Source organism: Carassius auratus, chromosome 16 (genome assembly GCF_003368295.1).
Source record: "Carassius auratus strain Wakin chromosome 16, ASM336829v1, whole genome shotgun sequence".
NCBI lineage: Eukaryota > Metazoa > Chordata > Actinopteri > Cypriniformes > Cyprinidae > Carassius > Carassius auratus.
In genome coordinates this window covers 22,761,594-23,049,951 of record NC_039258.1, presented here as the reverse complement: position 1 = coordinate 23,049,951, position 288,358 = coordinate 22,761,594, and the positions used below count along the sequence as shown (strand labels likewise).

Genomic DNA, 288,358 nt, shown 5'->3' with positions numbered 1-288,358 from the left:
CCTCATAACCAGCGACTCTCTGTTGCACAGAAATTACTGTATGGACAGGAGGAGAAGCTCGCAGGCAATCTTTTACTGTCTATGAGGCTATCGGGGGGAAGTGGAGGTATAAAAAGTCAAGGGAGATAATTAATCAGAATACTTACTCCTGCTCACTCACGCCAAAGAACTCCCCGCTCAAGCTCGCCGTCTCTGCAAGATTAACGGAAGTGCTAAAAATAGCTAAAAATGGGCTTCACTTGTCTCAATTGAGTTCCAATGGGGTCGCTGTGTCTTTTACTGTCTATGGGAAGAACGAGTCGTCTGTACGACAACATCATTTTGATATTTATTTTATTTATTTTTTCAGAGTGGATTCTAATCTTCAAAAAATACCTTGTTGTACGATTTATGTCTTTTGAGTTCACCCTTCAGATTAGACAATTGAGAATGAGGAGTTGTCGTCATAGCACAAAGCCCTCCCTCGATATCACATTCTCCGCCATGTTGGCAGGATACCGGCGGTGAAACAGGATTGTTTACATGTGTTGTTAACTCGGTAGTAGAGGAGGTTCTAGCAATGCTGCACTGTTTTACCATGCCTGGAATTTACTGCTGCGTTAAAAACTGCTCACCTCACACGATACATATGGAAAATATAGGAACAATGGAATACAGTTTTTTAGGTTACACCAAGCGCAAAACAGTGGTATTTGGAGAAGCTCTCAAGCATCCAAAATATCGACCCATATGAGCTCCCTGCAGCGGAGTGGCACAGAGATCTGGGCCATTTACCTCCATGCACACATATGGACATTGGGAATTATATTGTTTTTGGTTTAAGTTACTACACAATGCAGGAGTTTAAAAGCCACAAGTCTTTGGGAAGTTACGAGGCTTTCTGCTGTGGCTGGGTCCATCTACAGCAGGTGATGAAAACAGCGTTGTACTGGCCAAAGTAAGTTTATTCACATGCGTTTTAGTGTATTGTAATCAGTGTTGTGGGTAACGCGTTACAAAGTAACGCGTTAGAGTACTCTAATTACTTTTTTCCTGAAATGTGTAACTTAACGCGTTAGTTTCGTGCGGAAGTAATCAGTAACTTCGTTATTTTTTTAAAAAAGTAATCCGTTATTTTAAGGAAAGGAAAATCCCGACTGCAGCCTGCTTTTTGTCAGACAGTAGGCGTAGGTCTACTGTGCCACCTGCGGATGTACAGTATCAGCGGAGCCGAAGCTCTGTGATGGTGAAGTCAATGGCTGTGATGCGTCTGTGCCCTGCGCCTGACCCTGTGTGTGTGTGGGATTTTTTTTTTTTTTTCGAACTCCCGTCTAGATGGCAGAGAGGACAGCGTTTGGTTTATGGAAGTACGCACATTATTTTCAATTTGTCAACGAAAAAGAAAAGAACATAACGGTAAAATGCACACTCTGTGAGTGACACTTTAATAATAATTAGTTCGGCTATTAAGCGATTTGTCATTTGCCTGTGTGGCAGTGAAGGATTTAATTCGGTCGGTTTGTTATCATTTTTGTTTGACAGGCAGCTGTTAATTTCTGTTAGATCGTTGGCTGGCTGGTTGTTCATTTCTAAATGGATTTAAATCTGCAAGCCTGTTTAAGGTTGTGTTTACAAGTAAGCATACTTGTACTTTGATAACTGCATTATTTAAAGTCAAAGAAAAATCAGGAGTTATCTTGTGGTGCTCATTATATACAGTAGCCTAGGCTACCCGGGCTGGGTTGGTGCGAATTTTGATTAATAATATGTTCTGTGATAATAAATAAATAAAACGCCAATAGCCTATTGCTGACTGTCTTTCCTGTTATCGTTATCCTGCAGTGTTAATTTAGTCACACATGACGTGTCTGTCATGTGTGAGCCGCTGCAAACTGCTTTTAATTTTTGGTAACGCATGAGTACTCTAACGCGTTACTTTTATGAATAGGCAACGCTGTATCATAACTGATTACTTTTAATTGATGGTAACGTTGTAACCTAACTAACTACTTTCCAAAGTAACTATACCCAACACTGATTGTAATTACATCGCCTTTAGAATGCACTTCTTGACCAAAATGACAAAGTAATTAACTGCGACTGTTTCGTAAACACTAGATTTTAAGACGACATCTTCAATGTTCACAAACGTTTCCAACATGTTTTGATGTAGGCCAATGCAGTGTATGTTAAGTTATGATTTGATTTTAGCCCAGTGACACATACTGTACCAGGGTTTTGTGTTGGGGGCTGCAAAGTGGACAAACCAGTTCTGGGTTAGCTAGGGTAGTTAAATGTGTGATTGCAAGATGTAAATGTCCTGGTTAGATTAAAGCCATTGACAGCGTGAATGCAAGGTGACTTACATCGTAAACAATATAATTCCCAATGTCCATATGTGTGCACAAAGGTAAATTGTTCAAGTCTCTGTGCTGCTGCAGGGAGCTCGCATGGGTCGATATTTTGGATGCCTGAGATCTTCTCCAAACACCGGTGTTTTGCGCTTGGTGTGAGCTTGTTCCTGTAAGGTCCCCTTTCATTCGCCTTATATTTTTGCATTGCTTTACTTTTTTCCTTTTCTTTGTCGTATTCGTAGATCCGTCTCGATCTGTTCCACAGACAAAATAAATGCGCAAAAATTAAAGATCTCTGAAATGTTTAGTCGTGCCTCTGTGAAGTTCTGAAGGTATTGCCCCTAGCAACCGATAGCATATCCTGCCATCATGGCCGACCGGCTCAAACCCCTCCCGAATCAACCCAAATCGGCACGTGACTCCTCACTCTAAAAAGAACTGTAGTGTTACTTGTTTAAGATTCAAAATGTTATTTGCTTTTAATCGTATACATAAATTAGACCAATTTGTCAAGTCTGCCTAGGAAAAGCAATTATCATACCAGCAAACTCAAAATTGGATTAAAAATTAAACTAGGCTATAAATACTTGTATTATTATTAGGGGTGTAACGATACGCGTATTCGTATTGAACCGTTCGGTACGACGCTTTCGGTTCGGTACGCGGTACGCATTATGTATACCGAACGGTTCGTTGGAGTATTTAATTATATTTGAAAAAAAAAAAAAAAGAGAGAGAGAGAAATATAATGATATGCGTTCAACAAGGTAGCCCAATAACCCAAACAACGTAACAGGCAACGCCCCTGACACTCCCGAAGAAGAAAAAAACACCATCTTATATGTTTATGTTAGGCTACTCAGCAGGCGCTCGCTCACTCAGTACGCGCTGAAGGCTCGTTGCAAAATAGCCAATGCGTTTAACAGACTAGAAATGAGAAGATCCTCCAATAACCAACAGGTCTGGTGTTTGGGTGCACTTTGGATTCCCTTTAAGCTATAATGGTGATGGCAAGAGAGTGGTGGATAAAAAAACAACGGTATGTCTTTCTCCTCCTTTCCAAAGCGCTCGGGCAGAAGCGCTCATGAGGCGTCTGTCTTTGCTAAGCAACAATGACGTGCTCTCTCCATGAGACGCGGAAATTTCAGCGAAGGATAAATGGATTTGCAGCTCTAAAAATCGCTTGCAGTAGCTCTGCTACTAAATTTATTTCAAAATTGCAATCCATATACAACTATGATCAGCTGATCCTTCATCTTGGCTGAGCTCTCAACGTTGTTACGGGAAAGGATGAAGCTGATTGGTTGGTTCTTGTCACATGACCCGCGGTGCGCTTGCGGCATTCTGAAAAGTTGAGATGTTTTTACATTTTGCTGTATCTAAAACGTATCGAACCGAACCGAACCGTGACATCAGTGTATCGTATCGAACCGAACCGTGAATTTTGTGAACCGTTACACCCCTAATTATTATATTATTATATAGCCTAGTGTTTATTTACTGGTAGACAGTCAAAAACACAAATTAATCAATATTTTATTTATAAAATAACACACCACAGATCCCGAAGAAACCGTAACAAAAACACAGTGACAGAAATGTCAGAAATGGCGCATGGATCTGTCACGTGATTAAGAAATGATTTGAACCCAAAGACTTGGGACTGAATACCCAGGTAAAGAATTAATTAATATTTTCTGCATCTTTATAGCATTTTAGTTTTGTATTGTTTGTAGTGTGATCAACGTTTGCGCAAGTACTAGATGTGTTGGGAAAGTAGCACATAACATTTTAATTACATTTTGCTAAAATGAACTAAATGTCTCAAAAAAGGTTTGTTCATTATGCTGAGCGCGACTCAAAAGTCTGAGTCGGTGTAATGATCCGAACTTCCCACATTTAAAGTAAAAGTCCAAGTCCGGGACGAGCGTTGTTTCTCTGACGACGCTGCAATTCTTTGAATCGTGAAATTCAATAGAGTCTATAAAATGATTGGCCATAAAATGAACAAATCACAAGACATCTTATAACTGAACATAAATCAACTCCACTTTCTGTCTAACTCATGAGTGTGAGCATGTGTGTGTGTAAATTACTCAAAGCACTTTAGTGTAAAAAAAAAAAAAAAACACGCAAGTCTAACAAAAAAACTAAACTCATTCACATGTGCACGTTTGTGTATGTCTGAATTCTCAGAGTCACAATGGTGATGAATGAAATTTGTTAATCCTATAGTGAAGGATTTATGGGCCCCAGAAACAGCATAAAGCTCATTTTTATCCACACTTCCTTTGACTTTGGGAAACGATCCCATACAGACAACACGTCATCTGAGGACATGTAGCCATAGCCTAACCTCAATCTACATTTCAGCATAATAGTAACCACAAAAATCGACAAGATAAACTCTAACTGGACAAACTTTAATTTTGTTTCCTTTACAAAAAAAAAAAAAACATGACATTCCAACATTTGCACTCCTCATCTCTCCCTGCAACCCGTACTGGGAACTAGAAATCCACTGCCCAGTTTCAGTCAATGTAACGTAAATTATTAATTTAGCCCCCACACAAATGGTTTAAGTTGACATTTAACATAACATTATGTAGAGAGAGAGAGAGAGAGAGAGAGAGAGAGAGTTGTGAATGATCTGTGTGAGAGTGTGTGAGTGATCTGAATGAAGCCATGATCTGCATGAGCTCTTAGATTTTCTTCTTTGTTCGCTATTTTGAGAAAAGAAATAGACCCAAAATCTACAAAATCTAGAAGAATACCACATACAGACGTGAAATATGATGAAAGGAACTCTGAAAATATAGTATTTTCATTTTTAAACACAAATAATCAACGCAGAGTATCAGAAGATCAGACTTCTAGCAACAGGCCTGCTGGAAAATTGGAGGGAAAGTTTAAAACAGGAAAAGAACCACCTATACTCAGAGGGAGAAGCAGTGAGTACAACTAAAATTGCACTGGAAACCTTTTTTTTGGCTCTTTGCTTATTTTTTTTTTTTGCAAATATAAGTGCATAAAATTGATCTTTTTATATTTTTATAAGCTAAAAATGCTAAAAAGCTAAAGCTATGGCTAGCCCACACTCTGACATTCCTCAATGTATCAATTTAACTGAGGCAGAGAGAATCAGCAAATCAGAGCAGCAGCTGCAATCAGCCCACTGCCATATGCAAATGAGCTCCCCCCTCACCACCATACAGTACCCCTCTGAGGTGAAATCAGACACCGCAAGGAAAACCTACAAGCAGAAACTTCTGACAAACAATCCAGAGACCCTGTTTGCAGATCTGTTCAAAACTGGAGAAGTCTGCAACCTCATTTTCTTCTCCGATCACCCCAGCGCCTGGCATAAAGCCATCATCAACCATTACCCCTCTGTAAAGAAAGAAGGCATCTGTAATGGCTGGAAAGTCAAAATCAGAGAACCGCATGACCCTGACAGCACAGTGATGACCGTGAACATCTACAAAAATGGTACAGTCATGATACAGGGGGACCTGAAAACATTCCAGGCGGACTACAGAACAATAGGTGAAATCGTGAAACATGAGAAAGCTGTACTATCTGAAAGCTCGTCATCTGAGCAGAATCCACCGATCAGCACCTCAGACCTCAGACCCACTCCTGCAGAAGCTGAGCACATCTCGCCCTCCCTGCTCAGAGCTATCCCTCTCCTACAGGAGCACTTCACCAAGCTAGAGATGGAGATGGTGCAGCTCAGAGAAACTGTGCTCAAACAGCAGCAGTTGGACACATGTGCAGCTCACAATGAAATCCAGCGGAACACCAAGCTCTTAACTCAGAGACTGTCAGCCCTCACACAGCAGACCAGGAAGCTTCAGACAGAGAAGGACAGCCATCAGTGTGAGCTGACCGCCCTGAGACTCCAGCTAGAGGACAGAGAGCAGTCCACAGCAGAGATGAGGCAGCAGCTGAGAGAGATCCAGGAGGAGAGAGAGCAGCAGCACAGCGAGATCCAGGCCCTGAGAGAGCAGCTGAGAGAGCTCCTCCTGGCCAGAGAAGAGCCAGAGCAGACCCACAGAGCTCAAACACTGCCCTCCAGCCCAGGGAGTCAACACCCAGCCCTCAGCGCAGAGAGACCCGACCCAGCCCGCTCGCAGCCGTCACAGCGCCCCCTGCCAGACTCCTCGTCTCACAGCAGCCCAGCACCAGCCAGCACAGAGGAACCCGAAATAGCTCTACTCATCGATTCAAACGGCAAATTCATCGATGTAAAGAAACTGTTCCCCCAGCACAGAGCTGTTAAACTCTGGTGTCCCACCACTGACAAAGCCCTGGAGCTCCTGACAGAGTCCCAGCTAGGCCGGCCCAGCCACATCATCAGCCACACGGGCACCAACGACCTGCGGAGCCAGCAGGACCGAGTGTCGAACTCCCTCAGAGCCGTCGTGGATAAAGCTAGAGAAACCTTCCCCAACTCCAAAATCATCCCGTCCACTTTACTTCAGAGGAAAGATTTCCATCCCAAAACAATTAATAAAATAAACTCCAGAATCTCTAGACATTGTGCCCTCCTGCCCAACGTCCACTTGGCCCACCATCCAGACCTGGACACTGAATGTCTATACGACCACGTCCACCTTTATAAGAACCTGGTACATATCCTCGCAAAGAGACTCAAAGATGTCACTCTATACAGGACCAACCAGACCAGCCCCAGGTGGAGCAGAACCAGCCCTAACCCAGCCAATCCATCGAGACACACTCCAGCAAACTACATCCCAGTCCACAGCTCATCTAGAGCCCCGACCGGAGCACCACCCAGACCTCCACCACCCAGAGGTCCACTGCCCGGAGCTCCAGCACCCAGACAGGACCCCTACAGACAGAGACCGCTCAACAACAGCCCCACAGCTCCAGCAGCTGAAGCCCGTCCACAGCAGAGCCCGACCCAGCCAGGCAGACTGAGCTACGCCCAAGCTGTCAGCGGAGGAGCAGACCACCCTAACGCTGAACTCCACAACATCCAACACATGCTGAGTATCATCTGCTCGCACCTACTAACACACAGTGGACAGTGGTAAAAAAAAAGGAAAAAAAAAGGATTTTATTATTATTTTTTTTTAATATATATATTCTGTGGTATTAATCTATGTTTAATATGGAATTGTTGATGTTTTGAGTTCCTACCACAAACTTAATCCCATCTTTCATTCTTCTAATTTTAATCTGTAGTAATTTTGCATCATTTCTCTTTTCTCAATATAGCAAACAAACCATACACATTAATTTAAAAGTTTACGATGAAATCACTTAGTTTTTCTACATGGAATATTCAAGGTCTAAACTCCTCAGTCTTTGGCCTAAAAAGTAGACATTCTGATTTTATGAAAGAACTACAAGACCTAGATGTCATCATCTTACAGGAAACCTGGTGTAGAGGAGATGCGTTCACTAGCTGTCCCTCAGGATACAGAGAGATAATATTACCATCCGTCAAACTCTCATCAGTCACACAAGGGAGAGACTCGGGAGGGATGATAATATGGATTAAATCTGAACTGCCCATAGAACTAATAAAAAAAGAACAACATCACTTGTGGCTAAAAATACAAAAAGGAATGATATCAGCATCTAAGCCTGTTTTCCTTTGTGCAGTTTACATTCCACCCCTCGAGTCTCCGTATTTCCAAGAGGAAACTTTCCAGAACATAGAGAGAGAAATCAGCCATTTCCAGGCCCAGGGAAATGTGCTGCTTATGGGCGATCTAAACGCCAGAACAGGAGCAGAATTAGATTTCATCGAATCGCACGGTAGCAGATTCATCACAGGCAATAACCACTTATACCCTTCTCACCCCAGCAGACAAAACTGTGATGAAACGGTGAACGCTCACGGACGGCAGCTGCTGCAGCTCTGCCGAGGACTGGCTCTGTACATCGTCAACGGGAGACTGCGAGGGGACTCGCTCTGCCGATACACCTACAGCTCAGCTCTGGGGAACAGCACTGTAGACTATACCATCACCGATCTAGACCTTTCCTCTCTGAGGGCATTCACAGTCAAACCCCTGAAACCTTTCTCAGACCACAGCCAAATCATCCTCTATATAAAGCAATCTGAAACATCACCCCAACCAATTAGGACCCCATATCAAATGAGCAAAATAATGTCTTTCAAATGGACAGAAACCAGTGCCAGTAATTACAGCACTGCCGTCGATTCTTCAGAAATACAATCCCTCATACATTCATTCCAAATACAGGAATACCCTAAAAACCAATTCGGCATCAATCAGGAAGTACAAGACCTAAACAACATATTCTACAAAACAGCACAAAAAAGTCATTTGGCAATTGTTAAACCAAAGAAAAAATATTTAGATGGTTTGATTTGGACTGTAAGGCTCTGAGAAAAAACCTCAGAAACTTATCAAATCAAAAACACAGACAACCAGATAATCCGGACCTCCGACTTCTTTACTGTGAGGCACTGAAACAGTATAAAGCCACACTCCGGCGGAAAAAAGCACAGTTTTTGCAAAGCCAGTTTGAAGAAATTGAAAAAACTATAAACTCACACAAATTTTGGGATAAATGGAAATTGCTATACAAACCAAATCAAGAAGTTCTGGCAATCCAAGATGGGGAGAAGTGGAAAAACCACTTCCAGGAATTATACACCCCAACTGAAATTCAAAATTCTAATCAAAATGAAATAATTAATAAACTAAACAACTTGGAAAGATCAATTAAAACAAACCAAAACCCTTTAGATTTCCCCATAACAATGAAAGAATTGGAAGAAAAATTAGGAGTCCTTGAGTCCAAGAAAGCCTGTGGTGTAGACAGCATCCTGAACGAGATGCTGAAACACACAGACCAAAGCTTCAGACTGGCCATGCTCAAACTGTTCAATGATGTTCTGTGTGTAGGGTTCTTCCCTGAGATCTGGAACAAGGGCCTCATCAGCCCCATCCACAAGAGCGGAGACAAACTAGACCCCAACAACTACCGAGGCATCTGTGTGAACAGTAACCTGGGGAAGGTTCTCTGCAGCATCTTAAACGCCAGACTTTCACACTTCCTTATGAAGCACAATGCCTTGAGTAAATCCCAAATTGGCTTTCTTCCAAAATGTCGCACTTCCGATCACATCTTTACATTACAAACACTAATTGACAAATATGTACATCAAAACAAAGAACAAATTTTTGCTTGTTTCGTTGATTTCAAGAAAGCATTTGATTCAATCTGGCATGAAGGATTATACCTAAAGCTTATCGACAGTGGAGTAGGGGGGAAATTCTATGATTTGATCAAATCGATGTACACAGCCAGCCAATGCGCTGTCAAAATTGGAAACCAAAGAACCGAATTTTTCCCCCAGGGGCGCGGAGTGAGACAGAAAACATCCAAAAAGAGACACTGAGACACTGAACATCCAAAAACGAGCCATCAAATTCTGGAAACACCTGAAAACAAGCGACCCCAACACGTACCATTATAAAGCCCTCAAACAGCAAGAGCTGAGCGTAACGAGGAGTCCCCTGTGCCAGCTGGTGCTGAGACTGACTGAGCTCTCTCCTGCAGAGATCAGCTCGCCTCAGCACACACACACACACTCACACACATTCGGCCTGCACAAATTATCAACACAGAACAAGACAAGTACATCACCCATTGGACAAACACCACTCAAAACCAACACAAACTGGAATGTTATTCGGCACTAAATCGAGAGTACACTGTTGCGAGCTACCTGAGCACAGTGAATGATGTGAAGCTCAGGAAAACCCTGACGATGTACAGACTCAGCGAGCACAGCCTGCCCATCGAGACGGGCCGGCGCAGACAGACCTGGCTCTCCCGGGAGGACAGACTCTGCTCGCACTGCATTCTGGGAGTGCCGGAGACCGAGCTGCACTTCCTCACAGAATGCCCCAAATATGAACACATCAGAGACCAATATTACCCTAAAATGAATAAGATATTTCCCCAATTTAACACCTGTAATCCAACCCAAAAACTTAGATTCATCCTTGGCGAAGAAGCCAAATGCTCCAATTTAGCAGCAAGATTTGTAGCATCTCTCCACATCCTGAGGGACGAGCAGAGCAGCAAACACCCAATGAACACACACACACTCACAGCCTAACACCCCATAAGACCTACACACATGTATATAATGTTAAATTTCAAGTTCAGTGTTAGTTTATGTGTGTTTTATGGACATGATTTCGGCATTATAATCCTTTTTTACTTTATTTATTAATCTCATAATATTATGTTTTATTTTATTTTATTTTACTATTATTATAATTTTGGTGTACTTAATGTTCAAAATCAATTTCTATGTTGTTTTTTGATGCTTTGGCAATACAAAATGTATTTTTTTGTCATGCCAATAAAGCCTTCTGAATTGGAGAGAGAGAGAGAGAGAGAGAGAGAGAGAGAGAGAGAGAGATCAATTGCACACAGTACAGACCAAAAGCTTGGACACCTTCTCATTCAAAGAGAAAGAAAAAAAAAGACTAAGAAAATTGTAGAGTCACACTGATGGCATCAGAACTAGGAATTAACACATGTGGAATTATATGCATAACAAAAAAAAAGGTCCGGTGACTGTGGAGGCCAGGTCATCTGGCACAGCACCCAATCACTCTCCTTCTTGGTCAAATAGCCCTTACACAGCCTGGAGGTGTGTTTGGGGTCATTGTCCTGTTGAAAAATAAATGGTCCAACTAAACGCAAACCTGACGGAATAGCATGCCGCTGCAAGATGCTGTGGTAGCCATGCTGGTTCAGTATGCCTTCAATTTTGAATAAATCCCCAACAGTGAAGCACCCAGACACCATCACACCTCCTCCATGCTTCACGGTGGGAACCAGGCATGTAGAGTCCATCCGTTCACCTTTTCTGCATCGCACAAAGACACAAATTTGGACTCAGACCAAAGCACAGATTTCCACTGGTCTAATGTCCATTCCTTGTGTTCTTTAGCCCAAACAAGTCTCTTCTGCTTGTTGCCTTTCTTTAGCAGTGGTTTCCTAGCAGATATTCTTCCATGAAGGCCTGATTCACACGGTCTCCTTAACAGTTGTTCCAGAGAGGTGTCTGCTACTAGAACTCCATGTGCCATTGACCTGGTCTCTAATCTGAGCTGCAGTTAACCTGCGATTTCTGAGGCTGGTGATTCAGATGAACTTATCCTCTGCAGCAGAAGTGACTCTTGTTCTTCCTTTCCTGGGGCGGTCCGCATGTGAGCCAGTTTCTTTGTAGCGCTTGATGGTTTCTGTGACTGCACTTGGGGACACTTCCAAAGTTTTCGGACTGACTGAGCTTAATTTCTTAAAGTAATGATGGCCACTCATTTTCCTGTACTTAGCTGCTTTTGTCTTGCCATAAAACAAATTCTAACAGTCTATTCAGTAGGACTATCAGCTGTGTATCCACCTGACTTCTGCACAACACAACTGATGGTCCCAACCCCATTTATAAGGCAAGAAATCACACTTTGTTAAACTTGACAGGGCACACCTGTGAAGTGAAAACCATTTCATGTGACTACCTCTTGAGGCTCATCAAGAGAATGCCAAGAGTGTGCAAAGCAGTAATCAAAGCAAAAGGTGGCTACTTTGAAGAACCTACAATATGACATATTTTCAGTTGTTTCACACTTTTTTGTTATGTATATAATTCCACGTGTGTTAATTCATAGTTTTGATGCCTTCAGTGTGACTCTACAATTTTCATAGACATGAAAATAAAGAAAACTCTTTGAATGAGGTGTGTCCAAACATTTGGTCTGTACTGTATATATATATATATATATATGTATGTATGTGTGTGTGTGTGTGTGTGTTAGTTCAAGTAAACTTAGCAAACTACTAAAATCAGATTAGATGCATCACATTTTGCCTGTGAAACTAGCTTAATCTAATATAAGTTAAAACGATTTTAGCAGCAATAGTTTAACTATTACACAAAATATAGTTTTGGTAAAAAAAAAATAATAATAATTATGTTATATATGTTCGACTCGTAAGGCTTTAACAACTGCACAAACAGTTTGTATAGCTTTGTGATTCTTTGCGAGTGGCACTTCCCTTTACACTATTGGAGATGCAAAAAAACTTGGGTAAAAGTGCTGTGTTGTGCCATTTGCAAAGCTTATCTGGCACTCAAACTGTTTTTACGGGGCTTTGTGGAATTTCCAAGCCACTTAGTGAAATTACAAATGACCTGCTTCTTTCGTCAGATCAAGGCTGCATCTCATTTCTAGTTTTACTTGATCTTAGTGCTACGTTCGACACCATAGATCATGACATACTCATAGATCGATTACAAAATTATACAGGTATTCAAGGGTAGGGTAAATTACTATTACGATTATTAATATTCCAGATTAGCAATAAATAAAAAGTAATGTAAATCAAAAAGTATGCGGTTGACTGATTGCAAATATTTTAGATAGTCACACATCATGTTCCACATCACAATGTGGAAGCCACAGGGCCTGGTTCTGTGCATGACTCCAGGATTTTCAGAGAGTCACATTTATGCACATTTGAACATGGTAATGAAAAGATTTAAAACCAATTTATTCTGAGCCTAACAAAACTGCATTTTTCCCGGGTGATTACAAAGGGATCCTGCTTGATGACAGGGGCTATGCCTGCAGGCAGTACTTCATGATGCCATTCCCTGACCCAAACCTGTTACAATGCAGCTCTAGCCAGGACAAGGGCCACGCATTGAAATGACCTTTGTTTAACTAAAGGGAAGATTTCAGTGTCTTAAGGGTCTGAGGGTTGCACTTGACAGAGCCTGTGACATTGCATGTGCCATGCTCCACAATATTGCCACCATCAGAAAGGAGAGGACCCCTGTGGTGGAGGTGCAGCCTGATGACCTCCAGGCAGTGCACTTGGACCAACCTAGTGGCAGAGCTGCACGGGACAGAATTGGGGGGTGGACACTTTTTTTTTTTACACAAACCTTCATTAAATTAATAATAGAAGACAAGACAACATGCTTAGTTCATGAAGTTTTATTTCAATTGTTTCTCAAGAAAAGCCAGTGATGGTCAGCTCTTGCCTGCAATAAGATATATTGTTATCCAAGGGCTGCAATAGCACTCGTTGTGAAATAGTGTAGTAACACTTATTCTGAAGTTACTTTTGAAGCAACTCAATCGCTAGTACCAGATCAAAACACTCATTTTCTGTAGAAGATTGTTTATACAGGGTACGGATATCCCCCTGTGCCATTCAAAAAAAAAAAAAAAAAAAAAAAAAAAAAAAAAAACCAAGCCTCATGCAACTGAAAAAGGAAAAGTAGACTGCCTGCCCACCTCGATCACTTTGTGCTGTAGGCCTGTGTGTAGGCCCTTTCTTTCCTTTTGATGTAACGTTAGAAAATGTCTACTTACTGCACACATTTCATCCACCACTTTCTTGGGAACAGGTAAAAGGGTTTGCGTATTATGTAAAACTACACAAAAGAGAACTCAAATGGAATTCCAATACACCAAGGAGAAATGGGATCAATAACATTGCAAAATATTTTTACATTAAGTTGTGCAGTTTTCACAAGTCTGATGAAATGACTGTACCAGTCATTTGGATTATAGACACTTAAACGCAGCAATATTTACAGTGTAGCAAAATGATTTAAAACTCATTTACCTGTAATTAAGGTGTTGCTGTTACTGGTCCCTGGCTTTATTAAGGAAGAGCTGCCCCCAGTGATGCCCTGTACAATGGGTCAGTTCTCATTTAGCCCCAAGGGCCAGCTCTTCTGCTAGGGTATAAGGTGGATGCAGGACCACCTATTTTTTTTTTCCTGCGCCGCCTTTTTCTTGATTGTGGATTATAAACTGACAGACACTTGAAATGTTTTTGGTAACCGATAAGAAACCGAAGTAGAAAGGATTACCAGTTTGAAGAATATTCTTATACTTCACTTTTACTTGTTCCCATGTTCTGTTGTGTCCTGAGCTGGCTCTGATGGCAAGCAATTATTAAATCAAGTTAAGAACATATACACTGTAAGTGAGAACCAGAACATTGAACACTTACGCATTTAATTTGTCTGCTACTTTTTACCAGCCCTCTCTCCTGGCTTTTGCACACTTTGAAGTCTTTCCTGACATTTTAATTTTCAAACTCCACATACCCTTCCAGTAATAATTCTTGCTCTGCTGCGTTGAAAAACTGAGCGCACTCTTTGGCCATGGTGAACAGCCAATAGCGGTGTTGCAGATCAAGGTTTCTACGATTGATACATATCGGATCCCCTCTTAAACAAGCGCAATTCTCTCACCAACTCAATCCAGCTATAGTAACCATATCCGACAGGTGTGTTTAAGCAATGAAGAGCAAGCCCAAGGTCTTGGGGGAGAGAAACTTTAAGCACTGATGCCAGAGAGCAGTTATGCAAGAATACAACCAAATGATCCCAAAACACCTCAAATCAAGCAATTATTTTTTTATTTGAGGATGGACAAGTCTTTGTAAACCATGAACAAACAGGGAAAACATTCCAGAAGAATAAAAGCACCAAACTGAGAAGAGCGCCAGTAAGTTTCCCCGCAAAATTCCCTTGACCATTTCAACAGTTACACGCCCCACCATGACCACATCCGCAACCACCTCCACAATCACAACTCTGGCACTGGCCGCTGCCTTGGCACTGGCACTGGTCCTGACCGTTTCCCTGGCCCTGGCCCTTTCCACTTCCTTGGCCTTGACCGCTTCCCTTTCCACTTCCCTGGCCCTTGCCTTGGCCGCTACCCTGGCCCTGACCGCTTCCCTGGCCCTGGCCCTTGCCACTTCCTTGGCCCTGACCACTTCCCTTGCCACTTCCCTGGCCCTTGCCTTGGCCGCTACCCTGGCCCTGACCGCTTCCTTGACCCTGGCCGCATCCCTTGCCACTTCCCTGGCCCTTGCCGCTACCCTGTCCCTGACCATTTCCTTGACCCTGGCCGCTTCCCTGGCCCTTGCCCTGGCCGCTTCCCTGGCCCTGACCCTTGCCTTGGCCACTACCCTGGCCCTGACCGCTTCCCTGGCCCTCACCGCTTCCTTGACCCTGGCAGCTTCCCTGACCCTGGCCCTTACCTTGGCCACTACCCTGGCCCTGACCGCTTCCCTGGCCCTCACCGCTTCCTTGACCCTGGCCGCTTCCCTTTCCTTGACCCTGGCCCTTGCCGCTACCCTGGCCCTGACCACTTCCTTGACCCTGGCCGCTTCCCTGGCCCTGACCCTTGCCTTGGCCACTACCCTGGCCCTGACCACTTCCTTGACCCTGACCCTGGCCGCTTCCCTGACCCTGGCCCTTACCTTGGCCCTGGCCGCTTCCCTGGCCCTCACCCTTGCCGCTTCCTTGGCCCTGACCGCTTCCCTGGCCCTCACCCTTGCCGCTTCCTTGGCCCTGGCCGCTTCCCTGACCCTGGCCGCTTCCCTGACCCTGGCCCTCACCCTTGCCGCTACCCTGACCCTCACCCTTGCCGCTACCCTGACCCTGACCCTTACCTTGGCCACTACCCTGGCCCTGGCCGCTTCCCTGGCCCTCACCCTTGCCGCTTCCCTGGCCATGGCCCTTGCCTTGGCCGCTACCCTGGCCACTTCCTTGGCCCTCACCCTTGCCGCTTCCTTGGCCCTTTCCTTGGCCACAACCCTGGCCCTGACCGCTACCCTGTCCCTGGCCGCTTCCCTGGCCGCTACCCTGGCCCTTGCCGCTTCCCTGGCCGCTACCCTGGCCCTGGCCGCTTCCCTGGCCGCTACCCTGGCCCTTGCCTTGGCCGCTTCCTTGGCCCTGACCGCTTCCCTGACCCTGGCCCTTGCCTTGGCCGCTACCCTGTCCCTGACCGCTTCCCTGGCCGCTACCCTGGCCCTGGCCGCTTCCCTGGCCGCTTCCTTGGCCCTGGCCGCTTCCCTGGCCCTGGCCCTTGCCTTGGCCGCTTCCCTGGCCCTGGCCGCTTCCCTGGCCCTGGCCTTGGCCGCTACCCTGACCCTTGCCGCTTCCCTGGCCGTTGCCTTGGCCGCTACCCTGGCCCTGACCGCTTCCCTGGCCGTTGCCTTGGCCACTACCCTGGCCCTGGCCGCTTCCCTGGCCGTTGCCTTGGCCTCTACCCTGGCCCTGACCGCTTCCCTGGCCGCTACCCTGGCCGCTTCCCTGGCCGCTTCCTTGACCCTGGCCGCTTCCCTGACCATGGCCCTGACCGCTTCCCTGACCCTGGCCCTTGCCGCTACCCTGGCCCTTGCCTTGGCCGCTTCCCTGACCCTGGCCGCTTCCCTGACCCTGGCCGCTTCCCTGACCCTGGCCGCTTCCCTGACCGTTGCCTTGGCCGCTACCCTGGCCCTGACCACTTCCCTGGCCCTGACCACGTGGTTCACTGCATGCAAAGCCACCAGTGATCGGGCAACATTTCTGTGTGGCAGGACACTGGCTATCACGGAGACAGCCTTCAGCACGCTGTGGAATCATCTCCGGTAGGGGACATTGACCTGGCTTCACTGTGTGGACAAATGGTCAGCTTTAGTTTGTGCATATGGACTACATGCCACATCAATATACAGCACTCAAAGCTTGAATAGCAAATATTACCTACAAAGTAAATTAAATTCCAAGTATTATTCCACTTCATTTTGTAGAAGACACCTTGTGTTTAAAACTACCCCAAATGATTAATTCAAACCTACTTTAGAGGACAGCAGAAGGCAAAGTTTCTGCTCAAACTTACATTGAATTCAACTCATTACTCTTGTGTGTGGACCCTTAGGGTCCATTATCATCAGTAACAAACTCACAGGAAACTGGTAGTACACAAACAGGCCCGCAGTCAAATTGACAGCATTTGTGTCCTCCAGGGCATTCTTCATCAGAAGAACATCCTCGACGGGATGGCACAACAGTCAGTGTCACTGGACAGAAACCACCCACTAGAGGATTCAAGAGGATCATTAGTGCCACATTTGTAAATCAGGGATTTCTCAATGGGCCTCAAACCTAAATACTAATTTTAGTTGTGTCAGTTTCGAGTCAAAAAGTTTTTAAAACCTACTACTAATTCAGAAACCGTTAGTTCCAAAAAAATAAATAAATAATAATAATAATAATAATAATAATAATAATAATAATAAATGAAACCGATGCCGCATTTCCACCGAAATGACCCGGAACTTTCCCCTCCAGACCTGTTGCTTTCTGCGTTTGCACTGCAGTCAAAAGTACCAGGAGATTAGGCAAATAGTCTGGTGTTATAGGTCGGTGCACATTTCTCAATATGAACTACGCAAATTTCAGACTTGCTTCCTTAGTAGTTCAGACTTTACGAGTTTGATTCAAAAGAGTGATCTCCCATGGACAGGACGGAGCAAATTCAATAATTTTGCAAAAAGTAGCATACTTTATACCGGTCCACTCGCCTTGGCTACTGAGACTTTACTCACTGTACAAGATGACATTATCAACACCAGCTTTCGTTTTAATTTAAATAACCGCAGAAATGTAGTTCAGGGAAAGGGTTACCAATGAGACTGCGGTCACTGGTAACATGAGCACGGAGCTCCGATGGATCACGTGGAGCTGACAATCCCCGAAATCAGCAAAGCATTTTTAAATAGGCCTGAAATAATTAAAACATCATAATTTCATGACACGATCAGTAATTTTCGGAAAGTTACTGAAAATAAGTGGTTGAGAAAAAAAAAAAAAAAAAAAGCTGCTTGAACTCAACCAATCAGCACCAAAATCCCACCCCCAGAAGTTCTAGACTTTTGAAATGGCCCACAACATTGAAAAACGAGTACCACGCCAGCAGGGTCTTTCTGAGGGGTCTATGGTTTACCCTGAACTTTATTTAGATCCTGGTTCCTGCAGTAGAAACACATAGTAGCAGCCCAAAGTCCCTAGTTCCTGGGTAAAGTTCCAGCAGTGGAAACGCGGTTTTGTTTCTGCATTTCCTCTGGCTGTTTAGTGAAGTCAACAAATCTACTCACCTGTGGCTCGTCTTTGAATAGCATGAGTTATGCTCAAGTATCCGAACAGACATGATAAAACGGCAATCAACAAGAAACGCACTCGAGCAGTCATCCTCCTGACCTGCGATCTCGCAATAATCTCAGCCAGGAAATGTACTTAATTGATGCGTCAGGAGTAGAGGACAACAACACACACAAAACTAAAACAAATATGTGTTAGTGCAGTATCACTGGAAAATGAGATTTTAAAGATCCAAGGAAATCAGGTCAATTCTAACCCTGATCAAACTCACCTTATTCTAGTAATGTGAAATGCCTTGATTAGCTTGTTCAGGTGTGTTTGATTGGGCTTGGATGAGCTGAATGCTGCGTTCACGGAAGGCTATGTCATAATAATTAAGGTAGCCTAATTAAGAGTGAATGAATCTGCAGTGGTCAGGTGGTACAGTGGTCATGTTGTGGTACTAGGTGTATTTGACTTCATGCAGCGTGCACAGACCAAGCAGTGCGTGCCGCTTCTTCTTATTTTTAATTATCCAGAACAAAATATACAACATTAATGTATAAGAGTGTGCAAAACATTTATTCAGTAATCAACAACTGTGTTTTTGTGGAAAATTGTACACGTCTTGTTTACAGTCTTCTCCAGACTGGTGCAGTAGGCTAAGTCTCTTGAAGAAAATTCATGAAATTTTGTTTGGACCCCGACCTTCTTCTAATGTATGTGAAATGTTCAAAAAATTATTAAAAGATGTGTAAGATCAATCTTTGTGTAGTCACATTGAAAAAAAAAATAAAATAGGCCTGTGACAGAATGACCTGTCCCTGTTGGTTAGCACAGCACTTACGATGTGGGTGCATACGCACGCCATTAGCACGCTGGTCTTCATACACGCAAACATATCCACTCCATTTCCATCCCCATAAGAATCCATACAGTACATATATACAAGTGCTTCTTAATGATTTAGAATGTTGTGGAAAAGTTAATTTATTTCAGTAATTCAACTCAAATTGTGAAACTTGTGTATTCAATATATTCAGTGTACACAGACTGAAGTAGTTTAAGTCTTTAGTTCTTTTAATTGTGATGATTTAGGCTAACATTTAACAAAAACCCACCAAATCACTATCTCAACAAATTAGAATACTGGAATTTTCCGTACTATAAGCCGCACCTAAGAGCCTTAAAAAAAAATAAAAAAATCGTTCGTGCGCCTGATAATTCGGTGCGCCTTATATGTGAGTTCCAATATCTGTAAAAATGTTGTGCTTCTTTGGTAAGTGCTCTGCTGATTGACTTTCGGACAATTTTCTGCTGACACAGGGACGTAATACACTCTAAAAAATGCTGGGTTGTTTTTTCAACTCAAATGCTGGGTTGAGACCGATGCATAAGACTTGTTTTAACCCAAGTTTGGGTTGAAAATTGGTCTGACTTTATAATTCAGCGGGGCTGGGTTGGGAACGCAGACGTGAAGGGGAGCACATACGTCACCTTAAGATCATACATCTCCCAGTATGAGCAGCTGCCATTTTCTCAGCGTGAAAGAAGAGAGAAGCGAGTGAGAGACATTATGGTAAGTAAAGATTAAAAATGTAAAATTATCGTATATTGTTTACCCGGTTGTATGAAAGGTGGAATGTTTTATGAAAGGGGGAAAAAAAGGAGTTTAACGTTACATAAAAAAATACATGGACGCGGTTTTCTCCTCAAACACGGAGGTAATTGTTAAAAGTATGTTTTGCCTGTAATATTTCAGACTTGTCTAGCTCGTGTCTTCACTGTGTCAGCGCCGAGAGTTAAAGACAGAGAAGCTGTTTGTGTGAGGAGTCATAGACTGTGAGGATGAGGAGGAGGTGTTCTTCTGAAGAGAGGGACAGACAGGTTTAAGGAGAGTAAACTTCAGAAATCAGTCAAGTTATCTTTATTTTTACTAAGACTAAAATAATGTTTGTACTAAATTATGTTAAAACATGTATAAATGACTCATTCTTGATAAAAGGCAAAAGAGCTGTGTCATTTGAATAATGTACTTGTCGGGCTCGGGCTGAAACCTGTCGGGCTCGGGTCCTGTTGGGCCTAACTTTTATGGCCCAATTACAGCTCTAGTGTACATACATTACATACACTGGCAACGATAAACCATGATGAGAGGGAACCCGGCATGTTTGATGGCAAAAGCTGTTCATAAGCTGTTGCCCAGCTGTTCAATTCAGACACAAAAGAAGAGGACTTTGATGGATTTGTGGGAGAAGTTTGATTAAAAAATAATGTTAGTGTATTGTCAAATAGTAGAATAAATTTCAACTAAACTCACTGTTTTGCTTCCGTTACCTTTTTTTTTCGTAGACTGTATAGGATTCGCCTTATAATACAGTGTGCCTCATGGTGCAGAAAATGCATACTTTAAAAAAAATTAAAAAACACGTTTAGTGAATTGTTGGCCTTCTGGAAAGTATGTTCATTTACTGTACATGTACTCAATACTTGGTAGGTTTTGCTTAAATTACTGCCTCAATTCAGCGTGGGATTAAGGTGATCAGTTTGTGGCACTGCTGAGGTGGTCTGGAAGCCTAGGTTTCTTTGACAGTGGCTTTCAGTTCATCTGCATTGTTTGGTCTCTTATTTCTCAGGTCTGGTGAGTTTGCTGGCCAGACAAGAACACCAACACCATGGTCATTTAACAAACTTCTGGTGCTTTTGGCAGTGTGAGAAGGTGACAAATCCTGCTGGAAAATGAATTCAGCATTTATTATCAGCAACAATTATTAACACATTTCACGCACTTGCCCTGCACCAGACTTTTGTGGATCATCTGCCATTAAATACAGTCGATTAATGATTAATATGAGACAGGACAACAACTTACTGGGTGTTGGAGCCTAGAGAATATCCCTAAAATTCAAGATATGGGGCATAACACCCGTTTGAGATTCTGTCTCATATTTACATCACATAGTTATGAAATATCACACGAGCTGTAGGTTAAGTGCAAGATCATCACACAAGTGCAAATGTGATACTCATCTTATTCAACAGTACATTAAGTAGTTAATATTGTGTTATTTTAGACACAATGTTGTCTGTTCTGCTCAATTTTGGCAACCAGAAGATAAAGACAAAGCAGAACTGTTCATCTCTGAGCAACCCACAGCGGCATTTCATTTCTTAGTCCACGTTTTGAATGAATTTGGTGAACCATTTGGCGCGTTGAACCACTGGACATAGTCGTGTTGGCTTTGAAGTGGCGCTGCACAGATCAATCGATGTATAACAATAACGTACCGCGAGAACGATCAACAAGAGCAGTAGCTTGCAGTCATGGGCGGAGTTGAAAATAGACATATCAAGCCGGACACTTTCTGCACCCGTTTGGTGACACTCACGTGGTGTTTGGATACTTTATCACAGATGAAATAAATTAAATGCAATGTTTGTAAAATACACAGACGTTTTAGAAAGGTTTTCATGAGCAACAGAAAACATTTTAGCTCAAAGGGTTAGTTCACACAAAAATCTAAATTATGTCATTAATAACTCACCCTCATGTCGTTCCAAACCTGTAAGACCTCCATTTATCTTCAGAACACAGTTTAAGATATTTTAGATTTAGTCCAAGAGCTCTCAGTTCCTCCATTGAAGCTGTGTGTACGGTATACTGTCCATGTCCAGAAAGCTAAGAAAACATCATCAAAGTAGTCCATGTGACATCAGAGGGTCAGTTAGAATTTTTTGAAGCATCGAAAATACATTTTGGTCCAAAAATAGCAAAAACTATGACTTTATTCACCATTGTCTTCTCTTCCGTGCCTGTTGTGAGAGGTTCGAGAGGGCTATTGTATCCGGTTCGTGAGCAAATCATTCAATGTAATCAGATCCTTTTGAACCAGTTCACCAAATCGAACTGAATTATTTTAAATGGTTCGCGTCTCCAATACGCATTAATCCACAAATGACTTAAGCTGTTAACTTTTTTAATGTGGCTGACACTCCCTCTGAGTTCAAACAAACCAATATCCCGGAGTAATTCATGTACTCAAACAGTAAACTGACTGAACTGCTGTGAAGAGAGAACTGAAGATGAAAACCGAGCCGAGCCAGATAATGAACAAAACATTGAGTCGTTCACGAGTCAAGAACCAGTTGCATCAGTTTTCGGATCACCATTACTTTATTCGGACAGTTTGATTCAATTAACCGGTTGAAGAAAACGGTTCACCGGTTCTTTTGCACTCATAACATTAGCACAGAATCAGTTCAGAATCAGTCACCAAAAGAATCAATTCAGTTCAGACGTGCTTTGTGTCATTCTGCTTCACACTGAATCACACATGCGCAGTATCATCATCTCCTTGGTTGTCGAATCGGATGTGTCTGACAGAAACGTTTCTTGACTTAAGTTAACAGCTTAAGTCATTTGTGGATTAATTCGTATTGGAGATGCGGACTGTTAAAATGATTCAGTTCGATTGGTGAACTGGTTCAAAAAGATCTGGTTACATCGAATGATTCATTCGCGAACTGGATTTTTGCTATTTTTGGACCAAAATGTATTTTCGATGCTTCAACAAATGCTAACTGACCCTCTGATGTCACATGGACTACTTTGATGTTTTTCTTACCTTTCTGGACATGGACAGTATGCCGTACACACAGTTTCAAAGGAGGGACTGAGAGTTCTCGGACTTAATCTAAAATATCTTAAACTGTGTTCTGAAGATAAACGGAGGTTATTAATGAAATCATTTTGATTTTTGGGTTGACTTTCCCTTTAATACAGCGCCATATTTTTTAAGAATAAAGTTCAACATAATCATATAATATTTAAATACTAATACAGTGGAGTTATATATGCTTTTATCAGTGTTGTATGATAAACTGGACTTAATACAACAGTGGGACTAAAGTAAAAAATCTTTTAGCGTTCTAAAAACACAGATTTGTTGCCATTATTGGAACTGAAAATGTTGAATAAACCCTGAAACACACGTGATCGTGATCTGGCCAATCATTGCTGTGTCGTCATCAGCTCTCCTGCAGTCGCTCTATAGAAACAAGGCTTGTTTGAGATGCGCCTTGCCTCGCCTGAAATGTAGGCGAGAGTAGGTGGCTGCAGGAAGGGGAGGGGTCAAAAACGACCTTTGAAGTCGGACACTTCATGAATCTCGCTGTTTTGTCATCTGCAAATATCAGCAATGGAGGTGATCCCGTTCACGTTTTTTATTTAATTTTTTTGCAGACGAAGTGGATGTAATCGAAATACCACTGTTTTGTCATAATTTGCATCAATTCCTTTGTTCTGCTTAACACAAAGGAGAAAATTTAGAAGAATGTTTGCAAACAAGCAGGTTTCAACCATTTCACATCCATAGTATTTTTCCATACTAGGCAAGTCAAAGCTGTTCCCTTTCGAGGGAACTTCAAACTGCGTCCTCTAGGGGTCGCTTTGGGGAACACCTCGTCGTGACCCATGTCTGAAGCATACATTGAAAAAACACCAACTTGTTGGCTGGCGACAGCCTCCGACGTCACTACCGGCACTGAAAGAAACCGGTAACCTGTTTACCATGGCGACAACTAGCAAGCGTTTAGACAATGTGTGCATCCGTGTCTGTGTTATTTGACGCACGATGACACGCAATCATTTAGTCATTTGTTTGGTTGAAGAGCACGCACGTGATGCCTTTGAGGAGGCAATCTGCGTGCATTGTGAAAGTTTTTTCAATAGAATAGAATAGTTCGTCTCTTTTCTGAAAAAAAAAAAAGCAGCCATCTGCTTCCCGTGGTTCAGGACCTGTCGCTGCTGAGGCACGGAGGAGAGTGAGCTTGTGAGAATACAGGTGGATCTGTCTGAATGGTTTAAAGAGGGATTTTCCTTTTCACACTCGTAATGATGGTGGACGAGAGAGAGAGCCTCTGGAGGATGATGTTTTATCTTTAACACTTTCTGATACTGAGGTTAGTGCTTTGCTGGGTTTTTACCCAGGAAAAGCAGGAGATATTTGAGGATGGTGAACAGGCTGAGGCTGAGCCTTCTCAATTCTCCTGCCCTACATATGTAGAGCTGTAGAGGCTATTGAGCGTAAATTATCTTTTTGACCATGGCCTTCCAGCTAGAGGCAGGGTCCTTTTTTCTGATCAGGTAATTGAGCTGCGCTGCACCACGGATCTCTCTCCTTGCTACCAAGTAGGCCACATCCACCATGGGTGGGACTAAGGCGGCCATGGTGGCAACAGAGAGACATCTGTGGATGAACCTGGCAAACATCGGGAGGAAAGAAAAGGCTTTCTTCTTGATGCTTAGGTTTCGCCTTCTGAACATCTGAACTCATTAAGACAGTGATTTGAGTAGTTCGGGGATACGAAGGTGCGCTCTGCTGCTTTCAGATCTTTCGTTCCACGAAGGTCCAGGTCTGTGTCAACTCACGCTCCTCCCCCACCTGAGGGCAGGGGTTAGAGTAATCGTGGGTCACGAGGTGGTAAGCAGAACCTAAGGGGTGTGATCTAGACGAGGCAGCGTTCTTGTCCGAATCAGAGTGATACCGAGGAATCTACTCGTTCCCTTTGGGGATTTTTAACCCTCTGGAGTCTAAGTCTAATTATAGAAAAATAATAAAAAAATAGCCTCATAACGCGTATACGCGTTAATCGACTTCAGAGGGTTAACTTCTGCTTTTATTCTCCCCTTCCTAATTCCCCTGTAACCACCAGCTCTCCACCTGATCGAGGTTAGGTGGAAACCTCTCGCATAACAGGTTCCTATGCTGGACCTATAATGTTTTTTTTTATGGTTCTATGTTCATAGCAACCACCCTACTGATGGTCCAGACTAAAAGGAGGCGCCCCTTGAGCGGGGCTCCAGCGCAGGAGGATGGGTGAGTAAATGAGCTCACTTTCTGAAATCCACACTGTGGTAAGTTTGCACACTAGTGCTCTGCGTTCTTTCTAAGATCCTATATGGTGAGGGCTTCGCGCAGTTGCTTCATGCCCTTTCTTGAGTTGGTAAAAGACCCGTTCATCTTGGGCGCCACTCCACCTATGTATCTTCGGATACCTATCTATGTTGCTACTACAGAACTGTTGAGACAGCTCTTTCAGCAAGCTTATGCATAAGCTAGCAGTAGCCCCTGTGTGACAGGCGAGACTTGGTATAAAATGCAAGGTTCTTAGCCGTATCCTTTTAAAGGAATCTTTCCTGATTCCAAGCCTTCAGCTCTACCCTGGGCCGAGACCTTAACAATTAAATTGGGTATGTAGCTTAGGCCTTTTGGCCGTAAGGGGTACTGTCACAGACAGCCGTCTAAACGTCCCAGGGGCAACTCCCATGGAAATGGTAGAGTTGGTACTTAGTGCTCGTCATGATTCTGGCCTGCACTCCCCTCAACATGGCGGCGTGGGTATACTGTTCCCCCAAGCAACCCCTAGAAAACACAGTTCGAAGTCCCCTCAAAAGGGAACTGTCTCCGGTTACGAATGTAACCATAGTTCTCTGAGTAGGGAACGAGACACTGCGTCCTCTAGCTCCCTGCCATGCTTCGGACAAGTGAATGACTTCGGAAGTGAATGACGTGCTCTCCCGGTGCTTGTGTTTATGTAAAAAAAATTATCAAATAAAATATTTCTTTCTGAACCTACTTTTTGTAATCTCTGTTTGATTGTCTGACGCTTTGCAAAAAAAAAAAAAAATACTCAAAATGATCTTTTCAGAGTAATTTCTCCAAATTTGATGTGTGATTTATTAGATCATGTAATTAATTAGATTAAACATTTTAATCACTTACCAGCTATATACTTTTTTTTTCTTTGTTCTTGGGGTGTAGTTTTTTTTTTCTTTTGTTTGTTTATTATATATATATGGGCTGGTAAGTGATTAACATTTTTTATCTACTTAATTATCATTGATTTTTGGGTGAACCCGGTTTTGCCTGACAGCGGGCCTGCGAAGACCTATTGTCTCACTAGGCCTAAGTATATAACTAGAAATATAAATGTTTAAGAACAACTTATAAGCTGAACTACTAATTGGCAAAAATGCTTAATTTGACTTTTCAGGGACCTACTCTTTCCTGTGGATTACCTCTGACCTACTTTCTGTAAGATCTGAATTTATGTGCATTGAATTTTAGAATATTGAATGTGGTGTTCCAAATTTGTTCATTATCTTTAAAATTTGAAGCTGTATTTTTAAAAACTGGATATTTGGTGTCTAAGATTTCAGAAAAAAAAAAAAAAAACCTTCAAGGAAAACATTGCCATCAGACAGACTCAAGTTCATGCAGAAGCTCAAGAGACACAAATATACTCAGATGGATAGTCAATCATGGCATTCAGCTCTCTGTTGGACTGCAGCATCAGGTCTTTGCTCTAGATTTGATCTGCTTTAGGGTCATTTCGATTACTGTCTGGTCAGACAGGTCACCCTCTTTTCGTACGGGTAATTAAAATAGCATCACTGGATGTCTTTGTCAGCTGGTTGACATCCGCTCGTCCTGGCCTCCGTGACCCTGAAGGCTCCTGGCCCCGGTGGGTGTCCTCTTAACAGGCCCCTTGTGCATCTTGTCTCCTCGCTTCAAGGATGGACTTAGTCTTCTTTCGCTCATTTTACACAGAAGCAAGAGCACACAATCAGTTCTTTGATCTCCATGGCCATTAAATCACTGGAATGAGGCAAATACAGACTCCATCTGACCCAAACCAATCAATATGTCTCAGTCTCTCTTTCTCTCTCGCTTACTTTTTCTGTTTGCTGAATGTTTTACTGCAAAGTGGTGTTTTTTTTTTTTCGTTTGTTTGTTTTTTCAGCAGGCATGTTTGTTTTCCTCTCTCTTTTTACCTTATTTTCTCCCTTGAGTCCTTTTTTTTGTTTTGTTTTTTACCAGTGCCCTAAACTTAACACACTTTATTCTCTCTGCTATTCCCTTTACTAGGGTGAGTTTTTAATATTGTTCATGCTAATGTGAGAAAATTAAAGATTTGCATGTACTGTATCTCACATATGACACCAAATAAAAATAGCCTATGCCTTCTTAAAAAAGTTTGCTTAAATACAATGAAAATTAAATATTTCACAAAAAAGTACATTTTAAATTGTTTTAATTAGTGCTGTCAAATGATTAATCATGATTAATCGCATCCAAATAAAAGTTTTTGTTTGAATAATTTGTGTGTACTGTGTATATTTATCATGTATATATACATGTACCCGAACCCGTGCAGGACTCTAGGCTGAGCCGCCCCACGTAGGTTCGCCACTTTGGCCTTTACCAAGTCCCTCCATATATAATACTCAGGTGCATCTGGGAGTTTGACATCAAGACCTGTATATTGGTGCAGGCAGAATGTGGATTTCTTTAATTCAGTATCTGGTTCAGGGCTAGCTGCCGACATGGTTGGCCAGGAGGCTTCTGATAGATGCAAGACGTCTAGTCCATTAGCCAAGCGACATAACTGTTTAAACTCCTTTAAGGATTTTCCATGAGCTATGTCATCTGCTGCATTATTTAGTGAATCCACATATCTCCAGGAATTGATGTCTGTGAAGGACTGAATTTCAGGACCTTATAGGACCTTATACCTGCAGGAGTCAGACAGCAGCCAGTGAAGGACCATGGTACAATCTGACCAGAGGATGACTTAGCCTGATGGTGACTGTGAGCTCCCTTTGGAGGACTTTGGCTATCTGCACCCCAGTAAGTGCTGAAGTCAGTTCAAGCAGTGTAATGGACATTTGTTTCCTGGGTGCTACATGTGAACGAGCCAACATGAATGAAATGTGCATATGACCATTCTTGTCTTCTGTGCATTGATATGATACTGAACCATATGCTCTTTCAGATGCATCACAGAAGATGTGCAGGTGTCACAGGTCGGAGCGGACCACAGATGTCGTGAGTCACGCCCCTTCCTAGTTTCCACCTCGAGGAGGTCCCAAGAACACCCCAATGACCAGATACACGAGAGACGGTGAATAAATATTAAAACAAACTTTATTAAATTACTAAAAAAAAGGGTATGGGGAAGGGGGGAAGGGAGGCTAAAATCCAACTCTCCAATTGGAGAGTAAAAGTCTTGAGTCTCTTAGACTCCGTCGCGGGAGATCTCAGGTAAGTCCTTCACTCCTCTTTCCTTCTGGCTATGTGACGACAATCAGCTTATTCACAAGTGCCCCTTTGTTCTGGCTTGCAGGACGACTGTCCAGGACCCTCTCCTTTCCTGGACATAACAGATACAAGTGGTAAGTATTGAGAGTTTGAATGCACGATGGTTACCTGCTGCTACTCGTGGCAAACTCCGAGGCGGCCCAGTGGGTTGGACTCCCGGTCGTCCAGATGCTGGTGGAGCTGCAAAATGGCTGCCGGGATCCGACTGAAACCGTACTGGTAAGTGTACGGGCGGGGGGGGGGGGGGGTCTCCGCGGTTTCTGTATCCTGAGTTCCGGGTCGACATGCAGGTAGACGCTTCAAAGGGACCCGCTAGATCTGCACAAGAACATACAGGTAAGTATAACAGGACTGGCTTTAGTTTTGGGCATAAGGTAAGTACATCAAATGTAACTGGGGCTTCACTTGGGCATACAGGCGAGTGTACAACACAATATGCTGGCTTTAGCTTTGGGCATAAGGTAAGTACATCAAAGGTAACTGGGGCTTCACTTAGGCATACAGGTGAGTGTACAACACAATATGCTGGCTTTAGCTTTGGGAAATAACTTACGGTTAATATACAGGGAAACAGGAAGTGATGTAACTCACAGACCTTTGAGGAAATAGACGTCAGGTGTTCCTTTTCTGAGGCTTCAACCAACTGCTGATAGAGATGCGGATCGAAAGCTGCTGCTGCATTGGGCCGAACACGGCCTCCGCTGGTGTCACACACGGGTAAGTTGTTTCACCCGGGGTGTGCTACACTGGGTGGGTCGAACGCTTCCCTCTTCTTTCTTCCAACCGACAGGGCAAGAGATCTAGACAGGGGCGCACCTTTGAAGAACTCCACAGCAGGTAATAATACACACAGCTGATTTCCTTCTACAGCAGCCAACTCCTCACCATTAATACTTCCCACTATATCCACACTGTTCTTACTTGAAATTGTTTCCCGCCACCGTCACGTGGGGAAGAAGGGTCAGGATGTATAATTAGAGATATTTTCTTCACCCGCCTCAGTACTCACTTCCTTCGCAGGATTTCATCGGGCCTGAAAGGTGGTTGTTGACGACACAAAAACAGCACAACACTGAGATTTTCAAGTGTATACACTCACAGCGAAGGACAAAGAATCACCCACTGCACTCCACACACTCTTAGTGAATTTAGGGTCAAAACTCCGACTGACCAAAGACTCGTCCTGGAAATCGTGGAGACACTGATGCAACGAATATTCAGATTTAAACGTCGCCGCCACAACACCCCAACGTCTTCTCTCGCTCACTGGTCCCGGCTCACCCACATTCCTCCTCCAAGGTGGGGCCGCTCACATACTATGCCACAAACTCACAAAAAGGCTCACAAATAGTTCACTCTAGATGATTATGCTGCTGTACGATGGTATAGGGTACTCACACCGTTACTAACACAAGGTCTCTTTTCCCTCTTCTTTCCAGCTCCTGGATACTTCTCCTGCTGCCACGTGACCTGTCAAAAGGGCCTCCTTTGGCGATACTTCCGGTGTGTCTTCCTGTTTTCAACCACTCAGAATTTGTTACACATGTCCATAGAGCATTTCACAGTTAGGTAGACATCCCAATATACTCAGCCCGGTTTCTGTTTCTGCCAAACCCTTGTCTCTGTCTTCGCCCAGCCAACAATATCCTCCGCCTTCTTTCCGCTGCACTCACCCAAACATGCCGTATCGGCTAGAATAAAAAAACTCTGCCTCTGCAGTTTCTGAGGCCCTCTTTATACTCGTCCTTCTCTTCACACTGCCCAATCCGCGATCGCCCCACTCATCTATCCACCTGCGATCAATGAAACCCTGATTTCCTTTCCCGGAGTTCCCAGAAGTAACCGATGTTTGAGGATTATGGTCCGGGCGGAACCAATCTCCATCACTTTTAGTTCCGCCCTTACAAAGTCACTCCGTGACACAGGTCTCTGGTGCACATTTCCTCATGTACTTGAAATGGAGTGTAGCATCTCAGAATCTCTAGCTGTTCCAAATAGTTCATGTACCCAAGTTTGCCATCTGTTTTGTAGGCTGTCAGACTCAATGAGGTCATCCCATCCCAGGTGAATTTTCCACAGGTCTTGAACAAGTATCTTCAAGTATCTTATCAAGTACCTGGATGGACACGGGCTTCCGGCTTTGCTACCGTTCGGACGTTCTAGCTTACTGCTCTGCGCTTTGCTTCTTATTTCTGTATTTTTCTCTGATTTTTCTAAGATTTTTACTTGAGCAGATCAGCACAGTGCTCAAACAACAGATTTTTGGCACAAACGCTAAAACTAAAAACAGTGGGACTGGAATAATACTACAAAAAGAAGACTTTGTCTCCCACTGCTAACAGCTTACATTCCTGTGATAACAACTGCCTACATTCAAACAGAAGAGAGAGAAAATGCCTCCTGTTGGATCTACTTGTTGCATGAACTGCTGCAAACTTCTACAAAGGATTGTGCTTCTTGAAACAAAGTTACTTTCTTGACTTCCAAAACAGAGGGAACACTTAGCAGACCGTCGTCATGAAGCCCCTCAGCATACAGCTGGTGAGTCCCATGAATCTTCTGAATCTCAACAGTTTATACCAAGTATAGAGGAACAAGCCGAAACTGATCGCCACACTAATCGATGGCACAAACAGGGAGCGAGACCCAAAGGAACACGAGATATCATGATTGCCACGAGTTTCTCGTATTGCTGCCATAACTTCCCCTACCCCAGATTCGACTATGACAAGGCTTGTAAATACTGGTATTCTACCACCCCCTATACATCTGGAGAACAGATTTTAAGCATTAATAAATGTGGGTAAGGAATCCCCAAATGTGATTAAACATGGACCGGATCAGCCAGCAGCTAACACCGCTACTAACAGGCGCTCAAGGTCGAGCAGACAGCGGCATTCAGCTCAGAGCGCAGCTGAGCCCAGGACTCTGATAGTGGGTGACTCTGTTATCAGAAACATCCGTAGCAGGACTACAACAACATGCTGCCTTCCTCAAGCAACGGTCTCTGATGTGAACAAGGAACTTCAGAACATTCTGATGAAGCACAAGACTGCAAATCAAATCATCTTCCATGTGGGGAAGAATGATATTCATAAAGAGCAGTCAGAACTCCTTAAGAAGGACTTCATTGAACTCTTTGAAACACTTCAAAGACTCAAAAGTTCAGTCGTTCATCGGTGGACCACTCCCAGCAAGGGGAACAAATATGTTTTCATGGTTGCTTGGGCTGAACACATGGCTACAAAGATCATGTAATATGAAAGGAGTAAATTTCATCGACAACTTCAATCTTTTCTGGGGCCATAGACAATTTTTTAAACCGGATGGCCTCCACCCAAACAAACTTGGTGCAAGAGTGTTTAAGGACAATATCTACTTCTCCCTTCATCATCCTTCAGCAGAGTGTGTCAATCCATTCAGCACACACACACCGGGTCCGAGTCATCATGTGGTTGACATATCCCACAAGGACACTGATAACACCATGCAGCCAAAACAATCACTGCTGATAGACACTATCCCTGCTGAGCCCTGCCCACAGACCTCCTCACAGACTGACTGTGGTATATCAAAACAGCTACAAGAATCACCACCCAGGGACAATTTTCTGGAAAACAGCCAGGGAAGCCAGGACAACACATCACAGCCACCGGAAACACCAGAGACACAGCCCATCTCACCAGACACATTATCCCTCTCTCCAGCATCTCCACTTCTGTGCTTCTCACAGAAAATGGAGGAATTGGTGTATGTTGGGAATAAACTCTCCCACTCATTCACTGCTAGCCCGCAGATATCAACAAAAAACGGCGGGCCCCCCAACCACCAAAGCCTGTGGGCTTTGTGGGTATGAGAACTCTCCGACCGCTGCCACAACGCCAGGGCCTGAACCCTCTATCTGCTGAAGGTGAACCAAAAACAACTGATAGCAGCTCTCAGTGATATGTGTTGGGTCCCCGCTATAATAGCAGCAACATTCACAAATGCTTACAGAACAAGCGGGAACCCAGTGTGCCTGTAGCTTTCTCTATTTCAGCTTTATCACGTGATAGAATGTCTAAGGCCTTCTCAAGCCGAAGGGCAAACTCATCTAATCTGCGGCCTATTATGCATCAAGACACAAAGCACTGCCATCAATTTAGCACTTTTAAACATTCGCTCACTAAAAAATAAATCATTTCTAATCAATGACTTTATAACCACATACAATCTGGATTTTATGTTTCTAAATGAAACATTGCTAGAAGACAGCTGCAGTGCAACAATCCTAAATGAAGCAGCCCCTCCTAACTTCACTTACATGAGTGTTTGCAGGACTGTTAGGAGAGGTGGGGGTGTAGCTGCTCTATTTAAAGATGTCTATCAATGCAAGCAAGTGTCATTTGGTCAGTACTTGTCTTTCGAATATCTAGGGATTGTGCTGAAAGGTGACCCACACATTCTGTTCATTATTATTTACAGGCCTCCAAAATACTCTCCAGCCTTTGTTGAAAAGGTCACAGAAATGTTTTCAATAATTTCCTCAGAGTTTGACTGTTTTGCAATTGCAGGGGATTTTAATATTCACATAGATAATGCAGAAAACAAAACTACAAAAGAAATGATAAGGTTTCTAAACACTTATGACCTGATTCAGCATGTGCATTGACCCACACACAAAGGTGGATACACTCTGGATCTAATCATCAGTAGGGGTCTAAACATTTCATCCATTGTTACTAAGGACATAGCATTAGATGAAGTGTTAAAGGTGAATGCATACCTTGACTCTAGGGGTCAAACAACTAAAAATCAAGTCAGGAATCTTGGTGTGATTCTTGAGACAGACCATAATTTCAGTAGTCATGTCAAAGCAGTAACTAAATCAGCATACTCTCATTTAAAAACATTGCAAGAATTAGATGTTTTGTTTCCTTGGAAACTTGGAGAAACTTGTTCATGCCTTTAGCACCAGCAGGGTGGACTATTGTAATGGGCTCCTCACTGGCCTTCCCAAAAAGACCATTAGACAGCAGCTCTTCCAGAACGCTGCTGCCAGGATTCTGACTAGAACAAGAAAATCTAACCATATCACACCAGTCCTCAGGTCCTTACACTGGCTTCCAGTTACATTTAGGATTGATTTTAAAGTACTTTTACTCGTATATAAGTCACTAAATGACCTAGGACTGAAATATATTGCAGATATGTTCACTGAATATAAACCTAACGGAGCACTCTGATCACTAGGATCAAGTCAGTTAGAAATACCAAGGGTTCACACAACAAAAGGGGAGTCTGCCTTTGGTTACTATGCTGCCGCAGTTTGAATCAGCATCCAGAAGAGATCAGATGTGCTAAAACACTAGTCACATTTAAATCTAGACTCAAAATGCATATTTTTAGCTGTGCATTTATTGAATGAGCACTGTGCAATGTCCAAACTGATTGCACTATATTTTCACTGTTTTATTTTATTTTTTTATGTAAAATCATTTTCTAACTGTTTTTAAATGTTTTAATCATTTTAAAAGTTTTAAAATTGTTTGTTTTATTTTTGTTATTATTTTTCTTCATGATTATTTTACTTTCTTTTATGTAAAGCACTTTGAATTACCATTGTGTACAAAATGTGCTATATAAATAAACTTGCCTTGCCTTGCCTTGCCTAAATGGAATTATGCACCCGAGAAGGTCATACTGTGATGCTAATACCTTGTAGATATTTCTCAAAGTTGGCCTGGAGACATTCTGCTTGGCAAGGTCTGTATCCTAAAGAATCATGGTTCCATCACAATCCAAGTGTGCCCTCCAGAAGATCTTGGCTCTTTCGGGATAACCATAACTCAATGCTTTGTGACCTTGCTTCTATTGGAAGCAGTGTTAATTTTGACATGAAATTTTAATTTAGTTTTAGTCTTAGTCTTTTGACTATAATTCTTTTTAGTTTTAGTCAAGTTTTAGTCATCTGATTTGTTTTAATTTTAGTCTTATTTTAGTCGACTAAAATTGCTTGGTATTTAAGTCGACTAAAATAAGACTAAAATCAATAACAGATTTACTAGACAATTTTTTACAGCTGGTATAGGAAACAAACTTATCCAAAATATATAAAACACAAATTCAACTTTATTTCAACACAACTGTGTCTTTATTTCGATTCAAAAGCTGTTATGCAGCAACAAACACTGTCATGATAATGTAAACAATAACTAGCTGCCAATTGACCATCAATAAAAGAAAAATAAAGTTAGGTCCAGGACCTTAAAGCTTACAGCTGAGCTGAACAATAAGTGCATACATTTAAAGTAAATATTTAATAAGTTGGGTGGATAAAAAAAAGTAACAAGATTTTATAAGGTATTCATTTGTCTAGCAATATTGTATGTTTTAAATACTACAATATTTCTAGATTAGTATGTATAATGATAGGATGTGAACATTCACGTTTCACATGACTAATATAGAAATATTTGTGATATTGTCAACAAGTAGAACATTATAAAATATATTAAACATTAGTATTAATCAAATGTATGTATCATAATATTACGTATTAGTATTGTGCTCTCATCTAACTTGAAGAAGGGGCTATTTTACAGTACTTTTCAGTTCGTAATATTTAATACTACAACATCTACGCACTAGCTACAGTCTTCCAATTTTGCTTAGCTCAATAAACAAAAGAACATCGTTGTGAAATTACATTTGAGAAAATGTCCAGGTGGCTCGTCTGTAAATGTCTTTTCAAATTGGTTGTGTTCTTGGCACGAATGAGCGCTCCGCGTGCTTTACACTTTGTTTTGTTTTGTTCGTCGTCAAACGTGAAGTGAGCTGTGGACATTTTGTCGCTCTTTTAGACTCATTTAAAAACTGAAAACCTTCGCTTCACGTCTCAATAAGTCAGGCTCAGATTGGTTCTCTTCTCTCATGCAGTCTCGCCTGTTGCGTTTTGCCGGTTCTTTTGTTGATTCCTCGCATCTCTCCCGTCTGCAGATTTGATTTTCGTCACAGTCTATTTTCGTCTCGTCCTTTATTCGTTGACGATAATGTCAATCAATTTAGTCATAGTTTTAGTCTCCATCAGTGCCTTCTTTTTTAGTTTTCGTTTTGTTTTCATCCGCAAAAATATATTCGTGACGAAAATAATGACGAAAATATTTAGTCAACGAAATTAACACTGGTTGGAAGGTGTTCAATTGCTTCATGTTTGTTACTGGCCCAATGGCAAAGTAAGCAGCCATGGTCTTAGGCCATCTTCAAGAGCTCTGGCCTTTTCTGTTGATTTTGTACTTTGAAGACAATTGTCTACATAGAATGACTGGGTGACTGATTCAGCTAGAATGGGGGAAGTTTCACTGTTGTCATGAGCTACTCATTGCAGTGCATATAAAGCACAACAAGGACTGCACATTGTGCCAAAAGGCAAGACCTGGCACTCATAGGTCTTTGGCTGCTCAGTCCGTTTATCTGTTTCTCCACAGTAAGTGCAGGTTGCCTTGTCATCTGGCAGTAGGTGAACTTAGTGAAACATAAATTTTACATCTGCGATTTATGCCAACTGAGTGCTGCCTGAGCTGAAGCAAAACTCCAAGCAAAGATGGACCAAGTATGGGACCAGGAATGAGGTGCTCATTTAATGACTGACCTTGATACTAAAAAGAAGTTAAACACAATCCAGTTTTTGCCATAGTGTCTCACCATATGGTGTGGAATGTGTCAGGATTCAACTGAACTAACAGCTTCCTGTAGGGAGATTTCTGCTACATAGCCAGCCTTTTCTATTTTTTTTTTATCTCAGTGCAGTATGCCTCAGACAGGTTTGGGTCTTTTGCAAGTCTCCGTTCAGTGCTGTCAAGGGACTGACTTTGGGACTTTAAGGGTGACAGAATTTGGTAATTTGAGCAAAGGCATGGCATATCGTACAGTGCCTTCAACCTCTACCCTAGTACTGTGAGTTTAGAGTATTGTGAGAGTATGTTGGTCCTGTTTAGAATGAGTGGCTGCTGTTTCATTAATGTAGGGAAGGGTGTCAGTCTGCTAAAAATGCTAACATTCTTGAGTAGCTCAGCATTCTGAAAGTCTACAGTGATGTTCAGACATTGTCGGACGCAAGTGGTAGTTCGGTTGTATCCCACAGGACATTGGAGAGTCCAACCGAGTCTGGTGTGAACAGCTATGGCTGAATTAGGAGGCCCAACTCTAAACCATCATCTAACACTGCATGTGTCTCCATGGTTTTGTCTCTATAGTTGAGAAGAAACTTGAAAACCTTTAGCATCACCTTTGGAGGTCGGTTAGGGCGATCTAAGTAGACCTTGGTAAGGGGAACATTGACTAGGAGAACACTCTTCTGTGTCTGGTGGGCTGCTTCATGGAGGATGGTAAGATACAATTCTTTCCAGGTCTTGCAAGCTCGCTTCAGAGTACAGTTGTCTGCAGGATGGTGCTCTTCCACATTTCCAACACCATTTTCCTTCCGTTATCCACTTTAATATTTGCTTTGTGGTCAGAAGTTTGAATTTAGAGCAAGAGTTTAGAAAATGGCCCTTATTGTTGCAGTATGGACAGTGTGGTTGGAACTTGGGAGTCTGAACTCTTTTTTTCTCCTTGAGCAGGTGAGGTACTGTTAGTTGAGGAAAGGATTGAAGTGGATCTGTCCTTAGGCCAAGAATCTGGTTGTGAATCCTTCTTGGTTGTCCCGGCTGTTGGACTTTGGTAGAGTGCTGCTGCACTGTTATACGTAATATATGTAATACGTTTAGCCTGGGACTTCAGCTGTAGCCAGGCAGAGAATTCTGGCAAGGTGTAAGTACGGTCTGTACCAGTCTGGAGAATGTCATGGCTAAAACAGTACTCAACAAAGCTGTCATACAGCAGAAGACTATCAACCTGCGATCCACACCTTAACTCATATCCATTTGGGTCTTCTAGAGTTCTGAACATCCCTACCAATGAATGGATGTATAAAGCTTCAGCATCTCCAAACAGAGACAAACAACCAGGTGGAATGGGAAGACAAAGACAGGACAACCAGGTAAAATGGAAGGACAGAGACAGGAGAACCAGGTAGAATGGAAAGACAGAGACAAGAGAAGTGTAACACAAAATAAGGAGTCCAGGATGGTGGTGGACCGGCGGAGGATCAGGGGGAGGGACGGAGGGCCAGGTCCAAAGAAGGAAACAGACAGAAAAACCAAAAGAAAACACAAAAACATGGGTCCATGTAGGACATCACGTCATGCCCACCCGGGCTGAACCGAGGACCACCACACCCATGTGGTCAAGGCAGAAACCCCTCCCAGGGCGGAGCGGAAGACCACCACATCCTTGTGGTCGACGCCGGAGTCCCCCAGGGCGGAGCAGAAGACCACCTCGTCCTTGAGTTCGATGCCAGAGTTCCCCAGGGCGGAGCAGAAGACCACCACGTCCTTGTGGTCGATGCCAGACTCCCCCAGGGCGAAGCAGAAGACCACCACATCCTCGTGGCCAGACCAACGAGAGGATGAAGATCCCTGGTGACTTGACTCAGTCCTTGAAGATCCCCGGTGACTTGACTCAGTCCTCGAAGATCACCGGTGACTTGACTCAGTCCTCGAAGATCACCGGTGACTTGACTCAGTCCTTGAGGATCACCAGTGACTTGACTCTGTCCTCGAAGTTCACCAGTGACCTGACTCTGTCCTCGAAGATCACCAGTGACGTTACGCTGTCCTTGAAGATCACCAGTGACCTGACTCTGTCCTCGAAGATCACCAGTGACTTGACTCTGACCTCGAAGATCACCAGTGACTTGACTTGACTCTGAAAGGTCAGCAGTAACTAGCCTTGTCTCTGGAAGGTCCATGGTAGCTAATCCTGACTCTGGAAGGTCAAAGGTGACTAACCCTGACTCAGGAAGGTCAATGTTGACTAACCCTGACTCTGGAGGGTCCACGAGCACCTGACTCGATTCTGAAAGGTCAACCGTAACCTGACTAGACTCTGGAAGGTCAACAGGAACTAGCCCTGACTCTGGATGGTCAACGGTAACTAACCCTGACTCTTGAAGGTCGACGGTGACTAACCCTGACTCTGGAGGGTCCATGAACACCTGACTCGACTCTGGAGGGTCAACCGGAAACTGACACAACTCTGGAAAGTCAGCGGGCACCTGACTCGACTCTGAAAGGTCAACAGGTATCTGACTTGATTCTGGGGAATCAACTGGAACGTGACTTGACTCTGGATGGTCAACAGGAGCCTGACTTGACTCTGGACAGTCAACTGGAATTTGACTCGACTCTGGAAGGTCAACAGGAACTAGCCCTGACTCTGGAGGGTCAACGGTAACTAACCCTGACTCTGGAAGGTCGACAGTGACTAACCCTGACTCTGGAGGGTCCATGAACACCTGACTCGCCTCTGGAGGGTCAACCGGAAACTGACTCAACTCTGGAAAGTCAACGGGCACATGACTCGACTTGGGAAGGTCAACAGGAATCTGACTTGATTCAGGAGGATCAACTGGAACATGACTCGACTCTGGATGGTCAGCAGGAACTAGCCCTGACTCTGGAGGGTCAACGGTAACTAACCCTGACTCTGGAAGGTCAATAGAGACTACCTGAACTACCTGTCCACGAACACCTGACTCGACTCTGGAGGGTCAACCGGGAACTGACTCAACTCTGAAAAGTCAACAGGAATCTGACTTGATTCAGGAGGAACAACTTGAACAGGACTCGACTCTGGATGGTCAACGGTAACTAACCCTTACTCTGGAAGGTTGATGGTGACTAACCCTGACTATGGAGGGCCCATGAACACCTGACTCAACTCAGGAGGGTCAACCGGGAACTGACTCAACTCTGGAAAGTCAACGGGCACCTGACTCGACTCGAGAAGGTCAACAGGAACCTGACTGGACTCTGGAGAGTACACTGGAACCTGACTCGATTCTGAAGGGTCAACTAGAACCTGACTTGACTCCAGAGGTTCAGGTGTGACGGTCATCCTGTGCAGCGGCGTTGGGCAAGCAGCCATCTTGGGCCATGACTCTGGACCGGTGGCCAACTTGGGCAATGGTACTGGGTGGGTAGCCATCTTGCGCTGAGGCACTGGGCTGGCAGCCATCTTGTGCTGTGATGCTGGATGGGCGGCCACCTTGGGTTGTGGCGCTGGCTCAGCAGCCGTAACGTGAACAGTCTTGGGAATTTCTAGGATCTTTGATAGCATGGAGAAATAGTCCAAGAATGAGTCAGCGGCCTTCTTGGGCGTTGGCGCTGAGCTGGCAGCCATTTTGCACCATGGCACTGGATTGGAGACCACTTGGTGCTGTGGCGCTGTGCTGGTGTCTATATTGCCTCGTGGCGCTGGGTTGGTGACCATCTTGTACTGTGGCACTGGGCTGGCGGCCATCTTGCTTCGTGGTGATGGGTTGGCAGCCATGTTGCCTCGTGGCACTGAGCTGGCATCCATCTTGCCCCTTGGTGCTGGGTTGGCAGCCATCTTGTGTTGTGGCACTGGACTGGCGGCCATGTTGTGTGTTAGTGCTGAGCTGTCGGCCATCCTGTACTGTGGCGCTGGACTGGTGGGCACTCTGTGCTTTGGCACTGTGCTGGCTGCCATCTTGCCTCGTGGTGCTGGGGTGGCGACCATGCAGCGCAGCTGCGCTGGGTTGGCGGCCATTTTGTGCAGCAGCACAGGACTGGCGGCCATCTGGTACAGCAGCACTGACTCGGACGATTTGCGTCTCATCTCTCCTCTCGGGACATACTGGGGAAATGGCGACTCCCAACCGAACCCCGGGTCAACGGGAGCCCACAGTGGAGATCGGTGCCGGATCTCCTCTCGACTGTTTGCTCCGGAGTGACCTCCCCTGGTCCCCCGGAAAACCACTAGGTGAGAGCCCTCAAAGCCATTTTTCTCCCGCTTGCTGGATGGGGAGGAAATTGTAGCAGACATACCGCTGGATCTTTGGTGGATGGAGTCCTTCTGTGACGATTGGGTATAGGAAACACAAGGAGAGGGTAAGATCCAATTGCTGGTATTTAATGACAAAAGGGTAATACAAAATAAACAGTCCAAGGAGACAAACAAAACAAAATAAAACAAAACAAAAGAGGGAACCGGATGCAACGGAACGGGAAACTCGGAGGAACGAGAAGGTAATGGGAAGTCTCAGGAGACGAGAACATAGTACACAAAGGGTAAGGACTCCATACAAACAACAGGGAAGGACAGCTATTTATAAGTAGACTAACGACAATAGATTTCCTGCACCTGTGCGATTAACTGGAGTGCAATTACTGTGAAGACAGGACCAGATTAGAGGAATTATAGTGCCTATGGTGAAGTGCCTAAGGAGAAGTGAACTCACTAGGGAACACCCGGGAAAACAGAGACTGACAGCGTGACAATTGTGCATGTATGCCTTGGCAAGCTGGATAGCACTGGGGAGCTTTAAATGTCCTAGAAGTGCTTGATATTTGTATTGTTAACTTAATTGCCGTCGATTTTTCATCAGATTGTCCAATGCCATTCTGAGCAGTCAAAGTCACTTTCGCGTCCACTCTCAAAGGATGGTAGGTTTGAGGATTAATTTACAGGTTTTGGGATACCATAAGCCGAAGCAGCTAACATCTCTAGTCCGGGTGGATGGGCTTGAGATACATAAAATGCTGCTTGAGCTGGAACTGGATGAGGGGCAAGGAATGCCACTTGAGTGTGAGGGTACAGTACTTGATTAGCTGAGGAAGTACAGAAGCAGAAGACCAGAAGGGGTTTCTAGTAAGAGGAACGGGAGCAAGAGAGCAGGTCCCAGTTGAAGGATTTTATTTGAATTATCCGTGCAAGCTTGAATTGTTACAGGTACATGCCCATAAAAGGTGCATGTGGGCGTATGGGTGCGTGTGTGGTCTTTTAATCAATCACTCACAGAAGAAACAGACATGCAACAGTCCCTCTTCTTGCACAATGAACAAGTCCATAACTTTACCCATACTTGTCCGGGCATGTCTTGACTTGTAAAGACTTTCCCAAGCATTAAAAGGTTATAGACATAAAGGTACCTCTGGATGCCATTGTTGGGCTTTCATACACTGTGTCCAAGCGCATTAATAGAGAGGTGAAGGGAAGGAAAATATGTGGTAGAAAAAACAAAACCCAATCAAAAATGTGGGGGAGAGTGGACTGCAGTTAGAGTCAGTGCTTCAAGAACCACTATACACAGATGTATGCAAGACATGGGTTCCAGCTTGTTCATTTTTCAATAGCACTTGACACTTGCATACAGTGCCAAAGCTTCCAGTACCTGGTTTAAGGACCATGGTATCCCTGTTCTTAATTGGCCAGCAAACTAGCCTGACCTTAACCCCATAGAAATCTATGGTATTGTGAAGAGGAAGATGTGATATGCCAGAACCAAGAATGCAGAAGGGCTGAAGGCCACTATCAGAGCAACCTGGGCTCTTATAACACCTGAGCAGTGCCACAGACTGATCGACTCCATGCCACGCCGCATTGCTGCAGTAATCAGAGCAACCTGGGCTCTCATAACACCTGAGCAGTCTACCATTACTGTCTACCGTGCCCCTCTTGGTGGCCATTCAGTGTGTAGACACCCTCTGGTTATATGTTTCCTCTGCGGTGCACTGAGACTGAGGCCTCCGGCCAGAAGAAGTGGTTGATCAGGATGCTATCCTAAAACCTTGAGTCCTCTGATCTGCCCATACCTTTGGGAGTCAAGGCTCACTTGAACCAAAGTGGGGCCGTTTCCAAAGCCTTCTTGTCAGGTGTGTCTATACAGGACATCTGCAATGCAGCTGGATGGGCCACGCCCTTCACATTCATCAGATTTTATGGTTTAGATCTGCGAGCCACTCACGGCTCTTCTTTCTCTTGCCTTAGCTGTGCTCCTTGTATACACATTAGGCAGGGACTTGCAAGTCTGTCGGCGTGGGCATTCTCGTTCCCATAGCGTTTAGGATGCAGCTTGAGTTCCTGAAGGGGAATGTCCCAGGTTACGTATTTAACCATGGTTCCCTGAAGGTGAAAGAGATGCTGCGTCTCAAAGCCATACTTTCGGCATCCCTGCCAGAGTTCCCTTCATTCCTAGAAGCTGACGCTCGTTCCACCTCACGTTCTTTTATAGCTTCCTGGTCGCTACGCCACCTTCCTATGACGTCACGCCCATTCATTAGACTGATTTCACATATTATTCAGAGTTGGTCATGCTGAAGGGCGTTACCATAGCGTTTCGGACGCAGAGTCTCGATCTCTTCGTGGAACCATGGTTACATATGTAACCTAGGACGTTTTTTTTGGAGGTCAAATTGACCCCACACATTATGTATGTTGCAAATACATGGCATGAAAGTTTCAACAGAAATTACAATATTTGAGTTTATCATAAATGCTTGTCAGTACATTCAGGAGAAACACTTTAACCATGTTTCAAAATAAATTACATATAAAGATGTACTTGTGTCTTAAATGGTACAAAAAACACTCTTAAGTTCATCTAGTTGCATTTATTATCAATTTCAGCTATAGTACATTTTCAGTTTGCACTCATATTATTACATATTATTTTGATCTATTTAATAAAAACTCTTATTAAACGTATGCTAAAGTGTACTTCTTTTCATATAGATTATTCTTTAACATGATTTACTAGTTGCTACTGCAGTGTATGTGCTGTAAGTAAATAACATATGAGAGGGCCTTAGCAAATAGGTGAGTTCAAAACAAAGATGCAGCGCTCCGATTCTGATTTCATGCTTAGAAAGCAAATACTTCAGATGTTTTGTTGCTGTACATGAGGAGGGGTTAATGTCACAGAGGACTTCTCTGAAGGATGAGATGGGTCAGTCAGAAGCTGTTTTAGGGTCACGTAAGGATCTCACTTAACTACGGTGAGACTAAATGAATTCAGGATTTAGTTACCGATCCTGACACGAGTGCATGCAAAAACACTAATAATGCATCACCCGGTCCACAGCACAGTACAATACATTATCTTTTTATCTTTATATCACTTTCAACATCTGTTTATCTCGTTAATAATTTTCATCCTTGCTACTTTCCTCTCTGCTTGGAGAGTTTGGTTGGGGAACACCCACATGAACTTATCCAGTATGAGCCCTGAAGCGCAGCCCAACATTTCTCAGTGTGACTACGATATGCTATCTTGTTTGTTATCTTTGTAATATTGGCATGATTACACAATTACAGTGATTCACAAATACATGTATACAGTTTTCCTCTGATCTCATGTGGGATTCATCAGTTTTGTATCTCAACATATTTGATAGGCCTTGTTCTCAGTGGTTAATAATCTATGCACCCCTCCCTTAACAGTAAGCAAATGCTGTCAGTTTCATGCCACCATGTTTTTCAGTGCAATTTTAAGACAACTGTGACCCAATCAGACTGGAAAACTTCCTCAAAGTCATTTATTCTCATCAAAGTTCTGTTCATATATATCTACTTATTCTGAGGTCTAATTAAAAATATCCTTAAAGGATTAAAGATTAAAGGATTCAAAGATTTTATCCTGCTCTATTTTCTTGTACCCTGCTGTATTGCGTTGTGGCAAATAAACCATTCTACTTTCAATTGGATTTTGTGTATTTTTACGTGACATATATACATATAAATACAGTACAGACCAAAAGTTTTGGACACACCTTCTCATTCAAAGAGTTTTCTTTATTTTCATGACTATGAAAATTGTAGATTCACAATGAAGGCATCAAAACTATGAATTAACACATGTGGAATTATATATGGAATTATATACATAACAAAAAAGTGTGAAACAACTGAAAATATGTCATATTCTAGGTTCTTTAAAGTAGCCACCTTTTGCTTTGATTACTGCTTTGCACACTCTTCGCATTCTCTTGATGAACTTCAAGAGGTAGTCACCTGAAATGGTCTTCCAACAGTCTTAAAGGAGTTCCTCGAGAAATGCTTCACACTTGTTGGCCCTTTTGCTTTCTGTCTGCGATCCAGCTCACCCCTAAACCATCTGGATTGGGTTCAGGTCTGGTGACTGTGGAGGCCAGGTCATCTGGCGCAGCACCCCATCACTCTCCTTCTTGCTCAAATAGCCCTTGATGCCTTCAGTGTGACTCTACAATTCTCATAGTCATGAAAATAAAGAAAACTCTTTGAATGAGAAGGTGTGTCCAAACTTTTGGTCTGTACTGTATATACATATATACATATACATATCTCTTACATAGATGGAGAGTGTCAATATATATTTAAAATATAATGTAAATACAAACTTTATTATTTGTTAGTTATATTGTGATATTAGGTAAGTTTTCACTATAAAACCTGCCATTAAAAACTATTGTTCTATTACAGCTTGTAACTGAAACAATAATTATAATTTACATTTATAATGTTATTTTAAGTATATTTTTTTCTTTATTTTTCAATATTTGTTTTAAAATGTTAATAAATTGTTTCATACATGATTAAACGTTTATTACAAAAATAGTTTTTATCTGTTTTTATATTTATTTTACTGTTTATATTTTGCTGCAGGCTCCATTATTCCATCAAATGTTGTGACAACATGCCCCATACTGTTCAAAAGGTCAGTGTGTGCTCAAGTAGGTTTTCCTGAGCAATAACCTTTATACAGTCAGTATTGTTTTTTTGTTTTTTTTACAGAAATGCATTTTCAATCCTGAAGAAAACTGGGGTGATAAGAGTGAAAACTAACTCTATTGTCTCCTCTGTGGTGATACTGAAAGTAAATATGATGAACTATTAATAGTGCTGTTATCAGTGTGATTCTGAACTCCTGTGGCATTCACTGCTCAGCAAATATCTGCAGTCTCTGCTGAAGGTGATGACTCATGATGTACAGGTGTGTGTCAGAGCCAACAAAAGACCTGGAGAGAAACAGCGAGAGTGAGAACGAGGGAAAGAGAAGAAAAACAGATGGAGAGAAAGAGAGAAAGAGAGATTTTTACAATCACTTTTTAAATACAATTATTTTAAAAATGAACACAAATCTTTATAGTACTATATCAACTCGTTTATATATATAAAACAACTCATTAACATCATAACACCGTTCAATCTTAAAAACATTCAGTTTATTAATTTGTAATAATTTAAATCAACGATAATTCTTGCTTTAATCATGTTTGAGAGAGAGAGAGAGAGAGAGAGAGAGAGAGAGAGAGAGAGAGAGAGAGAGAGAGAGATTCTGTGTGGCTTGTCCAGCGTCACACCAGATTTAAACAAGGACAAAAAAGTTGGGTGAACGACAGGGGAAAAAACTACACCCCTCCCTCTCTTACTCCCGAGGAGTGTGTGTGTGTGTGTGTGTGTGTGTGTGTGTGTGTGTGTGTCAGAGTAGAGAACGACTCTGAAGGAGCGAGGAAAAATTCGCCAAGCAGCTCGGCGGATCTGGTGTTTGTTTCAGTTTCTTTCCCATCCCTGACGCAGAAGAGCGGATCCGTGAGCAGAGAATGACGGCTCTGAGCAGGTAACGAGGGCTTGGGGCACCTTTGTGACTTTTGCGCATCGTTGTATCAGATGGAGAGACGCTAAGTGTGTGCATTGAATCTCCTGCTCCTGCTGCTGGACACGGGTTCGAGTCTGGCTCGATCGCAGCTACGAGAACCACAGAAGACTGTTCCTGCTCAGATCAGATCACTGGACTACAAATACATATTCATAAATACTAATAATCTATATGTCGCGTATGCATGTTTCATATAGGCTATACATAATAAATCCTGAAGGAATAGCCAACTAATGCTATATATAGCCTATATCATAATTTCGAATAGATCTAACGGGCTTAAAGAAGCAAAAGGTTACAGCACGTCTCCATGTGAGGTTAAGGTATGTTTATGCAATTTGGAATCTTGAACTTTGAAAGTCTTGACTAGAGGATTTTAATATAATCTTCTAAACTGCTTTAAAGCGTGATTTATGCTTTCACTCATGTCCTTTTTCGACACAATTTTTAAATAAGTAATAAAAGGTGGAAAGAATAATTCGCAGCAGGTTGTGACTGGGTTGTGCTTGTGCGCGTTTAGGATCGAATTCTGATCTGAAGATTCCATTCGGATTATTTGGCGCGTTTAAGCTCTTGTTTGGGGACGCAGGTTTGTCCAGTGGTGGGTGAGAAACGTGGCCAGAGGCGGGGGGTCTCTAGTTCTGGCCCGATGCTGTCCTTCTGGTTTCCGTGGCGCGCCGCTTTAACCCACGTCTGTGATTACGGGTCTGCGGCTGCACTCAGAATGTCATGCTTCGTTTTACACTGTTCTGAAATACTAATAGTAAACCACAGATGATGTGGAAACTCATCAGCAGATAAACATTATTGGTACAAAACAAGCCTCACGTTCTCTGGAGACAGATTGCTTAAGTGTTTGGGGTTTCATAGACCTCTGTGCTGTACTGTAGAAAAGAGGCTTTGAAATTAACCCATTATGTTCACTATAAAATGCCCTAATTAATACAACACATACAGATGTCGGTCTAAGCGGTCATGCACTTTCAGAAACCAGATGTCTGTTATCCAGAAGAGTAGCTTAAACTCTCAGAAAAAAGGTACAACAGCAGTTATTGGGACAATACTTTTCCAAAAGGTACATATTTGTACCTAAAGGGTGCATTTTGGTACCTTAAAGGTGAATATTGGTACTTAAAGTGTACATATGAGAACTTAATAGCTACAAAAGTGTACATTTTAAAAAGGTATGCCTCTGAATAAAGCAGATGAAATATGTAGTTGTACTGTTTACCCATAAAATTAACATTCGTGTATATTTGCGCATGTTTTTATTTACCAACGTTTTAAAGACTTAGACAGAATCATTGGTAAATGAAGTGCCTGTAAACACCATAATTAACTGCCTGTCCAATGTCATCCTATTAATCCGCTCATACATAACACTGTCTCTTTAATTCCATGATTAATACATTTGCTTTCACTACTGAATCTAACCACTAATGGGTATTTAATGGGTTAACCACTGAGACACTTATTGGTTTTGTCTGTTCCTAAACAGCTAAACAGTTTCACACTGTACTGTTTATCCTTGGCAGCACAATTCAGGGTTAGCACTGTTTCACTTTGCTTCATAAACCCAGGTTAATGCTAAGTGTGAAAAGGGGTTCAGAAGTAGCCCAAATTAATGGCACGTTCACACCAAGAAAGATAACTGCAGTTAACTATGACTTAAATCAGTGATGTGGACTTCTCTATTCTCAAAATTAGAACAATAATTAAAACTTTATAATTATCATTAAAGTTATCATCCAAGGTGTAAACAGGCCCTAAGCAAAGTTATTATTTATAATGTGAAATTTTGGCCTGGACATTCTGGATTAATTGCTAACCCAGAATAAAGAACAAGATAATCCAAGAGGAGTTTTACCCAAGGAAAATGTAGTTTAACCATTTCAAGTCTGTTTTATACCTGGGGCCTCAAACAGAAGTAACCTAGCATTTATCATTCGAAACATTTTACATTGAATCAACTTGGAATTTAGTTTAAAATCAGTTATCTTAAAATTAAGACAAAACATATCAACAAGACACAATGTGAAGTATTTTTACTATGAAAAGCCGCCAGCCAGAACCTTAGCATGTGGGTTAAAGGCGTTGCATTCTAAATGTGGTTGATATGGGAATGTTTTGAGGATAAGTCATATCTAGAGGAACTGCCAATAGGAGCCGGGCAGGGTGGAGGAGGAATTCTGGGAAACCCATTGGGAAGTATTTGTACACATCAGCACATTTTCCTAATTGTCCAGGGATTAATCTAATTAACCTCTTATAGACAATAGACATTGTAATTTACAGCGCTCATCGTGTGTTAATATAGCAGCTCATTATCACAGTATAATTTAATATCACAACATGATTAAACTGAAATTGTACTCTTCTTCTTCTCTCTTCCTCGCAGACTGTGTGCATTTTGGTGTTGTGTGTTTGCTGTCCTGTCCTTAACAACAGCTGAGGATGCAGAGAAACCGGTGAGTGATGATGAAGATGATGAAGGTTTCACATTTGCATACTGTACTATTAGAGAGAAGTGCTTGTCAGAGTGTTTGTGGACCGGATGAATGGGTCTTCTGTGGCTCTGAGAGAAGCGCAGATAAACTGCTGGATCTGACCATTAAATCAGGCCGCATGAGCTGATCTTTCCATTGTGTGGTCATCTGGCCTCTGATGTGGGGTTGTCCTTTGGGAGCATGTGAGTTGTGGCTGTGATTGGGCGTTTGTGTGAAAGAAATCACGCTCACATGTAAGCAAGTGAGCAGTTCTGCACATGTTCTGAGTAAGCACACACACACACACACACAGGGTGAGGACCACCAGAGCTACAGGACGAGCTGCAGTGGCACACTCTCGCTGAGAATTTGATGTGCATGTGTAGTTTGTACAGCATGCTGTTATGCTCAACAACAGTTTATTGTAGAAATAAGCTACTAGAAATGAGTTTGTTGTTTTTCCTTGCATTTCAAACAGCGCTGCATGCTAGATGTTATAACAGGCAGGAAATCACACACATGCACAGATTATACTGGCTTCTGCAGCCAATGCAGCTCCAAAAACAATCTATCCAACCATCCATCCCTAAAAATATTCTTTTTTTTTTTTTTTTTACTCAGCTATGGCTTAAAAAATATTATATAGCTGGTTTATTAATAAGCAATTTTATTTTATTATTTTATTATTTATTCAACACATTTATTGAACATATTAATACATGTTCATTTCACCTATTTTGGGTACAGTACATATTAAGCAAGACATATAATATTATTTAAGCAATAGTTGAGTTAAACAAAACTTAAACATTTAAACCAACCGCTGGGTTTGTCCATATTATACCAAGTGCTGGGTTGTTTTTAACCCAGTATATTTTCTGTCTGTCTATCAATGCAACTCACCTGCACACACACACACACACACACACATCGGTGCAGAGACAGGCCGGCATTGTGTGACCATGATGGCAGTTTAGACGGGATCAGAGGGGCATTGCACAGGCCTTGTTCTCTTGTCCTTTTTTTCTCTTTTTCTGTGTGAACTGAATGGATTCTTTTGTTTGTTGCTTTCTTCCCTTCTACCTCTGCCTGCGCTGTAGATGCTCAAATTCTTCGCTCCTGATTGATGAAATGAGGTTATATAAGTAACTGGAATTAGATCAAATCTGCGTCCAGCACTGTAAAGAATGTCATTGTACTTGGCTGAACTCCAGAGTCCAGCCTCTTCCTGAATGCAGCACACGCCATTCGTTTAATAATGCCTCTTTCCTAGTCATAATGTCATTCATCACCAAGAGCGATAGAGCAGGACATGTGTTTCAACGTGTATGTTGTTGGGTGCGGTTTGGGGAATTATTCTGTTTTTTTTTCAAAACAATTTTTCATGTTTTGCTTGTTTAATCTTGTGATTTGCACATGAATGTAATTTAATATTGATCAGACATTTGTGTGTGTGTGTGTGTGTAAATAAATCGAACTGCAGCTGCTATTAGATTTCAGCTTATGCACCCAGGCTGGTTTTGTGGTTGTGCATTTGTCTGAGATGTTTGTTTTTACAGCTGTGCATGTGGATGGATGGTGTGAGTCTGAAACTTTTCTAAATTATTATTTTTTTATGAAAATTTGCATTGTCTGCACAAAAATTTGAGTGAAAAAGACTTTGAGAATGTCATGCAGTATAGTAATGACAGCAGCACCAGAGCTATATGAACAAAACAAGACAATCATATTCTCCAGCATGATTTAAGATTATCCACATAGCATTGGGCTTCACAAGAAATTTGATTATGAATCCCAGATTTTCAGATATTTGTGAACCTGCAGCACAAAACCTGTCTTTAAACCAGGTATATTTGTATCAAGAGCTAACAATACATTGAGCCAACAATACATTGATTGGTTCAAAATGATTGATATTTCTTTTATGCAAAAAATCATTAGGATTTTAAGTAAAGATCATATTCCATGAAGATATTTTGTTAATTTACTACCACAAATATATCAAAACTTAATTTTTGATTAGGAATATGCATTGCTGAGAACTTCATTTGGACAACTTTAAAGGCAAATTTATCAATATTTATTTTTACACCCTCAGATTCCAGATTTTCTTATATACTGAACAACACAACACTTTTGTTTTTGTCCCCATTAATTATGAGCTGAACTCAAAGATCTAAGACTTTAAGGCATTTTTCTCTCAAGTATTGTTCACAAATCTGTCTAAATCTGTATAAGTGAGCACTTCTCCTTTGCCGAGATAATCCATCCACCTCACAGGTGTGGCATATCAGGATGCTGATTAGACAGCATGTCTATTGCACAGGTGTACCTCAGGCTGGCAACAATAAAAGGCCACTCTAAAATGTGCAGTTTTATCACACAGCACAATTACACAGATGTCACAAGTTTTGAGGAAGCGTGCAGGTGTCATGCTGACTGTAGGAATGTCCACCAGAGCTGTTACCTGTGAATTGAATGCTCATTTCTTTACCATAAGCCATCTCCAAAGGTGTTTCAGAGAATTTGTCATTACCTCTAACCAGCCTCACACCTGCAGACCACATGTAACCACACCAGCCCAGGTCCTGCACATCCAGCATCTTCACCTCCAAGATCATCTGAGACCAGACACCCAGACGGCTGCTGCAACAGTTGTTTTGCATAACCAAATAATTTTTGTACAAACTGTCAGAAACCGTGTCAGGGAAGCTCATCTGCTGCTCGTCGTCCTCATCGATCATCGGATTATCTTGGCACAGGAGAAGAGCTCACTAATACTGATTTAGACAGATATGTGAATTTGAGAGAAATAGGCCTTATGTGTACATAGGAAAAGTCCTAGATTTTTGAGTTCATCTCATGAAAAATGGGGGCAAAAACAAAAGTGTTGCTTTTATAATTGTAATTGTAAGTGTAGTTGTATCTTGGCCAAATATTACAAATATCTCGAACAAACCATGCATCAATGTAAAGCATATTTATTCAGCTTTCAGATAATGTATAAATCTCAATTTTAGAAAATTTACCCTTATGACTAGTTTTGCAGTTCAGGGTCACATTTGGACCCCACTGTATTGTGCATATTCTGCATGTGGGATATTTACTCACTAATCCTGAGGGCTTCCTCTGACAGGCGGCCGGACGAAAGTCTCGTCAGGCAGAAGAGGAGGCGCTTGAAGGAGTGTGGGGTCCATGGAGCGATTGGGCGGAGTGTTCTCAGAGCTGTGGAGTGGGCGTGTCTGAGAGGCGGAGACAGTGTATGCCGCCTCCCCAAACCCCACCTCTTATGTGGAACCGACCGGCTTACGTTCCACCAGGTGTCCCGAACAACACCCCTGTGATTTCTGCGGTAAGACCCTACTACAACTCCTTGTATCCCGTCAACGAGCCCCCTCCATTTGGAACAGGGGGCGCTGGGAGGTCTCCATACTTTTCCCCGCCTCTCCAAGCCAATCCAAATCCTGGATTACCGCTCTACAGAAACGAAGCCGCTGGTGTTGGGTCAGTGCAGTTCGGCTCACCCAATCAGGAGCCGGTTTCAGTATACCGTTCACCTTCCTCATCCGCTTCACTTCCCTACGGGAGAGTTCCCGCACGGCCGCCCAATCACGGCAGAGCTGTAGGCAGTGGGAGCAGGAGGTCGGTTTCCACCAATAGGAATCCAGCATCTGTAAGAAGGTGAGCAGGTCTTCCTGTTTACATTCACATACTCATTCATAGCTTGGGTTACGTGATAAATATGGCAATATAGATTGTGATTTAAATAAATATACAGTCTCAAAGTGCTGCGTGCTTGTTTAAAAACACTTTGTCCTTCTCTGCACATGCTCAAGGCTTTGAAGTTTCTTCTGCTCATCAAGGCTACATTCATTTTATCAAAAATACAATAGAAACGGTAATAATATTGAATATTATTACAATTTAAAATAACTGTTTTCTATGTGGATATATTATATACTGTAATGTATTTCTGTAATGCTCAGCTGTATTTTCAGCATCATTCCTCCAGTCTTCAGTGTCACATGATCTTCAGAAATCATGAAAATATGATGATTTACTGCTCAAGAAACATTTCTGATTAATATCAATGTTGTGCTGAACAATAATTTTGTGGAAACAGTGATACATGTTCCTTTTCTCCAACATTTAAAGTTGTTTGCATTATAAATGTATTTATTTTTACTCTTGGTCTATTAATGCTGTCTCTCTGAATAAAAGTTTCAATTTCTTTCAAAAACCAAAAACTGACCCGAAAATTATAATGAAATGATATAAAACTTGAAGAAATAAGTAGGTTGAAATGACAATCATACAACAAAAAAATCATACAACTCTCAAATTATTAATTAAAATTAATCAAAAATAAAAGTTTTTGTTTACATTATGTGTGTACTGTGTGTATTTATAATGCGCATACACACATACAGTATATATTTGTGAAAATATTAACATTTATATATTCATATTATTATATTTTATATTAGATATAAATATATGTAATATATAAACATAACATATTTTTCTCAGGGTGTATTCACGCCAGGAAAGTCCTCTAGTTTACCTGCTTTGGTCCGCTAAGGTCTAACTTTGAATCTTTTTAAGAAAACCAGTGTGATTTCTCTGAAAGTCTTTCTGTGGGATAAAACAAGACTTAAGGCCTGTTCACACCAAGGACAGTAACTATAAAGATAAAGATATAAATTGTTCTAAAAACTGTTCTTGATATTAGAGAATAGCAGGGTCCACACCACAGCTATAATGATAAAGGCACATATCACTGGAATCACTTTCAGAATTGTTTTTCACAGCTGATGAACAATACAAACTTTGACACTCAATCAGAATCAATCCTGCTCAAGGAATGAAGGCAGCAGATGAAATCCTTCGCTTGTGTGTGCGCTAATACAGTAAACTTTATAGTTAACATTCTTGGTGTGAATGGGCCTTTACAGTAAAGTGAAAATACAAGACATTTAAAGGGATTTTTATTGTTCGTTTAGCTTTGATATCTTAATGTCTAATGTGATTGTCTTTTTTTCAGCATACTCATATACAGTACGTTATTTTCTGTCCGTGTCACACCAGGTCTAGTTCTTCTATTCGTCCCGGACAGTTTGGGTACGGCAGGGTGCCGTTCTCTCTTCCCTTACACAGACAAAACCGTCACGCTCGACACACACACCGCCACAACACCACCAGCACAAACAGTCTGGATGCTCTCAGTGTGAACTCCAGCGCACCTGTGGATAAAACACAGGGAGAAGAGGGACTAATGATCACAGACACCGTTAATAGAGAACCAAAGGAGAAGGAAAAGAAGACGGAGGCAGCAGACGTGGAGAGTGATGTGGCAGCCGAGAAAACAAGTGACGGAGAGCCGCACAGACGCATGGAGAGAGTGCGAGAACACGAGCGAATCACACATACACAGCCCCTGACCCAGAGACATGTGGCCCGCGACAGACGCATCGATGGACGCTCTTCTCGCCAAGTCCCACGCTCCTACACACACACTATCCAGCGATCACACACTCCCAGAGAGCCTCCTCCCTACGGCCTCCAGACTCCCACAAACCCCAACCCCGAGCCCTGGGTCCTGCAGAACGCCGCCCAGCCCTCCAGAAACGAAGCTGAGAGGGACGCCCACAACTACAGATGCTCCGGACGGGACACAGAGCACCGCAGGTGCAGCCTACAGGTGAGGCCAGCAATATGGAAGAATAAGAAATGATTTCTGCGGTTCCTGGTTCCTTTTAAACATTAAGCTTTAGATTAGAAAGTTTGATGGGGACGAATCATGGAAATTCTTCTCTTTTAAACCCTAAACGTAAGCATATTTTAAAAGGAATTGGCCTTTAAAAGAATTTACTAATGTCAATGTTAAAATGTTAATGTTAATTGCAATTAAATAAAAATACGTGTTGTAGTTTAGATTTATATTAGATGGAATTAGCTGAACTGTAGAGCTTTTTGACCCACTTAATTAGAACTTAAGTACATTTTAATATGCAATTTCATAATGACTTCTATTGTCTTGAAAATACGCTTGAAATATGGTTAAAGTGTTTCTGCTGAATGCACTGATAAGCATTTATGATATGCTAAAATTTATACTTAAATGTCATCTGTGCTGAAACTTGTATTTTAAATATATTTGATTTGCTTTAGTTTGTTAGTCACATTAAATAAATGCATTTCTTGAAAGCACAACAAAAGTGCAAAATTTTATTAATACAATATTAAATTTTTTTAAGTGAAAAAGAAGCAATCATGAAAGTGTCTCCTTTTAAGTGCACTTAAGTGACCTTTTAAGTAAAATTATTTAATCTGTAAGTACAGTGTTTAAAAATATACTTTAAAGATTTAAAGTGCACATTCAGTACAATTTAATTGCATTTCCTTTCACAAGGCAAATAACAGAGATTGATGTAGAAATACTTCAATCATAACCTTCAGAACTCATAGACTCTTGAAACTAAGCTACATAAACATCTTATTCATAAATTATCATGATTGCGACGCAATGATTAACATTTGATAGTCATATTTATATTTCAGTCTCTTTTCAGTATTTATAACTTGGCTGTCTCTAATGAACGAGAGCTTGGACACAGAGGTTAGCCAGATAAAACATGTGGTCATTTGTCAAATGCAGCAAAAACAGCGTGATTAATTTTACAGGTCAGAGAGAGGGTGGAAACTTCTCATGAAAAACTAAATGGTGACTGTTGTGGTGCAAAAACCCAACTACTATTGCAAATGACATAAATGAAATGCTATAAATGTGTGGCCCCTTTAACTGGCTTTGTACATGGTCTAATCAGTGTTTAATCTCATTCAGCCTGCTTTAGTCTTTCTAATACCAAATATTTGCCATTTGTATAAAGACTTCAACTTCTAAAATGGAGTTTGCATGTGTTTGGGAATGATCTCAGACTATGCAACAATGGATCAGGAATAACCAAGAGATAGTTTCAATATTGAAAAATTGCTGTCAATTTACCCACCTTTGGGCCATTCAAGATGCAGGTGACTGTTTTCTTCCTGCAGAACAAAAAAGAAGATTTTTCCCTGAAACCGTAAAAATTGGTGATTCATTAAATGCAGTGAAATGCTACTGGGTCAAATGGTTTAGTTGGTTTAAATAACCAACTCAGCAGTTTGTTTACATAATAATAAAGTCACTTATACACAATTAAATTGTCATATTATACAATAAAAATGTGAAATGTGGATGTTTTACATGTCTAAAGCATATACACATGCTTGTATCAGCGGCTTTTTGGTCCGAGCCAAACTGTTTCCTCAGTTCAGAGACTGCTGCAGGATCCCAGGACTGAATCAGTTCATTCATCTTAGGATCAGATGTGCTACTATTTCGGCTGAGTTTTGATTGAGTAACTCGTAGATCTGCTGCTCAAGCCGTGATCTCTGTTTCAGACATGCGATCCGATTTGGTGAACCAGTTCATCTAGTTCACTTTAAAGAATCAGTTCAAAAGAACGATTTGTTCATGAACGTGAATCATTCCAGACCATTTGGCTCTGGATTACAGGTAATAATGTTGTAAATAATGTTCAGTTTCTTGATTGTTTTGCTTCGTAAGACCTCAATATATCATCAGGAGCCATGGGTGTTATATTTTTCTTGCCTGTATATGCTTTTTTGACACTCAAATTGATGGAAGCCGCTGACTTGCATTTTATGAATCTCCAAGGAGCACAGTTTCAGCTAAAAATCTTCTTTACTGTTCTACTGAAGAAAAGAGTCACCTACATCTTGGATGGCCTGAGGGAAAGTAAATTAAATTGAAATGTTTGGGTGAACTGTCCTTTTTAAATATGCTGGTTGGTCTAGAGTGACAATGTTTCACTTGCATATGAAAGTCCCATGTTACATCACTCGAGAGGATCTTTAGCTCAACACCAACCTCCCAGATTTAACCACAGTTTGGTGAAAGTTCTTCCACTAGTAATTATCGCTGATTTTCTGAAAGATTTCATCAAACACTTTCATCCCAAAGCGTGTTCATCATGTCAAAGGGATGGATTCCCCCCTATTCCATCACTTCTCCATCCATCTCTCCGTCTCTCAGAAACTCTTTTTCTTCAACTTTCCTTCCAGATCGACTCGGTTCATTTGAGCTGAGCCTCGTTCTCACTCCCCTGTCGAACGCTGACTAGAGCCAGATTCTTTGCAAATCATAAATCACCCAGTTCCCTTTAATCCAACTTTCCAGGATCAGCCTGGGCGGTAGTTATATTATACATCTCCCAGTCGTTCCAGCAGCCCAGGGCAGCATGTGAGCTCTCTAAACCAGAGTTAGTCATTTTTGAACTGTGGTCAAGTCGATGTGGTGAAGCCGTTTCCTGGTGTTGGCAGCATGACACACACATCAGAAACGAGTGACTCGCTTAGAGAAGGATTACTTCAGACACATCCAAACACGCAGAAGTTGGTGAACAAGTGCTGAAATCTGAGCGAGGCCTCTGGGAGCAGGTTTGCTTAAGCTGGGATGGTTTTCTGTGTTTGAATAATTCACCAAATGTGGCATCTTTGTCAATTGACCCACTCCTGTCATTCCAAGCCACTATTATTTTTCAAAGAAAAAAAATAAATAATAATTCTGTAATTTTAAATTATCCTTTGTAAAAAAATAAGTGTGCTTAATTTTTATTGCATGTGCAATTGTAGTGTACTTAAAATCTTAGTAGTGTATTTTTAGTGCTGTCAAACGATTAATCGCGATTAATTGCATACAAAATAAAAGTTTTGTCTGCATAATATATGTGTGTTGTGTGTATATTCATTATGCAAAAATACACATACATACAGTATATTTAGAAATTTTTTATGTTTTTAAAAAAAAAAACTTTTATTTTGGATGCGATTAATTGTTTGACAGCACTTGTATTTTTAAATAATCTGTATTTGCAGATAATATAATAACAATATTGAAATAAAAGGCCACTTTACTTAAAGAGAGACACTTTGATGACTTTGATCCTTAACACACTTAAGTACACTTTTAAAAGTGCACTTTATAATAATTTCAAATCAAAAGTTTTACTTTAAAGTACATTTTAAATCATTATGTTTTAATAAACTTTAGTCATGTTTTAAAGAAGTACACTTATTTTGATGTGCTGACTAACATTTAAGCTATGCAAACTATAATACATTTTCATTAAATTGCAATCATCTTGCAATGAAGTATCTGAAAACATTACCTTCAGTTCACAGTTAGGTATATTATTCAATATTATTGTAAAGTGTGTAAGTACTCGATATAAAAGTATGCTTTTCACACTTCTATTTCAGAAGGGAACGTGAATTTAAGCAGTTTTATCTGTGGGCCAAAAATCCCTGAGGCAAGGGATTCCTTAAGATGCATTACAACATATCTTATCTCTCGCTCTTACCTAAGTGTTTATCCTAAGCATTTCACAATAGTTTCTGTCATAACAGAGCACTGGAGATGTAGACACAACATTTGTTACTCCTTGTGTTCGCTGCAAGTGAGATGTGCAATGCTACACAATGGAGCTAGATTATAATTGCTGTGTAAAAGCCCTTTGCAAGCAATGAATCACAAGTTATCAGTCACATGACATGTTCAGCCATTGCCTTAGATTTCCACTGGTTCCCTAAATGACCTATAGGTTAAATCTGTCACTTTTATGGGGAATTGGTTGCAAAGAGTTTTTCAGCAGCACGTAACTGAGCACTTTGGTTTGAAACCGAGGTTTAAAATACCACAGATGGAGGTGGAACCCAGGAGAAGATCTCACTGGCCCCTGGCAGAGAGCTGTTTGCTATACATAGCAGAGGATGTGTGTGTGTTTATCTCTGTAGTTTGGAGTGTGTGTTGAGTGGACGGTGAGATTACTGGGCACAGAAAGAAAAACTCACGTTTTGACTGGAAGTGGAGCTTCCGAACACTTGATGACCATGTGCTCTCTGCAGGGCTGTACTTAGCACCATCACATTTTTTAGGGAAAAATTTATGAAAAAAAGTCCATATTGTACCTGATATGCAATAACCAAGTCCACAACTCTTGTGGTGAGTTTAATCATTTTTGTTGGTATTGTTGTTTAAGCTATGCGCTTATATTATTATTATTTTTTGTTTTATTTTTTTTAAATATATCTAAATGTTAAGATAAGTTATTTTTAAGGTTTTAAGGAACCTCCCTCATATTAAGTTGGTAGCAACATCCTGTAGCAAAACCGGAAAAATAGAAATTAAATATTTGTTTTATCAACCTCAAATTTTTTATTTTATTTGTTTATTTATTAACTTATTCGTAACTATATTATGGCACAGCTCATTATATAAAGTTGGATTTTTAAATACGTTCAACTTTCTCTGCACACATACTGTACAGTATATTCGGCTGGTGCCAGTTATACTATACAGCAAATCTCACTTGAAACTTCTTGAGTGCGTTTATCATTGCAGAATGTAAACTCTATTATTGCTCAGCTCTAATCTGCTGAATGCAACTATAAATCATGAGATTATGATTAAGAACGTGCACTAGATGAACGTGTTTGACCATTGTGATTTTGCAGAATCTTGCACATAACGCCATTCTAAAAACTCACAGCTCAAGTTAAACGTTGTTCGGGTTTAACATCATTCCACTGCCCATGTTTTAAAGCAGAATCACATTCTGTGTCAATGGTCCCTATTTCCTTTGATTCATGGGCCCGAATATTCAGAAAAAAATGGCATCCAACACAAAGTAGGTGAAATCCACAAGATCAACAGATGGAGAGAGTCAACTAAAACAATTTCTTTGTACATAAACGTTGATTTCTTTCAGTTCTGCAAGCAGTTTTGTTCTCCACGATCAGCGGCACACTGTGTAGTGTTGTTCTGGATGTGTAAACACAGAGAGTGTGTGTTTTATTATGGGTTAGATATCTCAGGAATGTTATTGGGTGTACAGCATTCTATTTGGAGGAATGAGTTATGTGTACTTTATTATGTGTGTGTGTGTGTGTGTGTGTGTGTGTGTGTGTGCGTGCGTGTGTGTGTGTGTGTGTGAGCAGTGGTAATGGAGTGAAGAGGAGGAGAGTAAGTGAAATAAAGGAGTGGAGCCAAAGAGCTTTCTGGGGGTGTGACACAGTTACGGTGTAGCAAAGTGAAAGACGCCACTGTTTAAAACACACACACACACACACACACACACATGATCCAGAAATAGAGAGGGCATAAAAACAGATAGAGGGGATGAGAGGCCTAGAGTGAAGTAATAAAGTAGAGATGAGGAAGGAAGGAAGAGTTTTGCTGGGAGAGGGAATGGAAAGAAAAGGAGAAGAGAGGAATGAGAAAGAAGAGCAGAAAGAAAAGACTCTTTCTGCGTGAAGTCATTGAGCGAAGGGTGGGCTCTGCACTCGCTAAATAAACATTTACATTGCCGAGTCAAAGGCTAAATCTGTTCACAATGGACTTTCAGAAACAAAAGAGAGAATTCATCTCAAATTTACCGTATAAATCAAATGCTGACTGAGAAAAACTGAGCTATTTGAACATGTGATATGGCAATATGTGATTATTATACCCACATGTTATCCTGATGTGAAACTTACTGTTTAATTTAGAAAATTACATTAAAAGCAATAGTTTACCCAAAAATGCAAATTCTGAAATCATTTGCTTACCATTGAATCATGTCAACACAAATCTGTATGAGTGTTTTGTAGGATTTCATGGTCCTCATTTGCTTGAAACACAAGCAGAACACATTTCTGTGTAAACTGTCACGATGAAGAATGTCTTGTGGTAATGTAACTTCTTGCAACAATTTACATAGTTTTAAAAAAAAGCTGAAAAAGTTTTGGTTTTCATAAATGAGGCCCAGTGAAATTCATTGTAAACTGGGGCTGTAACACTGTAAAAATGATAAATTAAAAAGCATCATAGAATACAGCGTGTATGTGGTACTGTTTGTGTGAGAAAAAACTCAACCATAAATGAAAATGTGCTCTCCCTCAGGCCTTCTGAGACTAGGATGAGTTTGTTTCTTCATCAGGTTTGGAGAAATGTGTCATTCAACAATGGATGCTCTGCAGTCAATGGGTGCCGTCAGAATGAGAGCTGATAAAAACATCACAATAATCCACAGCACTCCAGTCCATCAGTTCACATCTGCAGAAGACAAAAGCTGAAACAAATCCAGCATTAAGATGTTTTTAACTCAAACACATAGAGTCTATAATCCATAATAACACTTCCTCCAGTGAAAAGTGTTCTGGTCTGAATCAGGAGAGAAATCTGCACAGATTAAGCAACGTTTAAACAGCTCTAAACATATATATGTCTCTGGATTTCGATGTGAGAGACAACAGGAAATTGACTTTTCCACTGGAGGAAATTGTATTATGGATTATGTATTTGAGCTAAAACATCTTAATGCTGGATTTGTTTCATTTTTTGTCTTCTCCTGATGTTCACTGATGGACTGGAGTGCTGTGGATTATTGGGATGTTTTTATCAGCTCTCATTCTGACGGCACCCATTCACTGCAGAGCATCCATTGTTGAGACACTGATGCGATGCTACATTTCTACAAACCTGATGAAGAAATAAACTCACATATATCTCAGATGGCCTGAGGATGAGCACATTTCCAGCAATTGTTCTATTATGGGTAAACTATTCCTTTAAATTACTCTTTAGATTAACTAAAAGATCAACAGCAACAATCTTTTAAACATCTCTGGTTTTGGGCAACATGACAGTGGGTAAATTACATTAAATTAATCATATGCATTTCGGTGTGAACTAGTCCTTTACCAACAGTTCAGATATGATCATGTGATGCATCCCTGTCCAATCAGTGTCCTCCTGCTGAAGGTGATGTTTTCAGACTGAAATACATTACAGATGCTGCTACAGTCCTCTGCTTTAAAGGGTTGGAGAGAGTTTCCTTTCTGGGAGTTTAAAGAATTTAGGCCATAATGCTGATATGGGACAATATATCAGGAATGTGGCAGGAAATGAGCTCAAATATCCTCTGGGACTGAGATCGGACAGCTGAAAAAAAGGATGTCAGAGTGACAGCCGTACATTAATTTATTTACGTGTGTGTGCGTGCATGTGTGTGTGCGTGCTACACCCTGATTTCCTACTGAGCTAGCTTCTCCTGTAATAAGATCCGATGGAGCTGTTCGTGTGTGTGTGTGTGTGACCCGTGTGTGCCCCTGTTTGACAGTGGCTGTATTAACGAGGAAGTGAATGTGGCCTAAGGACAGGCAGTAAAGCATTAGCCCTCTGTCTCTCAGCGTGAGTTCTAGTAGATGCTCTGCTTCATTACTGAAGCTCTTCTGAACTCTTTGACTGGTGCATTTCAGCGAGATATCAGCTCTGTGTCTCTTAGCAAGTAAAAGCCTCACGAATGATTGTGCGTCTTTTAATCTTTGTGGGCTTAGCTTTTTGTTTTTATGTGTAATTCTTTAAAAGAATAGTTCACTCAAATTTTTATTTCAAACCATCTCAAATATGAGTGCATGCTCCATAAAAACACTTCTTCCAGTGTAAAGTGTTCTGGTCTGAATCAGGAGAGAAATCTGCACGGGTCAAGTTCTGTTCAAAGTCATTCAAATTCATTCAAAAACTGATTAATTCAAGGAAAGAAACACCTTGTTGATATGCAGTATTGTATAAAACCAATAGCACATTTTTGCTTGTGCATGTACTGATATTCAGAAAAGTACATTACTTGTGCAATGAATATAAAAACATAAGTCATACATGGGTATTTTTTTCCATAATTGCTTGACTTGCTATAAGGTTATTGTAACTGTAGTCTATCAGGCTTTATTGCACAGTGATTGCTTTTGTAGACTCAAGACGTGTTTTTGTTTGGTTGATGACTGGATAATGTCAGCTCTCCTATCGTCTCTCAGTCCCTCACAGTTACACGTACAGCACAATAACATTATGTCAGGGGAATCCTTCAATTCTAATGAAGGCAAAACCCCCCCTTTTTGTTGTCTTCTATTTAAAGAAATTCAAAAGTTGCACTCATAGACTGTATAGGTTGCGCTAGAACCATTTTGCATGAAAAAATGACAAATTTAAAAATTTGCATGATAAGTTTAACATAATGCACATGATTAATTCACGGGGGGTGGTCAGGGGGGTGGTGGTTTTACTGAGGGAATGCTTTTTGTCTTTTTTTCTACCAGTGGGATGCCATCCCCCAACATCCCCCCTCAATTCGAGCCCTGCTTGTAGTATAGTTGCTAAAAAAAAAGACTAGTTGTGTGCTTACATTTTACTGAAGTTACACTTAAATAAACTTAAAAGTATATACTGAAACAGTACTACTCTTATGCTTAAAATCATCCCTATATAGCAGAAGAAATATAAGAGAGCATATGTTTGCTATCTATGTGAGCCTGGACCAGCTTTGCCGAATGGTTTAACGCTAATGAACTATTGCTGTGTGGACCTGATCGCTTGACCAGATAGATTAAACTAGTGACCTGACTTAAATGAGTTTCTGGGCTAATGGAGTCTGGATAAATTAACTAGTGTCTTAACAATGTGAACCTGGGTGCTGTATGCTTGGGTCATGTAACTAATGACCTAAATAACTATGTGTGTCTGAGCCAATAGCTCAAACTTACCTTGGTAGAAACGCACAGTATGTGTGTCATTAATAAACAGGAATCACACTGCAGGCTGATAGATGAAGTTACCCCCAGGCTCGGGCGGACTGAGCAAAGAGTGTTAGATTTGACATTCAGTTCATTTACCCTCCATGAGTTATCAGTAAATTGTCATGCAACTAAAGTGCTTTCTCTTGCCAATGCTATATTAGCAGCAATAATAATATGACTTGCTATGCATGCTGCCGCTAATATTATTTCTACCCTTGCATCTGAATTTGCTATGCATGCTATAAAAACTGCTAACACTGATATCTGGGGTGCTTTTCACAAAAGCATTGTTAGCCAGCTATAGTTGCTAGTTCCGTCGTTACCAACAAAGTTCAGTGATTCACGTTTTCTAGTTTTTTTCCTAACCATTTATTCAGTTGTTTTTAGACCATTCAGGAGATTTCAAGCACTTCAAAACTCAATATTGTAAATATCCGTCCGCATTGATTTAGCCTTGTTAAACCTATGTATATACGCACAAATGTTAACATCGTAACTTATGTGGTAAGCACCCAAAGCTTGGATTAATTGAGTGAACACGAGCATGAGCACTGAACCCCTAGAATAAACAGAGCGGAAGTCTTCCTGAGGAAACACACTCAGAGGTGCTGTAAATATTTAGGGCTGGTTTGTGGAGAGCCGCAGTGTGTTTGCTGTGCATTAATGGGCCGGTGTTTGGTCATTAATGGCTGTGTGTGCGGTGAAATGACACCTCGATGACCCCATTACCGTCCGCAGCTGTCTCTGCCTGTCTTTAGTGTCCTGTAACATCCCTCTGCTTCATCTCTCCCTCTGTGGGAGGCTCCCATCGTGTTCAAGAGACGCAGAGGGAAAATGAGAAGTGTTTCCTGATGTCATTGGCATCGTGAACAAACACGTGGAAGATCTTGAGATGAGCATCTGTGCGCTTGCACTCTTAAAGCTGATATAGAGCTGATTTATGATGCCATATGTTTCATCCTGAAGTCCTCTTCTGTCTGTCATCCAGGGATTGGAAGGAATTTATCCAATCTGGTAACATTTCCACTTAACAATTCTGCTTTCTTAACCCTGTAAACCCATGTTAAAAAATAGTCTGAAATAGAACTAAAAAAAAGTTTATTGAACCTTTAGAGAGAGAGAGCGAAAGAGAGAGAAAACATGCACATGATTCAAACTGAGCAAAAATACGCAATTTGGTGCAGCTGCAGATTTTTAGATGGTGAAATTTTGATGCTTGTGATGTGAATCAGTGATATCTCATAGATAATGATATAAAATGATTGTCACTCTATATCTCCAGTAATGTGTGTCAGTGAGATGAGATGTAAATGATCCACACATAACACAGTGATGGAGAGCTGAAGAAATCAAGTCTCCTCAGAAGATGTGAGATGTTCTGGAGGCTCGTGAAGATCATTCCTCCGCTGAGGAACAGTCAAAGTAAAGCTTCTGGAAACAAACCTTTTTCTAAAAAATGACTGCTGGAGAATCAAGTGAAGCTGAGCTGCGTTGGTCCAAACAGTATCAAAGCTATTCTTATGTTCACTTTATTATTTCACAACAAAAAGGCATATGAAGCTTGAGCTGAAGTTTGACATTTGTACAATTAGACTAAAAGACCTTTTCTTCAAGGCTCTTGTCTTTCTCTGAGTCATTAAACACTGGCCTCCCTCTGTCTCTCCCTCTGGAGTGTTTCCAGGTTCACTATTATTTCCATATGGTGACTAATGTATCACTCTCTGTTACAGGCTGACCCAAAGCATGCTCACACACACACACACACTGTCATGCTATAACCTGAGTCTCTCTCTCTCTCTGTAGGCATGTCCAGGTGCTCCAGTAAGCTCCAGGGCCGAGCAGTGTGCAGCGTTCAACAATCAAGAGTTTATGGGACGCGTGTATGACTGGGAGCCTTTCACAGAAGGTTAGAGACGGAAATTGAAGGGGTGTTAAGGGAAAACAGAAGCAATAACAGAGGAGTGCTGGAATATTACCTTGTTACTTGCCCCTCTGTCATTGTGGAGCTGCATTTGGAGTTTACTGTCTAATAATCATATATACTGCTCAGACATCTGCTTAGACAATATTTTCCATTTACCTCTGTTCAATTAGTGTTTCATGATCAGACTGTATTGTTATGCAGTTTGGCTGTTTATTAAAAAGCTCATATGAGCTCTGTTTCATAGTGTGCTGCCTATTTAGAATTATTTTTAAGGCACTACTCTTTAAAAGTCTTTTAAAAATGTATTTCTGTGATGCTCCGCTGTATTTTCAGCATCATTCCTCAAGAAACATTTCTGATTAATATCAATGTTGAAAACAGTTGTGCTGCACAATATTTTTGTTGAAGCTTTTTGCTGGAATTCTTTGATGAATATCATTTATTTTAAATAGATGTAATTTTTTTTTTACATCATAAAGAATAATGCCACTTTTGATTAATTTCATGAATGCATTCTGAATAAACATATTAATTTCTTCCCAAATTAAAATGGTAGTGTAGCTAATGCAAAGCCTGTTCCAAACTGCCTTCTAAGATGACTTTTTACCTAAATCAGCAATGCATGCTTCACAAAGGCAGTCTTGTGGTTTGATATGATATACATATCTATGTATATATATATATATATATATATATATATATATATATATATATATATATATATATATATATATATATATATATATATATATATATATATATATATATATATAAAAGATCCAAGATCAAAATATAAAAGATCATATATATTTAAAAGATCCAAGATGGCTTAGAAGTTGAGGAAAATTTTGATTATAAATATCAACTACATAAAATCTTATTCCATTTTACAAGAAATAAATAATTTCAAATATGTTGGATGAGTATTTTCAGAGCTGTTCAATGAGTTTTGCCATCATTAAATGAATTCTGCAGATTTTCCTTCACGATCAGCGTAGAAAATGTGGAATAATTTGCATGGATTCATTTCAGACAGGCACGGCCTTAAATTCTAAGAAAGCTCAGAACTAGCAGATAAGCAAGAATAAAGGCGTTTTTGAGAGGCTGGAAAAGACCTGAGACAAAAAGTAGATGTAGAATGAATGAAGAGAAGAGGAGGGAGACCGCAGGGGTCATGGGTATTACTGTACAAGCAAAGACTCTTTGTGAGGATAGAGAAGAGAAGTTAAAGAGAAACACAGAGTTAAAAACAGAGGAATGTGTGACGGGCCTTTCTAAAAGTCACTGAGATGGAGCACACGTACCACACCACCACCATAAATCAACAATACAGGGAGAGGAGAGAAAGAAAAAGAGGGGAAATTGGATGAGGGGGGTGGAGTCAGAGAGGACAGAGGTTAGGGAGTCATAGCAACTGAATAACAAATGTGCTGTTCAGGATGGATGGATAGATGGATGGGATGAAAGGGTCTGTGAATGGAGGAAGAAAGGCCTGAATAGTAAGTGAGAGGCTTGAAAAAGGGGGAAGTGAGGACAGAAGTAACTGAAGTGACACCCAATCTACTATTGAGGAGAGGAAGACTTCTGGGCCACAACAAGAGCCCCTCTGACAGATGGCCATAGAGACCACCACAAATCATTGGGACAGGACCTCAAATCTTCAGTTTGGATCCTGGACACAGTATAGAATTTTGTTTCTAGAATTTTTGGAATCATGAATTCAAACACTTAAATCTTGAACTTACAATCTTAAACGTATAAGTGTGACCGGTGTAATCTGCGTTGTGTTTTTTTTCTCAGTAACCAGTCGGACATCAGTTGACGGTTCTTCATTTACTGTTAAACATAACACAAGTCTTTTACAGTGTGTTTTTCGCCCTTGTCTTTTCTCTCCCATGCACAGACAGCGCAGAAAGGGAAGAGGAAATGGTATACAATTTTCATACAAAATTAAACAAGTGACAAAACAACATACCTGTTAAACATAACACAAGTCTTTTACAGTGTGTTTTTCGCCCTTGTCTTTTCTGTTAAATGGAGGTCAAGTGCAACACAATTAGCACATGCTTCAAGTGCATCGATTCACAGAAAATGGATTAAATTAAGTGAAAATGCAGAAATAATCAAATATGAATGTAAAATAATATTATATATGATTTAAATAGAGTTTTAAAGTATAAAAGTGATTTTTAAAGCAAAGATGAAATTAGATTGATCAGAGCCAATTAGAAGCCCACCTCTCCCATGCACAGACAGCGCAGAAAGGGAAGAGGAGGCGCAAAGACAGGAAATTAAAATCAATTCTTCCGTCAGAAATTTAAAGGGGAAAGTGCACACACAGACATACATATTCAGGTATACATTTTGAACAGTTTTTGTGTAATTCTATAAATGAAATGAACATTAATTTCCATACCCGTTACACTCACCCCCCTAGAATTACACAAAACTCTGAGAAAAACACGAAAAAAAAACTGTACACTGGTCAAAGAATTACATGGTCCACACTCTAAACAATCAGTGAAGACAGTCAGCAATCAAAAGCTTCCCAAAGAAAGGATAAAAATGTTTTGAAATTGGCCAAATTTCATCACATTCTGTAGACTTCATCAAGGTGCCCATTACACCTCGTACACTTAGACCACATGCTCAATTAAGGCAAGTTTTACTTAGAAAAATTGAGAAACAAAAGCAAGTTGCAAAAACTGCTAATTCAAACATGAATTACTGTTGACCCAGAATCCAAACCTAACAGGGTCTCAAGTTGAACCATGGATTCAATAAGTCTGCGCACAGGTCTGATAACTCTTCCGAACCTGGTAGAGTAATGATCAGCAGTATTTAAACCAGCTACAGGACCTAGCACAACAGGTACACTGTCATAGACAGGATTTTGGGGACAAGGATCAGCACCAGCACCAGCCACAGTATTGTCATCAGCCACTGGCACAGCAAGATGTGAATTTGGCTCCTGTTGGCAGGGCAACTGAGATTGCACCCATGAAGCAGTGCGGTCATCATCGCATATAGCTACATTGGAGATGTTGGACATTGAGTCTGCTTGTGAGAGATCCTCAGTCTCATTCCGCTCATCATCTGCAGATTCAATCTCAGCAGCGTAGGAACAAGCGTCACTGTGGGTCTGGACAGTTAGACCACCAGAGCATGTTGGATCAGACTGCAAAGGGACACTGCAGGTAGGTGTTCCAGCATCCTCTTGACCAGAACTATCCGAGTCCATGTCAGGCAAAGGGAGGAAGTTCACTTGCAAAAGAAGATTGCGATGTACTGTTCGCTCATTACCAGCTCTGTCACGGATCTTATAGACATGTATGGAAGGCTTTGAGGCAATGACAGTGTATACAGATGGCTCCCATCTGTCAGCAAGTTTCCGTTTCCCTCTACAACCCTTGTAAGCCACGAGCACCTGGTCACCAATGGCTAGAGGAAGGCCTTTAACTCTTTTGTTGTACTGGTTGGACTGGTGTTTTTGTTCTTGAACAGAATTCTTCTGCGCCACTGACATAGCAGACTGGAGATCCTTGATGAGCGATTTAACGTACTGGTTGTAGTCACAAACTGACTTATCCCGCAGAACACTCTGGAACATAAGGTCAACTGGCAACCGTGGTACTCTGCCATACATTAAGTAAAATGGGGCAAAACCTGTAGTTTCATGTGCTGTACAGTTGTACACAAACGTCATGGTCTGCACCAACTGCGGCCACTTTTGCTTAGATCTAGGTGGAAGAGACCTCAGCATGTTACCTAATGTTCGGTTGAATCTTTCAGTACCACCGTTCCCCATTGGGTGGTAGGGAGTGGTTCTAGACTTGTCAATGCCAGCCAGTTCGAGAAGCTCAGCTAATAGTTCACTCTCAAAAGAAGCCCCCTGGTCAGAATGGATACGTTGGGGAAATCCATAGACACAGAAGAAGCCGTCCCACAGTTTCTTGGCCACTGTTTTTGCGGTTTGGTCTGGACACGGAAAAGCATGTGCCAGCTTTGTGAAGTGATCCGATATAACTAAAACATCCACAGATTTGTTATGTCGATCCTCAGCAGACCAGAAGTCGATGCAAACAAGCTCCAGTGGGGCTGTGGTTTTGATACTCTCCAAGGTGGCTCTTGCTGCAGGCTCTGGAGTTTTGCTGAAGACACACCTGGTACACTTCTTCACATAGTCACGCACATCATGCTCCATATCAAGCCAGAAAAACCTCTGACGGGCCAAAGACAACGTACGTGGCTGCCCTTGGTGACCAGCTAGGTCGTGAACACCAGAAAGTGCTTGACGTTTCAAGGTTTCGGGCACAACAAACTGAAATCTCTTGTGCCTGATGAGCGGGTCTTTGATAGCTCTGTACAGGATTCCATTGAGCACCGAAAGTTTATCCCACTGCTTCAGAATCCGCAACACATACACATTTTCATTGACACGTTCACGTTTCGATGGTCTGTGCTTTCGGTCAACATAATAACACACTCTTGCAATGACAGGGTCTTTATGCTGATGTTCTCTTAAGTCAGTCAGGGAAAAGGATTGAAACACTTCACCACCGCTGATCAAAGAGTTAAGATGTTCTGTGAATGATGTTGCTCTACATTCAGTTCCTATTTCCCATTCATCACAGGAGGACAGAACGGAGGACACGTCATCAGCAGACAATGATGTATCCAGCCGGACATCAAATGGATCTGACCCTAACGTTTGCGTTTGGCAGGTAAGTCGGAACACTTCTTGCACACTTCCATCCTCAACACTGTGTACTTGCCTCAACAGTTCAGAATAAGGCTCTGACAGAAGCCGCTGACTTACTGGCCTAACAAACGGATCCCTACTGAGTGCATCCGCCACCACGTTGAGTTTCCCAGGAACATATTTGATCTCAAAAGAATATGGAGCAAGTTTCGAGACCCAGCGTTGCTCACATGCATCCAATTTCGGCTTGGTCATAATATATGTAAGCGGATTATTATCAGTCCAGACTGTAAATTCATGGCCTTTAAGCCAGTGACTGAATTTGTCACACACTGCCCACTTAAGAGCCAAGAATTCCAATCTGTGTGCAGGATACTTTTTTTGGCTGCGATTCAAAGCCTTGCTAGCAAACGCTATCGGTCTAGCCTTGTCTTCACCTGCAGGTATCTGAGAGAGTACAGCACCTAAGCCGTCTAAAGAAGCGTCAGTGCAGAGCAGGAATGGACGCTCAAAATCTGGATGAGCCAGCACTACACAATCGACAAGGGCCCGTTTCAGTTCCTCAAAGGCCACTTCACAGTCCGGGGTCCAGTCCTGAGATGTCAACTCCCGAAAAGTGCCTGCTCTTCTACGACCACCAACACCTTTCACTGAACGTTTCAGGCCAGCTGTCAGGTTGAATAAGGGTCTGGCAATACGAGAACAACTTGGAATGAAGGCCTGATAGTACAGGACCATACCGAGAAACGATCTGATTTTCTTCTGTGAAGGTGTGGCTCCATCTTCCTTCATTAGATCCTCTTTTCGAAAAGCAGAGATGACTTTCACTTTCTCTACATCTACTGAAACACCAGTACCATCTATCACATGGCCCAGGAACGTTACGGACTTCCTCAGAAAATGACACTTTTTAGGAGCTAGCTTTAGATTGCTGGATCTCAATCGAGAAAATACGATCTCCAAGCGCCTCAGTGCCTCCTGTTCAGATGGAGCGAAGACCAACAAGTCATCGAGGTAACAGAGAAGACTGGAAAAGTTAAGGTCACCGAAAATACTGAGCATCATGCGCATGAAAGATGCAGGGCTATTGCAAAGGCCCTGAGGGAGACGATTATACTCGTATAACCCCATAGGCGTTGTGAAGGCAGTGTATCGACGGTCAGACTCATGGAGTGGGATGTTGTAAAATCCTGAAGTTAAGTCCATGGTACTGAAAAAGGCATTACCTCCTAAGGCTGCAAGACAGTCAGATTGATGTGGTAAAGGATGGGCGTCCTTGAAAGTTTTAGCATTGAGCCAACGGAAATCGGTACAAACTCTCAAATCACCATCTTTTTTCCAGACCATCACTAAAGGCGATGCGTACTCACTGACAGACTTACTGATTATGCCTTTCTCCTCCATTTCTGACAAAACTTCTCTCAGTTTCTGGTAGTGGGCAGGAGGGATGCGGCGATAAGGAAGACGAAATGGGCGTTCATCATAAAGATGGATCCTGTGCACAAAATCCTTTGCCTCTCCACAATCCAGTTTATCCTTGGAGAAAACATCATGGTAAGATACAATAAGAGCTGCCAGTTTTTTCTTCCACATCTCAGAAACATCACAGCCGTCAATGTCAACATCCTTCAAGCCGTAGTCTTTCAGTGACTGCACTGGATCAGCGGGCAAGGCAGTTTTGAGTGGATCTGAATTGGGAGTGTCAAGTTGAGTTCTACTCAATCCCTGCATAACAGTGAGGTCTTCTACACATAGACAGGAAGAAACATCAGCCAGTTTAGAGTTGCGGCGAATTGTCACTGACGTTGGATTCGGATTAAGTATCTTCATTGGCACCCATCGATCACCCCACATTGGTGTTACTACTCTTCCGACAAGAATGCTTTTAGGTGCTGAACGCGCAGTGGTTGGCTCAACAATTACAGTGCTTCCCGGGGAAACAGGGACATTTGCGGGCAATTTCCCCCAAACAAGATACTCACGTCTGGGAAGTAGAGTGACTGCCTGACAGAGTTTCACAGTACCCAGTTTATCAGGCTGCTGAGGGCCAGACCAACGGGAGATGCAGCTTAAAAGCTCTAGGAATTGCTCACACTCAGGATTACCGTTACAGCAGGAAACAAGTTCCCAGTACTTGTCATGAGATTTCATCTTCTGTAGAATGCATTTGATCACGTTGCTTCCAATTATGAACTCGTCTCTTTGTCCAGGCACTACAAGAGTTGGAACAACAAACTTAAATCCATAAACTTCAATCTCCAAGTCGTACATACACTTTGGCTGAATTGTAAGGCCACCACAGCCAACCAGAACCACATTACTTGGAATTGCTTGAGGATGTGAAAGAATACCATCAGCTTGCAGCTTGGACTCACCCTCTTCACTAAGCGTGCAGGACATACTACCAGAATCCAGTAACCCCTTTAATGTGTATTGGCCACAAACTATCACAGGAGCATAAAACAACTCACTCGCCCCATCAACTCTCTGAGACCCCACATATAATACAGTTTTGTCTTCTGGCAATGACTCGCAGCTGTTCATGAAAACATTTTGCACATCTGCTACTTCTGTGAGGGAGATTTTATTACAATTGCCCATGTTACCCCTCTCATCACATGGGCTACTCAGTTTAACTGAGCAGTATCCGAGGATGTTGCTGGGCATGCTGCTTTGGGACAGTCACTCTTAAAGTGGCCAGGACTAAGACAGTGACGACAAAGCCTGTGACGTCTACAGTGTGAGTACGTAGTGTGCTCCTTGGATTTACAGACCCTACATGCAGAAACTAAGTTGGTCTTGAAGCCTGAAGTTTTGTCTGCTTGAGCCTGACTGGGTGAAGTTAAAGAGGCAGTGCACAATGACAGGACTCTATCCATCATGCCAACCATATGTTGGAGACCTGTGTCTGGAGAGAATGGAACAGCATTAGGATTAAGATGACTCACAGCAGGCAGAGACTGGGCTGGCAAAGAAGCAGGCTGCTGAAGAGAACTGGACGCAGAATTGTGACGTGCTGTAACCGTGCACTGGTTGCAAGTTGACAAAGACATGGTGTGCTGTGTCCTTGACGAAAATCTCCTTGAATCCCTCTGATGACTATCCAACCGCTCCTGTACCTCAGCGGCACTCCACTTCTCAGCTGGTTTAAACTGAAAAGACATAGCAAGACTTGGGTCTGGACAATGTGAAATAAACATCATGACAGCTTCTGCAGCGGGATCCTCAACACTCTTATTACGCCTGCGCAAGCACTCATCAGCAACATCTATGGCCTTGTTAAGACGTATCCAGTAATCCATGGGACTTTCATCTGCTCTTGGGACAGTATTATAAAAGTCAGCCATAGGCATATTTGAGTAAGCCAACTCACTGAAGTTGCGTTTCAGTATATCAAACACCGCACTTGGAAGTTCACTGGCATTCAGTTCAGGGCGGCTTCGTAGGGACACCTTCACAACATCTCTCGCTTTTCCAGCCAGTCTGCTCATGATGAGATCAGAAACATCAGTTTGCGGTTTGCATTTCATTCTGGTTAAATAACTGCACATCATATCCTCCCATTCATGGACAGTAAATGAATCACTCTTATCACCCCTGAAGAATGGTGGAGGTGCTGAATCTTGCTGAACTATCACCTTCAGACTAGATACATCAACGCACTCACTGGGGTGCTGAGACTGGCAAGGAAGATTAGGCTGTACTGGGCTGGGCTGGTGCGCAATATTAAGGCTGGCTGAAATACTTTCCCCTATTTTGTGAGCCAAATCTGAAATTATGCTTCCTAATTCCTCTGAAGAAATTACACGTTCAGTATCTGAGCGTGTAATTGGGGTGGAGCTAGCTGTTGGGCCTACAGAAGCGCCGATTGCAGAATCAACTGTGTGCATATAATCCAGACCCACATTAGCCAACGCTCTCCCTCTCCCATAATAACGAGATGTAACTTCAGACATCCTCCTGTTGTGATAAATTTCACGCCCACCACCCCTGCCCATAGGAAAAGTTAAATTAGATTGTTTAGCAGGGCTGAAATCTTCCTTATCAATATCCTCAAACATGCCTCGAATCAAAATGAAAGCACTAAATTACAAAAAAAATTAATATGCTTTAAACAGCAAAACCAATTTTTCATACAAGATCCTGGAAATCAGAAATCAATGCAGTTAATTGTCAGTATGAACACAGTTCAAAGAGTAAAGATAGACTTTTCTTGATGGATGTAAAATATATTCTTACTCTTGAGTCCGTCAGACAGAGTTCCACATTTAAAACGCATCAACTGACAATAATTATATTTTCAGATAAAGGATACGATGCTCGAATGTCAATGAATCACCACGAGGTCCTTATCACAGTCTCTCTCGATTAACACACATCAACGAAGAAGAAAAAAAAAGATTCCCGGAGAGGAAAGTCGTGGATGAAACTCTTTAAGTTACCGTTCCTTTAAGACGAGATGTCAAACGCTGTTCATCTCACACAGGTGCGCTCTTTATCCGCGAGCACGGAGCCGCTGCGAGCGATGGCGATGAAGAAGACCGGGAGAGAAGATCGGCGAAGCCGGCGAGCCGTCATGCAACCACGGCGATCTGCGAAGCGCTGATCTGAAGATCCGAAATGGTCACGGGCACCACGTGTGACCGGTGTAATCTGCGTTGTGTTTTTTTTCTCAGTAACCAGTCGGACATCAGTTGACGGTTCTTCATTTACTGTTAAACATAACACAAGTCTTTTACAGTGTGTTTTTCGCCCTTGTCTTTTCTCTCCCATGCACAGACAGCGCAGAAAGGGAAGAGGAAATGGTATACAATTTTCATACAAAATTAAACAAGTGACAAAACAACATACCTGTTAAACATAACACAAGTCTTTTACAGTGTGTTTTTCGCCCTTGTCTTTTCTGTTAAATGGAGGTCAAGTGCAACACAATTAGCACATGCTTCAAGTGCATCGATTCACAGAAAATGGATTAAATTAAGTGAAAATGCAGAAATAATCAAATATGAATGTAAAATAATATTATATATGATTTAAATAGAGTTTTAAAGTATAAAAGTGATTTTTAAAGCAAAGATGAAATTAGATTGATCAGAGCCAATTAGAAGCCCACCTCTCCCATGCACAGACAGCGCAGAAAGGGAAGAGGAGGCGCAAAGACAGGAAATTAAAATCAATTCTTCCGTCAGAAATTTAAAGGGGAAAGTGCACACACAGACATACATATTCAGGTATACATTTTGAACAGTTTTTGTGTAATTCTATAAATGAAATGAACATTAATTTCCATACCCGTTACATAAGTTCACCTTGAGTTAAAGTCTTGATTCTTCGGTTTAAAACCTCAAATCTTGTGTGTAGAACTTTACATTTATAATTGTGAAGATGATTAGAGGTTTGAATGTTGAGGTTACAGTCTTGAATTTATGTCTAGAACCCTGAATCTTCGGTTTAGAATGTTAAATCTTGATTTTTGATTTCAGAACCTTGAATCTTGAGTGAAATGTGAATACTGAGTTTAGACAAGCGAATCTTGATTTACAATCCTGATTTGAGATTAGTAGTTTAGCATCTTGAATCTCGAGTTCAGAACCTTGAATTGGAATCATGAATACTGAGTTTAGACCATTGAATCTTGAATTTACAATCTTGAGTTTCAATCTTTGATTCATGAGATAAGAACCCTGAATCTTTAGTTAAGAATAGTGAATCTTGTGTTTAAAATCTTGATTAATGTAGACCCACAAGTCTTTAGTTTAGAATCTTGAATCTTCAGTTTAGAGTCGTCTTGATTTTTGATTCTAGAACCTTAAGTTAAGTTAAGAACCCATAATCTTGGGTTTAGATCACTGAATCTTGATTGAAGGTATTCACTGATGAAGTGCTGCTAAAGAGTTGTTATTGCTGATGTGTTGTTTATATCTATAAATCATGCTTCTGAGAGACTTTATGATCTCCCTCCTGCTTCCAGTCATACTGAGTACATTTCTAGATAGGAAAGTTGTGTGATATTAAAGGAATAGTTTTACAGAAGGAACGAGGATTGTACTTTGATGACATGATATCACTCCATAAGTCGCGAGATTGTTTCAACAACAACGTGAAATTATATAAAGTACGGCACATATATAAGGTTTTGCACATTTAGTTTTTGTGTACATGACTGTAGAATGTATGCTTTGAACTACAGATGTAGTGTTTATTAAAGTGTAATTAAAGTGATAGCGATTTATTCGTTTTGCAAATGCTTTTATCCAAAGTGACTTATAATTGAGGAATGCTTGAGCATAAGTGATTCATTCTGAGGAGATCGTGTAGCATGACGAGAGCCAATACACACTTTACAAATGACTTGGAAAAGTACAAGCTAGAACAGAGATGTAGGTGTGACACAGTGAAACTTGAAGGTGTGCGAGTCAAACGCATGACATTGTTTTATCAGACAGAGTTCAGAGTTTAATCAGAGTCTGCATCAGCTGGGTATGGGACAGTGCTGATATCCTACAGGGTTCAGGATCAGGAAGAGTTCACTGCAAGAATTCAGTTACACTGTAATGAAAGAGACTTGGCGCTCATTCACCCCTCTGTTTACACTCTTCTAATTCTGCTTTTATGTAGAAATGAAATGAAAACAAAAGCCCTCAGGGGTATTCAGGCCATGAGCCGTTGCGAAAGACAACTCTTGTGTGACAAGGCGACACTGGGACTGTGTGTGTTTTGCTGGTGGAGGAGGTATTAGAAGGTGCTCGGATTTATTAGGAGTAAAAGGGTTGTAGTTTCCAGCAGCTATGTGAGCTTTTGTTGGATGAGACACTGGGGGTTTGGCTGTAGGGTGAACATGCTTTTGTTTTGTTGTCCCTGGGAGATCATTTTTTGGCCGGCTCTACGCTAAAGATCATTATGTGATCGTGTGTGTGTGTGTGTGTGTGTGTGTGTGCAGTAATTGTTTCTGCATGGTGCTGCTGTGCAGTTCTGTGTATGCTTTGACTTGTTCTTACTGTGCCAGAGGGTTTTTAAAGGACATTAAAAAAAAAGTTCATTGAAAAATGAAACTCTGTCTCATTTACTCGCCCTCATGCCGTTCCAAACCCATATGATGTTTGAGGAACGGACCAAGATTTTGTTATTCACAGAAAATTGTGAACAGACCAAAAAGTAATTTATCGAAAATCTTAATTCTCCTCGGCGCATTCAAAAGAATCCTTGAGAGGAATAGACAATACAGGAGCAAATCAACCTTTATAGTTGGATCATTTCCATGTATTTAAATGACTCTTGCTCAAAATGGACTTTTCTGCTGCACTGAAAGGAGAGATTTTTAGTTAGTAGCAACTTACATTTCATTTTGTTGTTTTTTTCCTCACGAAAAAATATCGAATTACTTAAGAAAGCTTAAAATAACAGACCACTTTTTATTATACTTTTCAGATTTCTAAGTCTTCTGTCCATTATTAATTGTAATTTAAATAAGAAAACAGGTTTTATGGCTGTTTTATAGCTTATATATATGTTAAATAATTCTGATTATAATGTAAATCAATGAGACTTTTATAAAAGAGTATATGCATTAAATTATATAAATATCAGTTGTCACTGTATATCTCTAAAAACATGTTTTAGTAAGATGAGATTTAAATGCTTAATTTGATGATCAAAACATATAATCCAATGCAAAGCCTGATGATCTTTTTTGAGAGATTTAAACATGATTAAAAAACAAATGTATCCAGTACAGTAAGTGTTCATTTTACTGAAATACTACTAACAATATCAGTTATTCTTATGTTGACATGATAAAATCAGTAAATATTTCACAGCATTTAGGTGGATGTATGAACAATTACACTTAAAGAACTTTTACTTGATGAAGTATAAACTATCTGTCACACTGTCAGTCTCTGTTTCCCTGGGTGTCCACTAGTGAGCTCACTTCTCCTTAGGCACTTCGCCATAGGCACCATAATTCCTCTAATCTGGTCCTGTCTTCACAGTAATTGCACTCCAGTTAATTGCACCAGGTACAGGAAATCTATTGTCATTAGTCTCCTTATAAAAACCTGTCTTTTCCTGTTGTTTGTATGGAGTCCTTACCCTTCGATGTTCCAGTCTTCTCGTTCCCCGAGATTCTCCATTCCTCACATTCTGAGTTCCCGTTCCGTTCCCTTTTCCTGTTTCCTTCTTTGTTTGTTATTTTGTTTGTTTGGACTGCATTTCTGGTTTTGACCCTGCCTTGTCTGACAATGAATTTGGATTATCCTATTAAAGCATACCTGCGATTGGATCTCTCGACTCCCTGTGTTTTCACTGGTCGTCGAATCGTTACAGAAGGACTCCATCTTAGAGGATCCAGCGGTATGTCTAACCATAGTTCCTTCCCAGTCACAGAACGGGTGAGGAATGGGTTTGAGGGTACCCACCTGGTAGTTTTCCGTGGAACCAGGGGAGGTTGCTCAGGAGGGAGTAGTCGAGAGGAGGTCCGGCAGCAATCTCAACTGTGCCCTCTCATTGACCCGGGGTTCGGATGGGAGCCACCGTTTCCCAATTGTGGACAGAGAGGGGAGAGGAGGCGCAAATCGGCTGAGCCAGCACCGCTGTGTAAGATGGCCGCCAACCCAGCGCCGCTACGCAGCATGGCCACCAACCCCGCACCACGAGGCAAGATGGAAGCCAGCCCCACACCACAGCACAAGATGGCCGCCAGCTCAGTGCCACGAGGCAACATGGCCGCCAACCCAACCCCACGAGGCAAGATTGCTGCGCAACATAGCCGTCAGCCTGGAGCCACTGCAGAGGATGGCAGTTACAAAGGGTTTTCCTGAGTCGAGTCAGGTGATCGTTGACTTTCCAGAGTTGAGTCAGGTGTTCATGGACCCTCCAGAGTCAGGGTTAGTCACCTTCCAGAGTCAGGGTTAGTTACCGTTGACTTTCCAGAGTCAAGTCAAATTCCAGTTGACTGTCCAGAGTCAAGTCAGGCTCCTGTTGACCATCCAGAGTCGAGTCACGTTCCAGTTGATTCCCCAGAGTCAAGTCAGATTCCTGTTGACCTTCCAGAGTCGAGTCAGGTGCCCATTGACTTTCCAGAGTTGAGTCAGGTTCCGGTTGACCCTCCAGAGTCGAGTCAGGTGCTCGTGGACCCTCCAGAGTCAGGGTTAGTCACTGTTGACCCTCCAGAGTCGAGTCAGGGGACCGTTGAATTTTCAGAGGTGAGTCAGGTTCCGGTTGACCCTCCAGAGTCGAGTCAGGTGCTCGTGGACCCTCCAGAGTCAGGGTTAGTCACCGTTGACCCTCCAGACTCAGGGTTAGTCACCGTTGACCCTCCAGAGTCAGGGTTAGTCACCATCGACCTTCAAGAGTCAGGGTTAGTCACTGTTGACCCTCCAGAGTCGAGTCAGGGGACCGTTGAATTTTCAGAGGTGAGTCAGGTTCCAGTTGACCCTCCTGAGTCTAGTCAGGTGCTCATGGACCCTCCAGAGTCAGGGTTAGTCACCATTGACCTTCCAGAGTCAGGGTTAGTCACATTTGACCTTCCAGAGTCAGGACTAGTCACCATGGACTTTCCAAAGACAAGTCAAGTCACCAGTGATCTTCAAGGACAGAGTCAAGTCACCGGTGATCTTCAAGGACAGAGTCAAGTCAACGGTGATCTTCAAGGACTGAGTCAAGTCACCGGGGATCTTCAAGGACAGAGTCAAGTCAACGGTGATCTTCAAGGACTGAGTCAAGTCACCGGGGATCTTCAAGGACTGAGTCAAGTCACCGGGATCTTCATAAACAAATGCAAGTCACCAATAATCTTCATGAGCAGAGTCAAGTCAGCACAGATCCTCTGGAATCCAGTATAAACACCATGGGATTACCAGAGTTTCGTCCTCCCGTTGGTCTGGCCGCACGGATGAGGTGGTCTTCTGCTCCGCCCTGGGGTGCTTACGCCCTGACCACACAGGTGTGGTGGACTTCTGCTCCACCCTGGGGGGCTTCCGCCTTGACCACAAGGATGTGGTGGTCTTCTGTTCCACCCTGGGGGTCATCCATCCCGACCACACGGCTGTGGTGGTCTTCTGCTCCGTCCTGGGGGACTCTGGCCTCGACCACAAGGAGGTGGTGGTCTTCTGTTCTGCCCTGGGGGGCATCCGTCCTGACCACATGGCTGTGGTGGTCTTCTGCTGCACTCTGGGGGGCGTCCGCCCTGACCACACGGTTTTGGTGGTCTTCTGCTCCGCCCTGATGGGCATCACGTGATGTCCTTCATGGACTTATGTTTTTGTTTTCTTTTGTTTTTTCTGTCTGTTTCCTCCTTTGGACCTGGTTGTCTTGTCTCTGTTTCCCTATTCTACCTGGTCCTCCTGTCTCTGTGTACCATGTTATCTGGCCCTCCGTCCCTCCCCCTAGTCTTCTGCCGCTCCACCTCCCTCCTAGTTTCTTTGTCTGTTTGGTTTTTCCGTGGTTTCGGGTGGAGCATCTGGCAGCTGCTCTGTGGAGGAGGGGGTAATGTCACGCTGTCAGTCTCTGTTTCCCTGGGTGTTCCCTAGTGAGCTCACTTCTCCTTAGGCACTTCGCCATAGGCACTATAATTCCTCTAGTCTGGTCCTGTCTTCACAGTAATTGCACTCCAGTTAATTGCACCAGGTACAGGAAATCTATTGTCATTAGACTCCTTATAAATACCTGTCTTTTCCTGTTGTTTGTATGGAGTCCTTACCCTTCGATGTTCCAGTCTTCTCGTTCCCCGAGATTCTCCATTCCTCACATTCTGAGTTCCCGTTCCGTTCCCTTTTCCTGTTTCCTTCTTTGTTTTGTTTGTTTGGACTGCATTTCTGGTTTTTTCACCCTGCCTTGTCTGACAACGAATTTGGATTATCCTATTAAAGCATACCTGCAATTAGATCTCTCGTCTCCCTGTGTTTTCACTGGTTGTCGAATCGTTACACTATCAATCAGGGACAGAAGGCATGGAGTAGTTTATGTGTGTTTTGATCAGGCCTTAGAAGTTCATGCATTAAACATTAAACAGTAGGCTTTAAAGGGTTGATGGAAATGTGTGAGCAGTACAAGTCTTCATAATTTATTTTTCTTCCATAAAAAAAGAAAGTCATGTGGGTTTGGAGCAAAATAAAGGTGAACATTTTGAGTGCAGTCTGAGTGCTTGATGGAGAGATGGACAGAGATCCAAGTGAACGAGGAGAAAGAGAGCATGCATGAACAGAGAAACTGAACTCGTTTAATTCTCACGAAACATTCCCTCCTTTCGTTTTCCTTGCATTGGTCCAAATCCCTTGCTATTGTGTCCATCTGCTGCCAGAATCTCTCCACCCAGCTCAGAGAGCATTAGAGAGCTGGATGTGTTGGATAAACGTGGATGACTGGGGACAGGGGGTTGGACACGGACACAAAACTGTAAACAGAGATTAAGAGGAGCTGGGAAGGACGGTATTTGACTGGTTAGAGCGAACGAGAGCGTTTGAGGGAGGGATGGAGACACAGCTGTGTTTGTGAGAGAGAGACATGTGGGCTCTGATCAGAATAACACTCTCTTAATGCTTCAGTGCTCTGTGACCAGACTCACACCTGGAAGAGCCACTAACTACTCTTTAGTTTCTATACTGCGCAGATAATGCAAATGTTCTGTATGCATGTAAGTCACATTAAATATGTACAGTAGATGCTTTCCAGAAATATTGCACGCTTTGGTGTCCAATTATGTTTTATTTCTGTCTTTAGAGGCATAAATTCCTCATAAATTGTTGGATGAACAAACTATGAAAAACAGTTAGTTTTGAGCACATTAAAGGTGTTTGTGTTGAATACATTGTTCAAGCTCAGCTATTCAGGGGTGCGTTTCCCAAAAGGATTGTTAGCCAACTTGTCTCAAGTTCCTTCGTTACCAACATAATTAAACGATTCGGTGTTTCCCCAAAACCATAATTCAAATGAACATTCGTAAACAGCATCGCAAACTTGCTCGACCTGTGGTTAGAAGCATAGTTTCTTGTTAGCAAAGGGATATGGGCTTAAATAAATATGCTCTTGGGCACAATAAGCAAGCTAACATGCAGTACAATATACATATTCCATTTTATCTCAAACCTAATTGCACATGAATCTATTTATTTTTGTGTGTCTTCTAGAAGAGCCGTTTTTGAAGACTGCGCATGTGAATAAATACCTAAGGAAACCCAAAGTATGATGTAAGAGGGAACCCGCGATGAACCAAACATAAAAAAAAAAAAGCAAAGTGACAGGGAACAAAAAAAAATAGTAAATTAGACATCAGGTACCATGTTCAATACAACAGCACTTTAGAGATGTCTAATTAGTTAATAGCAGAAATTATTCCTCCACCACATGCGTGTGACATCATTAACAATGGCCTTATGTTGTTGAACTAATGTGGTTCAAATGACGGAGGTGCGACTGTGTTCGGGAAACAGTAGTGACTGGCTAGTTCGTTTCAACAACAATGCATCGCACTATGGTAGTTAATCAGCAAGTTACTTCGCTGTACAGGAAATGCACCCCAATACTGTTGCGCAGTTTAATGTAATAAAGATGGTGTTTATGGCTTGCTATTCTGAGAAAATTGCACACACACAAAAAAAAAATCCAAACTGAGGTTCGAGATTTCGAGAACAGTCTGAATTCACAGTTGCAGATATCCTGTTTTATCCTAACATTAACTGTAAAGTAACATTTGGCTTCATATTTTGAGCGTTAATCACCTTTGTACTGTCCAAATGTGGAAAAAAATTTTTTTTATAAGTTTCAAGCCCTATTTTATACAGTAAGTTTGCGTAGTAAACATACTTTTTGCTGTATGGTGTGCCACAATGCAATGTGCTTGATTTTGAGCTTTCATTTAAATTGTGGCAGATCTATGTCAAAAACCTTATTTTATTTTTTTGACATTTGATTCTGAAAGGCAAGACATTTATTTTTCGCAAAAATGTAATTGCAAGTGTGAAACAATTGCTTTTATTTTTAAGTTTCAACAGAAATGACGAAGTGTATTTTAGTTTATGTTTGTCAGGACATTCATCAGTAACCCTTTAATCCTATTTCAAAGATAATGTAAGTTGTTATGAAATAAGGATGCACTGAAGTCCTAAAGTTGGTCAAAGCATTCTGAAGAACTCTTTCAAAAGTATACTCAAGTGCACTTCTTTTTCACACTGCGTGGCAATACTACTGCTGGAAACATTTGCAAGATGTCTACTGCTTGAATGATTGTTTTCTCAGTTTTCAGTAAGCAGAAAGCTAGTATTTCATCTGGAGCAGCGCTGGAGTGTGTCATCTGTCTAAGATCTTAATACTGACTCCACGAGTCTTTCTTCTGTGTAAGATGAGGTGTGTGTTTCTGATGAAATCACCTTTGATCAGTAAATCTGGGCTCGTCTTTGCAAAACCTCTGCCCACTCTGTCGGGTTTTGCATCGAGAGTTTCGGAAAATGTGTCTGTTTTGGTTTTACAGTGAGGAAGGCCAGGATTCGCTGTATAACACACTCTACCAACTCTTGCTCAGCCAATTGCAACTTATTTGTATTTTTAAGCAGGGAATAATTAAGCCACAAGCTTTCTAAAGTAGCATTTTAGAAAGATATTATACACTACTGCTCAAAGATTTTTAATACAATTTGAAAAAATAAATGTATAATGGTTTCCCCAGAAATATTGTGCAGCACAACTGTGTTCAACATTGATAATAATCAGAAATGTTTCTTGAGCAGTAAATATTAATTTCTGAAAGATCATGTGACACTGAAGACTGGAGTAATGATGCTGAAAATAAATGTAAATAAATGTAATTTTATATTATATTAATATTTCACAATATTACGGTTTTTACTGTATTTTTATCAAAGAAATGCAGCCTGTGTGAGCAGAAGAGACTTTTTGAGCAGTAATGTACATAAATATCCCCAAACACAGTTTACATAGTGTTACTGTCTAAACATTTGATATTGTTATTCAAATTAATCATTAAGATGATTTTTGTCCAAGTAATACAATTCTTTCTTATACAGATTTGGTTAACTATAATAACTGTTCTGATCATTGCACATATAATTCATGTTTCACAACCACATTTTCAACATTATATTTATCACTGTGTAATTTGAGACTGAACAGACTTGTTTTTGTGGGTTGTTATTTAAGTGAGGCCGAAGTGTGTGAATAGTTTTCAGGCTCGCGCTCTTCTTCTGACATTCCAGCTCTTTCTTTTGGTCTGTCTGTATATCCCTCTTTCCCTGAACGGATTCCTCTCTCATCCTGTGCTGTTCTTTCTTTCTTTCTCTCGTCATCCCTCTGTCTTCCTGTCGTGCACCGCTTGTCTCTCTGAGTTTATTTAGAGACAGCGATAGCGGGAAGTATATTTAGTCTGAATAGACTCACTGTCTGCACACCAGAGAGAGAGAGAGAAAGAAAGAGAGGAGAAATTACGATATTTCTTCTAGGTTCTTGCTTTTGCCCTTCTTTAAAATGGGCCTATTTTGTCCATTATTTTTATAACTTTTATTGACGTTCCTTTTCTCATGCATTTCCCTCTCTGTCTGTCTCTGTGACCGTCTCTCTCTCTCTCTGCCTTTGTCTCCATCATAATCTCTCAAAGATAACTGTGACTGAACGGGAAAGGCTTGGAATCTTTCACTCTTTTGTCAGTGTCAGCTGATTCTGATAGACGGACTGAGAGAGAGAGAGAGAGAGAGAGAGAGAGGGGGAGAGAGTCTCACATAACCTGACCTTTGACTGACCGGATAAAGTCGGCTACACATTACAGCATTTTCTGGAAGAACCGCCCACTTCGACGTATAGAGAACTGATGTGTTTGTTTTGTGCTTAGGAGCGGGGTTATTTAAAGTAGATCATGACACATAATACACCAGCATAAAAACAATGTATTTAAATAATGTCACAGTGGTTGTTTATTTTCCCCTGGTGTCCACCAATTTCACTATTAGTGTTTTATATTTTTTATTATTTATGTGTTAGTATAATATTCATTCATATTTTATATTAGAACTTATTTTTATATGTTTAGCTTTTATTTTTTTCTTTTACTTTTTTTATTAACTTGGCTACATGCTTTTTAAGCTTGTAAGATGTTTTATTTTAGGAATATTTATGTGCTATTGTAGTAATAATTAATATTATGTGTAAGCAAGGCAAGGCAAGTTTATTTATATAGCACATTTCGTACACAATGGTAATTCAAATTGCTTAACATAAAAGAAAGTAAAATAGTCACGAAGAAAAATAATACAAAAATAAAAACAAACAATTTTAAAACTTTGGAAATTATTTAAAAATTGACTTATTTAAAATGTATTTAAAACAGTTAAATATAGAAAATGATTTTACATAAAATACAGCGAATACGTAAAATACAGTTGCAATCGGTCCGGACATCACACAATGAGTTTTGAGTCTATATTTGAATGTGAGTTTTAGCACATCTGATATGGGACGTTAGACAACTGTTCGTGACATTATCCTTTACTGCCAAAGGCCTAGACTACATACCCAACTTACCTGTTAGGGCCTTGGACTGGGGTATAGCTCAAGGCTTTGAATCAATAAAGATTACTTTAAAGAGATATGGCAAAAAGCTTAGCATTTTAAATTTTGCATTTTGCCTGTCACACAGGGGCTACACCCTGTTTCGATAGGTATCTGAGGTACATAGGTGGAGTGACGCCCAAGATGAAATGAGGCTTTTACCAACTCAAGAAATGGCACAAAGCAACCACGCGAAGCCCTCACCATATAGGATCTTAGAAAGAACGCGGAGCACTAGCATGTGAACTTACCATAGTGTGGATTTCAGAAAGTGTGCAAAGACTTCATGTGCGCACTTACCATAACATGGATTTTAAATACTGTTCTGGGGGGGGGGGGCTCTCATGGCACTCTGAAAGAGCAGCTCATAGATGGAATGGTGCATCCCAAAACAATATGTTTGAGAGTCATCAACTCGAACTATAGTTATAATGCTGGAGCACTCTGGGGGAAAAAAACAGAGAACTCAATTTCATGTGAGAGGATAACTCTGAATTCAGGAAGAGAGTAGCGCACTCATGCACAACCCTTTTTGGTAAAGGGGAGCACTGCTAAACTGTTACGAGAACTGCCCAAGTAACCCTTCATGTTGAGGGAAGCGATGCTTGAACAAAGACACACTGGCTGACTGGAGCCCAAGGAACCAAGGTCTAACCAACTCAAAGAAAGGGAACGAAGCTGAGCGTGTAACCCTTACTGCACAGGATTTCAGAAAGTGCGCAGAGTCTTAAGTGCACACTTACCACTTAACGTGGAGTTTAGAAAGTGCGCAAAGTGTTCAATGTGCACACTCACAACCATATGGATTTTAGAAAGTACACAAAGCTTAGTGTGTGTACTTAAAGCTTCCTAAGTATCGAAGAAGTGCCAAACCACACGGGACAGGCAAGCTTAAATTTACTAACCTCTGGTGAGGGAAGCATTACCTGAGACAGCATATACAAGAAGATTCTTGCAAAAGCCACCTATACTTCCCACTTAATGCGTCAGTAAGAAGGGATATCGAATTGGCCAGGAAGGCCTTCTTTCTTCCCGATATCTGCCAGGTTCAGCCACAAATGTCTCTCCATTACCACCATGGCTGCCATAGACCTGCCCATGGTGGAGATGGCCTGCTTGGTAGCACAGAGAGAGAGATCTGTGGTGCGGCACAGCTCAGCTCCTGATCAGTGGAAAGTCCCTAGCCTTTATTCAGGTCTTTCAGCAGATCAGCCTGATACACTTGAAGCACCACCATCGTGTGCAAAGAAGCCACAGCTTGACCTGCTGCTGCGTATGCCTTGCCATTTAAGCGAGATGTATCCTGAAGGGCTTAGATGGCAAGGATGGAGATTTAAGAGAGGACGTCTCCCCCACAGAGAGATACCTAGCCAGTGTCTCTTCTACAGGGGGCATCTTCTCATAGCCTCGATGTTGGAAAAACTCACATGCTGAAACCGATGGATGCGAGAAGAAAACGGCCTCTTCCATTCCTTTTTGATCTCTGTATGAGCAGGCAGAAATGGGAGGCTCACCTGAGCTGGAGGGATATGGTCAGAAAGATAACACTCGTCAAAACGACCTCGCAGCGTCACCTTGCTAGCACGCTTCCATGGCATGTCCAACTTTGCCATAGCGTGATCCATTACCTCCAACAGCTCTACATATGCAGGGCAGGAGGATTGAGAAGACTCAGCCTCAGCTTCTTCACCATCCTCAGACATTTCCTACTCTTCCTGGGCCGAACCCAGCAGAACACTAGCCTCTGTATCGGAAAGTGTTAAAGAAATAACATCATCCTCCAGAGGCTCTCTCTCATCCACAGGCGACTAGCGCGAAAAGGAAAGTACCTTTCTAAACTCCTCAGCCAAATCTTCCTGTGATACCCACGAGCTCATTCTCCTTCATGCCTCAGTAGCGGCGGGTCCTAAACTCTCTAAACAAATGCGAGCAGAGCTTTTTCATTGAAAAACGCACAATGCACATAGATTGCTCCCTCAAGGACATTGCGTGTGTGCTCTTCACCCAAACAAACAACGCAAAGATTGTGTGTGTCATAGGATGTCAAATATCAATGACACATATGCACACACCATCTAAACACTTTGCTTGTGGTTGACATGATTGATAGAGAAAGCCACGTTCAAATGCACACTTCAAACAGTCAGTGAAGATGAAGAAGAGGATGATGTGTTCTCTCTGTGCCTATTTATCTGTAGTCACACCGGTAGTGATATCAGGGGCTGTCGCCAGCCAACCTGTTGGTGCTTTTTCAATGTATGCTTCAGACATGGTTGATGAAGAGGCATTCCCCACAGCGTCCCCTAGAGGACGTAGTTCGAAATTCCCTTGAAAAGGAACAAGAACTTTCTCTCAAAGAAAGCCAGAAAATGCCTCAGAAAACTAAGTTTTGATGACTAATAAAATTTCTTCAAGTCCAGTAAGGTCTTCACTGAATCAGCCCCATCAGACTTATTAAAACCCTGTGTGCTCTTACTGACAGACATCAGCCAATCCGATTAAAGCTTGTCAGATCATGAAAGTTCTCTTTGTGTGCTTCAGATGAACAGACTGTAGTCCAGCTGATACTGAAAATATAAAAAAACTTGGATGGAATGATAGGCATATGTTCAAAATAGATTTATACATTTTCTAGAGAAGCTGGTAGTTGGTTTAGCATCCAGAATGTGCTGGTGCATTCTGGGTCATGGTTAGCTGGTTACTTGCTGGCCCAAGATAAAAGAGCCAAAGTCGATCTGATATTCACAGTGTTCCCAGAGTCACAGGAAGCCAGGAGGTAACAGGGAATTTATAACTGTGATTTCCGGGCAAACAGATGAAGTCCTAAAAGGCAAGAATCAAGTGTGTGTTGTATCTTTGTTTGTAAACACCATTAATAATGAGTGTTTCCTGTGTGTGACGGGGGTTTTGATCATGACATTGATTGGCTGTAATTAATAGCTCAGGACTGTGTTGTGTTTGTGTGTGTGGCTTGCATCCGCACCCGAGGGATTTCACGAGGTTCACAAAGAGGACAGATACAACAGAAAATAATCAAGACGTTTTCAGAAAGTTTCATTTATGAGAGCAGAAGGATCCTTTCTGATCGTGTATTAATGACAATGACCATATTACACTCTTTTATGTCCAAACAGTGTTATTTTAGTATAATTGATATGCTATTTGTATATTTATTCATATTCTAAATTGTCATTCATTGTTTTATATAAAAAAAAATTAATTTAAGTTTTACTTATTTGCTCTACTTTTGTGATTTTTAGTATTTTTGTTTAGCTTTAATGCATTTTTTCATTTCAGTTTTTTTAGTATTCGTTTTTTTGAATAGTTTTAAATTTTAGTACTTCATCTTAAAAAATATTTCATTTCAGTTAGTTGCCAACCCATATGTGAATGTAATATATGCATGTATATAAAATATACATTAAATATACTGTCATATGAAGTAAGAGCTTATACTGTATATTAAAATTAGGAACAATTTCATATATATCTAGCCCATATAAATATATTTATGTTATAATATACATTTCCATATGGGAAGGCAGGTTTTCTCATTTTTGTTTTTGAAGTTTTACATGCAGATTATGTTTATTATATGTAGCTAACCTCTTTCCAAATGTTCTGTGTCAGTGGGTCTGGAGCAGCAGTGTGAGCTGACCTGTCGACCGGTCGGGTATCGTTTCTACGTGCGACAGGCAGAGAAGGTACGAGATGGAACGCCCTGCGCAAATAACACACCCAACGATGTGTGTGTGGGAGGACGCTGTCTGGTGAGAAAACAGGCTCACACACACCAATATGATAGTAACACCAGCACCGGAAAGAGCCACTGTGATTCATGTCTAAGTCTAAATCTCTTAATTTTGCTTACGTTTTTTTGTAGCTTGAGAGTGATTCAGGAGAGGGAGAAAAAGCCAAAAACGTTCATCTATGTGGAGTTAAGGAACAGACAACTCTTTAAATACTGAACTAAATGAGGGTAATTAATGGGACACACAGTATATATATCACTGTCATACAATACGTGTCTGCAACACATTTCTTCGCTCTCTTTGTCTTTTGGCCATTTTCTCCTCTTAAAAGTCGTCCTCCCTACTCTGAACTAGAGGTCTACATGGGTCCAAAAATTCGGAACCCGAAGAGACCCGTAAATGTGCTACACTGAACCGACCCGGACCCGTCTATTATTTTGAAAGTTGGACTCGTGTCCATTCAGAACCGAGAAAAGTCAAAAATTACTACCTGGAACCACCGCGAACCATTTATTCATTATTTCCTTTATTTGAAAGCTGGAGACGAACCCGGCAGGGAAGACACAGACCCGACTGGACCCGACTGCACATATTTCACAGTAAATTGCTATTAAGAAGTTGAGAAACAAGTTGAGAAAATGAAACTTTTTGTCTTAACTAATGTAAGAAGACTTGTCTCTTGTATCTGTACCTTGTAAATGCGACTTTGCAGTTTTGCTTTTTTGTATCTCGAGTCAACTTGCATAATAATTTAGACTGTTTGCCCATGAATTATAATAACGATTGCTCATCCAGTGCCATGACTGCTGACGTTAGCTTTACAGTCTGAGCAAAAATTTGAGATATAACAACAAAGAAGACGGTTCATTCATATTATTATAAAAATTGAAGCTGTATAGCGTGGTATGAAAAAGGCAATTGTCAAAGGTAAAGTCATTGCATTGTTTTTTGTTTTCATTACCGACTCACACTTTTCTCATCCTAATTTTAAAAGTTGAAAGTAACAAAACAACACACTCACTGCAGCCGGCTGTTCTCTGAATCCGATCGATTCAGGAATTACACACAATGTTAAACAGACCCGGGTCCCGGGTCCTCAGGTTGTTAACCTTTTAAGGGTTAGGATGCTTTGTGAATAACTTTTATCTTAACTAGAATCCGCTCTTTAATCCTAAGGGGAAGCCCTCACTTTAAAAAATGTTTTATTAGAATTTTGTCACTAGGAGGAACTCTTTGCTCCGAGAGTTTTCCTGAATACAGGTCCTGATGTTTAGTTCTGGAATCTGGCTGCTTCACGCTCCACTGTAATGAAGTGATTGTTTCCTCTGTGTGCTTGTGTCAGAGCGAGGGCTGTGACGGTGTGTTGGGCTCAGGGTTGGTCCGGGATCGCTGTGGCATGTGCGGCGGGGGAGACAGCACCTGTGAGAGGGTCACAGGAAGTTTCCTGAACACCAGCGTCCCACTGGGCTACCACAAGATCCTGAACATCCCACCCGGAGCCACGGCCATCAACATCACTGAGAGACGAGCCAGTCCCAACTATCTGGGTACGAACTCTCTGTGTGTGGACCAAATATCTGCTCTGAAACATTTTCTGCATTTTTCTCCTTGAGGAAATGACTTAATTGAATCAAATACAAAATAATAATGGAGACGTATAACTGCCTAAAGCCTTGTGTGAGGGTTAGGTTACAGATCAGAAAATGTAATAAGCTCTTTATAAAATGGAAAGTCCCACCATGATAGAAACACAGACGTGTTTGTTATTTATGTGGTCGTTCTTGTTGTGTTTGTCTTTCCTTATGGTGAACAAATGTCCTTACAATAATCAAACCTGACAAAAATTCCTTGTGCGAACATGCCTAGTGGAGAACAGCTTCATAAAGGAACTAAATTCGATCTTATTTCATTAAATTTGGGAGTATTTCCCTATGAATGCAAGTGCATGAACTATGTGAACACTGGATCCCTTTGCAGCGCAGAATAATTCACTCTGAATTGAAAACCTTATTTTCCTGTAACTTTTTTGTAAAAATATTGTTTTTGAACTTTCTTTCAATTAGGATATTTTTACTGTAATGTAAAGTTTTTTTTTTTTTTTTTTTTTTTTTGGCAGTCCATTATTTGACGTTTTATTTTATTTTTTCAAGACACAGGTGAACTAACTAACATAATCAAGGGGAGACAGAAACTAGGTCAACGAACACATGATCAAAGAAAAACTAAAGGTCATGCGGTTGTGACACAAAGCTATTGTTGCAGCCAAATGTATTCGTTTTTCTTTAATTATATTTATGATTTGGCAAAAACTTGAAATTAATGTTAATCAAAAACATTCCTTCCCCAAAGATAAAACTGTATATTTATCAAATAAAGTAAAAAATAGTATTTATTATGAAGACGATACTTAATAAATTATTCTATATCAAGACATTTTTTAAACACATTTAGAGGACCAAACCTGCATAAATTAAAAGTAAATAAATATGCAAATAAATAATGTGTGTACAAATACACATATTCTTTTTTAAATACATATATAAATAATTAAACGTTTGATGAAAGTTGGAAAATAAATATAATTAACTGGTGGGAAAATGGAAAATGTTTAAGGAAATGCTAAACTCATCTTAACTATGTAAGTCAATTTTGCCGTTCAACAGAGTATACTTTAAAAAAAAAACTGAGCCATATAGAAAGATATTTGCAAGGGACCGTCTCTAAAGTTGCATACAACATTATACACTTTTCTAACTTAAATAGCATTTGAGGAGAATGACATACAGTAGCATAACCAACTAAAGTGTTGATGAAAGTCTCAGTTATAATGCACACCTTTTATGATATAATAATATCATATAATATGAAAGTTTAATTTTCACTTAAGGTAAAGCTAAAAAACATTTTGTTAATCAATGTTTAATTTTTATTTACTTACTATAAATAAAGACGTGAATGTTTGTTTTGAAAGACATTATACGCCAAGTCAAGCCAAATACTATTAACTCTATTTTATTTTATTATAATTATTATTATTATTTTGTCCTTTCAGGAGTTTTATTTGCTTTCAACCAAACTGAATTTAGATAATAACACAGTCATTTCACTTTTTTCTGGCAGAGCATTGCGTTAACAAGCGCAAGGTTGGGGGTTCGAATCCCAGAGAACACATGATAGTAGAAAATTGTTAGTCTGAATGCAATGAAAGTCGCTTTAGATAAAAGCGTCTGCTAAATGCATAAGTTTAATTTTTAATTTAATTTAACATTTAAAATTGTAAGTAAAAGAGCAGCCTGAACATTCTTCTAAACTACTTATTTTTTGTTTGTCAAAAAGGTTTGCCCCATAGGGTGAATAAATGATGACAGAATTTAGTTGGACTAGTTTTAGGAATGATGATTAGCTTAACTTAAAGCAATGGATGTTTGTCCTGACACAAATCATCACATTCATGAGTGCACGCGCATACATCACACAACAGGATCTGTTTGTACCTGCTAATGTGTGATTAGTGTGAATTGTTCATAGTTCCTGGGCTTTACCTCAGCTCAGAGTTCAAACGTTCAGCTCATAAACAACAGCGATCATGAGCGGAGCGATGTTTTGTAATTCTTCACAGCTGCTGTTGATCACTACAGATGATCTAGAGCATGTATGTCTAAATTCATGACCATATCCAATTGTTTGCGCGTGTAGTGTGTTTGGGGCAGCGATGAGTCACTTTCCTGCTGATATTACGTCCATCTTAATATATGCCTGAACATGACTCGGGAATGTAGATATTCACAGCTGAGGATGCGTGGGGTTTGGAGGATCTCTCTGGGCTGGATTAGCTAATGCAGGCATGTTTTCATTAGTGAATATGACCCTGAGTCAGACTCATTGACATGTCTGTGTTTGTTTTTCTGCATTCACAGGTCTGTTGCTCTGTGTTTTCTAGTACAGTGTGATTGTGCCCTGGAGGCAGACTGCTGTAGTAGACAAAACACTTACCGGGTTACATGAAAAATCAGCTCTTTTTCTCTCTCTGACATCCTTTTTTTTGGCTTTTGGCTTTGCTCTCTCCTGTATCTCTGTTATTCTGTCTGACCCAGTTTTATTGCACCGGAGGTGTTCACTATCACTGTTATTATTGTTTATATTTCCTCTAGCACTGAGTAGTATAGTTCAGTGTGTGTGTGTGTGTGTGTGTGTGTGTGTCCATCATCCTGCAGTGTTTGCACAAACAGTACCTGCCTTCAGCAGAGCCCTGGAAACCACCAACAATTCTGCGGCATCACTGCAAACAGTTTTGCACAAGTGTACATAAAAGATCATTTGCACAAGCTAAGCTATTCAGAAAATGATTTTTTATATATATATATATATATATATATATATATATATATATCAATATTTCGCAAGTTTATGGGTCAGTAGTTTGGTTAGTGATACTGATTTAAGTATCAGTTTTGATCTAGTTCAGGCGTCACTAGTTTGAGGAGTCATGCTTGTGTAAGTATCTATATTTCTCTAGTTTGGATGTCAGTAGTTTGGGAAGTAATGGTAATATAATTATCAGTGTTTGTTTAATCATTAGTATTTAAGTAGTCAGTAAGTGTCTTGCGTGTCAGTATTTAACTCTTTATCTGTTTAATTACAATTGTGTAAGTATCATTGCTGATGTAGTATTTGCATTGATCTTGTTTAGGTGTCAGTCATTTATAGTGTAATAATCGCTGTGAATGGTACAGCTCTGATCATCAGGACTCAGAAGAATTTGATGAATACTGATGAGTTTGAATGCCGTTATTGTTGTCTAGGGCAAATCTGAGCACAGTTTGAGATTTACATTTGCTCTCAATGTAATGATGTGTTGTGAAAACTGAGATATGAAAGAGATCTCATTATTAGCTGTTAGCTCTTTCATGGTTGGGCCAATGAGTACCATACAGATATGCTAAACTTCAGTTTGTGCTGCATCCTTGCTTTTTCATTCATCTTTATTTGACACTCTTGCTATGCACTTCTTAGAGTTCCTGGTTGCATGTGATGTATGATTATGGTAGGAAAGTCATAAAAAGTTATTCACAATCAGAACTGAGATCTGTAATTACAGAAAGCTAAAAACAGCCGTATGAATCTCAAAAACTCTTTTTAAGATCATGCCCCGCTCTGTATGTTGTGATTGTGATCAGCTCATTAAAGCACATGTTTGTGTCTGCAGCCCTGCGCAGTGGAACGGGTCAGTCAGTGGTGAACGGACGCTGGGCGGTCGATCCTCCAGGAGAATATCAGGCTGGAGGAACCACCTTCCTGTACAGCCGACCCAAATCTGGGCCTCAAGAGCAGGGAGAAGAGAGAGGAGAAACCCTCAGCGCTCCTGGACCCACAACAGCCCAGCTGCAGCTATACGTAAGCACACACACACACACTCACACACACACACGTGTTCATGTAGTATATTAGAATAATTTGGAAAGAGATAGACAGATTTGGCTTTTGTTTGATGGAGCACAAACTCTGAACTGGGAGATTTTACAGCAGGAATGGATGGAGGGAATAATCCATTACTTTGTTTATTCATGACTATTGTGTTTACCAATGATGATATTATAAGATATTTCCTAACTCGTGTTAGAAACTCTGTAATTGTCATGTAACAGATTAAATCATGAAACAACATGAGACAATACCAGAAAGTATTTTAAATTAATAAAAAAACACACATTATCAGTATTTGTCAGGTACCAGTTCTAGCTAAATATCAGTATTGGTCAGTTACCAGTACTTTGGGTAGTCATACTAGTTAAAGTGTCAGTATTTGTCTAATTTAGGTAGCAATAGTAATCAATCAAACACGTTTATTTAACTATCAGTATTGGTCTAGTTTAGGTGTCAGTGGTTTTGATAGTTTGATGATACTAGTTTACGCTTCAGTGTTGGTCTAGTTTGGGTGCAGCATGGATAGCACAGCTCTGATGATTTCGTTTTGGAAGAATTTGATGAAAAACGATGAGTTCATAATTCATACTTCAGCTTTAAGTTCATTCAGATGTTATGAGACTGTCCACATACTGTGGTGTGTGTGCGTGTGTAGGAATGTGTTCTGAGTGTCTGTGCATCAGTGAAATACAGCCGATGCTAACTGGAATGCGGTCATGGAGTCAGACGTTACCATATGCTGGAGTTTATTAACCTGTTTTTTGCTGTCTCTTTCTCTCGCTGTAGATTATTTTCCACAGGCAGAATCCAGGCATAGACTATGAATATTACATCCCAGTGGAGAAACTGCGGGACGGAGAGAGAGAAGTGCACAGAGAGAGAGACCGAGGACGGGGAGCGCTCCGAGAAATCAGTGAGTTTTCCTACAGTCTCCTTGTCACAGAGAGTTTCTCTCTCACTCACCGTTTCTATTTTTCTCTCCTGATGATCTTCTCTCTCACTCTAAATTTATAGCGATTATACATGTGTGCCATGCAGATATATTTCACTGAGCAGTCTTCTCTTATTTCTCTCATCACTTATTTGCCACCACTAAAACCTTCCAAGGTCATTACAGGAGAACGCGTGTGTGTGTGTGTGTGTGTGTGCGTGTGTGTGTGTAAAATGAGCAACAGAAAATGATACTTAACAGAGGTTTTATGAGAATGGGATCGCAGTGAGAGTGTGTGACATGAGGCAAAAAGCATGAATTAGGCTTTAATTCTGTGCCAGGCTTGCTAAAAACTGGCTAGGACACCAGCTAAATCAGCTTAAACCAGCTAATACCAGCACACCACAGGCTGGTTTAAACTGCTCTTTTCAGCTTGGAATTAAAACCTAGTGAGACTGTCTTGCTTCTGTTCCCTACACAGACAGCAAGGTAACCTTCTGAAGCAGCATCCCAACTAAAAGAGAACATCATCAGTGAAATTTTATTTATTTCTGATGATGCATGTTGCTAAGAAAACAGAATTTCCTAAAGGATATTCACACATGTAGTAAATTGCCATATAATTTTAATGAGAGTATGAGGATTTCTGATACATGAGCAACAGCAGCTGTTAGCGGTGCACTGGTGCAAAACAAATACTTAACCACATTTTTTGCACAACGTTTCAAAAGAAGTTTGCTTAGTTGCATGGAATGTGCACTCATAGTGTCAAATCTTAAAAAGTGCATTTTTTTTTAAACTACTTGCAGATAATATAGAAACATTAATTAAATAAAGGTCCACTTAAGTGCACTTAAAACATTTTCATGACTGAACACTTAAGTGCATTACAAATGTGTAATTACAAATTAATTTAAATACATGACATACACTATTCAATAGAAATTGTATTAAGATAAATGTTAGATTACCATAAATGCTTGTCAGTGCATTCAGCAGTAATGCTTTAATCATATTTCAAAGACAATAGAATTATGAAATTACATGTAAATATGTACTTAAGTCCTAGTTAAATAAAAAAAAGCACTCAATAGTTCAGCTAACTGTAGCTTAATGCATTAACTATAATGCATTTTTTTTATTTCTATTAACATGCAATTAAGTTCTGAAAAACATTACATGTAGTTCTTTTTATTTCTGTATTAAGTAGCCTACTCTTTTTAAAAGACACAGGTAGGCACTAGTTTTTGAGGGCGCTTCTCTCTGTGTTTCAGGTGGCTTCTCAGTGGAAGTGGAGAATCCTATTGCTGCTCCTCCTGTGTCGTCTTCTGCCTCCTCACCTCCATTTTCATTCCCTTCCTCCTCATCTTCATCATCGTCTTCCTCTGTATCTGATCGATGGCCACAAGAGAGGCCCCGCCCACAGGGCTTAGGACCCAATCGGAACGCTCGAATCCCTCCAAGAACGGACCTCCCATTGGACAATCAGCCTGCGTTCGTGTGGCGAAGGGGTGCGCTGACAGAATGCACTGCTACCTGCGGAAAAGGTCAGAGAATTATCAAAAATGTTACAATCAGCAAATGATTTCTGAAGATCATGTGACACTGAAGACAAAATGTTTACCAAAAAAATCTTACTGACTACATATTCTGTATTGTGAATGATGGTTTCTCATTGTAAATCCATGGTTCAACTCAGCATGGATTGTGCTTTAGATTTTACAGCAGTTGAATAAAACACATTACTGCTTTGAGAGCTCTTCTTAAACCTGTGCTCCAGAGTGGATGTGTTGGATTAATGCTGTGTTTTTGTAATAAGAGAGCTGGAAACACTCAGAGAACATGAACTCATTGCCTACTGACATGAAGAAAGCCAAGCGCCGTGGAACAGGGCGTACATGTGCCGAACTGTTCGGCAGTTTCTCTGTAGGGATGTGTGTTTTTGAGGGGTTTCTCAGTCGCTCACCACTGGTTTTGATTAATCTGATTTGCCGAGTGTGAATTCGCTCTCTGTCACCTCCCAGTGGTGTGTTTAAAGACTTGCAGACTCACACTGTGCTCGGCCAAGCATCACCATTACTATTGCTCAGATTTAGAGTTAGTGATTTAAACAAACACCGAAAGTTATAGTTCAACCAAAATATTTATAAAATGGGCTCATCCTCAGGCCATTCAAGTTAGTTTCTTCATCAGGTTTGGAGAAATGTAGCATTGGATCAGTGTCTCATCAATGGATGCTCTGTAGTGAATGGGTGCCGTCAGAATGAGAGTCTGATAAAAACATGAGAGCATCCATTGATGAGACACTGATGCAATGCTACATTTCACCAAATCTGATAAAGAAGCAAATGCATCCTGATCTCAGATGACCTGAGGTAGGAAAATGTGAAGATTATTTTTATTCTTTGGTAAACTATTTCTATAAAAGAGAGGGGAAAATACAAGAATACAGAATACAGAATACCTTGCCATTTTTCACCTCTTACCTCTAAAAATGCTGTACTATGTGTGTTTGCTTGTTTATGGATGAGTGCATATGTGTTTGTGTGTATTCAGGCTTTCAGTACAGAGAGATTGTGTGTGTGAGTCGACACACAGAACAGGAAGTCCATGAGAGGAGGTGTGACTCTGCAACCAAACCTGCGCCGGAGGAGGAACCGTGTAACGTTCATCCCTGTCCACCGTTGTGAGTTACTCCGTGTGTGTGATTGGGATTTTTTGTATAGGAATTCATCATTTTATTTAGCATGTATGCAATAATTTGATAAAAGGGACAGTAAAGAAGCAGCAAAACTGTTTTTGACATTGATAATATTGTTTCTTGAGCAGTAAATCATCCTATTTTCATGATTTCTGAAGATCATGTGACACTGGAGACTGGAGGAATGATGCTGAAAATACAGCGGAGCATCACAGAAAGAAATGACATTATATTATAAATTCAGCTAATTTAAGTTGTAATAATATTTCCCATTTTACTGTTCTTACTGTATTTTTTTAAATCAAATAAATGCAGTTTTGGTGAGCAGAAAAGGCTAACTTCAAAAACATTAAAAATAATTTACTGACCCTTAACATTGATGTGTGTGTGTGTGTGTGTGTGTGTGTGTGTGTGTGTGGTGTGTGTGTGTGTCTGTGTAGCTGGGATATGGGTGTGTGGTCGGAGTGCAGTGTCTCCTGTGGCTGGGGTGTGCAGCAGCGTCACATTCAGTGCAGGCAGAGTTTTGGGAATCGCTCCACCATGGTTCACCCTCAGCGCTGTGCCAGTCTCAGCCGCCCCAACGCCACGCAGCCCTGCCACCCACACGTCTGCTCGCACTGGGAGATCAGCACCAACTGGAGCACGGTAAGACTACACGGTCACTACAGGTTATTTATTTACTGTTATTTAGTATATTTTAGCAGCTATGTTTTTTTTTTTTGTTAGACAGTTTGCATTGTGAACCCTCTCATAAAAGTTGTTATTAAACTCTGGGGGGTTTTTTTGCTTTTTTTTTTTTTACCAACATCAGTCCTGGGGTGCATTTCATGGTCCCCCATGGTCATCGAAAGCGCTTTACAAGTTGTATCACATTCACCCATTCACTCACACACCGACTGCGGTGTCAGCCATTCAAGGCGCCATCCAGCTCATCGTGAGCAGTTGGGGTTAGGGTTTGCTCAAGGACACTTCGACACTTGGTCAGGTGGAGCCAGGGATTGAACCACCAACCTTCTGGTTTGTAGACAACCTACATGAACCACCGAGCCACTGCCGCCCCATCATTACCAGTGGAGTTCAAGGCAATGAACGACCATAGTTCGTGATGCTTTTGGGAAACTGAGATTTGAGCCCTTTAAATGCTGGTTTGTTTACATACTAAAAGTTTTTTTTTATTCGTTGTTTTTATTTTAGTTATTTTTACAGTCTGTGGGTGGTGTTGGCGCAGTGGATAAGTCACATGCCTTTGGTGTGAGAGACATGGGTTCAAATCCACTGTGTATTGTATTGCCTCCCTATGCTCACATGCTGCAGTTTAATTTAGCCATTTAATTTAATTCTCAATAAAACTGTTTTTATTACTATATTTTAATGTTTCTGTTGTCAGACAACGGAATGAATATTATAATGACTGAAATGCGGTCCACTACATAACCAGCTCTCAAACATTAATCTGCACTAATGAAATCAAATACACATACTATAAAGTCAGGGGTTGTCGCTTTTTTGGAAAAAAGTTGCTAAATCCACCGACAAAGTCTCCAAGTTAGCAACTCCACTACCCAGCGGACGGGAATTGTACTACAGCGGAATTGGACTGCCCACTGTTTTAATGGGAAGTAGGAAAATCTGATAGTGTAGGACAAATCGACAGAACACCGGCTTCAACCGTTTCAAGTGTTGATAGGCTATTACTCGTGAGGTGTAACCAATCAGATAGCGTCGTGGGCGGGACATTGAGCAAGTCTGAATATAGAGAGGCTGCGCATCAGAGCCAGCCAAATTAAATAAAATTTACTTTAATCAAACCACGGATCCGTGATAAGTTCTGTGATCCATCTCGTAACTAGTGTAGTAGCACTGATCACTTTGAGGGGGGGGAGCAGCAAATCGCACCCTGTATATATATATATATATACATATATATATATATATATATATATATATATATATATATATATATATATATATATATATATATATAGCACTTGTAAGTCGCTTTGGATAAAAACGTCAGCTAAATGTAAATGTACAGTCCTGGGTAACTCAGAAACAGCATTAATTGAGAAAATTATGCTTTTTGCCTTAACACAGCCATATATATGTGTGTGTGTGTGTGTGTGTGTGTGTGTGTGTGTGTGTGTATATATATATATATATATATATATATATATATATATATATATATATATATATATATATATATATATATATATATGCAAACTGCACAAACGTCCCTAAGAATACATAAAGCTTAAGGCCACCACAAGCATTGCATTTTTAAGATTAAAATGAGTCCTGACCCCTGTATATGACCCCTGTATTGTTCATATTGCTCTCTTTGAAGCTGTTTCTTGAGTTAATGCCGCTTTTGAAAAGTGTTTGGTCCTGGTCGGATGAATCCAAAATCAGGACTTCCTCAAGACTGATTAGTTAGTTGGCGAGTTACTAAGCCAATCTACTGACTAGCTGATTTAGAAAATGTGGTTTTGCTGTAGTCTGCAAGTGTGTGTGTGTATAAGTCTGGTCACATAGCCGATTTTGATCATTCTCTCTCTCTTTGTGTGTGTGTGTGTGTGTGTGTGTGTGTGTGTGTGTGTGTGTGTGAACGTGTCTGTTTCCCACAGTGCTCAGTGGATTGTGGACTGGGAAAGAGATCCCGGAGCGTGCGCTGTGTCAGTGACCATGGCAACACTGTGAGTGACAGGGAGTGCAGTGACAGGCTCCGCCCACAGCACACCGAGGACTGTCACATGGGTCCTTGTGTCACGAACTGGTACTTCACGGACTGGACAAACACTGTGAGTAGTGACCAGTCAGATTCATGCTTGCACTTGGTTTGCCAAAAGGTGATCTGATTAAACGATTTATTTATGTAGTGATGTGGATGATTGTTTCTCTATCAGTGCTCTGCGACGTGTGGGCCGGGCGTCCAGCGGAGAGAGGTGGTGTGTTTGACCGTCGGGAGAGGAGACAGAGAAGTGAAGTGTGCGGGGGAGAAACCGGCTGATATGAAGGCCTGTAACGGGGGCCCCTGTACACCCACCCACCTCTGGTACACCGGACCCTGGGGACAGGTGAGGGCCGTCTGCCTGCAGCTAACATACAGCAAACATAGTGAATAGAAGAACAACTCAAAGAATGAAGTGGAGAATAGAACAGAATAGAATAGAATGGAAGAACAAGTCAAAGAATGAAGTGGAGAATAGAACAGAATAGAATAGAATAGAATAGAATGGAAGAACAAGTCAAAGAATGAAGTGGAGAATAGAACAGAACAGAATAGAATAGAATAGAATAGAATGGAATGGAAGAACAAGTCAAAGAATGAAGTGGAGAATAGAACAGAACAGAATAGAATAGAATAGAATAGAATAGAATAGAATAGAATAGAATAGAATGGAAGAACAAGTCAAAGAATGAAGTGGAGAATAGAACAGAATAGAATAGAATAGAATGGAAGAACAAGTCAAAGAATGAAGTGGAGAATAGAACAGAACAGAATAGAATAGAATAGAATAGAATAGAATAGAATAGAATAGAATGGAAGAACAAGTCAAAGAATGAAGTGGAGAATAGAACAGAATAGAATAGAATAGAATGGAAGAACAAGTCAAAGAATGAAGTGGAGAATAGAACAGAACAGAATAGAATAGAATAGAACAAGTCAAAGAATGAAGTGAAGAATAGAATATAATAGAAGAACAAGTCAGAAAATGAAGTGGAGAATAGAATAGAATAGAATAGAATAGAATGGAAGAACAAGTCAAAGAATGAAGTGGAGAATAGAATAGAATAGAATAGAATGGAAGAACAAGTCAAAGAATGAAGTGGAGAATAGAACAGAATAGAATAGAATAGAATAGAATAGAATAGAATAGAATAGAAGAACACGTCAAAGAATGAAGTGGAGAATAGAACAGAATAGAATAACAAGTCAAAGAATGAAGTGGAGAATAGAACAGAATAGAATAGAATAGAATAGAACAAGTCAAAGAATGAAGTGAAGAATAGAATAGAATAGAAGAACAAGTCAAAGAATGAAGTGGAGAATAGAACAGAACAGAATAGAATAGAATAGAATAGAATAGAAGGACAAGTCAAAGAATGAAGTGGAGAATAGAACAGAATAGAATAGAATGGAAGAACAAGTCAAAGAATGAAGTGGAGAATAGAACAGAACAGAATAGAATAGAATAGAATAGAATAGAATAGAAGAGAAGAACAAGTCAAAGAATGAAGTGGAGAATAGAATAGAATAGAATAGAATGGAAGAACAAATCAAATAATGAAGTGGAGAATAGAACAGAATAGAATAGAATAGAATAGAATAGAAGAACAAGTCAAAGAATGAAGTGGAGAATAGAACAGAATATAATAGAATAGAATGGAAGAACAAGTCAAAGAATGAAGTGAAGAATAGAATAGAACAAGTCAAAGGATGAAGTCTAATAGAATAGAATAGAAAATAAATCAAAATTAAGTAGGACAAAAAATATAATTGACCAATGGAGAATAGAATAAATACACAGAATAAAATTGAACAAAATTTGAATAGAATTGAACAAAATTAAATGTAAAACAATTTATAATAGAATAACTGTGTAGAGAAAACAAGTCAAATAGAATGTTTGTTTATAGAATAATGTAGAACAGAATAACATCAAAGGAAACCTAATAAATGTAAATAGAACTAAATAAAATATTATAGAAAAAGCTGGATGGAATAAAATTGAACAAAAACAGAACAAAATTAAATGCAAGCATTGAACAATGCATAATAGAATAAGTTTAATAGAACTAAATGAATTTAGAATGATGACTAGATTAGCATAAAGATTAATAGAATAATGTAGAATATACAATTAGAATAAAGTTTAAATAATTCCATTAGAACATTCAACAACAGTGTAGAATAGTGCAGAATAGAAAATAATCAAAGAAAAACCTAATGAAATGTAATAATATTAAATAAAACAAATGAAACGCAATAGAAAAAACAAAGGAAATGAAGCTGCACAGAATAGAATAGAATAGAATAGAATAGAATAGAATAGAATAGAATAGAATAGAATAGTTAAATGTAGAACCGTGTCAAATTGAACAAAATAATAATAAAGGAAAGAACAACATAATACTTATAAAAGTCATTAAATTATAAAGAATAATTTACTTAGAACATTCTGAAAACAGAATGCAGCAATGTAAAATAGAACTGAATAATGTTGGGGAAAATGAGTAAAGATGCATAAACTAAAGAATAGAATAGAATAGAATAGAATAGAATAGAATAGAATAGAATAGAATAGAATAGGCAAGTAATCTGTCATGAGTGTGTGTTGTCACTGGTCACTCTTGCCAAGTTTACACTGCAAAGGTGGCAATGAAACGCTTCTTGAGTGGCATTTATGTGCCATCACACTAAGTTTAAGCAGACACAGAGCAGTCTTGCCTCAGCCTTGCCTCTCTCTGCTGAACAGTGTAACGCAGCGTGTGGAAGCGGCACCCAGCGCAGGGACATCATCTGCGTGAGGAAGACAGGAAGTGACTTCACCGTGAGCGCTGCCAGTGAGTGCTCACACCTGGAGAAACCGTCTCCCGTGCAGCCATGTGAGCTGCAGCCCTGCACACCGCAGTGGTTCACCACCGAGTGGAGCGCGGTGAGGACGGCTTCATCTGTCCTGCAGGATCTGCTCTTCCTCTGCTGTCTCTGACTTCCTCTCTGTGTCTGTCCAGTGCTCTCGGTCCTGTGGTGAAGGGGTGCAGACGCGGGAGGTGCGGTGTCTCACTGCTGACAAACAGCACAACACAGCCTGTGATCTGGACTCAAGACCAGCCCATGAGCGCTCCTGCAACACCATACCCTGCAGTCCCTTCGAAGGTGTGTGTGACAGGGCTTTTACAGTCTGTACGATGAGTCAGATTATAATCCCTCTCTCTCTCTCTCTGTAGATGAGAACTGTAAGGACAGAAGACATAACTGTGTAATGGTGGTCCAGGCTCGACTCTGCGTCTACTCTTACTATAAGAGCGCCTGCTGTGCGTCCTGCACCCAGAGTGCTCAGCGGGCCAAGAGACATTAACCCTGCACAAGCCACAGACACGTCAGCTTCAGAGATTCACCACCAGAGCCAGAACTCAGCCAATCACAGTTCTCTCAGAGGAAACAGCCAATCAGACGCCATTCAGGTTCAAAAGGAATTCCAAAAGAGAATTCCAACTTGAGATCAGGATCCCTTTAAAGTTTGAAAATGTTAACGCATATGGACTCATGGGCTCAAATGATTGACAGTAGCTCTTTCCCCATTGGTGATGAGTGTTTAGTACACTATCCTGTCAAATACTCAACCATTCCAGGTTTATTTGTGTGACTGAGGTATGATAAAACAAGCAGATTAAAATTATATACTTATTGCATAAAACTTGTGAGCAGCGATACATTTTTACATTAAAAAAAAAAAAAAAAACCTTTGGCCTTGTCTCAGTCCCCTAAATGGCCCATAAGATATCAGTACTTCAGAAAGGACATACATATTCCAGCATAAGTGCTCAGATTGTCTAAAAATAGCACACTTAGTGCTGACAGTCAGTCCTACAGATCGTATTTGAGTGCAGTGTGAACAGAAACCTGTAAATCTACTATGAATCTAGTTCATCATTAAGCTATAAAGAGAAGATTAGCATCATGATCAGCTCTCTTTATTTGATTCAGTCTTTATTTCTTTAGGTTGGTTTTGTCTGAATGTATATCAGTCCTTTTAGTGTTTCATGTTTTTGTCATTTTTTTGTGTGACACGTTTTTAGTTTTTGCTGTTTATTGTTATTTCTGGCTGTTTTTATTGGTTCCCATATTGTAAATTTAAGAAAAAGTTCACCCAGAAATGTAAATGTGCTCACCTGTCCAATATAAGGAGAAGTTTGTTTCTTCATCAGGTTTGTAGAAATGTAGCATTGCTTCAGTGTGTCATCAATGGATGCTCTGCAGTGAATGGGTGCCGTCAGAATGAGAGTCCAAACAGCTGATAAAAACATCCCAATAATCCACAGCACTCCAGTCCATCAGTTAATGTATTTTCCTTAATTGCAAATATTTTAAGTTTTAAGCATATTTCTCTTCTGGTTCAGATGAGATGGACTTTTTCACTGGAGGAAGCATCATTATGAATCAATGGTTTGAAGTTAAAATGTTATTAGTCTCCAGATGTTAGTTATTGTGGTGTTTTTATCAGTTGTTTGGACTCTCATTCTGACAGTATAGTGAATTCAGGCGAAGTCAGGTACAATGCAAGACCACTGCCTTGGATCAAACTGAGATTAAAATACTCTCTAGTGTTAGAACATGTGAGATTTCCAATTAACATTTTAGTATATAAATACAGTCAGTTGTGTGTTTGTGTGTGTTCGTGTGTGTGTGTTCGTGTGTGTGTGTGTGTGTGTGTGTTTCATGTCTGAGAGTTTATGTATATTATGTATATTATCATGTACGTTTAGACAGGTAGCATATAGTCTTTAGAAGAATAAAAAGATGCTTTATATATAAAACAGGAAACATAGCTATTTATCTATGATAAAATACATATAATTTATTTTTTTGTCTTATATGGATCAGTTGTTGTCTTTGAAAAATTCAAGATCAACTTGTTGCTATACATATATGTCTCTTTGTTATGGAATAAACAGTGTGTGCAGATCTTACAACAATTATTATTCACAATAAACAAACCTAAAATCAGACTACTGTTTTGTCATCTTTGCAGAAGTTCCAGTGCTGTAACTGATGACTCCATATCATTGACTACGCCTAAATGTTAATATAAACATTGTTTTTATTTCATAAAGGTTAACGATAGTTGCACAGTAAGTCAAATTACTCCAGATGGGATAAAAAAAAAATCTAGCATCATGTATTTACAAATGACATTTGAAATGACTTTTTTTTTTTTTTTTTTTTTTATCACTGTAATTGAAAAATAATAATAAAACTTTAATGTTTTTAGCTACACTAACACTATGTAAATTAATGATGGTGTATTTCTATCGTCACCTCTCTGTCACTCGATAGCAATACTGCAGTCTCTCCAGCAGAGGACAGTGTGCTGGCGCGCGCTCTGCTCGTTCTCCTCAACAATGACTACTGTGATGCTCTGATCATCTGTAGATGAAAGATGTAGATCTTCACCCAAGAACACCGGCCTGTCTGAGATGATGTAGCAGGCCATGTGCCCGTGCTTAATGTGTGACCTCAGAAGAGAAGAGGAGGGAGCTGTAACTTCAGCACCACGGTCAGAGCTCAGGGACTGGCAACCAATAACACCAGCTCAAAAAAAGCAAAACGAGAACGTGCTGTTCATTTTTACTCACCCTCAGCCATCCATGATGTAGCTAACTTGTTTCTTCTGTAGAACAGAAAGATCTTTAGCTGAAATTGTGGCCATTGTTGATTCATAAAATGCAAGTCGACTATCGCCAGTTGATAATCAAACAGCACATACAGGCAATGCAAAATTAATACCCGTGGCCCCTGACTACTGAGGTCTAATGAAGTGAAGCAGTCTCCAAACTGAGAGCATTTCTTTTTTGCCGGTGCACTGGTGCGAGTAAAACTAGAATATGAAATAAACAAGAAATTAACATGTTATATAATTAGAAACTGCAATTATTAATACAAAACAATACTATTTATTTTTAATTCTCCCCAGTGGCCCCCAAGCGCTACCAAATCTGCTCCTGGCGCCACCATCTGCAGAAATTTGTGGTGCTCGTGCCACCTCATGTTTACATTTGATTTATTTGTTTAGTTGTTTTTAGTACTGGACACATAATTTGTTTGCATTTATGAACGTGTTATTGTAATGAGGAGTATGCCTCTGAAATTAAAAGAATACCGCACATTTTAATTTCTGTGCGTTAAGCATTTGTCAATATATGGTCAGGAGCCATGTGCATTCATTTATTTATTTATTGTTTTGCTGCATTGGAATTGTTTTTATTTTTTAACTCTCAAAGTGGCGATAGCCTTTGCATATTCTGAATAACAAAAGAGCACAGTTTGACAGACGTCGCCGGCCCGTTACGTCACGGGCGCTCGTGAGAGGGAGACCCCGGCGTGAGAAGCGTTAATGGGAAACAAGAGCAAACACATTGTAAGCTGCGCTGAGTGAGATGCGAGGAAGATTGTGATGACAAAGCCACCCCTCTAGGTGAGCTGTCGGTCTTTATCAGTGTGTGTTCCTCTCGTTGACCGTTAACGGAGACGGACAGAGAGCTCCGAAACAAAGGACGCGCTCGTTCATACAATCTGTGTGTGCTTGTTATCATTGATCTGCGTTATTAAAGATCTGCCATCATTCTGGAAATCATAGCCGTCTTTGTTCTGTTGAGCAGATGTCTTATTGTTTTAGTAGCTACTTTAATTTATATAACTGCTGTAAAAAGCAAGAGCTTTTGTTGTATTGTTTCTCATTATTGTTCAGAATTCAGAGCTGTAATGCATTATTGCTTTTTTGGTGTTGTTTGTTTGTTCATTTAATTATTAATGAAATAGTCCGGTTTGTATGCTTCTGTTTCAATACATGAAGAATCACGAATTCAATAACGATATTTAATAAGCAAGGCCTTTTTAACTGAATCAGAGGAACATCGCTCAGGTTCAGATTTACATGTTGCAACTATTAAAAGATTTCTTTATCTTTTAATTATTCATATTAAAATGTTCTCACTGTAAAAAGATTTTGGTCTTTCTTAACAGGATACTTTTAACATTATACTGCAGTTTACTTTAATTAAAAATAACAGTGACTATACTGTTAAGTTTCTACAAATATCTAGCGCGCTGACTGACCAGCTTTTTGCCTCAGTCAGTTGAGTGAGTTCGCGTCTTGCGACTTATCTCACAAGTAACGTTACATAATTTCATAGCGCATGTGCAGAAATTATTAAAAACCATATACATAGATTGATTGCTCACAAAACGAAGTTTGAAATGCCCGCATTCTCCACCAATTCTGTAGCAACAATGAGTTTTACAGAATAATTAACTCAAATGATATATAGGGAATTTGAATAATTAATCAGGAATATGATTAATTTAGATCTCAGATGACAGTTACATTAAATTTGATTGATTATGAAAAATAGCTCAATTTGCCTATATCAATAAATAATTACAGGGCATTGTAATTTACTCATTAATATGTCCATATTCCATTCTTCATATCAATTGTTGTGATAGCTCTTACTGTAAATTACTGCAAATCAAACAGTGGTTTGACCAGCAAACCAAATTGACTATCAATTTCCAATAAAGTTATCACTTATTATAATTCAAGGAAAAATATTATCTGGCCATGAAAACATTATCCTATCCTTATGATAAATTTAGTTTCTAAATTTAGAGCTTGTAGCTAAAGATCAGACATCTCAGTGACTCGTAATGTGAGTGGGGTGGAGTCCAAGCCAATCGTCAGTATATGGGTTTTTAATAATTCAACTAGTAATACATCAAACTACACATCACACAGAGTAAATATACGTACGACACTACAAACAGTAAGCTTTATACAAGACATAACGAATCTAAATAAAAGAGAGAGAGAGAGAGAGAGAGAGAAAATAGAATGAGATCACATAAGGAGCTCAGGTATGAAAATCATAGTCAGTAACTTTTGGAAGCCAACAACAAATCAGATCATAGCAACAATTTAAAGCAGCATTTAATTCTCCATAGAGAAAGTGATGGAGGGCATGTGACGCGTGTGCACGCTTCGCTGGATCTTTGCGTGAGCGTGGAGCATGTGGTCCTTTGTTCTGTCCTCGCGCGGTATTTGAAAGGTTCAACAAACAATGTCCCAGAATTTGTCTTCCTTGCGTGGAGAGGCGAATAGTTGAATAAACATAGTAAAGAAAAGAAACGAACAAAACGAAAGCTTTCTAAAGGAGCCATTAAAATGGCTTTTTCTCTCAGCCCCTGTGCTGAGGGGGGGGCCGCGCGGAAGCAACGTTGGAGAGCAGCGTGTCCGAGAACGGAGACGGAGAAGAAGAGGGAGGGCCTTGTTCGGTCGTTCTAATGGCTTGAAATGGTTCACGCCCCTTTTCCGCGTAAACAGCCAATGAAAGTCCGCGATCTGAAGCGGAGGGAAAAGTTCCTTTGTCTCTGTGAAGACAGCCCCCCTGGAGATCTAGGGCTTGTCCAAATTCCAGGGATTATTCTAGCAAGTTTGTAATTCAGATAACATACATTTTTCATCACTTTGCTCTAGATAAATGGGTCTGTCAGAGCATGACGATCACGAAGATACTAAGCATAATATATATATGATCAAAACATGAAGTTACATTCAAATGTAGAATTACACATATTTAAAGATTTGCTTAACACATGATAACACTGCAGATGTTGGGAAACATCTAAATGTACCAAAAGGGAATACGTAATACATTTATAGAACATAAAAACTAACAGGTAACGAATTCATTCCATAGAATGCATTGGGGAGAAGATTTGGCTTCTCTCCTCTCCAGTGTCCAGGGTGGTCGTAAAGTTTTACGACCTGCAAAGATGGGGGTTGCAGAAACGTGGCTCTAAAAGTAAGGAACTTTACGCAAGGTTTCCTTTTGTGTATGTTGGAATGTGGTTGGGGGTTTTCATTTCTTCTTTGAAGCTCGCATGGGCATCGTAAATAATTTAAGTCCAGCCAGGCTGGGGCCAGGCCAGGCACTTGGTGCAAAAAGAGTTTCATTTGGAAAATCTGAATTAAACACATGAATCGATGATCTGCATATCCGTTACAGTACAATAGCCTACATTTACTTACTTTTTACAGTAGACTGTCGACTACCAGTATTGGTAACTGTAAGAGCCATATAGAGATCAGTTTATCTGAAATAATAATTTAGTAAAATTAATAAGAAAATATTTTATTAAAATTCATAAGATATACTTTGGTTTAAAATGCATACTTAGTAATGTGTAGATCTGTTTACATTTAACTATTTTGAGCTTCCAGTCAGATCGCACTACGTCACAATGCAAGTGATTGGATGTGTTTAGTTTTAGTTTTGAAGTTAGAGACGTTGGAAGCAACACAGTTTTTTGACCGTGCGTACCATGTAATGTCTTTTTATTTTTATTTTTGTTTTGGAAGTAAACATTTAAAATGAAGATCGTGGTTTGCTCGTGTTTCAAATACTGTTTATAATTTGACTGACTTCAAAAAGTGGTACAGAAGAATTAGAAGCGAATAGGTGCCACAACATTAGTCAAAAAACTCGCTAATCTGAAACGCCTTTGGATTACTTGGATAAAAGTAGGACGTGGCGAGCTTGTTGTTGGATGAGGAAACAGCGGATTGGACTTTAGCGCCGTGAATAAACCCACAGAGCTGGGACAAGTCTGCTCAAGAGACCCGCGACGGATCGGCAGTTTCACCGCTGTTTGTCGAGCTTTCCTCTGGCCCGCTAGCTAACGGCTAATTGGCCTGTCAGTCAACAGAGAAGTGACGCTGCGCGCTGAAGAGCGGACTTTTTTCTTCAAAAGACGGGATAAAAACGAACGAAGATAATGAGTGAGTTTGGAAGAAAAGAAAAAAAGTATATCAGCTTCTCCCTGTAAAACGTATGCTTAGCAAGCTCTGATTCAGTCAATGTGGAGTTATGGCGATCTTTAAGAAGTTGTTTTGCACTCGGTTTATTTAGAAAATCAACTTTGAAGAAAGTGTTTGAAACGTTTGCATACGACTAAAGCATTAACTCTGCTATATGTAAGATGGCTGAAGAAGATGAACAAAGATGTATTGAGGATACAATGGAAAAGGGAAGGTTACATAAACTGACAGAGAAGGCATTAGAAGAGAGATTGCAGAGGTGCATTGCACTGAGAAGAAGAATATTAGGAATTCTGACAAGCAAAAGAAAGGAGTTAGAATCAATGATGAGTGATGCTCAAAATTTACACCGGGTGAAAAATATGATGGAAAATGATTTTGCAACATCACTAAATGAGTTTAACCGTCTCAACAACGAAGTTGCAAATCTTTTGACTGAGGATGAAAAAACAACTGATCAAGAGATCTGGTTTGAACCTAAAATGGCAGCAATTAAAGGATTTATGAAAACGACAAAAAATTGGATTGCAGCTGAGCATGAACCCATACTGCCAGTGGAAAAGGTGCTGCAAGAAGAAAATAATGTGGTTGATTATCTGCAAGAAACTGTTAAACCAAATGACAGTGTTTCACAGGTGGGGGTCAGTGATGTCACACATGACAGCCCACGTGGATCACAAGTCAGTCGCACCTCAGCTGTGTCACGAGTATCGTCAGCAAGAGCTAGACAGGAAGCGGAACATGCAGCCCTGCTTGAACGTGCTGCAGCACTAAAGAAAATGCAACAGCTTGAGTTTGAAGCAGCTAAAATCAAAGCTGAAAAGGAAGAGTTAGTGCTGGAAACTGCATTAGCTGAGAGTAAAGCAAAATTAAGGGTGCTTAAAGAATATGAAAGATCTGAAGATGGTTTAAGTAGTTACTCGGCAGTGCAAAAGTCAAAAGTTGGACACATGAAGAAAAGAGCTAGCATTTTGCTTCCACAGCAAGCTAATACAAACACTCATGTTCAATCACATACACAGCACTCTCAAATACAACACCAATCTCAACCAGACTTCAATTATGTGTCTAATGCTCAATCTAACAGCCGTGATGACATAATAACGGTTATGCAAAAACAGAATGTAATCACTGAGCTACTAGTAAAACAACAACAGCTATCTCACCTACCAACCAAGGACATTCCTGTGTTCAAGGGTGATGCACTACAATACAAATCTTTCATGAGGGCGTTTGAGCACGCAATAGAGCAGAAAACCAGCAATGATCAAGACAAATTGTACTTCTTGGAACAATTTACGGCCGGTGAACCTCAAGAGCTTGTTCGCAGCTGTGCTCATATGACTCCAAACAAAGGCTACTGCGAGGCGAAGCGACTACTTCGTAAGCACTATGGGGATGAATTACGGATTGCCAGCGCGTACATTGACAAAGCACTCAAATGGCCTCAAGTGAAATCTGATGATGGGAAAGCGTTAAGCGCCTATGCAATGTTCCTGATTGGATGTCGCAATACTATGGAAGACATCGAATTTTTAGAGGAGATGGATAATCCAACCAATTTACGGACAGTGGTGTCTAAGTTACCATATAAATTAAAGGAACGTTGGCGTGCTGAAGCTTATGACATAAAAGAGCAAAGAGGCAGGAGAGCAAAGTTTGCTGATTTGGTGAGTTACATAGACCGCCAAGCTAGAATAGCGATGGATCCCCTCTTTGGTAATATTTTAGACAGCCACACAATATCAAGTGGAAAGACTGACCAAAAAGAAAAGCATCATGGAAGGAAAGAGGTCCGTGGAAGCAGTTTTCGCAACAAATGTTTTCACCGAAAACAAAGGGCTTCAAGAAATGCATGTTAAACCAGCAAATTCAAGTAAAACTGTGAGTGCCTTTGAGAAGCCGTGTTTGTACTGTCAGCAATCACATACCCTTGCCTCATGCAGCAAAATCAAACACCAACCACATAAGGAACGTGTGGAATTCTTAAAACAGAAGGGCTTGTGTTTTGGATGCTTAGTTCCGGGTCATCTTAGCAAATACTGCAAAAGAAGAATTGAGTGTAAAGAGTGTGCTTTAAAGCATCCGGATATTCTGCATATAATAAAAGAAGAAGGTTCTGTCTCACCTGAAAAGAAAGATGCTCATCATGGAAGTGAAGTATCTTGTGCTCAAGTGTCTATTCTGCAAGAGTCCTGTAGCCTCATGGGGGCTGGAGAAGCGGAATGTGTGCTGTCGATAGTACCAGTGAAGATAAAATCGAAAAGGAGTGACAAGTGTGTTGAAACATACGCCTTTTTGGACCCGGGAAGCACAGCAACGTTCTGCACAGAAGACTTGCAAAAGAAGCTAAACATTAAAGGGAAACCGACCCGAATACTTCTTAGCACTATGGGTCAAAACAAACCTGAAGAACAGAAGCTCATGAACAGTTTCGTCATATCAGACTTAGAAGTGTGCGGGCTGGAAGATACCAAGTTCATTGAGCTACCTAAGGTGTTTACTCATAGTAACATACCTGTTCACATCAAAAACATACCTAAAAAGTCAGATATCCAGAAGTGGTCTTATCTCAATGAAGTACGCTTACCAGAGATAGAAGCGGATGTAGGCCTGCTTATTGGAGCTAACTGTTCAAGAGCAATGGAACCATGGCATGTTATCAATGCCAAGGATGGAGGCCCTTATGCTGTGAAGACTGCCATTGGCTGGGTTGTGAATGGGCCTGTAAGAAAAGAACTGAACGATGCAATGAATAAAACGCCTACTTTTTCAGTAAATAGAATTTCTGTGATGGAGATTGAGAAGCTGCTGGTCCAACAGTATAACACTGATTTTCCAGAGCGTAACTATGATGACCGAGAGGAGATGTCTTGTGAAGACAAACAGTTTATGCAGTCTGTGCAGAAAACTACAATTTTTGAGAACGGGCATTACAGCATTGGACTGCCATTAAGGAATGAGAACCTCCAAATGCCTAATAACCGGTGTGTGGCGGAACAGCGTATAGCCTGTTTGCTTAGAAAGTTCAAGAAGAATCCTGAATTTTTTGAAGAGTACAAGAGCTTCATGGAGACCATCATTGACAAAAGCTACGCTGTTCAAATTCCAGTTCAACAGTTGAAACGTGATGACAACAGGCTGTTTTACATACCGCATCATGGGGTGTATCACCCGAAGAAAAAAAGTTGCGGGTGGTCTTCGATTGCACAGCTTCATTTCAAGATAGGTCTCTGAATAGTGAACTGCTCCAAGGACCTGACTTGACCAACACGTTAATTGGTGTGCTTTTAAGATTTTGTGAGGAGCCAGTAGCTATAATGGCGGACATCGAGTCGATGTTTTATCAGGTCAAGGTGCCAGAATGTGACGCAGACCTACTCCGTTTTCTTTGGTGGCCCAACGGCAAATTGAACAAGCCTATGGAGGAATTCCGAATGACTGTGCACCTCTTCGGAGCCACTTCTTCACCAAGTGTTGCCTCATATGCACTAAAAAGAACTGCTGAAGATCACAAGGCTGATGTGTCTCCAGAAACTGTCCAGACAGTTCTGCGCAACTTCTACGTAGATGACTGTTTGAAGAGTGTAGCTAAAGAAGAAGATGCAGTGACCCTGGCTAAAGATCTTCGTACCCTGTGTGCCAGTGGAGGCTTCACTCTAACAAAGTGGGTGAGCAATAGCAGGAAGGTGTTAATGACAATCCCTGAAGTGCATAGAGCCAGCGAAGTGAAGGACCTGGATCTGAGACATGATGCTTTAACAGTTGAGAGGACCCTCGGTGTACAGTGGGATACAGAAACTGATACCTTCACCTACAGTATGAAGCTGCAAGACAAGCCGATGACCAGAAGAGGCATTTTATCAGTCGTGAATTCCATATATGACCCCCTTGGCTTTCTGGCTCCGGTTATTTTGCCCGCTAAACTCCTGCTGAAAGATCTTTGTAAAGAACAATATGGATGGGATGAGAACATTGATGAAAAACATGCTGAAGTTTGGAAAAGATGGATCGAAGATGTCAGTCATCTCTCTAATTTCCATGTGAGGAGGTGTTTGAAGCCTACAGATTTTGGATGCACTGCAGTAGCACAGTTACATCATTTTTCAGACGCTTCTGAGTCTGCATACGGCACTGTGTCTTATCTGCTGCAAGAGAATAGCCAAGGTGAGAAACATTGTGCATTCCTCATGGGAAAGGCAAGAGTGGCTCCACTCAAACTGGTCACCATTCCCAGACTCGAGTTGACTGCAGCAGTTGTCGCTGTTAAAATAGACAAGATGTTACATCAAGAGCTTCAAGTTCCATTGCAGCAATCTATTTTTTGGACAGACAGTACTACTGTGCTCCGATATATTGACAGTGAAACTGCTCGTTTCAAAACTTTTGTTGCGAACAGAATCTCGTTGATCCGAGAGGCAACCAAGCCATCACAATGGAAGTACGTCAGAACAACTGAAAATCCTGCAGATCAAGCCAGCAGGGGACTGAAAGCTAAAAGTCTGATGCAAGGAGGAACCTGGATCAATGGGCCAGACTTCTTGCTGGACAAAGAATGTGATTGGTCGGAACAACCTTTGCGAAGGAAGGAAAGCCTTCAAAATGATCCGGAAGTCAAGAATGGAGCTACAGTCAACATGATCAAAGTTGAAGAAAACATGGAACCAATCGACAAACTGATCAGCTATTACTCAGACTGGCAAAAGCTAAAAAGAGCAGTGGCCTGGATTTTAAAGGTGAAGGAAAATCTGTGGAAACTAAAAGAGGAAAGAAAGGAAATATCAAAAAAGATCATGGAAACTGAAAAAGACCCTGAAAAACAAAGATCAAAATTAGAACAACAAACAAAGAAATTCAAAGCAACAAAAAAATCAGTTACTTTGGACGATCTGGTTGTCGCAGAATCGGAAATAATCAAATTCAGTCAAAGACAGCAGTTTGGAGAAGAAATCAAAGTACTGGAGAAAGGTAAACAGCTCGGTCGCAGCAGTCAGCTATTTAAACTGGATCCGATTCTTCAAGATGGCATGTTAAGGGTTGGCGGAAGACTCAACAAGTCTGCCATGCCAGAAAACGCTAAACATCCAGCAATTATTTCAAAGAACAGCAGAGTTGCTACATTGATTTTGAGAGACATACACCAAAGAACAGGACACTGTGGACGCAGTTATGTTTTGGCACAACTGAGGTGCAGGTACTGGATCCCAAAAGCAAATTCTGCAATTCGAAAGATAATCAACAAATGCACAGTGTGCCGTAGGATTAATGGAAAGGTTGGTGAGCAAAAGATGGCAAACCTCCCTGATGATAGGCTCTTGCCAGATAAACCTCCTTTTACGAATACCGGTGTTGATTTCTTTGGGCCGTTTGATGTCAAGCGGGGCCGGAGTACCATCAAAAGGTATGGCGTTATGTTCACTTGTCTCACTCTCAGAGCAGTGCACATTGAAGTTGCAGATAGCCTCGACACAGACTCCTGCATTAATGCAATTCGTTGCTTTGTGTGCAGGAGAGGTCAAGTTACCATCATGCGTTCTGACAATGGCACAAATTTTGTGGCCGCTGAAAGAGAGTTGAGAGAAGCCATTCAACGGCTGGATAATGACAAAATTGAAAAGGCCTTGCAACCAAAGGGAATAAAATGGATATTCAATACCCCAGCTGCTTCGCATCAAGGCGGGATTTGGGAAAGACAAATTCGGACTGTGCGAAGAATCCTTAATTCCCTTTTGAAAGAGCAAGCAGTGAATGATGATTGTCTTCTGACAATAATGTGTGAGGTCGAAAGCATCATCAATGGTAGGCCGCTTACAACTATTTCAGATGATGTGAATGACGTAGAACCTCTAACACCCAATCACTTACTGCTGTTGAAATCTCAACCCAACATGCCTCCAGGGATTTTCAGCAAAGATGACATGTACACAAGAAAGAGATGGAAGCAAGTTCAATATCTTGTGGATTTATTCTGGACTAGATGGACGCGTGAATACCTTTCACTTCTTCAGGAGCGCCAGAAATGGCTTAAGCCAAGAAGAAACTTCATGATGGGAGATGTTGTGTTAATAGTGGATAGTTCTTCCCCACGGAACTCCTGGCTCATGGGAAGGGTAGTTGAAACATTCCCGGACTCCAGTGGAACAGTACGAAGAGTGAAGATAAGGACCAAGACCAACACTCTGGAAAGGCCTCTAAACAAACTGTGCTTATTGGAAGAGGCAACGTCAGAAGAGTGAAGAAAGAAGAAACAAGTTGATAGTTTATGGACATTTAGAAATTGTTTGGCTCTCAGTGTTTAAGTTTATAATTGCTTAGTCCTCCTGCCTAACCAATTAGGGGCCGGATAATGTAAGAGCCATATAGAGATCAGTTTATCTGAAATAATAATTTAGTAAAATTAATAAGAAAATATTTTATTAAAATTCATAAGATATACTTTGGTTTAAAATGCATACTTAGTAATGTGTAGATCTGTTTACATTTAACTATTTTGAGCTTCCAGTCAGATCGCACTACGTCACAATGCAAGTGATTGGATGTGTTTAGTTTTAGTTTTGAAGTTAGAGACGTTGGAAGCAACACAGTTTTTTGACCGTGCGTACCATGTAATGTCTTTTTATTTTTATTTTTGTTTTGGAAGTAAACATTTAAAATGAAGATCGTGGTTTGCTCGTGTTTCAAATACTGTTTATAATTTGACTGACTTCAAAAAGTGGTACAGAAGAATTAGAAGCGAATAGGTGCCACAACAGTAACTATTTACAATCTTAACTGGTTACAGTAATAAACATGACCTACCAGTTTATTAATCTTGGATTTAATTTAAAACAGATGGCTACATACTGTAAATTAAAAGTATTGTGGTTTAACTTTATTTTAAGGTGCCCTTGTTATGGTGCAATTATATATTTAACTGCATGTACTTACTATATGGTTCATGATAACTAATGCATTAATGTAAACAAAGAAAAACACTTCACAATAAGGTTTTATATCACATAAATGATGCATCAATTAAAGATCCATTCATTGTTTTGATCACACCCTTCCTCCGCAGGCACCATCCACACCTCCATCCTTTCTCTCTCGCTCTCTCTCCACACGTTCATCTCGCCGCTGACTTTATCCAAACATCGACCCAATGAAGGAGCCCGATGCCATCAAACTCTTCATCGGGCAGATCCCACGCAATCTGGACGAGAAGGAACTCAAGCCCATCTTCGAGCAGTTCGGCAAGATCTACGAGCTGACTGTGATCAAGGACAAGTACACAGGCGTGCACAAAGGTAAGGAGACGCATGAGTTCACGTTTCAGGAGGGGACAGGGCTGAGCGTGTGCATGTGTAGAGTGCTTTTAAATAAACAGTGTGATTTAACCCTTTCTATACTCTGGGGTTCGTTGTATGCTCATGCTACACTCTGAATGTGATTTATCCTAGCTCCTGAATCTAGACTTTGCATCATGCATTTCATTTTCTTTTAATATATTTAGTGCAGTATTATTTCAGTGTATTTAGGGAATGTGTGTATATGAGTGGTGTTTTTGTCATGGGCTGGACGGGTGTGATGTAGAGGAGAGTAGCAGCAGCACAAGCCTGACGGTGCACAGCATGAGTTCTGTGTTACTATAAAAAGGGACAGTATGCTTTATAAACCAGGAAAGCTCTCTCACCATCTCTCTGTTGTCGTCTTCATGATCTTCTCTTGCTCTCTGTGCCCTGTGGTTGAGTATTAGGTGTCCACTCTGTGGTGCGACTCTGTTCTGGGTGTTTGCACTGAATGAACCCTGTGTGGGGGCTCGACCGGGATTTAATCATGTGGATTTCTAATTGGTTTTAAGGTCGCTGAGGTGATTAAAAAAGAAAGACCTTAAGGGAATAGTTCTCCCATGCATTAAAACATATGCTACTTACTCTTCAGTGGCGGAGCCAGGATGTTTTCATTGGGGAGGCCAGGGAGCAGTCAACAACCAGTCTGGGATGACACAGAAATAATAAAAATGTGTTTGACTATAATGCACAGGACTGTTTTAGTGCCTAAAACACAACTGAGTACAATTAATTTCTACTTAACTGTAATTTAGATATTTGTGAATTAGATCAAGTGAATTTGTGAATTATTCCTCACCTCCAGGTATTTTAATAAAGGGACTCAATATAGCTTTATTGCTCATTCAGCTTCTCAAAACTCCCAAATGCTTGCTCTCCAACATTGCATACTCATGGACGAAACATGCTGATAGTGATAAAAATGTGAAAAAGGTCAGAATTCAACAGTAGACATAAATGCCAGAACATGTAGGCGCATCTCAATAAATAAGAATGTCGTGGAAAAATTCATTTATTTCAGTAATTCAACTCAAACTGTGAAACTCATGTATTAAATAAATTAGATGCCCTCAGACTGAAGTAGTGTAAGTCTTTGGTTCCTTTAACTGTGATGATTTTGGCTCCACCAATTCAACAATCTCAATCTCAACAAATTAGAATATAATGACATGCCAATCAGCAAATCAACTCAACACCTGCAAAGGTTTCCTGAGCCTTCAAAACGGTCTCTCAGTTTGGTTCACTAGGCTACACAATCATGGGGAAGACTGCTGATCTGACAGTTGTACAGAAGACAATCACTGACACCCTTCACAAGGAGCGTAAGCCACAAACATTCATTGCAAAGAAGCTGGTTGTTCACAGAGTGCTGTATCCAAGCATGTTAACAGAAAGTTGAGTGGAAGGAAAAAGTGTGGAAGAAAAAGATCCACAACCAACCGAGAGAACCGCAGCCTCATGAGGATGGACAAGCAAAATCAATTCAAGAATTTGAGTGAACTTCACAAGGAATGGACTGAGGCTGAGGTCAAGGCATACAGACGTGTGTGCATTGAATTTATTTAATACACGAGTTTCACAGTTTGAGTTGAATTACTGAAATAAATGAACTTTTCCACAACATTCTAATTTATTGAGATGCACCTGTAAAATGAGTTATTTTATGCATTTAAATGGTTTCATTTTCTCATATTTTTTAGTATAAGTGCACTGGTCTCACATTTATTTGTGCATTAAATAAAAAAATAAAAAATACATGTCTGCTTGTGCCTTATATTGTGATCTTGAATTGCATATATTTTATATTTTAGTACAGGCATTTGAGACATTCTTGTGTGCTGTGTATACATGCACAGTATGCATCTTTAATCACCTTTTTGGTCATTTTAATGACTGAGACAAAAACTGCAGTTTTGAGTGGGGTGGCCAAAGGCTCTGCCCCTGTCACTCTCAGATTCATATAAATTTATTTCCTTTGTGGAACAAACACAAAAGGTGAATTTTTGATGAAAATTATGTTTGAAGAAAATACGCAGTCTACATCTTTTCTGATTAAGGTCAGGAAGTGGTCCTCATCATGACTCATGCACTATAGTCCTCTGGAGTCATATGATGAGTAAGTAGTTACTCACTAAAATCCTTGCGGCAGCTTTTAAATCACGTGTGCTGGCATCTTAATGCATGTTTTTTCCTTCTGGAGCATCAGTTGAGCATTTGATTTATCTGTAATATTTGCATATGAATCCCTCAATTGTCCTCAGTGTGAAGAGATGCATTGCAAAATGATACAGTCATTGTTGGAAAAGGTTCAAATACACCGAAATTCTGGAAAACCAAAGAAGAGAGAGAGAGAGAGAAAGAAAGAGAGAAAGAGAGAGTTCAGGGTGAGCTATCCCAGAAGCCTCACTAGGAAAATGTAATGAGTGTGAAATAACATTTTTGTCCTTCATCGTGTGTAATCATGTTGCATATATTCTGTATGAAGTACGGAAAAAAACTTCTTGAAATTGAATTTAATTTAAAATTTAGGTCATTGCTTAATTAATGAATATAATTAATAATATCTTAATATGATTGATGATCATTTTGCATGAATTAAAAATGTCTATTTACATAAATAAAAAACATAAAAAATGCAAACATAAACTGTGAATGAATACTAATAGTGTGTCTTTCTGTCTTAGGATGTGCCTTTCTGACGTATTGTTCACGAGAGTCAGCCGTTAAAGCACAAAGTGCTCTTCATGAACAGAAAACCCTGCCAGGGGTGAGTCTTTTCTCTGTGTGTGTGCGTGTGTGTGTGTGTGTGTGTGTGTGTGTGTGTGCGTGCATGCGTGTATGTGTGTGTGTGTGTGTGTGTGTGTGTGTGTGTGGAGGGCATGACAGCGGTCTCATAACATTTTATCCCCTTTCATGTCCTGCCATCTCTCTCTGTGTGTGTGTCCTGTAAACACATCCAGACCGCGCTCAGCTCAGAGAGCGTGTGTCCATCTGGATTACTCCACTGGTGTGGCGAGCTGTATGTATCCGCAGACATTATTTGGAGTATTCCCTTTTCAAGCTGCAGGCTCTCAGAAATGTGGCACTATGTTATAAAGGCGGTGCAGAGCAGAGCCAAGAGCGGCTGTCTGTCACAGACTGGGTCTGAGAGTGATCATGGGGTGCAAATGCAGTAATGAATCCTATTACCAGCGTGACACCAGGCTGACCTTTAGCTGAAGATCACTCCGACTATCTTCTCTCTATCCCTCCACTCTGCCTCCTGCTTCTCTGACACTCTTGAGAGTTGTATCCTTTCTTGTGTTTTTTTTTCTCCTGATATGTTGTCTTTGTCTCTCATTTGATGTCTTTTTTTTTTGTCCTTTTCCTTTTGTTATTCCATATTTTTGTCTTCATTTCTGTCCTGTGATATTGGTCTGATATTTTATCAGATGAAACACAGGCAATCCCTGGTTGAGGGACACAGGTGGCCCTTTCTGTGCATCACTGAAGCACAAACACTGGTTTAATTTCAGGAAAGACAACAAGACAGTGGGCAATAACTAAGGGCAGCCAAAGACAGACATTATACTGCTCACAGCTTTTCCTTTCATTCCCTTCTTTCTTCTGAGGAAGCATTATGTTAGTGATGATGAGTGTGTTTGTGTTTATGTGTGTGTTGTGGCCTTGCTGTCCTCTGGGAAGTGCTATTATGAGCAGTTCACTCTCTAATGCTTCTGTGTGTGTGTGTGTGTGTGTTTATGTTTTTATGTAGGCATATATCATTAGCTAATTACACTTAAGGGTGGGGTGAGTTGTAAGGACATAAATCAAAAACAAATTAGTCTAAATGTAATTAGTGGCCATTAAGCACACTGTGCTTTACATTTAAATCTGAACACACACACACACACATGCAAAGTGCTTATAGAAAACAACTTGCATGCACTACCCAGCCATAAAATGAATTTACATTTAAATGATATAGTTATATTCATGGCTTATACTACTCTCTTCCCAGAGTGTCTCGGAAGGTGTTTCTTGGAGTGCTGGTCTAGGACACACACTGTCTGATAATGGACAGTAATGGATTTTGGGTAGTGAAGGGTGGAGCAGAGGCTGAGCTGTTACAGTAGACAGAAACAGTGACATGAATCCAGTGGCAGCAGCTGCTGGAGTCCAGAGCAAAGCCAAGAGAGTTTCTAGAGGTCAAACAGGAGCCACTAACTAAAGAAGTACTAACTAGAGCTTGGAATAAAATGACAGATAAACAGCATACAATCTACCCTGTTCATTTATTGTAGTTAGAAAAACTGAGTGCATAAGACACAATCACGGTAGAGAGGGAGAAAAGGAACATGCAGTGCAGAAATATATATATATATATATATATATATATATATATATATATATATATATATATATATATATATATATATATATATATATATGTAATGGGATGGAGGTAGCATTAGTAGTATTAGTAGTGGCTCCATATTAGGCATGCTTGGGACTACAAATGTGTTGGACTACAGATCCCATGAGTCCAAGTACTATAAAGGGGGAAATCAAATCTTCTGGCCTTTCTCTTTGTGGGACCATGTGCTGAGTAGCAGAAGCTGTGTGGTATGTTTCAATGCTTGGTGATAATTAAACTAGTCGTTGCCTTGTGAACGTTATTAAAGTAAATTGTGGAAGTAAGGGTTGTGACTCATGGTTAGCGTTAGTGCGGTCCATTTTAATGGGTGTTTGTTTGTTTGTTTGTTTGTTTGTTTGTTTGTTTTATAGTATGCTTAAAGGATATATACTGGTGGATGCCTCAGAAATTGAGTAGATTCATTCATTAACACAGGTACTGATTTTAATTGAATATTGGAGTACGTGAAGTTAGCTTTTTTTGTGTTAAGTGTTTTTAATTCTGTTTTTAATTCTAATATTTTAAAGGGGCAATCATGAATTGTATTTTCTTTGTTTTGCAGATGATGCATGATTGCCGTTTACTTTTATCTAAAATATTAGTGGGTTAATGTTGGGTTGTAAGATATGACTTTTAAAAGTTACAGTATGATGAAGTGATTTGAATTTATTGTGGGACTTTTTTGTTTTGTTTATTTGTTTTTGTTTTTGTTTTAGTTTTTTGTTTTTTCAACTGCTTGCACACAAAATTATTACTTGTCACACAATTTCTAAAACCTGACACTCAAACACCAGAACCACACACTAAATCTGCAAAACCATACACAAATTTTTGGCCTTTTACTCCGTTTTCAATTTCGTTAAACACTTTTTGCAAAACACAACACACAATTTTCTATGCAACACACAAAAATCTGACAGGAAGTTTCTTGATTTCCTTTTATAAACACAACCAGTCAAAACGCCACACTAATTCATCAGTGCCTCACACTAACTCCTCACATGTGCACTTGTTGCTTTACTTAACAAAAACCAATCATAACTTTAGTAGTGGCCTATAAATAGGCCAAAGGTCAAGTAATAGCTTTTGGACAATGCAGACAGAGTAAGAGGAGTTGGAGGGAAAGCCAGAGAACGAGTTCGACTATGAGGAGTTGGAAGGGAGCAAGGGGAGGAAGAGGACTAGTCAGAAATGGAGGACAAGGAACAAGAAGATTCAATCAAATTAAAGTTACTCTAGCTGCTGCATTTTGGACTACCTGTAGCTTGTTTATTGAAGAAGCAGGACAACCACCTAGAAGTGCATTACAATAGTCCAGTCTAGAGGTCATGAATGCATGAACTAGCTTTTCTGCATCAGAAACCGATAACATGTTTCGTAGCTTGGCAATGTTTCTAAGGTGGAAGAATGCAGTTTTTGTAACATTGGAAATATGATTTTCAAAAGACAAATTGCTGTCTAATATAACACCCAGATTTCTGACTGTAGAGGAAGTAACAGTACATCAATCTAGTTGCAGATTGTGATCTGCAAGATTCTGTGTAGTGTTTTTTGGTCCAATAATTATCTCAGTCTTATCTGAATTTAATTGGAGAAAATTATGTCATCCAATCTTTTACATTTTTAACACACTCCGTTAGCTTAGATAATTGGGAAGTTTCATCTGGTCTCGTTGAGATGTATAGCTGAGTATCATCAGCATAACAGTGGAAGCTAATTCCGTATTTTCTAATAATATTACCAAGGGGCAACATGTATATTGAAAATAGAAGGGGTCCTAGGACGGATCCTTGTGGCACTCCATATTTTACTGATGATAAATGAGATGACTCCCCATTTAAGTAAAAAATATGGTAGCGATCGGACAGGTAGGATCTAAACCATCTTAGAGCCTGCCCTTGAATACCTGTATAGTTTTGTAATTGATCTAGGAGTATGTCATGATCTATGGTGTCGAACGCAGCACTAAGATCAAGTAAGACTAGAAATGAGATGCAGCCTTGGTCTGACGCAAGGAGCAGGTCATTTGTAATTTTAACAAGTGCACTTTCTGTGCTATGGTGGGGCCTAAAACCTGACTGAAATTCTTCATACAGATCATTTTTATGCAGGAAGGTGCTCAATTGAGCACAACTTTTTCTAAAATTTTAGACATAAATGGAAGATTTGAAATAGGCCTATAATTGGCCAGTACACTAGGATCTAGTTTTGGTTTCTTAATAAGAGGCTTGATAACCGCCAGCTTGAATGGTTTTGGGACGTGACCTAAAGATAACGATGAGTTAATGATATTGAGAAGCGGTTCTTCGGCTACAGGTAACCGCTCTTTCAGTAATTTAGTGGGTACAGGATCTAATAAACATGTTGTTGGTTTAGATACAGTGATAAGTGTATTTAGCTCTTCCTGTCCTATGGTTGTAAAGCACTGCAGTTTATCTTTGGGTGCGATGGATGAAACTGAAGTGTTAGACGCTGTAGAATCTACATTCGCTATTGTATTTCTAATGTTATCTATTTTATCAGTGAAGAAATTCATAAAGTCATTACTATTTAACGTTGGTGGAACATTTGAATCAGGTGGCGTCTGGTAATTTGATATCAAATTGAATATTTGATATCATTGTTAATACCTTGTCACCTCCTGGCACTTCTCTACTTTTACGCTGCTTTCTCCCAGAGGGTCGAAAAATAAAGTCTTCTTCTGTGCTGGCATGATCACCTTTTAAGGATTTTAAAATACATAGAATAATGGTTATGCACACACTAGTGTAGCATTTTGGTTTAGTTTGCTTAAAAAGAACAAATCAAGTTGCATCCTATACCATAACTGTCCAGTGATAGTGGCCGTTTATGATTCCTATTACATAGTGGTACACTGACAGGTCAATCTGAAAATACAAAACTTTTTTTTTTTTTTTTTTAGAATTCAAAGCTTTTGCAGCTTTATATTAATTCAACAGCTTTGTTGAATGGCCTTTCCAGATGCTGGCCATTTCATAGCTGTCAATATAAAAGGCACGCTACGCTGACCGACTATTACATTTCTTGACCTCTAGGTGCATGAATGCATTGTTGTGTTTGTGCATAACGACAAAGTAAAAAATAAAAAATATTTGGTTGTGTACCTCACTCTCGAGCTCCTCACCAGGAGAAGTTTTAGGTCGGAAAAAAATATTTTGTAGGGCCCTATTTTGGAAAGCAGCACATACATCTTCTTTCCTCCCCATGCATCTGTAATGCCTGTATTTAAAGACATATTAAATGTATAATATCACCTTTCAAAGAACTTTCCCAAAGTTTAATCACAAACACAATGTATGTAACTCACACTGATCTATGCTTGGACTGAATTCTCGCGGGGTTCCATAAATTGGCTCCGCTGCTTCTGTTTTTGCTGTTAAAAGGTGGATGATAACACAGTGATAAATTAATTATTTAATTCTAGGTGACAATACAATAATTTGAAATGTGTCTTGCCTTCCATATGCATAATACATTTACTGAGTTAAGCTAGTACAGTTCAATAACAAATAAATAATAAAAAAACAACTTGAACACAATATGGGGGAAAATGTGTGTGCATCTATATTTTACTGTTTGTACGTGGAGGTGTGGTCAGAGACCGCAGACGATGTTCAAGCCTCTTCATTTCGACTTTGCTCTCATTAATAAGCCGCACAACATGATGTTGTACTTCCTCGTATCGCCTGCTGACCTGCCTTCTCATTGTCCCTAAAAAGTGATGGAGAATGTGAATTAGGAAAGGGGTTTCTGTGCAAGAAGCCCTAGTTGGAACTTATTCCTTTTGGTTATCCCTCCGCAATACAGCAACTGTGTAAACATATAAACGCACAGAATAAAAAAATAAAAGCAAAATAAAATAATTCCTAATTTATCCCTGATACACAGCACGCAAGCTACGACTTACCTAACCTAAAATTAATCGTTCATTCATTTATTCATTCAATCAATCATTTGATGACATACTTTAAAGACATTTGATAGAGTGGGACCAAATTTTGCATGGCAGTATCATTTCAACTAAATCAAGTCTTACCTTTCATCCATTGTTCCAAAGTTCGTTTCTGTCAAATCAAGCATGAAAAAATGACAAATAAGCACCATTCAAAAAGTGCAAATGATAAAGATCAATGGGTGTTTATAATAATATAAAGGCGTTTACAACGGAAGACAAAAGTTTGTTATTGAAATATGTTTGTGATATTTTGACTGTGGGGTTTCATTTTGAAAGAGATGTGAGGCATTTTGCATCTTGTGTGTGCAATTCTTGAATTTGTGTGTTAAGTTTTGAAAAAAAAAGAGGAAAACTTTGGAAAATGTGTGTAAGCAGTTGAAAAACTGTAATCAACCAAAGACAAAGGGGTTCCCATTCTTGTATGTATGGTTGACTCTCTTAAGGTGACTGGGCACAATTTGTAGTGGTTTGAGTTAAGTGCGTGTTGGTTTTCAATTACACTTGTAGTGTTATTGGTTTTGTGCTTTGATTTGAGTGTACTCTTTAATAGTGGAATTGCCATTGTATGGGATTGGGGAACCCTATGGTCTGTAGTGGGTTAAACCTTTTTGTTCTTTTCGTTTCTTTGCCACTTCTTATTACCATTTGTGTTTAATAAATTTGTTTGTGCTTGCAAGGAAACACTGTGGTTGTTGCCCTTTTACACCTTCCCCATTACTTGTAAGCCCTGGGGAGGGTTACAAATGGCGTAGTCGGCAGGGTTTGTTTAATGTTGGGCAGCACTACGGTGTGTTACTTTGGACCTTGTTATTTTTTTATTGTTATTATTTTTATTTTTCACTGATACCCACCATTCTGTGTAGGTATTAAAAGGTATTTGTATAAGTAAACGGCAATCGTGCAAGAAGAAAACACTAACTATGGAACAGGAGCTGACAGAGTTGAGGGAACAGATACGTAGTCCACAGGCTGCAAATGAACAATTAATGCAACAACGTTCTGCATCCAGCCGTGACTCTCTTAACCAGCCTGTATCCAGCATTAATGCTCCTCCTCCTGTGCCTTTCACTAGAGTGATGTATGTTCCTCGGGAGCGGAAGTGTCGACGGTTCTGTGGGGACTTGGACTCTACTTCGAGCATAGAGGACTGGATTGAGGAGGCTGAAGCCTGCATTGGGGATGACAGTTGGACTGTGCAAGAAAGGGTAGCATTCCTTTTAGATCGTTTAGGAGGGGAAGCCAGAATGGAGATTGAACTCCGAGCAGCAGCTGAACGTCAAACTCCCGAACTCCTATTTAAGGTCTTAAGAAGTATGTATGGAGCAAAACAAACATTTGTGCAGTTGCAGAAAGGGTTTTATGATCGAACAAAGAGAGGGTGAATCCCTGATTGAATTCTCTCATGCACTTATATCTTTGATAGATTCTATTCTTGTTAGTAGTCCAGATGGTGTCCCGAATGCTGACCAAGTTCTCCGTGATCAGTTTGTTTGAGCAGGTTAAAGATGTAGCACTTAAACGTGAACTTAAACGTTTTGTAAGGCAAACTCCACACTGTACCTTAATTGATGTTCGAAGTGAGACTATCAGATGGAATGAAGGCAAAGGAGAGGCTATTCCCCCTGCTGCTCAGTTATGGTGTAATGCTGCTCAGGGTAGAGTAACTGAATCACCTAGGCCTAATGAATCTGCTGAATTAAGAGAAATTAAGGAGTTGTTAAAGCACCAACAAGCTCAAATTGATGAGATTACGAAGCGTCTTGATGATCTTAAACCCTCAAGTAATGAACCCTCTGTCCCTTTGACAAGGCCAAATGGTCCTCGAAGGTGTTTACGTTGTAATAAATTGGGTCATATTGCCCGATATTGTCGACAACAATGGCCTGTTGATTCTGGCTCTAGGTCAGCTGGGGGAACAACGAGGGGAAAACCAGTGGAGGAGATAGATGAATGTGCCTCTCCTGTGGTTACTAGTCAAGAAACTGAAATAGGCATTGAAGGTTTAAAGACCTAAAGAATTGTCTGTCCTACAGTGGTGCAGCGTCTTATCGGCAAATGTCCCACAGTGACGATTCAAATGGGGGGTGTTCCTGTTTTATGTTTGCTGGATACTGGCTCAATGGTGACCACTATAACAGAGCCTTTTTTTTTTACCAATGTTTTCGACAACTAGCACCAGATGCTCTAAAAGAAATGTGGCTGGCTTCAGCTGAGAGCTGCGAATGGTTTGAACATCCCTTATGTGGGATATTTTGAAATTGATGTTAATGTGTTGGGACAAATTCTACCGAAACAGGGTGTATTGGTTGTGAAAGACCCTGAAAACATTGAAGTGTCTAAAAAGAAAGAACTGGTCCCTGGTCTGTTGGGGCTGAACATTATAGGGCAGTGTTATAACAATTTGTTTGAAGAACATGGTTCAGCCTTATTTTCAGTCCTACAGGTTAGACGAGCAGAAACTGGTTGGAAGGATGCATTGTTGCAGTGCCAGAGAACCAGTGATCCCTTTGGTCCTGGTTATATTGGCCAGGTACGAGTGCAAGATAAGCATCCAGTGCAGATTCCTGCCGGAACAATGAGGTTAGTTTCAGCTTACTGCCCTAAAACTTTTCCAAATGTAGCCACTTTATTTGAACCCCTTGGTAGTGATGGGAGCGATGGATTTCCTGCAGGAATTTTGATGATCTCTGCATTGTTACAATCCTCCTAAACTAAAATTTGTGTATCTGTGGTTAATGTCAGCACAGAAACTGTATATTTACCTGCAAAAGCAAAGTTGGGTAGTTTGATTAATGTTGAGATGGTTAATCAATCTGGGGTGCGTTTCCCAAAAGCATCGTTAGCCAACTATGGTTGCAAGTTCCGTTGTTACCAACATAGTTCAACGATTCGGTGTTTCCCGAAACCATAGTTCAAACGAACATTCGCAAATTGCATCGCAAACTTGTGTCATTAGAATGACAGCTCTCCACCTGTGGTTAGAAGCACAGTTCGTCGTTAATTTGCTGTGTAGACGTCATTGATTGCACAGCACCTGGGCTGTGTTCTATTCAGAGTTATCGACCCTATGACCTATTCCTTTAGAAGATTTCACAATCCACTTTGAGTGATTTAAAAGACTTAAAGTTGTGGTTTAAGTTTATTACATAATTCGCCTTTTTTATTATTATTACAAATTCAGTTTGAAACTATAAAGCAGCGTGGCCCTCGCGATTATTCTCCCTTCGAAGTGCCCTCTGAAAGCATTAATTTTGCCGATTAGAACGCAGCCATTGTTTCATTTTTGGGAAGAAACTGTGAGTTTGTCAAGTGAGTTATCTTTGTTTAATTTTAATTTAAAAACATTCCAAAGTACATATGTCTCATATAACAATATTGGTAAAACAGTGTGTTAGAGGTTTTCACTTATATAAAATGTTAACACTCAAATTACTGTAGGCCTATTTTTATAGTAAATTAATTTTTAATTTTAAATGAATGTACCTAAATAAAGTAACAAAAAAATGTATAAATAAGGGAGTGATTTTGTTGTTTTTACAGAATTTGAATATAGAATACTCTCTACAAATGTGTTTGTGTGTGAATACATAGAGAGCGAGAGAGATGGTATACACTGTTTGCAAAAGTTTTTTTTATGTTTTTAAGTGTTCATTTAATACATATAGGCAAAGAAACCAAATATTTAACAGATATTATGTCAGCTTAAACAAATGGTTTAAACTGCAGTGGTGGCTGGATGCTGCACAGGTGACAGGACGTATGGGCGAAGAGGACATGTCTCCAGCAGCCAACTATCACCAAAGCCATGCAACCTCTTCAGCCACCTGCAAACTGCAGAAGTGGCCCACACAAAAGAGTAATGTATGCTTCCATCACCCTCCCATTAGGCCATCACCCACCACCTCCTAATAATGCAGTGTAGCTAACAACTGAATTAAAAGTATTGTTTTTTTCTTATTTTCTTTTTCTTACGCGGCTCTCAACCCTCCAGCAGTGGACGTGTCCTCACCAATCAGAGAGGTGGCCAAGGAGTTGGGCGAAATCAAGACTGCCCTGACTGAAATAAACTGCACGATGAGGGAATTCTTGAATAAATACTATTTTCCACACCTTTTGTTGTTCTTTACAAGCGACGCATCACTTCCAAACGCTGGCGCACAGCAGCAGCATTTGGCTCAAATGCGTGTGGATGGGGTTCAGGGTCGGGGCCAACACATCAATCGGCGCCAGGGGGTAGAGGCACGTTTTTAAGCTGTGCCACATTGTGTAGCACAGCACATGCCAGCATGATTTGGCACACCTTTTCAGGCGTGTACAATAACCTCCCTCCAGTGCAGTCGAGGCAGCGCCATCTGCCCTTAAACAGGCCGATGGTGCGTTCCACTATAGCGCGAGCTCGGCTGTGGCACATGTTGTAGTGCCTTTCCTCTGCACTATGTGGATTGAGGAAAGGTGTAAGCAGCCACTGTTTGAGGGGATATCCACTGTCCCCTGCAAGGATAGTGAAAGGGTTAAGACATTGAAGTACATTAAAATGTGAATGTCTATAATCAAACGTACCTAGAAGCCAGCCATCACGTATAGCACCAGCCTCGAGGCTGCGTCCAACACTGCTGTGTCTTAAAATAAATGACTCATGGGTTGACCCAGGCCACCGAGCTACTACATTAGTGAGCAACATTTCTGCATCACAAATAATTTGGACATTGATTGAATGAAAATGCTTTCTATTAATGAAAGTATTTTCATTAACGTTCGGTGCCCTTATGGCAACATGAGTGCAGTCAATAGCACCGATGACATTTGGGAAACCATACATAGCTGCAAATTGAGCTTTCTTGTTTGCCTGTTCACCCGCCATGTATGGAAACTTTATGGAATCATGGGACGAAGCTATTATGCCTTTTAACACGTCTGGCATTACCCGGCTAAGGGTCGGCTGAGATATTCCTGACCTGTCAGCCAATTCCCTCAGTCGCCAGGAATCCTAGTGTTGTTAGGACTTGAAGTGGGACTGGCACGGCGTGGTTCCTCCGAGTGCTCCTCTGTAAGGCCGGGCCCAAAAGCCCACAGAGGTCCAACAGGACGGCTCGAGGAAGTCGGAACCGGCTCATAAGCCACTCGTCCTCGTTTGCCAGCAAGTCTTCTTGCGGTCTAAAGATGCGTTCACTCTGAATTCTTCCATTTGCCACATCTTCTAAGAGCGCAAGATCAGCCATTGTGTGTCATTACGCGTTGTGATGGGGCATTTTATTTCCATCCATTTAATTGCATCTGACAAGCTACAGATGTCTGTAATAATCGACGTGGAAATGGGAAATTGTTCAGCGCAAATGTAATTTCTTGTTGCTTTCTGAATGGTTGAGACATACGCCATACATTGTTTTATCAAAAATAAAACAAACTAAAGGCATATGCATGAATATCATAATTCCGTAGCTTATGAAGAAATGTTTTACTATGAAAACAACTTTCCCCAGTGGACAATTAATACATCTATCTATCTATCTATCTATCTATCTATCTATCTATCTATCTATCTATCTATATCTCCTTAATTATCTATCTATCTGTCTATCTAATTGCAACTATATCTGCTCCGCCAGACGGACACATTGACGAGAATATCAGTTTTGTACATTATTTCGTTCTGTTAACTATATTATTTATGGGGATGAATTGCACAACATGCCAATATTGCAGAACATATTTCACTTTTCTTTTTGCAAATATGTGTTCATTTGAATTTCTGTTGTAATTTTTGGTTGGGGTTTTTTTTTTTTTTTTTTTTTTCACTGCTGATCGATCAAATGGGTGTTCGTGTAGGCTGTTAATTGTAAGACTTGCTTTGTGAAGTCTTCATGTTATTTATGAGAGGCAGTATTGTCATTTTCACTTTCACGTGTTTCTTCCATCTGCCGACGGTGTCGCCATTTCTCATTTCACCCGTTTTTGTGTGTACGCCTGGGTCAGAGCTTGCGTGAAGGACCGCACATTTTCCCATCAAGTTTGCTTTTTATAAATATCAATTATTTCGTAGAGAGTGGCGTACGCCGCCTTTTGTGCGTACGCAACGTTTATAAATGAGGCCCCTGGACTTTGAAGGCAAAGGCCTGGTTGATGCACATGTATCCATATCTCCAAGGATCCTTCCATTGCAACAGGCCCCAGGATGGCCAAAACTGTCTCTTCCTCTGTAGGGACAGGAGGAACTGAACTGATACCCCATCAGTCTTGTTTGCTTCCCTCTTACGTGCCACAGCCCTCTGTTTTGTCACACTTGCGAAGTCCCTCCACTTATTCCTGACTTTGTCTGGGCTTTGTCCATATCCAGCTAGCATTGTTTATTTTTTGAGTGATTTCTGCCCAGATTTTATTTTTGTCAGCATTTGTAATGCTATTTTTCAGCTTTGAAAATAGCTGGACTTAACTATTTTCCACCACCTTGTTGAAAGAACAGCAATTTCAAGCATTGGAAATTGGGGTTTTCGTGTCATTTTCATTAAAACATCAGAATGGCAAGAAGACATAAATAGGAAAGATTGAGCAAAATAAGCAATCCACAACACAACATCAATCAAAACCCATCTTTTTTCAATTGTGGTTAAGTAGCCTATCAATATAACATAAGAAATAGTATTTATCTGAAATTGTGAAATTATTGACATTGGGATCAGAAAAGAGCACATTTTTAACTCTGTGTGTGTATAATGTATTACTCGACTCTAACGTCATTTCAAAAGCGTAATTCGAGTCGAAGAAAAGAGAAAATAAAACCAAATTACTGTAGGTGGCAGTATGTGCTCATGTCTCCAGTCAGCCATTATATCGAAGAAGAAGAACGACGGCTCAAACCAACGTAGTTTGAACTATGGATCTGCGACACAGGTACTATGGTTTCGGGAAACAGTGGTGACTAGGTTGTTCGTTTTCATAAAGATGCATTGTACTATGGTGGTTAAACCAGTGAGTTGCATCGTTGTACGGGAAATGCACCCCTGACCAAGAAATTTCATTTAAGGAAAATTTGCAAGGCAGTGTCAGTGAAATTGTTAATCAGTGCCAGATGTCAGCTTCTGTTTCAAACCACAGTGAGCTAGAAAGGGTCGAATTACCAGGGCTTTCAGAGGCAGAAAGGGAAGTGGTCAAACATCTTTTGCATAAATATCAGGATATTTTTGCTAAGGATGATGGTGACTTGGGCTGCACTACTTTGATAGAGCACCATATCCCATTGTTGGATAATGTCCCAGTGCGTCAGCGTCATCGTCGAATTCCACCTAGTCAGGGGGAGGCTGTCAAAGCCCACATTAAGCAGCTGTTGGAGAGTCAGGTCATTCAGAATCAGAAAGAGCTTTATTGCCGAGTATGCTTGCGCATACAAGGAATTTGTTTTAGTAACATAAGCTTCCAGTACACAGAGACAACAACACACAGACAAAAAAAAAAAAAAAAAAACACTAAAAGAGGAGATTTACAAATTGGCAAATAAATAAGTGTATAAACAATTGTGCTATAAATGATAATGGAATAGGATTGAGATGCAGGAATGTTCTAGGATGGAGGGTTAACAAATAAATATAAGGATATTGCACATTTATAAGCATAACTAGGGAACATTTAACTGTTCATGACGTAGATTGCCTGGGGGAAGAAACTGTTCTTGTGCCTTGCTGTTCTGGTGCCGGCCAGATGGTAAAAGTTCAAAGATGGGGTGACTGGGATGTGTGGGATCCAGAGTGATTTTCTGAGCTCTTTTCCTCACTCTGGATGTATACAGTTCTTGAAGGGTGGGCAGAGGAGCACCAATAATCCTTTCAGCAGTCCGAACATTTCTCTGTAGTCTTCTGATGTCTGATTTTGTTGCTGAACCAAACCAGACAGTTATTGAAGTACACAGTATAGACTCAGTATAGTACACAGTAGTGACGGCTGAGTAGAACTGTTTCAGCAGCTCCTGTGGCAGGTTAAACTTCCTCAGCTGGCGAAGGAAATACAACCTTTGCTGGGCCTTTTTTACAATGGAGTCAATGTGATTGTCCCACTTCAGGTCCTGAGAGATGGTGATTCCCAGGAATCTGAATGACTCCACTGCATTCGAGAGAGTTGTAGCCCATACTCATCTCCCATTGTGCTGGTAAAGAAAAAGGATGGTCCCTTGAGAATGTGTGTAGATTATCGTCAGTTAAATGCAAGAACTCGGAAGGATGCTTATCCACTTTCCAGGATTGAGGAGTCCTTAGATGCTTTGACTAGGGCAAGATGGTTTTCTACATTGGATTTAGCATGTGGATACAATCAAGTCCCTGTGGCTGAATCTGATCATTCCAAGACTGCCTTTTGTACTCCTTTTGGGCTCTTTGAATTTCTTCGGATGCCTTTTGGGCTTTGCAATGGGCCAAGCACTTTTCAACGGTTCATAGAACGAATTTTTGGTGACCAAAGTTTTCAGTCCCTACTGCTCTTAATGACGTGATCATTTTTTCAACAACAGTAGAACATCATCTGCAGCGACTAGAATTGGTACTGAGTTGTTTAAGGCAACAAAATCTTAAAGTTAAGCTCAGTAAGTGTTGTTTTTTTTTTTTGCCCAAAAGTACGTTATTTGGGACATGTCGTTTCGGCTGCAGGAGTGAGCACTGATCCAGAAAAGATAGCTGCAGTGGTAAATTGGAAATGGCCACAGACTCCTCAAGAACTTAGGTCCTTTCTAGGTTTTGCTAGTTATTATTAGGGACTTATATTATAAAATACGTTTCAGATCCTTAAGGTAGCTTTGACCAATGCCCCTATGCTTGCTTATGCTGACTTTAGCAAGTCATTCATCTTGGAGATAGATGCAAGTTTTCAAGGCTTGGGTGCCATTTTGTCACAGGAGTACAAGGGCAAGTGTAGACCAGTTGCTTATGCAAGTCGAGGGTTGACCGCAGGCAGCAACCAACATTACAAGAACGCTCTCTCGAACAGCCAGAGCTTTTGGACCTAGTCCGTCAATGGGAGAAGTTGGAGAAAATAGATGGTGTTTTGTATAGACGATTTTGGCCACAAGAGGGTCATAAGGAAATCCAACAGGTAGTGTTACCATCTGCCCTTAGAGAGGAGGTGCTTACCTGCCTTCATGATGACCATGGCCATCAGGGGACGGAGCAAACTGCAAGGCCAGTAATAGCACGCTGTTATTGGCCAGGAATGTATAGGAATGTTGAGGACTGGTGTAGGAAATGTACCCTCTCGAAAGTGGTTCGACCGAAGGTGCATACATTCATGGGGTATTTGATGGCTGACCGACCCCTTGATATTGATATCGATTTTACGTGGAACCATCAGCTAGTGGAATGGAAAATGTATTAATCATGACAAATGTGTTTTCAAAATATACCCAAGCAATCCCTACTAAAGATCAGACAGCTAAAACAGTGGCCCGTGTATTAGGGGAACGATGGTTTTATTTGTTTGGTGTCCCACGACAGTTACATTGAGACCAGGGAAGGTGCTTTGAGAGCCACCTGATAAAAGAACTCTGTGAAATCTATGGTATTGCAAAGACTCACACTACACCATATCATCCTCAGGGGAATGGTAATTGTGAGCGGTTCAATAGAACTTTGCATGACCTGCCCAGTACACTCCCTGCTGAAAATAAAAGAGACTGGCCATCTTACTTGTCACAGTTGGTGTTTGCATACAATACCACAGAACACCAGTCTACAGGTTACTGTCCTTATGTCCTGATGTTTGGACAAGAACCACACTTACCGGTAGATTTTATGTTAGGACTGGATGACTATGGCCCAACAAATGTGGACTGGATAGTTGACCACCGAGATAATTCCCGAGCCCATCTTCAGAAAGCTGCAGCTCAGCGTGCCCGTGTAAATGATGCTAAGGTGTCACAGATGACATTAAGGGAAGGCCATTTGGTATATAAAAAAGCACATGATCATCAAGGCAGAAAGAAAATCCAGGATGTTATCAAATTGTTCGATGTCCCGAGGGGCAAGGGTCTGTATATTCTATTATTCCAGTTGATGGTGGAAAAGTGAGACAAATACACTGTAGTGAGTTGTGACCAGTTTATGTCCCATCAGAAGGTCGAACCGAAAGTCCAGGACTATTCCCTTTAAGTGAGGATCCTTAAGGAGCAGAGAAGGGATATGATAGTCATGTTATCAAGTGAACCTGGTGTGCCTGCAGAGAATGAGTCATGCATACCACTTCCAGCAGAAGAAGGTGATCCTGAAGAGCTGACTTTACAGCCATGTCGACAACCGGAACAGCCAGTGCAGCGACAGGTGGACCTAGTAAGGCGGACAACCCGGTCCACAGCAGGGCAGCATACAAATCCACATAATCTTCCTCAGTCAGCCGTGTGTAGAGAAGTCCATTCAAATGGTTATATCTTTCTCCCGAGAACAGAGCTCTCCAGTGTTACAAACACCCTGTTTTTTTGACCATGGTCATAGAAATTTGATCGACGGGACGTCAATTTAAAGTAAGGGAGGTATATTGTAATGGGATGGAGGTAGCATTAGTAGTGGCTCCATATTAGGCATGCTTGGGACTAAAAAATGTGTTGGACTACAGATCCCATGAGTCCAAGTACTATAAAGGGGGAAATCAAATCTTCTGGCCTTTCTCTTTGTGGGACCATGTGCTGAGTAGGAGAAGCTGTGTGGTTTGTTTCAACACTTGGTGATAATGAAACTAGTCGTTGCCTTGTGAACATTATTAAAGTAAATTGTGGAAGTAAGGGTTGTGACTCATGGTTATGGTTAGTGCCGTCCATTTTAACGGGTGTTTGTTTGTTTTATAGTATGCTTAAAGGATATATACTGGTGGATGCCTCAGAAATTGAGTAGATTCATTCATTAACACAGGTACTGATTTTAATTGAATATTGGAGTATGTGAAGTTTGCTTTTTTTGTGTTAAGTGTTTTTAATTCTGTTTTTAATTCTAATATTTTAAAGGGGCAATCATGAATTGTATTTTCTTTGTTTTGCAGATGATGCATGATTGCCGTTTACTTTTATCTAAAATATTGGTGGGTTAATGTTGGGTTGTAAGATATATGACTTTTAAAAGTTTACACTATGATGAAGTGATTTGAATTTATTGTGGGAGTTTGTTTTTGTTTTGTTTATTTGTTTTTGTTTTGTTTTAATCAACCAAAGACAAAGGGGTTCCCATTCTTGTATGTATGGTTGACTCTCTTAAGGTGATTGGGCACAATTTGTAGTGGTTTGAGTCAAGTGCGTGTTGGTTTTCTATTACACTTGTAGTGTTATTGGTTTTGTGCTGTGATTTGATTGTGCTCTTTAATAGTGGAATTGCCATTGTATGGGATTGGGGAACCCTATGGTCTGTAGTGGGTTAAACCTTTTTGTTCTTTTCGTTTCTTTGCCACTTCTTATTACCATTCCTGTTTAATAAATTTGTTTGTGCTTGCAAGGAAACACACTGTGGTTGTTGCCCTTCTTTTACACCTTCCCCATTACTTGTAAGCCCTGGGGAGGGTTACATATATATAAAAAACATGTTGTTGGATGTTAAATTTAGGTTTAAAGTAATCCAAGCATTTAACTATAGTAACTATGATTGGATAACAGTGTGTAATAGCATAGATATGTTCATCATACAGTATGTTTATAGCTTTCAGTTGGCACGTCTGTTTGTGGACAGCATTGGGCTGTATGTGGAGTAGTGTATACAGTCAGTATAAAAGAAATACTTTTTATCTGATTAATCGTTTAATATGAAGAATTATCGAGCAACTAATCCGTTATCAAAATAATGGCTAGTTACAGCCCTACTTACTTTCATGCTGCAAGATGAAAAAAAGTTTAAAGCTGTGATGTATGGCCAAAGGTTTACATAGACTAATAATTATACAGCATATAATGCAATTAAAGTCCTGATAGATAGATAGATCAAAAGTTTGTGGTCAGTCCAATTTTTTTTTATTAATACTTTTTTTGTATCAAGGATGCATTAAACTGATCAAAAGTAAACACAGTAAAGACATTTATAATGTATAATACAAAAATAAATAAATGGTGTTCCTTAAATTCTGTTCATCGAAGTAAAACATGTCACAGTTTCCACAACAATATTGTGCAGCATAACTGTGTTCAACACTGATAATAATCAGAAATGTTTCTTGAGCAGTAAATCATCATATTTTCTTGATTTCTGAAGATCGTGTGACTCTGAAGACTGGAGGAATGATGCTGAAAATACAGCTGTGCATCAAAGAAATAAATTACAGCTTAAATTACACTTTTTTTCACAGAGAAAGAAGTTTAAAAATTTTAATAATATTGTATTTAACTGTATTTTAATAAAATTAATGCATCAAATCCTTGATGAGCCTAAGAGACTTCTTTAACTTAAAAAACTGACCCCAAACAGCTGAACAGTAGTGTTTACTCGGTGAATAACTAACACCTATATGAAGATCCAAACTTAAAATGCAGTCAGATTTATGATTAAGATCTCTTTTTTCCTCTCTTCTCTGAAGGATAAAGGGATGAGAGATGAGTTGAGAGGAGTTGAATGAGCTCAGGAAGGTCAGAGAGAGAATGAAGAGATGAATAGAGCTGTGTGAGGATGGGAAATAAACCTCTGCCTTAATGAGATGAATACAGCGGAGGCATCTGACAGGGTTAAACTGATGTGACCCAGTGTTGGTGAGGATATGAGCAGCGCAGCTCTTTTAGGAGTGTGTCTCAATGTGCACTCATTCTAATAAATATTATAATGAAGCCATAACACAGTGATGCTATCAGAGGGAAGTTATAAATGGAGTTTGTTGAGGCTCATGCAGTATCAGATCTTGAGGTTTGTTGAGGAGAGCTATTATATTACACCTCGCACTTAATGTCATCTACACCTTAAAACTGCTGGCAAGTATTTGTGATGTTGAAATGCTAGATCTACTTGATTTAACCTATGCAATTTTGTTTCATTCAGTGATATTACATAATATTGACTTGAATAAACCCAGTTAAATTAGCTTTCTTTTTTTCCAGAATGTCACAGCCACATAGACAACAGGTGCAATAGTGCAACAGGTTTAGTATTACAGTAGTAACAGACATATATACACACACACACAATATAAGAGAGAAGATTGGATTGCTATGGAACATAAATGATACAACAAGAGAACGTAGAATGGAAATTTGGGAGAGAAAGAACAATTTTGTTGTACAATTAAATGTGTGTGTGTGTTTATATGTCTTGTTACTACTGTAATACTAAACCCGTTGCACTATTGCACCTGTTGTCTATGTGGCTGTGTGAAAATCTGTTTATGTGTGAGAGACTTAATATAAACCCTACAGATGTGTTTAAACCAAACCCTCATCAGGATTATGATGAGGTGCCTGAGGATTCTGCTGTCTGGACATGTAGATGTGCTTTATTAAAATTAAATATCATGCAATTATTTTTTTTTCCTTTTTCTTTGGAATGTTACAAGCTCTTGGTGCATAAAGAAGATCTGTAAAGTTGCAAAGACTAAAGTCTCAAACACCTCGTTTAAACACCCCCCCACATCTCTACGCAGCACTGAGATCTAGCAATACCAGCACCGATATTTTGCCAGAGTCACAATTTAAGCGAATATCATTTATTATCTTAATGAGTGCTGTCTCTGTGCTGTGTTGCGGTCTGAAACCAGATTGAAAATTGTCCAGGTATCCATTTGAGTTTAAGTATTTGTTCATCTGATTAAAAACCACATTTTCTATAATTTTGCCTATAAAAGGAAGATTAGATATTGGTCTGAAATTGCTCAAAATTGTGTTATCAAGATTGGTCTTTTTCAGGAGGGGCTCAACAACTGCAGTTTTTAGGGAGTTTGGAAATGTCCCAGAAAGAAGTGAGGCATTCACCACTTCTAAGAGATCTGCTTTTAAGCAGTCAAACACACTTTTTAAAAAAGATGTGGGAAGTGTGTCAAGACAACAGGTTGAGGATTTTAGTTGCTGCACTATGTCTTCCAGAATGTTGCTATCAATTGTTTCAAAAATAGACATAGTATCTTTTTGATATTTTGGCCGAATCTGTCTGACCTCTGCATTACTTGAGGATGTGCTAATCGCCTTCCTTATATTTATGATCTTCTCAGAAAAGAAAGAAGCAAACTCATAGCATTTGCTGTCTGAGAGCATATCACTGGGAATCTGACTTGGGGGGTTTGTCAGTCTCTCAACAGTGGCAAAAATAGTACGAGTGTTATTTAATTTACTGTTTATAAGGTTTGAGAAGAAATTCTGTCTAGCTGTGGCTAGTTTCACATTAAAAGCATGAAGGCTCTCTTTATAGATGCTATAGTGAATTTCAAGTTTCGTCTTCCTCCACAACCGCTCGGTTTTTCTGCATTGTCTTTTCATAGTCTGAACTGCTGTTGATCTTCTCCAAACTGATGTCTGTCTGTTTGTTTTCTTGCTGACTATAATTGGTGCAATATCATCAATAACATTCTTAACTTTTGAGTTGAAGGAATCAAGGAGAATATCAACATAGTCTGCAGAAATGCTTGGTGTTAAAGATATAGCCTCCATAAATAGTACACTTGTGTTCTCGTTTATGCATCTCCTTCTGACAGAGACAGATCTAGATTCAGTGGTAGCAGAGATCAATATATCAAAGAAAATATAGAAGTGATCAGATAGTGCTATGTCCTTAGTAACAATGGATGAAATGTTTAGACCCCTACTGATGATTAGATCCAGAGTGTGTCCACCTTTGTGTGTGGGTCCATGCACATGCTGAATCAGGTCATAAGTGTTTAGAAACCTTATTTCTTTTGTAGTTTTGTTTTCTGCATTATCTATGTGAATATTAAAATCCCCTGCAATTGCAAAACAGTCAAACTCTGAGGAAATTACTGAAAACATTTCTGTGACCTTTCAACAAAGGCTGGAAAGTATTTTGGAGGCCTGTAAATAATAATGAACAGAATGTGTGGGTCACCTTTCAGCACAATCCCTAGATATTCGAAAGACAAGTACTGACCAAATGACACTTGCTTGCATTGATACACATCTTTAAATAGAGCAGCTACACCCCCACCTCTCCTAACAGTCCTGCAAACACTCATGTAAGTGAAGTTAGGAGGGGCTGCTTCATTTAGGATTGTTGCACTGCAGCTGTCTTCTAGCCATGTTTCATTTAGAAACATAAAATCCAGATTGTTTGTGGTTATAAAGTTAGAAATGTTTTATTTTTTAGTGAGCGAATGTCTAAAAGTGCTAAATTGATGGCAGTGCTTTGTGTCTTTACATCAATCTTAGTTTGATGCATAATATGCCGCAGATTAGATGAGTTTGCCCTTCGGTTTGAGAAGGCCTTAGACTTTCTATCACGTGATAAAGCTGAAATAGAGAAAGCTACAGGCACACTGGGTTCCCGCTTGTTCTGTAAGCATTTGTGAATGTTGCTGCTATTATAGCGGGGACCCAACACATATCACTGAGAGCTGCTATCAGTTGTTTTTGGTTCACCTTCAGCAGATAGAGGGTTTGGATCCTGGCGTTGTGGCAGCGGTCGGAGAGTTCTCATAGGAACAGGGCCCACAGGCTTTGGTGGTTGGGGGGCCCGGCGTTTTTTTGTTGATATCTGCGGGCTAGCAGCGAATGAGTGGGAGAGTTTATTCCCAACATACACCAGTTCCTCCATTTTCTGTGAGGAAAAAAAAAAAACATGTGTTGTGTTGTCCTGGCTTCCCTGTATGTTTTCCAGAAAGTCATCCCTGGGTGCTGAATCTTGTAGCTGTTTTAAAGGGAGAAAAGAGGTTCCCATCATATTTAATGAGTTCGTTTGATTAAATTGTTATTTGTCTTATTTTTGTTGGGATGTTGATCATGTTGGAGTCTTTTATGTTACACTCTGTATTTTACACCCGTGTTGTTGTGGTGGATTGTCAGTGTACTTCAAGCTGATATTGTTTGTAAATTAGTGCTAATTTATGTATAACGATGACACCTTAAATAAAGGTGTTACCAAATAATGTCTATTAGTATGTATGTCTGATTTATGCACACACTGTCAACAGATAAGACAATGGTTTATTTGATCACTCTGGTTGATTTTAAACACACTTAATGAATGCTCTGCATTAGTCTTCCTCTTTCTCTGTATTTTCTGTATTATCTTGTTTATGTCCAGAACTCTCTCTATCTTCGTACTATATATATATATATATATATATATATTATGATCTTTATGTTTTATTGTTTTTTTTTCTCCCATACCTCGTGACATCAGTCATGGTGGTTTAATTTGAATTCTTTGTATTTATTTATATTTTTTAGATGAACCGGCCCATTCAAGTGAAGCCTGCAGTGAGGGGAGAGGAGGTAAATCATCTTTATTTGGCTTATTATAAAGATTTCTAAAGATCTTCTGCTCATCAAGGCTGCGTTCAGTTGATCATAAATATAATTATATTGTGAAATGTTAAAATTTAAATGAACAATTTTCTTTATCTTTGTGAATATCTAAGTGTAATGTATTTCTGTGATGCACAGCTGTATTTTCAGCATCATTCCTCGTCTTCAGTGTCACATGATCTTCAGAAATCAAACTAATCAAGACTAATAATTACAAAATGTTTCTAGAACAGCAAATCATCATTAATGCTGAAAACAGTTTGCGCATATGTGTGTAAACTTAAAACAACACCATTTGCTTAAGATGTATTTTATTTATTTTATTAATCGTAAATCCTTCCCTTGGTTTGCTAGTACAACCTTATAATTCAGTCAGCACCAGAAACCACTATTATAACAACTGGAAAAAGGTTTGAACACTCTCGACAAATATAAAGCTGTACACATTAAACAGAAAAAAAAATATATGAAATAGCAATGGCCACGGAGTCAGAAAAGTGCTAAACAGGAGCTATACTGTATGTGAAGTCCCTTCATGCATGAGGTTTTTAATGATTGTTCCTGTGGCTCACTGGTAGAGCATTGTGTTAGCAGCACAGAAGGTTGTGGGTTCAATTCCCAGAGAACACACATACTGGTAAAAACAAATGTATAACCTGAATGCACTGTAAGTTGCTTTTGATTAAAGCATCTGCATAAATGTAAATGTGATCAGAAACAATGACATTAATGCACTGTGTGAACATTGCAAAGACTGATTTGTCATATCATATTAAGTTATTTATTAAGTCCCTGCAACAGCAAATTAATCAAAGCCTACAACACTGACTGCAAGGAAATACGACAAACTAATTTGCTGCTAAATAACATGTTGGCATTCTTTCATCCACAAACACACTAAAACCACTAAAACAGTCTTTTACAGTAAAGAAACGCTTAATGCTGGAGTGAGTAATATTTAAAATGGATAGTTTACAGTCATCACTGTGTGGATGTAAATGTGCTCCTGCTTCTCAAGTGAATTCAGTTCACAGCAATCAAAGTTGGCTCCAGTAAATCAATGTTTGATTGCAGGTTATTATTCAGCAGAAATGCTGTGAAAGCTCTTCAGCTTGCAGTGTGAAACAGGCCTAGCTCACCGTATCTTCACAGGCCTCGTTTCATCAGATTACAAGATAGGCCTGGTATTGGAAGGCTTTTCTCCCATGAACTCGCTCTCCTGAACAGGATGAGTGATCACAGACTGACTCTCACTGACAGGTGAAGCTGTGCTCATAGCCGGTATCGGCATATGGTCAGTCTCAGTGGTGTCACGCTCACTGGTGGACATGGATTGACGATCACGTAGTTTTATTTTGATCAAACATGTCACACTTATCCCTGAGATGAGCCCCAAAACTACAGTGAGCACGATCAGAATTGCTTCGTTGCAGCTGGAGTGTGTCTGGTCTCCTGGATCTGAGTTTTTCTCTGTGGGAATCAAACAAGAGAATCAGGATTATGCACTGTTATTATATCAACGTTGACTCGTAAAATTAAATGTGATACAATGCGATCAAGTTTCCCATGTCTTACCGTTCACATCCAGCACATAGGCGTGAGGGTTTCCTTTAACCGTTTCACTATCCACAAAGCAGCGGTATAATCCAGCATCTGCCTTGCGAACACGAGAGATGGTCAAAGAGAAATTGCCGGTTTTGAAGCAGTTGTTTGCCAGCATGGCTCTTCTCTCGAAGCCTTTGCCAGGATTCACAGATCCGTTCATCTTGTAGTACAAAACACTCTCTTTGTTATGCAGCCACTTCACATCTTTGGCACTGAGTGCATAACAGTTCAGAGTGATGTTGTCCGTTTCTTCTACACTCTTATATAGAGCATCTATACAGGGAACATGACGTTAATCAAAATCACTTGATGATTATGAGCTGATGATGACTTTCAGTAAGTAGCTCTCTTATACACGACCAGTCAAAAGGTTATTTATTTACTTATATAATATATAGTATATATATAATATTTTATATAATATTTATCATTTATTTAAAGGTCCCATTTTTCATGCTTTTTTGAAGCTTTGATTGTGTTTACAGTGTACAAAATAACATGTGTTCATGTTTCGCGTGTAAAAAAAAACACGGTATTTTTCACACAATTCACCTATCTGTATACCGCTGTTTTCACTGTCACAAAAACGGGCTGATGACTTCCTTGTTCTATAAAGTCCCTCCTTCAGAAACACATAACGAATTCTGATTGGGCCAGCGGTTCCTGTGTTGCCCTTTGTGTAGTAAGTTACAGAAACTGTTAAATGCACCAACTTAAATAATAAAATACACTTACCGGTTGTGGTCCATAAACAATGCCTTCTCCAGACAAAGAGGGAACTGCTCCATCTTTCAAGAATAATCTTTGTGCGAATCCTGCATTAAACTGATTGAGATTGAGGAAGTAGTCCTCAGCTAAATGTGCTGCACATAGTTTTACATGTAGATTATAATTTTCGGGAACCGAGTTAGACATAAATTGTAACGATTAATCTCCAAGTACAGCGTCCCTGGGAAGCCCAAACAAAGATGATTGGACTCTGAGATGAAAATAACAGTGTTTCGGCGACAAACACAAACGCGGCTCTTCCTTCTCTGTAGGAACGCAACAAGACCACGCCCCCTTTTTGTGTATTCCTGTGGGCGGAGGTTAGTCAAAAAACTGTTTTAGTGACGTCATTACTGCAGGAACTAGAGGGATGTAGTCCAAACGGGTCGTTTTTTGTAGGCGAATTCTGTTAAATAAAATATCTCGCTTGGCATTGAACTTTGAACATTTTTATGATTATTATCAACTTCGAAAACAGTTGTGCTGCTTCTTTTTCCTCAAATATTATCAATAGAAACTAAACTAATGCAAAAATAGCATTAAATTGATCAAAGCTTTTATTAATTATTTCTAATTCCAAATAAATGCTGTTTTTAAATTTCTATTCAATTCATATTAAAAAAAGCATTTAAAAAAAATCTCAATAATTCCAAACTTTTGACTGGTAGTGTATGAATCAGATAATAGGAAAGACTTACATAAAACATCCAGAATAAGTGAAGTTTTAACCCCATTACAGATGAACTCGTAGAGCCCCTGGTCAGTGTATTGTGATGATATCAGAAGCAGGTGGTTGTGTTCACAGGTGAAGTCTTCCTCAAGACCTTTGGCAGTCATGCACACATGGTTTTTGTATGTGGCGATAGTGGTGCCTGGCATCTTTCTCCATTCAGCATGATGACAGCCGCTGGCGTTAACGGGGAATGTGTACGGTTGGTTTAGTAACACAAAACCAGAAGGAATACCCTGGCAGAACGCTCCTGAAACAGATTCACAGAAGAGTCAGACTCTCTAATGAAGGGAATTTGGTTACAAAAAAGTACAGTGCATTTACACAAAAAAGCACTAAATAATTTTAATACACTCTTAAAAATAAAGGGTCCTTATTGGCATCTGTGGAACCGTTCCGTTGCAAAAACAAGGTTCATTATTGTGGGAAAAGGTTGTTTAGATGATTTAAATGTTCTTTACACTAATAATAAACTGATTCTTTTAAGAACTGATCACTGAAATGTTCGAGGAACCGAAAATTGCTCCCTTTTTTTTAGGATTGCTGCGATAAACATCCCTTTGGACACTTTATTTATAAGAGTGTGTTAACATATTTGATTTAGGGTTAGTTGCGTGAACCCTGGCATGTTTTTATTACGTTGATATAGGTACGTATTGCGGTGGTTCAGAATTCAAATAAGTTAATTCTCTATAGTGTTGAAAATATGCCCTCCACCAAAACCATCCCTTAAACCTATGATAGTGTTAACAAATGCAAAACTGATATAAAAACGCATTAGCTGATGCAACCGTGCCATTTCAGCTTCCTTATAAGCAGATTTAAACTGCATTTTTGGGATCTGTACCAGCGCTCCTTACCTCTCAAGTACATGTTCTCACTCAATGAGCTACCAAACAAATCTACCGTCTCTGAAAACACGTGTGATAACGTTCAAAGCATCAGTTTTCAAATCTCCAAGCATATAAATATTGTTTTGAAGTCATAACGTGATATATACACTTTATTAATCGAAACTCTGTAAATTTGTGTGAAAAGGAATAAAAGGTTTCAAAGTTTTACTGCCAGTAGTGTTCATTTATTTTGGAAAGAAGAGATGTACTTATTTGTAATTTTTTTTGTCTCGCTAAAAAGTGCACCCAAGTACATTTATGCCATGAGACCAGGTAGATTATTACTAAGTGTCACTGGGAATTATTGCAAACAGCAAGGTAAACATACTGAAGAATAGTGAACAGATGCATTTCAAATGGAAGAAAGTTATTACTCAACCAAATACATATGAAATATACAGTACAGTATAGTGCCTTAGTACTGAACATCAGTATGGCTGTGATTAATTATACTGTATAAAAGCACAACAATCAACCTAAATAAAAATAGGCAAAGACAAAAAAAAAGAGGTTTCCTACCTTCATAAAGTACAACTATAAAAGTTGAAGCCAAAATCAAATTCCAAATAGCCTCCATTATGATGCACTGAAACACACATCAGCATGTCAATCATTGTGCTCCGCTTCAAATGCAAAAATGCAATGATAAATATTACACTTGTGGGCTGGTCATTAAGATTAACTGCAGATTTATCAGTCTTCTGATTGTAATGACGCACTTACAAGTGAAAACAACCGTGACTCTCTATAACGCGAGATCAAATATTTAGTTCAACTCACTGCAAAAGCACACAGCAGCAACAGCTGGAAGTTCCAAGTGCTGAAAAGAGAGGGTTTTCTTCCTTCAAAATGACCATAAAAAGTTTAAAACTTTATGATGATGCCATTTCAGCGCATAACAACAAGGTGTCTTTTACTTCCGCTTTTTTCGGTGTTAGACAGCGAGAGAGAGAGAGCTCCTCCCAGAGAGCTATGGCAAGACATTTGGACATTTAAATGAAAATTAACTAGACTTTAAAAAAACAAAAAAAAAAAAAAAAAAACAGTATAATTAATTTTAAATTGTTCATTTAGCATTTGTATGTTACTGTCACTTTTTGTTTTAAATAATACAATTTAATATGAAAGTGACCAATCGGTTTTCTTTTACTAGAAAATATCAATACAAGTGCTTTTAATTTAAAAAAGTTAATTACCAATGCTACATTTCTCCAAATCTGATGAGGAAACAAACTCATCTGCATCTTGGATGGACAGAAGGTGAGGACACACTTTGATGTTTGTCTTGTTTTCACAGGTTGTGCATTTGTGAAGTTCCAGAGTCACTCAGAGGCGAACTCTTCCCGTGAGTGACCTACTCTTTATTCTCTCCTCTTTCCTCAGTTCAATTCAATTCGAATTCAAATGAGCTTTATTGGCATGACTTAATATTTATAATTACATGAATAAGGAATAAACGATTATCTAATACATAAATATAACAAATAAAGTTTAGTAAATTAAGTAAATGCATACTTTATTTCCGTTTCGTCTTCTCTCTAGAGCCAGACAGTGATCACTCAGTCTGTCTTAAGTTGTGATATTTTAAACAGCTCAGGTATTCTGCTGTTTTGTAGTTTAGGTCTAAATACAGCTTCATCTTCTTTTGTAATTTAGTGGCATCTTTCCAATAGGCAATGTAATTGTGTTTTTGTAACTGTGTGATTTGGTTGGGCTGGATTGTGCTGTGCTGGTTGGGTTTTTAGAGGTCTCCATATCTCACTGCCATAAAGAGCAATTTGCTTGTTTATTGCTTTTAGGATTTTTAGCCAGTTTTGAATCAGAATTTCATACTGAATTGTATTTTGATCATGTAAGAAGACTCTCAGTGCCTTTGCTTTCAGTTCATTCACAGCCAGATTGATGTTTCCCATTGAGATGTTGTTCTCCCTCACACGAAAGAGCTGGGGTTAAGACTTAATGCCAAGAAAGTGTGCTTTCTTCAGTACAGAGAACCACTTATTTGGGTGTGGTGTGTGATTCTACCACGGTGCAGGCACGTATGTCTCCAGCTCGGATTGAGTCTATCCTCACCGCAGTCACGAGAGCAAGAGAAGGCCAGTCACTTACTGTGAAGCAGTTCCAGACTGCTGGGTCTGATGGCAGTTGTGTCCAACTTAATAAGTCATGGCCTGCTTTAAATGAGACCCCTACAGTGCTGGCTCAAGACCAAGGGGTTCTCCCTGAGGGCAATGGACGCGTCCCTCACCGGCTGGGGTGCGGTCATGAGTGGCCACCATGCCCGCGGACTGTCGAGGCATATAAACTGCCTGGAAATGCTGGCCGTGCTTTAAGCAAAAGTGGAGAGTTTTTGGCCATGCTCAGGTTTATCTTTTTTGTGACTCGAATGACATTGCACTGTCTCCTCTGGTACTTTTCTGACTCATCCAGCTCCACTGGGTCTGGATGCCGTGGTTTACATGTAGCTGAGGCTTCGTCTGTACGCTTTTCCCCCAATTGCTCTGCTCCAGGTAGTTCTGGAGAGAGTGCACCGGGACGGAGCCCAGCTGCTGTTAGTAGCCCCATTTTGGCCGGGCCTGATTTCCCTCTTTGATGGGATTCCATGGGAGGTTCCCATCAGGAGAGATCCTCTCACAGGCAGAGGGTGTTGCTTCATTCCTAGAGGCTAACGCAGGCTTTGCCACAAATGCTTTTAAGCTTCCTGGTCTCTGACGTCTCGCCTATCCATTGGACTGATTACACACGTGGTTCAGAGCCGGTCACATTAAAGGGCATTCTCAAAGCGTCCTCCGAAGCAGTGTCTCGTTCCTTTGAGGAACTATGGTTACATGCATAACCTGAAACATTTAGTATGTTTTTTAAGACTTTTGAATTACGGGAACATAGCCAGTGTCCCCCATAAACTTCACATAAATGTCATAGTCATTCTACAAATTTCTTTAAACCACCTAAACCAGTGCACACACTCACACACAAACACATACACACACACACACACACACAACGACACATTACATGTCCATTAGCCTTATAAGATTTTAAAGTTCTCTTTTTATCAATGTAGAAAGAAAACTAGTTTTAAATAGGGTTTTGCATTTACATTTCAATTTAATTAAGCAGACACTTTTATCCAAAGCGAAAACAACAAAAGAGCAATTATGTGCAATTGTTACAAAAAGTCTCAGTTTAATTCAGTACACTTTTTTATAGTTATACTTCAATAAGAACAATTCAATGACTGGAAAGACAATTAAAATGTTAAAAATTAAAAAAGATTTCTGTTTCAAATAAATGCTGTTCTTTTAAACTGTCTATTCATCTGTGAATCCTGAAAAATAAATTGTATCACGGTTTCCATCAAAATTATGTGCACCACAACTGTTTTCAACACTGATAATAATCAGAAATGTTTCTTGAGCAGCAAAGCAGCATATTTTCATGATTTCTGAAGATCGTGTGACACTGAAGACTGGAGGAATGATGCTGAAAATACAGCTTTGATCACAACAATAAATTACACTTTACAAAACATTCACATAGAAAACATTAATTTAAAAATTTCATTCATATTTCACAATATTACTTTTTTGTACTATTTTTTAAGTGCATTCTTGTTGAGCAAAAGAGACTTCATAATGTAAATTATTTTCCCTAATAATATAATATAATATAATATTTAAACAATATATTTTTCTGTTGTGTCATGTTAAATGACACGTCATGAATCAGTTTCACTCAATAAATATTTAAATGGTTTGTTTATTCCTATGTAAGTAAATAAACTGAAGAGAGTGAGTTTTAACAGACTGCAGTAAAAATCAAGTCCTAGGCCATAAAAGCTCAAGCATATGTGGAAGTTGTATTGTTAACTCTTTCCTCTGTCTGTCTCAGCTGCTTCAGCATCATACCTGTCACCTGTGTCTACAGTAGCGGCGCTGCAGATGCAGCAGATGGCAGCACTCAATGGTAACGGCATCATCACCCCATCACCCCCTCGTCAGGTGATCATCACCACACAGCACAGCTACCTGTGCTTCAGGAACCAGGTCCAAATTACATCATAATATGCTTACATTACAATATTCAGTACCGCTGCGGAGTAACCCAGTACCTGTGTGATTCTTCATAGACAGAAACAGAGAGAAGTAGTTCCGGCTACGATGTTCTTCCGCAAGACGCAAGCAGTTCTGTTTATTAACCGCTAGAGCGTCAAAAGTTACCTACCGCAGCTTTAAATGCATGTTATATGCAAAAAATAATTGTGTAATTTCATAATTATGGTTAAAGTGTTACTGCTGAAAACTGACAAGCATTTATGATAAACTAAAATATACTTTAATGACAATTCTATTGTAACTTGTATTTTAAATACATTTGCAATTACACATTTGTAATGAAGTTGCAATTTAGTACATTTAAAATACATTAACTTTATCATGTAATGACAAATAACACACTTTAGAATCAAATCACAGTTAAAATCAAAATCAAGTTCTTGGGCTTAAAGGGTTAGTTCACCCAATAATCAAAATTATATAATTAATAACTCACCCTCATGTCGTTCCAAACATGTCAGACCTCCTTTTATCTTCTGAACACAGTTTAAGATATTTTAGATTAAGTCCGAGAGCTCTCAGTCCCTCCACTGAAACTGTGTGTACGGTATACTGCCCATGTCCAGAAAGGTAAGAAACACATCATCAAAGTAGTCCATGTGACATCAGAGGGTCCGTTAGAATTTTCTGAAGCATCGAAAATACATTTTGGTCCAAAAAATAGCAAAAACTAAGACTATATATAGCATTGTCTTCTCTTCCGTGTCTGTGTGTGAGAGAGTTCAAATCAAAGCAGTCTGGATATCCGGTTCGCAAACAAATCATTCTTCACGTGTTCATCGTGTTCATCTTCAGTTCTCTCTTCACAGCAGTTCAGTCAGTGTACTGTTTGAGTAAATGAATTACTCCGGGATATTGGTTTGTTTGAACTCAGAGGGAGTGTCAGCCACATTAAAAAAATTAACAGCTTAAGTCATTTGTGGATTAATGCGTATTAGAGTATTATAAGTGCACTTTTCACAAGGTGATCTGTATGTGAAGAGTTCAGCTTTTACTGTTCTTTTACTTGTCAGTTTAAACTCCACGCTGCTCTGTGATTGGCTACAGGTACAAACACTCCGCCCACTATTGCAGCCACTCCCATCTCAGCTCTGCCTCCACCAATCGGAGTGAACGGCTATAGTCCCATACCGGCAAAAACCAATGGGCTGCCAGCTTCAGAAATCTACACCAATGGTGTTCATCCATATCAAGGTGAGTAAGGAGAATCCCTAATGCTTTGAAACTGCACAGAGCACACTAGAGATGACCCTCAATCAGGGACGGCCCGGGAATAAAAAACAGCCCTGGATTTTCCCCCAAACGGCCCTGCCACAACTTAGGCCGGTGACCCATGGTGATTAAAACAAATGTATTATTGTATGAAATAAAGTACTTGAAATCTACATAAAAAGAGAATGCACAAATGTATTTTATGACATAATGTTAAACATAAAATTTGAATCTAGAAACCAGAAACAATTTTGAGTATTCGTATGTCTTTGTGTGTGTGTGTGTGTGTGTGTGTGTGTGTGTAGGCTACTTCATTTACACTGTAAAAAAACCCCACTGCCTTAAAATGTTAAAGGGATACTCCATCTCAAAATGAGAATTTTGTCATGAATCACTTACCCCCATGTCCTTCCAAACCCATAAATTCCTTGTTTGTTTTCGGAACACAATTTAGGATATTTTGGATGAAAAGCTGAATGCTTGTGACTGTCCCCATAGACTGCCAAGTAAATAACAGTGTCAAGATCCAGAAAAGTATGAAAATCATCTTCAGAATAGTCCAAGTCGTTTTCATCCAAAATATCTTAAATTGTGTTCAGAAGAAGAATAAATCTTTTATGGGTTTGGAACGACACGGGGGTAAGTGATTCATGACAACATTATCATTTTGGGGAGGAGTCTCCCTTTAAGTTCAGTCAACTCATCCTCTAACAAGTGATCTACTCACATAATGGGAGTGAGTTTAGCATGCACAAAACCCCTCACATTCATTCAGAAACTGGTGAATGCTTTCTCTTCATCATTCCTCCGGCCCAGAGTCCGGCGGGGGCAGTGTTAGATCCTCTCCAGCAGGCGTACGCAGGCGTGCAGCACTATACAGGTGACTGAGCTCCTCAGTCTCTCACTGAAGATGTTTTGTGTCACATCCGTCTGTATCAGCATGTGTCAAACTCTCTGCTTCACAGCTGCCTATCCAGCTGCATATGGACTGATCAGCCAGCCGTACATACAGCAACCCACCCCGGTTTCCCAGCAACAACTGCAGCAGCAGAGAGAAGGTGATGTCATTTCCTGTTAGAAGAAAAGGACAGTTTGTGTACTTCCACAAATTAAAAAATAGTTCTTCTTAGGAAAATAAAGTGTCAAATGAAATGTAATTGCATGTTAACTGTAACTTCATTGATATTAAATTCAATTAACTGAACTTTAGAGTTTTTTGACACACTTAAGACCTTCATCTTTATATGTCATTACATAATTACTATTGTCTTTGAAAAATGGTTAAAGTGCTGCTCAATGTCCTGACAAACTAAAGCTATATCTTTATGATAAGCTAATACAATTATATCATTTCTATTAAAACTTGTATGTATTTAAATATATATATGTGTATATATATATATATATATATATATATATGTGTGTGTGTGTGTGTGTGTGTGTGTGTGTGTGTAATTGCAATTTAAAACATTTAAAAAACAAAATGTACTTCAAATGTAATCTAAAATACCACTACAATTAAAATCTAAATAGGTGCTCTCTTTTAAAGCAGAACAAAATATATGAAAACATACTTATTTAAATGAACTCTAATTACATATAATTACATTCTAAAAAAGTATACATAAAAGTGACTTTAAGTGATCTTTTATTTTATAAATATTATATTACCTAGAATTATTTTAAACATACATACTTACAGAATTTTAAGTACACTACAAGTGCACATTCAGTACAAATAAGTGTACTTTTTTACAAGTTCATTGCTAATTATTGGTTTATTTATACATATGTGTTAATAAATAACTGCATATGAGTTTCTCATTATGTATGTGTGTATGTATGTGTGTGTGTGTGTGTGTGTATGTGTGTGTGTGTGTGTGTGTGTGTGTATGTGTGTGTGTGCTGCAGGTCCTGAGGGGTGTAACATCTTCATTTACCATTTGCCTCAGGAGTTCACTGACTCAGAAATGCTCCAGATGTTTCTGCCGTTCGGAAACGTCATTTCTGCAAAAGTCTTTGTCGACCGAGCCACCAATCAAAGCAAGTGCTTCGCTAAGAACGAGCACCGTGTGTGTTCAGGAAAATACTAACTAGGGAGCAACTACCTAGAAACCTCCCACAATTCACATAGCTATACACTGGTGATATTGTATTATCATTTAGATATATATATATATATATATATATATATATATATATATATAATTTTTTTGTTTTTTTTTGTTTTTAGTTTTTATGTTAAGGTTAAAAAGTTTATTAATTTTGTTTGAGTGTTTTTGTTTTTAGTCTAGAGCATTGCGTTAACAGCACAAAAGGTTGTGGGTTCAATTCCCAGGGAACAATGTAAAGCCTGAATGCACTGTAAGTCGCTTTGGATAAAAGTGTCTACCAAATGCATAAATGTAGTTAACTGTAATAATCCTGGCACTATCGACCAATCAGAATCTGCATGGCAGCACTTTTCTCTTTTCTCTTTGTCTCTCAGGTTTTGTGAGCTTCGATAACCCGGCGAGCGCTCAGACGGCCATCCAGGCCATGAACGGATTTCAGATCGGCATAAAGAGACTCAAAGTGCAGCTGAAAAGACCAAAAGATGCCAACAGACCCTACTGAGACCCAGACAGGTAAGAGCAGACAAAACATTAGGAAATAGGGAGATTTGTCATGCAAAAGGAGGGAAAAATTAGAAAAAAGATGAGAAAAAGAGACAATTCTGAAGGGATTTGTCTTAATAAGGATGCTTATGATAGATAATACAGAGGCAGTGCATGCTCAAAATATATATTTATATGAACAAATGACACAGACGACTTCAGACTTCACTCAGAAATTGCTAGTAATTTCACAAATAATTTTACATTTTACATTTAGTCATTCAGCAGATGCTTTTAATCAAAGTGACTTACAAATGAGGTCAATAGAAGCAATCAAAATCAACAAAAGAGCAATGATATACAACTGCTATAAAGCCTAACACAGAACTTTTATTATATAATAAATAAAAATAAAACAGATAGAATACAAAAAGATTAGAAAAGCTAGTGTTAAGTTTTTTTTTTTTTTTAAGAAAACAAGCAGTTGATAAATGAATAGATTGCAAGTCTAAAAGGGGAAATTAAAAAAAGAGATTAGAATAGAATAGAGAGTGCTAGAGTCAGAGAGTCAAATAAAAATGGAAGAGAAACAAATTACAAAGAAACAACTTGACACAACTAACTTTGGAAAGACAAGTGAAAAAACAACTATGAAATATGATATAAAAACTTTATAAATCACATTTTTTCTAAAGTAACCCTGCCAGAAATGATACACTTCACGTTTAAATGTGACAAACAAGCATAATAATAAAAACTATGATCAGTTTTCTTTCCTGGTGATGCTGTTTCGTGTTCTCCTGATGAAAGTCAGAGACCCCATGGCTATGGTTTGCTCTAGCAGCAGATAATCCACCAGCTCTGAAGCTGTAGTAAGTTGATTGGCTTGTTTGGTTCGGGTTGCTCTGTTGTTTTTCTGCAAAAGGCCACAAGGTGCATTTGATCTCTCTGATGAATTACTGTGAGATCTGACTGATCGCTTTCAGTTCGATTAGAAATGAATTACACATTAGTAACCCGCTCACTCTCTGTGATGATGATGATGAAGTAGACTGCAGTCTCTGAAGTGTTTTATTTTGTGCTGTAAATAGCGTGCTTATAGTTATGAATGATTCAGAACGTGTATCATATAACATAAGAGCAGGTAAATAAAGATTCTGTCATCATTGGCTCACCCTAATATTGCTCTTGACCCATATTCTGTTGAACATAAATGAAGATGTTTAGAGGAATGTTCAGGCTGCTCTTTCCCATAAACATGAATGGAGCAAAATGTTCTGAAGCCATTGTGCAAGGAGCAGACTGAAATTTAAGTCTCATATTCAAACTTGGCAGATTTTAAGTCATAACATGAAAGTGAATAAATGACATGACATTCAGTCATTCAGAGAGATGTCAGTTTATTCAGTGAATGATTACGAACCATCACAGGAATCACTCGACTGGAAAGAGTGTCATCTAACATGAGCGAGATGAGCGTGAGTGATGATGATGATGATCCAATAATGTTTTTATTCACACTGAGGAGCCTGAAGAAACAGACATTAACCTGAAAGCTGAAGCGCTGTCTGCTCTTGGACCGGCTGCTTTTTTTCCTGTGATCCAGAGCAGAGGATTAACAGTGTAATGCAGTCGACCTCTCTCTCTTTCTGTCGTCAGGATGGAGATTACTGAAGCAGACCCCAGACGCTGAGCTGCACAGCTGAATTGTTAACGTGAGATGTTTGTTATCTTGCACACTCATATGTGTGTGTACATGCTAAGGACAAATATAAGATCATGTACATAGGTCACATGCATTCAAACACACATGCACACAAAGTTATGGAGAGATGTCAGTGGTATTAACACAAACACACACACGCTACTTCTGATGGACTTTCTTACAACTACAAATGAATTGACATGACTGTTTTTCATACAAAATATATTTAAAAAACAAAAACAAGAGAAGACAAGACAAGCCACAATAAAATGACCATGATCAGGTTTAAATAATTAAGCTAAAACATAAACTATTTGAAAAAGAAAATAAGAATAGTTGCATAAAAGCAAAAGATGATAGTATTATTATTGTAAGAAAAAACATCTTAAGATCTCTACATTTTCATTATAAATGTGATGTTAGGGGACTCAGGAACTTCTGGGCAGTTTTAATGCTTTATCTTTTCATTTATCTATTTATTCATATTTGAAAAACTTGGTTTGGGATGTGGTCTCTTGGTTTTCATGTTTTTGTTTTGTTTAGAGAACTACATTAAAGCAATTGTAAAACTTTGTAACTTATTGAAATATGAATCGCAAAGATGATATTTACGTCTTAACTTTTTTGATCAAAGTTTTGTTTCTTATTTAAATAAAATAAAGGTATTAAAACAAAGGTCTGTCATGCTTTACGTGATCTGTGTGTATCAACGAGGGTGTCATATACTGAAGAAGCCTAAATGTCTGGATACTGAGATGATATTATATTTCAGGGAAATGAAGCAGACTGTAGAAAAGACACAGAGCTGGACCACGAGAGGATCAACAGATCGTCCTCTGACAGTCTGACACGCACATTCACACCGCTGCACCATACGGCTGCAAACACATCATATACATGTTTACATGACCTTTCTGATGTAATATTGTATGTAAGGATGCTGGCCTATATGTAAAAAGGAGCTTGTTCATTGGCCAACATTTGAAGGACGGGGCAATGAGAAAATCTCAACCAATAGCGTGAGCCTTGGGCGGGGCTAGCAGATTGTGTTTTAAGGCCATGATTAATAGTTAAATGAATGATTTGGTATTTGTGTTGTGTGAATACCATTACTGTCAAACCAAGATTTATTCAGACACCTTCAGCATTTCTCACATTATTAGCTTATTCGCTTTAGTTTGGAAAATGGTAATGCAATATGACAAGACTTCAGAGTTAAACCGTTTCAGAAGAAATTCATTTTGTGATAGTAATGTCAGATAACAATGATAGAAAGGTAATGGATTCAGATGAATAGTTGTCAGCTGTTAAATGTAATCGATAATGCCAATTTAGCTCAACCAGTTTCCAAGCAATGCTTCATTTTGTTTAGTCTGTGGTGGTAAAAGGTCACGTTAGCAATCAAAGAAAAAACACTTGACACAGGTCAAAGTGTCTAAATCTTTTTTGGAACCAAATTTCTATGGTAGTCCACTGTGTGAAGATTTTTTTGGGTATAATATGTCACACTTCGCTTTATTTTGCTATCCTCACTTCCATAAATTAACTATAGTGTCCTGCACCCACTAGTAAAAAAAGATCAACAATTATATCTGGTGTCTGAATCATTTAGGGTTTGACTGTGAATGGTTAATAATTAATAAATCAATTAAAAGAAAACGCTGGGAACATTTGAAATACATTTTAAGTACATATACAAACTCGATTCCAAAAAAAGTTGGGACACTGTACAAATTGTGAATAAAAACAGAAAGCAATGATGTGGACGTTTAAAATTTCAATATTTTATTCAGAATACAACATAGATCACATATCAAATGTTTAAACTGAGAAAATGTATAATTTTTAGTGCTGTCAATCGATTAAAAAAAAATTAACTAATTAATCGCACAATTTTTTAAAATTAATCGCGATTAATCGCGATTAATCGCAATTAAAAGACTGAAACTTTTTGGATATGTAAATGTAAAATGTAAATAATTAATGTCAACTCAAGACAAAGAAACTATTTAAATTCAAAATATGATTGTTTATTGGAATTTTTGTTTAACTTGTAACACAGATTTTCTCATGTAAACAACATACCTGCAATAAACCATTAATATCCTCCAAATTAACTGTTGGCTTGAAAGCCATATTTATTACAGAAATAAAAACACAGGCATGTAAGTACCATTTGAATTTCAAAACAATCAATGCCAATAAAAAACAAAAATGATTTCCATGTTGAATTCTAAGTGGACTGCAAAAAAATTCCAAAGTATAGTCATTGCCAGTGCTTTCAGTGGGCCAGTACGCACAGGTACTGCCACTTCCAAATATAGCTCTTGAGCGTACCGCCACCCCTCCGTGCGCCACCCAGAGCAGAAACTACATTACCCATTCACCCTTAAGTTATACAAGTGAATAGCGCATGTGTCGCTTTTCCCACTGTTAAGTGTCAACAACTCAACGTGGCCGGAGAAGGTGTGTGAAACTCGTTGTGAGTTATACTAAAGCAAAATCTTGAGTATTTATTGTCTGATAAACATTAAAAACTGTCTGCGGAGGTTGAGTCGTCCTGCAGCCCCCGCTGGCTGCTCATTGGCTGCAGCATCTTTTTTCTAAGTTCTAAAAAAAATACCGTAGACGGCAAGCCACAAATTTAGATATTCATTTATCTAATTAATCTATAGCCTATGCACAAAGACAATATGATCTTTTTTGTCCCCTTTTTTAAAGCTTGATGAAGAGAGAGAGCGCAAGTTGCTGCAGCTGAGGAGGACAGTGATGCACGCGTACAGGAGTGATTGACAGTTCGCGGCACTGTGTACAAAAAATACTCCGCTACACAATTATTTCGTTATTTTCTTTTAAGCTTATTAATGTTAGCGTTACAGAAAGGTCTGATTTACGCACTGTTACAGTCATTGTTTTTTTTTTTTTAAACAATGACATTTGAGTTCATGATTTTAATGTTGCTGTTTCTTGTGGCAGACTAAATGAAGAGTAATGTTTCTTGTGGCAAGTTTTATACTGAAACTTTCCGTCTAAAAGTCCTTCCTTCGTCTTATCCATATTTCTTTGCACGTTGAACACACATAGGCCACAACTGGAAATAAAAAAAAACTGCAACCGCGTTAATTGCGTTATTTTTTTTTAACGCGTTAAATATTTCAAATTAATCGAATGCGTTAACGCGCTAATTTTGACAGCACTAATAATTTTAAAGGAATAATAAGTTGATTTTAAATTTCATGGCATCAACACATCTTAAACAAGTTGGGACAACCCCATGTTTACCACTGTGTGGCATCCCCTCTTCTTTTGATAACAGTCTGCAAACGTCTGGGGACTGAGGAGACAAGTGACTCAAGTTCAGGAATAGGAATGTTGTCCCATTCTTGTCTAATACAGGCTTCTAGCTGATCAACTGTCTTAGGTCTTCTTTGTCTCATCTTCCTCTTTATGATGCACCAAATGTTTTCTATGGGTGAAAGATCTGGACTGCAGGCTGGACATTTCAGTACCAGGATCCTTCTTCTACACAGCCATGATGTTGTAATTGATGCAGTATGTGGTCTGACATTGTCATGTTGGAAAGTGCAAGGTCTTCCCTGAAAGAGACGACGTCTGGATGGGAGCATATGTTGTTCTAGAACTTGGATATACCTTTCAGCATTGATGGAGCTCATCTTTCCAGATGTGTAAGCTGCCCATCACACACGCACTCATGCAACCCCATACCATCAGAGATGCAGGCTTCTGAACTGAGCGCTGATAACAACTTGGGTTGTCCTTGTCCTCTTTAGTCTGGATGACACGCCGTCCAAGTTTTACAAAAATAACTTCCTATTTTGATTCATCTGATCACAGAACAGTTTTCCACTTTGCCATAGTCCATTTTAAATGAGCCTTGGCCCAGAGAAAACACCTGCGCTTCTGGATCATGTTTAGATATGGCTTCTTTCTTGACCTATAGAGTTTTAGAGAACATGTGTGTTCACCGACAGTGTTTTCTGGAAGTATTCCTGAGGTCATGTTGTGATCTCCATTACAGTATCATTCCTGTATGTGATGCAGTGTCGTCTAAGAGCTGAAGATCATGGGGATCCAGTATGGTTTCCCGGCCTTGATCCTTACGCACAGAGATTGTTCCAGATTTTCTGAATCTTTGGATGATATTATGCACTGTAGATGATGATAACTTCAAACTCTTTGTAATGTTTCTCTGAGAAACTCCTTTCTGATATTGCTCCACTATTTTTCGCCGCAACATTGGGGGAATTGGTGATCCTCTGCCCATCTTGACTTCTGAGAGACACTGCCACTCTGAGAGGCTATTTTTATACACAATCATGTTGCTAATTGACCTAATAAGTTGCAAATTGGTCCTCTGACTGTTCATTATATGTACATTTAACTTTTCCGGCCTCTTATTGCTAGCTGTCCCAACTTTTTTGAAAAGTGCAGCTCTCAGGAAATCCAAAATTAGCCAATATTTGGCATGACATTTCAAAATGTCTCACTTTCAACACTTGATATGTTATCTATATTTTTATTGTGAATAAAATATAAGTTTATGAGATTTGTAAATTAGTCCATTCCTTTTTTACTCACAATTTGTACAGCGTCCCAGCTTTTTTTGGAACTGGGTATGTATCTGGCAAAAGATGTTCTCAAACTTTAGAAAGTGTGTCATATGTACAAAACTTTCCAAGAGTCCGGAAGAGAGGGAACTCTCTCTCTCTCTCTCTCTCTCTCTCTCTCTCTCTCTCTCTCTCTCTCTCTCTCTCTCTCTCTCTCTCTCTCTCTCGCGTCACGATGTTTAAGTCCCGCCTGTTCCGTTATTCCTCTCTCTCTCTCTCTCCCCCCGCTCCCGCGCGCTCATCACCGGAGCCAAGCGGAAGAATAACTTTGAATCCCCCGTGATATCTCTCGATCAGGAAATACCATTCAAACTCGCCATATCTGGGGAGGGGAGATGCGGTTAGTAAACGGTCTGTCCGAGCCGTGAATCCACTAACGGAGCGTTAAACACCAGCGGAGAGAAGCGGGAGACATCCATCATCACGGTCCGCTGTTTCTGACCGACGGCTGAAGTGAGTCTCTCCGCTTTACCGTGCGGGTAACATTATAGCTACCATGTTTGGGTGACACATTTGTATCCAGAGCTGAAGCTGAGAAAAAAACTACGTTTGGGCACGTCCTCACTTGTAGAAACTGTATAAAACCAAGTAGTTATAAATAAACCTTTTTAAAATTGCATACATACAGAAAGTTTTCTGTTATAGTCTAAACGTTAGTATTTATAACTATCTTATAACAGTAAAAGACTAATGTCCCTGATTAGACAGTTAAACGTGTATGAGTGTAAACAGACATAGTTAGGGTCAAGATTTCTAAATAAATGACCCCCAAAGTTCACTAAAGTGAAAGAAAGCGCTCATTCAAGCACATGCTGTAAACTGACTACGGGGGATAATGGTGCTATAAACTCCTTATTTCAAAGGATAGCTCACCCCAAAAGTACAATTCTGCCATCATTTAGTAACCAACACGTTGTTTCAAACCTATACTTGTTTCTTTTTCAGCTGTTGAGAACAGAATAAGATATTTTAAGGACTGTTGGTAACCAGATTGTCCACCATAGTAATGGAAGCCAATGGCTGCCGTCAATTGTTTGGTTACCAGCATTCTTCAAAATATCTTATTCTGTGCTCAACAGCTGAAAGTAATTCATACAGGTTTTGTACAACTTGTCGAAACGATGACAGAATTTTCATTTTGGGGTGAACTGTCCCTTTAAGGGAAATGAGATTTAGTTTTGGCCCCAAAGAGTGTGACTATCAAAACTCTGTTTATTTTGTATTTAATATCGCTGGAGTAACATAATGAAATAGTCTGATTAAAGACTAAATTAATGCTGTACTGAAGCTAAAGGATGTGGGATCAAAGGTCAGAGGGCAAAAGGCCTTGAGGTCTTGAACTATAGTGATACTTGATGTACTGGAAGCAATATGACAAATATGGTCACCATATGCAAACACATTTTCATACTTATTCCAAATAACCAGCAAAATATCTCACATCACAGCCCTTTAGGCATTATATATTTCCGAAGAACTGTAACGTATTTAAGTGTAATATACCTCGCAGCTGCACTAATTGTACAGGCGTTTCTCCAGTGTGATTTAATCAGTCAGTATGAGCTCACTTTCACATGATTCTTCACAGCCAATCCATCTCCCTCTGTGCAAAAGGTCATGGTCAAGTTACATTTATTTTAATATTATAGTCGTTTAGTATTCTGTTCAAGTGTTGCGCCTGTTGAGTGGGCGGAGTTTAATCGGAAGTCTCGCGAGTTTGGTGAAAATAGCGTGAGATCAGATATACGGCAATGGAGAAAAAGAAGGAAGAAATGTGGTCCATGTTAGTATTGTAAATTCATGCGGCAAGTTGGATTAAAGCCATCAAGCTATAGATTGATAATATAGCTCTCAGCTGGTGAGCAGTTTGGCATTTCAGATGTGATGGGCGGCCGATGTTGTGTGATCGCTTCAGAAGTTGCTGGAATTATATGGTGAATATCAGCGCGTGCGTCATTGCAGAACGTAAGTGTTTATATCATATTATTCAGTCTAATAATCATCGTTTGATATGCTGCTAGATGCATCAATAAGATATTTCTTCAGTTATAAGAGAACAGCTGTTATATTATGCTTTTATCATATGTTTTCGATGTCTCTCGCGTTTAATCATGTGAAGTGATAATGACACAACACTTTGTTGTACAAAATGTAACAGAGACTAATTGAGTTTATTTGTTTCATTATAGAACCACACGTTTATCCACGTTTGGCCAGCGGACTTTAATCACACAAACCCAACACACACACTGAATATCGCAGCACACGAAGCTACCGGCCTCACTGTTATCACCACATCATATTAACCCTATCAGTATCAAACAAAGATCCCTACTAACATACCGTTTGTTCAAGTTCCAAATGTGATGACATCACGTCTGAGGATCGACGTCTGAAGATATCTGTGCCTTCCTTTCATTAAGTGGACATTCTCTGGAAACCTGGGACTTGTTGGGACTGAGTATTCTCAATAACACATTTCACTGCCTTAAATCAAAATTATTGTATCTTTTTATTTAAAGAACATTGTTGTTTTATTGTTTTGGTTATTTTGCGTAGGCCTACGCTGTTTTATTGTGTCATTTACATTGTGTTAACATTGTGAGAAAATAATTCATTTTTTCATTAATACATTGAGTTAATTGGACACATGACTCTGGCTTCTTTAATCCTTTCCTAGTTACTGGACATTATTTGTGTAAATAGTACTCTAAGGTGATTTAGAACCGTAACAGTAATCAGTGCATACTACAGCATTCAATACACCCTCACTTACGGAAAACATTGCACTGTGCTAAAGGCATTCAGCATCCTCTTCCTCTGTCAGGCTAGCAGTCTTCTGGGGAGATTTTTAGCCGGAGTGTGCCTTTTAAGTGAAGTGTCTTTACTCTTAACTTAAAACCAGAACAAGTCTTCTGTCTCAAAATCAACAGGTGTTTAGAAAAGTTCTGTGATGGTGTTTGCTATTTAGTTTTATTAATGTTTGCCTTTCTCTTTAATTAATGTGTTGTTAACCTTACGGTTAAAATACTGTTTTTAATATAGAGTTTATAAAGTAATTAAGAAGAATAGAGTTGAGTGTGATCCCAGACAGCCAGACAGACGTGTGCATGAGTGGATCGTATGATGAACCACAGTTCAAGAGTCCATGTGTTTTCCTTTCGTCAGCCCTTTCTGTCCATCTGCTATGAAACATTACCCAACATTTCCTCTTCATTGTGCCACACACACGTTTGCGCTGAGATTTCATCTTAAATTGAAGCTTTCCCAGAATAGAAAGCCTTAAAGGAGTCCACTTGAGCCATGTGTGTGGAAGATTTGACTAAACCATCAGCTAAAGGCCAGCATGACAAACTTCTGCTCTTTGACATAATTAGAGTCAGTCGTGCTCCAGAAGTGACCGATACAAGCAGAGGAAGACCGGTGCTAGCTGTCACACTTTACTCTAGTGAATAATTCATTATTGTTAAACTCCCTTCAATAGTTGGAACTCGTCTTTTAAACTGGATACTAGAGGTTTTCAGCTAAATTTAGAGTGTAAAACAATTCTGAAAATACGTTGACGCAAAAATCTTCCCCATTCACAAGCTCTCAATATTATAAAGACTTGTGTCTAGGTTATTAATATTAAACCATGCAGTGGAAATCTCCATGCCAGAGCTGTTAAACTTCAGCTCGGAATCATTCAGCTCACATGTTTTCCATTTAAAAGCATAATATGATCTATAAAACATTTGTAAATGAATTTGCAGTCTGATTTTAATACTCAAATGAACCCGAAAGCAATGCAAAATCCCTCCATCTGCATGATGGGGTGTGCGAGGGCATCTGCTGTTAGATGTTCAGGTGTGTTTAACACGTTTTCCCACATCCAATGATCCGTAAAGCATGTCTCATCAGTTCACTGGTCAAACTTTCCATTCCTCACCCCTGGTTTCATGATTTATTGTTTGAAGTGAATGATTTGTGTGTGCTATCGGCATGATCTCTTCAGAAGGACTGATGGTGTCTGAGTCAGTTAATAAGAGTTCTGTTCAACCTGTGTAGTGTTGTTGTTAATCTAAAGTAGTTAAACTAGGACCACCGTCTCACTGTGTTTTACTCTGAATTTTACGCAATTTTAACTCTGAAAAGCAATGAAATGCACACGATTGTGTTTCTTGTTTCCTGCATTCACATGCGGCTGAATGGATGTCAATGGAACAAAAAGTAGTGCGTCTGTCCCTTTACCTTCCTTTATCATTATAAAATTGTATCATAATGTAAATGAGTCAAAACAAAGTGATACATTTGAATATATTAACTTAATTTCTTTACAAAAACAAGACCAATGTAAAAGCAATGCCACGCAGGCCCTCGATGAGTTTTTTAGTCTGCGTCATTATCATGATCTGCGTGAATGATCCAGTTTCCCAAAACGCTGCGACTGACCCAGTATGGCTATTTGCACTTCATTACAAACCTATATTATCATGAAAAGACCTAAACTAATGTCATATTATTGAAAAAAGGAGTTACGTTTTGTTGGTTACACGCAACACTGAAACTATGACGCCGTCGATTTCGCAGAAAATAACCTTGACTCGCTTTGTAAAACAAATATCCATTGATAATTAAAATGTTAAATACAAATGTACAGCTAGGAAACATTAGACATGAGACTGGTGTAGTGGTAAAATCTGGTTTGTCTCCTCTGAACTGGAGCTAGATCTCTATGACACAGGATCCTTGCAGACTAGAATAAGACAACAATGATTTAATTGATTGACTCTACAGGGAAATAAGTGAGCATTGATGTATTATACAGACACACTGGTGTTGGTTCAGCTGCGTAAACAGACATATAATCAGCAGAAATCATCCTGTAACACACCCCAGTGTAATTACACACAACAAACTAGGGATGGTCATTCGATTAAATTTTCTTAGTCGATCGTCGGGAGAATTAACGATCGACTATCGATTAATCATTAATATTTTTATAATATAATTAATTATTTAATTTTTATAATAAAAAAATGCAATGAATACAAAAATACAGCGTGTTTTTCCTCGGTGAGACCTTTATTACAAGATCAACTTGTGGCAGACAGTTAAACTACGTTCAGGCAAACCGAACATATATCCGCGTGCATATGCAGTGCTCTAAAGCAGCGGAACCTGCAGCTGCTAGCAGGCGTTCTTAACCCTTTCGAGTCGATTAACGCATATATGCGTTTTGAGTCTGAATAAAGTGCTTCATTCTTTTTTCTGAGGAAATCCATTTCTCAAATCATCAACCACATCACATCTTTTTGGGGTGAATTATGTCTTAGTCCTCTCATCGCGAAGCAAACAGTAAAATAAAATAAAAACTTGAAGAACAGTCTCGCTGCCTTTTCTTCTGTGTGGGCGTATTCAAGCCGCGCGCTTCAGTTTGAATCTGAATAGCGCGTTCAGCGCGGGGGCGTGGTCACATTAAATATAATGACGGAAGATATGAAAAACAGACACTGCGAGAATATTTGTTTTTCGGAAGCACTTGTTTAGTTTAAAAGTAGACATTCCAGGCTTTCTATAGATATCTCTCTCGTGTCTCTTCGTTGAGTATTCACGGAGTTACGGTTCATTTTAATGAAATGTTTGTACATGACGATCAGCGGAGACAAAGACTGTAGACAGCGCACCTTGTTTGTTATCTTTATTTTATAAGTGCACAAAGGTTTTTTGTTATTATGTCTGTATCCAAAAAAAAACTAGACCCTTTACAGATTCGATTGATGTATTGCTCTTATCTGTACGATTAAAACTGAGAGTGTAATTTATCAGGGGTTATCAGGAGAAAATGACTCAAAACGCATATATGCGTTAATCGACTCGAAAGGGTTAAAGCCTCATGAAAATTTGCCGGGATGCATAGGTACATCATTTGAGTCGTGGCCGTGTTGTACTTAAACACGGCATCGCAATGTTTGCAGTTAACTAGTTCGCTTTTTAAATCAAAATGGTCCCACGCCACACTTCGCCGTGACATCTTCATGATTATTCTTTGAAATCAAAACGGAAGATCACAGATAACCGAGTAGGGTGTCAAATATTGCCCCATGGTGGTAAAATATTTAATTGCTGCCACACAGTGAAATTCATTTAATTGCTTGAAGACTCGCACTACGCAACGCAACCTGCATTAGATTAAAAAAATGCTTTAGATTAATCGATAACAAATTAACATGATCGAGGAAAATCTTAACGATCAATTATCGATCGTCGATTAATCATGCCCATCCCTACAACAAACCCATTTACACAAGGCCAGTAATGGACATTTGACTCCCAAATATTAGTTTCTGGCTTGACAAACACTGAGCAGGCTGGACGCGCTGCTGTTGATTAGTTTACTGAGTTCTTGGCTCATCACTGAATGACTTCACATGCATCTCGCTGTCAAACAAACCACATCAGCATTACTAAACAAAACCTCAGTGCTGGAAGCACCTGGACTCATCCATCACTCGAGTCTCTCAGGGGTTTTGATTCCTCTGGGTGTCTAAAGTGATGTTGATGTGCCACAAATGTAATTATGTAAAAAAGATTTATTTTTCTGTTCTTAAAGGAAATGTTGTGGTGAAAAACTACATTACCCATGATGCTGTATGTCATCAATCAGAGAGTTGTGGCAAGTAAATTGTGCTGAAACACGGTAAATGAGTCTCGCTACGCTGTTTTGATTTGGCAATAAATTTAAATGTTGTTCTTATATATATGATAAACAACTTTAAATCAATATATTTCTACATCATTTTTCAGTTTGATTGTGTCATTTGCAATGCCTCTTGGGAGTGTAGTTCTCTCCCTTATAAAAGCTGTGAATTTCCCAGTTCTGCTCCTTTTAATTTTTGTCTGAATTTTTGTCTTAAAATGCAATGTTTGCAATGTTGTGATTCTCCTCATTGCTGGTCAGTTTTGTTCATAGCTTATAATGCTTTAACAAAGACTTATAAAAAAATCCCATGTGGAAAATGTACAAAAAAAAAGAAGAAGAATCAGAAGCAGACTGATGTTTTGAAGTAAAGTGCTGTAATGCATTGCTATGTGGTTACTGGGTTGTTCTGAGTATATTCAGAGGATGGTCAGTTCAAGAGCATATTTGACCTTGCGACCTTGTCCGGCTGCATCAGGCATCATTAGTGCTCTGTTAATAGACTATAATGAGTCTTTTAGGGCTGTCAGTTAGAGCTGAATATCTTTGCCCAAACCGGACGGGACGTGACAGGACCTGACGGGTTTGTTGGGGTCCGGGCTTAATTTTTTATATCATTTTACACAGGCTCACAAGCTTGCACAGTAATTGGGCGGTCATGTGATGCATTTCGATAAGCACGAGAAAGATGCAAAAATGCATGCTGAAGAGATGAAATGGAGGCTTGCCTCTGGCGATTACGTTTTGGTTGCACCAACAACTAAAGCAAAGTCTGAGGTGTGGTAAAGTTTTGACCATGTGCATAATGAGAATAATGAGCCAGTGGTTTATGGAAAATGCAAAAAAATGTGACATTCTGTTAAAGTACCACAGCAAAACGACAGGGAATTGGTCGCTGATGAAGCATGTTGAGCTCCTGGCAGTGTCCAGAATCAACCTACAATCAAATCATTTGTTACAGCTTCAAAACCCATCCCTGCAAAGGTGAAGCAAACGATGATAGAGAAGTGTGTCAGCTTTTGCTGTAAAGACATAAGACCTTTTAATATTGTAAATGGCAAGGGGTTTGAAGAGATGGCACAAGAACTAATTAATGTTGGGGCTGTCTATGGGAAGGTTCCCATAAACTCAGTAATTCCCCGCCATATGACAAATGCATAGAGGTGCACTGACATGGCAGAAGAAAAGAGGGAAGCTTTAGTACAGAAACTTAAGACTTTGTTGAAAGATAGCACAGTCGCAATGACCACAGACATGAGGATTATCCGAAAATTAGTTATTTGACAATCACATGCCATTTCATATACTGGCCATTTATCATGAGCTCCATGAAAAGCTGGAAGCATGAGGGGAAAGCTGTTCTAAGCACAGCAGGAACTTGAAACATCACTGTCAGTCCGGCGCGTAGAGTGATAATACAGGATCTCCACAAGATCCCAACATTCCCACAGGACCACGCTGAAGACATAAAAACCTGTACCCTCCACAAAAACATGTAGCCTAATCTTGGTGAGTAAAGGGTTTTCAAATAAATTGTTAAAACGTATAAATTACAAAAGTCAAAATAGCTGTGTGTGTGCACACATTTGAATAATGTCGGGCTGTAAACGGGTTCAGGCTTTTAAAAAGCTATCAATCAAAATAGTCTCAAGGTTTTCCTGGTTGGCATGGTCTAGTTCAGTTGATCAGAACCAAAACATCTGGCTCAATAATCGTTCTCCATATAAATGGCAGATATTTGATTATATTGTGATAGCAGTGATGTACTGAAATGAATGGGAATGCCATTGCATAGCGTTCTGAACGTATTACGAACCTCATTCACTCTTCTGACATCTGCTTCCCAGCACTCAACAAACGCTCTACACACTTACTCACAGTCCTGACACACACACACACACACACACACAGTGCACTGATAGGTTGAGCAGAGAATGGCCAGAGTAGAGTCACATGACCAGAGCGGCCAATGAGAGCTCAGTCTGACCCTCACAGGCGTGTGTGACTGTGGTGAAGAGGAATGCTTGCATTAACACAAGTTCTGAAATAAAACAGAGAGAGTTAAACTGAACTTTATCTGATCTTGTACTCATAGCATGCTTGCAGCACTGATGCATTTGACTGCTAAACCCACACAGCCTTGTTAAAACAAGCATTTTATGATAAACTATGATAAACTCTTTGTTTACGTTTTAATACATATGAATTTTTAAATGTTCTTTATAGTAAAACGTTTAATTTGGGATTATTACTAAGTGTAATTTTGAAAAGTGTAAAAAACAGTCAAGAATTTCAAGTGCACTTAAGTGTTCTTTTATTTCATTACAAGCACAGTGTATAATAAAATCATCAGAATAAACATCAGAAGGTATCTTGTTTCAACCGCCGATGTAAAGATGTAAATACACAGCATTTTCAAGTTCAAGACCAGCGACTTTAATCTACTCTCCTGGCTTGTTTGTTTGTTGAACAAAAATGGCAGATTTGGCCGATTATGATTGGTCAGATCACATGTCAATCAAGCTCCCAGTCAATTGAGTGCACTTCATTTTAACAAGAGCACTCTCTGTAGCACACTTTGATGTGATGAGTTAAGCACAGTGAATTCAATTTCAGTGTCTGTTCTTGAACAGTTTAGAGATAGTTAATGGATGGAGACTAATCTATAAATTAGGGTGACCATATGAGCCATTTTCCCAGGACACGTCCTTGCCAGGATTTTTATATTGCCTCTATATAGACAGCTTTAGAGATCAGAGCAGACGGCTCCTTATGCATTCGAACCACTCTCTTGGTACTTTGGTGTCATACAATGATCGGTGCGCAGCGATGCTTCAAGTTGAATGAACGAACAAACACCTATCATGTACGTGTGTTTGCATTACTTTGATCGTTCTCTGTAGATCTCTCCTTCTCACATGATACGATTGGTTGATTATGTACCATACCTGCATGTTATTGGTCAAACTACTTTGGATGTTTTAGGTGATATAGAAATCCTGGCAAGGACGCATCCTGGGAAAATGGCTCATATGGTCACCCTAATATATATCTTTATGAACTGCTTTCACAACAGGAAGAACACAAACGCTGCGCCCAAACATTAAAACAGAAGTGGTACCCTGTCACTGATTCAACTTCTGTTTTATAAATCTGTCATCTCTTAAATGTAACTCATAGGATTTAAAAGAACAGTTCACCTACATAAAAAAAAAAAAAAAAAAACTTATTTCAAGCTCATATCTGTAAATTTTTATTTTCTGTAAGTTATTACTTGCTGAATATTTTCCTGTAACTGCAGCATCTCTCAAAAACACAGCATCTTTATATATATCTGTTTATGTTGCACATACAGTACCTCCAGTTCAACCAAACATTTGGAAATTCATTTACAATCCAAGACTCATTCTCTTTTATGAACTATGTTGAAGCAGATGTTTCCCCCTCGTCATGTGGGTTAGTCTGAACCAGTGGAGAAGCTTTGTAAACACAATTGTGTTTCCAGGAGATCTGTTTCAACCCATGTACTCTGAATCAGAGAAGACAGTAAATCAGATTTGAGCCGTCCTGATGCTTTCCATCTGATGCTTTTTTTGTGCAATATGCATCCGAAGGTCAAAGTGCATGTCTTAAACGAGTCAGATCAAACATAAGACATGACTGAGAGACTTTCATCAATGTAGCGGAAGAACAGTCTGGAAGAAACTAGCTCTTCTGAGAAATGTGTTTGCCATGCGATGTTTTAGAGTGTGTTTGTCACTGAGATATTTCCCCATTCTGACTATACGTACATTGCACATGTCCCACATTTCTTTGTTGCCAAGTGTGAAATCATTCGTAGAAACTATTGCATTAAGCAACAACTAATGACCAGTGATGTGTTGTTGTAAGCATACTGTAGATGAAGCAGCTTTGTCCTGTCTAAGCAGTCTGTTGCTAGATATGACTCTCCAAACATGCAAAGCTTTCAGAAATGTTTGTGTTTTCAGGAACAATGAATCCTTCCATCTTTTACTGTCCTCCTGTGATTCAGTTGATTGCATCAGTGACCACATCCTTCCACTCTTCAGTTCGGTGAAACTAAGGGTGGGCTGTTAGGTGCAGATTCGGGTTTAGCTGTGGAACATCTAAAACACCATGTATTTTCAGCCCTAGATTAGACTGTGTTATCGGGGTCTGATGGTAAAGCTCAGACTAGCTGTATGATTTGAGGACTCATCTATGTCTGGAGTGGAAATGTTGCAAATTAACTTTAAACCACTGAGCTTTAGAACCATTCTTAACCTTTAATATAAGAAATATCCAGAAGCATCATCTTCATTCAAAAGGGCAGGTGGATTTTAAAAGTAAAATAAGCTACATGCTTATTGTGAAATCAGGAGCGGTGGCAGAAATACGTTTTTTTTAATTGATTAAAAAAATCATTAGATAATTAGATGATCGATAGATGAATGGAATGTTGGATGGATTGATGGATAGATAGAATAGATAATGGATGGATTAGATGATAGATGAATGGATAGATAGATTAATGAAATAGATGATGGATGGATGGATGGATGGATGGATGGATGGGTAGATAGATGATGGATGGATGGATGGATGGATGGATGGATGGGTAGATTGGATGGATGATGGATGGATGGATGGATGGGTAGATAGATGATGGATGGATGGATGGGTAGATTGGATGGATGGATGGGTAGATTGGATGGATGGATGGATGAGTAGATTAGATAGATGAAGGATTGATGGATGGGTAGATTGGATGGATGGATGGGTAGATTGGATAGATGATGGATGGATGGATGGATGGATGGATGGGTAGATTAGATGGATAGATGGATGGATGGATGGATGGGTAGATTGGATGGATGGATGGATGGATGGATGGGTAGATTAGATAGATGATGGATGGATGGATGGATGGATGGGTAGATAGATGAAGGATTGATGGATGGTCGATTGGATGGATGGATGGGTAGATTGGATAGATGATGGATGGATGGATGGATGGATGGATGGGTAGATTAGATGGATAGATGGATGGATGGATGGATGGGTAGATTGGATGGATGGATGGATGGATGGATGGGTAGATTAGATAGATGATGGATGGATGGATGGATGGATGGGTAGATAGATGAAGGATTGATGGATGGTCGATTGGATGGATGGATGGGTAGATTGGATAGATGATGGATGGATGGATGGATGGATGGATGGGTAGATTAGATGGATGGATGGATGGATGGATGGATGGATGGGTAGATTAGATGGATAGATGGATGGATGGATGGATGGATGGGTAGATTAGATGGATAGATGGATGGATGGATAGCTCAAACAGAAGAGTATAGCGCTAACAAGGCAAGCTTCACTTCGCAGGGAAAGCAATAAATCATGAATATGTTGCTCTGTATCAAACTCTTTCACGTGTGTGAGTGTAACTGTGTGTGTTCTGCAGGATGCTGGAGTGGGTGAGTGAGGTCTTCTGGCAGGAGCGTCTGTGGTTCCCCGAGGGACTGGGATGGGCTGATCTGGAGGACCGTGATGGACAGGTCTATGCGAAGGCACGGGATCTGTGGGTGGCCCTGCCAATCGCCCTCCTGTTTCTAGTGATTCGACAGGTCTTTGAGAGGTGCTTCAAAGCTTCTTCTCAACTGTATGCCCTCCACGCAGAGCTTTCCCTCATGTCTGACCGGTTTATAAATAGATCTTTAGTTCTATTTATACGTGTCCACGTGCTTTTGTCTCTCGCTTTTCAAACTTTAATGTCTTCTCTCCCTTCCTTCATGTTACGCTCATGTCCCTCTCTCCCTCTCTTATCCTAAACTGTCTCTTCACATCTTCTCTTGCTTCCTCATTCACCTTGTGAATTTTTAATTACAATAAATGAGAATCAGAATTAAGGAACAGAGGCAGAATTAGGATCAGTGCACTAAAATACTGGTCTGAACTATAATAAACTGTCTGACTAGACTGTGAGACGCATCTGGATCAGTCTCAAGTCACTGATCATAAATCAGACTGAACAGTCAATGTCAACATATCAATCAACGTCATTTAAAATACATAGTCTAAAAAAAGTGTTTTTAATGTAAAAACATCTCTTCTGCTCAGCAAAGCTGCATTCATTTAATAACATTTCTTTACTGTCAGTTTTGATCATTTAATGCACCCTAGCTCAACATCCTTTCTTTCTTCAAACCGTCTGCCTGTATGTTCAGGTATGTAGCTACGCCGCTAGCCTCTCTGCTGGGCTTGAAGGAAACCGTTCGACGGCGAGTTACACACAACCTCACGCTGGAGTCCTACTACTGCAACACAACTAAACACCCCACACAGGTGCGTACGCTGCTGACCGCTCTAACACATGAAGAACACACTCAGTGTGGGGAGTTACCCTGTCTAACATGTTATAGTAATGTAACTCTTTCAATTACTTTATTAAAGTAATGTAACTGATTACTTTTTAATGTTTTCAACTGTTAATCGTTTGGAAACATGTAAAGCAGGCCGGGTCAACACTGAATTAAGATTATCATAATTTTAAAGCAAAGCCACCACAAAATCAGAAATAGATAATAATAATAAGAAGAAATTGTTTAATAGCTATGATGCTGTTTATGTAATCAAATATTTGCATATCTATGACAGGAAACAATGGCATCTAACAATGCTTTAAAAAAGAAAATAAAAAACATCTTCTTAAACCTATCAAATTCAGTAGTTATTGAAATATGTGTCCTGAAACATTGCTGTTTCATATTTTAGAGCAGTCACTGCAATTTATGTAAGAAATAGATTAAATCTGTTTGTGTGTGTGTGTGTGTGTGTGTGTGTGTGTGTGTGTGTGTGTGTGTGTGTGTGTGTGTGTGTGTGTGTGTGTGTGTGTGTGTGTGTGTGTGTGTGTGTGAAAAAAATCAGAAGTAACCCCTTTCGTAACTTTCATACGTAACTGTAATTTAATTACACATTTTTACTTACCAACTGTAACAGAGTAAAATTACATTAATTTTGCAATCATATTACTTAATTTAGTTACATGTAGGTTTACAAAGGGCTGGAAAATTTCCACTAATTTACCGGAAACTTTCCAAAAGATCCCTGGAATATATATATATATATATAAAGAGAAATCCCGGAAAGTTTCCAATATTTTTGGAAAGTTTCTGAAATTTATTGGATATTTTCCACCTTTTTGCAACCCTGTTGGATGTAACTGTTTCCCTCCCAACGCTGCTTGTCTTTGCTCTCCAGGGTTCAGTGGAGAAACTAAGCGAGCAGACGGGATGGACAGAGAGACAGGTCCAGCGCTGGTTCAGGAGGCGCAGGAATCAGGACAGACCCAACCTTCTCAAGAAGTTCTGTGAGGCCAGGTGAGAACAAACACACAACGACAGACGCATTATTCACAAGCACTCTTTTACCATCGACTGTTTCCTGTGAAATGAGCTTTAGCTGCTGATGTGTGAGATTAAATGATGCTTTATGAAAGCGGTTTCACTAAGTGCAAAATCTGAAGTCAGTTCTGCATGAATAACTAAATTATTCATATGTCCAGTAAAAGTTTTAGAGGTTTGTTCACATGCAGTTTTTCTCAGTCTTGGTCCTAGAGGACAGCCGCATTGCTCCTTTTTCCAGCTCATGTCTTAAAGTCTAATGCATAGAGATCTGTCACGTGTTTCGTTCAAGCACAGTAACCAAGGAAGATCCCAGAAAGACTCGTAAAACATCACTGATTGGCTGCTCTCAAACCTGCTGCCAGTGACAATACATATAAGACCATTTATTAAAGTGCATTTATATTGCATTGTTTTTATAGCAGCTTTTAATCATATTTAATCATTTTAATCATGTTAAATTCTAATTCATCAAATAGAAACATTTAAATGTTTGCTGTAATAAAAAACTTGTTTTCAAGACACATTGAAACATGCATTCAATAATGAAGACAACAGATTAAGTTTTTATAAGTCAAATATAATTAAAATACAGTTAATGGACATAGTTTATGGACACTGTATATAGTGCTATGTGTCATTATTGTTTATGAGCTGTTTTACTGATGTCTTCCTGTGCTTGAAACACTGATTGTTCGATTACTTTACGAACACCTTCTGATGTTCATTCATGTTTATTTCATGCTATAACTAATAGTAATGAGCAAGAAATGACTGGACTGTCACAACACATTAAACAGCACTAGGGCTGCTCCCATCAGGATTTTGTGAAATGTGGTGCATCCCAAATACAGTCAAATATTTGTGTTTGTTTGTGACTTGGAAAAGCATGTATAGACTTCTTCTGAAAGACCGTCAGATGAAGAAAGCTGGTTTTTCTCTCATACAGTAGTTAGGACATCTGGTTTAACTGGACTTTGGTTAACTCATCAAACCTTGACCCTTTGCTCTTTTGCAGCTGGAGATTCGCCTTTTATCTCCTGGCCTTCATCGGTGGTCTTGTTGCACTAATAGATGTAAGTCCTTTGCAGTTACGGTCAGCTTTAACCCTTTCATTATATTTCCTGTGCTGTTTTGCATAACACATCGGTGCTGTGCGTCTGTTTCTGTAGAAACCCTGGTTGTATGATTTAGAGGAGATGTGGAAAGGCTTCCCCACTCTGGTGAGTTCAGTCTCTGTGAACACATGGCTTCATCTCCAGCAAATACTCTATTAAACGTACAACAATCAGAATTTAATTTAGTACATACGATCTAGGCATTTCCATAGACAACTAACTTTAAATAGAGCTGATGTTGCATTGATGTGATATGACTTTATGCATCATTTCATAATAACATCTATTGCCTTTACTGCTGAATGTACTGATGAGCATTTATGCTGAACTAAAATATACCTTAATGACATTTCTATTGAAGCTTATATGTCATGCATTTAAAAATACGCGTAATTAGACATTTTATAATTGAATAAACACACTACAGTTAAAGTTATAATCAAGTGCATCACGTGTGCTTTAGTATAATATAAAAGTGTGTTCTTTTCTAAAGCACAACAAAGGATCATTAGAACACAGACGGGCTTTAAAGTTTATTATTTTAAAGTGCACTTTTTAAAAGCATGTGTTAAGAAACATTCGTGAAAGTATTTAGTTGACCTGGTTATTAAAAACAAATCCTAAAAGCATGGTTATGTGATATATAGGACATTTTTTAGTTGAGTTTCCAGCACAATATACGAAGCAGTAGTCATTTTGGTCATATGGCCCACTTCTATTCTAGTGATTTGATCTGCATCAAACTGAATTTGCAGTCAAGGAATAACAGTGAAGTCTATTAATAACTAATCAGGTTTGGCTAATTGATCCTACATTATTAAAGGACTGTCTCTCTCTCAGACGCTCCTGCCGTCTCAGTACTGGTACTACATGCTGGAGCTGGGTTTCTACACCTCTCTGCTCTTCAGCGTGGCGTCTGACGTCAAGCGCAAAGTGAGTCATCATCATCATCATCATCATCATCACACTGCAGACCTCGTCTGTGCATCTCAGCGAATCAAGCTCTTATAAACACAAGACGTGGATATTAGTATCCAGAGTCACAGCCCTCAGAGTGATCATGCCATCTCCATAACATCTTGAGTAGCATTATATCTGGAGACATAATAAACGACTGAAGAGCTTTGTGACAGCAGCCATGGAGCTGAGTTTTGTTGTCTTGATGATGAATAGCATTAAACTGAAGAGCTGGTGACGGTCTGTGTCTGTGTCTGTGTCCTGCAGGACTTCAGAGAGCAGGTCATCCATCACGTGGCCACCATCCTGCTGATCAGCTTCTCCTGGTGTGTCAACTACATCCGAGCGGGAACGCTCATCATGTTCATGCACGACTCGGCCGACTATCTGCTGGAGGTGAGGACAACACCCGCACAAACACGGCACACGCAGCTTCACTCACTGACAATATCAGACAGAATGGGTCAGGTTCAGATGTTATTAAAGATTTGTCCTGGTTCAAAGCCGTAATCTATGAATGCTCACAGCTGTGCTCTTCTCAGATTTATTGATTTTTTTTTTCTCCCCTTGAAAATGCTATTATTGTATGCAATGCTAACAGATTGTATTTAGCAGGGATGCATTAGGTTCCACAAAAATACTAAATATAATCAGAATTATTTCTTGAGCAGTAAATCATCATATTATTCTGATTTCTGAAGATCATGTGACACTGAAGACTGGAGGAATGATGCTGAAAATACAGCGGAGCATCACAGGAATAAATTACAGTTCAACAGAGATTCACACAGAAAACAGCTGTTTTAAAAGATAATAATATTTCTGTTTTTGACATAGTTTCAGTCAAATAAACACAGCCTTGGGACTTTTTATAAACATCATATTAAAGTACATCCTGGAGTATGTTCTGTAGGAATATGAAGAGACACATGCTCCCAGTCGTCTGTCTTCAAGTTGTCCGTGTTAAAGATTTGCTAAACTGAATAATGAAAATGGTCACAAACTCCCATATCATCATAATTAGCCCTAGATTAGCCTAGCATAAATCCATCCAGCAGGAATAAATAATATCCTGATCTACAGATGAGGTAAATCTTCAGTCTCTTTCGCTCATATCATCCCTCTCTTTCTCTCTCTCTCTCAGTCAGCTAAGATGTTTAACTACGCCAGATGGAAGAACGCATGCAACTACATCTTCATCCTGTTCGCTGCGATCTTCATCGTCACACGCCTCATCATCTTCCCTTTCCGGTACACACCTCGTCCGTCTCTCTGTGTTTCTGTCCTCACACACACATGCTGTCATCTAATCATACAGTCGTGCTGTGTTTCTCTGGACGTAAGTGTGTGATTATGGTAACACCAGGTGCTAGGTCGTTTGGTTGAGAACAGAGATGTGTAATATATCAGTGTGACGTCTGTGTTTCTGTGTCTCTCAGGATCATGTATTGCACATGGGTGTATCCCGTGACCCTGTACCCCCCGTTCTTCGGATATTACTTCTTTAACGGGCTGCTGATGGTTCTGCTGTGTCTGCACGTCTTCTGGGCCGCGCTCATCATACGCTTGGCCTTCCGCTTCTTGAGCAGTAACGTACGTCTGCGTGATTTACTCCAAGTCTTATCTGTTACACCTTATAAGATCCCACTAGATGAAGGAAGGGTTCACCAAAAAATGAACTTTTGCTGTAAATGTGCTGACCCTCGAACCATCCCAGATCCGGATGAGTTTGTTTCTTCATCAGGTTTGGAGAAATGTAGCATTGCATCAGTGTCTCATCAATGGATGCTCTGCAGTGAATGGGTGCCGTCAGAATGAGAGTCTGATAAAAACATCCCAATCATCCACAGCACTCCAGTCCATCAGTGAACATCTGGAGAAGACAAAACCTGAAACACATCCAGCATTAATATGATTTTAACTCAAACACATAGAGTCTATAATCATAATAACTCTTCCTCCAGTGTGGATTATTGTGATGTTTTATCAGACTCTCATTCTGACGGCACCCATTCACTGCAGAGCATCCACTGATGAGACACTGATGCAATGCTACATTTCTCCAAACCTGATGAAGAAACAAACTCATCCTGATCTGGGATGACCTGAGGGAGAGCAGAATATCACTAATAAAATAAATAAAAAGTTGTACAGGTTTAGAACGACATGTGGCTTTTGTTTTTGTGGGAACTATCCCTTGATGTCTTTGTGAATATAACTGAAGATCACGTTCTCTCTTCTACAGTCATCGGTAGAAGACGAGAGGTCCGATCGAGAGGAGACGGACGAGTCCGAGGAAGAAGAACAGATGAAAAACGGAGAGATAAAGACCAACAGAGCAGCTCAGAACGGCCACGCGACATATAACAACAACCACTCTAAAAAAACTGAGTGACGTCTGGAGAGGACAGAAACCTTCAGAGAGAGTTCATCTGCTGAAGCAGAGCAGAGACGGGTCTACACTACACACACACACACACACACACACACACACCGTCATCACACCAGCTGCTGCCTCTGTCCACATCTTTACTGATGCTGTTACTAATCACTTCACTTATTTATAGCACTGTGTCCAAAGAGCTCTTCCCATACGACAGAAGTCAAGCAAGATTTTCATTCACAGATCTGTTGAAACGAGTCTCATATGGACTTCCTAGAGCTGGAAATCCTCTATTTTCAGTGTATGGAAGACAGGAGAAAAAGTCCATATTTGTGCATTTCAGAATTTGTTTCAGAGAAAATGTCAGAATTATGAGATTTAAACAGAATTTCAAGATAGAAACTCACAAAATTCAGACTTTCTCTTTCTCTCAGACTTTCTCTAAAAGTTTAGATCTTGCAGTTGTGGGTTTTCCCTGCCGTTGAACGTCTCAGGTTACAAATGTAATCATGGTTCCCTGAGTAGGGAACGAGACACTGCGTCCTCTAGGGGTCGCTTTGGGGAACACCTCGTCGTGACCTGTGTCTAAAGCATACATTGAAAAAACACCAACTTGTTGGCCAGCTAAAGCCTCTGACGTCACTACCGGCGCAACTATAAACAGGCACCGGGAGAACACGTCATTATCTTCTTCGTCTGAAGCTTGCGTCCGAAGCATGGCAGGGAGCTAGAGGACACAGTGTCTCATTCCCTACTCAGGGAACTATGGTTACATTTGTAACATTAGACTTTCCCTTTCGAGGGAACTTCGAACTGCGTCCTCTAGGGGCCGCTATGGGGAACAGTATACCCACGCCACCATGCTGAGGGTAGAGCAGGCCAGAATCATGGCGAACACTAAGTACCAACTCTATCATTTCCATGGGAGTTACCCCGGGACGTTTAGACGGCTGTCTGTGACAGTACCCCTTACGGTCAAAAGGCCCCAGCTGCATACCCAACTTTATTGTTAGGGCCTCGGCCCAGGGTAGAGCTGAAGGCTTGGAATCAGGAAAGATTCCTTCAAAGGGATATGGCTAAGAACATAGCATTTCTACCAATTCTTGCCTGTCACTCAGGGGCTACCGCTAGCTTATGCATAAGCTTGCTGAAGGAGCTGTCTCAACAGTTCTGTAGTAGTTTAGATGGGTATCAGAGGATACATGGGTGGAGTGGAGCCCAAGATGAACGGGGCTTTTACCAACTCAACCAACTCTACCAGCGCAACCGCGTGAAGCCCTCACCATATAGGATTTTAGAAAGAACGCAGAATACTAGCGTGCGAACTTACCACAGTGTGGATTTCAGAAAGTGTGCAAAGACTTAACCTACACACTTACCATAGCATGGATTTTCATATACTGTTCTAAAGAGGGGTTCTCTGATAGAGCAGCTCAAAGATGGAATAGTGCATCTCAAAACAATTTGTTTTAGAGTCATCAACTCGATCTATAGAAACAATACTGGAGCGCTCTGGGGAAAAAACAGAGAACTCAGTCTCATATGAGAGGAGAACCCCGGGCTCAGAGTAGCGCGCTCATAGGTGACCCTTTTTTGGAAAAACGGGAGCGCTGCTAAGTTACCACGAGAATCACCCAAATAACCCCTCATGTTGAGGGAAGCGATGCTTGAAGTGTATAAACAAATACACACTGGCTGAATGGAGCCCAAGGAACCAAGGTCTAATCATCTCAAGAAAGGGAACGAAGCGGAGCGCGTACAGGAATTCAGAAAGAACTTCAAGAAAGAGTCTTGCATGCACAATTACCACTTATGTGGATTTTAGAAAGTGCACAAAGTGTCCACGTGCACACTGACCACCATGTGGTTTTGAGAAAGTACACAAAGCTTAGCGTGTGCACTTAAAGGTTCCTAAGCATCGCAGAGGCGCTGAATCTTATGGGAAAGGCAAGCTCAATTTTACAAGCCTCCTTTCAGTCCAGACCATGAGTAAGGTGGTTGCTATGAACACAAAACCAACCAAAAACATTATAGGTCCTGGATAGGAGACTGTTATGCGAGAGTTGGTGTTTTTTCAATGTATGCTTCAGACAGGGTCACAATGAGGTGTTCCCCCTAGCGCCCCCTAGAGGATGCCGTTTCGAAAGGGAAATCTCGATCATGAGGTGATATCCCAGAATCCTGAGGAGAACAAACAGTGGTGAGATCTAAACTTGGATTGTGAGAGAAGTCGGAGTTCTGAGACAATTGCCTTTTTAATTCTATATTCTGTGGCAGAAATGGACTTCCATAGAGAGCAGATCAGAAATAATGCTAAACCTGGTCTTATAGCCTTATGAGTAAATGATGACAGAATTATTTCAGGTGACCTGTGCCTTTTAACAGTGCCTTCCTTTGTCATTGTGTGCTCATTTTCATTCCTTGTTTTTAGTTTAAGTTACTGCATCTTTTTCCAGAGTTTAACCATCTGTCCTATTATAATACATCAGTTTTGGACTGAATGCATCTGAATACCGAGTGGACCAGTTTACTCATTGTTAATGGCATATCACAGGGATGTCTGAAGAACATCTCACACTGAAGACCAAACCAAACAGATTTCTGATTACAAACAGGGTCAAGCTCATTCACTGCGTTGATCATTGTGGACCTGGTGCGTAATCTGCATAATCACTTATTGAATTCATATCGAAATGACTGGGTTGTGCCCACAAAAGTGCTTCGGTAATGCATTTTCACTCACAGGAATAAAATGCACGCTGGCTGACTGTAAAAGATGCATTTTGCAATGGCAAATATATATAACCCCAAAACAATGAGCCAGAAAAGAACTGAGTGCACCTTGAAATATGGCCAAATGTTACTAACTTTCTAACATTGTGTGTAAAGCATGCAATTCACTGCCAGTTGTTTTGATGAGAACACCGATACCTTTCAGTTCATGGATGTGATATTAAACCCATGTTTACTCCCAACACTGAACAAACACGTTCTGGCCAGTTGCTGCTCGCTCATGTTCTCCAGCTGCCAGCCAAAGACAGAATGAGTGACTGAATGAACTTGTGAACGTGTGAGTTTGAGTGGTCTTCTGCGTCTCCAGCTGCAGAGATGAATGAGGATCTTCTCATCTGAATCATCTCATTCACATCAGATCTCATCAGCTTCCCATCATCACAGTGTTATCTTTATTTTGTGTTTTCCTGTGTTTGTAATATGCTGATATTATGGAGGATGTTACCAATAAAATACTGAATGTAAGTCACACTGGATGTGTTTGTTTATTTTAATTTGGATTATTTTATGGTGTTAAAATCTCTTCAAGTGGTGTCTACCACAGCCCTTATTTTATTGTAATACATGAATCCTTATTATAAAAAACCAGAGGAAACTCCTGAAGTGCTGTAAGATTATCATTCTCTTCATAACTCACATAAACATTTACATGCATTTGCAGTTGACATAATCAAAACATGTATATTTTCATATTAAACATTAGAAATGTGAGGGTTTACAGAGATAAGGTAAATCAGTAGCTTTAAATGTATTGAATGTGCACTTTTAGTGTACTTCAGATCATAAGAGTATAGAACATCATATAAGATAATATCTGTTAAATTAAAGGCCACTTTAGGACTTAATGAGAGACACTTATCTAAACACACTTCATAATTTCAATCATAAAGTACTTTTTAAATAATTTAGTTGGCATTTTGATGTGTTGACTAATCTACTAAAGCACAAGTACTCGATGATTATTTTAAGTTGGCCATATTACAAATGTGCGATTACTAATAGCCTATATTTTAATACATAACATACACGTTTAAAGAATGTCTTTAAAGTAAACATTTAACCACATTTCAAAGACAATAATAGAAGTCATTATGAAGTTACATATAAAGATGGTCGTAAGTTCTCAGGAACCTTCATCTAATTGCATACAGCATGTATTTAAGTGTCTTTAAACACACTCTCAGCGCACTTCAGTGTCTATCGTGACAAGTAGCCTACTCTTCTAAGTGTGCTAAACAGTCATTATTTTTCAAATCTGATTTGTTTGAGTGAAACTGTCCAAGCGTAGTGCACTGCTGCAGATGTCCACTGCGCAGTGTGTAGGGAACAGCGAGCAGTGATGAAGCCGGATGAAGCTCGTCACAGCTCGAGTGAACGTCCGCCTCAAGTCACGTGATCCCCAAAGGCTACTTCAATTGGTTCAGCGAATAAAGGCCCACTTATGAAGTATGAGTGATCATTTTTACTTTTTAATGCAAGTTCTTGTATTATTTCGCATGATTTATCGGTGCACGTAAAATCAAATAATGATAAATGAAATGAAAATATGTACATTTGCTCTCCCTTTTAATTATTAATTATTTACATTCAACATTTTACATTAGCCAGGGGGTGAAAACGAGAAAAGAAAGATACATAATTAAAATGAAATGTTTAATACGTACATATATATATATATATATATATATATATATATATATATATATATATATATATATATATATATATATATATATATATATATATTCACAGGGGATGCATACAACAGAAAGAAAAAAATAAACAATAATTGAATCAGATTGATGCAAGGCAATAAATAAATTTTAAAGGGTTTGGTACCTTATTACAAAACCACATAAATATATAAGTCTAACCATATAGGAATAACCTCAGGAAGATTAATTGGTATTCATTAAAAAAAAAATGCGTTAATGTATATAATGTATAGTTGTACTTTACGTCCTTTATCGGATAATTTATTGTCATTTAAGTCATTACTTTAAAATAATATTAACACAATAATAATCATAAAACAGGAAAAATAGCAAAAACTTCGAGCTGTAGATGACTGTGTCTTCTGTGGCCGCAGGGTGGCGCGTCTGAGCCGCGTGGAGACTCTAGCTTCCTCCTCTGACGCGCTTCTGCTGCTGACTGAAAGATTACGGGCGCCATCTTGGATCGGGGAGTTTTTTTTAACTGGAAAAGTCAAAGAACAGGAACAACAACGAAAAAACAACAACTATAAAACATCAGCAAACCCCTACCGTTCGGAACCGCGGCGAAAATGACACTCGCTTTGAAGTCATGACATCTGTTTTAAAATACCTTTTCGAGACTCGGACGGAGTAAAACAACAACAGACAGTGTGTAGCAGGGAGACTCCTCTCGTCAGCTGGGAAAGTTGTTTTGTTTGTGTTAGCTCGTTCGCTAACTCCTTTACCTGTCGGACATGTCATCAGCCAATCCAGGTATCGTATAAAACCCAAATGTGTTCCCCTTGAATGTCTGATCTGTGTTGATTTCGCTCATCGTCAGCGGTTGTACTGGTTAGCTCGAGCAGCTGTTAGCCTAACTGTTGTGATTTAGCCTATAACAGAAACTCACGGAGTACGTTACGTTAACTACAAACTTGACGAACATATCCCGTCTGTCGTGAGAAAACGGGTTTGTTTTTATTAGTAAAGAGCAGCAGGAGCGGTGACAGTGTGATCTGACACTTGTGGAAGTGTGTGCTTCAGCTGGCATACACACACAGGCCCTAAACAACACACATGTGTGTGTCCCTGGAGAACTAAATCACCTTTAAAGTGGTCCAGATGAAGTTCTTAGCTGTGCATATCGAAGATTAAATTCTAATATATTTACAGTAGGTAATACACAGTATATCTTCATGGAACATGATATTTTCTTAATTTCCTAATGATAAATATACCCCAGAGACTTAAGACTGCTTCTGTGCTCCAGGGACACTTATAATGTTATGGCATTAGTATGACCTTTTGAATTTAATGCAAAACTACACTATGCATTTCTTTAACCTAAAGACGTACATATAAATATTCGGTGTAGTTATTGTTGTGTGTGTGTGTGTGTGTGTGTGTGTGTGTTTCAGACATGCCAGAGTCGATGGCCACAGCAGCTGGATCTCATGCTAACAGTACCGCCGTCGTGCCAAAGGCCAACAAACGACAAGCCACGTAAGTAATAATAATACATCTTGTGTATAAAGCACTTCACATTTTAAAGAAAATCTCGAAAAGTCATAATAATATAGCACAATTAATAAAAACCAGCTGCCGATGGAGACTACCACAGAAGTGTCAACAGTAAACATGAGAAGCCTGAGTCTGAGCCGTCTACTCCACAGATATATAATGCTCAGATCATTATTAAAACACTTCTGACAGCGTTCAGCTGATCTCAGCGTCAAGACAGCGCTGTTCTGTGCTGCTCAGAAGGACATCTATCGGGAGATGGCAGACTGAGTTTTCTGTGAAGTGTGATTACGAGGACAGTGGTTTAGAAGACAGTACATATGAAGTAATATTATGAATGTGAGCGCTTTCTTGAGTCAATGATGACACTAACCTTCTGTGAAATCGACACATTGAACTCTGAACTGACTCGAGCAGAATAATGACTGTTTTGTCTCCAGTGGAGCTGCTTTATTGAGTTTGTTTCGATGAGATAAGTTAACACTGTCACTCTGTTCATTATTGTGGAGCTGCTTTCAAACTGCCGGTGCTGTATGAAGTGCTAAAAATAAATGACTTGACTGAGCTCCAAAAAAGACAAAAGCAGCATAAATACTTGCACACATTGTTCCCGCGCGTATGGCTTGGAGATAATAGAGATGTAGTTTCCCAGGAAGGACGCTGGGTTTGGCCAGCAGTAGTGTGCTTGTTTGTGCTGTCTCTCGAGTGGGAGGACAGTTACGGGAATCTTTGAGTCGTTGCCGTTGTGCAATATTCCTGACTAATGTGTGTTTCCCTGGTTTCCAGCTCGGACTATGACGACGACGATGAAAGCAAGTTGTTCAGGTGAGTCATGATGTGTGATCTGTGCCGAGCTGCCCGTCTCAGGACTGTGTTCATCAGCATGTGTTCGGTCTTCTCAGGTGTGATGATGATGGAGGCGGATCCAATGACAAGGAGAGGTTTGCCAGGTATGGACCGAGTCAGAGGAGGCTGCCATTGCCTACATGTGCTGGAGTCTTTATGATAGCCAAACACTCTTCCTGTCAGCCATTGTTTGGAGGAACAGACCCAAACTCATGTCAAAGATGCTATATCAGCCCATGCTTTCTAAATGTATTTTTAAACAATATCTCTGTCTTCCTTTATTATTTAATCAGACTGCCAAAGAAAATGTTACACTAAATCGAACGCTTAAAAAATGGCACTACAACTTGTTATCTCCAAGAGCATTACTGAATGCCACTCTCTGAATTACTATGAACTATTGAAATGAACTATTTTAAACTCAGAAATCAAGTTTTTCATTTTCGTTTCATTCAAGTTTCTTTATTTATTGGTAAAAATTTATTTTTGTGGCTGTTAACAATATTTATGGAGAGAAATCAAAGTTTTTCCAATGATTTTGAACCTGGCTTCGTCCAGTTTTCAGATTTCTTTGCTGGAAATCTAAGCAAATGAATGCACATTTAATTCAGTGATGCTTCGTTAGTACTTTAAATGCTAAACCTTGTGTGTACTGTGATTAATCAGTGATTTTCGCCTGTTCACACAGCGTCTTGCTTTAAGTCCAAAACACATTTCAAGTAAAATCGAAGAACAAAAAGGTTCATTTTGAACAAAATCTGTCCTAAATGTTGTGGAGTTGGTTTCTGTGGGTTGGAAGAAACTAAGTTGTCTAACACTTTATTACACCTGTTTCTTTTGAGCGTTTCTTCTGTCCCTCTCTTCTTTTCTCAGGCCGTTTGAAGAGGCTTCTCTTTCAGCTCTCATGAGATTGTTCATACACATTTGTTTTGTCACGGAGAGATGAGTGTCGTCTCATTTGACGAGCACATTGATGCAGTCTTTATTTGCTTATTCATCCATCTCTCTCTCTCCCTCCTCTCTCGTGGCTGTCTCTCGACCTCTTCTCTGCTCTCTTCTCCCCATGACTGCATGCTCTGCCCATCTCTCATGCCTCCTGACCGCAGGGAGAACCACAGCGAGATCGAGCGCAGGCGGAGGAACAAGATGACCGCTTACATCACGGAGCTGTCAGACATGGTGCCCACCTGCAGCGCTCTGGCACGCAAACCAGACAAGCTGACCATCCTGCGCATGGCAGTGTCACACATGAAGACGCTCCGAGGAAGCGGCGGCGATGCAGCACACAAACCCTCCTTCCTCACAGACCAGGTCAGATATCAGCTGCACTCATTACAGAAGCAGATTTATTCCTCGTCTTGATCCATCATCAGGAGTGAAGCTCTTCCTCACTCTTATCTTCTCACTTTCTTACTTGAAATAGAAAATCTCTGGTTATTTACTGACTCTCAAGTTGTTCCAGACATGTATGAGTTGTTGTTTTTTCTTCTGCTGAACTGAAGAGATGTTTTGAAGGGTGTTGGGAACAGCTGTCGGTCTCTATTGACTTCTGTAATATGAAAAGAATACCTTGGAAGTCAGTTGGGAAACAGAAACTGTTTGGTTATTGATGTTCTTCCTCTTATGTTCAGGAAATGTGAGTAAATTTTGGGCGAACTGTCCTTCTAAGAAAATCAGAAGAAAAGTTAAAAATATTTTGTGTTCCCAAAAACAGTTTGTAAGGAGGTCATCTTTCTTAAAAATGTTTTCAAAAAGACAAAACCTAAGAGGAATTCAAATTCTTAAATTAATCCTTTTTTTTATTATTATTATTTTTTTTATCTATGCAAATAATTTCCTTAAGTCAAACTTGTATTAAATCCTCAAAGGTAAGCTCTTTAATTTGACATTTTATAAATATATATTTATATTTATGGAAGGGCTCTTTTTATTCAACTTCTTTTGGACTGAAGTAATGCAACACCTGCTGACTGCAGTGATAGAGCTTGAAAGATCAAAGACAGTTTTAACATAAGTCTGATTGTATTTGACTGAAAGAAGAAAGTCATATACACCTAGGGTGCCTCGGGGGGGAGTTTTCATTTTTGGGTGAACTAACCCTTTATTTTATACTGAATGATGATGCTTTTATATGCCGTCAGCATCACTGATTGTGCACGAGTGTTGCTTTAATCGATTGCATGTTTTATCGAATATTAAACGTAGACATCCCTAGTTCGCACGAATCCTTTGTGAGATCTTTGCAAATGTCCTTTCTTAATAATGTGCTAGTTACCACGTTTCGTGGCTAAATGCTGCTGAAGTAAACGGTTTCATGAGAACGGCTGGTCACCCCACAGAAGAGAGGGGCGGGATCAGCTGAGCTCATTAGCATTTAAAGAGACATGCACCGAAACGTCTCGCTGTGAACAGAGCTGTATTTGACAAGGTAAAAAGGGTGTTGTCTTACGCTACCATTGAGACACTAAAGTATGTTATAGACTTTTCATTAGGACCCTTAAGAATCATATTAACATGTGGGAAATGTGCATCCGATGACCCCTTTAAAAATATAGTTGTGAATTTGAAGCAGGCATTTTAATGATTCAGTTAACCATTTCATCTAAAAATTAGTCTTAAACATCATCTCAGAATATGCTCTTGTCTCTCTCTCTGTCTCTGCAGGAGCTGAAGCACCTGGTTCTGGAGGCGGCGGATGGGTTTCTGTTCGTGGTGTCGTGTGAAACCGGCCGTGTGGTTTATGTGTCAGACTCTGTCACACCGGTTCTGAACCAGGCTCAGTCGGATTGGCTGGGATCATCGCTGTACGACCAGCTTCATCCAGACGACACCGAGAAGCTCCGAGAGCAGCTCTCCACCAGCGAGAACAACAGCGGCGGTAAGAAACCACTCTTATCGCTTATCAACTCTTTCTGTTTAACTCATCTTCCTCTCTTCTGACAGTAGGCCGGATGTTGGACATGAAGACAGGCACGGTGAAGAAAGAGGGCGGGCAGGCCGCTGTGAGGATGAGTATGGGCACACGCCGCTCCTTCATCTGCAGGATGAGGTGAGGAACAGGAAGAGTCCAGCTTTACTTTCACTGTTCCTCAGTGGAGCAATGATCTTCCCAAGCCGCCTCCTCCATCTCTCAGTCAGCATTGAATTGCATTGCATTATGTGTTTTGATCATGTAAAGATCTCATTGATTTACATTACAGGCATTGAAATTTCATCGTACTTTTTGTCCTTGTAAATATCAGCATCTGCACCGAATTGCTTATTTTTGCTCAGTCTGGGTCCCCTAAATAAATTATGTTTGCAATTTAAACAATGTTCTACATTATGTGGATTGTAATGTGTGTGTCCAGATGTGGAGTGTGTCCCGTAGAGCCGGTGTCCATGAACAGACTCAACTTCCTGAGAAGCAGAAACAGGTACAGCAGCGCTCTCTCTGTATAAACGTGTCTCAGTCTTTAAACGGACGCTGATGAAGAGCGTCTCTCCTCCCGCAGGAACGGACTGGGTGCTCCTAAAGAGGGCGAGCCGCAGTATGCGGTCGTGCACTGCACAGGCTTCATCAAGTCCTGGCCTCCTGCAGGTAGCAGAGGAAGTGTCTATTGTTCAGAGAGAGCGGAGCTGAACTCCCCGCTGTCCAGTCAGAGCGCAACTGAGACGCATACTGTCCCTTTATCTTCTCTCTCAGGAGTGAGTCTGTCTGAAGAGGAGCCCGATAACAATCAGGGAAACCGTTTCTGTCTCGTCGCCATTGGAAGGCTTCAGGTACCTCTCCCCTTCCGTTTTATTTCACTTTTCAGTGAATTCGATTTGTGTCTTATTCAAAGGATCTAGTTTGCACAATTCTGTCATCATTTATTCTAAAAGGGCAAGTTCTCTCAATCGTCATGTTGCATTGAATTATGTTTTGATCACTGAAATATCATCTTATTAAGACATTAATAGAAGATATGGAGTGACGTATTTATATTTGTTTATATAAGTATCTGCTATATTCTCATTGCAACACATTTTTGCTCTTTTTGTGCCTCTGAATGGAAAAATGAGCTGGTTTTTCATCAATATTTTCACTGTATTTCATTCTATATAAGCCTTACAGATCAAATATGAAACTCAGCCAAAAACACAAGGTTCAGTAAACTGTTCCAGTTTTCTTTCAGTCATTCCAAACCTGTATGACTTTTGCTCATCTCTGAAACACAGCTGAAGATACTTTTGATGAAACATGAGAGATTTCTGTCTCTCCATTGAAAGTCCATTCCACCAAAACTTTGACCATTTGAAAAATTAATAGAGAGATTGTAAAAGTAATCCATATTATAATCAAGCCGTATAATCCAAGTCTCCTGAAGAGACCTGATTGCTTTATAGGTTAAACAGATTGAATTTACATTTACATATAATTGACATTTACTTTATTTACATATAAACATTGAGTGTGTAAAGGATGACCGAATGTTAGTTTTTGGGTGAACTGTCTCTTTAAGATGCTCTGTTGTCATGCAGGTCACATGTTCCCCGAGCGACACAAACATAAGTAACATCAGCGTTCCAGTGGAATTTATTTCCCGCCACAACTGTCAGGGTCTCTACACCTTTGTGGATCACCGCTGTCAGGCGATGATCGGCTACCAGCCTCAGGTAGGCCTCAAACACCCGAGTCGGGCTGGATCTCAGGCCAAAGGAAGTCATTTCTGAAGAGCAGGATGTTACGTTGACTCTGCATTAGTTGATTATAGCCGATAAGCTTCACTGTCTTTCATAATGATGCAGCAGTATTTGGTTTCGGCCTGTATTATATGAGTCACTTTGGAACGTAAGTCCCAGCAGGTTTCAGATCTTTATAAGGGCTGCCCTCTAACAGTCGAGTTTCTGGTCGTAAAGACTCTCCGGACTGTAAAGACTCTGTTTATTTGCGCTTTTGTAAAGTAAAGAGGCCATCTCGGTCTCTGTGAACTTGAGTGTGAAACTCTGTGTATAGCTACTTGCCTTAAAGATGTGTAGATAATGTAATCCGTATGAAACATGCATACAGGCGCATCACTACTGAGGAGATTACGAGTCAGTGTCAACGACTTCAACAAAGAAAGCACTAGTTTATCAATACATTATTAAAATGTTAATGCAGCCTCTTTACTGTTTTTCCCTTACACATTCAGAAATATTACTTCTGCGGTGCAGTGTGCCAAGCTTTATATGTGTGCTCTAGCATTTTTACATTTATACATAACTCAGTTTTATTTGAGTACTGATTTATTTAATTAATTTATTGATTAGTTAATTGGTCATTTAATAAATATATATATGAATTTGGGAGCATCGCTGGTCTTGCAGTGTTCTCCATCTTTTGTGTTGTTGTGTGACAGGAGTTACTGGGGAAGAACGTTCTGGAGTTTGCTCATCCAGAGGAGCAGGGCTTACTGCGAGACAGCTTTCAGCAGGTGTGTATCTGCCTTTACATCACACCTTTACTAAAGTTACTGTAAGACAAATTGTAGTTCATAAAATTTCATGTAGCACCCATGAATAGAAATAACCATTTGGGGCTTTTTGCGTTTATAAAATGACAGCAGTAACAAGATTACACCAGTGTTTAATACATTTAAACGTAGCAGTCATCAGAGTAAGGTGGTTGCTGTAAAAACTGTAAAAATATAATTCTCAAGCATTATAGATTGTAGAAGTCGTTCGCTTTCAAGTGCCATGATTAGGAAAGTTCTGTTTTACTATTAAAGATGTTTTAATGGTTTACAGTTAAAGTGTAATTTATTTCTGTGATGCTCCGCTGTATTTTCAGCATCATTCCTCCAGTCTTCAGTGTCACATGATCTTCAGAAATCATGAAAATATGATGATCTGCTGCTTAATTATTTTCAATTATTATTTGTCCTCAGTTATTCATAATGCTTCTTATTATTATTATTAATACTTAAAAAAAAAAAAAAAAAAAAAATATATATATATATATATATATATATATATATATATATATAAAATTTGTAATAAGTATAGCTTAGTATTGTTTTTATTATTATTATTATTTAAACCTTACTCCAGACTGAATGGCGATGTATCACATTTTCCACAAAAATATTGTGCAGCACAACTGTGTTCAACATTGATAATAATCAGAAATGTTTCTTGAGCAGTAAATCATCATATTATTCTGATTTCTGAAGATCACGTGACACTGAAGACTGGAGGAATGATGCTGAAAATACAGCTGTGCATCACAAAATACATTTTTACTGTACATTTGCATAGAAAACAGCTGTTCTAAATTGTTGCTTTATATATTTCACATATTACAGTTCTCTGTATTTTTCATCATAAAAATCTACATTATAAATAAAAAAACTCTTGTCAAGCAATTGAAAGCACAATGAAAACAGTCCACCTTCTGCACTAAATTGATATATGGACTGATATTATGGTAAGCATTTAACTTTTGCCATATACACCAGGAAAGACACATTCTAATGTAAAGAAGTATGAAGGGCCACTTTTATCCCCAGTCCACCCTGGGACTGTTGTTCTGATGACCTCTGACCCCTGGTGCAGGTGGTGAAACTGCGAGGTCAGGTGCTCTCGGTGATGTTCCGCTTCCGCTCTAAATCCCACGAGTGGATCTGGATGAGGACCAGCTCGTTCACCTTCCAGAACCCTTTCTCTGAGGAGATCGAGTACATCATCTGCACCAACGCCAACGTCAAGTTAGTACTGAGATGCATCACATGATCACAGCAACAGATGATTGCTTTTAGTGCAAGTTACATAGTGACTTCAGTATTGAAAGACCTTCTGGGCCACTGTTTAATACTCTCAGATTGTTATACTCTCAAAGCTTCATTCCTGTGGAGGAAATCAGATGTCTGAAGGCGTGTGTGTCACGTCAATGTGTGGGACTTATTTCACCCCAGAATATGAATAAGAAGAAAGTATATAGAAAAGAAGATGAATATGTAAATTAAGAAGCTTATAATTGTCTTATGTATTGTGAAATATAACATTTCAATTGATCATATCTAGCTCCTCCCTGATTCTCTTTAGTGTAATGCAGAAGTCATTTACATTTGAGTCACTAAGATTTTTATTTTATTTTATTTTTTATATAAAGAAATCTCTTCTGCTCAGTTTCATTTATTTGATCAATAATGCTGTAAAAACAGTAATATTATGAAATATTATTGCAATTTACAATAGCTATTTTCTATGTGCATAATTGTTAAGATGTAATTTATTACATATTTATTCCGCTGTATTTTCAGCATCATTCCTCCAGTCTTCAATGTCACATGATCTTCAGAAATCATTCTAAATTAAAATTTAATTTAATTTATGCATTTAATTTATGCAAAGTAAAAAAAAATTTTATTTGAAATAGAAATCATTTGGTACATCATAAATGTCTTTTACTGTCACTTTTGATCAATTTAATGTAGGGCTGAGACGATTATAATCATAATTAGAAAAGTTTTTATTTACATAATAAGTGTGTGTAATGTGTATAATTATTTTGTATTTTTAAAAACACATACGTGCATGTACATATTTAAGAAAAAATTGTTATTTACATATAAAATACTTATATTTATAATTATACACCATGAGTGTACACACACATTTATTATGTAAATACAAACTTTTATTTTGGATGCGATTAATCATGATTAAAATCGTCTCAGCCCTAATTTAATGCTTCCTTGATGATCAAAGTATTAATGTCTTTCAAAAACAAAAAAGGTTACTGATTCCAGACTTGTGTTTGTGGAAAGTCATCGCATCACTGAGAACTACATAAAAACTTTGATGATGAGACTTAAAGTAAAATTTGCAGAATTGTCCTAAATTGACACCATTCAAAATATCCAAATGCCCTCCAAAATTGTCATGACATAATATGATGTGTAGGTTTCTGCTTGATTTTTGGGGTCAGTTCAGTGTTTAGAGGGTGAGCGTGTTGATTCAGTTTAATCTGAGCGTTTCTCTCCACCGATCCCTGCGTCTGTGTGACAGTCGAGGGATGAATCAGGACTCCCTGTCCCCCCTGTCCTCCCCTTCACTGGGGCAGAGCAGTCCCCACTGCCCCTCCACCCCCAGCCCAGGCCAGGTCACAGCCAGGTGAGAGCAGACCAGTGTCTCTGGGGTGCTGCTTGCTGTCGGTGGTGGGTCTCCTCCTGTAGGAAGCTGTAGGTGGTTGGTGGTGGGTCTGAGGGTCTGGTCTGAGGGCGGCGCTCACATCAGTGTGGTTTGCTCTTCTTCATTCAGGCAGATGCAGCAGCAGGCCGAGTTAGACGAGGGGATGGGACGAGACGGCAGTCAGCTCGCTCTCGCTCAGGTGAACACACTTCCTCTCTACACCACTGCTGCTCAGGTTCATTTATATAAAACAACACGTCCACCAATGTGCTTTACATCATCTCAATATAAAATATAATAAACAAATAAAAACAACAATCATAAAAATACTACAATTATGAACCAGAAGAATACAAATATGTCTGTAGATGTACTTTAAAATCGTGTACAGAGTCAGTGTCCCTGACATGTAAAGATGAGCTATTCCACAGACTTGGCGCCACTTTCTGACTCAAAGGGTTAAGTTTACCCAAAAATAAATAAAAATGAGCCACCCTCGGTGTGTATGAATTTCTTCTTTTCAGACGAATCCAATCAGAGTTATATTAAAATCACTGCAGTGCAAACATCTCGAGGGTGAATGAAACACAGGTTTTGGGTGAACTAACCCTTTGAGCCAGAAAGTGGCGCCAAGTCTGTGGTTTTTCAGAATCTACTCTTTTAGTTTAAAAGGAAGAAAATGTGAGAATTGATCATGTATTTGAGCTGGATCGCTGCCATCTGAAAATGAGAAAAAATAACATGACTTAACAAATAAAATCAGTCACAATTGAGTTAACTGATTACAAAGCATTAGTTGTGATGTAAAGTGTTTCTGATGTCTCCCTTTAATGATTAAAACTCATTTTTCCCGTGAGGTTTCTTCAGCTCACATGAGCTGTGTTGAGATTGAGATGAACCTGTTGACCACATCATGACGACTCTGTCTCTGTCTCTGTCTGTGTCTGTGTCTGTGTCAGGCTCCGCTGCAGACTGTGAGTGTAGTCAGTCCGGATCACAGTAAGACTCCCTACTATCAAAGCATTATTTTCCCATATTATCAGATTTTGACATTTAGCACAATTTGTATTAATAGTATTAATGAGTGTGTGTAGTAGATGAACTGTGCTGCTGATTCATGCAGACACAAACACACATTAGACCATCAGATAAATAGATTTTTGTTTTATTGTGATCCATCACTAATGTACAGTCACAGTGATTGACAGGTGTCCGTCTCTCTCAGACTCTAAGACCGTGTCCTCCAGCGGACAGCAGCTCTACCCTCCAGCTGCGTCTTTCCCCAGCTCTGCTCGTCACAGTGATCCCTTCAGGTGCAACACACACACATACTCACGTGCAAGTACACACTTACATGCACAATACGTACACTCACACACGCATGTACTCGTGCACACTCACACTCACGGACGCGCATAGATGCGCGCACACACACACATGCACGCACACAAACTCATGCACGCTCACACACACGTGCATACACGCACACACACTCATGCACGCTCACACGCACACACATTTATGTACGCTCGCTCGCTCACTCACACACACACTCAATCACTCACACGCATATATACACATACTTGCATGTGCACTCACACACACGTGCACGCACACACTAATGCACGCTCACACTCACGCATGCACATGCTCACTCGCACCCACATTTACATACATACGTGCACTCACACGTGCACACTCACACTTACTCACACGCATGCACACACGCACAGTCTCTTACACGCACACTCACACACACACATACTCACTCGCACACACTCGCGCACTGTACACACACACACTCATACACCTTATGTTTTATCCCATAGTATTTCATATCTCTTTTCTCTTGTGGACTGTATGTAAATCTCTTTTGTGTGATATCTTATTCAGGTCAGTACTATATAAACAACAACTTGCTCTTATTTTGGTAAAATAATTAACACTTTGCAGATTCTGCAGGGTGTAGGTTTGGACGTTTGGTTCAGCTGTAAGTTGTTTTGGCGTGACCTGACTCGTGCTGTGGTCTGGTCTCAGGTCAGCTGGGATGGCTCAGCAGATGGCTCCTCACTCGGCGGGTCAGATGCTTGCACAGATGTCCCGTCAGAGCACACCGTCTGGAGTCAGTGGCAGCAACAACAGCCCCATTCAGCCCCAGACGGGTCCCACAGCGCCCCCTGGAGTCTGGCCTGCTGCACAACAGCCCTTCAACACACAGGTACACACTTAAAGTACGGCGGGAGAGTGATTACACCTGACCAGCAGTCAGACACCTTAGGCAGAAGATTATGATTTATGATTATTATCACACTACTGTTCAGATGTTTGTGGTCTGTAAGGATGATGTTTGGTCAATGCAGTGGGTAGCCGGGTGAGACACAGGCCCCATGACCCATCGAAAATATCATAACATGTTAATTATTCCATGATTTTGTATTGTGTACAACAGATTCTTTCACAATGAAGAATGTTTTTTGTTGAAAGTGCTCTCTTTGTCCAGCAGATGGCAGGTCAGGTTGGGAAGAGTCAGTCTCCTCAGTTCAACATGGGAGGTTTCAGCTCCGCCCCTACATCCTCCACTTCCTCTTCCTTTGGCCAGATGGGCGGGGCTTCTGCTTCAATGGCCAACGCATCCAATTACCAACAAATAAACAGCCACAGCAACCCTTCAACTAATGGATTTGGTAAGTATTTTAAAGGATATTTTCAATAGTGAGCAGTTTTTCCTGTTCCGGGGCTCAGGTCTGCTCTTGCTCTTTGGTTCAGGTGACATGAATCAGATGGGAGCGCAGTTCAGCTCCAGGCCAGCAGGGGGAGTGTCAGGGTGGCAGCAGTGGCAGACTCAGCCACACACACAGAGCACTGCAGACACACACCAGCAGCCTCGAAACAACCAGCCAGAGATGTTTCAGGTGAGAGGAGACCACACAACAGACATGCTTGTCTTTCAAGCCAACTAAAAAACGATGATCAGTTTGTTTCTTCATCAGGTTTGGAGAAATGTAGCATTGCATCAGTGTCTCATCAATGGATGCTCTGCAGTGAATGGGTGCCGTCAGAATGAGAGTCTGATTAAAACATCACAATCATCCACAGCACTCCAGTCCATCAGTTAACATCTGGAGAAGACAAAAGATTAAACAAATCCAGCATTAAGACCTTTTTAACTAAAATACAAGTCTATAATCCATAATAACACTTCCTCCATTGAAAAGTGTTCTGGTCTGATTCAGGAGAGAAATCTGCGCAGATCAAGCTGCATATAAACAGCTCTAAACAAATCTGTGAGAGACAACAGCAGATGCACTTTTCACTGGAGGAAGTGTTATTATGGATTATAGACTCTATGTATTTGAGCTAAAAACATCTTAATGCTGGATTTGTTTCAGGTTTTGTCTTCTCCAGATGTTAACTGATGGACTGGAGTGCTGTGGATTATTGTGATGTTTTTATCAGACTCTCATTCTGATGGCACCCATTCACTGCAGAGCATCCATTGATGAGACACTGATGCGATGCTACATTTCTACAAACCTGATGAAGACACAAACTCATCCTGAATGGCTTGAGAGTGAGCACATTTTCTGCTAATCTTCAGTTTTGGGTGAACTATTCCTTTAAAGGAGAATAACCTCTGTCATCATGTGCGTATGATCCTCTGTGGCGCAAACGTTGACTGAATTGTGGTTCTTTATGGTTTATTCCCTCCCTCTCTCGTTCTCTTCTTCAGGATGTGATCTCCATGTTGGATCAAACCGGCAGCTTCAGCAACGATGATTTCGGCGAGATCCCCATGTTTCCTCCTTTCCCCGAGTAGTGGTCCCGCTTCCGGTCACTTCCTTTACTTCCTGTTGCTCTCTGACGCGCCATTTCTTACTCTCTTCACCAAATCGATGACAGAGCTGAGGCACAGAGGGGTCTGAAAAAGAGTGAGACTGATGCATTGTGAGAATGGAAGTTATAAGCCATAATGTGAGGATCCAGACACACAGACAGACGTCTCTGAAATGTGTTCACTTTAAAATCATGCACACTTCGAGCACAAGCGTACACACACATGCTTTGATTTATGAGATGGCCACACACACACACACACACACACACACACACACACACTGTCTCTGACTGTGATTGTGTAGCGATTGCACTGCTTTTGACCCAATGATGAAATGTGTGAGAACTGACTTCTTGAGTCTGGCCTCAGAAAGCTGCTGTGAATGTGTCCATCAGGTTTATTGTTACGCAGAAGCTGCAGCTTGATTGCATTCTTTGTTATTGAAGAATTGACTATATTTCCATTCATAACTTGTCATTTGAATCGAATTGATTGTAATAACTGAACTGGCTCAACAGGATGTTGAATTTGATAAACAGGAAGAGGAATTCCAAATATTTCTCAATTATTTTTCATTTTAAATAATGATCTAATGTAAGTCATACTTGTTAATGTTTTTAAAAACTACAATGAAATTTTATTATTTTGCAGTGTACTTATTACACATCATCACATGTTCTTACTGTAGTAAATTATGCATAAAAGCATGCAGTTAACCTTGAAAAGACCCTAACATTAACTCTAATTATAATTTCTCAGTACTTAAATGCATTTACACTGTAAGGACTGCTTCCTTCATCTGTTCTGCATCCTGTTTGCTACCTCAGTTCAAATTCAGATGTGTAATAAAAGGCTTGGGATGATGTTGGTGCAGTAATCAATCAATAACGAGCAGGATCTGTGTACCTCAAAGCCATTTTTGTCACTATGATAATTTTATCATAATGTTTTGTTGTAATATATATAAGAAATAACCTTTAATGCTTTATCTGGGCTGTTTTCCGTCTGACTTAATCTCTTCGTGTGTTCATTTGGAAATCGTTATTCTTAATTAGTCTTGTACAGAGAATATTCCTCAGCTGTTATTGGCGGGGTTTTCTTTAGATCGAAAGCTTTTTAATGAAATGTTTGATGTGTGCTTTTGGATATGGGTGTGTCTGCGTCTTTTTTCAGTATTTCTGTGCATTAAATCGAGTGCTCGTGTCACTTTTTTCTTTGGATATGAAAGGGTCAGTGCTCTGTTTTTTTCTTCTTCTGTGTTTTCACAGTTTTGAACTGCAGTTTGTGTACAACCTAGAAAAATAAATGTATATGTATGTAAATGAAATATAAAAAATACTATCTGAGTTTTTTTATTAAATTCCTACTGTCTAAAAAATCTTTGTTGGGACTGATTAATACTGTATATTCAGTGAACTGTACATCACCTGTCAGTTAGCCACGTCATAATCCTTAATAACAAGTCAAATGGAACTGATTTTTTAAAGGGGTCATATGATGTGATTTCAAGTTTCCCTTACAAGCTGTTACAAGCTCTTGGTGCATGAAGTTGCAAAGACAAGTCTCAAACCCAAAGATATATTCTTTAACAAAGTTAAATTCTTGCTGTAGTGTTGCTGCTAATCAGAGTACAGCTCGCTTTTCAGAACGATGAGCTTGGTAAAAATCAACCTGTTTCAGAAAGGCGGGGCATAGTGGAGAAACATTAATGTTAATATTATATGTATACAATAAAATGCTATTTCATGCATACTGAGTTTTTTACACTATTAAAGAGTTGGATTCCCATGCTAAACATGGACAAAGTTTCAAAAATTAAGTTGTACGTTTGAAGGAGTATTTTTGTTCCAAAAATACTCCTTCCGGTTTGTCACAAGTTTCGGAAAGTTTTTTTTCGAGTATGGCTCTGTGTGACCTTAGATGGAGCGGAATTTCCTTATATGGGTCCTGAGGCACTTCTGCCGGAAGAGCGCGCGCTCCCGTATAGCAGAGCACTGAGAGCACAACAGACTTCACTGATCAGAGCGAGAGCGTCACGAAATGTCACAAAAGGAGTGTGTTTTTGGTTGCCAGGGCAAGACAACTATGCACAGATTACCGAAAAAAAAAAAAAAAAAACAGCATTAAGGGACCAGTGGATGGAGTTTATTTTTACAGAGCATCAACGGCGTTGTGCAAATGTTTTTGTTTGTTCCCTGCATTTCGAAGATGTTTGTTTTACAAACAAGGCCCAGTTTGACACCGGATTTGCACATCGTTTATTTCTTAAGGATAATGCAATCCCAACGAAAAAGGGTCACGATCGTGTGTTGGAACCACTGGCGGTGAGTAAAACTGCTTCAAATATTGTTAACTTAGCGATCGGCGCGTAAGCACATCAAGTAAACAACATGCGATGTTGTCATCAAACTGCACTTTCCACATGTACAGCTTAAAAAAAAAAAAAAAAGACGACAAAGTGGAACTTAGTCATTTTCCAAAACCGCTAAGCAAATATATACAGTTTCAGTACATACCACATAGAGACGTCGTTGCTGCTGCTGCTCTTGTTAAATTTCAGCCTCTGGATCTGATTCTGGATCATAAATATACGCTGAATCTGACTGTTAGCCATGGTTTGTTTGTGATGTTTTTTTCCTCACGGTAATGTCACAGCTTCCAAACGATCTCAACGCAAAAGCCTACTCGCACTCGTGATTCTTTAGCTCCGCCCACACGTCACGCCTCCAGCCGGTTGTGTTTTTCCGGGAAAAATCGGTACAGACTATCTTTCTCTTATGAATATAATAAAACTAATGACTTTTTGGAGTTATGAAGGATGCAGTAATACTCTACAGGTACTCAAGATTAACAGGATATTGAGTGAAAACAAGCATTTCACCCCCCCCCCCCCCCCCCCCCCGATCATAACATTATAAAAGGCATCTTTCTATTAGAGACCTGCAGGATCACGGCACCCATCGCGCAGGACAACACTTCATGTGCGTGTAGAGACTTGTGTGTGCGGGATGAGGGAGAATAATTGCAGTGTGATTACACTAGGCAATCTTAACCCCCAAAGCCTGTTTCATTTGACTAGTGTGATCACTCCGTTCAGCAGTTCTTGGCTCGGTTGGAAAAGGTGGACCAGAACGAGTTATATATAGATCAGTCAGTGTGAGTGCTAACTGTGCCGGAGCGCAGATCTTCTGATATCTGATAAAAGACATTTATAATGTTACAGACGTTAAGCTATTCCTTGAACTGCAACCTTATCATGGTGGAGGGGTTTGAGTACTCGAGTGATCCTAAGATGTCTGGGGCTATATGCCCCCGGTTGGGTCTCCCAAGGCAAACAGGTCCTAGATGACGGTTCAGACTAAGAGCGGTTCAGAATCCCTTACGAACTCTCAAAAAACGAGGACTGTGACGATGCCCAGCATGGCGCAGTCTCATGGGGCCCAGCAGGGCTTAACACAAAAAAGCAATGTGGGGCCATCCTCCCGTGGACCCACCATCTAGGGGAGGAATCATAAGGGGCTGGTGCATTGTGGATCGGGCAACGTTAAAAGGCAGATGCCCCGACAACTTGATCTCTGGACACGGCAACTGGCCTTAGGGACGTGGAATGTCACATCGCTGGCGGGGAAGGTGCCTGAGCTTGTGCAGGAGGTTGAGAGGTACCGACTGGAGATAGTCTGGCTCACCTCCACGCATGGCTCGGGTTCTGGAACCATGCCCCTTGAGAGAGGGTGGACTCTCTACCACTCTGGAGTTGCCCACGGTGAGAGGTGGCGGGTTGGTATGGGGTTTCTCATTGTTCCCCAGCTCAGTCACCATGTGTTAGAGTTTACCCTGGTGAACGAAAGGGTCGTTTCTCTGTGCCTTCGGGTCGGGGCTAGGTCTCTCACTGTCATTTGGGTTTATGGGCCGAATGGCAAAGTAGATTACCCGGCCTTTTTTGAGTCTCTAGAAAGGGTGCTGCAAAATTCCCCAACAGGGGACTCTGTAGTTCTACTGGGGGACTTCAAGGCTCACGTGGGCAGCGACAGTGACACCTGGAGGGGCTTGATTGGGAGGAATGGCCCCTCTGATCTGAACCTGAGTGGTGTTCTGTTATTGGACTTCTGTGCAAGTCACAGTTTTTCCATAACGAACACTATGTTCAAGCATAAGGTTCAAGCATCAGTGCACGTGGCACCAGGACACCCTAGGCCTGAGGTTGATGATCGACTTTGTGGTTGTTTCATTTGACCTCCATGTCATGTATGTCTTGGTCAAGGTGGCAATCCCCGAACCCGGTGCTGGACAATGAAAGTAAGGGATGCCGTCAAGCTGAAGGAGGAGACCTACCAGGTACCAGGACTGGTACCAGCAGGCCAAGTGGGCTGCAGCCTGGGTGGTTGTCGAGGCAAAAATTTGGGTCTTGGAGGAGTTTGGTGAGGCCATGGAGAAGTTGGCCTCGTAAAGATTCTGGCAAACTGTACGACACCTCAGGAGGGAGAAGCAGTGCCCTGCCAACACCGTTTACAGTGGAGGTGGGCAGCTATTGACCTTAACTGGGGATATCGTTGGACGGTGGAAGGAATACTTCGAGGATCTCCTCAACCCCACCGACATGTCATCCATTGAGGAAGCAGAGGCTGAGGGCTCGGAGGTGGAAGTCACCGAGGTAGTTAAAAAGATTCTTGGTGGCAAGGCACCAGGGGTGGATGGGATCTGCCCTGAGTACCTCAAGTCGCTGTATGTTGTGGGGCTGTCTTGGCTGACATCCCTCTGCAGCATCATGTGGCGGTAAGGGACAGTGCCTCTGGAATGGCAGACCGGGGTTGTGGTCCCTCTTTTCAAGAAGAAGGACTGGAGGGTGTGTTCCAACTACAAAAGGGGTCACACTCCTCAGCCTTCCTGGGAAAGTCAATGCCAGGGTACTGGAGAGGAGAATTTGGCCAATAGTCAAACAATGTGGTTTTTCGTCCTGGTCGTGGAACATTGGACCAGCTTTATACCCTCACCAGGGTGCTGGAGGATTCATGGTAGTTCACCTAACCAATCCACATGTGTTTTGTGGATTTAGAGAAGGCATTTGACCATGTCACTCGCAGCCTCCTTTGGGAGGGGGGGGGGGGGGGGGGGGGGGGGGTTGGGTGGTGCTGCGGGAGTATGGGGTCTAGGGCCCTCCGTTAAGGGCTGTATGACTGGAGCAGGAGCTTGGTTCGCATTGCCGTCAAGTCAGACTTCCTTACTGCATGTTGGACTCCAGCAGGGCTGGCCTTTTATCACTGGCCCTGTTCATTATTTTTATGGACAGAATTTCCAGGCGCAGGCAGGGGCCGGAGGGTGTCCGGTTTGGGGACCACATGATTTTGTCTCTGTTTTTAGCAGTTGATGTTGATATGTTGGCTGCATCGCGCCAGGACCTTCAGTGTGCGTTGGGACAGTTTGCAGCTGAGTGTGAAGGGGCTGGGATGAGAATCAGCACCTCCAAGTCTGAGGCAATGGTTATCAGCCAGAAAAGGGTGGCATGTCTCTTTAAGGTTGGTGTAAAGATCCTGCCTCAAGTGGAGGAATTCAAGTATCTTGAGGTCTTGTTCACGAGTGAGGGAAAGATGGAGTGGGAGATTGACAGGCAGATAGGTGCAGCTTCTGCAGTGATGCGGTCGATGTACCTGTCCGTCATGGTAAAGAAGGACAGATTTACCGGTCGATCTATGTTCCTAATCTCACCTATGGTCATGAGCTGTAGGATAAGAAAGGACAAGATCCTGGATACAGGTGGAGAATTAGCTTTCTCCATAGGGTGGCTGGGCGCTCCCTTATGCTTATGCCGAATTTGCGTCTGCCGCCCGAGTTGAAATTTTTTTACTTTGGCGTCAATACGCGCAGTCATTGAGCAGTCAACCGGAGCTATATGACACAAGTATCCCACACAAGTGCATATTTCAGGAATTAAAAGGACCTTGCTTGGAAGAGTGTGTCGTAAATACACATTTAACTGTTGAGTCACTTACACGCGTTTATCAACCCGCAGCCTTCCTGCTGTTTTTTTAACAACTATTTTCCCCCTATATAGCCTACAGCTACTTTTCGGTAACAAGATAATGTGTTTATTCAGAGGACGTGTGCAGGAAAAAGTGGAAAAGCCCGAATGCTCTATCAACATCAGCCACCTTGCAAACAGACAACCGCCTAGCACTTGCCCCTCCCACAGGAAGCAGATTTAGCCTCAGACACTCGTCAATTTCACTTCAAACTTTTGCTTTCTACGTGCGTTTTCGATCTAGACGTGCAAATGCATTAAAAATGTTCAAGAGGCAAACTAGAGGCGGTAGACGCGAATTGGACACTCTACTCACATTCGGTGTGAACACAGATTTAGAGTTAGGGTGAGGAGCTCGGCCACTCAGGAAGAGCTCAGAGTAGAGCCGCTGCTCCTCCAGATCAAGAGGATCCAGCTGAGGTTGCTCGGACATCTGTTCCGGATGCCTCCTGGACACCTTTCTGGGGAGGTGTTCAGGGTATGTCCCACCGGGAGGAGGCCCCAGGGAAGACCGAGGACACGCTGAAGGGACTATGTCTCCTGGCTGGCCTGGGAATGACTCGGTATCCCCCCGGAAGAGCTGGAGGAAGTGTCTAGGGAGAGGGAAGTCTGCTTAGACTGCTGCCCCGTGACCCGGCTCCAGATAAGTGTAAGAAGTTGAATGGATGGATGGACAAATGTTAAGACCTGTGGCTCCAAAAGGCTGAATATAAATCATCATATTAGAATGATTTCTGAAGATCATGTGACACTGCAGAGTGGAGTAATGATGCTCAAAATACAGCTTTGATCACAGAAATAAATTGCAGTTTAACACATATTCACATAGAAAACAGCTGTTTAAAAATGATAATATTTCACAATATTGCAGTTATTTTGCAGCAACTTTTCTGCACTGGACTCTTATTATACTGGCAGCAACACAAATCTTGGCTGTGTAACATTTGAAGAAATGCAGACAGAGGTTTTGTCCCACACACTGAAAAAAAAAAAAACTTTAAGAACTTTATTTTAAGAGTGTAGTTTATGGGTCAGTCTCCATCTCCATCACCATCTGAACCCCATCAGTCTGTGTCCTGATCCATCGGTCATACTTTATCATTCTCCGCTCGGCCGTCACTGGTAACACATGATGAGGCCTCCAGTGTTTCTCAAGCAGCCTAAAGGGGGTTTAAGCCATATAAGGCCTGATCGTTACCTGTTTAACTATTCATGGTGGACACAGGTGCCAAGTGTTGGTGTGTGTGTCTCTCAGGCCAAAGGAAGACATGCTAATACCCCAGATAAGAGAACGTGTATCTCTGACTGACGACTGCAGGGTGATTGAGCCAGCAACAGGATCAAGCTATTTCTTTCAAACGTCTTCACTTCGCATCGGTTGGGAATGAAAATTCGAGGTCAGAGTCAAGTGCATGCAGTTCAGCAGCTCAGTTTAGTTTCATGAAGTCTCAAACCGATGAAGAGCAGAGCTTCCTGTGAGAGCTGGAATGTGAGACTCATCTGATACAGAGCTTGTTTACACCGACAGAAGCACAACATCGACGACTAGGGTTGCTTTTGACAAGAACAACTGGGAAGAAGTAACATCTGGACAATGCCATGACCAAATCCGGCTCATATCTTGGATGTCACGTGTCTGTCACTCAGTGAGGCTTTGACTCACTAATAGAGTTGATTCCTCTGTTCTTCAGTAATCATGGACCAGCCTCTTCCACTGTCTCGACTGGACATTGATGTGGATTTGGGCTTCGCTCTCTTCTTCTTGGCTGTGCTGTGTTTGTTTCTGCTGGTTACAATGGTTCGTTGTGCTCAGATGGTTCTGGATCCGTACAGTGCTATCTCTGTGTCCACGTATCAGGAGGAGCAAGAGCAAGAGGAAGGGTGAAGGTTCAAGCCGGCGCACCACTGGAGAACCACTGCTTTGAGAACACAAGCAGAAACACATCTGAACTTTCTCTAACCCTCTTTGTGTGGAGACTCTTGGATTTCAGTGCAGCTCATCCGGGATCTGAGTGTCATTATGAGATCTCATTACCAGCAGGAATCATTGAGTGCAAATAAATCAACAAAACTGCATGTGAATGTGAGAAATCTGATGCAGCTGGATGAGAGCGTCCTACAGAATAAATATGCTGTCTCACTGAATATTCTGCCTTCTGTTTTTGGTTCAGTGAGTCTTAACTGTATTAACTATAGTGCTGTGAAACTAAAAACCACAGGAAGGATCCAGTTACACTTTTACAGCTGATTACATGGCAAGGTTCAAAATGTGAATAGGGTTTAAATAACACACACACACACACACACGCATCAGATTTGAACTGAAATTTGAAAAAAATATTACAATACCCAACATAGCAATAATAAACCTATTGCTTATATATGTTCGTGATTCTTAAACATTTTTCCAGCGGAGAGGGGGAGGATGTCAGAATCACACTCAGAAGAAATCAGCAACAAGATAAAAGAAAGACTGGGAATTTAATGTCTTTTTATATGTTTTGTAATGTAGATTTTTCTTCATTGTTGCTACCTTATGCACTTCAAGTGTTTTGAGATGAAATATTTGACATAGAAATGGTCTTTAATATGTATAAGCAAAGTTATTGTTGTGAGTTTCATGTTCTTTAATAATCATTTTTGTAACGATGTTATTGTTTGTCTTTTCCTCATTGTTACTATGCACTTAAAATGTTTTGAGATGGATAGAAACCCTATTGCTGTGTGTATTTAGTCTTTTTCTAAATTCATGTTTGCGATGTATTGTTTGATGTTTTTCATTGCAACACTTCTAGTGTTTTTTTAGATTAAATATTTGACCTAGCAGTGATATTGCTGTGAATTTCATGTTTTTTTTTTTATATTGGTTTTTGTAATGTAGCTGTTTTCTAAATTTACTTAATGATTACTTAAGATTTAATTTTGTTTTATTCAGTGTTACTAGCAAACACTAATAACAAGGTACATTTTTTTTTTTTATTAAGTATTAACTGTCCAAACATTGCCCTTGAAAAAGAAGCTATTGTGTCTCTTGTTGGTGAATTAAAAAAAAAATGAATATTTTTTCTTTGTATCCATCAAAATATTACAAGATAAGGCTACGTCAATATATGTGATATCAAATAAAGGTTAGCACAAATTTAATCTAAATGTAATCCAGAGGTAATCAGATTACATTACCAAAAATACTGACTACAAAATTGGTCATATAATCTGTAATCAGCAACTATCCACCCAGCTCTGGCTAATGGTTAATTAATTTAGGCTACTGTAGGTAAAATGGTGTAGAAAAATGTTATGATACATCAATTTGTTCTAAAAGCTTAACTCTTTCTAAAAGTATGTTGTATTTTGATTTAACAAATACGTTTATTAGAAAGTTGACTGTATTTGGAAATACCCTAAATGAGATGTATATACAAGAATAAAACAAATTAAGTTAAACAAATATTTCAAGCAGTTGGAAAAGTGAATGCAGGTCAAACTGATCGTGACAGGAAGGTTTTAAAATGTTTTTTTTTTTTTTTACTAATCCTACTTGAGTAATCATGAACTTCTGTAATAAAAGTGTGCTGTAGGAGCCCTGCATCTCATTATCTTTCATCATTTTGCCAATATTTAGGGTTAGGGTTAGGATATGACAACACAAATGATCTACCAGGAGAGTCTTTAAGACATATAATGGACAGATATTTCATTACAGTCATCACATCTTCTGTCAGCACTGATCAGTGTTAGTGGTCTGACCGTAGCGCCGCTTCAGCAGACACAGATAGACATTCATCATCATTGGTACAGATGTGGAAAAATAATTAAAAAAAGCTGCAGTTCCATTCATTAAACTGAAAAAAATTCCTTAATGTCCTCATCATTACAAAAGATTGACCTCAAATGCTGAAGTGTTACAATTTTTAAGAAAGCCATAATTTAGCACAAAAAGATTGATATTGATTCCTGATTGATTTGTGGCACGCTAACGAGCCTCAGTGAGATGATCTGGTCTGGGATCAGCGAGGACTGAAGAATCCTGCTCCGAATCCATCTGACAGGAACATGAGGAGAGAGGGATGATGATGATTTAAACAGTAAGAGTTATTGGAGATGTGCATCTTTCTACAGACATGAACGTGCATGAAAATAATAAAACTGGAAGTCCTTTTCATGGTGCCATATAGTTTTACATACATCAATAGGTCACTACTGTTTGAGGTCAGTAAGATTGTATTTTTTTTTAAAAGTAAATAATACTTTTATATTTAGCAAAGACACTTTAAATAATCAAAAGTGACGTCAAGACGTGTATAATGTTGCAGTAGGTTTCTATTTCAAATAAATGCTGTTCTTTTTAACTTTCTATTCATCTGTAAATCCTGAAAAGTAAAAGGCATCACAGTTTCCACAAAAATATGAATGTTTTCAGCATTGATAATAATCAGAACTGTTTCTCAGGCAGAAGATCATGGGACGCTGAAGACTGCAGTAATGATGATGAAATTCATTTAACAGATTCACACAGAAAACACTTGTTTTTCGTTTCATTACTGTTTTTGATCAAATAAATGCAGCCTTTACTTCTTTCAGAAACAATCTCACGACCCCAAACGTTTGAGCAGTAGTGTCAGATGTGTTACGGGTTTGTGTCGATGTCGTGTGTGTCTCGTACCGGTGCGTCTCTCCTTCTGTCCTTTGGGACCCGGTGTCTCTTCTTCTTCGGTCCAGCCGCTGACTGATGAGGAAGCGTTGGAGAAGAGCTTTCTTCATCAGCACCAACATCTGGATCTAAACCTGGCTTCCCCTCATCCTGTGAACACATCGAGAGTTTAATGTGATCAGATCAAACAGATTCATTACTCCTGAAGATCAGAAGTGACAGCTCGAGCTGAGGATCATCAGTGTGTGTCACCTCCAGCGTGAAGGTGAGCTGCGCCGTCCTGTAATCATCTCCATACGAGTCCAGAGTCTTCATCAGAAACCTGACACACACACACACACACAGAGAGACACACACACACACACACACACACACACAGTATCAAATGTACCAATCCTGGACCACAAAACCAGTCATAAGGGTCCATTCTTCAAAGTTTAGAATTAGATATCATCTGAAAGCTGAATAAATAACTTTCCATCGATGTATGGTTTGTTAGGATCTGACGATATTTGGCCGAGATACAGAAAGAGAGTCCAAACAGTTGATAAAAACATCACAATAATCCACGATCTGTTTCAGCTTTTATCTTCTCCTGATATTAACTGATGGACTGGAGTGCTGTGGATTATTGTGATGTTTTTATCAGACTCTCATTCTGACGGCACCCATTCACTGCAGAGCATCCATTGATGAGACACTGATGCAATGCTACATTTCTACAAACCTGATGGAGACACAAACTCACATATATCTCAGATGGCCTGAGAGTGAGGACATTCACAGCTATTTTTCATTTTTGGGTGAACTATTTTTTAAAACAATAGAAAAGTGAATCCCCAGTAGCCGTCAGAGTCATGATGCTTTAGTAACATGTGCCAGTGTTTCTGTGCACGCACCTTCTCTCTTTCCTCAGTCGGCGTGTCAGTCTCTGCACCTGGTGGAGCCGTCCCACAATCTTCTCATTTACCTGAGAACACGTTCATGTGACATTCAGTCAAGAAGCCTTCACAAGCATCCTGTGCTCATCTCCGTGCTCACAAAGTGTGAAGTTTTGAAGAATATTCTGGCCTCTCTTTTCCCATTTCAGATTAAAAAAACTCAGCTTTTAGTTTTTCATTGGAGAACATTCACCTGCTCAATCTCTTTGCACCTCTTGCTGAGAGCGTGATACTTGCTCTGGTCCATCTCTCTCCTCTCATCGTCCTGGTCCTGTGCGGGGCCCGACGGGACCTCATCGTCCCCCAAGAGCTCAGTGCCACTGGGGCCCAGCTCCACGCCCCCCGGCTCCAGCTCCGCTTCCAGGAAGTGACCACCGAACAGAGGAGGAAGAGCCAGCCCCGAGAAGTCCTCCATCATCTGGAGCACACACACACACACACACACAACACACGCTGCTAGAGTTAATATAACTGCATATCGCTTTACATGTACAGGTGCTGGTCATATAATTAGAATATCATCAAAAAGTAGATTTTTTTTCACTAATTCTATTCAAAAAGTGAAACTTGTACATTATATTCATTCATTACACACAGACTGATATATTTCAGATGTTTATTTCTTTTAATTTTGATGATTGTAACTGACAGCTAAGGAAAATCCCAATTCTGTGTTCTCCAGATATCAATCAGAAAATTTGAAGAGGAAAATATTTTAACAATGTCATTGACTTGGGAAAAATTAAATTGGTAAAGATATCTATCCAACCACTCATCTGGAGTTAAATTAAAATCCCCTCCAATTAGAATAAACTCTGTGGGGTAAATAATCTTCAAATCATTTATAATGTCAGTAATTGAAAAAAAGAGAAAATTACTATTCTGATTACGATTATTATATCCGTACACATTTATCAAAAAAGAAAAAAAAAGAAAAACTTGTCTAAACTGAGAACGATTGCTAGCCAATGACCCACATGATCACCTGTAAAGATGTTAACAATCTTACTGATTAAACACAAACTAAGCATGCTTTCTATGAGCTCACAAGGAGCGTTTCTGTTCTGCGATATCAATTTGAATATGCTAATATGATTTCCATGCTTAAAATACTTGTTTTTAACAACGATTTGAATTCAATAGTTACTTACCTTTAGTTAATTATATTGCAAAGAGCAATACATGATTCACTCAGTTTATTATAATTCCTGTAGGTATGTTTTCTACTCTTCATCAGTTCCCTCTATACATAATTTAAACGATCCATCCAACAAAAGGAAGAATTAGCACGTTTCAAAAGATAAAATCAAAGTAAACATCTACTGCCTTCGAATCAACATCGAGTACGAGACGCGTTTTAAAAACGTCACTGACCGTTCAGCCAATCAACAGCGAATGCGTCACCAACATACAATTCCCATGATCCTCGAGGCGGGACTACAGAAGCAAACATGGCGGCCAGTGAGTATATTTTTGCCTGTTAGCTGCTTGAAATACGTTGTTTTTTATTTTATGTGGACTCTATCGTATTTACAAAAATAGAATAAAATTGATATTGCAGTATATTCGTGTACTAAAAATAATGATTGTATAATGTGCGAATACGAGAATGACCTTGGTCTTAAACTAGCTGTCGATGCCTGTGCTCTGCTTTAAACATGAATATATGAGAACTTACTGAAGGACTCTAATCGCTTAACAGAATTATGGCAGAACCTACCTTGACTTGTTTTTTTTTCACGTGTGACATGGTATGCTAAGAATACACGGCGATAAATCATTAGTGCTGTGAAATATGATCAAGAACCATGGTCTTACCATATCATAGATCATATGATGTGAGAGTCGAGCTCTGTGTGTTTGTGTAGTTGGCAGGTTTGTGAAGAACGCGTGGAATAAAGAGCCAGTGATCACCGTGTCCTGCGGGATCGGGCTTCTGGGTGACTGACACATTATGCTCTTCATCTCTCTGCTTTATCTATCTATCTATCTATCTATCTATCTATCTATCTATCTATCTATCTATCTATCTATCTATATCTATATATATATCTATATATATATATATATATATATCTATATATATATATATATATATATATATACTTTTCTAATCTAATCTATATATGTTGTGTTCCAGCTTGTGTTTTGCCGGCTTTGAGCCCTTTAACAAAATACACAGGAATGATGAACCAAGCTGTCCCATACAATTATCCAGGTATGTTATACTTATGGGATTTTTTTTTTTTTTTTTACTTTTTGAAATAGTTCATAAAAAAAAAAATCATGATATTCATTTTTTTTTAAATGCACCTGTATAATATACATATATATATATATATTTGAGATGCTATTAGTTTTTATCATTTATAATTTTCCTTTTTTATATTTTAATTTTAACGTTGTTGTTTTTGTCATTTTTATTTTCTTTTTAATTTAGTTTTTTAAGTTTATATTAATTTTATTTCAGTTATAGTTATTTTAGTACATAAAGCTAAAGTAAATTAAAATGTTGCTTTGGAAACTACCTGAAATAAAAGGTTTTGTATTTGTATTTTATTTCTGTGAACATGTCAAAAGTGTCAAAAATATCAAAAATGATTATTTCAATCATTTAGTAGTTTTTAGTTTCAGATTTAGTTTCAGTTAGCTGAGATGATCATGATTGTATTGATGCATGTCCAGGTGGTTCTCAGATGTTAATATTGAAACGTTGATCTCTTCAGTCCCAGTTCGAGACGATGGACACCAGCTGGACGTTCCCGCACATCCCTGTGACCCGCAGGGGAGAAACCTGCGATGGCTGAAAGACCTGTGAAAGTCCTCGAGTCCTGTACAGACACTCACCTCTACTTCTGTCTCAATAAAACATCTTTATTTAACTATACTCCTTTTATTTGATATTGTAGTTTCAGTCTTTCACACAATACACTTGCCATGAACACCAGTCATATCTTTTATTCTGCTGCAGTTTTGTAACATTCACTGGCTTTTATCATAATTGTTTGTGTATAGAGAATTAAACAAGTCCAAACCACAGAGATTAACTTTATTAATCAAGAGGAAGAAAGGCTATACAGTTATGATGAAGTTAAATCATTCCAGAGTCCTAGATGTGTAGAGTACGATGCTTTATTGTCAGGTTAAAGTACAGTCCTGCTCTAGAAGACAGTGTTCGGTGTTCTCTGGGATGTTTAGTAACAGTACAATGTGAGCAGAGACTAAACTCACACACTAATACAGACTAACATGCAGCGGAGGCCAAAAGTCTGAGACGCGCTTCATTTCACCTGAAAAACACCGTCCAGGATTCTTATGATCATTAATATAATCAATACAGGTGTAGCTAAAAAAAATAGAATAGCATGGAAAATATAACTTTCCTATATCCAGATTAATTGCACACAAACTTAAAATAAATGTTATTTTATTTTTTAAATTATGAAAAATTTAATATTAATTTTTTTTTGAGATAATGCATTTTTACATTTCCTAAACTGTATTTAATAAACGTAAGAATTAAAGCAAGGTGTAAAAGAAATGTTTAAAATTAAATAAAATTATTCAATATAAATAAGAAATATTTCAGTTTGTGTGCAATGAATCTAGAATATGAGAATGTTTTCTTTTTTTATTACAAAAAATACTTTTCTGTGATATTCTAGTTTTGGAGATGCACCTGTAGAAGATCAGGTGATGATGAGAACATGAGCAAATATCAAATTCATGTTTGTTTTATTTCTGTATGAAATACATACAGTACATTAAATGTTCTCAGTCTTTTGGGCTCACTGTATTACACTATACCATTACATTTGCATATATAAGTTTGGATATTAAACTTTTAGCATTATGCAATTAAATATATTGTTATAATAGAAAAAAGTGAATAAATGAACTGACCCTGGAGTGAAGAAATAATTAAAACATGCGTGAACAAAGCGCTCTCCATTAATAACTGGTTAGATTGGTTTCACTGTAAAATAAAGGTGTTTTAAGACAGTTCTGAATCAATGTACTGCCAGTAACACACAAACTCAAGAGTAAATGAAGCATTTTCTTCAGGTTAATTTCAAACCACTGACATAAACATCTTTAACTAAGTCTTCAGGCCCAAAACAACGGTAAAAAGGTCATCTCCAGCAACAGACACGTCCTCAAGCACATCTACACTTTCCACAGCCTTCTGTCACGTCTCGAGCGTTAGCTTCACAGATCTTCACATCACACTATAACTCCTTCAAAGTCCTCCTGTATATAATCACACGTTCACTTCACCTGCTCCTCCCAGAATGCTCTGGGATCCCTTGTCTTCATTCAATATTACAAATCAAATAACAGTTTTAGTATCTTATCTTACGAGTGTGAAGTACACTTATGACACGAGTGAGTAAATAACCACAGAATTTACATTTACAAAACTTGATTAAGATATTTCACGAAGCTACATTGTGAATCAGATGTCAGTTACCAGAAAACATCTAGGTTTTGTCATACTTCATTTCTAATCGACTGTTTCATTGTCTTTACACTAAACGGAGTGAGAAACTGTTGTCATGATGTGGAATCAAATCTTAAAGGTCAGTTTTATGATGTGCACTCACATGAAGACCTTGAAATATTAAATTTTTCTGATATCCTGAATCCTAAATGCTCTTAATTCTCTCACATTGGTTATTGTGTGAATGTTTTATGTGTCCTGGGTTGTTCCTGAAGCTTTAACAGGAGCATGTGTGGCTGTCAATCAAAGGCTCTGCTGTATCAGAGGGGCGGAGCATGTGTGGCTGTCAATCAAAGTCTGCTGTATCAGAGGGGCGGAGCATGTGTGGCTGTCAATCAAAGGCTCTGCTGTATCAGAGGGGCGGAGCATGTGTGGCTGTCAATCAAAGGCTCTGCTGTATCAGAGGGGCGGAGCGGTCGTTGGTCACCGTCTTCTTGAGCCGAATGTGAGCGAACGGGTTGATCCTGTGAAGAGGGGAGGGTCAGATGATTTAACCCATCAGACAGAGAGCTGTTGTGGACACAGGTGACGGTCTTTACCTGCTGGGTGACGGGGGTGAAGAGGTGAAGTCAGTCGACATCTGAGGAACAGAAACATACAGAATATAAAACTACACAACGAAAGAGAAAAAAGACATGTTCTATGAAGCATCCTGGGGTTTCATGTGCTGCTCAGTTTTGGGAGCTTGGTCTATTTTGCTTTGGGTGTTTTGATTCAATAATCTGAATAAAGACAGAGTACACATTTAAAGGCACAGTTCATCCAAAAATGAAAATCATGTCATCGTTTGCTCCAAACCTGTATGAATTTCTTTCAGCTGTTGGAACAGTTGACGGTAGCCATTGACTTCCACAGTATGGAAAAAAATATATGTATTTTCCATGGCTACCGTCATAGGCGTGGGAAGTGGGGTGCAGCACCCTGTTTTTATTCTGTGAGCAACTTTTACTGTTGGAAATAACTATTGTCTATTTACATTAAGTTCAAATGGCCTTGTTGGCACCCACCAGCGTGTGATTGGGCTAGTCAACATCACAAAAGACCATCGTCAATCATCAGATTCAGTGGTGTAGATGATAAAGTGTGAGTCATGCTCTTTTAGACACGATCGACCGAGGTTCAGATCTGCCTTTTTTTCTCCCTTTTCTAATTTCAAATCACATAAGAAAAGCATTTTTTAATAACAATTATGAAAATAATCCAAAAGTTAAAATAATGTGTCTACTAGGGTTAGTGTAGGTCTAGGCCTTTTGTTCCAATTAGGTGGCATCTATTTAACAATTAGATTTTTACTATTTTTTTTACTAATAAATTTACCATGTATTACAATGCTGAGGTGAGATAAATATGCCATTTTCACTTAGTGTGAATAGACCCGATATCGTGCAAGCCCCGTACTCTTGCACTATTTTATTTTTTTTTACCCTGTTCACCTGAAGCGTCTTAAAGGAAAAGTTCATCCAAAAATGTAAATTTGCTGAAACTTAAGCTGAAAATAGGTCATCCCAGAAGGTGCGTGCACAGAAACACTGACACATGTTACTAAAGCATCATGACTCTGACGGCTACTGGGGATTCACTTTTCTATTGTTTTAAAAAATAGTTCACCCAAAAATGAAAAATAGCTGTGAATGTGCTCACTCTCAGGCCATCTGAGATATATGTGAGTTTGTGTCTCCATCAGGTTTGTAGAAATGTAGCATTGCATCAGTGTCTCATCAATGGTTGCTCTGCAGTGAATGGGTGCCGTCAGAATGAGAGTCTGATAAAAACATCACAATAATCCACAGCACTCCAGTCCATCAGTGAACATCTGGAGAAGACAAAACCTGAAACACATCCAGCATTAAGATGATTTTAACTCAAACACATAGAGTCTATAATCCAGAATAACACTTCCTCCAGTGAAAAAGTGTTCTGGTCTGAATCAGGAGAGAAATCTGCACAGATCAAGCAGTGTTTAAACAGCTCTAAACTAATCTGTGAGAGACAACAGCAGATGCACCTTTTCACTGGAGGAAGTGTTATTATGGATTATAGACTATGTATATGAGTTAAAAACATCTTAATGCTGGATGTGTTTCATCTTTTGTCTTCTCCAGATGTTAACTGATGGACTGGAGTGCTGTAGATGTTTTTATCAGCTGTTTGGACTCTCATTCTGACGGCACCCATTCACTACAGAGCATCCATTGATGAGACACTGATGCAATGCTACATTTCTCCAAACCTGATGAAGACACAAACTTGGATGGCCTGAGAGTGAAGATATTTTCCGCTAGTTTTCGTTTCATTCAGAGAGCACCAGAGTCGCAGTGACAGTCGTGGTGAAGGTGGTTTCACTGACCCTCGTCCTGCTGCTCTCGGGGTTCATCATGCTGTAGGGTCGCGGTCTGAAGGTGCTGATGCGCTGGGATATAACACTCCTCTCGTCCTCAGAGTCAGGACTGACCTGCAGCGTCTGACCCGCGGGGGGAAGCCTGTCCAGCTGTCCCATACTGCTGCTGTTCACCTTCGACAGGACCGGAGGACTGCAGACACAGAGAAGAAGAGAGAGCAGTGATGGGAACACATGCCTTCACTGATATCACTGCACGCTTGTTTCTCCTACAGACCTGAGCTCCTGTCCGGGAGAGCTGGGGAACGGCTGAGTGTAGGAGAAGGGAAACCAGCCTTTTCTATGAAGGAGAGATCAGAACATCAGCATCACGATAAACCAGCGTCTGGATATCAGAGGCATCATAAACATCATCAGCACTACGCTTTTAAAAGGCCTGTCATACAAGAGTGAAAAAAACTACCGATGAATACAAGTCTGTACAAACCAGATGAAATGAAATGCGCTGTAGTCAATAATATGTAATATAGATGATAAAAGAGTGCACTGTATTTCAGACGCATGATCCCAATGCTCACACTTACTGTACACTCTTTCATTGTTTCATTACTCTCATTCATTTAAATAAAACAGAGACAAAATCATATACCTATTGCAACTTATTTTATCGCAGTTAGCTACCCAAGAAACTAATTTTCATTTAATTTTAAGTTAATATTCTTATTTTATTTTAATCTATTTTAATCTTGGTTGAATCTTTGGTGTTTTTTATATTTCTACTAAGCTTTTTTTTTGTAATTTTAGTACTTATTTTATTTCAGTTAGCGGCCAAAGCAACATTTAAAATGTTCATTTAAAAATACTTAAATTACTGAAATTAAAGATAAAATAAACATTCCTAAAAATGTTAAAAACTACTTAAAAAAAGCTAATAAAAACAATTAAATACAACAAAATGGCCAATAAATAAAATATAAATATTCTTTAACTATGATTAAAATTACTTTAAATAATAAATTACTTAAACTAAAATACAACTGAATAAAAACTATTTAAAAATAAGTTCCGGAAAAGTTGGACGAAACAAATGTAACAAAATAAAATAAAACTGAAAATATAAAAATACAAATAATTTCAGAATATAACTAAATACTATATTAGTATATTAATAATACGAAGATAAGTCTCATCTCTGGTGTGAGTAGGTCCACACGAATGCTCAGTTTTGAAGAGCTTTACTCTTGGAGGGAACAGGTTTTTAACTTGCTTCAAACAAAAGGAAAATCTTGTTTTATGCCATTGTAAAACCACCATACAGTATAATCCTTGTTCTAGGAACTGTCTCAGGTTACGTATGTAACCATAGTTCCCTGAGTAGGGAACTTCAAACTGCATCCTCTAGGGGGCGCTTTGAGGAACACCTCGTCGTGACCCATGTGTGAAGCATACATTGAAAAAACAACAACTTGCTGGCCAGTGACAGCCTCTGATGTCACTACCGGCGCGACTATAAATAATAATAATAAATCAATGTATGCTTCAGACACGGGTCACGACGAGGTGTTCCCCGAAGCGCCCCCTAGAGGACGCAGTTCGAAGTTCCCTCGAAAGGGAACAGTCTCCTCATATTACTGACATGATTATTCAGTTCTACGCTACAAATCAGCATGAAAATGTCATATAGCTAGTGTTAAACGGTCCCTGACTGAAAGGCTGATGGTCAGATACCGTCCCGTGCGCTCGTTCTGGCCGTAGTGCCAGCCGTCTCTGGGCTCACTGATCAGCAGGGACAGAGCGTCTCCAGGCAGGAAGGACAGCAGACATGAGCTTCCTCCTCGGTCTCCGGGCTTCTGTCCCTCGCAGGAGTCTGGGGAGTGAGGGAACAGAGCCTCCACACGGGACGGAGCACAGAGAGGGAGCACGCGGGGGAGAGTCCAGCCTGAACCAGCACAACCACCACAGACAGTTAAACCACACACGAGAAGGAGAGCACAGGAAAACAGACACGAAAACACAATCTATGTCTGTCAAACTCAACACCAAAAAGACCAAACACACCATAAAAGTGCCCTAATGCTTTTGGAATTATAACTTGTTCCACAGAAAGATATGGTGAAACAGTGTTATTATTGTTCTATTTATAATTATATGCATCTAAAATTGTTCTATCACCTTGACAACCAATCTAAATAAAATAGTTTAAGTAAATAAAGCTTAAAAGTACTCAAATTACTCAAACTAAAAAGATAAATAGTTTTAGATAAAAAGAAAAGACAGCTAAAAGGAAATAAGAAAACATTACTAAAACTTAAACTAAAAATTTAAATGAACTGAACTAAAAATTATTTCATTTAAAAATAAAACCTAATTAAAAATATGAATAAATACTATGATAGAATATATTTTAATAGCACTGTTTTGAAACATTGCTATTTAAAAAAAAAAGTGTAAAAAAGATTATATATATATATATATATATTGAAATTAAAATATTTAACATTTATATTCAAAAATTAAATATTGTATTACTATATAAATATTATATAATATTATTAAATATTAATATTTTAAATGGAAATTATGTTTATATATATATATATATATATATATATATATATATATCCTCAATATGTATATTTTGGACTAAAATAATGACCAGAGTAATTCCTCACACAACAAATGACACACACACTCACACATGCTCACACACAGACACACACACACTCACTCACTCTCACACTCACACACACACACACACACACACACACACACTCACTCACACACTCTCTCTCTCACTCACACACACACACACACACACACACACACTCTCACACACACTCACACACACACACACTCACTCTCTCTCTCACACACCCACACACACACACACACTCACTCTCACACTCAAACTCACTCTCTCACACACTCTAATACACACACACTAACACACCCATGCACACCACACACACACACACACAGACACATTCTCTCTCTCTCTCTCACACACACACACACACACACACACTCACACTCTCACCCATGAGTCCCTGGCGAGTGTCGCTGGACTGTCTCCTGGGCAGAGGCAGTGTGGAGGTGGAGTAGAGGTCAGGAGCAGCAGGACAGTTGGACAGCGCTCGGGTCAGAGGGGCGCTGTGAGTGGAGCTGGGGGTGTGGCTAACAGTGGGAGGGGACTGACACCCAGACACGCCCACTGCTGGCTGGGAGTGGGCGGTGCTGGCTGAAGAGCTGGAGTGGGTGTGTCCATTACTGGAGGGGTTCTGTTGCTGCTGCTGAGGACGACTGCTGCTGTCACCGTTCAACAGAGGAGGGACTTCCTGTACAGACAGCCTCTGAGAGAGCAGACACAAATCAACCACCGTTAGTTCTACATCTAACTGAGAATTAGTTCTATATCTAATTGAAGTTATTTGGGAATTCGGCATTGATGTTATAATAAATTATTTTTCTGTAGCTTTATTAATATTGATTGAAAGAACGCATGGAAAATGAGATACAAATTTTGTATTGATAACAGAATTGTGTTCTACCAAATACTTCATAAGATTTATCCAGTTGAGCATGTTTTAGAAAGAATTAGGTTGAACATCTGAAATGTGTGGATTTGTTTTATCATATTGTATAGGTGCATCAAAAAAAAAAAAAAGAATTTTGTGGAAAAGTCCTTTTTTTCAAAAAGTAAAACTTTCTTATTCATTTAAGATTCATTACATGTAAAGTAAAACATTTTTGATGATTAGAGCTTACAGCTCATGGAAGTCAAACTCCATTTGAGTTTAAATTATCATCATGGGGAAGACTGCTGTCTTGGCAATGGTCCAGAAGATGATCACTGACACCCTCCACAAAGAGTAAATCACAGAAGATCATTACTTCACAGAGTGCTGTATCAAAGCATATCAAATGCAAAGTTGACTGGAAAGAAGAAATTGGGTGGGAAAAGGTGCATATGCAACAGAGATGACCATGCGATGGAGAATACTGTAAATCAAAGCTGATTCAAGAACATGGGAGAGCTTCACAAGAAGTGGACTGAAGACGGAGTCAGTGCAGCAAGAGTCAAGAGCTCAGATGTCTTCAGGAAAAGTGCTACAGCCGTCACATTCATAGAACCGAGCCACTTCTGAACCAGAATAAAAACCTCAGAAACATTTCACCTGGGGTGAGGAGAAAAAGAACTGGACTGCTGCTCAGTGCTCCACAGTCCTCTTTTCAGATGAAAGTAAATTTTGCATTTCGTTTGTAATTCAAGGTCTGGAGTGTGGAGGAAGACTGGAGAGGCACATAATCCAAGCTGCTTGAAGTCCAAGCTTTATGGAGATGCTGATTTCATTTTGCAGCAGGACTTTCACCTGCCCACAGTGAAAAAAACACTTCCGGTGATATTACTGTGCTTGTTTGGCCAGCCAACATGCCTGACCTGAAGCCCATATAGAATCTATGGGATATTTTGAAGAGAAAGATGAGAAACAGTGGATCTGAGCTGAAGCTCAACAGTGTCTCAGGAGGATCGCTTCATGCCACACCACACTGATGCTGAAGGAGCCTCAACCAAGACTGAAAGCAGAAATCTACATACTTTAAAGGACTTGAGCTTCTCTGTTTTGCAGATTATATATATATATATATATATATATATATATATATATATATATATTTTTTTTTTTTTTTTTTTTTTTTTTTTTGATCTTAGGAAATATTGAGATACTGGATTTTTGACTTTCATGAGCTGTAATCTCTAATCATCAAAATGAAAAAATGAAATGTTTTACATGTTATGAATCTAGAATGTATGAAATTTTCACTTTTTTAAATAACAAATTTTCATATTCTAAATGAGACAAACAACATCAACAACAAAAACTATTTTATATATATATAAATAACTTGAAACCATGTAATAAATGTTATAATGAAATGAAATAATGAAATATATAGAGGAATATTTCATTTTAAAATAATTTATTTGAATCTAAGATATGTCTTAATAGTGACACTGTAAATTCAGATTAAATGAATTCACTATAGGTTTTAATGAATACCTACGAAATATACATTTAACTCAGGAAATTATTGAATAATAACCCAAACTAATTACTAAGTATTACATTTAAAAGTAATAACACTACGACCAACATGCCACTAGTCCGGAGTCAAATTTTTGCTTTTTTCTTCAAAATGAAAACAATATTTGGTAACACTTTATTTTAGGCTCTCTTAACTAGTTATTTATTAGCATGCATATCATTAGAATATTAGCCATATACCAGTAATAATTAAGCACATAATAATGCCTTATTTTACATGACCTACAGTACATCCCTAATCCTACCCAATACCTAAACTTTACAACTACTTTACTAACATTAATAAGCAGCAAATTAGGAATTTATTGAGGGATAAATCGTAGTTAACAGTGAATAAGTGTTCCCTATTCTACTCCACAAATCCATCATTAACAGACACAAAACACTTTGATATTTAACTTGAGCATAGCCAGTTATTAAATGTGTTGATATGTTAAGAAATGTCCCTATAATTTAACTTAAAAATCTAAATGGAAATTACAGTATATTTTACATAACATGAATCTTATTGTATGACCATTATGTTCAGAAATTTTTTTTTTGTATAATGTGAAATGCATGTGATAAACCTGTTCTGTGGGCTGAGTGATGCCCAGTTTGGCGTTGCGCAGGACCTCGGCGAGTCCTGCTCCTCCAGAGCTCTGGGGGGCGGTGTGACGCAGCAGGTTCAGCGCTCGCTCCGGGAGCTTGGTTGGCTGAGCACATGACTGCTGCCATGATGACAACTTCTGAGACAACAGCTCTCTCACCTACCAAACACAATCAGATCTTAAGACTGCTGATGGCCATACACACCTTACTTTAATAAGTGCTCAAGTCTCTTCAGCTCAGCAGTCGTTCATATAATCAACTAATTTCAAACACAACTGTTGGCATGGATGCAAAAAGACATTATGCTGATTCTTAAATATAAAATGTCTAGTGAGTGGCGCTAAAAGCTTGTTCAGTTTTATGTGAAACAGATAAATCTGGCAACATTTTGTTAGACCAAAAAGTCTATCTATTGTTTATGTACCACCTACACTAAACGTTAGATTGAAGAAGTTTACAAATCATTTATTTATATATATATATATATAAAGTCAGATTCGCATTCGACCCGCCGGCCACCAATTGAATAGCCCTGCTATAAAGGTTGCACTCATCCACATTAACATTGTGAAGTCTTGTTTAGTTCTGTCTGGCATTTCTGAGCGTTTTCCCTGTGTTTGTTCCTTCCGTGTCTGATCTTGAATTGTTTATACTGACTTTGATTCTCTGCCGCCTGCCCCGACCGCTGCCTGGTACTGTTTCTGGTTTGGATATCCCCTAACATACCTGACGCTGTTATCTGATCATTGCCTGTTTGACCATTCTCTTTATTAAACCACTGCATATGGATCCGAACGAAGACCACATTTTCACACGGTTGCAGATAAAATAAGGAAAGGAAATTTAATCAGGAGGAAAGATGCTGAGAACACTCTGAAGAGATCTTGCTGCCGATATACTTGACATATCATCTCACATTAAAATGCCAATACTGTTCATTGATGCTACACATTATAAAACTGTTTTTTTTTGTTGCAGGACTTCATGATTTGAAGTGATTTGTTTAACCCTTTTTGAAACTGGAAGATCCTGTAATAATTTAAAAGACGGTAGAAAAAAGGCTTCTACAAGTATTTGAGCTCTTTTATTGAGTGCTTTACCTGCTGTACCAGGTGTGCCACCGAGCAGGTTTACATACAACAGAAGTGTTCGTTTCAGCTGGAAACCACAGTGAATTGAACATATAGGTACTTATTTTTAGTTTTGCTAGGATGTAGGTAAGGCACATGTCCCAGTGAGGCTGTTGTGTCTGCTAGTCCTTCACAGCATGAGTTATCTGGCTGAAGCTCACATCTGTTACCTTGCAGTGGTAGTTGGTGAGGATCTTGGTGACTGAACACTGACGGTCCACCAGAAAGCAATAGCGTCGTCTTTCTTCTGTCAGAGCGGAGCGATACCCAACGGCCACCAGCGAGTCCAGCTCACCCTGCCGGCGACTCATCAGCTCCACATACTGTTACAGACAGAGAGAGAGTCACACACAATCAGCACCTCACTCTTTTAAGAAGAGGCTCCCAAACGTTTTGTCAGCCAAAACCATTAAGAATTACATATTTATTTGAAGTACCCCCGACATTTGAAGTTTGTTTGTTCACAGTTGATCGCAGAACATACAAGTAAACAGATAAAATATAATATCTTTATTAATATTATTATTTTTAGTAGGTGTTTTATTTAGACTTTGCAGCTGGACTTTAAAGTAGACCCAAACCTTTTTTGTTGTTGTTGTTGTGTGCCAGTTTACATTACATTCACTCTGGTGTTTTAGGAACCTAATCAAATTAAATAATAATAATAATTATTATTATTATTATTACCATAATAATTGTTATTATTAATATAGTTCTTTATTATTATATAACTTATTCTAAAAACGAAAAGACCAATAGTATGGTTTTAAATGTAGTAGTAAATCATTTATAATAATGAGTTTTTAAAAATTAAAATTATTTACTTCAAGTTGTTCAAATACACATACTTTTCATAATTTTAATCCTTGAGCTTTTATTTTGGCAAAACACTAGTGAAATGCTGTAAAATTCTGTCTAAACTGGAAATTATGAAAATAATACATAAATGAAGCAAACCTAGTGCACACTGCATTTTCAAATGAGCATTAAACTCACAGCACATGCATAAATGTAGTTCAGTGCATTTACAATGAACGAAGAAGCAGAAAACACTGATCCATGAGCTGCTCATTCACATTTAATGAAATCACAGGCTTTGATTTGATAATTACAATATCGTGCATCCCCATGCATTCAGGTAGATGTTGCATTTAAGATAGTTAATTTATCTCATGAACCCTGCCTCAAAGTACCAGGTCACCCAAAAATGACCATTATGTTGTTCATTTAACTGACCTTTTCATTGAATATCTCCGTCATTATGCTGACTGCGATCCTGTTTTACTTCCCTCTGTCATCTTGTTTATTCACTACATCAGTGTGTCTTTACTCTCCGGATATCTGCTTCATCTCAAACTCTTTCTCTTTCTGACCAGAAACATGTTTAGACTAACGCTCGTGATAGCACAGCACAGGCCTACATCAACAGAGATAGACTCGCTCCTGAACAAACACTTGTTCACACAGGGAGGAAAAGTCTTCCGCTCTCAAGTCAGTTTTAAAGTCCACAGACGTCCTTCAATCCGCTCAATCGTCATTATGAGTCACACAAACTACATTCCAATCTACAGTAATGAACACAACACAGCAGTCACAGAACCGGCAAGCAACACAATTACTCAGTTCTTCAGCAGACGCTTTAATCCAAAGTGACTTCCTGTTCATTTACTGCTGCACCAATCAGCCTGGCTTCACTTGAAGGTGGTTGTGACCAGGACAAATCTGGATGCACTTAACTCTAAGGTTATTGAGTCACATTACAAAATGTTTTTGCTATTTAAAAAAAAAGGTTTGATTCCAAATCAAAAGCCAGCGAAGCCATTTTGCTGTCATGTGACCAAAAGAACCATTGAAACAGTAATTGATCTCAGACTCCTGTACACACATTCATGACTCCAGAAAAACCTTTTAATGACGTGGAAAAATAATTCTGAATGTTTACTGTGTACCATTATACAAATAACATTTATTTTAATGTGTATGCCTTTCTAGGTGCAAGGAAATGTATTATTTAATCAAACACTTTTGTTGAAGATGGTATAGAAGTTCACAGAATACAAGGATTACATTTTTAAACACATTTCTTGGTGTTTGTCTTTTAAACTTTATTTATAACCCTCTAAAGTCTGAAATATGATAATAATAATTGTTGTCGTTTAATTAAAAGAATTATTGAACTTATAGACAAAATCTAAAAAATAACCCCGTGTTTTGGGGTTTGTATCATATTTGATACATCAAGCTCAATCTGAGCACACATATGTAATTTGGTGCAGATGATGCCGGATTTAATATATCAGATAGCTTGATCAGTGAGATCTTTCTAACACTAGAGCAGATACTTATGTAAAATGATGTAAGTATCAGTGGTCACTCTATATCTCCAGTAATGTTACAGTGAGACTAGATGTAAATGATCCACACATAACACAGTGATGGAGAGCTGAAGAAATCAAGGCTCCTCAGAAGATGTGAGATGTTCTGGAGGCTTGTGAAGATCATTCCTCCGCTGAGGAACAGTCAAAGTAAAGCTTCTGGAAACAAACGCTCCTCACAAGATCCTGACTGATAGAGAATCAAGTAAAGCTGAGCTGAGTTCGTCTGGAGATATTACTGACCTTATTCTGACCTTTACTTGATCACAATCAGGAAATATTTGAGTCGAGCTGAAGCTGGACGCTTCTACAGTTACTCTAGAAGAGCTTTGACTGGATGAAAACCTCTAAACTGTCAATCAGAGACAGAAAGCGTGGAGTAGACAGTGTTTGATCATGCACCTGCATCTCTCGGTCTCCATATTTGTTGGGATGGCGGCTGGCTTGGCTCTTCCTCCGCAGCTTCTTCAGCTGTGACTGGCAGCGCTCGATAGACTCCACCTTGGACTTCCTCTCGCTCTGGTACTTCTTCAGCGTCCCCTGCACAAATGTTGTCATAAAGTATATCACTTTTATAGTAAATTTCAGAAAGTTCAGAAGGAGGAGTTTTCTTTTCTGATTCATTTACTCAGAGTGTTTACCAGACAAACTCTGGGTTCACTTGATCGAGCTGCACTATTCAGTAAATCCAGTATGTTGTTCAGTTAAACACTAGTGTCCACTCACGGTCAGATATTTGATGTCTAGCTCCAGTTTCTGCTCGAGTTGAGACAGCAGCTCTGAATGAAACAGCTTCAGCTGCAGACGACAGAAAACACAGTGAGTATGAACACTGGCACTTATAAGATAGTGATAGTGTACGCTTCTACAGTAAAACCATGTCAAACATATGTGAAATATAAAAGAAGAAATTAGGGATGCACGATAATATCGGCACAACATCGGTATCGGCCGATAAAAGCTTAAAATGACCATTATCGGTATCGGCCGATATGAATATTTCTGCCGATGAGCCAAACCGATATTCTCCAAGTGAAATAATTGACCTGTTTTTCAGATGTGAATGTCTGTCTACATTTGTAAAATAATACATTTATGGTAGAATCAGTACAGAACAGATACATGGATTTCTCTTCAGTAAAATTAAAGTTTAAATATATCAGTATATATTTGTAAATATATCAGTATATATTTGTATATATATCGATATCGGTATCGGCATCGGCCAAAATTATTTAGAAAATATCGGCATATCGAATATCGGCCAAAATCCAATATCGTGCATCCCTAGAAGAAATACAATCAAAACAATCAGATGTAGTTGAACACCTACACCGGTGTTTCAGTATCATTCCCATCAACACAAAAGGGAACACCTAGGACGAATTGTGAATTGTAATGTAAACATGGACCATGTAATATTATGGCAGTGAGCTGTCTTAGGTGTGAAGAAAGTTTACAGAAGAAACATTGTATATTGGTACCAGAGCATGTGAGCGGAGTGGAGCGTGAGCGGGTGGGTATTAGACTGAGTGCAGAGCGGCATTTTTAAAAGGATGGAGCATCGCTCTATTTCCCACTCCAATTTCGCTCTGCTCACCACGAGTCTGAAGCATGCTCAGTCAAGCCTGACCCACAATCCATCTGTCTTTTACTGTCATCAACAGACTATTTTCATTCAAAACTCGGCTCAATAATGGACTTCAAAAAGTACTTCAAAAATGAAAATGAGAAATCATATAGGTGTACTATTAAAAAACGAACTAACAGTGACAATGTGGTACAAGAAAACGAATGTGGAGACATTGTTTCAGTAAGTAAAGGTTCCTTTTGGAATCTAAAAAGGCACATTTCCCGAAAGCATGAAAGTGTGCTACGTGAACACGCTGCGAAGAAAGCCAAAGGTTAGCAAATTGAATACGGTAACTTGTAACAAAGTGTAAATTAAATATAGCGTAATATAAAAAAAATTTGTTTTGTCATTCAAGTAGGTATAATGGTTCGTTTTTTTTCATTTGTGTCGTCCGTGAATTTGTATTTGATAGAGCGAGAGGAGGAGCAGCAGCAACAAGAGACAACGGTTAAGGAATTCAAAAGTTTCTTCACTGCACGCAAAGCCCCAACCATAACAAGGGAGAGAAAAAGAGAGCTGGATGTAGCATTTTTTAAAATGATTTACATGGACTATGAACCGCTGAGTATAGGAGAACGTGAAGGGATGCAACACTTCGCCAGCGCAGCTCAACCGGGCTACGCACCCCCATGCTACAACACCGTACGGGACACGCTCATGCCACATGCGCTGGAAGAGATGGAAGCCAAACTGCGAGACCTACTGCAGAATGGTGATGGGCTGGTTCTGTCAGCGGACATTTGGACCAGTAGAAGAGGGCACAGCTTCCTTGGCATCGTGGCCAGTTTCATTGATGGGACGTTCGGGGGGGCACACGGTTTTGTTGGGCTTTGAGAACATACAAGGGCACCACACCGCAGATCGTATTTATCAAAACTATGAAAGTGTACTGAAATATTGGAACGTGCAACTGGCACTGAAGAGGAGGCGGAGGGTGAAGTGACCGCGGATGCCAGCATCTGTACTTTATTGTGTCAAATTTACATCTGAGATGCCCCATTCACATGCTTCAGCTGGCGATCAAAGATGCCGTTAACGAGCACGACAACATTAATAGGCTGTTAGTGGAAGTTGGCAAGCTGGTGAAAAGTGTACGCAAGAGCACCCTGAACACAGAGGAAACAGACCAATTAGGGGTCCGTCCCACAAATGCCTGCGCCACTCGATTGACACCTCTGGCAGACCTCACAGAAAAAATGCAGAAAGAGCTGGGGAACCTGGGGATGATCCTGCCTGCTGTCACAGAAATAAAATCCCTGCTCACCGATGACACTCACGCTGCACTTCCAATGGGCATCGCTGCTTTTGCAGAAACATTGGCAAACAACGTGTCAACTCGCTATGGGATATACTATACTGACAAACATCTCATTTTAGCATCAGTGTTAGATCCCCGTTTCAAGACACAATGGATAATCCGAGATGAGTCTGTATGCAACAAACTTGGGGAGATCCATGACCTCCTCATAAAAGAAGCGGAGGAAATTAATGCTCCCAGTGGGACACCCGAGAACGACCCACCACCCGCTCAAAGAACTCAAGAGAACTGTAGATAAGGAAAGCAATTCTTTTTTTCTTAAGTTTGACAACAAAGCCAATTCAAATTGAAATCCACGTGCACTCTGCGCAAAAGTTCAGTTAAGAATTTTGGCCTAATAGTTAATTTTAAAACTTTGATGTAGGCCTATAGCCTGTATATTTTTATTTATATATTTAGGCCCATTAATTTGTTTAATTTTACAGCAGTTTTTTTTGTACAATTGATATAAGCCAATTTAAAATGTAATCCTTCGCGCTGCGCAAAAGTTCAGATATAAGAATGTTGCCTAATAGTTAATTTACTTTTAAAACGTTTATGTATATTTTTATTTATATATTTTTTATTTATATTATTAGGCCCGTTTATTCGTTTAATTTTACATTTTGCGTTGAGCGCTGAGCGCTAATCATAGACAGTAAAAGAAATGGACACAGCGACCCCATTGGAACTCAATTGAGACAAGTGAAGCCCATTTTTAGCGTTTTTTAGCACTTCCGTTTCTGACGCGCAGACTCAAACTAAGCTTGAAGACGTCAGCAACCTGTCTGACAGATGTAAATGTTCTAGTAGCTATGCATGCAAACTGCCATATGATGCAATCGTTAGCCTATTTTTTACAAAAACTGTTTCTACGGGGCCATAATGTAACAAAGAAGGTAATGGAGCCCTTTATACAATGTCGTGTATCTTTAGAAATAAATAATGGACAAACGGAGTCTTTAAACGCCTCAGATGTAAAGTTATTCGCTGTCAAAGTGACGCCAAAATGAATGGGAGTCAATGGGAATGCTAACGCAAGTGAAGTTCTGCTAAAAGATGGCAGCCCCCACCCGACTTCAACTTCGGGTCGAGTTCCTTGCCCCCTGGCGATAATGAGCGGAGCGGCCTGATGTAGCTTTGAGCGGGGGAGTGCTCACATGCTCTGAATGGTGCCAGTTATTATTATTATTTTATTTTGTACAATTGCTATGCATACAACAATGCAATCAGATTTACTCACCACATCCTCGAGTTGGACCTGGATCTGCCGATGAACCTCTGCCATCTGGAACAGCGTATCGCCTGAATCAACATGAATTATGAGAAGACGTGATGCCACACACACCATGAGATCTGCAGCACAGTTCACAGATGTCTTATCAAACACACTTTCAGAATGACATCTCACTCACATAAAGGTCACCATAGGGTCACATTCAAATATTTAATGGAACGACTGCATGTTAATTTTTTGAAATGCATGTTCATGAACTGTGATGTACAGTATGTGCAATTATTTGTCTAAACAAAACTGAAAAGAGCAACTTCTTCCTGCAGAGGATGTGATCTGCGTGGCATTGTCTGTCCATTCTTGGGTTTCATTGAGGGTGAGTTTGTGGTGTGTTTTGTAGTCGGTTCAGTGGGCCGAGCCGTGGATGTTGGCCTTCTTTATCCCCTACTGAGCAACAGTGTGTGTGCGGCTTGGCATCTCTCGCTCGTCCACCCCCGCTGTGTTCAGCAGCACAATGAGATCATGTGGTGTTGTTAATCTTTCAACAAAGACCGCTCTCTCTTTTGCCCCTCTCTCGCTTTCTCTCACTTTCTTCATCTACATTTTATCGTACAGGCTTTGCCTCTTCATTCTCTGCTGCTGTAGTCACTTGTTTTTACGCTTTCATTTCCTGTAAACACTGATGTACTATGAACTTGAACAATGTAGTTATATTTACTTACATTTTCACAATCAGTTCTCACCATTAACTTTACTCTGCCAGAAATCTCGCTTCAGAAACACAGTTGAATAGCTCTAGCTAACTAAAAAAAAAATTTTTCATTAAGTTTAACTATGATGTAGCCTACTTAATAGACTAAAACTAAAACTAAAATAACTAATAAACTAAAATAAAACCACAAAAACTACATACGTAAACCTTAATAGAAATGACAAAATCACAAAAACAAAAACTTTAACAAAAATTAAAAGAAAATGTAAAAAACTAAAAAAGTTAAATGGTACCAAAACATAACTGAATTTAAATCTTGGGACCTGATAGTTTTAAACCAATCTCTCTCTTTAAGCATTAATTCAAGGTGTTGATTAACAGGAGCTCAAATGTAATTGGACAAATAAATGTAATCATAAATAAAATGTTTATTTTTGATATCAAGGCACTGACTGCCTTAAGTCTGGACTAGAGCTGCAACTAACGACTATTTTTTCTGTCGACTAATCTAATGATTATTTTTTCGATTAGTCGACTAATCTAACGATTATTTTTGTTACAATAAATAATTAATCTAATGTTCTTTTTTTTTTATTAGCTCATGAATCCTTTGGATAACTTTACCAAAAAAAAATATAAGTACAACTTCTAATATAATATTTCAACCTTTATTCATTTTCAACTTATGTGGTTGAAGTTTTTACAGTATAAAATAAATAAGAGGCAAAGAAAATTATTTTACTATGGTAAATATGAGATTATGATAGCATTTATAATTAAACCACAGTAGCCATAAATTTACAGTTGTCTGAAACATCATGAAATGTTCTTTAGCATCACAAACCATAAAATGTAGTCAGGGTTCTGCTATGGTTTAGCATGGTTTCCAGAGATCTGGAGCTGATTCGGGGTAGCTTGGTGGTTTGTGACTGTTGTCTCGCGGCGCGCTGTCTTTAAGGGGCCGTTCACATATCACGTCTTTTGCGCGCTCAAGTTCGTTATTTCCAATGTAGGCGCGCGATAAGCGCTCTCAGAATGGAAGCTACGCGGTCGCGACGCGCTCGTTTTTTCCAGGTGCGTCCGCACCGCATCGAGTTAAAAACATCTCAACTTTTCAGAATGCCGCAAGCGCAAGAATATCAGACCTGAACCAGGAAGTTGGTCACCAGATCACACGGTAACTAGTTAAACCGTAACCGGAGAGTGCCAAGATGTTTTCCTCTGAGGTGCTCGCGTATCGCAGTTGTGCTGCCGTAGTTCACCATATCGGTTTCACAAAGGGAACAAAGGGCCATGTCAGAGTTCCGTTTCTCCCAAGACGGTAGGCGGAGATTATTATGCAAAGTGCTCCTAGTGACGTACATAGAGATGGGCAAAAGATTTGAAATCTATAACGACTCGTTTCAGCGATTCAGAGTCGACTCCTTACTTTAGAAGCCAATAACTTTATAAATCGTGTACTTTTTGGTTTAATTACTTTGCACATTGTTTACACTGATGGACAGCTACATCATACACTGTAATACAGGTAATTTTTGATTTCCCATCTGTGTGGCTCTTTAAGAACATTAAAAAATGTGGTACTTTCTTGTACCCAAGTAAATCTTTGAACCAGACCATACAATTAGTTTGAGAGACTTAACTTTGAGGAGATTTATTTACTCAAATCTTTCTGGTGGTATGTTTACTGTGTTTGGATTTTAAGTGTCTTACCCAGTTCTTTCGAGCCCTGGCTGTCACTGGCCAGCTCTCCTAGTTTGACCAGAGCGTCAAAATAACCCTTCGCTGCTACTGTGACACCTGCAGAGATAGAGACAGAGAGAGAGAGAGAGAGAGAGAGCGAGAGAGCGAGAGAGCGTGAGAGAGAGATTTTTTTTTTCTTAATCATCTTTATTTATCAAAAATATTCACATAAAAACAATGTAAACACTTGTTACACTTTTTTTATTATTTTTATTATTATTATTTTTTCATTCTCAATGACAGAACACAATGCTTCTCTGTGACACCATATTCCTTCGAAAACATTTAAAGAATCCATTGCTTTGTAAAAACGAAAATCAATTACAATCCTTGATTTGATCATTGCTGCAAACACCCTTTCAACATTGTATTCACTTTTTCGCTCAATTTTATCTCTTCTACTGATATAAATAGCCATTTTGGCTTTACCCAAAATAAAATTCAACAAATGACACTCATGCTTTCACCTTTGAACATATTTAAAACCTAAAATAAAAGTTTGTACAGAAAACTTCTCATTACAACAACTAAAAAGATTCTGCAAACTATCAAAGAAAGGTTTTAGTATTGAACAGTACAGAAAGGTGTGAAAATCAGTTTCTCTCTGGCATCAAAAAGGACATTCTTTGCAAACTTTAAAGGATTAAGGATTTAAAACAGAAATAAAAGCATTAACAGCAATAATGCCATGCAAAATTTGCCATTGTAAATCTCCATCTCTTTTAGCTAACGGTGGCTTGTACAATGCTCTCCACTCTGGTCTGTCACTCATCAGAAAAATAGTACGCCATGGTGTGTCAACTCTTTCATGTAGCTCTTTTTTGTTAAAAGATTTTACACAAGCTTTTTACCCGGATCTCTCTCTGTGCTACCAAGCAGGCCGCCTCTGCCATGGGCAGGACTATCGAGAGAGAGTATCAAAGATGGGCACAGAAGGCTAATGTCGCAACTCGCGCTCCTCCCTCACCTGCGGGCAGGGGTTAGAGGAATCGCGGGTCATGAGTAGGTAAGCAGAACCTAACTTCTGCTTTTATCCTCCCTTTGCTAATTCCCCTGTAACCACCAGCTCTCCACCTGATCGAGGTTAGGTGGAAACCTCTCGCATAACAGTCTCCTATCCAGGACCTATAATGTTTTTGGTTGGTTTTGTGTTCATAGCAACCACCTCCAGTGCAGGAGGGTGGGTGAGTAAATGTAACCCTCTCTGTATATACTTATGTGTATTTAATTGCTGGTGGTTACTTGTCTACTAATAAACTCTGTGAGTTTCCTTTGCAGTGCTCAGTTACAGTGTTTACTAAACACTCGCCAGCACCAGCCATCCGGCTTCATGTTCTGGTATTAGGCGTCTGAGATCACAGGTTTCTGAGGGAGCCTCCTTGATCATCAGGCCTGGCACAGCACTGCAGGGAATTTCATGGATGTCCAGCCAGGTCACCCCGAGGGGTCTCCTGCCGCTTAGGGGTGCTGTCACATCTAGCGGGAAGTGAAGGGGGCAGTTACAGAAGTCTTCTTGTCTTCTGAAAATCCACAAGTGGTAAGTTTGCACACAAGACTCTGCAAACTTTCTGAATTCCTGTACGTTAAGGGTTACGTGCTCCGCTTCGTTCCCTTTCTTGAGATGATTAGACCTTGGTTCCTTGGGCTCCATTCAGCCAGTGTGTATCTGTTTATACACCTCAAGCATCGCTTCCCTCAACATGAGGGGTTATTTTGGGTGATTCTCGTGGTAACTTAGCAGCACTCCCGTTTTTCCAAAAAAGGGTCACCTATGAGCGCGCTACTCTGAGCCCGGAGTTCTCCTCTCATATGAGACTGAGTTCTCTGTTTTTTCCCAAGAGCGCTCCAGTATTGTTTCTATAGATCGAGTTGATGACTCCCAATCATAATGTTTTGAGATGCACTATTCCATCTATGAGCTGCTCTATCAGAGAACCCCTCTTTAGAACAGTATATGAAAATCCATGCTATGGTAAGTGTGTCCTATGTATCCTCTGATACCTATCTAAACAGGGTGTTGCTACTACAGAACTGTTGAGACAGCTCCTTCAGCAAGCTTATGTGAAAGCTAGCGGTAGCCCCTGTGTGCCCCTTGGTAGAAATGCTATGTTCTTAGCCATATCCCTTTAAAGGAATCTTTCCTGATTCCAAGCCTTCAGCTCTACCCTGGGCCGAGGCCCTAACAATAAAGTTGGGTATGTAGCTGGGGCCTTTTGGCCGTAAGGGGTACTGTCACAGACAGCCGTCTAAACGTCCCGGGGTAACTCCCATGGAAATGGTAGAGTTGGTACTTAGTGTTCGCCATGATCCTGGCCTGCACTCCCCTCAGCATGGCGGCATGGGTATACTGTTTCCCAAAGCGCCCCCTAGAGGACGCAGTTCGAAGTTCCCTCGAAAGGGAAAGTCTCATGTTACGAATGTAACCATAGTTCCCTGAGTAGGGAACGAGACACTAGCCGTGTTTCCACTATCGAGCTAGGACCGGGCGTGCTAGTGCGTGCCAGGGCCAGTAGCGTTTCCACTGTCACTTCCGGGGCTTGATCGTGCCTCGCCGGGGCTTCCTCGGGGCCAACGGCCAGGGTTTTTCGGCCCGACGAAATCCTTGGGCCAAAGCGGGCCAGCTGGGGCTAGAGGAGGGGTTACGAACAAAGGCGGAGTTTCTCCGTGTCTAGAGAGCGTCAGCGCGGATCATTTCAAAAAGATAACAGTTTTAACACCAGCATTAAATATGTTTAAAAATAAGTTGAGCTTAAAACTCACTCTTAGTAAGCAGCAAGTGTTTGAAATAACTTGATCCGATGTGGATTATAATCACTAAACAAGGCAGAAATATTTATAAGCGATGTAAAAGACTATGCACGCTAAACATTAACGTTACCATATAAACATGGTAAATATGACCGCTTGGATAAATCAGACGTCAGCTTCTTATTCTCTATCACAATTGTGTATTTATTAAGTAACATTTTATCTGTCGTCTGGTTTCAAGAGTTTAGCTCCGTTGCATATCATCAAAATATAATAATGATTTGTGTTCGGGAGCTTTTATAAAAATAGAGAGTCTGCGCTGCGGATCATTTCAGAAAGATAACAGCTTTAACACCAGCATTAAACACTTTTTTAAATAAGTCGAGCTCAAAACTATCTTTCAGTCAGCAGCAAGTGTTTGAAATAACTTGATCCAATGTGGATTATAATCACTAAACAAGGCAGAAATATTTATAAGCGATGAAAAAGATATGCACGCTAAACATGTTACCATAGTAACATGGTAAAATATGACCGCTTGAAGAAATCAATTCTCTATCACACTCGTGTATTTATTAAGTAACTTATATTTTCTGTCACAAGCCTCGTCTCGAAAGTTTTTCTCACGTTGCCTATCATAAAAGAATATAGCATAATAATGTTTTTGTTCGGGAGCTTACAAAAATATTATCATTCATTCTAAATATGACGGCTGTGGCTAATAAACAGAAACAGACTTGAATGAACAAGCTTCACGAGCGTTAAAAATAAATAAATAAAATAGATATAAGTGTATTTATGTGTGAATAATTTTGAGTCCTGATAAATTAAATCAATATGATCAATGTATCATGTATTCTATAGTTAAAACATCGATGCTTTTGAATTTGAATATATTACAAAGCATGCAAACAAACGGCCGCTTTTATCAGTTTCTTTTTGTGATCGCACATGTTCCAGTGACTTATTTCTTAGTTTTCTGACAACTTCTCTTTGTTATGATGAAATTTTGAGGTTGCATGACATTGTTCTGAGAGGCGTGTTAAGGGCGTGTTTTAGTGACGTGCAGCGGAGCTTCAAGCTCCACTGTGGAAACCCTGCGCTATTCTGGCCTCGTGCTACTGGCCCGGGGCTATGAGCCCCGCCCGGCCCGCTTTAAGCCCTGGCTCGCACTGGCCCGACAGTGGAAATGCGGCTACTGTGTCCTCTAGCTCCCTGCCATGCTTCGGACGCAAGCTTCAGACGAAGGTGAGGTATCCAATGCATCTTTTCCCAAAAAAAGTATACTAAAAAGGGACTGAATTTTAACAATTATCCATAAAGGTGGATTAATGCATGCCAGTCGGTGCCAAAGAGAAGAGGCTACTAAATTGTCTAAACTGTTAAACGCACTAACTTAAATAATAAAATATACTTACCGGTTGTGGTCCATAAACAACGCCTTCTCCAGACAAAGAGGGAACTGCTCAATCTTTCAAGAGTAATCTTTGTGCGAATCCGGCATTAAACTGATTGAGATTGAGGAAGCTGTCCTCAGCAAAATGTGCTGCACATAGTTTTACAAGTGGATTATAATTTTTGGGAACAGAGTTAAACATAAATTGTAACGATTAATCTCCAAGTACAGCGTCCCTGGGAAGCCCAAACAAAGATGATTGGACTCTGAGATGAAAATAACAGTGTTTCGGCGACAAATACAAATGCAGCTCTTCCTTCTTCTCCGTCGGAGCGCAACAAGACCACGCCCCCTTTTTGTGTATTCATGTGGGCGATGGTTAGTCAAAAAACTGTTTTAGTGACGTCATTACTGCAGGAACTAGAGGGATGTAGTCCAAATTGGTCGTTCGATGTAGGCAAATTCTGTGAAATAAAATATCTCGCTTGGCATTGAACTTTGAGCTTTAGAATTTTACAGATATTATTTATACTCTAACAACAACATTACACACTAACTAAAGTTTAAAACATGGGATCACGAAGAACAGGACCTTTAAGAAGTTCCTCTTCTAATTCTTTCATGGATCTTATTATATCTTTTGTGACATTGTGAGTATACTGTTGACATAATTGTTTGGTTTGTATTTTGCCATACTCCCACCACTTTTGTAAAGACTGAAAATCATATTTTTCTTTCCAAAAACAATTGAAAGTTTCTCTAAAATTTGCATCACTTAATACATTTTTGTTAAAGTGCCAGTATGCACTTTTCGGCTTAACAGAGTGTAAAGGAACTGTACATATAACAAGACTATGATCTGAAAACCCAACTGGAATTATGAAACAATTTTAAAAAAAAGTACTAAGATGGTGTTTAAAACAGTAGAATCCAGATGTGCTAATGACAACCTGTTATCATGAGTATGTGCCCATGTATACTGCTTTAGATTCCCATTTAGACTCCTCCATACATCACATAAGTCATTTGTTTCAATCATCTGAATAAGTCGCTTGTGAGAAAGTAAATATGGCTCACATGATTTCTATCCAAACTACTTTCTGCACAATTAAAGTCTCCACCTAAAAATAACTGCTCTTCACCATTGCATTTGTTCAGCGTCTCACAAAGGGTGTATAAAAAGCTCATTCTTTCTTTCTGGAGCATATGCACATATAAAAATAAAAGTGTGATTCTCAACCTTGGCTCGAATCTTTAACAATCTTCCTTTCACAACCTCTTCCATCTCAGTAGAGCAGGGAGTAAAACTATTGGAAAATAAAATTGCAATACCACCGCTGAGAGAGGATTTGTGACTAAAAAAAGAAAGACCTTTAAATTCTTTCGTCCATTCATCTACATTTACTGTGTCGCTATGTGTTTCTTGTAAAAGTAAAACATCAAATTGTTTCTGATTCATAGTGTTATATATTAATGTGCGTTTTATACATTCCCTTGCTCCATTCACATTTAGGGATGCAATGCGAATGTCATCCATTTGAAAAGTATGAAAAAAAAGAAATCCTATTTACTGCCATTAACCATTAAATTTTTAGTTTGTTCAAAAACTTTTTCAACATATAGACTTCCTTATTTGTGAAACATCCCTCAGTCATGAAAGCCCTCGTATTTTCCACAAAACGTTTTATGTCTGGAAAATAGTCAGCAACCTGTACTCCCCTCACGTTTTTTGACACCTTTAAAACTTCTTGATTTCCCCAGCATCATACTCTAGACATGTCCATTCAGTCTGAGAACAACTAGAAGCACCGGAATCTGAGACATCGCTCTCATTACCATCATCTCCATCAACGTCAAACTCATTTTCATTTTCTTTTTTCTAGTTTGCTTTGATTCAGAGACCTCATCAATCTTTTTCCTCTTTAAAGGGGGTTTGAAAACTGCCTGATCTATGTCCCTAAACATCATTAAATCATAACTTAAGTTGACTCTCTCTGAAGGAGACTTTGAATCAGACACTATGTTATCATGTGAAACATCCATGCTGTCAGCAGTCTTAGGCTCACCTTTTTCAAGCACAGGGATAGATAAATCATTCTCCCGATTCTTCCCAGCCTTGTCCTGATTCGCCTCAGTCTGTGAGTGAGGAAGTGTTTCAGTTTGGTCGCTAGTGGATGGCTCTGGATCAGAAACATCATCCATGCCTATATTTCTGACTTGTTCACCGGCTTCACCTGAAACATCTTGTTTAATTGTACCGTTGTTATCTGGGCAAACGCGTAATATGTGCCCTGTTTTCCCGCAGCCAAAACACCTCATCACATCCATACTTACGAAAACAGTATAATCAATGTCATCGACTCTGAGTTTCAAATTCAGGTTGAGTTCGTCTCGTTATCTTTCAGGATCATGTAAGTGAACCTCCTGAAAGATACCACATGTTTGATTAAGTCTGATTTGCTGCCAAAAAAACATCTTTTTCACTGGGCTGACTCTTTCCGACACGTGACAGTTCTTTTGTCAGCATTTCGTCTTTTATGAACGGCAGAACGTTAGACAAAGTGACTTTCTTAGCGGGGAAGCACCGGGGTGAATAAACCGCTAATAACTATACCTCTCTCCACTACTTCGTTTGCTTTCTCAACAGAATTTAAAAACAAAAGAATTGCATTATTCATACAGTCATGACCAACAATATTTCCGACGACCAATATGCATTCCTCCACATTCACTGCGGACACCACTTTCACTCCGTGGCGCCGCGTGAGAGAATCTAAACTATTTGTAAAGTATTTGTGCTACAGAATTCATGATTGTTTTGCAGGTGAAGTGCTGATGAACATACACCCAAGTCCAGTGGACTTTTACCTGTCACAAAGAAAATTATCTGTTACATTATTACATATTAATATCTTACCTGTCAGAGCCTTTTCATAGTGTTTGCCCATGGAGACAAAATTCTTCAGACTGGGGTTGAACTGGTCCAGAATGCCCTAAACACAGAGTCCACGACACATTTAATTAGGACATAATTGTATACATTTTAATCAGTAAGTAAAATACTGAAACAGATAAGGAAATTAGTCTAAGTGTCTAGGTGTTGTTTAAACTGTTAAAACGAATATAAAAGTAGACAAGCATTTAAAAAATAAACTTTCTCTACATATAGACAAACATACTGTGACCAAAAAAAATAAAAACTATAATGCTGTTAAAAAGCTAAAGTGCTTATGTGATCAAAGATTATATTCTTAAATTCTTTTTTTTTTTCATTATTTGTCAGTTATTTTTGTTTATATATACATTCTTTGCACAAAAATGTGTATAAAACAAATATGAAGAAAATATTACATATCTAAGACCTTGGCGCATAAGTATGAAACTACATTTTTTAATCTTCTTGGATTGTATATTTATTGTTGCCTTTCATCGATCCCATACCTTGTAGACATTTTCTGTCATTTTGTTGATCTCATCTGACCGTGACATCGTGCTCCTCTCTCCAGATCAGTTCTTCTCACTTCTAGACGTCAGGAAGTCACAGCACACACAGCTGCACGGAGAGAAAGAGAGTAAGAGCATGAGATATAGAGGATGGATCGGGCACGTTCAATGGCTGCATTAGCTAGAGATCTGCCTTAAAGAAGAGTGCTGCAACCAAGCAGTTCACAACAGCCATTGACTTCCATAGTGTTGTTTTTTTTTTCTATACTATGGAAGTCAATGGCTACCATCAACTGTTCGGTTTCCAACATTCTACAGATTAGAGAAGAAAGAAGCTCATACGGGTTGATCTGACAGAATCCTCATTTTTTGGGTGAACTATATCTTTATGTAACTGTATCTAGAATGTTTAGATGTTGGGGTCACATCAGAGTTTATAGTGATGTGTTCACCTGCTCTTGTTGTGAAACACTGAAGCTAACTGAAGTGCTGATAACAGCCCCACTGGCCTCACTATTCAAGCACAAGAGCATTAAAGAGGTCAGGCACTGTGTGGCTGTATGATGACTCACAGCGCAGTTGATCTCAGCTGTTTTAACAAAATTCATTCAAAAACAGGAAGCCAGTGTCACAAAACAATTGTCTAAAATATCAGTATTTTTCTTCAGTCCTAACCATGGAAAACTCATGACAGCTTCAGAGATTGATACCAAACCTTTAACCATCCTCTCCCGAGGAATTAGGAAGGATTTTTTTTTTTTTCTGAAGGAATTTGACTTGTTTTGTTGGACAGGTGGAATCCTACTTCATTTAAAACAGAAATTAGACATGCAGCATTGCTTATATCAAGTCAGATCAATTTTAATTATATCTTTATTGTTATGATATCTTAAAATCACATTAAGTAGATTAGAGCAGGATAATATGTGACCCTGAAATACAAAACCAGTCTTAAGTGTCAATTTTTTTAAAAATTGAGATTCATACATCATCTGAAATCTGAATAAATAATCTTTCCACTGATGTATTGATTTGTTATGATAGGACAATATTTGTCTGAGGTACAACTATTTGAAAATCTGGAATCTGAGGGAGCAAAAAAACTAAACTTTTGAGAAAATCACCTTTAAAGTTGTTCAAATTAATTCTAAGCAATGCATATTACTAGTCAAAAATTAAGTTTTAATATATTTACGGTAGGAAATTGGCAAAATATCTTCATGGAACATGATCTTTACTCAATATCCTAAAGATCTTTGGCATAAAAGAAAAATAGATCATTTTGACCCATAAAGTGTATTTTTGGCTATTGCTGAAAATATACAACAGAGACTTAAAACTGCTTTTGTGCTCCAGGGACAATTATAGTTTAACAATATAAACAATCAAGCTGTTGAGATTTGCTACACAGCATACAGTATATGAGTGTACGGTACGCAGATGAAGCAGGATGCACTATAGTTTATAACTTTTAGTTTAGCATTTTTATGAAACAGTTACTAGACATTAAAGAGCACACATTTTCAATAAAGCACAATTTGATTAATCAACTTCATTCTGCTAACAAATCCAATATTTGTTGTAACAGAAAAATTACCCACAATACAAATATATATAGATTTTAATATATATATAATAAAATCTAATGGTTCAGTCATGAACATTTTTCTACATGAATGAAACCAGTTATGTTAGATGTTGTTTTGGCAAAATGTTTCATGGAGTTTTTAACGTGTGAATTTCTTTTTAAACGTACACTGTACATAATTCCTTGAATTTCAAAATAAGGACCACCTCTGTTAGTGCCCCCCTAGAGATTTCATAGTCTGAGTCTGGCCTAAGCCGTCCAAATACACTGTTATTGCACATATAAAGTTCATGAAATTGAGTCTGACATGTCCCAGTGCCCGGAGGAGAGCCGTTCTTCCCAAGCGCAGGAGTCGAGCCGCTGAACAAACACTGCGCTCACACCGCTTCCCTTCTGGAAAGATCTCAAATAAGAGATTCCAGTCAGGATTACCATCACATAAAGCTTCAGCTCCGAAGGCCAGCGTTTACCGCAGGTCAGCGCTCTCATCTGTGTTATTAGAGGAAGATTAGGAAGAACAATTTGACCTAAATGAAGTGATTGAGTGAGACCCCCCGAAAAATAACATTCTCATCATATGATACTTCACTGAGCATCTTCTCTTCCCTTGTTTCTCTGTGATTCACACTGACAGCAGACGATGGACTAGTAGTTCGCCAACCATTACAGCATTCAGCGATTCACCCACAATTCATCTGATTTATTTATGCTTCACGTTTCAATAAAGACTTAATGAAATAGCTTCACAAATGCAGATTTTAAAACAAGTGATTCATTCATAAACAACCAGGGCCCATCTTCGTTACCAAGAGCTCCCTAAATAGCAGTAAAAGTTCTTAACTAGTTTTCTCTTAAAACCTACTCAAAAAGCTGCTGAGATAAAATATATCTAAGAGAAGTCTTAAGCTCAGAGTAAGGGGGCGGGGTTTACCTCATTGCTATGGATGATGTCAGCATGCTCATTAACTATGCACACAGTGATTGACTAATAAGGGGCTGTCAGAAATATTGTAGTATGCAATATTATGTTGCCATATAAATAAAAATGTTAATTGCCACATTCAAATAAAGATAAGCTAAGGTGCCACTAATTACACGAGTATATGTTCAGCTAATTGTCAGCCTCTAACATGAATTAAACAGCCTTTTAACTAACGGAGTAAAAAAAAATCATGGCTGATAGTATGAAAAAAAACCTTACAGTCCATAAAGAAAACCAAACTGGAGGCAAGAACAGCTGTGTTTGCCCAACTGCTTAATGAAAACAGGGATATAATCAAAGGAAAATCTGGAGTCGGGATAACCTCCAAAACCAAAGGTGATGTCTTCATTCACACTCATTATCATCAAATGTTTCTAAAATGTGTACATTCAGAGGCAGATTTCTGGCAGCAGCTGTTTAGTTTGTGGCTTGGTTTTAGTGACTTAGGAGCCCTCTTCAAAACTACTAAAGTTTCACAGATTACTTTATGGTAAAACACACACCCATTATTTTTAAGATTATCTCCTAAATTGGCGAGTTATAAGCATTAAGATGTTCTGTGAATAAGGGCCCAGATTATTATTATTTTTTTATTTAAGCCCAGATTACTTTGAACAAACATTCCATTAATGATGTACAATACAGATTGTGTCAAACCAGTTTTATAATGTCAAACAGGAAAATAGTGTCAATAGTAAACACTCACTTTTCCAGTTAAAGGGGTCATGTGATGCAATTAAAAAACACAGTATAAGTCATTAGGGCATCGCAGTATGGTGAGGGGCGTAACACTTCCATCACAAGCTTGAGGTATTCAGCCAATCACAACACACTGGATAGCTGGCCAATCAGAGCACACCTCACTTTTCAGAACGATGAACTTTGTAAAAATCCATGTGTTTCACAAGAAGGGGCATAGAGGAGAAACAATAATGTACATTGTGTGGGAAATAATGTGTTTTTTAAACTTTAACCACATAAACATTTCTTTACACCAAATAATGTTTTTTTTAACAAAGTCACATGACCCCCTGAAAGTCTGTTCATCATTGATTCAGTGATGTAATCATCCAGCTCAGTTCAAATGGTATGTATGCAATCAAGTTGACGATATTCCCATAAATTAAGCAAGACATACCTTTAAAGTGACCACACTGAAACTTATCTAGCCCTAACATCTGCATAAGAGTACTTTAAGGTAGTAATATGTACTACTATGTGCCTGTTAGTGGTAAATAAGGCACAACGTTTTCTATTTAAGGCTTAATTCTGCCAAAGTGACACTGACTTGCTCTTCCTAAGTGATATTGAGGGGAGGGACATTCCTAGACTAGAGCACATTTGATTGGACAAAAATGAGTGCAACATGAGTCATCTGAATTTACACCCATTTTCCTGGAAGAGAAAGGCTGCTAATTTTAAGCAAATGTCTCTGCCAAAAGTTACAATTAAGATACAATTAAAAGTAGATGACCTCAAAGCAAAAACACATCAAGGATTATTGCATATGGATCTTTATACTAACTCCACACAGAAACAGATTGAATTTCTACTCACTACATGAAGCTTTAATCGTCAGTAAATATATATTTGTGAGCATATTTTTGCTCTGTATTGCCATATCAATAAATAAATAGCATTCATTAATATAACATAAATTGAGATGCAGCAAAGATGGTTGTCTCTAATTGTTTTCTCATAGTTGACACCTGTTCCCTGTTAGAGTTGGTGATTAAGTGATGTTATTGCAATAGAGAGGAAATATGAGCTAAAGGTGGCGATTAAGTTCTGCTAATCTAACAGTGAAAGGAAAACACGTGATGAAATGATATAAACATGACATGTTCTCTTAAATATTGCTGCTTCTCAAAGTAATCGTTCATAATCAGCCAATCAATTAATCGGGCTGAAATTCAGAGTTCAGTGAGCAATGCAGTTTTGAGTACTGACTATGCCAGTCACGTCCATCAGAGGGTTAATAATCGCGTTTTCCTAGTTCTTTCAAATGGCACTTGCACTGAGAGTTATTCAGCAGATTGTTAGTTTGACTGTGTTTAGTGATTGAGCTCCAGTGCTCGGTGTTGTATGGAGGAATGCTCCTACCTTCCCAGTGTTCATGGTTTCCTCGGCGCTTTGTCCGGTGCTAGTCTTCCTCTAACTGTCCCTTCTTCTTCAGTGTTGGGGGTAGTCGGGTTGTGTGACCCAGTAAACCCCTCGTCCAGCCCTCACCCCTCTCTCCCAAACTCCTGACTGAATCCAGGTCACATCAAACTTTAAGCTTCATTCCGCCCAAAATGTCCGTTTGCTGTCGCAATGTGGGTCGGTCGCGGTCTCTGTCCCGGACAATGTCTTCTGACTCTCTGTCTGTGTCTCTCACTGGGACTGAATGCCAATGAGTTAACGGGACAGCGCTGTGAATAGCGCCTCTGCTCATTACAGGAGCGCCTCACACACACACACACACACACACACACACACACACACACACACACAGAAGCTCTCATTCATACACAGACTCTTCACTTTTCATTCCATAAATATGTATCAGAAGTGGCATGTGCAAACAAACGATGCTAGACCATTTTCTCACGTTCCTTTTGACTGGACATTATGTTTTGTTGGGTTTTTAATTTAATTATAAATTATGATAAAAAAATTCTTTTTTGTCATAAAATGTAGCCTATTAGCAAGGTTTATTTTTTTTTTCCTTTTGTTCTTTTAAACGTCCTTGTTTAATGGTTTTTTTAATACAATAATTAATGTAAGTATGTTGCTCAAAATGTAAATTTACAACAGAGCTTAAATTTATGAGTGTATGCGAACGCGCGCGTCTTGTGCATTTATTTATTTATTTATTCTCCCTCTCTCCTTAAGGTTCACAAATGTTTGCAAGTACAACAAATGATAAGAATAATAAAAACCATTTTAACTGAACATACTCTTAATGCAAATACCATCAATAATCACGTTTTGATTCAATATCTTTAGTTGGGGCTCAGATTTTATTAAGTGTCATGCAAAATGTTTTGTAATTTTTGTGCATTCAAACAAAAACCCATGTTTATCAATGCATTGCAGAAAATCTTAATTAGGGGCCCAAGCCTCAAACACTGCTGTTGTGCTGCGTTGCCAATTATTATTTTCTCTTAAGGACTATATAGGGTCTAATTTTTTCTCTAAATCAAGCCCTTTAAGAATCCATACATTATTTTTTTGTTTACCATTTTTCCAGAATTTTGGATCATAAATCATAATTCATGCATCGTGTAAGACTCCCATGACTCAAAGTTTTTAAAAGAACTTTGTTTGATCAAAGTTATTAGTCAGTTAAATGGCCTGCCATTGCCCATCTTTGACCAATTTATTGTGTTACAGTTTTTCTCAATCAATTTGACACTTTTCTCCAATGCAATGGACTTGCTCTCAAAACAATTAATACAGCCATCCGAACACAAGATAATTTTAACCAAACAGTTCAACTTTACTGCAAAATGAAGCACTGCAATGTTTTCTAAAAATGCATTTATTAAAAGCAAATATAACGATCACATCTATAGGTGTGTTCTCTGTTGATTATAAAACACCTTCAGCTGTAAATGCACAAAAATGCAAATGATAATACACCTTCATTCCAGTTTTTCAACAGGGAGTGTTTATTTTTTATTATTATTATATTTTTTTTTTATCTAAACGTATAAAAACTGTAATCATGTTTTAACTTTACAATAAACAATGGAACTCAAAGTGGACACTTGATCAGAGACATGTGCCGAGGTGTTCAGCATCTGTGACTGTCTGTCCTGTCTGTACAAGATACATGAGGCTCTATTTATACGAATCTTTCTACAAAACCTTTTACTCCACTTTAAGTTAAGTTTTCAAACTCATCCTAGGCTGTTCATCTGGTTTGCACAAATCACCATTTATAATGACTCTTTTCTTGAAAACACAATGTAAAAACATCACAAAACTTTATGTATACATGAAAATATATAAAATGTCAGGTAATTTCTGAAGCTGTGGTTTCATCTGTTTCTAAATGATCAGCCATTTGTATCAATGAGAGACAGAAGGCTCTAACACTTGTCCACTAGAGGGAGACTAACCACAGGCTTTTACAGTAATGAGTTCAAATTGAATTAGTTTGCAAAGAAACCTAATCTGATCTCCAACATGGTTGCAGATTTAAAAAAAAAATAGTACCTTAATTTGTATATACATTACATCTCTATAGAAATACACACATTAGTGATTACCTCATAATCTAATACTGCTCTTTTATAATTGTTTTCTCCCTCATGTTATACTGTTTGAGTGCACAGACGGAAACGAGGGAAAATGTGGCAAAAAGAGTCATGTGACAATACATTAAATGAATGTGGTAACCCAAGTTTTTATTCCAAAGCTTAAATAACATGCACCCTCCACGGGTCTGTCAGTCAGTATCTGTGTGATCCAGTGTTAACCTGCTGTGTCTGTGTGTTTTTCTCAGTAGAGATCTGTTTTTCAGCACACCTCTGTGTTAGACACTGACGCACAGAGATAAAGTGTTACAGGAGCTCCAGAGTCAGATGGACGTGAGGACATCATCTTTCTCAAACCTCGGCGGACAGCACACTGAGCTCCTGAACGTGTTGTAAAATATAATGTATTTCTGTGATGCTCCGCTGTATTTTCAGCATCATTCCTCCAGTCTTCAGTGTCACATGATCTTCAGAAATCAGAATAATATGATGATTTACTGCTCGAGAAACAGTTCTGATTATTATCAGTGTTGAACACAGTTGTGCTGCTCAATATCTTTGTGGAAACTGTGATACACTACCTTTCAAAAGTTTGGGATAATATAAAAAATAAAAAATAATACTTTTATTCATCACAGACACATTAAATCAAAAGTGACATTTATAATCTTACATATTTCATATATATTGTTCTTTCAAACTTTCTACTCAAAGGATCAAAAGAAGTATCATGATTTTTATAAAATATTAAGTAACAAACTGTTTTAACACTGATAACAACAATAAAAAAAACATGATTAAAAATCTGATAAAAATCTAAAAAATATTTTCCAAATTCCAAACATTTGCCTGGCAGTGCGTGTGTGTGTGTGTGTGTGTACTGTATGGGAGAGGGCTGCTGGATCACTGTTTGTGTCTGTATAGTTGAATGTAAAAGACAGATGCATGTTTACAGCGCTGCTTCTTTCAGTTCATGAGACACTCACACAGAGGTGAATAAAGTGGTTTATCATAATGCGCAGGTTGTGTGCACAGACAGTAGGTTAACTCTCCTGCGCTCTTCGTCAGGTCTGACCTACTGTATATGAGGCTAATGTGCACTGAGGAAGAAAGAGTCTTCAGTCCTACGACACAAACACATGCAAAAACTTACCAACACTTGTTCCTTGAGTATGTTGTTAAGGTCGTTCTGAAAGGCCATGTCTTGAACGACTGCGTTCACAAACAGCAGCATCCACCTCCGAAAGAAACAACTGCATTTATTGTGTTTCGTCTACTCACTCTGAGGCGCAAGTTATTTATAATATATCAAAATTATTATATAAATAAGCATCCTTTGGTTTTTTAAATGACAAAGCAATCTTCAAGATGAATCTCCACCATCTTGATCTTGCTTTTTGCCAGGATAGGTGCAGACCTCCATCTTTCTTGGTACTTGAAAACGATGGATGAAAAATAGACTTCTTCAGAACAGGAGTCTTCTTTACATTCATTATAGTGGAAAGCAGGCCACAATGTAGAACAAGCAATTTTTTTATATACACTGTAGAAACTAATTAACGCTGTGTTGGCCACGTCAAACCCTGAAATTAACATTTATTAAAACTGTTAATTTACCAATCTACTTAAACTAAAAAAACAGTAAATGAAAACCACCAGAACACTACAATTAGTAAAAGTAAATGGCACTATTGGTAAAAAAATAATTAAGTCTTATATATACAGTAAGTTGAGCAAAGTAACTTAAATGAATAGTTTGCCCAAAAATAAAAATCTTGAAAACTAAAAATTTGGAGGGTCAGAAAGCTCTTGGATATCATCAGATATCTTAATTTATGGTCTGAGAGGTTTGAAATGACATGAAGGCGAGGAATTAACAACAGAATTTTCATTTTTGGGTGAACTATCCAACTTTTTACATTATTTTACATTTTCAGTTGCAACAAAAAATAAACTAAAGATATCACAGATGCTGAGAGAGTTTAGTAACCTGTTTTACAGTGTAACTAATGGAGAGTCTAATAAATCAGAGATGTTTCCTTTAAGTAACTCTGTCTGTTGTGACCTCATCTGAGTGTACAACTGACCTCTGACCTCTGACCTCTGGCTGTGTTCCTGGAAACAGAAGCAGAGCAGACACACAAACACCCATCAGGTCACACGACTTAACTCACCTGACTGGAGAACAGTGTGATAATGATACTAATGGAGTTAACTTTCTGCTCTGTTTCTGAGGGTTTCTCTTTATGAACATCAACTCATCAGATTGATCAGTCAAGAGATCGCTTGGTTAAATGTTGTCAAGTCATTTCTTACATTTCTGTGCTAGTTTTATGTCTCTCATATCATCCTATGCTCTAAGACAACACAAAATAAAACACCACAAACACTTAATATTGCATACAACTTTTTATTTTCTCAGTCACAGTTTTACATTTCCGTTCTGTTGACCAGAAAGACAAACCAGCTTTTTAAGCATCACAATAATCCTTGTTTGGTACAGAATAAAGGAAGTTTCTGGATTTTCATCTTCCCAACTGTTAGAGTGTGAGCGGATGGTAATTAATGAGTCTCTGATGTGAGCCAAAGCCTGCCCTGTTCAGCTTTCTCTCAGTCTTTCTGTGCATGTTCCCTCTGACCTCAATCAGCGTCCATCTGTCTCTCTGGCTGCTGCGCTGGACTTTAACTTGAACTAGGCCACTTATCTTGTTAAGAGCTGTGACAAGAGCTGCTTGAGCCGTATACAACCGGCAACAGAGATACAAGAAAGAAACATTTACCAGACAAAAATATAAAAAAATTACTCGGAACAAAAGAAACTTTAAGTGAAAAAAAGGCAAAGAAAGATTTTTTTTAAATTTTTAAAAAATACAACTAATATTAAAATACTTATTCAAAATATTACTAAAAACTATAATAATAAAGTGAATTCTATTTACATAGAAACAGCAAGTGGAAACACATATTTGATTTTAACAATTAAAACATACACCTTTGAAAAATATATTTTTATACACTTTTAATCTCAATGATGCAAAATATTCCTATCACAGAGTCAGCAATGGCAGGTTATTAGATTAGGAAGTAAACTGTTACTCAAAATCTCATGCTAATAATATATTGTTGTTGTTAAACTGCTGTAAAGAAGCATTTTCACTAGTGGTTTTGGAGCCCGCTTTTAATATTGTCTGCTTGGATTATAACAAATGTCAAACCTAAAGGTCTTTCTAGAACATCCCAAACATTTCATCACGTCATTTAAACACGACAGAGGAACTCTAATGAAATGTACTAGAGATGGGGTTAATGAGCACATTTAACTGCTGCTGAGCAGAAGAGGAGGAGGGGAGCGTGTTACACACACACGGCCGGATTAAGTCCCTCACAAACCTGGTTTAGACAAGCAGAACAGGACAAAGCTGCAGGAGTCCATAGATACAGACCGCCTGAACACAGAACAACAGGACAAACACCGTCTGCACTGTGACTGTGAGTCTCTGCTGTCAACAGATGTGTTTGATTTGTGGGATGTTGTGATCTGTTGCACAGGTGAAGAGATGGAGATGATCTGATGCTCCAGTTCTCTCTATATATTACACATAGAGATTTCTTTATGCTATACTCCGTATGATTATATTTCATGAAGACTGTCTACGGATTGCTGAGAACTTTAGACTGATCGTTTAGCTGCTTATTTTCAGACAGTATATTATTATTAATTTGATCAACAGATGTCAGAACTCTTCAGAGGTTTTCTTTATGAATAGTGTTTTAGTTTAGGTAATGATTGAGGCAGTAATGATTAAAACATTTGCATTATTGGCACAAAATAAGCATTGACCATGATAGTCATAACTGCAATAAAAAAAAAAATGCTAGGATTTTGTGTTATATCTCTTTTGTTGTCAGTGGTTGGGTTACCACAGTGTTGTGATATACGTTGTGTTTAACAATGATAAAACACTAGAAACGTGCACTTAACTGTATACTGAATGTGCACTTGTTATGCATGTTTTAACATAGATACTATTAAATGAATGAAAATGAAATGAAACTTGTGTACTTAAAGAGAGACACTTAAGTAAAATTTAAAAATGTGCACATCATAGTAATGACAAATGAATGGTTTTACTTTCAAGTACAAGTGTTAATAATCTTGTGTTGTGCTTTAACGCACACTTATTTGTTTATGTTGACTAACATACAAAAACACATGCTAGTTGTAATTTTAACTGTAGTGTATAATTCAGTAATACATTTAAAGCTGCAGAAACTTCTTTACTAGACTAAATATAGTTGTTAATACTCTCTCATGGATTCGGCAGGAGGTGCATTAAACTGCATTGTATGTGTCTGACTTAAAGAGCTGGCTTCATTCGATCCCGACAGTCAGGCTAATCGTGTGGATTTCGACAGGAAGATAAAGTGACTTCTCAAACACGTCCATCTGTCACGCTTTCTAAGCTTGTGATCTCCCCACACAGTCCAGATTTGATCATGTGCTTCACCACACACAAGTGAGATATTCTAGCTGTGTTTGTGTATCAGATGCTTTTTAAAAGAACCAGAAAGTGTGAAAGTGTATGTGCTTTTATTATACATTTTGTTTTATATTGAGGTCAGTGGTACTTTTTTCTGGTTTCATCAAAGGTTGGCTGTCTCACAGATTGTGAATATATTTTAATGTATCTGGTATTACACTTTCTGAACACCATCCTCCTGTGTAAGTCTCTTTGGATAATGGGACATAACTCTCTCTCTCTCTCTCTCTCTCTTAAACACACACTAATCCTCTGCAGACCCTTGATGATGACTCTTCTTGATTTATCCTCATTAGGACAGACTCTGACGTACACACAGAAATGTTTGTCCCGTGTTAATTCAGAAGCGTTAAGGAACTTAAACTGATAATCCTGAACTCTTAAATGGAGCGACCTTCTTGAAACCTCCTTTGAAGGAGTTCTTGGTGTTAAATTACAGGTTCTACAGATTAGTCTAATGGTTAACTGTGATGTTAAATGTAGTAAATTGCAACTTCATCAATAGAAATGTGTAATTACTTAAAATACAATTTCAATAGAAATGACATTAAGGTATATTTGTGACCCTGGAGCACAAAAGCAGTCTTAAGGTATATTTGTAGCAATAGTTAACAATACATTGTATGGGTCAAAATTATAGATTTTTATTTTATGCCAAAAATCATTAGGATATTAAGATCATGTTCAATGAAGATATTTTCTTACCGTGCATATCAAAAATAATCTACGATTAGTAATATGCATTGCCAAGAACTTCATTTGAACAACTTTAAAGATGATTTTCTCCATATTTTTTATTTTATTGTACCCCCAGATTCCAAATTTTCAAATAGTTGCATCTCAGACAAATATTGTCTTCCTAACAAACCATACATCAATGGAAAGATGATTTATGCAGTGTATTAATTATTATAATATAAAGTTTAAAAACACTACTCTTATGACTGGTTTTGTGGTCCAGGGTTTTAGTTGATCATAAATGCTTGTCAGTGCATTCAGCAGTTACTTTAACCTTTCCTTTCCTCCTTTACTTTAAAAAGACTATTAATACAGTTTAATACCACATAACATATAAAGATACAATTAAGTCCACATTAAGTGAGTCAAATGAGCAATTGAATCATTTAAAAGTCATAGTTTAAATTAAAAGATGTTACAGTCTTCTGAAAATGTATCATGACAAGACTTTTTTTTCTTTCTTTCTCCAGGTTCTGAAGAGGCAAGAGCAGGATCATCAGACGGATTACATGTAAATACACGTGGAGAAGGAGGCTGAGAAAGACACAGGAAGCAGCAATTGAAGACGAGGACAGATACAAGTGTAAAAAAGCAGGCCTGCGATAGTTGAGCTGAAGATACAGATCTAGAAGCTCTAAATATTTGATCAGTTTGGCTGCATTCATCCCACAGAAATGCATCCAGCAAGCTCAAGAAAGAGCGAGTGGCTTTTCTTCTTCTTCTGTGCCATATGTCTTTCTGTGTGTGCTGGGACAGGAATGCCGGGTTCAGACTACACCCCTCATCCTCGCTTCATCTGCAGCCCTATTCCTGCTGATGCCGATCCCGGGTGTTTCCCCACAGCAGGCGGCCCCAGCGGCCCCGGATCCGGACACCAGGGCGGTCCCGGCGGGAGCAGCAGCGGCTGGTGGGGAATGTCCGAGGAGGCCAAAGCGACGATCCTGCACCTGCGGGAGAGTTTGGTGCAGCAGAAGGAAACCATCCTGGACCAGAGGGAGACCATCCGAGAGCTCTCCGCCAAACTGAACCTGTGCGAGGGCTCGAGCCACACATCCCCACACCTGGCCCATCACACCCACCACACCTACCCCTCGGCACCCGACACCGGACACCTCGGGCTGGAGCTGGGACACTATGGAGACGGGGTCGGAGGGCATCACACTGGGGAAGCTGCTCTGAGCGAGAAGCATGTGATGGGGGAGATTCCTTCATCCTCGTCCACACCGGAGCAGATGAACAAGATGCTGCAGAGCCTCAAGCAGCGGCTGGACAACCTGCAGGTACACATTTATATCAGGGCTGCCAGTTTAACACGTTAACGTAATTAATTAGTTATGAAAAAATAATGTGTTTATTACAGAGGTGTCAAGAGTACCTGAAAACCATACTTGAGTAAAAGTCCTAGAGCATCTGAGTTTAACAGGATTTAAAGGTGCACTAAGAGATTTTTGCCAAACGATGTTGATATTTTAAAGCACCATAACAAACACGCCCCTATCCCAACAGGACCTCGCCCTCTGGCAATGACGATCAAAGAAATAAGCGAAGATGACTCACAAGCATATTCAAACTACATTCAACAACTCACAAAGAACTAAAGAGACATTCGGACTATATATATATATATATATCCAGAAGACTAACAAGCTGAGCAAGATAAGATGCAAACACTACGGGAGACAAAGATAAAATATCTTTATTGTGGGTATTTTCACAGCCAAATTTAACTTGTGATTAATTAGATTCATTAATTGAAACATCAGGTAATTAATGAAAAAATTTTAATTGACTGAAAGACCTGCTTTATTATTATTTACAATTTATTTGAGTTTACATATATTTTTGTTAACTTTAATAACTCTAATTCATATAATTAATATATATCAATTATTAATAATACAAGGGATTATCAAAAGATTAGGCACTAAGTGGTTTAGGAAGGAGTGGTGATTTTTTATTTTTTCCAAATAAAATATATTTGCTCTACATTTCAACTCATAGAAGTGTATCGATTTTTAAGTTCCTAAAGTTTGCATATATGCTTATAGAAATTAAGGTAAATGTGAGAAATGTGCATGCAAATAAGATCTGAATGAGATATAAATAAGAATCAAATAAAACCAAAATAATTACAAAATTCAATTGTTTCTACTTATACTGCTTCATTACAAAAGCTACACTTTTACTTTTCTATGTGAAAAATGACCCGCAACAACCAACAGAGGCAAAGATTAATAATCTAAAATAAAACCTAAAATAACCTAAATCCCTCCAAAGTACATCATTTTATTGTTACTACCTGTTACTACAGATACAAATACAGAGGCGTGACCATTTTTGAACATGTCAACTGAAGTGAGATGAAGCTGATGGGACACTGTTTGACACATTAAACTTTGGTGTAGGAGTGTATTTTATAAGGGTCCTGGCTGTCAGTTTATTCAATATTATAATATGTATTCAGCAGCAAGTAATGCAGCAGTGTGCAGGCCTTTTCTCAGAGCACTGTGACTGTGTTTGCAGACGAGAAACACCTCCAGCAGCCACTCCAGCTCCCTGAAGGACCTCCTGCAGAGGAAGATCAGCGCTCTGGAGCAACAGATGCAGCACCATCACCCCGACCACGAGGAGGAGGAGGATGACAGAGAGCACGACAGCCATGACGACCACAGTGATTCACACGATGAGAGTCACCACAGTGATCCACATGACAACAACAGCCACCAGGACAACGAGGCGTCCGAGCATGGCTCTGAGAGGCTGTCGTATGACCTGCAGGGTCTCGGAGAAGCACAGGGAGGAGCACACAGTAAACTGGATGCGGTCCTCAGTCAGCTGCAGCACAGGCTCACTGACACGGGTGAGACAATTGACCAGATGAACCCTGCACTTCAGATGGACCACTCAGGCCAGATTCAGACCTTAGATGCTCTATATATACCCCAGATTCGGACCTTAGATGCTCTAGATAGATCCCAGATTCGGACCTTAGATGCTCTAGATAGAACCCATATTCGGACCTTAGATGCTCTAGATAGACCCCAGATTCGGACCTTAGATGCTCTAGATAGATCCCAGATTCGGACCTTAGATGCTCTAGATAGAACCCAGATTCGGACCTTAGATGCTCTAGATAGATCCCATATTCGGACCTTAGATGCTCCAGATAGATCCCAGATTCAGACCTTAGATGCTCTAGATAGATCCCAGATTCAGACCTTAGATGCTCCAGATAGATCCCAGATTCAGACCTTAGATGCTCTAGATAGATCCCAGATTCAGACCTTAGATGCTCTAGATAGATCACCGGTTTTAGATATATCCCAAATTCAGACTTTAGATGCTCCAGATAGATCCCATATTCGGACCTTAGATGCTCTAGATAGATCCCAGATTCAGACCTTAGATGCTCTAGATAGATCCCAGATTCAGACCTTAGATGCTCCAGATAGATCCCAGATTCAGACCTTAGATGCTCTAGATAGATCCCAGATTCAGACCTTAGATGCTCTAGATAGATCCCAGATTCAGACCTTAGATGCTCTAGATAGATCCCAGATTCAGACCTTAGATGCTCTAGATAGATCACCGGTTTTAGATATATCCCAAATTCAGACCTTAGATGCTCTAGATAGATCCCAGATTCAGACCTTAGATGCTCTAGATAGATCCCAGATTCAGACCTTAGATGCTCTAGATAGATCACCGGTTTTAGATATATCCCAAATTCAGACCTTAGATGCTCCAGATAGATCCCATATTCGGACCTTAGATGCTCTAGATAGATCCCAGATTCAGACCTTAGATGCTCTAGATAGATCACCGGTTTTAGATATATCCCAAATTCAGACCTTAGATGCTCTAGATAGATCCCAGATTCAGACCTTAGATGCTCTAGATAGATCCCAGATTCAGACCTTAGATGCTCTAGATAGATCCCAGATTCAGACCTTAGATGCTCTAGATAGATCCCAGATTCAGACCTTAGATGCTCTAGATAGATCACCGGTTTTAGATATATCCCAAATTCAGACCTTAGATGCTCTAGATAGATCCCAGATTCAGACCTTAGATGCTCTAGATAGATCCCAGATTCAGACCTTAGATGCTCTAGATAGATCACCGGTTTTAGATATATCCCAAATTCAGACCTTAGATGCTCCAGATAGATCCCATATTCGGACCTTAGATGCTCTAGATAGATCCCAGATTCAGACCTTAGATGCTCTAGATAGATCACCGGTTTTAGATATATCCCAAATTCAGACCTTAGATGCTCTAGATAGATCCCAGATTCAGACCTTAGATGCTCTAGATAGATCACCGGTTTTAGATATATCCCAAATTCAGACCTTAGATGCTCTAGATAGATCGCAGATTCAGACCTTAGATGCTCTAGATAGATCGCAGATTCAGACCTTAGATGCTCTAGATAGATCACCGGTTTTAGATATATCCCAAATTCATACCTTAGATGCTCTAGATAGATCCCAGATTCAGACCTTAGATGCTCTAGATAGATCGCAGATTCAGACCTTAGATGCTCTAGATAGATCCCAGATTCAGACCTTAGATGCTCTAGATAGATCGCAGATTCAGACCTTAGATGCTCTAGATAGATCACCGGTTTTAGATATATCCCAAATTCATACCTTAGATGCTCTAGATAGATCCCAGATTCAGACCTTAGATGCTCTAGATAGATCGCAGATTCAGACCTTAGATGCTCTAGATAGATCGCAGATTCAGACCTTAGATGCTCTAGATAGATCCCAGATTCAGACCTTAGATGCTCTAGATAGATCGCAGATTCAGACCTTAGATGCTCTAGATAGATACGGGTCAAGTTAGGGCACCTTTATTTATTCAGTGCTTTTAACAATACAGATTGTGTCAAAGCAGCTTTACATGATTAAATTGGAAAACAGTGTGTCAGTAATGAAAATCGATAAGAGTAAACACTCAATTCTCAGTTAAAAACGTTGTTCCATATCCTGACAAATTTGAATCTCCTTCGTCAAGTCTGGTTTAGACCAGACCTGTCTGAAAAAATAAATCATATAATTTTTTTCTTTAAGACTGGTCATGACTTTTTAAACTTGGAAAATCGATAGATTGGTCTAGTCTGAAAAGTAAAACTGATTACTTCTAGAATAGCTGAAGCTAGTCAAACTAGTTCTTAACATAGGTGATGTTTCTGCAGCTGATAGATCACACAGTTCTGCTGATCATCATCTCCACAGGTTCTAGAAGGATCACCAGACCCACGGAAGCTTTCCAGATCGGCTTCCCCATGAGGACCAACTACATGTACGGCCGTGTGAAGCACACGCTGCTGCACGAGATCTTCTCCTTCACGCTGTGTCTGTGGATGAAGGCTGGCATCGACCCGGGGCTCGGGACGCCCTTCTCTTACTCTGTGCCCGGACAGGCCAATGAGCTGGTGCTCATCGAGTGGGGAAACAACCCCATGGAGCTGCTGGTCGATGACACAGTGAGTGAAAGAGATATATATATAAAAAAAATATTGGTAACACTTTAGAATAGGTAACACTTGTTAACTATTAACTACAACATTTATCTCAGTAAATTCTTCATTTGCTGCGTATTAATAGTTGGTAAGGTAGTTGTTAGGCTTAGGTATAGGGTAAGATTAGGGATGTAGAATAAGGCATTAATATGTTCTTAATTAGCTCTAATAAATGGCTAATATTCTAGTAATTTACATGCTAATAAGCAACTAATAAGTGTGACCTATTCTAAAGTGTCTAAAGTGTTTATATCTGGTTAACTTTATTACTCACACCTATTAAACGACTTGGGAGTTGAGCACGTCTTCTCCACTACTATTCTAAAGTGTTAGTTAAAATATTTTACAGGGCCTTACTGAGAATTTTCTTTTTGCAGTCCAACTACAGTTTAAAGGTTTGGGGTTGTTAAGATTTTTAAATTTTTTAATGCATCTTGTGCCTAGCAAAGCTGCATTTATTTGATCAAAAATAGAGTAAAATTGTAATTGAAATATTATTCTAATGTAAAACAGCTGTTTTCTATGTGAATCTCTGTTAAACTGTAATTTATTTCTGTGATGCTCCGCTGTATTTTCAGCATCATTCCTCCAGTCTTCAGTGTCACATGATCTTCAGAAATCACTCTGATATGAAGATTTACTGCTCAAGAAACATTTCTGATTATTATCAGTGTTGAAAACAGTTGTGCTGCACAATATTTTTGTGGAAAAAACATTTTATTTTTCGGGAATCACAGATGAATAGAAAGTTCAAAAGAACAGCATTTATTTAAAAATAGAAACCGTTTATAAAATTGTAAATGTCATTACTTTCACGTTTGAACAATTTAATGACTCCATGCTAATTAAAATAAATAAATAAATAATTTCTGAACCCAGACTTTGGGATGTACAACGGTTTCCAATAAGACTAGGATGATGATCGAAATATTATTATAAATATAATTTAAAATATTTTGTGTTTTAAAAGAAAAATGTGATTACCTTTAACTGTCTAGTTAGACGTCTTTGTTAAACAATGTTTAACATTTAATAAATGTCTAGGTATCAAAAAGAATTTGAAAATCCAGTAGGATTCAGTTTCAATTCATCCAGCAGGGACTTATTTGAATTCTAGAGGATTCTATTTGATCCCGTTTGGATCTTAAGAGGATTAAATAATAAACATTCCATAAATGAGCCCACGAGTTCACATTCCTTAAGGATTTCTTTTGACCGACAAATGAAGGACAGATGGTGAAATAAGAGAGAAGACAGAGCAGATCTGACCTTATCTGATGTGTGTGTGTGTGTGTGGACAGGCAGTGTCTTTGGCGCTCTCGGTGAGTGATGGTAAATGGCACCACGTGTGTGTGACATGGTCGGCGCGAGACGGACTGTGGGAGGCCTACCAGGATGGAGTGAAGAGAGGCTCAGGGGAAAACCTCTCGCCCTGGCATCCCATCAAACCTGGAGGAGTCTTCATACTGGGACAGGAACAGGTGACATACAGACACAGCATACAGTCAACAAACTCAGATCCTGCTCAGATTCCTCACTTTACTTGTGCCATTAATCAATAAACATGAACAACTGGCAATCATCCACACTAACACAGCTGTAGATTATATGTGACCCTGGACCACAAAACCAAAACTGAGATTTTTCAAAACTGAGATTCACCTCAAACTAGATAAATAAGCTTTCCATTGATGTATGGTTTGTTAGGACAGAACAATATTTGTCTGAAATACAACTATTTGAAAATCTTGAATCTGATTAAAAAATAATAATAATTGAAATATTGAGAAAATCATCTTTAAAGTTGTCCAAATGAAGTTCTTAGCAATGTATATTACTAATCAAAAGTTAAGTTTTGTTATATTAATGGTAGGAAATTAACAAAATATCTTCATGGAACATTATCTTTACTTAATATCCTAATGATTTTTGGCATAAAAGATAAATCGATAATTTTGACCCACACATTGTATTTTTGGCTATTGCTACAAATATACCCCCGAGACTTAAGACTGCTTTTGTGCTCCAGGGATACATTTATTAATGAAATGCCACTTAAGTGCACTTAAAGAGAGACACGTTTACGAGTACACTTCTAAAAATGTGCTCTTTGTTATAATGTCAAATTATGTTTTCATTAAAAAAAAATAAACAATTTAAATACATGACATACAAGTTTGACCGTACAGGTAAGAAATGCCATTAAACTATATTTTAGTGTATCATAAATGCTTTCAGCGGTGCATTCAGCAGTAACACTTTAACCACATTTCAAAGACAACAGAAGTCATTGTTAAATCACGTGTATAAATATGCACTTAAGTGGGTCAAAAACACTCTAAGGTTCAGCTAATTGCATTGAATATAAATGTAAACTATGATATATAGTTGTAAATAACTTGCAATCATCTGAAAACATTTCATGCAGTTTAGATTTAAGTGTATTATTTCCATAATGACTCCTTTATATTTTACAACTATGCTAAAGAATACTTATTTTTCATTAAAGTAATGTCATTAAAGTTGTATTCAGAGTTGAAGTGGTTGCCTTACAAACTAGGTACAAACTAAAATCCTGAACTCATCTGTTTTGAGCTGCTGATCTAATATTCCCAAATCTCCAGGACACACTGGGGGGGCGCTTCGATGCCACGCAGGCGTTCGTTGGTGAGATCTCAGACGTTCAGATGTGGTCTCACGTTCTCACGCCGCACGACATCTACAGCCTGGCGTCATGTGGAGGTCACATGACAGGTGACATCATCGCCTGGGCGGAGTCAGAGGTGGAGCTGCATGGCGGGGTCACCAAATACCCCTTTGACCCCTGCCATTAAAGAGAAGGACACGTGATGACAAAGCATTCTGACCAGTCCTGACCTGATCGTAATGCAAAACTCATTCAATATTGCCTTCTGTTTACATGAGGACATTTAACGACCCCATGACCTCTAGGTGTTCACCAGGGACATGTGTTTTGTATTGTTTTCATATTCTACACATGGCTCTTCATTGCCATTCAATGTCTGATGCGATAGTATTTGACATATTGTCCTAACTTGGACAGAAAGCGATAGATCATAAACAGGGTGTGAAGACATAAATGTAGAAACAGACGGCTCTTGAGGCACTATTTGAGCAGTGAGCTGAAGTTAAAAGACTGATTTACTTGAACTGTAAGAATAATCTAAAGATACAGTGAAACCGAAGAGAGAGAGAGAGAGAGAGAGAAAAAAAAGTAAACGTTCTAACTGAAATAAGGGTTTGACTGTACTGTCCAGATGTTCAAATATTTAGCCGACTCAAAGTGGCGCTAAATAAGCAGCTATTTTGTCATACTTGAGCCTCAGATTGTCATTATTTGAATAAGTGTGTTTAATTTACTGTCAGGGTTTCAAACTAATATAATTTTCCACTAATGTATGTGCATTGGAATTTATTATGCATTTAATGTTTTAAATCAACCTGATTTCATTTGTTTGCTCTTTTTAAAATGCAATAAAGGGACTTTATTGCTTTCATAGCGATTTCATGGTTTCTGACTGATTCTAAAAACTTTTTGCATAATGTTGTAAATGATTTTGATAGCATTTCCATAGTGAATTCTTTGTGCTCTTCTGCAGTATTGACCTCTCAGTGAACCTGGAGCCTGGTCTTCACTGCTATTATCAGAAACTAAGCTATTTAAGCAGACCTGCAGAATGCATAAAAACATATTCACTTCACATGAGATGAGAACCGTTTGTCTGGAAGTGAACTTGATGTTCTGAGCTGAAATGCATGTGTTTGTGTTCACTGTGGCATTTTGGCAAGACTCTGGTCTGAGTGTCTGTGGTCTGCTGAGGACAGAATAACAAGATTAGACAGTGCTAATAGTTCTGGTTATCAGTCAGGAAATGAGCTAACAAGCTAAAGCGGAGCAGGATGAAAACCAGGACATCACAGCGACACACATGATATTTAGACTCCAAGAAGGACATTACATTAACATCTAACGCAAACATAAGCACTGCTTGCAACTGTAAGCTAACATCTTTATATCTAACTGTCATCCCTGAAAATGACATCGCACATATAGTTTTAGGTAGTTTTAAAGTAACAATAACGTTCTTTACAAAATGTGTGCAAATACTTTGACCTATCAACAGCTCTATTACTGCAACAGAGCCACATGACAAAAAAAAAATATATATATATTTTAAGTATGCATTTGTATGACCTGCTCACTAAAACCATAAAAAAGCACTTTAAATAAATGTTAATTGAATGAATAAATAAACATTTATTTAAGCTATTTTCTAATTTTTTTATTTTTATTTTTTTTTGCATATCGGTCTAGTTTGTCTTGTAGTACTGAACCTTAAACAAATAAAAGTGTTAAAAAATATATTAATTCTGTAAAGATTATTACAGAATTGCAACTTCATAAAATTGGTTTCTCATGAGGAAGAGGCTGAATATTCATAGTTTCGATTTTGTAGGTTTACCATGACAAATAATATTCTTGCTAAGGAAACATTTCACATCTTGTTTCTAGTTTAACTTGAAGTACTGTACTAAAACTAAACCTTAAAAAAGAATGAATAAGAACTATGTTAACATTTTTAAAAAAATCTTAAAAAAGACAAATTAAAACAAACTGAAGTGATAACTAAAAAACTGAATCTAATTCAAAATTAAATTAAATCATACGCTTTCCTATACACTGTACAAATGAGAACAAAATGCAACTTATCTGTCAATGGTGGGGAAAAAAGAGGAGGAATGCAATGTGTTCATGAAGTCAGGTTTTTCCCCGTCTTAGAAATTTCAATGTTGTAGTGTAATACATAAGTATACATTCTTTTATTTTTTTATTATTCAGTTTATGTAATAGATCTTCCAGTTTACAATAAAAGGTATCAAGAGCAGAGTCTGGTGGATGATAGATTACACCAATGATAAATGTTTTGTCATAATTGTTGATCTCAATGAATAAAGACTCACAATGAGCATCCTCTAAACAAAAATCACAGATATTTACTTGGAGGCTACTCTTAACATAAAGGCAGACCCCTCCACCTTTTCTATTTGGTCTGTTCTTAATGTGTAGATTGTATCCATCAAGGTTTAGTAGTTCGGCATTTGAAAATTAATTGATCCAGGTTTCACTACACCCAATCACATAGAAATGATAGCTTAAGTTAGATAGAAGAGAAACGAAATCAGAATGATGTTCGTTTAGACTTCTGATGTTTAAATGTAAAAATGAATAAATATATATATATATATAATTTAATAGTTATAAGTTATCATTGTCAAAGACATTGCAAGTAGTACTGGCATCCATATCCATGCAGACGTTCCCCTGACTGGGATGGAAACTGATACATACAGGGGTTTGTGGAACGCTGCCTGGCCCACGCACCCTTGCCGTGGCCTGGGGAGTCGAAATACATCCACCCTCCCCAAGGCTCCGGAGCAGGTGGGGAAAACCCATGTGTAGGAAACAAACGCGCTGTGGTTGTCCATCCCACACCCCCTCCCGAGGGCTACCTGGTTGATCCTGCCAGTAACATATGCTTGTCTCAAAGATTAAGCCATGCAGGTCTAAGTGCACATGGCCGGTACAGTGAAACTGTGAATGGCTCATTAAATCAGTTCAGTTCAGACCCACTAGCAGTTGTGGAGAGGAGGACCTCTGGTCCTCGCGCAGACGAGGTGTGACACCAAGGGCGGTCTGCACTTAGGAGGACGGAGGGGGCATAAGAGGTTTTTGTTAGAGGTTTAGAGGCCTTTATCCACAGACACGGGTATGGGAATTAAAAGGGGGTCTTGACCCCGGACGCACCCTTCGGTTCCAACTCTCGTGCACCCCCGGCCTCCGGACCCAAAGACCGGCACGCTGCCCAGTAAGTCATGGGAATAAGGCCGGATTGCGGGTCAGCATCATTTATGGTCAAAACTACGATGGTATCTTTCGTTTTTGATTAATGAAAATATTCTTGGCAAATGCTTTCGCTTTCATCCGTCTTGCGCCGGTCCACGAATTTCACATCTATACGAATGGCAATACGAATGCCCCCGCCGTCCCTCTTAATCATGGCCCCGGGTTCCAGAAACCCACAAAAGTTAACCAGAGTCCTATTCCATTATTCCTAGCTGCAGTATTCAGCTGCGACAAGCAGCCTGCTTTGAACACCCTATTTTTTTTTTTATTAAACGTTCCGGGCTTCGAAGTGACTGGACACCCAGTTAAAGGCATCCGGGGGGGGGGGGCAGGGAGGCAGGGTCCAGGATAGGTGGTGGCTCGTCTCGCGTCTGACGACCAGCCCACTCCTGAGATTCAACTACAAGTTTTTAACTGCAGCAACCTTCATACACAATTGGAGCTGGAATTACCATCGCTCCTGGCACCAGATTTGCCCTCCAGTGGGTCCTTGCCCATGGGTTTAGGATATGCTCAATCCAATTAAAGGGCCTCGAAAGAGACCTGGATTGTTATATTTCGTCACTACCTCTCTGAGTCGGAAATGGGTAATTTGCGTGCCTGCTGCCTTCCTTGGATGTGGTAGCCGTTTCTCAGGCTCCCTCTCTGGAATCAAACCCTGATTCCCCATTACCAGTGGTCACCATGGTAGATGCCTAAAGTACCATCAAAAGTTGATTGGGCAGACCAGAGCCGGCCCTAGACCTTTGGGGGCCCTAAGCAAAATTGGTTGGAGGCCCCTTTGACCGTTTTAAGTAAGGCCTACAGAAATTAATGACTACCTTGTAACTATACTGTACGTATTAAATCTACTATGTTATTGTTAAATTTTTTAGTCTATTAAATTATGTTTTAATTATTCTATGTATGCTGTATGTTAATTATCTTTTTTACGCTGCTGGCCCTGAGTAAGTATTTCGTTCTTATGTGGCAACATGTACAGAATGACAAGAAAAGACCTTGAGTTCTTGAGCTGAGTTCCATGTTTGATGTCTAACAGGAAAATTATGATACCACTGAGCTGAATGGCAGTGCAGTTCAACGAACACACACTGATGAACTTGCTGAATAAAAAGACTGATAAAGTGATTTTCACTGACCATAAAATAAACATTTTTAATTGACACCAGAGTTTAAGAGGCACAAACAACAGCCTTTATATAGAATTTAAATGAAATAGAGCAAATAGAACTGAATACTGTGTTGTGAACCAGGAAAAGTATTATGTTATTAGCATTTATTACATGGCTTGGTTGAATCCCAATGTAGAATGCGGTTTGTTATTTCTTGATAACAGACCGCTGCGAAGTAGAACACACCATTGCCATAAACAGAGCATTGCTATGGACGCGGAGCGGACTGTTTTCTTTAACATGGAGTCACAGTGTGCAGCGCTGCGCTGCTCAAGTGCGCTTTTAAAAGTTCACGGCACAAAGCGAAGAAATGTCGAGCGCACAAATCCTAATGTATATCTGTCCAACAGTTTATTGATCATTTGTTTCTTCACAGTTTTAAATTCCAGTTAGTGTGTGTTTGATGCCTTTTCATAGTCCTTGTGATGTGTCCGTGATCTATCACTACACACGGTAGCGAGTCGTTTAAAAACAGCAACAAACATAAAATACAAATACACAAAATAAAGTCATCTTATGCAAATCCACAGCCTTTTATCTACAGATCGAGCATTATAATGTGAATATATCATATATTGAAGAGAGTTTTACCATGCACGAGGCGCGCGCTGTTTGAATAATGTTACTGAATGGAGAATGATTGACGAGGAAAAACGAGTTTCCGTAAACTTTAATTTAATGATGTAAATAGTCTTCTGTCCCTCACATTAAGCTATGGAATGGCTTCAGATGACTTCGTGAAATTATAATCAGACGGACCCTCTCAGATCCAAGTCACCCAAAATGACGAAAAAAAGCGGGAGGCGCCGAAAAGCGCGCTGTAAGTGTTTGCATTCCAATATAAGACTTTTAGACTGCAGATTATCTATACAGGTATCGGAAAATTAAGCCTACAGGTTTACGTACCTTTATTGTCGTTTTTCATGGCCAGAAAGATATTTTCGTTTCTTGTCAGACATCGTCGACGCTGGAGTACGTTAACTGACTGACAGACACTGACCGGGTGATGAGTGACATCATAGGGGTCAGTCAGGGTCAAGATTCGCGGGGAACTCGGCATAATAAAGAACTAAATAAAAAACAACTTTGCTTATCATGATGCCTGATAAAGAGCCCTGTAGGCCCATTACTTTTTATTTATTTATTTTATGTTACTTTTGTTGTATGATTTTTTTTCACCCACTATAGCAGTGACTCAAGGGGGCCCTCTGCTGGACACGGGGCCCTTTGCAATTGCAAGGGTCGCTTAGTGGCTCGGCCGGCTCTGGGGCAGACATTCAAAAGAGTCGTCGCCGCTGCGGGGAGTGCGCAATCAGCCCAAGGTTATCTAGAGTAATCAAAGGGACCATGGCGTGGACGGATCCCCGACCCTGGATGGGTTTTGGATCTGATAAATGCGCACGTCACCACCCGTGAGAGAGGGTCGGCACTCATTTGCATGTATACATGTATGATCAAAGGGACCATAACTGATTTAATGAGCCATTAGCAGCTTCACTGTACCGGCCATGTGTACTTAGACCTGCATGGCTTAATCTTTGAGACAAGCATATGTTACTGGCAGGATCAACCAGGTAGCCCTCGGGAGGAGGTGTGGGATGGGCAATTGTTTCCTACACATGGGTCTCACTCAGCAGTGGGTGTCACGCCCCCAACCGAGGGTGCGTGGGCTAGGCAGCGGTCCACAAAGGAGTTGGAGTGGGCAGCTATAGATCCAGCGCCTGGGGAGCAACTGGGGGTTCAGTGCCTTGCTCAAGGGCACTTCAGCCATGGGTATTAAGGGTGGACGAGAGTGCTGTTCATTAACTCCATCCCACCTACAACTCCTGCCAGCACCGAGACTCCAGCGACCTTCGGGAAACTAGTCCGGCTCTCTAACCATTTGGCCACAGCTGCCCCATTTTCCTTAGTTGATTGTTGATAGTGACGTAGTTGGGTCATTATGTATTTTGTCGTGATTATTGTACAGCACTTTGGTCGGCTAAAAAAACGGAAGTAAATGTGCTCTAGAAATAAACAAACTTGAACTTGAACTAGAAAGTGTTAAAGGGACCCTCAAAATAAAGTGAATCTCTGATATCTTATGAAAGAGGTTGAATACTCACAGTTTCTATTTTGTAAGTTTAATAAAATACCCCATGTTTGGTAATAATACGATTCATAGGCAGCAATCAATAAAAGTACACACAATGTGAATATTTTTATCCATTTTGTTTATTAGAGTTGATTGGCACCAGTGTACCATAACTGAGTTTTCCTTTTGCTACATGAATTTTCCAACATCTGTACCATTCTGTGGCCAATCAGAAGCCAGGAGAGAAAACTAAGAGGAGGAAGAGGAAATGCTTTCACTTGTCTTACTGTGTTCACAGACTAGCTGAGAGGCTTTGGCACCTTTGCACTTCTCATCAAGAGTCTCCAAAACAAATTCAAGTCATTCTAGCGTCTTCATCAGACCACGTCATGCCTGAAATAGGAGTTTAAACGCATAGCTTATATATCAAGGAATGTATGCTATGTAACACTTGGAGTCTCTCGGTCATAAACGGACGGCCTGTGGCTTCGCACACAACACAATGTGAAGCAGATACACTTCAAACGATTTGCTACGGATGCTGAATACTGGCATCCTAAACATGTGCAGTGAAGCTTAAACCGTTCAAGAACTGCAGTACTAGTTACATACATACTCATAGAGAGTAAAACAAGCTGTGGTTTGTGCTGAACTCTAGTAAAGTGCCATATAAACACAGATTCTAACCCCAAACTATTAAATAGGTCTCAATTACTACAGCCAAGCTTTATATTAATTGGGAAAAATCACAAAAGTCGAGCAATATGCACTGCCAAACAACTCTCAGTATTAACTGTTTCATAATTAGTATATTTAAATTGAGCAGTTATTATATTAGACTCCAGGCGAGTCTATTAGTGTTCTGTATGTTTAGTCATTTTTAAAGACCTTTATGAATTATCTCATTTCTGATTCTGTGACCACACGTAATCTGTAGCCTATTTTAACAGCGATGCCAATTCTTTGACCAGCAGGTTCATGTGAGTGTAGAAATACAGAGCGCTAATAGTCGCCCGAAACACTGGCATCAGATTCACCCTTTACAGAAAGATGCTTCAGTTCAGTACAACATGCAACCCCCATCCTTAATTCTCACATAGAAAGATAGAACTCAAAAACAATAAATAAAAATGCCATCAATTTGTGTTGTAAACAATCATAACAACATGTATTTATAAACAGAAAAGACAAAATATAAAGTACAGTGGAAAAAGCTGCCATGGACTCCTTCAAACCCAACAGACAACACTGAGTAAGAGGAGTGACTAGTGTTCACACAAGCAGCAGGTCATCGCTTCGGCGGGTACACATCAGGATCGCGATCGTTCTCTGCCATAGCAAACACATTCGGGAAGATAGGACTTCAAATTGGAATAGCTCACCATAAAATGAACATTTGCTGAAAACGTTCAGTTCCCTCTCACTCACTCTCAGGCTTGATGGCAACAGATTTGGAGAAATGTAGCACTGCATCAGTGTCTCATCAGTGGATGCTCTGCAGTGAATGGGTGCCCGTCAGAATGAGAGTCCAAACAGCTAAAAAAACATCCACAGCACTCCAGTCCATCAGTTAACATCTGAAGAAAGACAAAAGCTGAAACAAATCCAGCATTAAGACGTTTATAACTAATTTAATGAGTCCATAATCCATAATAACACTTCCTCCAGTGAAAACATACATGAAAATCCAGCCTGTTAGAGCGGTTTCATCAGGTAAATCTGTGCAGATTTCTCTCCTGATTCAGACCACATGATTGATTCACTGGAGGAAGTGTTGTTATGCATTATAGACTCATATATTCAACAGTTTGAAGTTAAACAAATCCATCTTTAAAACTTTTCTGCATTACTGTGATGTTTTTATCAGCTGTTTGGACTCTCATTCTGACGGCACCCATTCACTGCAGAGCATCCATTGATGAGACACTGATGCAATGCTACATTTTACAAACCTGATGAAGAAACATCTCGAATGGACTGTGGGTGAGTACATTTTCAGCAAATACCATAATCAGTCCTTTAATAACATCTTTTTACATTTTTTATTTTGCTTATGGTTGGAAAAAGTCAGAGAGCGAATCTCACAGAGTCTGTCAAGATCATGAGTCAAATTTCGTTCCAAATTTCAGAAAAATTAAAAATTCGATATCACCCCACCAAACGCCTGTATGCATCCAGGAGGAAATGTGCTGCTTGGTTATGGAAATAATGCCAAATAATAATAAAAATAAATAAATACAAATCAGCATTTTTATGACACAAAATCTGTTCTGTTAGTGTGCGGTATAATCTGGACATGTTTTCGTGAGTTCAGTTGAAACACTAGTGTAAGAACATTCAGAAACAGGGCTGAGGGACTTTTAAGGCTCTTTTCTCAAAGTGAAGGAGCTTATTCGAGGATTCACATGTAATGACGTGCGTTCCTACAGATGTTCTGATGGGTCAGTGGAGGAAAACACAACTGTACACAGGAAGTGACATCACCGGTGGGAATACCATGCGGCCGATACCAACATTAGTGTAAAAGCTGAAGTGATATATAACAGGTGAACTCAGTAGCGCTCGATATGTGGTGTGAACACCTTCATTTACATCTTCATTTATAACGTAAAAAAAGTCTGAGATAAATAGTGTCAGTTCAGATGAAATAACATTAAGACAGGCAGCAGAACAGACTCAGTAAATCACCAGCGACTGAACTAACAAAAGCCTCCAGCGTGAAGCAAACGTCCCGCTTGTCTCTGCTAAAGGCTCGTTAGATCCGTCCCTGATGATGAAGATGATGAAGAAGATGAATACACCGATCAGGCTGTTTGGACGTCTACCCTGTTTGTGTAAGAACTTCACAGTGCAACGCTGTAAATAGCAGGAACTGGAGCTGTGAGATGAGGATGGAGAATAATGCAGGTTCAACGTCAGCATAACACAGTGAGAATCTGTACAGACTAGTGTGATCGTGAATAACACTGTGTAGTGTGCAAGTGTAGGAGAAGTGTGGAGATAAGAGCTGCAGTCCAGACCACCGCAATCCAGACCCGAGATGATGTCGTTCTGCTTCCCAAACGACATCCATCTCTCCATGAACCAGAATAACAGACTGATCTGATGAGAGGATGAGAGCCACCTTAATGAAGGATCACTGGTTTCCCAGAGGATGGAGGGAGCGTATGGATGGATGGATTGAGGAGGAGCGGAGGGCTTTCAGGGCTGCTCTTCTTTCTTCTTTAGAGAAATGCGTTTCTTCCTGGCTGCAAGCATCTCGTAGAAGGGGTCCACGCTCACAGCGGATCTGAAACAACACACAAGATCATCTCATGTCTATTGTATTGTATGCACACTTCTAATTCCTCTAAATGATCTGCACGATCAAAACTCTGCTGTTAAACCGTTCGCACACAATCAGACACAATGTCTCACTAAAAGTTTTTTTTTTTTTAATCAAGTAAAACTTATTTTAGAGTAATTGGTGCATTTGCTTCAGCTGGTGCTCCTCGTGTCAAATCTTGTCTGATTTTGATCAAGTACAGGTCAGAATAAGGTCAGTAATATCTCCAGATGAACTCTTCCTGGACTGAAGCAGCTCAGCTTTACGTGATTCTCCATCAATCATGTTCTAGAGTCTCAAATCTGATCCTCAGGATCTTCTGAGGAGCCTTTACTTGTTCGTCTCTCAATCGTCATCATCATCTTGCATTGCATTATATGTTTTCTGATCATTTAAACATTATCTTACGAGAACATAGATATAGATAGATATAGAGTGACAACTCATATTGAAATCATTTTATGTACCGTATTTTTTGGACTATAAGTCGCACCTGAGTATAAGTCGCATCAGTCCAAAAAATATGTCATGACGAGGAAAAAAAACATAAGTCGCATTTATTTACAGAACCAAGAACCAAGAGAAAACATTACCGTCTCCAGCTGCGAGAGGGCGCTCTATGTCTTCAGTGTAGACTACAGGAGCACTGAGAGGCATAGAGCGCCCTCTGGCGGCTGGAGACGGTAATGTTTTCTCTTGGTTCATTTCTCTCGGTTTATGTCAAATTAATTTTGATAAATAAGTCGCAGGACCAGCCAAAAAAAAAGTGACTTATAGTCCGGAAAATACGGTAAGTATCTGCTATGCTCTGCTATTATCTTATTTTTGTCCAATAAAATATCAGCATCTGCACCAGATTTCAAACTTTAGTATTCTGCTGGTGAGGGACATATTAGAAGACTTGACAGTAGTATTAGTAAGAAGTACACTAGCATATATAATGCGGTTCCTATCAGGAAATGCAAATGTACTTCAGTTATGCAAACATTTGTCAGAGGCTGATAAAAGTTTGGACTGAAGTCAGGTTAAATAAATGTTTCCATTTGCGCCCCTTGTTGTTAACAGCCCTCAGCTCGGTTTCCTCTGCGCTCGTCCTGAACCCCTCCAGCGCTGACGGGTCACTCACTTGATGCTGTGGATCCACTCGTCCTTCTCCTCCGGGGTGGGAGCTGAGATCCGGTACACCATGTGGTTTCCCTCCACCACTCGACCGTCGGCCTCCGTCTTACACGCCTTTATCAGCTGCCCGCGGTTATTAGGGATGTACAGCTCAAAACAGTTCTGCACAGAAACACCATCCTATCACCAGTCTGTCTGTGATACACAGCCCAGCCCTAACGGTCAAAGAAACCTGCAGTTGATCTATGAAAAGTGTCGTTTAATTAGCTGTGTTTGACTGCGTAATGAGAATGTCAACAGACTTACTGGCTTTCTGGGATCTTCGACCTCTCGAATGCTCAGGTTCTCTAATGGTATGATGCCTCTGGGCTCCTTATCCTACACACACACACACACACACACACACACACACACACACACAGTCACTACAAGTTTATTTATACAGCACATTCCACACACAATGGTAATTCAAAGTGCTTTACATAAAAGGAAGTAAAGTAAATCATGAAAAAAAACGTTAAAAACAGAGAATGATTATGCATAAAATACCGTGCCATCAGTTCTGACGCAGCACAGTGCTCATTCAGCTACACAGAGGAGTTTTGAGTTCCTGACTTACTGTTGTGTACTCAAAGTAATAGAGGCAGTTATCAGTCAGAATGAACCACCGTCTCTTCCATGTCTTCACACGACCTCCTGAGAAAGAAGATTACACAGATTAGAGGTGTAAAACACACAAGAAATGAATCATCTCCTCTGTGTCAGCCTGCTAAACTACACAGATACAGGAAGACACGTCTACACACGCTTCATTATTAGTGGAGTCTCCTGAGTTAAACAACCAAACTAAATTTATTATCAATTATCCAGATGATGATGTTTGTCATGTTGGATCGACTGAATCAATTGCAATTCCAATTTTTTTGAAAGTATGATCTGTCGATTCCGATTTTTTGCAGATTTCCGATTTTCTTTCCATCCAAAATAAAGTGTTACGTGACTATAAAAAGATAGAAATGATAACTAAATGAAAATTAGTTGCATTATGTAACAAAACAGATATTATTTCCCACTATGTTTCTTAAATTTATTTTTTTCACTAACTTTGTGTAAAACTGTTATCTTCCAAGACAAAAAAAACTCTTTCATCTTCTCCGCTGCAGGAAACACAGAAGCCGCATCTGACGTAGCATTAGATGTGTTTACAGACTGTATGATGAACTGAGGTGCCATGAATGCATTTACAATGCAACATTTCTAATCCACCAGGAATTTGATAAGATTAAGGTTTTAAATATTTTTTAAACATACAAATAAGAAATGTTGGGAAAAATGCAATGATAGTTTTAATATGAAACCAAACCAGTAGGTGGTCAGTAATAATTTAATTAATTAAATAATAATTTAATTTATGCATTTAGCAGACGCTTTTATCCAAAGCGACTTACAGTGCATTCAAGCTATAACTTTTTATCATGTGTTCCCGGGGAATCGAACCCCCAACCTTGCGCTTGCTTGCTTGCTAGCGCAGTGCTCTACCAGTTGAGCTACAGGAACACTATATTAAAAAAAATAATTAATTAATAAATTAAAGGCCCGTTCGCACCAAGCACGATAACTATAAAGATAACGATAAAGATATAGTCCTAAAAATCGTTCTCAATATTAAAGAATAGCAGAGTCCACACCACAACTATAACGATAAAGGCACAGAGAAACGATATTGTTGGAATCACTTTCAGAACGATTTTTTTTTCCCTGATGAATGATTAAAACATTGCCAACCAATCAGAATCAATCCTGCTGTAATGAGCTCCAGAATTTAAAGCAGCAGATGCGCGTCCACTTAGAATACACAGACAATATCGTCTCTCTCTCTTCCAGTCGGCGTTAGTGTGAGTATGAGATGTATGTGATGTTCTAGTGAGAGAGAAACGGATGTACGTACCTCCTGAAGGGTGGACAGCACCAGCATCAGCAGAGAAATCACAGGTCAAGCACAGCAGGAGCCAGAAGAGATGGGAAAAGAGAACGGGGGACGGATCACAGGAAACAGAAACACACAGACACAGGGAGAGGGAAGAAGATTCAAAAGCTTTTAGTGCTTGAGAGGTCACAGAGCTCGCCATGCAGAAAGAGAGCAAATCTCTGAAAGTGCCAAACACATTAGAAGTGATGTTTTGCAAGTTTTTTTTTTTTTTTTTTGGAAAACAGAGCAAAGCACAGCACTGAAATAACAGAAAAAAATCATGCGACGGCAACGACAGAGACCCCTCCAACAACTTCTGTTACACCGAAGTGGACTTGGACTCACCCAGTTTGAGGAGCCAGCCTTCTCTGTCCGGGTTGAAGAAAGTGTGCGTCAGGTCATTCCCATCATCCTCTGGGATCTTGAAGGGCTCGTTCTTGATGCTGTCATACAGATTCTGAAGAAAACAACAAGAGTGATTATTAAAAAACATTAAATGTGATGCATTATTTTTTTTAAAAGCAAACAAAAAACACTGACTGTGATTTGGGGGAACACAGAGACCTGAGTAAGGCCATTTTAACTGTATTTATGCCCAAATTCAATTATATTATCATTTTATTTATTTATTTGTTTATTTTTAAGTTTTCTCATATTTTAGTCATTTTTAGTGTTCAAAAAGCACAGATTGAAATCATGAAACTTATACAACTGAAAAACAATTTATAAAGTTTAACTTTTTTTTTTGGTCCTGTTTCAAAGGTTTGATTAAACTGCAACAACTGTAACAAACAAATAAAATTAATTCATAAAACTTTAACAATGCAATAATTTACTAACATTTTTACAATAACGGGACCCTCTGGAATGCTTTATTTCTTAGAAAATATGTGCTGCATTTTCATTTTTCTTGATTGAATACAAATTTATTAACAAAAATGGTAATAAATTTGATTAAAAAAATATTTCATTGCATTTAATTAATATTTGAAAATAAATAACCAAAGAATCTTTTGGTTTTCGCAAAGTGCTGCACAGTTTACAGCGGTGTTGGGTGTAACGTGTTACTACGTAAGTTACTGTAATTAAATTACAAATCCAGTAAAAAAGTCAAGTAAGGGATTACCGTTCATTTTTAGGAAATTTAATTACAGTTACTTCTAAAGTACTTGCGTTATATACTGTAAATAATTTCAGCAGTTCTAAAATCATAATTTATTATTATTTAACTTATTAAAGTTAAAGTGTAGAAGTAAAATGGTCTACTTTGATATGTGTACACTGACAACATCAACAAAATGTGAGAGTGTCATAGCAGTTTTTTTGCACTCTAATATTTACAGACACTAGTCCATATCATGATTTGGTTAAAAATATAGACTTACTTTTGATGTATTCATGTAAAATATGCCAGTGACATTCTACAGAAAATTCTATTTTTATGACTGGACTCCGTCTAAGTTTCCCTCATCACTGACATCAGCGGACACGAGAGAAGTAACTGAGTTTCTCATGCGTGTGCACACTCACTCGGAGCAGATCCTCGGGTAGATCTCCTCCGTCGTTGATGCCTCTGTTCATGCTGATGAAGCGCTCCACCGAGGGCTTGTCCCGCACGTTGGGGTTGTGCAGACTGGTGTTCAACATGATGATGGAAAACGACAGCACGTAACAGGTGTCTGCGAGGAGAACACAGAGTTTAAGGACTGAGAGACATGTTGCGTCTAACTCTAGGCTGACTCTCCTGAACTCTAGCAGCAACAGGTTTGTGGTCGACAAGCTCTGAATTGTCCTCTGAATTCCACAAGTCGTTAAATCCAGACACACCTTTTTAATTATGACTATACTGTGCAGTGTGCATTTCGGATTAACCCGATGGGAATTATGTATGCATGTCTGACCTGTGCTCTGGAAGACTCCAGGATTGCAGTGACAGTATCTCTGTGCGAAAGCCTCCATCATCCTGTCGATCTTCTGAGCCTCGCCGGGCAAGCGGAAGCTCCACAGGAACTGCCTGTAGTAAACATAAACGTGCGGACACATCAGGAACACAAGCACTGCACAACAACTGCATGAATACTATTCAACAACCATGTTTATTTTTGTACGAAAAAACATCCAGAAAATCTGCTGCCTTACCGAAGGGCTTGTACCAAGTTCAGATCCGTGAATTCGTGAAGATCCACAAAAGCTTGCAATACTTTAATATTGAAGTCATCTCTGAAAGAGAGGGAGAGTCATATTTTAACATCTATGTTTTAATATGTTCGGTTCTCAATGACTGTCTAGCCTTCACTTAACTACACGACTGGCGAGATTAAGTCAAATCAGATTCATTTGTATAGCGCTTTTCACATTATTTCAAAGTAGCTTTACATAAAATCATGATGTTAATGTTTATAATATCTTATATATCTTCATGCATTATAGTTGCATTTAGCAGATTAGCGCTGGGCGATAATATAGTTTACATTTTGCAAGCAAGTGACAACAAGGCTAGTTTTAAATTATTAAAAAATAAATACTGTAATTAGCATGCTGTTACACTGTTTGCAGGGTATGTGTATGTGTCTTTAAATTAATCTCAAATGCACTCCACTTGCCAATTATTTTTTTGAGCATCTGAAATATGGTTTTGATACAGTTTTGTACCTGCTAAGCATATCTCACAACAAAAATATCAAACTGCTTTTGTCACCAATTCGAAACTTCTTATTTTTTACACTGTCATTAAAAAAAAAAAAAAAAAAAAAAATCTTGATACTTGTAGCATATAAGCGTAACCGAGATAATAATTAACAATACCTTTCTCCCAGATAGTCTCCTATTGCAGTTTTATTGAGTCCTTCTCCTTTGTACAGAAACTGGGCAATGTCCTCTGAAGTGTGTCTAAGAAGCTCATTCTCCACTAGGAACACAATGCCCTGTGAAACAGAGGACAAAATGTAGAAAAATTAAGAAAAACAATACTAAAAATAAGATTTAACATAAAAATAAAATAAAAATTGTTAAAGCCTAGTCTTTGTGATAATACAGTCCTTTTACAGAAGCTGAACAGTAGCTCACTGCAGACAGATGGAGGCGCTGGTGCACTCACTTGCTCTTAACATAGTCCCTCATTTCCAGTCATACAGATAAGAGTAATACATCTTTCAAATCTGTAAAGACTATGTTTGTGTGCACTCACAATAACAAACAAAACACTGTGCTTTTGTAAAATAAAGAACTAACAGGATGCACTTTCTGCGTTCTTGGTCTCTGTGAACTTGAGCGTGAAACTCTGAAACTCTATATGTTTGCCTAACATACATTAAAAACATATCTATAGAAAGTGAAGTGTCTACTTTCAAATGAACCAATTCAAATGGAAAACAGATGATCTCAGATTATGTAATCTGTGTGAAACATGCATACAGACGCATCACTACTGAGGAGATGACGAGTCAGTGTCAACGACTTCAACAAAGAAAGCACTAGCTTATCAATACATTATTAAAATGTTAATGCAGCCTCCTTATAGTTTTGCCCTTACACATTCAAAATCATTAACTTCTGTGATGTGCTGTGGCGAGCTTTATGTGTGTACTTGAGCGCTCATTAGGCTAAGTAGGCAATGAAAGGCTTATTGTAATGATTTAAATGGTTTATTAATAAACGTGCGATTAGTCAACTAATTCTTCAAATGAAAAACTTTTTAGTCAACCAGAAAAATCCTTAGTTGAGAGCAGCCCTATAAAATATCTTATATACATTTTTATCAAATAAATGCAGGCTTAATGAGCAGAAGAGACTTAAAAAAAGTGTCCTCATTTCTGAGCGGTAGTGTATAGGCTATTAAGAGTGAGGAGTCAAGTGCCGATTTGGGTTGATTTGGGCGGGGTCTGAGCCGGTCGGCCATGTCGGTAGGAGACGTTATCGGTTGCCAGAGGCAGTGCCTTGAGAACTTCACAGAGGCGCGACTAAACATTCCAGAGCTCTTTAATTTTTGCGCATTTATTATATCCGTGGGACAGAGACGGATCTTCAAATACGCGAAAGAAAAGGAAGAAAGTAAAGCAATGCAAAAAGATAAGGCGAAAGAAAAGGAACCTTACAGAAACAAGCTCACACCAAGCACAAAACAGCGCTATTTGGAGTAGCTCTCAGGCATCCAAAATATTGACCCATACGAGCTCCCTGCAGCACCACAGAGACCTGGACCATTTACCCCATGCACACATATGGACATTGGGAATTATATTGTTTTTGGTTTAAGTTACTACACAATGCAGGAGTTTAAAAGCCACAAGTCTTTGGAAAGTTACGAGGCTTTCTGCTGTGGCTGGGTGCAGGACTTGGCCATCCACAAGCCTCCAGGTGTTGAAAACAGCATTGTACTGGCCAAGGTTAGTGCTTCACATGCGAAGGTGTAAAGCGCAGGTGCACTCGGGGCATGTCCAAATTCACTTTTGCTATTTTAAAGACGGTTTGCGCGCCCAGGCACATGGTCTAAATGGGTTGTCCCTATTCTCTTAATGAGTAATGGGTGTTTTTTGGGTGTAATGTACAATAAACCAATCAGAGTCTCATCTTCCATTCCCTTTAAGAGCCATTTGCGCTCATACCATGAAGGATGTGTGCCAATGACACATACAGTACCAGATTTTTGTGTTGGGGGCTGCAAAGTGGACAAACCAGTTCTGGGTTGGCTAGGGTAGTTAAATGTGTGATTGCGAGATGTAAATGTCCTGGTTAGATTAAAGCCATTAACAGTTTGAATGCAAGGTGTATGAGATTCAGACGAGGCTGCAGACAGATGGTCATCTAAAGGGTAGACTGTATTCCATTGTTCCTATGTGTTCCTTGTGTATCGTGTGAGGTACTGGAGCAGTTTTTAACGCAGCAGTGACTTCCAGGCATGGTAAAACACACGTAAAAAATCGTGAATATGCAAAATGTGCATATATGCTCTGAATAAGCTATTTTACATAACAGATATTTATATATTCTCCACAAGAGAAATAATAACTGAATTTATAAAATTGACCCCATTCAAAAGTTTACAGCTTCTGAGCAGTTAAACTTCCTGCTGTTCTTCAGAAAAATCCTCCAGCTCCTGCACATTCTTTGGTTTTCCAGCATCTTCTGCACATTGAACCCTTTCCAGCAGTGACTGTATGATTTTGAGATCCATCTTTTCACATGGGGGACTCATACATAACTATTATATAAGGTAAAAACGTTTACTGATGCTCAAGGCAACACAATGCATTAAGAGTCGGGGGGTGTAATCTTTTTGAATTGGATGATCAGGGTAAATTTTACTTATTTCGTCTTCTGGGAAACATTTAAGTATTTATGTAGCTTCTTAAGTGCAGTACCAAATTAAAAAATATGATCTTTAAACAAAATAAGAATATTTTTTTAATTTGTTCAAAAGTTTTCAATGTATTGTGTGGCCTTCTTGGGCATAAGTAAACATTTCCACCTTTTGTAACAGCGGTATATGAATCCCCCTGGGGGAGTGTCCTCCGTGTGAAGAAATGGATCTCAAAATCATACAGTCACTGCTGGAAAGGGTTTAAATATGCAGAAAATGTTGGAAAACCAAAGAATGTGCAGGAGCTGGAGGATTTTTCTGAAGAACAGCAGGAAGTTTAACTGCTCAGTTACTCATGAACAGCTATCACAACACAGAAAAACAGTTGTGGATCATTCAGGAAACAACAGATTACTATGTTAACTTTTGAACTGGGTCATTTTTTATGAATTAATTTATTATTTTATCTTGTGGAGTATATATAACCATCTGTTATGTGAAATGATAAACGTTTGCATATTCTGCAAGGGTTATGTAACATTATGAGCACTGTATAACTGTATATTAAAATGCAACCCTGTGATATTATTGCTGGTAAACAATGGCTCAATTTTTTTTTGTTTTAACATGACGGCCTACCTTTTTCGGGTCCATGTTGAATTTCTTCCTGCCCATGGCCACATGCCGACTCTTCTGTAATGTTTTACTACAAAAATAAAAAAAAACAGAGAGAAGATCAATACCATTTTCACGTTTGAGGGGTGAAGTACAAGGCCTGTCTTTGAGTGTTCTACAAACCTACAGCATGCAGAGTTCAAGTTCATGTCAACGACTGCACTGTACACACAGCAACTGAGAGATAACATCTGTGTGCTTTCATTTGAGTGTTATCTCTCAGAGAAGGCAAATTGAAGAACTAAATAAAGCAAACACTGGAGCAACAACGACCAGCAGCACAAACCGGCTCACGTGAGACTGACCTGCCGTCCGTGCTGCTCTCCAGCCCCTCCACCTCTATGATGGCTTCCCTCAGCTCCTCCTTCAGCCGCTGGATCTCCAGAAGCAGCGCTCCCTTCCTGCGCCGGATCTCCTCCAGCTCGGAGCGCTCCTCCGGGCTCAGGTCCGCTGGGACTGTGGAGGGACAGAAAGGGCGATGAAATGAGGACACAGTCTGCACAGGCTTTTCATTCCGTTCCTATTCACTATACATCCAGGCCTCTTTCACACAAATCCACAGTTTTCCTGCTGCGCCTGACATTCCTTAATTGCTGGCCTGTGTCTAATATCATTCACTTTATGATGTGAGATGGAAATGCAAACATGATTCGGGCCAGCACACATGGGCAGGGACTGTTTGCATACTGGAGACGTTTATATTGAGGATATCTGTGGACTAACGGACGTCTGTTACGACACCAGCTGGTGTTTGGAGGGTTTAAAGAGAGCAAGCCGGGACAGAACAGAGCCAAACCCACAGCGGCTCAGAAAGCAGCGCCTGCAGGCAGAGACACATACTCTGACGCTCCCCGCAAAACAACATTTTCACAACCTTCAGCTCAAATCCTCAAGCTAATCGCTTAAAATAAAAAATGACACCATCGGCTTCTGCTTTCTGAACTGAGTCGGAGATATAAAGCACAATGGGATGTAAAGTCTGAGATCGCTAATGAAAATGCTTCTGCTTTGCATTTTTCAACTTATTATACAATTAATTTCCATTGCACTTTAAATTAGCAGAATGACAATTGTGTTATATTTGGATGACAGAACCAAAAGTATCAACTCACATCAATCCCTTTCCTCCAAACTCCACTTCAAGTATTTTAATTAAAAAAGGTGCAATAGTAGTAATAGTATATGATTTATTTAATGCCATGTCATTATCTTAGGCTATTTTCATGGCAAATGTTTTTATATATATATATTTATATTATTTATTTAATTATTCATATACAATACAATTTATAAATACAATAAAAACCATCAAACAAACAAGATATACTACACAAGATTTATTACATTAACATATGATAAAAATTCTAAAACTTTTTCTAGCAAACTTATACTAAATGACTATTTTTTTCACTTCATACATCTACAAACACACATTAAAATATGGACAGTCCAATAAAACATGGTTTGACACAAAGGGGAATCTCGCAGAACATCATCACCTTTCAGCCATAATGTGCTAAATCCCAACAGATCAAATCTCATTTTAATTCTGGATGTACTTTATGTAATTTATTATTTGTATAAAAAGGTACAAAATAAGCATTTTTTAATTCTAAAACAGCAGTTACAAAAATGTTTAAAGTCATTGAGTTAAAGAAAAAAAGTGCCAATTCGAATTACATCAGTTTCATGACATTTGAACCTATTTTTCTTTCATCTACAAATCCTAATTTTGCACTAATACTGAAAAAAAAAATCTTTCTTTTCTTTTTGTTTAAAATAATAGTAAAAATAACCATCCAAAAATACCATGAATCCCTTGTTTCAAACTCCCCTGATCCTGCTTCAAGTGTTTTCATTTCAAAAGATTCAAAATAGGAAACATTTTATTCTAAAACAGCAGTTTTGAAAAATGTTAAACAATTATGAAAATAGGTTAACAATTACAAAAAAAAAAAAAAAAAAAAAAAAAACCTGATGATAGATGTTTTGTTTTTCAACTGCAAATTCGAAATTTGTACATATATGCTAATGCTTTAAAAATCTTTTTTTGATGGTCATTGTTATAATATTTCATAATGTTCATAATGAGATGATCTTGAGCTTCACCTTGAGCTTCAACAGAAGACAATCTCCGAGACAGATACTCACAGATCAATTACATATTTACTTCCATCCAAATGATGGGTTCAGCACAATGTGCCTTTGTTATTTAAACCCCATGTTTTGAATGTGGCCTCTGTGGACATTTTTATAAACCTATCTTCAGGATCTTCCAGGAAGGTATGAAGTGTGCAGGCAGATGATGACGACAGATGACGAGCACAATTGAGTTTAGAATTCACTTAAAATTGAGTTATGACAAGATCAGGCTGAATCTGTATATGGTTTCCCTAAAAATAAACAACTACTGAAACATCCGAGAATGACACCAAAAACATATGTGATGAACAGCTGAAAAATAAAGGCTTCTAAGAAACTATGAAACACACCATGTTAGCATTAATTTATTCAGCCTCTGATAAACCCAACAGACACAATACAGATGTAAACAACCGAAGGAGGCCAAACATGAATGAACCCAGAACAATGACTGCTGATGATAGGCTGAATTATGTCCTGCAGCTGCACAAACCATAGATGTGACAACAAACGGCTGACATTAGCGTTTAAACCTTTAAAATATCCAAAGCATCCTTCTACATGACGCCTTCACAGAGCTCAAGAGAACAAGGAAAGTCGAAACACAACGCTTCACTTACTGTAGTCCACATCATCCATTTTGGGGGCTTTGCTTTTAGGCATATATGTGTCGGAATCGAGTGTCATTCAATAACCGAGAGATAAGGATATATAAAAATATACCCCACAAACGAAAAGGAAATAAATAAATAACTAGGCGGAGGAGCGAAAGGACTCAGACAAAGGAGGAGTCGAGAGCGGAAGTTGCGCCTCAGCCAGTAGAATTGACGAGCCGGAACGGCGGCCATCTTGGTAAGGGAAGAGTATTCTGTTTACTTCGGGGCAATTTTTAAATGTTATGTAATAATGTAATTTATTGTTTACTAGTACCTACTCAGTACGCAGTAGTAGTAGAAAATTAGTAGTTTTCCCTTTAACATTTGTAACTCAGTGACGATGATGTTACAACCAAATAACAGTAGGATGAAAACATGGACATCTATTTAAAATTGAACATGAATTTATTTTGTAAATCAAAAAATACCAACACCCTTAAACCCCTTCCCCAAGTTCTCTATTTATACTAGTAGGCCTGCTTATTTAGTTAGTACTTGTAATTATTATATGTGTATAGGCCTATAACAAAAATAAATAAATAAATCAAATGTTCTCATTATATATATATATATATATATATATATATATATATATATATATATATATATATATATATATATATATATATATAAAACCATTATGTGTGCTGAAATAGTAGTATGAAAGAATACAAACTGTCCTAAAATAAGTTTATTATACAAGGTATAATTAGCTGGTCTACCTATAATTATACATTTTTGGGGGTGGATTATTTAGCCAGTTGATTTGTGTTTGTGTTTTACTTAATGCACATAAACAAGAGGAAGAAGAACAAGATTCAGGCTTTCTTTCTCATTTTAACACCTCAGGGAGTTTTTGGGCCACTATCGCCAATGGCATGCTCACTTGGGTTTTCAGCCTTACTAAAGCAAATGTGTTGAATAAAAAGAACTATATCAAGAGTCTGATGACTTATGGAAATGGAAATTATGTCACATTTGCTGATATGCTGTATAAAGTGATCCCATTTTCCCATTGTGACCACCTTTATGATGGAGTTCGATGATTTAATGTGATAGACTTATATTAATCAAGATGTTAATAGAAATCACCACGACACAGCTTTATTCTTAGAGAACAAATATTTATTTTTTACCAAATCAAAGGAACAGGAATAGGATTGGCAAGGCTTATATAAAAGCATAAATATTTTCAAATTCTTTTAAAAAACATGACCTCATGCTTTAGCAACAGTTCAGTACGATAACAAAAACACTACATATTAAGTATAAACATTGAACTATAACAAAAATGTCATAATTGACAAGTTACACTGTAACTATAAGGCAGTGCCAGATTTTACAGAAGGTTATAATGCTTGTTTTGTCATGATGTAACAGTACTAAGAACTATATGACAAAATAGTTGTTGGAACAATACAGTAGCTGAGATTTGGGTTGTATGTAAATGTGGGGGGAAAAATATATATTTATAACGGAAAAATGTGCTTGGTCTTACCTCTGTGTATTATTCAGCCTTGTTCGCTAACATATTAGTGTTTTGCTCTGAATAATGATTGCTTTTATTTATGGCACTTGGTATTACAGGGATCTCCTGACTGGAAAAGTCTATAAACACTAACCAAAGGGAACATAGACAGGGCACCTAACATAGAGCCCAGCTGCACCACAGCTCCACACCACACGAGAGCGCTGTGGCCTTCATCTCGCAGGATCACTCCAATAATCACCTTCACATAGGACAAAGTCAGGACAAATATGACCCAGGTTATGACCTAAAGACAAAGGGAGAAAGAGCACATGGAGATTATGTGAGTTTTGTTGCCATCCCAAACATTTTTAAAAGAACCATTTTGAACTGCATTTTAAACCTTTTTTCACTTTAAAGAACCTTTTGTACAGTTTAAACAATGCATGGAACGTCAACGGTTCTTCATTGAACCAGTTACTTCCAAATAAAGAACCTTAATTATTAAGAATATAAATTGTATTGCAAGTAAATTTACTTTACATATACTTAATGGAACATAAAATATGAACAGCTCAGACCAATAGAAAGCATGTGTGTAAGTCTTACGATGAGTGCTGGTCCTAGGTCATGATTGACCAGCAGAGGGCAAGGGCTCAATGCTGCCATGGCCATTATATATGCTCCAAACCCTGTGCCGGTCACTGTCAGAACCCCCATCAGCACCAGAGACCTTCGAAATGATTTAAGAAAGCAATTTAGCCAAATGCAAATCAGACATGGAATAGTTGCATGAATATAGCGCATCCTTGTTCTCACCTTATTGGCACAAACATGGCAATGAAACAAGCCACTGGATTGGCTACTGAAGACAATGTGGCTGCAAGATGATAGGCCTGATTTCCATACGGCAAACAGGAGTAAGCCTGGACCGAGGGCAGGACTGCATTGGTCAGTGCATTTACCCAGGCCAGAACTACAAATATGAAGGCCAGCTCAGTTCTGCTGTAGGTTCCTTTCCCAAATGAACTGTGTTGTTTTATCACAGGGCTTTCTGGGAAATCCAACATGGGCCTTTGTTCTGGAGTTTCATTATTTGGGGCTTGGCTCATATCAATCTTCTCCACCCGCTGAGAATCATCAATATAACCTTTGCTCTTGTGTTCCCTTGCCACTGCTGGGTGGAAGTTGAGTAACAAGAAAGCGCCCAGACACACCATCATCATCGCACTGAGGAACAGGAAGAAACCCTGTGCGGAGAAGTTGGCCGGTTGGTAGTGTGCCTGCAGTTCTCCATCGAAGCCCCAGGATGAGTTCCCCATGCTAAAGTTCGCATTTACACTTGCATTTTTGCAGTGGACCACCCCTACACCTTGGATAAGAGCTACCAGTGCTGGGACCAGGCCACTTAGACCCTCTCCAATGAAGTAGGTGGTGAGATACCGAGGCTGCAGACGCATCATGAAGGGTAGAAAGGTGACGGATGAGGTGCAGTCCACCACAGACAGCAGGAAGCTGAGGGACAGTAAGGCAGCACTGTGTTCGCCTCCTCCAATAGTAAGTCTGAGGTTCCAGAGGAACGCCATGAGGAAGGTGGCCACCACACCAACCATTACGATTGTGTAGATAACGGGCCGCTCGTCCAGCACGCCCGGTCTGAAGCGGTGCATTAGCGTGATGAAGAGAGGCCCGATGTTAGCCATCTGGATAATGATTGTGAGGTAGGAGGGCAGGAACCAACCCTCAGGAATGGAGGGGACGATCAGAGGTAGCTCCACCCACATCCCATTAATGGCCACCCATGATCCGATGCCAAAAAGGCAGGCCAACACGTGTGTGAGCAGTGACATGATGAAGGCACTGAGGTCCACACGTCAAAAAGGCAACTGGTTTTTATAGGTTATCTGGAAGATGGAAGCACAGGAGAACTAATTAGTCTTACAATAGACTTTCAATTTCTTTGACTTTAAAGTGCTGTTTTGCTGTCATAAAAGAGCACCGACACTACTTTAACATTGTACTGTGCATAACAGATAAGAGAATATTATTTGGTTGAATTACACAGGATTTCTGGGAGACATGTGTGTCATGTTCTTTAACGTTCTGCCTGGAAACAAAGATACTGTGATGCCAAACCTCCTCATGAAAGAAGAGAGCTGTTGTGTTTACTGTAACTGTATTTTTTAGGATCAACTAAAAGATGGATTTTCAAAAGTATGTGAAATATTTAAAGTCTGCGGCATATAATCTTTAACATACGTCCAAGAGTTTTACACTGCAGTCTGTTATTGTGGGGACATTTCCCTGCCCCTAAACATGATGCGGCACAAAATAAACCGTAATTTGAAGCGTTTCCACCGCAGGAACTTTACCCAGGAACTAGTGACTTTGGCCTGGTACTTGGTGTGTTTCCACCGCAGGAACCAGGAACTAAATAAAGTTCCGGGTAAAAAAAAATGCCCCTCAGAAAGTCCCTGCTGGCGAGGTGGTACTTTTTCAAAGTTCCGGAACTTTCGGGGGCGGGATTTGGGGCGCTAAACATCCTGATTGGTTGAGTTCACACAGCATTGGTTGAGTTCAACCACCATTTATTCGAATCAACATTTTCAAAATATTACTGTTATTGTGTCATGAAATGTAATTTTAAAAGTATTCCAGGGGGGAATGTAGTTGTTTAAAACTCAAATCTGTGGTTTATTTATATAGACAGTGCCTATTTAAAAATGTGTTTCGCCGATCTCAGAGACGATGAGCTCCACACGATCAGCGGGAGCTCAGTCCTCATGTGTCCCCCGAGAGCAGCCTCTCCTGGGATAGACCTTCTGATATGTGCCGCTGGCTCTGATGTCTCTTTAGTGGTTAAACATAAAATATAATTCATTTTGGGTAAATCTAACAGGTTATCTTTGGTCTGTATTCAATTTATCTATATGTTGGGCTGTCCTTTCAAAGCAGCCAAGGTCCCCAGACCTTCAGCCATTAGTCTACACAAGACTACCTCAATGCTATTGTGGTTTCAAGGTGTTTCTAAGCAATTGCTAGGTTGTTTTTAGTGGTAGATAGTGTTAGCTCTAATTTTATTTACTTCCCTTTAGTGAGTCACATTTTCACTGCTATTGAATTCTTGCAGTTCTCTATTATATTTTCTGGGTTTGGTAATTTTAGAAAATCCACTCTGAATCAGAGATGTCACATGACCTTTCCCATTCAAATGTACAGTACTAAAAACAAACCGATTACACATAAACTCACCAGACTTAATACTACACCAACAATTCCAGTAATTACCGCTGTATACACTCCCTTGTTTTATGACATAACCATTTCCTTCAGCCTGATTAATTCAGCCCATTCACAATAACCAGTTTGTGCTCATACCAATGGCTAACAACTCTTCCGTGCCCTTCAATCTCCTTTGGCTCTTTGGTTTACAGAACACCACTTCTAGTGCACTAAACTGGAAAATCTTACAAACACACACACACACACACACACACACACACACACACACACACATCCCACCTGATTGTCCTGAGGTTTCAGTACATTCTGACAGCCGTTTCATCAGCCTTCAGTATGTGAGTTTGAGCCCTGTTTTTCTTGCTCTTTATGTTCCTGTTCGTTCTAAAATTCACCGGATGGTAATGAGAGCACACAGGCGCGAGCTGTGAGAAGCAGGGGTCCTTTATCGCAGTGGGCTAACATTCAAAACCATGTGCTCGGCTTTCCCGGCGAAGGGTGAACAGAGAAAGCAAGAGTAAGCATGACGCAGTAACCCCTCCCTCTCTCTCTCTCTCTCTCTCTCTCTCTCTCCCTCCCTCCCTCCCTCTCTCTCTCTCTCTGTCTCTCTCTGTCTCTCTCTCTCTCTCTCTCTCTCTCTCTCTCTCCCTCCCTCCCTCTCTCTCTCTCTCTCTCTGTCTCTCTCTCTCTCTCTCTCTCTCTCTGTCTCTCTCTCTCTCTCTCTCTCTCTCTCTCTGTCTCTCTCTCTGTCTCTCTCTCCCTCCCTCCCTCTCTCTCTCTCTCTCTCTCTCTGTCTCTCTGTCTCGCTCTCTCTCTCTCCTAGCAAGCTTGACATTGAGCTGAAGCAGGAAGTGTATCTTATTACTTGACTGAGGCTGAAGCAGCTGACATTGAAATGATCCTTTAACTCTCAATGTAAACTCTGGCAACAATAACACCCTGATCTGGTAACTCCCATTACTTTCCTGCAGAGACCTATACTTGACAATAGTTACAAATATAATTTTATTTATTTATGTCTTTTTACTTAATATGTGTTAAACAACATACAAATGCAGCTCACAGTTTAATATTTATCATAACAGTTTTGGGAGGAACACATTTAATGGCGGAGTTGGGACTTTTTTTTTACATTGTGTTGACTGAGAAATTATCCTGAATTAACCCTATAATTAAAGTCTCTCAGTATGATAAAGTCACACAATCTTTGGGAAAAAGTGTGTTTAACTGTGTTGAATGTGCAATTGTATTGTGCTTCAAATCTTAAAAATACATTTAAAAAGCTGTATTAGCAGACTAAATAATATTAATGAAATAAAAGGCTACTTGAGTGAACTGAACTGTTTCTTAACACATCGAGTATA

The 288,358-nt window shown here is 39.6% G+C and overlaps 13 protein-coding genes and 3 long non-coding RNA genes across 30 annotated transcripts; 11 read left to right on the top strand and 5 right to left on the bottom strand.

Annotated features, from left to right (window-relative positions):
- Nucleotides 1-19,821: 19,821 nt before the first annotated feature.
- Nucleotides 19,822-105,863, top strand: LOC113116575 (ADAMTS-like protein 4). 2 transcript variants are annotated; one of them, XM_026284813.1, is made up of 20 exons: nt 19,822-19,876; nt 44,985-45,036; nt 45,114-45,312; nt 45,811-45,939; nt 48,377-48,446; nt 51,601-52,145; nt 53,553-54,165; nt 64,947-65,049; nt 88,952-89,091; nt 90,416-90,620; nt 94,280-94,467; nt 95,284-95,410; nt 96,703-96,975; nt 97,985-98,114; nt 98,570-98,774; nt 100,757-100,930; nt 101,036-101,206; nt 103,610-103,789; nt 103,866-104,010; nt 104,082-105,863. In XM_026284813.1, exons 4-20 carry the CDS (start codon nt 45,923-45,925, stop codon nt 104,210-104,212), a joined length of 3,417 nt encoding a protein of 1,138 aa, XP_026140598.1. In that variant the 5' UTR covers nt 19,822-19,876; nt 44,985-45,036; nt 45,114-45,312; nt 45,811-45,922; the 3' UTR covers nt 104,213-105,863. The 2 variants fall into 2 exon arrangements, with proteins under 2 accessions (XP_026140598.1, XP_026140599.1); XM_026284814.1 differs by lacking the exons at nt 19,822-19,876; nt 44,985-45,036; nt 45,114-45,312 and having other exon boundaries at nt 45,604-45,939.
- A 1,378-nt stretch (nt 105,864-107,241) lies between these two features.
- On the top strand, nt 107,242-148,298 carry LOC113116571 (CUGBP Elav-like family member 3-B). The gene is made up of 5 exons (XM_026284811.1): nt 107,242-107,329; nt 117,789-118,017; nt 120,744-120,826; nt 142,753-142,797; nt 148,124-148,298. The coding sequence occupies exons 2-5, from the start codon at nt 117,873-117,875 to the stop codon at nt 148,136-148,138; spliced, it is 288 nt and encodes a 95-aa protein (XP_026140596.1). The 5' UTR covers nt 107,242-107,329; nt 117,789-117,872; the 3' UTR covers nt 148,139-148,298.
- LOC113116568 (uncharacterized) lies at nt 113,921-117,840 on the top strand. The gene is made up of 2 exons (XM_026284807.1): nt 113,921-116,132; nt 116,241-117,840. The coding sequence occupies exons 1-2, from the start codon at nt 114,052-114,054 to the stop codon at nt 116,965-116,967; spliced, it is 2,808 nt and encodes a 935-aa protein (XP_026140592.1). The 5' UTR covers nt 113,921-114,051; the 3' UTR covers nt 116,968-117,840.
- Nucleotides 122,534-123,249, top strand: LOC113116573 (uncharacterized). The gene is made up of 3 exons (XR_003294041.1): nt 122,534-122,664; nt 122,827-122,890; nt 123,018-123,249. It is a non-coding gene; the product is annotated as an uncharacterized LOC113116573 (long non-coding RNA).
- On the top strand, nt 128,885-130,597 carry LOC113116572 (uncharacterized). 2 transcript variants are annotated; one of them, XR_003294039.1, is made up of 3 exons: nt 128,885-129,011; nt 130,158-130,292; nt 130,423-130,597. It is a non-coding gene; the product is annotated as an uncharacterized LOC113116572 (long non-coding RNA). The 2 variants fall into 2 exon arrangements; XR_003294040.1 differs by having other exon boundaries at nt 130,158-130,287; nt 130,423-130,592.
- LOC113116574 (uncharacterized) lies at nt 134,254-137,924 on the top strand. The gene is made up of 3 exons (XR_003294042.1): nt 134,254-137,106; nt 137,245-137,308; nt 137,436-137,924. It is a non-coding gene; the product is annotated as an uncharacterized LOC113116574 (long non-coding RNA).
- Nucleotides 143,485-147,758, bottom strand: LOC113116569 (uncharacterized). 2 transcript variants are annotated; one of them, XM_026284808.1, is made up of 5 exons: nt 147,607-147,758; nt 147,346-147,412; nt 145,902-146,183; nt 144,406-144,708; nt 143,485-144,300 (listed from the first exon to the last, which is right to left on the bottom strand). In XM_026284808.1, exons 2-5 carry the CDS (start codon nt 147,401-147,403, stop codon nt 143,999-144,001), a joined length of 945 nt encoding a protein of 314 aa, XP_026140593.1. In that variant the 5' UTR covers nt 147,404-147,412; nt 147,607-147,758; the 3' UTR covers nt 143,485-143,998. The 2 variants fall into 2 exon arrangements, with proteins under 2 accessions (XP_026140593.1, XP_026140594.1); XM_026284809.1 differs by lacking the exon at nt 147,607-147,758 and having other exon boundaries at nt 147,346-147,581.
- Nucleotides 148,299-150,628: 2,330 nt separating the features above from the next.
- Nucleotides 150,629-154,278, top strand: LOC113116570 (CUGBP Elav-like family member 3). Its single transcript, XM_026284810.1, has 5 exons — nt 150,629-150,872; nt 151,989-152,135; nt 152,970-153,033; nt 153,119-153,211; nt 154,065-154,278. The coding sequence occupies exons 2-5, from the start codon at nt 152,085-152,087 to the stop codon at nt 154,244-154,246; spliced, it is 390 nt and encodes a 129-aa protein (XP_026140595.1). The 5' UTR covers nt 150,629-150,872; nt 151,989-152,084; the 3' UTR covers nt 154,247-154,278.
- A 7,015-nt stretch (nt 154,279-161,293) lies between these two features.
- Nucleotides 161,294-180,215, top strand: LOC113116567 (ceramide synthase 2-like). Its single transcript, XM_026284806.1, has 11 exons — nt 161,294-161,536; nt 173,230-173,403; nt 173,993-174,110; nt 175,026-175,144; nt 176,187-176,244; nt 176,341-176,391; nt 177,127-177,219; nt 177,511-177,639; nt 178,388-178,494; nt 178,683-178,836; nt 179,489-180,215. Exons 2-11 carry the CDS (start codon nt 173,231-173,233, stop codon nt 179,636-179,638), a joined length of 1,152 nt encoding a protein of 383 aa, XP_026140591.1. The 5' UTR covers nt 161,294-161,536; nt 173,230; the 3' UTR covers nt 179,639-180,215.
- Nucleotides 180,216-184,517: 4,302 nt separating this feature from the next.
- On the top strand, nt 184,518-199,778 carry LOC113116566 (aryl hydrocarbon receptor nuclear translocator-like). 10 transcript variants are annotated; one of them, XM_026284799.1, is made up of 21 exons: nt 184,537-184,887; nt 185,532-185,616; nt 186,421-186,459; nt 186,537-186,584; nt 187,587-187,791; nt 189,145-189,358; nt 189,424-189,529; nt 189,831-189,896; nt 189,975-190,060; nt 190,166-190,242; nt 190,984-191,118; nt 191,844-191,918; nt 193,039-193,190; nt 194,494-194,598; nt 194,746-194,815; nt 195,576-195,615; nt 195,842-195,929; nt 196,654-196,834; nt 197,117-197,300; nt 197,383-197,528; nt 198,347-199,778. In XM_026284799.1, exons 1-21 carry the CDS (start codon nt 184,869-184,871, stop codon nt 198,431-198,433), a joined length of 2,208 nt encoding a protein of 735 aa, XP_026140584.1. In that variant the 5' UTR covers nt 184,537-184,868; the 3' UTR covers nt 198,434-199,778. The 10 variants fall into 10 exon arrangements, with proteins under 10 accessions (XP_026140589.1, XP_026140582.1, XP_026140580.1 ...); XM_026284801.1 differs by having other exon boundaries at nt 184,538-184,887; nt 189,427-189,529; XM_026284797.1 differs by having other exon boundaries at nt 184,535-184,887; nt 189,975-190,242; nt 197,120-197,300.
- Nucleotides 199,779-208,122: 8,344 nt separating this feature from the next.
- Nucleotides 208,123-211,409, bottom strand: LOC113116564 (TCF3 fusion partner homolog). Its single transcript, XM_026284792.1, has 6 exons — nt 211,211-211,409; nt 210,253-210,477; nt 210,018-210,088; nt 209,371-209,440; nt 209,131-209,268; nt 208,123-208,509 (listed from the first exon to the last, which is right to left on the bottom strand). Exons 2-6 carry the CDS (start codon nt 210,475-210,477, stop codon nt 208,441-208,443), a joined length of 573 nt encoding a protein of 190 aa, XP_026140577.1. The 5' UTR covers nt 211,211-211,409; the 3' UTR covers nt 208,123-208,440.
- Nucleotides 211,410-211,423: 14 nt separating this feature from the next.
- Nucleotides 211,424-212,946, top strand: LOC113116565 (NADH dehydrogenase [ubiquinone] 1 alpha subcomplex subunit 3-like). Its single transcript, XM_026284793.1, has 4 exons — nt 211,424-211,520; nt 211,928-211,999; nt 212,200-212,277; nt 212,786-212,946. Exons 1-4 carry the CDS (start codon nt 211,511-211,513, stop codon nt 212,875-212,877), a joined length of 252 nt encoding a protein of 83 aa, XP_026140578.1. The 5' UTR covers nt 211,424-211,510; the 3' UTR covers nt 212,878-212,946.
- Nucleotides 212,947-213,094: 148 nt separating this feature from the next.
- LOC113116563 (brain-specific angiogenesis inhibitor 1-associated protein 2) lies at nt 213,095-245,319 on the bottom strand. Of its 2 annotated transcripts, XR_003294038.1 has the most exons (16): nt 244,980-245,319; nt 240,304-240,415; nt 239,780-239,855; nt 232,689-232,775; nt 230,273-230,334; nt 226,826-226,897; nt 226,502-226,639; nt 223,895-224,047; nt 222,573-222,752; nt 219,936-220,248; nt 218,627-218,837; nt 217,176-217,238; nt 216,908-217,091; nt 215,100-215,140; nt 214,883-215,024; nt 213,095-214,790 (listed from the first exon to the last, which is right to left on the bottom strand). XR_003294038.1 is itself a non-coding variant. In XM_026284791.1 (15 exons), exons 2-15 carry the CDS (start codon nt 240,349-240,351, stop codon nt 214,943-214,945), a joined length of 1,710 nt encoding a protein of 569 aa, XP_026140576.1. In that variant the 5' UTR covers nt 240,352-240,415; nt 244,980-245,319; the 3' UTR covers nt 213,095-214,942. The 2 variants fall into 2 exon arrangements, 1 of the variants encoding a protein (XP_026140576.1); XM_026284791.1 differs by having other exon boundaries at nt 213,095-215,024.
- A 5,167-nt stretch (nt 245,320-250,486) lies between these two features.
- Nucleotides 250,487-261,151, top strand: LOC113116561 (neuronal pentraxin-1-like). The gene is made up of 6 exons (XM_026284790.1): nt 250,487-250,609; nt 252,870-253,679; nt 254,923-255,259; nt 257,643-257,893; nt 259,231-259,410; nt 260,554-261,151. The coding sequence occupies exons 2-6, from the start codon at nt 253,074-253,076 to the stop codon at nt 260,761-260,763; spliced, it is 1,584 nt and encodes a 527-aa protein (XP_026140575.1). The 5' UTR covers nt 250,487-250,609; nt 252,870-253,073; the 3' UTR covers nt 260,764-261,151.
- A 7,881-nt stretch (nt 261,152-269,032) lies between these two features.
- Nucleotides 269,033-282,443, bottom strand: LOC113116560 (cytohesin-2-like). Its single transcript, XM_026284789.1, has 12 exons — nt 282,251-282,443; nt 279,794-279,944; nt 279,453-279,519; nt 276,320-276,438; nt 275,654-275,734; nt 275,416-275,528; nt 275,045-275,193; nt 273,860-273,971; nt 272,165-272,241; nt 271,852-271,923; nt 271,553-271,707; nt 269,033-270,390 (listed from the first exon to the last, which is right to left on the bottom strand). The coding sequence occupies exons 1-12, from the start codon at nt 282,315-282,317 to the stop codon at nt 270,303-270,305; spliced, it is 1,251 nt and encodes a 416-aa protein (XP_026140574.1). The 5' UTR covers nt 282,318-282,443; the 3' UTR covers nt 269,033-270,302.
- Nucleotides 282,444-283,397: 954 nt separating this feature from the next.
- On the bottom strand, nt 283,398-287,524 carry LOC113116559 (solute carrier family 52, riboflavin transporter, member 3-B-like). 2 transcript variants are annotated; one of them, XM_026284787.1, is made up of 4 exons: nt 287,277-287,524; nt 284,574-285,658; nt 284,364-284,487; nt 283,849-284,061 (listed from the first exon to the last, which is right to left on the bottom strand). In XM_026284787.1, the coding sequence occupies exons 2-4, from the start codon at nt 285,602-285,604 to the stop codon at nt 283,849-283,851; spliced, it is 1,368 nt and encodes a 455-aa protein (XP_026140572.1). In that variant the 5' UTR covers nt 285,605-285,658; nt 287,277-287,524. The 2 variants fall into 2 exon arrangements, with proteins under 2 accessions (XP_026140573.1, XP_026140572.1); XM_026284788.1 differs by lacking the exon at nt 287,277-287,524 and having other exon boundaries at nt 283,398-284,061; nt 284,574-285,604.
- Nucleotides 287,525-288,358: the final 834 nt, after the last annotated feature.

Bases quoted from the DNA above. Each gene is read 5' to 3' on its own strand.
- LOC113116575 (XM_026284813.1), top strand. The intron at 89,092-90,415 runs GTGAGAAAACAG...TGCTTGTGTCAG, and splicing joins GTGTGGGAGGACGCTGTCTG to AGCGAGGGCTGTGACGGTGT. The intron at 95,411-96,702 runs GTGAGTTTTCCT...TCTGTGTTTCAG, and splicing joins GGGAGCGCTCCGAGAAATCA to GTGGCTTCTCAGTGGAAGTG.
- LOC113116568 (XM_026284807.1), top strand. From the start codon at position 114,052: ATGGCGGACATCGAGTCGATGTTTTATCAGGTCAAGGTGCCAGAATGT. The intron at 116,133-116,240 runs GTATGGCGTTAT...CTTTGTGTGCAG, and splicing joins GGCCGGAGTACCATCAAAAG to GAGAGGTCAAGTTACCATCA.
- LOC113116571 (XM_026284811.1), top strand. From the start codon at position 117,873: ATGAAGGAGCCCGATGCCATCAAACTCTTCATCGGGCAGATCCCACGC. The intron at 118,018-120,743 runs GTAAGGAGACGC...TTTCTGTCTTAG, and splicing joins GTACACAGGCGTGCACAAAG to GATGTGCCTTTCTGACGTAT. The intron at 120,827-142,752 runs GTGAGTCTTTTC...TATATTTTTTAG, and splicing joins AACAGAAAACCCTGCCAGGG to ATGAACCGGCCCATTCAAGT.
- LOC113116569 (XM_026284808.1), bottom strand. From the start codon at position 147,403: ATGGAGGCTATTTGGAATTTGATTTTGGCTTCAACTTTTATAGTTGTA. The intron at 146,184-147,345 runs GTAGGAAACCTC...AATCTGTTTCAG, and splicing joins TATAGTTGTACTTTATGAAG to GAGCGTTCTGCCAGGGTATT. The intron at 144,301-144,405 runs GTAAGACATGGG...TGATTCCCACAG, and splicing joins CTATGTGCTGGATGTGAACG to AGAAAAACTCAGATCCAGGA.
- LOC113116570 (XM_026284810.1), top strand. From the start codon at position 152,085: ATGGGCTGCCAGCTTCAGAAATCTACACCAATGGTGTTCATCCATATC. The intron at 152,136-152,969 runs GTGAGTAAGGAG...CCTCCGGCCCAG, and splicing joins TGGTGTTCATCCATATCAAG to AGTCCGGCGGGGGCAGTGTT. The intron at 153,034-153,118 runs GTGACTGAGCTC...TCTGCTTCACAG, and splicing joins AGGCGTGCAGCACTATACAG to CTGCCTATCCAGCTGCATAT.
- LOC113116567 (XM_026284806.1), top strand. From the start codon at position 173,231: ATGCTGGAGTGGGTGAGTGAGGTCTTCTGGCAGGAGCGTCTGTGGTTC. The intron at 175,145-176,186 runs GTGAGAACAAAC...GCTCTTTTGCAG, and splicing joins AAGAAGTTCTGTGAGGCCAG to CTGGAGATTCGCCTTTTATC. The intron at 178,837-179,488 runs GTACGTCTGCGT...TCTCTTCTACAG, and splicing joins TCCGCTTCTTGAGCAGTAAC to TCATCGGTAGAAGACGAGAG.
- LOC113116566 (XM_026284795.1), top strand. The intron at 186,460-186,536 runs GTGAGTCATGAT...CGGTCTTCTCAG, and splicing joins GATGAAAGCAAGTTGTTCAG to GTGTGATGATGATGGAGGCG. The intron at 194,599-194,745 runs GTGAGAGCAGAC...TTCTTCATTCAG, and splicing joins CCAGGCCAGGTCACAGCCAG to GCAGATGCAGCAGCAGGCCG.
- LOC113116564 (XM_026284792.1), bottom strand. From the start codon at position 210,477: ATGATGGAGGACTTCTCGGGGCTGGCTCTTCCTCCTCTGTTCGGTGGT. The intron at 209,441-210,017 runs GTGCGTGCACAG...TGTGTGTGTCAG, and splicing joins CGACTGAGGAAAGAGAGAAG to GTTTCTGATGAAGACTCTGG. The intron at 209,269-209,370 runs GTGACACACACT...ATGTGTTCACAG, and splicing joins AGCTCACCTTCACGCTGGAG to GATGAGGGGAAGCCAGGTTT.
- LOC113116565 (XM_026284793.1), top strand. The intron at 212,000-212,199 runs GTGACTGACACA...GTTGTGTTCCAG, and splicing joins CTGCGGGATCGGGCTTCTGG to CTTGTGTTTTGCCGGCTTTG. The intron at 212,278-212,785 runs GTATGTTATACT...TGATCTCTTCAG, and splicing joins TGTCCCATACAATTATCCAG to TCCCAGTTCGAGACGATGGA.
- LOC113116563 (XM_026284791.1), bottom strand. From the start codon at position 240,351: ATGTCACGGTCAGATGAGATCAACAAAATGACAGAAAATGTCTACAAG. The intron at 230,335-232,688 runs GTAAGACACTTA...ATGTTGATTCAG, and splicing joins CCAGGGCTCGAAAGAACTGG to GCGATACGCTGTTCCAGATG. The intron at 224,048-226,501 runs GTGCATGATCAA...TGTCTGTAACAG, and splicing joins ATGGAGACCGAGAGATGCAG to TATGTGGAGCTGATGAGTCG.
- LOC113116561 (XM_026284790.1), top strand. From the start codon at position 253,074: ATGCATCCAGCAAGCTCAAGAAAGAGCGAGTGGCTTTTCTTCTTCTTC. The intron at 253,680-254,922 runs GTACACATTTAT...CTGTGTTTGCAG, and splicing joins AGCGGCTGGACAACCTGCAG to ACGAGAAACACCTCCAGCAG. The intron at 257,894-259,230 runs GTGAGTGAAAGA...GTGTGTGGACAG, and splicing joins AGCTGCTGGTCGATGACACA to GCAGTGTCTTTGGCGCTCTC.
- LOC113116560 (XM_026284789.1), bottom strand. From the start codon at position 282,317: ATGACACTCGATTCCGACACATATATGCCTAAAAGCAAAGCCCCCAAA. The intron at 275,194-275,415 runs GTCAGACATGCA...TTCTCCTCGCAG, and splicing joins TGGAGTCTTCCAGAGCACAG to ACACCTGTTACGTGCTGTCG. The intron at 273,972-275,044 runs GTGAGTGTGCAC...TGTTTTCTTCAG, and splicing joins TACCCGAGGATCTGCTCCGA to AATCTGTATGACAGCATCAA.
- LOC113116559 (XM_026284787.1), bottom strand. From the start codon at position 285,604: ATGTCACTGCTCACACACGTGTTGGCCTGCCTTTTTGGCATCGGATCA. The intron at 284,488-284,573 runs GTGAGAACAAGG...ATCATTTCGAAG, and splicing joins GCCATGTTTGTGCCAATAAG to GTCTCTGGTGCTGATGGGGG. The intron at 284,062-284,363 runs GTAAGACTTACA...CTTTGTCTTTAG, and splicing joins ACCTAGGACCAGCACTCATC to GTCATAACCTGGGTCATATT.